Source organism: Lithobates pipiens, unplaced genomic scaffold (genome assembly GCF_037356315.1).
Source record: "Lithobates pipiens isolate NorthernLeopardFrog02 unplaced genomic scaffold, aLitPip1_a1.2 Scaffold_30, whole genome shotgun sequence".
In the NCBI taxonomy this organism is placed as follows: Eukaryota; Metazoa; Chordata; class Amphibia; order Anura; family Ranidae; genus Lithobates; species Lithobates pipiens.
Genome location: NW_027507791.1, coordinates 139,654,016 through 139,919,772, shown reverse-complemented (window position 1 = coordinate 139,919,772; position 265,757 = coordinate 139,654,016). Strand labels below are relative to the sequence as shown.

General features: G+C 44.3%; 1 protein-coding gene across 3 annotated transcripts; it reads left to right on the top strand.

Moving 5' to 3' along the window:
• Positions 1-110,401: 110,401 nt before the first annotated feature.
• Positions 110,402-240,272, top strand: LRRC71 (leucine rich repeat containing 71). Of its 3 annotated transcripts, none has more exons than XM_077464915.1 (17): positions 110,407-110,808; positions 122,051-122,142; positions 123,846-123,881; positions 126,988-127,122; positions 131,493-131,627; positions 138,302-138,377; positions 139,374-139,448; positions 160,626-160,694; positions 161,828-161,987; positions 162,099-162,182; positions 162,262-162,351; positions 166,820-166,942; positions 230,925-231,039; positions 233,834-233,916; positions 236,548-236,656; positions 237,977-238,098; positions 239,875-240,272. In XM_077464915.1, the coding sequence occupies exons 2-17, from the start codon at positions 122,070-122,072 to the stop codon at positions 239,986-239,988; spliced, it is 1,599 nt and encodes a 532-aa protein (XP_077321041.1). In that variant the 5' UTR covers positions 110,407-110,808; positions 122,051-122,069; the 3' UTR covers positions 239,989-240,272. The 3 variants fall into 3 exon arrangements, with proteins under 3 accessions (XP_077321042.1, XP_077321041.1, XP_077321040.1); XM_077464914.1 differs by having other exon boundaries at positions 110,409-110,808; positions 131,490-131,627; XM_077464916.1 differs by lacking the exons at positions 233,834-233,916; positions 236,548-236,656 and having other exon boundaries at positions 110,402-110,808; positions 131,490-131,627.
• The last annotated feature ends 25,485 nt before the right edge of the window (positions 240,273-265,757 follow it).

The following is a 265,757-nucleotide window of genomic DNA, read 5'->3' as shown; positions in this document are numbered from 1 at the left end:
TACAGAAGTGAACAGGGAATACTGGTTTCTTGCATCTCAGATCAGATAGGTTAGATCCAGCTTTGGGTGACACCATGGCATCACCCTTACTCCAAACTCCAAAAAAAAACTTTAACAATGCATTCTTAAAGCTTTAAAATGACACCTAAAAGCATCAATAATGCAGTCCAGGGCTATATCTGATTCACAAATGTGTCCCATGCATTATTTTTGAATGGCCATGTTAGCGGAACAATCTTGAAAGGAGCATGTGCCAACGGATCCATGCCATACATAGAAGAATACATGTCTGTGTCAATCCTGAAATGACTGCTTAGGAGGGTAGGAAGGCGAGCCCAAGCCTTCCTTTCCATTTGACAGAAGTGTGGCTGTAATATGGGTGGACATTAGGACCCTGAGGAGGATGAACTCTCTCTGCATGACTGAGCTAAAACAAACAGCTGAGTGAGAGCAGAGAGAGAGAGAGAGAGAGAGAGAGAGAGAGAGAGAGAGGGGAGTGAGAGATACAGAGAGAGAGGCAAGGAATACAGGGGGAGACTCAGGGCTCAGGTCCTGCGGGAACGCATGGGAACGGAGTTCCTGTACTTTTTCTACAACAGGAACTCAGTTCCCATTAGCAGCCATGTCCTGCAAGACTTTGAAGTATGCAAGATGTGTGGCAGGTGCTACACCAGCAGCCGCCGACACAGCTCGCAATAGTAAGTGCCGCTCACCTGACCATTCAGGCATTGCCAGTAGGGGGCCCCATGACAGCTTCCGCTTCGATCTACCTGTCAATCACAGCTAGCTGACGGGTAGATCAGGTCCCTGCTGCTAAGAGATTGTATTTAATCAGACCTCTCGTGATGCGCTCCTCCCCGCCAGCCCCTCCTGATTTTGTCTTCTCATCCTCCCCCCCTTATCCTGCATACTTGCTCTGTGTGTCCCGCTGAATCTCCCCCTCCTCTATCTTCAGTGCCATATGATGAGAGAACCCAGAGGAGGAGCACAGCTATTCTGCTCACAGGACATGCAGGGAGAGAGGTGAGCTGAGGGAGGAACATCAGTTTGGGGTGGTAAGCTGAGCACAATATCTGGCAAAGTTTAATGCCAGGAGGGAAGTTTATGTGGAAATAGCTTAGGTTGGAATAGCAGCGAGTGTGTGTTGGAGCCCTGCAGAGTTTGCAGCCCCCCAAACTAACCTACATCTCCTAAGCAGGAACACATCACTATCTCCCCCAAGCATTCTGTCCAGATAATGTGCAGTTAATTTATGACCTTTCCGTTTAACCCTGTGTTATCCAAGCTATGTTCAATGAAAAGTGTAAACTCACCACATAAACACTCTATATACAAAATAAAATTCCCCAATAAAGATCAGAACACGATGTTCACATTTTCAAGAAGCACAATTGAATGAATGCTGATTATTCAGAGAATTGCCGTATTTATGTTTATTGAGAATTGTTTTTTTTGTATGTACTAACAGTTAAGCTTCATACACACAATACGAAAATTGGATGAAAAATACCACTTTTGAAGCGTTTGTGCATATGAGCGTATCATTTTTTTTTTGGTGGGGGGAGTGGATCTTGGGTGGGAGTTCCCACACCTTTTTCCCCAGAACTTGACCCCTGGGGAGACTGAACCCTGGAAAGAGACAGCTTGAGAGGAGGAGGAAAGCACTGGGCACACACAGGCGCTGCTAGAATGTAAAAGGAGCAGGCAGCCTCTCGCCTCCCCCCATTCATACAAATCTCTCCATCCTGCCTGCAGCATGAGAATGATCAGAGCTAATGCCATCACCATCCTGACTGTAGCCTGGATCCTGGGGACCTTCTACTACCTATGGCAGAACAGCAAGCCCCATCCTGCAACATCCAGCAGATCCCCGGGCAGGAGCCATCCACCGGTGAGGCAGGAGAGGCACAGAGAGGGCAGAGTATCAGCTGTACATTGGGAGGAACCTGCACCTTCTCATCACTCTGAGGGGGAGGGGTTTAGGGACCGGTCCCCTGTGACTAGCAGGGATCCTTTAACAACAATAATCCATTTCAATGGATGAAACAAGAGCGTGAGCAGCTACTCCTAGCAACCGCTTAGCATCTTCCTTGCCGTTATCCATGGAAACCATTCTCAGGCTTCCTTGTTTCCTTAGAGCATGAAAAGTGAAGCTTGATTGGTTGGCTCTACTTTTTGCTCGAATGTCTTATAAAATCCCTGATCTGCTCGGTTAATAAGTCATCGCTCTTCCTCCGAATAACTTCTTTTTATTTTCAGTCTCAGCTCTCACTGCCAATACATCCTGTCCGAATTACCCATCCTGACAGCCCCATTGATTCTCATCTCGCTCTATTACAGTATACCATCCATCATCGGTCCCTTCATTAAAGCAATTTGTGGGAATACGGGACTGTATAAACGTGAGCAATTTAGTGCGTGTCATCGGATAATAAATAGAATGGAAAGCAGAATATCAAACATGAGATTACAGGGAAAGTTTCTGGAAAGATGTAGGGTTACTGGTGCGTTGTAAAATGCGGCATGCGGTTTTTCAAAGCGCATATTACGATTTTAGTGTGTTTCTAATGCGTTGTGTTTAGTTGAATAGAACGCAGCACATAATGTGTTTTGCATGTGTTTTCATCCCTGCTAACATGGGGAAAAAATCGACATGTGACTCAAAAAAAAAACCCACTTAAAAAACCCCACTATGGGGGTTATTTACTAAATGCAACTCCACTTTGCACTACAAATGCACTGAAAGTGCACTTGGAAGTAAAGTCGCTGTAGATCTGAAGGGGACATGCAAGGAAAATAAAAAACAGCATTTTAACTTGCACGTGATTGGATGATAAAATCAGCAGAGCTTCCCCTCATTTCAGGTCTACCCCTTAGATTTAGAGTGACTGCACTTCCAAGTGCACTTTCAGTGCAAAGTGGAGTTGCCTTTCGTAAATAACCCCCTATGTGCTTTATTACATTGACTATAACAGAAGGTGCATTTATTTGAGCATTTTTCATACAGTGCAACAAAGATGCAGCAAAGCAGTTTAAAAAAAAAGCAACAGTTAGCCCTTGTTCACGCGGTCGGACATTCCGACAACAAACGGATTTTGTCCGAAACTGGTGTTGCATACACACAGTCGGACAAAGTTGTCGGAAAATCAGATCGTTCAGAACGTGATGACGTTATTTGCTTATGACGGGACTACGTTCAGGCTAGTAGCCAATAGCTTTGGTCTTGTAATTTGATCTGAGCATGCGTGGAACTTTGTCCAATTGGAATTCTCTACTAACGATCGGACAAAGTCTGATCGGACCATGTTGTCGGAAAGTTTTATAGCCCAGCTCTAAAACTTTGTCGGTCGGATGTTCCAACGGAAACAGTCCGATGGAGCCCACACACGGTCGGTTTATCCGACAACACGGTCCGATCGGACATTTTCCATCGGAATGTCCGACCGTGTGTACAAGGGCATAGAGGGGATTTAAAGGGAACTATTCTTCATGCACTTTTTCATGCTGGAAAGGAGCATTTAAGCGTGGCAAATGTGTACCAGTGTCTGTTGAGTCTTGGGGTCCTCCCATAGCATAGCGCACTTAAAAACTCAAAAATGCATATGCATTGGTGTGTGTTTAACATGCATTGCGTTGTGTTACGTTGCTTGGCAATGTGCATTAGCAAGCATGCTCATGCCATCCACTGTAAATGGACAGGTCCCGTCCCTGCAAGGGTCAAAATACTAATAATTTATTTTTCATACCTTTACTTTCAGTTGCATTGCATTGAAACGCGTTGATCTGCGTGGTGTTAAAATGCAGACCGGTTGCTTTTTAGCACAGTTCACTTCAAAGTACAACATTGCAGTGTGAACAAGGCACAAAGAAAACCATTGTTTTCCATGTGCCTGCCCTTGCGGTGACCTGTGGTGATCCGGTGTGAAAAATTGCAGGTCACTAGTCATTGTGCGAACGAGTCCTAAACCATACACATGTGTAGGGCAAATGAAGAGGTAGCATTAGACCATTACATATGCTGTTTTTGGGTGATCCATTCACACCTATGTGTCTGTAATTCAGCTGTGATTTATTTGTGGTTTTTAAAATGCCATAGGGTGTTATGACGTGCTATTATGCAATTATGCTATTATGCAATTCCACACATGCATATTTCTCTTTTATTTTTAAGGAACATTTACCAGTCAGCTTGATAGGAACAGCAATTCATGAAAACGCACATATGCATTGCCTTACACTGGTGGTCCTCACAACTCTTTAGAAAGAAAAATTAGATAAGGTCATATTTTCCAAATCAAACTGCAAAGCAGAGCAGGGATGTAAACACCACTTATATTTTTATAACATTAGGACTATGTGCCCATGTGTTGTAGTTCATTACAGCACTGAAATAATACGTTGTCAATCAGCCCATAAACATCTATGACTAAAAAGCTACAAGAATTCTAAGAAAAAAAACTGATGAGGGAGGTGTGTTTGTAACTCCCATGGGGTCCCCTCCGATACCAGCTCTTACTTTGTTAATGCAAGTTAGAAAATGAAAGGTGACATCTGAATGGAAGCTGTAGGCAACACAGACAGTTTCTCCTCCAGGTTTAGGCTGCATTCACACCTGAGCTTAGCATTTTCAAGCGTTTTTTGCGGCGTTTTTTACCGCGATTTGCTTTTCTAACACTGAACCGCCTCTTCGCCAATCAGGGAGTGCCAGTCTAATACCCATCACCTGATTGGCTGAAGGCACAGGTGCTCCTATTGGAAGCCTAGCAAAACGAGAAGAGACAAATGGAGGACAGGATCCATTCCACACAGCTCGCCGCCGTCACCTGCTGCCTGACCCGCCGGCAAGATGGGGCAAGTGCCGGGCAGATAGCGGGCAGGAAGGGCACAAGTGGCGGCATTTGATGGGCACAAGTGACTGCATATGATGGGCACAGGTGGCTGCATTTGATGAGCACAAGTGGCTGCATATAATGGGCACAACTGGCTGTATTTGATGGGCACAAGTAGCTGTATATGATGGGCACAAGTGGCTCCATATGACAGGCACAAGTGGCTTCAGTTAATGGGCACAAGTGGCTTCAGGTAATGGGCACAAGTGGCTGAATTTAATGGGCACAGTGGCTGCATATGATGGCCACAGTGGCTGCATTTAATGAACCCAGTGAGGCTGCAATTGATGTTTTTTTTCAGTATTTTTCAGTTTGTTTGTGCCCCCCCCAAAAAATTTTGAGCACCAGCCGCCACTGAGCAAATCCATTGCTGGGAGAGGAGTGCAATGGCAATGGATATAATGAGTGACGCTCCACTTTACATACTCCAGTCAAAGACTATGGAAACATTTCATATTTCTGATATGTGCCTGTTGTATCATGTACTTGTATGAGAAAGCATCCTGTTGTCTTTGTATTGCTTCCTTTATGTGAAATCCCTGGTGATCATGCCAGTCCCTCTGCTTTCCTTTTAAAAACTGACAACACTAGGCATGGGAAGACAGAATAGTCAGTTTTTTTTACCTGTGCTGAGAACTCCAATGATCAGACTTGTCCTGACATGTCACCCCCTCTCCCCGCACAGCCATTCACTAGGAAGATCAGTGACCTGCTGTTTTTCCTCCCCCAGCTCTCTGAGCTTCTTATGCAGCTGAAAAAAGAGGGTTTGTAATCACTTATTAAAAAGGTGATTATAATGTTTTTTTTTTATATATATACAAAGCTTTTGCCTTTTATTTCTATTTTAAACTTCATGGATTGTTTTACAAGGTGAGGGTTTACATATACTGTACTTTAAAAAGGCTCATGTCCATGAAGTCGAAAAGTGATTGCAAAATTAAAAAATAAACAGCAAACCTTCATCCACAAAACCCTAAATGCATAGCTGATCCGAATGTTATACCATTCCTTTCCCATCATATCTGCATTATTATACAGAATGAGAAGTGTGTGTTTGTGTTTTTTTTTCATTTCAGTTTTTTTTTTTCATATGTATTTGACTCTTAGATGGCACCATGTCCTTTTTAAACGTCACCTTTTTAGTTTATTCAGTTGAGAATTTGTATGTGTTGATTGGGGTTGGGAGCCAGTGAAGTGGCAAATGTCTAATTTCCTCGGTTACTACATGTTTCCAGGAATGTAAATGCCATTTCAGTCTTCTCACCCAGACCACGTATTTAATTATAAGGAATATACTCAGTGTTCAGCCATGCTTGAAAGAAAAATCTCTTGTTACTCATAGTTGGGATGTGTAGCTTGCTTCTATCACACAGGTTGCTGTCTGAGCAGGCTGGATGTACATAGTGGAGATGTGTGGAGGGATATTTATAATCGTTAATATTATATAGTGTTACGGTATCCATGGCAGCCAGCATTGGAGAAATATGCACAGTTTAATGGTGCTTATGAATGGTGGCAGTTTCATGAAATCTGGTATGGGCTTTATAACGAAAGATTGGGAATAATACTTATTGCTCGAATAGAAATAGAAAAATATTCCATTTGGCGCCCAATCATATTTTGCGTTTTGCACATTTGAGCGTTTCTATATGTGTTTGTGGTCAACATTTTCACACATGTTTCCGTAGTTATTCTTGTGTCCAAACTGAACACTGCCCATTGTATTCTCACAGTGCAAACACATTTAGGGAAGTTCATAAAAACCATTGTAGATGCTCATTGGAAAACCGCCTTGCAGTAGTGACGGTAATGGTGACAGAATCATCTATGTGTTCCCTCTTTGGGGAATAATCTAGCTCTTCGGAGAAAGGTGTCAGATCTTCTTAGTTTCAAGGCTAAAGCGGCATTGCAAATTTTGTAGAAAGAGATCATGTGAATCAGGCGATAAATGTGGTAAATTACTAGCCAGGACCCTCAGGGAACAACCCCATATAAAGGGGAGAGATGTTCCAATTACAATTGAAGGACTACATAAAGCAGTGAAGGCCGCTAAATCTGGGAAGGCACTTGGTCCTGATGGATTTACCATACAGTATTATAAGACTCCTGCTTTTGTTAAGTCCACATATGATAAAAGTGTATAATGCATTGGTGCAGTCCACTATGTTTCCCTCGGCCTCACTTTTGGCACACATATTAGTCATCCCAAAAGAGGGGAAAGACCCCTCTGATTGTGGTAGGTATTGGCCGATCTTTTTACTCAATGTGGACTTGAAACTCTTCACCAAACTACTCATCTTCCATCTTAGCTTCCCCAGTTGGTACATTTGGACCAAGTGGGCTTCATTCCTTCTCGTGAAGCGTGACAGTGGCACCTGCCAAACCGCAAACAGAGGATCTGCCAGCAACACTACCACCTGGGTCACCAACCATCTCCACAATGTCCCATGAAAGCATTCAGCTCTCTATCTCCCAAACACTGGAGTGGAAGAGTAAGTAACCCCCTACCCACCCGCAATCCCTGGCCCTGAATGCCAGTATTTCAAAATTCCTGGCCTTTGAAATGCTGTCATTCCGTGTGGTGGAGACGCAGAGTTTTAAAAGCCTGATGCTATTGGCTGTCCCACAGTACGTCGTGTCCAGCCGCCACTACTTTTCCAGGCGAGCCATCCCTTCCCTGCACAACCAAGTGGGGGACAAAATCAGGTGTGCACTGCGCAACTCCATCTGTGGCAAGGCCCACCTAACTACGGATACGTGGACCAGTAAGCACGGTCAGGGACGTTATATCTCCCTAACAGCACACTGGGTAAATGCAGTGGCGGCTGTGCCTGAGGCGGATAGCAGTTTGGCGCATGTCCTTCCACCACCTAAGATTGCAGGGCGCTTCAGTTTGCCTGCTGTTGCTAACTCCTCCTTCTCCGCTTCCTCATCCTCTACTGCCTCCTCATCCAGTCTTTGGATGAGGAGTTTGTACAAAGTCCGATCGTGTGTACGCAATACAAATTTATGGCCAACGCCCTTTGTGCAAAAGTCCACAGGAAAGTTTGTACAAAGTCCAATTGTGTGTATGAGGCTTTAGACTACTTTCACATTGTAGCCGTTCCAAAGAAAGGGTTAAAAGTGCCCATGTCGCGGCACTTTGGCAGCGCTGCCCATTCATTTCAATGGGTATGGAGTTTTGGAAACGGTGTATTCAGCGCTCTGAAGCTGCCCCAAAGATGCTGCTTGCAGGACTTTTCAGAACGTCCCGCAAGCGCACCGCAAGTCGCACTGAAATGAATAGGGATGAGGCATTAGAGGCTATTCCTAGCACTAAAACACCTGAAAAATGCCTCGGTGTGAAAGCAGCCTAACTGATACTGACACCACCAGTGACACTAATACAGTGATCAGTGCTAATAATATACTCTGTCACTATACTAATGACACTGGTTGGGAAAGGGGTTAACATCAGGGGCGATCAAAAGGTTAACTGTTTTCCTAACATTGGTTACTGTATGTACAATGTGCTGATTTTTACAAAGTAATGTTCCGGATTTTATTACCTACTTTGCAGGGAGAAAAAAAAGTGCCACATTGCCTCTGTCTGTAGAGAGCTCTGTGTTGTTGCTCTTCTCTGTTATTCGCTCAGCCGATCAGTGGGTCCCAGCCATAAATCATTGGCTGGGACCCACTGCTTGGCTTGTGCTACAGTGAATGACAGCTCGGGTTTCTGGGTGCGCACGCATGCGCGAGAGCGGACCCGGAAGAAAGCCCCGATGTACAGGTACTTCACGATGCCTGAAGGAGCCAACCCCCCACAGTATAGTTACTGCAGCAGGTTGGCAAGAGGTTAAAGGCCTCATTCACACGGGTGTACCTATGCTAAGGGCCCCCCCCCCTATGCCTGCATGGGGTACCCAAGTGTTTCATGCCTCTGGGTGCAAGCAGTACGGTTTATGTCTACTGGGACGCAGTGCCTGCACAGACGTTCAGAGACATGCCCCTGCACGACTGTAAAGCTGGGACCGGCAGCTATATCCATGCAGCTACTGCGTCCCAATAGACATAAATGGATGCGGGCAAAGATGGTTATTCACACAGAGGTGTGAATAGCTGAGGCCTAAGAGTAGGGTTGCCACCTGTCCGGGATTCACCCGGACAGTCCGGGTTTTGAATCCTGTGTCCAGGTTTCAGTCCATTTGAAACCTGGACACATTATTCAGGCAGGAATGTGGCTCAAAACAAGGCTTGACTGGAGGGTGAGGGTGCACGATGTGTGCCACATTACTATTCTTTTTGGAGTGCCCAAAGGTGTTCCAGGTCTGGTACTATCCTACAGTGCAGGGTTTTCCCATAGACGGCCCTCCAGCTGTTGCGGAGCTACACGTCCCATGAGGCATTGCAAAACTCTGACACTCACATAACTAGGCATGATGGGAATTGTAGTTCCTGAAACACCTGGAGGGCCGTAGTGTGGAGACCCCTGCTATAGTGTATACTAAGACCCGTTTCACACTGAGGCAGTTTCCAGGCATTTTGGTGCAAGAAATAGCGCCTGTAAAGCGCCTCCCCTGCCACCCCAGTGTGAAAGCCTGAGTGCGGTGCGGTGCGCATGTGGGACGTTAGAAAAAGTCCTGCAAGCAGCATCTTTGGGGCGGTTTAGGAGTGCTGTATACGAATGCTCCCGGACCGCCCATGCCCATTGGAATGAATGGGCAACGCTTCCGAAACACGGGGGGCACTTTTAACCCCTTTTTAGAAAAAAAAAAAATATATATATATATATATATATATATATATATATATATATATATATATATATATATATATATATATATATATATATATATATATATATACTGTAGATAGGCTGCTCTACAATAAAAATGTAAATAAAGGGGTATAAAATAATAAATAAATATAATATAAAAATAAATAGAGAATAAAAAATATTATGTGTATATAAATAGAAAATAGAAAATAAAAAATATTATGTTTAAGGTTTTTTATTTATTATTTTATAAAAAAAAAAAAAAAACATAAATATAATATATATAATAGAAAATAAAAAATATTATGTTTAAGGTTTTTATTATTTTATTTCTGATGTTATCGTTGGCAATAAAAAAAATCAATATAATATATATAATATAAAATAAATAAAATAATTATATTTAATTATAATTAACTGGACAAAGCTATTGCTCAGTGGTGCGAGGACTACACCTCTGTTATTTCTACGCCCAGATTCAAGAAAAAGGAACAGGAGATACAAAAACATATTGAATCATATACGTTGGACATTATCCGCTCTAAAGAAAATAAATATTTACGTGATTATAATGCATATAATAGTGGTTATGCCTACAAATGGCCTACTAATGAACGTAATAAAGGCTATAAAAATCCACAGTCTTATAGAACTAGAAACAACAGACCTGATGAAAATATGTCTAATTTATCTTCTTCTTCCCCGTCTCCCTCTGCTTCATCTAGTCAGTCAACTATTTACAGAGATCTTACTGGAGATCGACTCCCCAAGAGGAGAAAGGGAAACACGGATACAGCCTCTTCTGAACCTCTGCACTCCCATATGGGTACCCCTCTACCATTTCCAGCACATTCTACTTCTTCTAAGCAAGTACCTTCACGCCCACTTACTATGTTCCAATCACTATCTGCACCTTCTCCTCGTAGATCATCTGTTTCTACTATTCCTATGGTCACTTCCATTCCCACCAATAGTACCTCTACTATCATCTCTTCTACGGTGAGTAATCCTAACCAGAACATTATTATTTCTTCCTCGGGCACACCTCTTCCGGCTGATCTCCGTGTGGCACCAATTTTTTTGGGGAAGGAATCTCCTCCAATTGTAATGAAATAGATAATTCTTTAGATAAGCATGAGAAAGTAAGCTGTCCTGAATTCTCTATTATTAACCTATCCTCTCACACACTAACGGATTATGAAGAAGAAGTTTTGAAATTTGGTCTTACTTTTTGTCCCAACAATAATATTGATAAGTTTGATCTGATAAAGGACGTGCATTTATTTGCCCGTAGACTCCTTTTTAAAACTATTTTTGATAAAAATAAAGCTGAATCTTTTCAAAATTCATCTGAAGTTACACTAAAGGATAATATGATTGAACATCAGGCGATGCAAGATCTAATGGATCTATGGGAGGAGGGACATGGCACGGTGGATGACCCGGGAATATTAGAATCTGCGGGTTTATCCATTGATGGTATGTCCTCCCCCCCCCACAATCTTTTAAACTTAAATCTAATGCCTTCCCTTTGTTAAATTCTAACCCGAATATTTGGGCTTTTACTCAACAAGTCTGCCAAATGATTGAAAAAAGTTATTTTACGTCAACTCGAATTTCTAATCTTACTAAGCAACAACAACAGGCTTTGCACTCTTTACAATCTAATTCTGATTTAATGATTAAACCAGCGGACAAAGGAGGCAACTTGGTCATTATGAACAAGGCTCAATACATCCACATGTGTAACAATGTGTAACAATATATAAAAAAATAGAGATTGGTACCGCCCTATCTCGACTACAATAATCTCAAACTATGACGCACAATATCGTCAAATAATATTCAAAGCCTACAGATCAGGAATTATTGACAAGAACACTTGGGAATTTTTGAATATAAAAGATCCAAAGATACCCACCTTTTATGCGCTTCCTAAGGTGCACAAGTCTCTATCTGAACCACCAGGTAGACCTATTATATCCAGTTGCCAAAGCCTTACAGAAAATGCTAGTTCCTTAATAGATAACTACCTACGTCCACATGTTACATCCCTATTCTCTTATATTAAAGACACTATCGATCTTCTTAAAACGATTGAGGGAATTTCTTTACCCCCAAATGCTTGGCTCGTTACGATCGATGTGGAATGTCTGTACAACGCCATCCCCCATGCGAGTGGGGTGGAGGTTGTGCAGACCTTCTTAAATGAGAGAGGTCCATCGAATGCTAAATACAGTGGCTTTGTGCTTGAACTATTGAATTATGTACTGCGGCATAATATCTTTCAATTTGGCCAAACCCATTACCTCCAGGTGCAGGGGGTTGCGATGGGGACTAAATGTGCCCCATCGTATGCCAACCTGTACCTGGGGGGATGGGAAAAAGACATGTTTTCACGGGATGATGTGGCTCCCCTTATTGAAAATGTCCTTGCCTGGTATAGATATTTGGATGACATTCTTATTTTCTGGTCAGGAACTGAATCTGAACTAAACAATTTTTTTCAACTAATTTCAAACAATGATTATAATCTTCGTTTCACTCTAAAATATAGTAGAAGGGAAGTAGAGTTCCTTGACCTGAATATTAGTATTGATTCCGATGGCTTGTTGGCTTCCTCACTTTTTAGGAAGCCAACAGCCGGAAATACCATTCTACATGCAGAAAGTTTCCACCCACCATCATTAAAGCGGAGGTCCACCCTAAAATGGACCTTCCGCTCATCGGATTCCCCCCCCCCTCCGACGCCACAATTGGCACCTTTCAGGGGGGAGGGGGGTGCAGTTACCTGGATAATCCAGGTAACTGCACCCACTTCCGGGCTAGCTCTCTGCGGAAAGGGGCGTACATTACGCCCCTTTCCGCAAGTGCCCGCCCCCTTCTGCAAGTGCCCCGCTGCCTGCTGGGAAACACACAGATCCCAGAGGCAGCGGGGACCGTCCTCATTGCGTAGCGCGGCTCGCGCATGCGCAGTAGGGAACCGGGAAATGAAGCCGAAAGGCTCCATTTCCTGATTCCCATACCCAAGATGGCGGCGGCAGCACTCGAGTGTCGATCTAGAGATCGTCTTCGGGTGCCGACATCGCGGGCGCGCTGGACAGGTAAGTGTCACTATTTTAAAAGTCAGCAGCTGCAGTATTTGTAGCTCCTGACTTTAAAAAAAAAAAAAAACGCGGAGTCCCGGCGGACTCCCGCTTTAATACGGTCCATACCATATAGCCAATATCTTAGACTTAAGCGTAACTGCAGTCAGGAAACAGATTTCAAACAAGCAGCAAAAGCACTCTATGATAGGCTTAAACAACGTGGATATAGTCACAATAGTTTGAAGAAAGCATACAATCAAGTTAAGCATAAGAATAGGAATACTCTTATTTTCTCTAAGAAACGCTGTAAAGAAACAAACACAGTAAGATTAATTACTAGACATTCAAATCAAAATAAAAGATTCAGGGATATTGTACAAACATTTTGGCCCTTGTTGGTGGCTGGCCCTGTGGTGAATAAATATGTTAATAAATACCCTGAGATAACATACAAGCGAGCTCCCTCTCTGAGGGATCACTTGGTACACAGCCATTTCACTGACTCTGATGGAGTTACTGAAATTGAGAAACCTGGTTCATACCCCTGTGGACATTGTGACATGTGTAGGTATATGGCCAATTGTGCGAAATTGAAATTACCTAATGGCAAATGGCACAAACCTAAATCTCGCGTAACATGTTCCACGTTAGGCATTGTCTATCTAGCACAGTGTCAATGTGGAGGATTTTATGTGGGAAAGACTAAAAGAGCTTTCTCGGTACGCATGCGTGATCATATTAAACCTATTCTTAACAAAAAAATTTAGTACTGCGGTTATATTGGTATATATCATGCCTTTGACCCTGATTACATTAGATTTCAAGCACTTGATCATATCCCACTTACCTCGAGAGGGGGTAGTGTCGACAAAATTTTGCTGCAGATTGAGGCGAGGTGGATCTTTAATTTAAAGGCAACAAAATTCCCTGGGTTTAATGAAAATTTAAGTTATCGATCATTTCTCTAATTTGGCTGGTTGTCACCCATAAAACCTCTCCTTGATTACCGACATGGCGGTTGGGGTGATTGGAGGGAGGGTGAAGCCATCTTTTTTTTTTTTTTTTTTTTTTTTTGAGAGATATATATATGAACCATTGATATGCTTTTTAGAAACAAAAACAATTATAATATTATTTTTTATTCTCTGTACTAGTTAGCTGTTTTCTTTTGTTTTTGTTGGTATGACTGGGGCTTTTATAGTCACGTGTCCTTGATTTGCGGTCAGTTCGGTCCAGGACCGCTATTGGACTCGTTGACATATGAGGGTGCTTTCCCCTTTCACTTTCTCCTTCCTTTGTCCCCCTGCGAATTTTTAAATTTCTCCCCTAGATGCATGAGCACCAGCCCACTGCCTATGTGACTGTGGCATTATGGAGGAGCATACGGACGCCCAAGGGCACCTTCGTTCGATTGGGTGTTTTTTCCTTTCGAGCGAGGTGCCCAGTTTTTGACAGTATCTGCTGCCTGATGGCTTGGGGAGCCCTCCATCTATGGGCGGTATGAGCGTATAACATCTAGCCCTACATTTCCCATGTACACGCTGATCGTTCTCCAGCGTGATACTTAATGCCGGTGAGACCACCGGAGCATTATGGGAAATGTAGTTTCCCTCCCCATTTCCTCCTCTCGCGCATGCGCAGTACTGTCCTATGTGTCCGCATCGAGCCGGTGACGTCAGACGCCGGCTCGATGGACGGTGGCTTTATAGCTGGACACCATCAGACCCGCCTCAGTCACGGAGGAGCCGCGCTAGGAAAGCATCTATTTTCACTGCTAGTAAGTTTATCCTCAGATAAGAACCTCTATATTGATCTCTCTGCCAGGATTCCTATGTTTGCATTTGTTAACTCCCTCTTTTTCTTATACATTGTAGACACCCTGGAAACAAGCTGGATAGCTTGTGGGTGCGTTATTCCTTGCAGTCCAACTCATTCCCAATGGGCTATATGATATCTTTAATGGCTTAGCAGTAATATAGGACTATAGGAACGAATCTCCACTCTCTTATTAAGCATGTAAGTTGGCAGAGTATATTTTCCTTTTCTATAAACTAAATGACTACACAATTAATATATATCTCTGTTAAGATAAATTCATAAGTAGCGTTAATATGCTCACTTCTTAATGCAATTCAAATATAAAAGGCTCATTATGAATTAGTATTACTATAATAAATAATTTGGTGGATTCTTCTCTTTCCTCTATTATATACACCTATATTGCTACAGATATAATATGGGTCTTAAAAGTCGAATTAGGTTAGGTCAGTATAGAATCCATTAGCTTATAAAGAAGTTTGTAACTGAAAAATGAAAAAGCCCCTTTTCCATAAAATAAATTTTCCTTTTTATTTGTCCAGACTAGTCATCGTCTGTGCCCTCCTTGCTGTATTACTTGACTGTTGGGCTCGCTGCCCTTGCATCCTTTATTATACCTGGATGACTTTTCCTGCAGGAGATAGGTTGGTGAAGTGGGGGTAAGCACACCTTTCTATCTAAAGCCCTGTTCATATCCCTTTAATTGTATGTATGTATATATATAAATCTATACAAATTATCTTGAAATGTATCTTTGTAATTAAACCTGATTTTTATGTCATTTTGTTATTATTTTGTTACTTTGTATATCCTCTGATGAAGCAATAAGCGAAACATGTCGGGATAAGCAAATTACAATTACCCCAACTGAACCACTATCTGGACCGAAAGTTAGATATAACACCCTTGTATAATTATAAGGCTGTTTTTCTTGTTTGCTTTTATTGGATTGTTGTTATAATAAAAATTAAAAAACTTTTTATACATATATTCTTTTCTTTTTGAATATTGCACCCTTAATGTCCCATCTCTTCGCTTTGGGTTCTGCTCCCCAAAATTCTTGAAATTATATTTAAGGTTTTGATTTATTATTTTATACCCCTTTATTTACATTTTTATTTCTATAGTTACTAACTATTATATTTATTATTTTTATGTGAGTGATTTGTTTTATTTACACACACCTTTATTTTTTATATTTAATCTTTTTTCTTTTTTTGTGTTTAGACACCTTTATTTATTTTTTTAAACTTGTTTAAGTTTTTTACATAAACACACAAAAAGAAAATGATAACATTGACAATAAACAAAAAGTTACATCACATATTCACAATCTTCTCTGCTTGATTTCATCACATTTATAGGATAATTATTTGTAACATATTGCATTTCAGATTTTTAAAATAATGATTGCAGCATAATATATGTAAAAAACATGTAATAATTGTGTTGTAATAATTGCAGTTATCTGTGTGAGTGTGCCCCCATGTGTGTGTGTGTGCCCCCCGTGTGTGTGCCCCCTGTGTGTGCGTTCTACCTCCAGTGCCCTCCTGTGTGTGCGTTCTACCTCCAGTGCCCCCCTATGTGTGCGTTCTTCCTCCAGTGTCCCCCTGTGTGTGCGTTCTCCCTCCAGTGTCCCCCTGTGTGTGTGTGTGTGCATTCTCTGTCCAGTGTCCCGTGTGTGTATGTGCATTCTACCTCCAGTTTCCCCCTGTGTGTGTGCGTTCTCCCTCCAGTGTCCCCCTGTGTGTGTGTGCACATTCTCCCTCCAGTGTCCCCCTGTGTGTGTGTGCAAGAGACGGTTTTTGACATGTCCTTTATTAATTTCTTCTTCTTTCCGCTTCTTCTTTCATCTCCTTTCTTCTGGTCTTCCTTTGGTGTTATTCTTCTTCCTCCATCTTCTTCTCCATCTTCTTCTTCCTCCGCTCTTCTCGTCCTGTGGCTTCTTCTCCTAGTCGTCCTCCGCATGATCCGCCTCAGTGGAAGTCTTCCCGGTGACCCCGCCCCCTCTGACGCACAGGGGACTTCCCTATGGCTTTCCCTGTGTTGTCAGAGGGGGTGGGGGTCACCCGTTTACGTAAAGTCCCCGTGCGTCAGAGGGGGGCGGGGTCACCGGGTGGCCCCACTCTCCGTTATATAAGAAGTGTCAGAAGAACCGAAGCGTCACACGGTGGAAGACTCCCACTGATGCGGATCGTGCGGACAGAGCGGAAAAGAAGCCGTAGGAAGATGCGGGGTGAGAAGCGGAAAAAAGAAGAAATTAATAAAGGACTTGTCAAAAACTGTCTCTTGTTTTTTTTAACCTTTTTGACACTTTTTATGTGAAATGGTAGTGGTACATTCATATCCCATTACAAATTCACACAGAGGGGGGCCGGGATATGGGGGTCCCTATGTTAAAGGGGGCTTCTAGATTCCAATCCGCAGACCCCCACAACCACCGGGCAAGGGTTGTGGGAATGAGGCCCTTCTCCCCAAACATCAACATGGGGACAAGGTGCTACCCCAAAGCACCCTCCCAATGTTGAGGGCATGTGGCCTGGTACGGTTCAGGTTGCGTGCTCGGATAAGGGTCTGGTATGGAATTTTTGGGGGGACCCCACACCTTTTTTTTTTTTAAAGTTTGGCGCGGGGTTCCCCTTAAAATCCATACCAGACCTGAAGGTTCTGGTATAGATTTTGAGGGGGACCCCCACGTAATTAAAAAAAAAAAATTGCCATGGGGTTGCCATTATTATAAATACCAGACCTGAAGGGCCTGCTATGGAATTTAGGGGGACAACCACACATTTTTATTTTTTTTTAACATTTTGGTTCTGGGTTCCCCTGTGGCGTTCCCCTGTGGCGTCCCATGCCGTTTTTATCAATGAACTTTTATGTGTATTGTCGGACCAACAATTCATTATAGCCGCGAGTAGTTTTTAATTACTTTTTTTGCTTTAGAAATGTAATTTTGCTGTCAGACTGTTCTAAACATGGGAAACATGCGCCCATTTACAGGCATACTATAGACACCCCCTAGGTACGAAATTTAAAGGAATATTACACTTTTATTGTTTCACTTTAAGCATTATTTTTTTCTTTTTATTGAGAAGACAGAACATAACAAGCAATATGCATACATCTCAGCAGACTGGTACAGCACAGAAGTAATCCAAGAATACCATGACATAACAAATGAGCCAGAACAGCAAAATTGCACATGAAAAAGAAAAAGGAGTGTGCCCATACAGCAAGCTCACATGCAAATCCCCCACATACCCTTACCAAAAATACCAGTGCGGAGGAAAAAAAAAAAAAAGGGGGGGGGGAAGAGGGGGACGAGGGGGGGGGGGAGTGGGGGGCGAGGGGGAGGGGGGGTGTGGGGGGGGGGAGGGGAGGGGAGGCTCAACCGCAACATTTCAAGAAATCAAAACTGTTCCACCCAAGGTAAGCATACCCGGTCAAACTTCTGCGGGCACCCTCTAACCAGATAAGTCAATTTGTATAGGGGGAGGACAGCATTAACCGCCGCATCCCACAGTTCCACCGTAGGGGGAGAGGATGATATCCAATGCCGAAGGATCTCCCTCCGGGCGTAGAACACCAGGAGGGAGAGCAACAGCTTACTGTACCGAGGACGCTGTTCATCATCCTGAATCCCCAGGAGGGCGAACTCAGGTGTCATAGGAATCGTCAGTTGCAGGCGAATGTTTATACAGTCAAAAACATCCCTCCAAAACCGAGCAATTCGGGGGCAGTCCCAAAACATGTGCAGAAATGTGCCTTCAGGGTAATGACACCTGGGGCATTCCGGGGACCGATGGGGATACATTCTGTGCAGCCTCTGCGGCGTAAAGTATACGCGGTGTAAAAATTTTGTGTGTATCAACCGGTCCCTAGAGGAGATCAGCAGCCGGGACCCATCCTCGAAACACTCCTCCCAATCCTGCCTATCCAAACCAGGGATGTCCGCCCGCCACTTGTCCCAGAGGGTATTCATCCTAGGGGAATCGGAGCGCAGCAGAACCTGATACAACGTGGTAAGGGTCTTAGTGAGAGTTTCCTGCGCCAGGGCATCTTCTACAGGGTCCGCACACAGCACAATAGGCCCGGGAAACTGTGCCCTGGCCGCATGTCGCAATTGGTAGTAACGAAACAGCATAACACTTTAAGCATTATTAAAATCACTGCTCCTGAAAAAACTTCAGTTTTTAAAACTTTTTTTTGCATTGATACCTGTCCCCTGGAGCAGGACCCGGGTCCCCAGACACTTTTTATGACAATAACTTGCATATAAGCTTTTAAAATTAGCACTTTTTATTTCTCCTATAGACTTTTAAAGAGTGTTCGGCTTTCAAATTTGCTGCGAACACCCCAAATCGAACATAAAGCCCATCCCTAGTGGGCCACAACGTACACCATGGATAGCCAGGCGATTCCTTATTGCTAAAGTTTCAATCGCTATTGCACAAATCAGAAAAGGCTCCGAATAGTAACCTTAAAGTCGTTCTCGGGCTTCAGGAGTCGAGTATAAAGATCTTAAAATTACATAGCTACATAGTCAGCTTGAAAAAGACACAAGTCTATCTAGTTCAACCAAAAGAAAATAAAAAAGTCAATCCCATATACACAACCCTATACCCACAGTTGATCCAGAGGAAGGCAAAAATGTTAGTGAAGTTCTGGCAGAACCCCCAACGTTGTAAAATATTGAATAGATAAGGCCAGGAAACAGTCAAAAGCTTTTTGTAAATCTATAGATAAAAGTAGTCCTAAAAGACTAATGTCTTGTAATCTGATCCAGACTTACATTCTCAGTATGAACCCTACCTGATCCTTATGAACATATAGGCATATGAAAGAGGATACTCAGTCAACTAGAATATTGGTTAAAATCTTCAGGTCATTATTTATCAGCGAGATGGGCTGATAGTTGCTTACTTCTAACGGGTCTTTCCTTGGTTTTGGGATAACTGTAATAAGAACAAAGCAACAGCTTATCCTAAGAAATTTTTTTATATTTAACCTCCCTGGAGGGGTGGAATTTCAGTACCACTAGCGGTAACCCCGAGCCAGACTCGGGATCGCATTGCAGGATACAGGGAGAGTTACTTACCTTGTCCCCTGGATCCTGCGATGTCCTCCCCGCTGGGTGTGCAAACTCCTCTGCTCGATTCACACAGTGCCCGACGACGTCACGATGCACGGGAGCGGAGATCGGCGCCAAATTCAAAAAAGTAAAAACACAAAACACATACAGTATACTGTAATCTTACAGATTACAGTAATGTATAAAAAAAATACACATCCCCTTTGTCCCTAGTGGTCTGTCCAGTGCCCTGCATGCACTTTTATATTATAAATACTGTTTTTTTCTGCCTGGAATTTGGAGATTGTTCATAGCAACCAAAAAGTGTCCCTTTATGTCAAAAGTGATTTTAGACCAGCTAGAAAACAGTGATAATAAATTAGAATCACTTGCAGAATTGAGCGATAGCAATTTGTGGGGAAATTCGTCATCAAACACTAAATCTAATGACAGCGACAATTCTACAACTGAGCAAATTTCAGTGTTTTTGGATTTGATTACATTATTGAATAATTTTTATTATTATTTGTTTTTTTTTTATTATTTAGTTATTTATTATATTATAAACTTTATCATAACCGGGATGTCTACTAGACTCTAGTTTGAACAGATTTAAGTGAGTTATTCCTAAAAATTTCAGGCCTACAATATAAAACGCCAAATTTCCATGCAAAATAATTGTACCGCTTTCAGCACCTAAAATCAGAAATAATCATACCGCCAGGGAGGTTAAAAGTGTCAGAAGTGTAAGAGTTGCCTAGTTAGGCACTAAGAAAAAATGAAAAGCCAACAAAGGTTCCACGAACTCCGAAGAGACCATACTGGGGTCAGTCCAAAAGAAAGGACCCACATGTGGGGGGTGCTCGTCAAGCCAAAGGATTCCCATGCAGTCACATTCCTTTCAGGTATGTCCGGATTCTTTGGACCTCCAGCCCACAAGCCTGGAGTGATCAGGCTAGTGGGCATTTGTCGTTTAGACGCTCAGGCATTGGATCCACAAGGTGGAGAAGCCGGTGTCTGAGTGATGAGTGCCAGGCGGAGGAGAAGTTTTTCTCCCTCCAAGAGTTTGGAAAATGTGTAAGCCCTTGTAAACACGGACATTCTGACAACAAAATCCGTCGGATTGGATGTCATCCTGCCCACACCTTGCCGCCTTCGCTGTCTCACTCCTTGCCTCTGCTGTCACCAGACCAGGCCTCTCCACAACCGGGCCTTCATGCAGTGCCCTGCAGCTCCATGAGCCCCTACATTAATACAGCCATGGCAAAGGGACATTTTACCGGCTCCCTTAGGCAGGCGCTCTAAGACAAAAGTTGGTGTTGCGCTATTCTTACTCTATTATAAGGAGGGGACTGTTAGAGCTTCTACTCTGTCTAATAACGTATAAATGACTCTCAAATCGTATAAAGGGAAAATATGATATTTGGATGTACGATATACTCTAGGTAGTTCATTGTAGTGTGGGTATTTTGTAGAAAAATCAATAAAATAAGGTGCCAAGGAAAAAATATATTATTAAAATGCACTATGAACAACTATAAACACACTTGCAGAGGTGCTAACACCCGATAATGTTGGGTGTATATAAGACTCCCGGGGGTGTATTAGTGTTAGATATTATAGCATTATAATCCAATGTAGTACCAATTGGACAAGAGAAAAATCAGTAAACAAAAAAATATAAGAAAACATAAATAAACGCACTACAGAGGTTACATTTTACAAAACCTATTACACTATGGTTTGCTTTCTCTGATTAAAATGGGTTCTATGGATAAATTAAAGGAGGAGAGTGGAGCTGTAGAGAGGAGCCTTAAAGGGACCTGCACCTGTGCTGTGACCATCTTCTTGCCACATGTGTTTTTATAAAGAAAGGGAAGGAGAAGTGTGGATCCAGAGAGAGGAGCCTTAAAGGGACCCTCACCTCCACCTATATGCTTTTGCCTCCTTGCCTTGAGGTAAGGGGCCATTACTTACTTAAGTGTGCTGGCACAGTGAGGAGAGCACTGGGAAGTGGTTACTGGATTCGTATGCACATTGGTTGTCCCAGAAAAGCACGTGCACTTTAAGAGACGCTTTTTCTCTTCCTTCTTTGAACTTTGGTTTCCATTTTTACATCTAATTTTTTTTTACACGCTCTGCTTTCTACTAGCTCTGTAGTGTGTTTACTTATACAGTTTATTTTTATTTATTCATTGTTTACTACATATTATTATTTTTTGGACTTTTATAGATATTTTTTATATCAGATACCTTGCAGTTTTGTGGTCAGTACATGGGACCATTTTATACTCACCACTGAAATTTCACGTGCATAATTTGTTTTCAGAGCCATTCACTTATGCTCAAATTTTCTTTTCAAAATATTTGATATATATATTTTTTATGCAAGTTTGCACTTTATAGGACTTCAAGTCTGAGGCTGCGTACACACGCGGGGACTGTTCGCCCAACTTTGTCCGCTGAACAGTGTTTCGGCAAACAGTCCGCTCGTGTGTGGGCTTTCATCGGACAGTTTCAGCGAACAGTCCGCTGAACAAGGTTTTTCGGAAATTCCGAAAAACTGTCCGCTGAAACTTTGTTTCAGCGAACAGTCCCCTCGTGTGTAGGCTTGTTCGTCAAACTAAGTTCCGCGCATGCTCAGAAAGGATTTACACGCCGAAAGTTATAATGCAGTGTATAGGACGTCGTATTTTTCGTCCCGTCGTACGTGCCGTTCACGTCATCGCGCACGGTTTCAGCAAACTGTTCGTCCGTCGTGTGTGGCCATGTCCGTCCATGCTAATTTTGAGCGGACTGTTTGCCGAAACTGTTTGACGGACAAAGTTGGGCGAACAGTCCCCGCGTGTGTACGCGGCCTGAGTGTGATACCCATTATTTCACATTATTATATTGTTTTTGGATCATCTATACCTTTGTGTGTTAGCCTCTCTGTCACTTTGCACTTTATATTTATTTTGGCACTTTATTTATATATTCTACTATATTTTACACTGTTATATATCACTATTGTTTATAATACTACCCAACACCGGGTAATATATGATGCAAGCAGATAGCTCCTAGTTCTATTTAGCACTTTGAAGTAGTTGCACTTACCTTATGAGCACGTGGCACTTTCTTTCACAGGATATTGATGCTATTTAAACACATATAGTCCAAAATTTGAAGAGTTATATGTATGTATAAGCTGCCTCTGTAGTGCGTTTATTTATATATTTTCTTATTTTTTTTGTTTACTGATTTTTCTGTTGTCCAATTGGTACTACATTGGATTATAATGCGATAATATCTAATACTAATACACCCCCGGTAGTCTTACAGTGCCTTGCGAAAGTATTCGGCCCCCTTGAACTTTTCAACCTTTTGCCACATTTCAGGCTTCAAACATAAAGATATAAAATTTTAATTTTTTGTGAAGAATCACCAACAAGTGGGACACAATTGTGAAGTGGAACGAAAATTGGATATTTTAAACTTTTTTAGCAAATAAAAAAACTGAAAGGTGGTGCGTGCAAAATTATTCGGCCCCTTTACTTTCAGTGCAGCAAACTCACTCCAGAAGTTCAGCGAGGATCTCTGAATGATCCAATGTTGTCCTAAATGACTGATGGTGATAAATAGAATCCACCTGTGTGTAATCAAGTCTCTGTATAAATGCACCTGCTCTGTGATAGTCTCAGGGTTCTGTTGAAAGCACAGAGAGCATCATGAAGACCAAGGAACACACCAGGCAGGTCCGTAATACTGTTGTGGAGAAGTTTACAGCCGGATTTGGATACAAAGAGATTTCCCAAGCTTTAAACATCCCAAGGAGCACTATGCAAGCGATCATTTTGAAATGGAAGGCGTATCAGACCACTGCAAATCTACCAAGACCTGGCCGTCCCTCAAAACTTTCAGCTCAGACGAGGAGAAGACTCATCAGAGATGCAGCCAAGAGGCCCATGATCACTCTGGATGAACTGCAGAGAACTACAGCTGAGGTGGGAGAGTCTGTCCACAAATCTGGCCTTTATAGAAGAGTGGCAAGAAGAAAGTCATTTCTCAAAGATATCCATAAAAAGTCTCGTCTAAAGTTTGCCACAAGCCACCTGGGAGACACACCAAACATGTGGAAGAAGCTGCTCCGGTCAGATGAAACCAAAATCGAACTTTTTGCCCACAATGCAAAACGATATGTTTGGCGTAAAAGCAACACAGCTCATCACCCTCAACACACCATCCCCACTGTCAAACATGGTGGTGGCAGCATCATAGTTTGGCCTGCTTTTTTTCAGCAGGGACAGGGAAGATGGTTAAAATTGAGGGGAAGATGGATGCAGCCAAATACAGGACCATTCTGGATGAAAACCTGTTGGAGTCTGCAAAAGACCTGAAACTGGGACAGAGATTTATCTTCCAGCAAGACAATGATCCCAAACATACAGCAAAAGCTACAAAGGAATGGTTCACAAATAAACGTATCCAGGTGTTAGAATGGCCAAGTCAAAGTCCAGACCTGGATCCAATCGAGAATCTGTGGAAAGAGCTGAAAACTGCTGTTCACAAACGATCTCCATCCAACCTCACTGAGCTCGAGCTGTTTTGCAAGGAAGAATGGCCAAGAATTTCAGTCTCTCGATGTGCAAAACTGATAGAGACATACCCCAAGCGACTTGCAGCTGTAATCGCAGCAAAAGGTGGCTCTACAAAGTATTAACGCAAGGGGGCCGAATAATTATGCACACCCCACTTTTCATTTTTTTATTAGTTAAAAAAGTTTCAAAAATCCAATAGATTTCGTTCCACTTCACAATTGTGTCCCACTTGTTGGTGATTCTTCACTAAAAATAAAATTTTTATATGTTTATGTTTGAAGCCTGAAATGTGGCAAAAGGTTGAAAAGTTCAAGGGGGCCGAATACTTTCGCAAGGCACTGTATATACACCCAACATTATTGGGTGTTAGCACCTCTGCAAGTGTGTTTATAGTTGTTCATAGTGCATTTTAATAATATATTTTTTCCCTGGCACCTTATTTTATAGATTTTTTCTACAAAATACCCACACTACAATGAATTTCAAGCTATATAGAAATACCTAGAGTATATCGTACATCCAAATATCATATTTTCCCTTTATACGATTTGAGAGTCATTTATACGTTATTAGATAGAGTAGTAGGTCTAACAGTCCCCTCCTTATAATAGAGTAAGAATAGCGCGACACCAACTTTCCTCATATTACTTCCTCTAGTGGACACGGTTTGGTCTATATCGGTGTATGCAACTATTCATATAAATAGCCTTTACTAGTGAGCAGCACAGGAATAACCATTTACTATTAGGCGCTCTAAGACGCCTCTCTGTGCTGCCTTATGGTGGTGCCAGCCCACTGTCCAGATTTCAGGAGGACAGAAACCCAGGCACAAGTGTCAAAACCCAGACTGTCCGGGTCATTCCCATACCGGTGGCAAAATGAATGTTTATATATGTGTGTAGTACCTATGTGTGCATTAGCATTTGTGTGTAAGCACAGGGGGGAAGGAGTGCTTTTAATTTTATTATTTAATTTATTTAAACTTTTTTTTTTAGCACTGTACCTTAAATAAAAAATAAAAAAACTTTTTGCTATCAAAAAGGATGAACAGCATCCCTTGTGATAGCATGGGCCATGGCAGGTCCTCTTTATGGAGAGATCTGGAGTCTGTCACACCCCAGATCTCTCCTCTGGCCTCCAAAGCATCTGATCAAACCAAGATCATTTTTATCAGATGCTTTTGAAAGCTAGTAATGGCTTGTTTACAAGAAACTGAAACTGAAAGAGACGAAATCCTTGTTGGTTCTGGTTTTGGTGACACACAGTAGGAGGAACTATATCAGTTCCTCTCACTGTGTACACAGGGAAGCCATAGTTGACAACATTATCCAACAAAAATTTAGGGACACTTTTTTGCAGAAAGCCAGTGTAGACAGAGAAGTATGTTAATTAGGGGTGGGGGCTTTCAAATGATTTCGGGCACCCCAAAAAAGCCTCTGGCACTCTGCATGAATTTAAGGACAACAATAACATGTGTAAACATTTTAGGAGGTCTTTAGGCAGGACCGTTTTTAAGGCAGGGCAAAAGGGGCAGCTGCCCTGGGCCCCATCATTGTAGTGGGGCCCAAAGCAGCTGCCTCATACTTGCCCACTATCCCAGTTTAAAGTCCCTTAATCATTGAAGTTTTAGTCCTGTGCTGTGTCCTGATATCTCAGTGTAAACTTCTGTTGCTGCTGCCCAGCTCTGCCCTATTGCCATGTTCAGATGACTCATCTGCAGACCCTGTGTTTACATGTAAATAACCTGCATTGATATGTAAATAGTGGTGGCAATAATATGTAAATAGTCGTGGACTGCTGCATTGATATGGAAATAGAGGCAGCATTCATAAGTATACCATGTCCCTCTGAGGTCCTATCCACCATCTCTTCTGCTGAATGCTGCCCACTGGGGAGGCAAAGGAACATGCTTTAAAGTCCTGCCTACAACTGTGGTCATTAAGCCTAACATCAGCCTGTTCTGCAAAAGCAAACAAATTCAAGGTGTAACCCATCTTAAAAATAAAACAGCACCCTGAATTCTGGTGCATGTGAATACACAGGCAGGCAGTGAGGAGATGATGTTAGACCTTTAGCAAACAATCAGTGAGCAGTAATAATGTGCAGTAACTTCTAACAACCAATGAGTGAGTGGTATAGATGTTCAGTAACCTCTAGAAATCAATAAGTGATAAGTATTGATGTACAGTAATCTCTATCAACCAATCAACAAGCAGAAGTCATGTGTTGTAACCTCAAGAAATTAACAGTGAGCCTTAATGTGTGCTGTAACCTCTAGCAGCCAGTCGCTGCCTGATCTGATTCAATAAACTGGTTTTGAGTCTAGCTACTATTTATTGTATGTCTCAAAGCATGTGGAGAGCGATATTGCATGAAAGAGGGGGCCCAAGAAAATGTTTGCCCAGGGTCCAGTCAATATTAAAGACGGCCCTGTCTTTAGGGTAAAGCATTACAATGGAGATGACAAAATACATTGTTAAGTGACTAGACTATAGGAGTATATGGGCCTCGGACAGCTTGCTGGGGGGGGGGTTAGTGAAGGCAAATATGCATGAAGGACAAAAAAGGAGCATACAAAATTCCAACATGCAAGAGGACAAAGAGGAAATTCCCAGCTTATTACAATTATGCTAATTAAAGAATAATGAAAGAAATACAACATATTAGCAAACATTAAATACATAGAATGTGATGTTAACCATTTAAGGACCGCCGCATGTAATTCTACGTCGGCAGAATGGCATGTACGGGCACAAGCACGTACCCGTACCTGCTTGCCTTCCAGCGGGTGGGGGGTCCAATCTGACCCCTTCCCGCTGGCTGCGGCAGTCCGCTTCGCTTCAGGAGCGATCCGGGATGAGGGGATGGCCATTGGTTTCTGGCCATCCCCTCTCGATCGCTCCTGGCGAATGAGAAGCTTCCCCCGCCTGTGTAGTGTATACACAGGCAGGAGGAAGTGATGTCACTCTCCTCTGGGCAGTCTTTTTGACCGGACTATGAGGAGAGGACATAGTAAGTGTGCACCAATCACTACACTGACACGTAGGTACACATAGGCACACAAATCACCCCCCCCCAATCACCCCCCCCCCGATTGCCCCCCCCCCCTCCCAGTCACAGTGTCACTGATTGCAGTGATAATTTCTTTACTGATGACTGCATTTAGTGTCAGTTGTGACAGTAAAAAGTGTCAGGGCAGTTAGTGTTAGATCCAGGGTAGCCCCCTACACCCCCTTTTGCCAGTGTCACTAAGCAATCGTTTTTCTGATCGCCGCATTAGTGTCACTGGTGCCGCTAGGTAGCTAGTTAGTTATTTAGGTTCCCTGTCAGGTTTTTATATAGAGTCAGGGACCCCCATATACTACCTAATAAAGGTTTTAACCCCCTGATTGCCCCCAGGTAACCCTTTCACCCCCTTTTGCCAATGTCACTAAGCAATCGTTTTTCTGATCGCTGCATTAGTGTCACTGGTGCCGCTAGGTAGCTAGTTATTTTTTAGGTTCACCGCCAGGTTTTTATAGCATTAGGTACCCCCATATACTACCTAATAAAGATTTTAACCCCCTGATTGCCCCTAGAGTTAACCCTTTCACCAGCGATCACCGTATAAGTGTCACTGGTGATGCTGGTTAGCCAGTTAGTTATTTAGGTTCCCCGTCAGGTTTTTATATAGCGTCAGGGACCCCCATATACTACCTAATAAAGGTTTTAACCCCCTGATTGCCCCTAATTAACCCTTTCAACAGTGTTATGGGTGACTGGTTAGTTAGTTTGCTTTTTATAGCATGAGGGCACCCACCATTTATTACCCAACAAAGGTTTAACCCCCTGATCACCCGGCGGGTAATATCAATTAGGTTTTAGGGTCAGGGTCTGCGTCACTCCAGGCAGCGCTAGGTTAGTGCCAGTACCGCTAACACCCACGCGCAAAGCATACACCTCCCGTAGTGGTATAGTATCTGATCAGATCAATATCTGATCTGATCAGATCTATACTAGCGTCCCCAGCAGTTTAGGGTTCCACAAAAACGTATTGTTAGCGGGATCAGCCCAGATACCTGCTAGCACCTGCGTTTTGCCCCTCCGCCCAGCCCACCCAAGTGCAGTATCGATCGATCACTGTCACTTACAAAACACTAATCACATATCTGCTGCGTTCGCAGAGTCAGGCCTGATCCCTGTGATCGCTACGTTTTTTTTGGTAGCGTTTTATATTTAAATCCTGAAGGCGGTGCTTGGTTTTCGGGGTCCCGTACGTGGTTAGGCTCCCAAAAAGTCCCCCACATGTAGTATCCCCGTACTCAGGAGAAGCAGCAACATTTATTTTGGGGTGTAATTTCACATATGCCCATAGCATGTGTGAGCAATATATCATTTAGTGACAACTTTGTGCAAAAAAAAAAAAGTTATAGTTAAAGTTAAAGTTATGTAATATTTGTGGCAAAATATAAAATATTCCATGGACTCAACATGCCCCTCAGTAAATAGCTTGGGGTGTATACTTTCCAAAATGGGGTAATTTGGGGGGGGGGGGTTTGTGCTATTTTGGCATTTTATGAGGAGTGAAATCAAAAATTTGCACCCTTAGAAATTCTGAAGGCAGTGGTTGGTTTTTTTCGGGGTGAAATTCCACATATAACTATGGCATGTGTGAGCAATATATCATTTAGTGACATCTTTTTGTAAACTTTTTTTTTTTTTTGTGTGTCATTATTCATTCACTTGGGACAAAAAAAAAAATTCAATGGGCTCAACATGCCCCTCAGCAATTTCCTTGGGGTGTCTACTTTCCAAAATGGGGTAATTTGGGGGGGGGGGGGGGTTGTACTGCCCTGCCATTTTAGCACCTCAAGAAATGAGATAGGCGGTCATAAATTAAAAGCTGTGTAAATTTCAGAAAATGTACTCTAGTTTGTAGACGCTATAACTTTTGCGCAAACCAATAAATATACACTTATTGACATTTTTTTTATTAAAGACATGTGGCTGAATACATTTTGGCCTAAATGTATGACTAAAATTTAGTTTATTAGATTTTTCTTATAACTAAAATATCTTTTTTTTTCAAAATTTCTGTCTTTTTCCTTTTATATCGTAAAAAATAAAAATCGCAGAGGCAATCAAATACCATCAAAAGAAAGCTTTATTTGTGGGAAGAAAAGGACGCAAATTTTGTTTGGGTACAACATTGCATGACCGCGCAATTACCAGTTAAAGCAGTGCAGTGCGAAATTGTAAAAAGACCTCTGGTCCTTAAGCTGACAATTGGTCCGGGCTTAAGTGGTTAAAAGAGAAAACTTACCCTCATATATTCCTTCTGCAGGACTTGTATGATGGCAGAACAGGTCTCTGGAATAATGATTCTCAGAGCCTGGGAGGAGATGCCTGTCGAGAACTTGAGGTCCTGAAGGCTTCTCCACGTCGCCAAGTACCGCAACGTGGCAACTAGCCTCTGCTCCGGAGTGATGGCTTGCCGCATGCAGGTATCCTGCCTGCTGATATAAGGGGACAGCAAAGCCAGCAGACGGTGAAAAACGGGGTCCGTCATCCGGAGATAATTCCTGAAATCATCAGGATTATTCTCACGGATCTCACGCAGCAAAGGCATATGAGAGAACTGGTCACACTGGCGCAACCAATTCTTGGTCCAGGAACTCCGCCTGGCCCTATTCATGGACCGTGCTTGTGTCAAAGTAAGAACCCCAACACCAAGCCCCCGCACAGCACGAACTCTACGACGAGTACGTACACGTAACATGGCTTCAAAACGGTCGGCTGGTCAGAAAGGACAACAGAAAGTACTGATAAACAGCAAGGCTTGAAAGAACGAAACACAAATCAGCAACGAGCGGACAATAAGCACTGAAAATCAAAGCGTACTATACCAAGATATAGTCCACAAGGAGCAACAAATGCTTACTGACTACATGCACTGATAAGCAGATACGCACCGACAAATACAAACTGTAGAGCAGTAACGAACTAAAGCATAAATCTGAAAAGCGCGAATCGTCTCTAACCAAACTTCTACTAACACGCGATAAACACAAGATCAGCATAAGGAGCCCAAAGGGTGCCGTACGAGGTGCTGAACTTCCCTTTTCTAGCCCCATAGTACATTGTGTACGTCACCGCGTTCTTGGCGGTCGGAATTTGGTGTGACCATGTGTAGCCAAGACATCTTGAGCGGAATTCCGTCGGAAAAACCATCAGAGCTTCTTCTGACTTGACTGCTGTAATTGTTGTCCTTCTGTAATAGGTTATATGTATAGGCCTATGTTAGTAGACATGATTGCAGGCATTTTCTCTTTTTAACTTTCTATAAATAAAAAAATATTTTTGGTACTTAATTGTCTATTACGTGATACTTATACTATTCGGGTACCTTTTAAAGTCCCATATCTCAAAGCTTCTTTATAATGCCAAAAGAAAGCTTTGTGGGGAAAAAAAATGACATACATTTTATTTGGGTAAAGCACTGCATGACCGCGCAATTGTCAGTTAAAATAACGCAGTCCCATGTTGCAGAAAAATGGGCTGGTCATAAAGAGGGGAAATCTTCTGGAGGTAAAGTGGTTAAAGTATCCATCAAAGATCAATGGATTGTGGTGAGGTGAGTGTAGTGTACGGTAGTCTGCCTCAGACATGCCTCTTAGTACCAGTATTTAACCACTTGAGATCCGCGCTATAGCCGAATGACGGCTACAGCGCGGATCTCCTTTTCCGGGACGACGTCAATAGACGTAGTCCCGTGCACGAGCGGCCTGCGCGCCCCCTGAGGGGCGTGCGCGGTGCGCTCTGTGATCGGCGAGTCTATGGGATTCGCCTGATCACCGATCCGTGCAAGGGGTCGATCCCGACCCCTTATCACGTGATCAGCTGTCAGCCAATGACAGCTGATCATGTGATATAACGGAGCCGGTAATCGGCTATTATTCCTCCTCGCGCTGACAGCGCGAGGAGAAAAAAAAAAGCCGATCACCGGCGGCCGTGATTGGGACAATAGTCCCGATCACGGCCAGCCCTGCCAGTGCCCACCTGCCCCATGCCAGTGCCCACCTGCCTCCTCATAACTACACATAATAAAAAATGTGTGCCCCCGTCAGTGCCACCCAGCAGTGCCCACAGTGCCACCCAGCAGTGCCCACAGTGCCACCCAGCAGTGCCCACAATCTGCCTCAACAAAGGTGCTGCACCCCAGTGCCACATATCCGTGCCCATCAGTGTCATCTACCAGTGCCCATCAGTGCCCAGCAGTGCCGCCCATCAGTGCCCAGCAGTGCCACCTATCAGAGCCACCTATCAGTGCCACCTTTCAGTGCCCATCAGTCCCATCTATCAGTGGTACCTATCAGTGCCCATCCGTGCCACCCATCCGTGCTACCCATCTGTGCCACCCATCCGTGCCATCTTATCTGTGCCCATCTTTGCCCATCAGTGCCGCCTTATCTGTGCCTATTAGTGCCGCCTTAACTATGCCTATCAGTGCCCACCAGTGCAGCCTATCAGTGCCCACCAATGCAGCCTATCAGTGCCAACCAATGCAGCCCATCAGTGCCCACCAGTGCAGCCTATCAGTGCCGCCTCATCAGCGCACTTCAATGAAGGAGAAAAATGACCTGTTTGCAAAATTTTATAACAAACTATTAAACATGATTTTTTTTTTTTGCATCTTTTTTTGTTTGTTTAGCAAAAAATAAAACTCCCAGCTGTGATTAAATACCACCAAAAGAAAGCTCTATTTGTGGGAAAAAAATGATAAAAATTTCATTTGGGTACAGTGTTGTATGCCCGCACAATTGTCATTCAAATTGCATCAGCGCTGAAAGCTGAAAATTGGTCTGGGACTGAGGGGGGTTTAAGTGCCCAGTAAGCAAGTGGTTAATTATGCTCTTTCCTGCCAATTTAAATACAGGAAAATATGCACTAAAATTAAAACATTATAATTGCACTGTATGTGTCCAATAGTGCACTTAGGCTGCAGTCTAGACCAGTGTTTCTTTACCTTTTTTCAGTCACGGCACCCTTTAAAAATATGCAAAATCCCGAGACACTCCAGTCTAAAATATAACAATCGTGAAAGTTATTATCAATGGGAAACCTTAGCCTGCTGCACTACCTCCTTGATAAAATTAACTTTACCTCAAAAGCCCCCCTACACATCAGAGGCCCCCCATTACATCAGTCATCCCACCATCACGCCAGAGCCCCCCTTAATATCAGAGGCCTCCCTTTGAGTCCTCCCTATCTGTTAGATTCCCCCATCACATCAGATTCCCCCTTGAGCTTTACATTTTGGCTCCAAGAGTACAGCAGAGGGTAGGAGGTGGAGCTAGGGTTGCCACCTGTCCGGGAATCACCTAGACAGTACGGGTTTTGAATTGTGTGTCCGGGTTTCAGCCTGCCTGAACCCTGGACACATTAATCTGACCCGGCTGCGGAGTCTCGTATTATGGGGGACTCTCTGTGGAGCAGGTCTGAAGGACACAGACTTTCATTCTCTCCTGAATGCTGGGGTGGCCCTGGTTCAGTATCATGTGTTACGGGCAGGCTGGCTATCAACACCATAGCAGTTTACTACCCAAGAGCATGGTTGATTGTTATAGTGCTGGTTGCAGAACTCTGGTTAAGGAACACCGGTCTATACATACCTTAAACCCATTGGTTAAAAAAAGTCTAACAAAAGGCATCCTTATAAGATGCTTTACTCTGTGCTAGCAGTGATCACATTTGATGTACAGTTCTCCACTACATAAATACGCAAAGAATTCAAAGAATTCTACCTGGATTTCAGTATAACATAAGAATTTTTGCTTGGATATTTGTAAATGTAATAACCACTGTTTTCCTTAGGTGGCAGTAACAGGATGTGCATTAACTTAACATCGCCATATGGAATGGAGGTTTATACTACTCACACAGTACTCTTAAAGAAAATCTGTCGGCAGATTACGCATTGAGCCTTGTTACATTTGCAAACTATTTCTAAAGAAAACAACTCAAAAAATTATGTGATAACAGAACTTAATTTAATTTGTCCTGTATTCACTAACAATATACACGAGGAGGTACATAAATGGCCTACTCCTATAGCAAGGGCATTATTCAACTTTGATCAATGTTGCACAGTTTATTTTAATCTAAACTCACCCTTACCCGCATAGGTTTTTTTGTTAAAGGTGAGCTATGCTTTTAACTACTTTATTATTGTTATAATACAGGATTTATATGGTGCCAATAGTTTGCGCAACGATTAACATTATAAAGGGAGACAATACAGCTACAATGCAATACAATAGGATTCGGAGGACGTGGCTAATAAGAGTTTACAATCTAATACCTTTTTTCTACCACTAAGTTTTATTCAATGTGGGATAAGCGGCCCTTTATTTACCCAGTGCCATTTATGAATAGAATTGGATAAACAGTAGTCGGGTGGCCGATGGACCCAATAATCACTGCGTACCGAGGTGTCATTAACCAGCTTCATACTCAGAGACACATATATCCAGCCAATCCAAGGGGCTGGGTATCACATGATCATTGTGATTAGTCACTACAATGATCACATGGCCTTGTTTACATAACTGATCCCTCCCCTTTCACTTACAACAGGTCAGGTTGTAAGGGACAGGTACAACATCGGTCAGGTATGACACTGTCTACTATATGCTGTGATATGGCAACTTATTACAGCGTTTTATATGCGATTACTAACAGTGCTAAATGTGAGTGCAATATTTGCAGATTTGTATTTATTTTATTAAATTTGTGTTAAACGTTTTTGCACTTTTTGAAATCTTTACTTTGCCTCCCATACATGGGAGATCTGGGAGTCACCATTAAAGACTGGAGATCTGTGCTGATTTGTCTTCAACCTGAAGGGCACATTGCTTGATTTGCCGAGCATGAGAATGTGAGGCAATTATTGTTGGTGAGTTTTTACCCTATGGGGAAGTGGTGGTACGCTTTTCATGTGGCGTGGTGTGGAGATCCCAAGGAACATCATTGATTTATCATGAACACATTTATGTGTTGTCATAATTAGGATTTCATTTGAACTGGACTTTATTCACTTGTTATTGACTGGGTGGTAATTCATTATCACTAAGGTTTATGCACTTTTTTTACTATTTTGCTATAGCACCACTATTTTGCATATACAGCATATAAATGTTGGGGTAGATTTGTTATTATAACATTGAAAAATGGCTTGATAATGAAGGGAGTATTACAGACTGGTACAAACTGGCATTCCTAATCTACAACTTTGTTCCAGGTCAAGGTATTCAGTCCTAAATTAATGTAGCTTGTGGGTCAGCATAATAACCAGCCAACTTTTCCTTTCAATAGAAGGTCAGCAATGGTAGCCCCATATTTCTATCTGGAAAAGTTAACTCATAACTGCCTGTAGATGTAATATGATGGTTATGGGGTGTTCTATGCCCTTTTGCTCTTCTACTAGATAAGAAATGTGCTAGTCCGCCTGCGCTGCTTGCTTTTTTCCTCCTATCCTTTCCATTCTCCAGAGCCATGCGTTTGTGTTCATGAAAGAAGCACATGATAAAGTGGTGTTGGGCTTGTTCTGGTATGTCCGACCTCTAATACCACGTACAGATGATCGGAATTTCCAACAACCAAACGTGGATTTATTTCTGACAGATGTTGGCTGAAACTTGTCTTGCATACACATGGTCGCACAAATGTTTTCGAAAATTCCGATCGGCAAGAACGCGCTCACATACAACACGTATGGTGAGACTAGAAAAAGGAATTTCAATAGCCAGTGCGCAACCCTTTGGGCTCCTTCTGCTAATCTCGTGTTTAGCTCACGTTAGTAGAAGTTTGGTAAGAGACGATTTGCGATTTTCAGCCTCGTGCTTTTCAGATTATTACTGCTCTTCAGTTTGTGTTTGTGGGTTCATATCTGTTTTTCAATGCGTGTAGTCAGTTTGCATCTGTTTTTCAGTGCATTCTTTTATAGTTCGTATCTGCTTTTCAGTGCATTCTTGTCCGCCCGTTTCTGATTTTCAGGTCGCTCTTCTCAGGCCTTTCTGAATTTCAGTGCATTCTGTTAGTTTGTTCTGACCCTCTGACCGTTTTCTAGCCATGTTGCGGGTACCTACTCATCATAGAGTTTGTGTTATGCGGGGGCTTGGTGTTGGGGTTCTTACTTTGACCCAAGCACAGTCCATGACCAGGGCAAGGAGGAGTTCATGGACCAAGAATTGGTTACTCCAGCATGACCAATTCTCGCACATGCCTTTGTTGTGGGAGATCTGTGAGAATAATCCTGATGACTTAAGGAATTATCTCTGGATGACGGACCCCGTCTTTCACAGTTTGTTGGCTTTGCTGTCCACTTATATTACCAAGCAGGATACCTGCATGCGGCAAGCCATCACTCCTGAGCAGAGGCTCGTCGCCACCTTGCGGTACTCGGCGGCGGGGAAAAGTCTGCAGGACATCAAGTTCTTGACAGGCATCTCCCCCCAGGTTCTGGGGATCATTATTCCAGAGACCTGTTCTGCCATCATTCAGGTCCTGCAGAAGGACTATATTAGGGTAAGTCTTCTCCTTTAACATCACATTCTATATATTTAATGTTTGCTAATGTATTGTATTTATTTCATCATTCCATAATTACTATGATTGTAATATGCTGTGAATGTCCATGCATGCTGGAAGTTTTTAAAGTTCCTTTTTTGTCCTTCATGCATATTTGCCTTCACTAACCTCCCCAGCATGCTATCCTGGGCCCATACACACCCTTTGTCCACCTGCTCTCATCTATCCATCAGAATGCATGTGCCTCCACTGTGGGGACAGACACATATTTTAGTGTTAGGACCACAGATACCAGGGTGCCGTGACGTGGCTCTGTGGCTCACGCATGCATTTGCAAATGCGTGTGGACTAAACCCCTGTTTTTAACGCATACTGTTAGACAGGTCAATTTGGTTGTCTGCGAGCTGGTGGTAAGTAGGCTTTGTTTTTTTCCTGGGCATTCCCCAAACTTTGTTGTTACCCATACACACCTAGCCTAGTCACTTAACAATGTATTTTATCAGCTCCATTGTACTGCTTTACCCTAAACACCCCCTAAAATGTGTAAGAGGCTTTTTTTGGGGGTCCCAAACTCATTTGGAACCCTCCTCCCCCCAAAAGCTAAGTCAACCGATACCAATCCTCTATCTGCTGACTTTGCAAAACCCATACACACTATACCTACATCTTTTGTGTTCATATTTATGGATGAATTCACCAAAGCATGTAGTGCAAGTGCCTGCCTTTCAAATGGTACTGTTAAAGTTTTTTTCTCCTATTATCTTGATAGGTAATTGCAGAATGTAAAATTGTGCTTCAATTTGTACAGTGTGTATTCCTATTTTTGTATTATGACACTTCTTACCTCTCTAGTGAGCTACCAATATTGTAATAAGGAGGGTCTTTTCAAAGTAACACACATAATGTATGCATTCAATTCTCTATAAAGTGGAGAGGGTTACCTGTCCAAAATATCTACCCCCCCCCCCCCAAAAAAAAAAAAACGTTTAAATGGGCCATCAGAGGGGGTGAGGAATCTGATAAGTGGACCTTATATTTTTGTCTTTAAATACTCCTTAAAATAAATGTTATACTGATGTTGGCCAAGAATGTTTGTGTCTAATCTGCTTGCAATGTTATGTGCAAAAGGACTATTTTTTTTCTTGTTTGATGCCACAGTTTCCTTCAACACCACAGGAATGGCAGACTGTGGCATCCAACTTTGCCCAGCGGTGGGACTTTCCCAACTGCAGAGGGGCAATTTATGGGAAACACATCCACATCGTGCCAGCCCCCAACTTGGGGGTCATACTATTACAACTATAAGGGGTTTAATAGTATTGTGATGTTGGCGTGGTGCAGGCGACATACGAGTTTCTCTGTGTGGACGTGGGGAAGAATGGCTGGATGTCGGATGGTGGAGTCATCGACCAGACCGAGTTCTACAGACAGCTCGAGTGGTGGCTTGGGCTTGCCACCTGCAGAAGACAACGAGGCTGGTCTACCATTCATCTGTGTCGCTGATGAAGTATTTGGGCTTGGTGAACACCTGATGCAGCCATTCCCCATGAGGACCCTCACCCCAGACCAGAGGGTTTTTAATCACTGGCTGGCCAGAGCCAGAAAAGTGATGGAGAATGCTTTCGGCATAATGGCCAGCCAGTTCCGCCTATTCCTGATGCCAATTTACATGGCGGAATACAAAATAAACCATATCGTACTTGCATGCTGCATTATGCACAACTTTCTAAGGAGAAACGCTTTGAACTATATGGCTTCAGTTGGGCCTGAGACAGGATTGCCAGATCAGTCAACCCTGACGGCGCTTGAAGCTGGCTGTCCTGGCTTGCCCCCTCCAAAGCGACCGCAAAGTCCGTCAAAAATATCTGGAATACTTTGCGGGTGGGGGGGGCTATTGATATGCCAGCAAATGTTTGAGAAACATTTTTAAAATATATATATTTTTTTTAAACTGAAATAATATTTCATTTGATTTACTGCTTGTGTTTCTTTTAGCTGTCTCCTAGGTTCTCCAATGGGCTTTTCTTTTTGTCCATTTTCTTCAATAGTGCAAACGTAATTTATTTGATACATGAAGTAACAATCTCTTCTTCAGCTAAATATTATGTTGTGGGTCTGTTACACACACAAACCTTGTTTTTGTTTTAATGTATGTAATGCATTAATGCTAAAAAAAAACACATCATTTTCAGCACCATGAATTATTAATTGTTTTGAGTCCCGAAAATGGCCTGATTGTGGCAAATTTTAGAGCACTGTGGAGGTTATTTACTAAAGGTAAATCCACTTTGCACTACAAGTGTGCTGCAAGTGCATTGAAACTGCATTGAAACTGCACTGAAACTGTACGAAAAGTGCACTTGTAGTGCAAAGTAGATTTGCTTTTGGTAAATGTCACTGTAAACACCAACTTACTCCAAAAACTGTTATTGAGCATTGAAAGAAGCAGCCACACATTGTTGATTATAAAACATTTTACTCAAAGCACATTGTCATGTGCGTTAGAAAAGGGTTTTTGAACAAACCAACATATTTGTTGCTCTCCAGAGAGAGAGATATAATTTTGCCCCTGTTCAAATCATTAGTAAGACCTCATCTGGAATATGCCGTTCAGTTTTGGGCACCAGTTCTCAAAAAGGATATCGGGGAACTGGAGAAAGTGCAGAGAAGGGCAACCAAACTGATAAGAGGCATGGAGCAACTCAGCTATGAGGAAAGATTAGAGGAACTGAATTTATTCACTCTTGATAAGAGGAGATTAAGGGGGATTTGATCAACATGTACAAATATATAAGGGGTCCATATAGGGAACTTGGTGTCGAGTTATTCACTTTAAAGTCAACAAAGAGGACAAGGGGGCACTCTTTACGTCTAGAGGAGAAGAGATTTCATCTCCAAATACGGAAAGGTTTCTTCACAGTAAGAGCTGTGAAAATGTGGAATAGACTCCCTGCAGAGGTGGTTATGGCCAGCTCAGTGGATTGCTTTAAGAAAGGCCTGGATTATTTCCTAAGTGTACGTAATATAACTGGGTACTAAAATTTATAGGTAAAGTTGATCCGAGGAAAATCCGATTGCCTCTCGGGGGATCAGGAAGGAATTTTTTCCCCTGCTTTAGCAAATTGGATCATGCTCTGCTGGGGTTTTTTGCCTTCCTCTGGATCAACTGTGGGTATAGAATTGGGTATATGGGCTGGTATGTTTATTGTGTATGTATGTATGTATATATATATATATATATATATATATGTGTATATATATATATATATATATATATATATATATGTATATATATATATGTATATGTATAATTTTTGAACTGGATGGACTTGTGTCTTTTTTCAACCTGACTAACTATGTAACTATGTACTATGTAACTATGTTGTTGTATAATATTTTTAGGTTTTGACAGCACAAATAGCCTTTTTTCGGTTAAACAGGCATGTTTAAAACTAGTGATGGCCGAACGGTTCGCCCGGCGGTCGTTTCGCGGCGAATTTCCGACTTTCGCCGTCCGCGGGTTCGAACGCCTTTTTCCGTCGTTCGCCCCGGCGGACTTACGTGTTTAATGTATACAAGAACTTTAACCTTTCGTGACACGTTTATCATGTGTTACAGGACAACCAATTGAGACATGACAGCTCATGGACACTTGGACATTCCCCCTAACCTATAAATACACCCGATCCGGTGGCCATTTTACATTCTTTCTTCTGTCACTGTAGGGAAAGGATCCTGTGTGGAGTAGGGACAGAGAAAACGCTAGCTATTTGGTACACAAAAGTTCTTTTCAGGACTGGTATAGGTGTTAGGTCAGCAGCCTGAGTTTCTTTTGTCAGTTTAGATAAAGGGACAGAGCGCTGTATGCTGCTATTTTAGGGACAGCTCAGCCAGATTAGTCTTTCTTCATCATCATCATCATCATCATCATTAGCTGTTACTATCAGGTCCACAAAAGAGCTGTTCCAGCTAATCGTTCCAGCCTACTCTTTTTTGCCAATTTGTATAGGGACAGGCAGGAAGCAGTGTGTCAGGCAGTGAGGATAATTTTAAAGACTTGCTGTTACTATTAGTTCCACAAAGGTTCTTTTCAGGACTGGTATCAGTGGTACGGTAATAGGCTTGTACACGTATAATATTCTTTCTTCCAAATATAGAAAGAATATTATACTTGACTGCTGCCCTTCTGCTGCAGTCTGCTAATCATTCACAACTCACTTGTTCCACAAAGCTCTTTATCAGGACTGGTAACTTGGTCTGTCTAGGGTGCTACGGTACATAGGCTTGGGTGCGGTACAGTCTGCTGTTCTGTAAGGACCGCTATCGGTCCACAATACATAGGGTTGCCGTGCACTACTGCTGACCGCTGCCCTATACTGCAGCAGTCCTTCATTGGTATAGGGACTGACGTACAGTCTGCTAATCACTAACACACAACCTGCTTGGTCCACAAAAGTTCTTATAAGGACTGGTAACTTGGTATAGGGTGCTACGGTACATAGGCCTGAGTGCGTTACAGTCTGCTGTTCTGTAAGGACCGCTATCGGTCCACAATACATAGGGTTGCCGTGCACTACTGCTGACCGCTGCCCTATACTGCAGCAGTCCTTCAGCGGTATAGGGACTGACGCACAGTCTGCTAAACACTAACACACAACCTGCTTGGTCCACAAAAGTTTTTATAAGGACTGGTAACTTGGTATAGGGTGCTACGGTACATAGGCCTGAGTGCAGTACAGTCTGCTGTTCTGTAAGGACCGCTATCGGTCCACAATACATAGGGTTGCCGTGCACTACTGCTGACCGCTGCCCTATACTGCAGCAGTCCTTCATTGGTATAGGGACTGACGTACAGTCTGCTAATCACTAACACACAACCTGCTTGGTCCACAAAAGTTCTTATAAGGACTGGTAACTTGGTATAGGGTGCTACGGTACATAGGCCTGAGTGCGTTACAGTCTGCTGTTCTGTAAGGACCGCTATCGGTCCACAATACATAGGGTTGACGTGCACCACTGCTGACCGCTGCCCTATACTGCAGCAGTCCTTCAGCGGTATAGGGACTGACGTACAGTCTGCTAAACACTAATACACAACCTGCTTGGTCCACAAAAGTTCTTATAAGGACTGGTAACTTGGTATAGGGTGCTACGGTACATAGGCTTGAGTGCGGTACAGTCTGCTGTTCTGTAAGGACCGCTATCGGTCCACAATAGATAGGGTTGACGTGCACCACTGCTGACCGCTGCCCTATACTGCAGCAGTCCTTCAGCGGTATAGGGACTGACGCACAGTCTGCTAAACACTAACACACAACCTGCTTGGTCCACAAAAGTTTTTATAAGGACTGGTAACTTGGTATAGGGTGCTACGGTACATAGGCCTGAGTGCGTTACAGTCTGCTGTTCTGTAAGGACCGCTATCGGTCCACAATACATAGGGTTGCCGTGCACTACTGCTGACCGCTGCCCTATACTGCAGCAGTCCTTCATTGGTATAGGGACTGACGTACAGTCTGCTAATCACTAACACACAACCTGCTTGGTCCACAAAAGTTCTTATAAGGACTGGTAACTTGGTATAGGGTGCTACGGTACATAGGCCTGAGTGCGTTACAGTCTGCTGTTCTGTAAGGACCGCTATCGGTCCACAATACATAGGGTTGACGTGCACCACTGCTGACCGCTGCCCTATACTGCAGCAGTCCTTCAGCGGTATAGGGACTGACGTACAGTCTGCTAAACACTAATACACAACCTGCTTGGTCCACAAAAGTTCTTATAAGGACTGGTAACTTGGTATAGGGTGCTACGGTACATAGGCTTGAGTGCGGTACAGTCTGCTGTTCTGTAAGGACCGCTATCGGTCCACAATACATAGGGTTGCCGTGCACTACTGCTGACCGCTGCCCTATACTGCAGCAGTCCTTCATTGGTATAGGGACTGACGTACAGTCTGCTAATCACTAACACACAACCTGCTTGTTCCACAAAAGTTCTTATAAGGACTGGTAACTTGGTATAGGGTGCTACGGTACATAGGCTTGAGTGCGGTACAGTCTGCTGTTCTGTAAGGACCGCTATCGGTCCACAATAGATAGGGTTGACGTGCACCACTGCTGACCGCTGCCCTATACTGCAGCAGTCCTTCAGCGGTATAGGGACTGACGTACAGTCTGCTAAACACTAATACACAACCTGCTTGGTCCACAAAAGTTCTTATAAGGACTGGTAACTTGGTATAGGGTGCTACGGTACATAGGCTTGAGTGCGGTACAGTCTGCTGTTCTGTAAGGACCGCTATCGGTCCACAATAGATAGGGTTGACGTGCACCACTGCTGACCGCTGCCCTATACTGCAGCAGTCCTTCAGCGGTATAGGGACTGACGTACAGTCTGCTAAACACTAATACACAACCTGCTTGGTCCACAAAAGTTCTTATAAGGACTGGTAACTTGGTATAGGGTGCTACGGTACATAGGCTTGAGTGCGGTACAGTCTGCTGTTCTGTAAGGACCGCTATCGGTCCACAATACATAGGGTTGCCGTGCACTACTGCTGACCGCTGCCCTATACTGCAGCAGTCCTTCATTGGTATAGGGACTGACGTACAGTCTGCTAATCACTAACACACAACCTGCTTGTTCCACAAAAGTTCTTATAAGGACTGGTAACTTGGTATAGGGTGCTACGGTACATAGGCTTGAGTGCGGTACAGTCTGCTGTTCTGTAAGGACCGCTATCGGTCCACAATAGATAGGGTTGACGTGCACCACTGCTGACCGCTGCCCTATACTGCAGCAGTCCTTCAGCGGTATAGGGACTGACGTACAGTCTGCTAAACACTAATACACAACCTGCTTGGTCCACAAAAGTTCTTATAAGGACTGGTAACTTGGTATAGGGTGCTACGGTACATAGGCTTGAGTGCGGTACAGTCTGCTGTTCTGTAAGGACCGCTATCGGTCCACAATAGATAGGGTTGACGTGCACCACTGCTGACCGCTGCCCTATACTGCAGCAGTCCTTCAGCGGTATAGGGACTGACGTACAGTCTGCTAAACACTAATACACAACCTGCTTGGTCCACAAAAGTTCTTATAAGGACTGGTAACTTGGTATAGGGTGCTACGGTACATAGGCTTGAGTGCGGTACAGTCTGCTGTTCTGTAAGGACCGCTATCGGTCCACAATACATAGGGTTGCCGTGCACTACTGCTGACCGCTGCCCTATACTGCAGCAGTCCTTCATTGGTATAGGGACTGACGTACAGTCTGCTAATCACTAACACACAACCTGCTTGTTCCACAAAAGTTCTTATAAGGACTGGTAACTTGGTATAGGGTGCTACGGTACATAGGCTTGAGTGCGGTACAGTCTGCTGTTCTGTAAGGACCGCTATCGGTCCACAATAGATAGGGTTGACGTGCACCACTGCTGACCGCTGCCCTATACTGCAGCAGTCCTTCAGCGGTATAGGGACTGACGTACAGTCTGCTAAACACTAATACACAACCTGCTTGGTCCACAAAAGTTCTTATAAGGACTGGTAACTTGGTATAGGGTGCTACGGTACATAGGCTTGAGTGCGGTACAGTCTGCTGTTCTGTAAGGACCGCTATCGGTCCACAATAGATAGGGTTGACGTGCACCACTGCTGACCGCTGCCCTATACTGCAGCAGTCCTTCAGCGGTATAGGGACTGACGTACAGTCTGCTAAACACTAATACACAACCTGCTTGGTCCACAAAAGTTCTTATAAGGACTGGTAACTTGGTATAGGGTGCTACGGTACATAGGCTTGAGTGCGGTACAGTCTGCTGTTCTGTAAGGACCGCTATAGGTCCACAATAGATAGGGTTGACGTGCACCACTGCTGACCGCTCACCTATACTGCAGCAGTCCTTCAGCGGTATAGGGACTAAGAGTTTTGTCACAGGGTCATTTAAAAAATGACATGCAGAGGAAGAGGCAGGCCCTTCCGCAGGGGTGGTAGGGGTAGGGCAGGAGCAACAGGCTTGAGCCAAAGTGGGAAGTTGCAGAAGGTGCGTTCAATTACTTTAAAGGATGCACCAGACTTGGTTGAGTGGCTCGCTCAGCCTTACTCTTCTGCACCCTCCTCATCCTCTCGATCTGCACCCTCTTCTTCACTCTCTGCTATGTGCACCCCCAAAGACACTACCACCAACAACACGACCACCACCACCACCACCACATACCTTCCGCTTGAGTCACTGGAATTATTTTCCGATCCATATCAAGAGGACATTTCTGATGCGCAGCCACTCTTGGTATTGGATCAGGAAGAGGAGGTAGCAACAAGCGCTACTCAGCAGTCTGACGCCAGTACCCAGATCAGCCCAAGGAGGAGGTTGGTCCCCGGTGTTGCTGCCTACTCTACTTATAGCGGTGGGGAAGGTGACGTTGATGATGACGTGTCTAGTGATGTCACGTGGGTGCCCACAAGAGAGGAAGAGGAGGGGAGTTCAGAGGGAGATATGGACCAGCAGATAGGGAGGAGAAGCAGCAATGACTTACATTGCACAGCAGGGACAAAGCAGACTGCAAATGTATCAGGAGCGAGTCATCGACCATGTACGGTCACATCTGGCGCTCCCAGGACACCGGCACATGGCTCCGCAGTGTGGGCTTTTTTTAACGTGTCCGCTGCTGACAATAGCGTTGCCATCTGCAATCTTTGCAGTCAACGCGTTAGTCGCGGTAAGCCCAATACTCACCTAGGGACGACCGCCTTAAGAAGGCACATGAGCAGCCATCACCGAGCCCAGTGGGAGCAACGGAACACACAAAGCCACACTGCAGGCTCTCACCGTCCAGCCTCGTCTTCTACTTCTCCTTCTCCTCTCTCCTCACAATTGTCCTCCACTCCACCTTCCATCACGCCAAGCTCACATTTTTCTGCAAAAAGGCAGGCTTCCGTGGGCCTAATGTTTGAGCGTAAAAAAATGATGACGCCGGATAACCCTCTTGCCCAACGGTTGGCGGCTGGCTTGTCAGAACTCATAGCCCGCCAACTACTGCCATATAAACTGGTGGACTCGGAGGCCTTTCGCAAATTTGTGGCCATTGGAACACCACAATGGAAGGTCCCAGGAAGGAAGTATTTCTCAGAGAAGGGCATCCCAGAGCTATATGGCCATGTTCAGCGGCAAGTGAATGTATCTCTGGCACACAGTGTCGGTGCCAAGATACATCTGACCACAGACACGTGGTCTAGCAAACACGGGCAGGGAAGGTATATCAGTTTTACTGCCCACTGGGTGAACCTTCTGACGGCCGTCAAGCATGTAACCCGTGGCACCCGTGTAGATTTGGTTTTACCGCCACGGATTGCATGCAGGCCTGACTCTTCTTCTCCTCCTCCTACTCCATCCTCCTCCCTCTCCTCCTCAGCTGCCTCCTCCTTTTCCGCTGCTAGCGTCTCTTCCACTGCACCGCCCAAGCTCCCCAGAACCTATTCCACATGCCAGGTGAGACGTTGCCATGCCGTGCTGCGTCTGTTGTGCCTGGAAGCAAAGAGCCACACTGGCCCGGCACTCCTTTCAGCTTTGCGTTCACAGGCAGATGAGTGGCTAACACCGCTCAATTTGACAGTTGGTAAAGTGGTGTGTGACAACGGTGCCAATCTGCTTAGCGCATTGAAACAGGGCAAAATCACGCACGTGCCGTGCATGGCACACGTCTTAAACTTGGTCGTGCAGCGATTCCTTGTCAAATACCCTGGGGTCCAGGACATCTTGCGGCAGGCAAGGAAAATCTCGGCCCATTTCAGAAGATCTTACACGGCCATGGCTCGCCTTGCTGACATTCAGCGGCGACACCATCTGCCGGTCAGACGTCTTATTTGCGATTGCCCGACGCGATGGAACTCAACCTTCTATATGCTTGATAGGCTGCTCCAGCAGAAACGTGCAGTTAACGTCTACCTGTATGAACTCTGCGAAAGAAACGGTTCTGGGGAGCTGGGTTTTTTTTCACCGCGCCAGTGGCTGCTCATGCGCGACACATGCAGACTTCTGCGGCCATTTGAGGAGATCACCAAACTGGTCAGTCGCAGCCATGGCGCCATCAGTGACATGGTACCTTATGCCTTCTTTCTGGAGCGTGCATTGCGTCGTGTCATTGATCAGGCTGTGGAGGAGCAGGAGCGGGAAGATGAGGAAGTCGCAATGCTGGATGAATTCCCAGGGGGGGCTACTCTATCTGAGACAAGTCAACAACAGGAGTCTGATGAGGAGTCAGAGGAGGATGGTGCCGGGGCGGATGAGCAGGAGCAAGAAGAGCATGCTTTAAACCTTTCTGGGATCCCTGTTGTGCGAGGATGGGGAGAGGAGAATGAAGAGGACGACATTATCCTGGATGATGAGCAGGAGCCAGGCCACCACACCGCTTCCACTTTAGTGCAAATGGGGGCCTTCATGCTCCAGTGTTTTAATAGGGACCCCCGTATAAAAAGCATGAGGGTCAAGGACCAGTACTGGGTGGCAACGTACTTAGACCCCCGGTACAAACACAAAATGGCGGAAATGTTACCGCCGTCGCAGAGGGCTGTCAGAATGCAGCACTTCCAGGCCTTGCTTCGAGAAATGCTGCATTCTGCTTTTGCGTGCGCTGGCAGAGGAGCAATTCCCACTCCCAGAGAAGGATTTGCGGGTACCAATCCAACAGCGCCTGCAAGAAGAGGCCGGTTTGAAGATGTGTTGGTGACTTCGGATATGAGGTCATTCTTTCAGCCGACCCATCGACAGGTGTCATCCGGATCCAGCATCAGGGAACGCCTAGACCGTCAGGTGTCCGACTACATTGGGTTAACGGCCGATGTGGACGCTCTGAGGAGTGATGAACCCCTAGACTACTGGGTGGGCAGGCTTGACCTCTGGCCAGAGCTTGCCCAATTTGCAATCGAACTGTTGGCTTGCCCCTCATCCAGTGTCCTGTCCGAAAGGACGTTCAGCGCAGCAGGGGGGATTGTGACCGATAAGCGTACTCGCCTAGCTCACCACAGTGTTAACTACCTCACATTTCTAAAAATGAATGAGGCATGGATCTCGGAGGAATTCAACACATGTGATCAGTAGACCATGTATATGTCTATAAACAATTTTTGGAATCAAGCACACAGACCTTCTTAATTCATTTGGCTCACTTCCCTGACCCAAAAAAGCACACCGTACTATATGCCCCTACCCTCCTCTTTGAAGAGGTTGAGCGGTGTCATATTTCTACTGGGGCTGCTTATTATGAGGGGTTCCCACCATCCCTGTGCTGTGCTGACTTCCTCCTGGGTGTTCTTATTATGAGGGGCTCCCACCATCCCTGTGCTGTGCTGACTTCCTCCTGGGGGTTCTTATTATGAGGGGATCACACCATCCCTGTGCTGTGCTGACTTCCTCCTGGGGCTGCTTACGGTGCTGCTGTCAGCGCTGTATGTCACGGAGCTGCTGTCAGCGCTGTATGTCACGGAGCTGCTGTCAGCGCTGTATGTCACGGAGCTGCTGTCAGCGCTGTATGTCACGGAGCTGCTGTCAGCGCTGTATGTCACGGAGCTGCTGTCAGCGCTGTATGTCACGGAGCTGCTGTCAGCGCTGTATGTCACGGAGCTGCTGTCAGCGCTGTATGTCACGGAGCTGCTGTCAGCGCTGTATGTCACGGAGCTGCTGTCAGCGCTGTATGTCACGGAGCTGCTGTCAGCGCTGTATGTCACGGAGCTGCTGTCAGCGCTGTATGTCACGGTGCTGCTGTCAGCGCTGTATGTCACGGAGCTGCTGTCAGCGCTGTATGTCACGGAGCTGCTGTCAGTGCTGTATGTCACGGAGCTGCTGTCAGCGCTGTATGTCACGGAGCTGCTGTCAGCGCTGTATGTCACGGAGCTGCTGTCAGCGCTGTATGTCACGGTGCTGCTGTCAGCGCTGTATGTCACGGAGCTGCTGTCAGCGCTGTATGTCACGGAGCTGCTGTCAGCGCTGTATGTCACGGAGCTGCTGTCAGCGCTGTATGTCACGGAGCTGCTGTCAGCGCTGTATGTCACGGAGCTGCTGTCAGCGCTGTATGTCACGGTGCTGCTGTCAGCGCTGTATGTCACGGAGCTGCTGTCAGCGCTGTATGTCACGGAGCTGCTGTCAGTGCTGTATGTCACGGAGCTGCTGTCAGCGCTGTATGTCACGGAGCTGCTGTCAGCGCTGTATGTCACGGAGCTGCTGTCAGCGCTGTATGTCACGGTGCTGCTGTCAGCGCTGTATGTCACGGAGCTGCTGTCAGCGCTGTATGTCACGGAGCTGCTGTCAGCGCTGTATGTCACGGAGCTGCTGTCAGCGCTGTATGTCACGGAGCTGCTGTCAGCGCTGTATGTCACGGAGCTGCTGTCAGCGCTGTATGTCACGGTGCTGATGTCAGTGCTCTGTATTACGGTGCTGCTGTCAGTGCTCTGTATCTCCTGCACCCTCTTGTTTGCCTACCCTGGTCCCTGACCTTCCCTCTCCTCCATTGCCTTCATTAGCTCCATAGTCCTGAATTGTCAGAACAATTTCCCAAATAAAAAAAAAATGCTTGTAGTTATCGATCCCAAATTCACCTCATACATGTATTATGCTATTGTCCAGGTGGTGGGACTACGTGCTACCCCCTAATAATTACCCCGTGGCCGCAAATTCGACCTAAAGGTTTGCGAAATTCGCCTCCCATTGAAGTCAATGGAGCCCGCGGCGAACGGTCGTTTTCGCGAACGTTTGTGTCCGTTCGCGTTTCGCGTTCGCGAAACGTCCCGTCGGAAGTTCGTCCATCACTATTTAAAACCATAAAACATACACAACTCAGGAAATTACAAAGTTCGCCTTTGACAAAGTGAAGGCAATATCAGACGTTAGTATGTCCAAAGTGTGTTGATTTTTTTAAATTCTTTTATTTATTTATGGCAAACATTTATACAATACAACACGACATTACAATTTATTCATGCATGTATACATTGTAACGACCTAGTATGTGCAACGCACTGCATGGCTTGATATATTAACCACTTAACAACCGCCCATTGCCGATTAACGGCTTCAGGGCGGTTGTTTAACTCTGAGAGGCCGTTAATTAACGGCCTCCCAGAATTCTGCTCTCGCGCGCCCCCTGGGGAGCGCACTCGAGAGCATCCATGACCGCCGGGTCCACAGGACCCGGCGCATCACGGATCACGGTAAACAGCCGCTCGTCGCGGCCGTTTACCACGTGATCGCTCCGTCAAATGACGGAGTGATCACTTGTAAACAAACCGGCGTCATATTATGACGCCGGTTCCTCCCTCCCCTCTCTGTACCGATCGGTACAGCGGAGGGGAAAGAGATCGGTGTCAGCAGCGATGTGGGCTGCATCTGCAGTGCCCACATCGCTGCTCACCGAATTTAACCCCTCAATTCCCTGCCAAAACTCTGCAATACCAGTGCATACTCTGCAATACCAGTGCATACTCTGCAGTACCCCCATTACTCTGCAGTACCCGCCATTACTCTGCAGTACGCCGCCATTACTCTGCAGTACCCCATCATTACTCTGCAGTACCCCCCAATACTCTGGAGTACCCCCCAATACTCTGGAGTACCCCCCAATACTCTGCAGTACCCTGCCATTACTCTGTAGTACCCCCCAATACTCTGCAGTACCCTGCCATTACTCTGCAGTACCCCCCAATACTCTGCAGTACCCCCCAATACTCTGCAGTAGCCGCCAATACTCTGCAGTAGCCGCCAATACTCTGCAGTACCCCACCATTACTCTGCAGTACCCCGCCATTACTGTGCAGTACCCCGCCATTACTCTGTAGTACCCGCCAATACTCTGCAGTACCCGCCAATACTCTGCAGTACCCCAATACTCTGCAGTACCCGCCAATACTCTGCAGTACCCCGCCATTACTCTGCAGTACCCCATTACTCTGCAGTACCCCGCCATTACTCTGCAGTGCAGTACCCTGCCATTACTCTGCAGTACCGTGCCATTACTCTGCAGTACCCCCCAATACTCTGGAGTACCCCCCAATACTCTGCAGTACCCTGCCATTACTCTGTAGTACCCCCCAATACTCTGCAGTACCCTGCCATTACTCTGCAGTACCCCCCAATACTCTGCAGTACCCTGCCATTACTCTGCAGTACCCCCCAATACTCTGCAATACCCTGCCATAGATTGCCATACCCAGCCATACTCGGAGATACCCAGCCATACTCAGAGATACCCAGCCATACTCGGAGATACCCAGCCATACTCGGTGATACCCTGAAATACCCAGCCATAGACGCCCCCCACCCCTCACCGCCCTCCGGTGCTTCTACCAACTCGCCAGTACGATCAAAGCCAGAATCTTTTTTTTAATTTATTTATTTTTTATTTCAGGCTTCCCAGCCTAGAGGTGAGATGTGGGGTCATATTGACCCCCAGATCTCACTGTAAAGAGGACCTGTCACCCCATATTCCTATTACAAGGGATGTTTACATTCCTTGTAATAGGAATAAAAGTGATAAAAAATGTATTTTTGCGGAAAAAAATGTCAAACTAAAATAAATAAAGTAAAATGAACAATAAAAAATAAATAAAAAAATTTAAAGCGCCCCTGTCCCCATGTGCTCGCATGCAGAAGCAAACGCATGCGTAAGCCCCGCCCACATATGAAAACGGTGTTCAAACCACACATGTGAGGTATCGCCGCGAACGTTAGAGCGAGAGCAATAATTCTAGTCCTAGACCTCCTCTGCAACTCAAAACATGTAACCAGTAAAAAAAATTTAAAGCGTCGCCTATGGGGATTTTTTAAGTAGCGACGTTTGGCGCCATTCCACGGGCATGTGCAATTTTGAAGAGTGACATGTTAGGTATCTATTTACTCAGCATAACTTCATCTTTCACTTTATGCAAAAATTGGGCTAACTTTACTGTTTTTTTTGTATTTTTTTAAGCACAAAACTGTTTTTTCCCCCAAAAAAACGCGTTTGAAAAATTGCTGCGCAAATACCGTGTGAGATAAAAATTTGCAACGACCACCATTGTATTCTCCAGGGTCTTTGCTAAAAAAAAATATATAATGTTTTGGGGTTCTCTGTAATTTTCTAGCAAATAAATGATGATTTTTACATGTAGGAGAGAAATGTCAGAATTGTCCTGGGTGCTCCAGAACGCCTGATGGCGCTCCCTGCAAGTTGGGCCTCTGTATGTGGCCACACTGTGTAAAAGTCTCACACATGTGGTATCGCCGTACTCGGGAGTAATAGCAGAATGTGTTTTGGGGTGTAATTTGTGGTATGCATATGCTGTGTGTGAGAAATAACCTGATAATATGACAATTTTGTGGGAAAAAAAAAAAGGAAAAAAAATCTTGATTTTGCAAAAAATTGTGGGAAAAAATGACAACTTCAAAAAACTCATCATGCCTCTTACTAAATACATTGGAATGTCTTCTTTCCAAAAAGGGGTCATTTGGGGGTGATTTGTACTTTTCTGGCATGTTAGGGTCTCAAGAATTGAAATAGGCCGTCAGTACTTCAGGTGTGATCAATTTTCAGATATTGGCACCATAGTTTGTGGACTCTATAACTTTCACAAAGACCAAATAATATCCACCAATTTGTACTTATTTTTACCAAAGATATGTAGTAGTATAAATTTTGGCCAAAATTTATGAAGAAAAAATTACTAATCTGCTAAATTTTATAACAGAAACGAAGAAAAATTCATTTTTTCGCAGAATTTTCTGTCTTTTTTCTTTTATAGCACAAAAAATAAAAAACTGAGAGGTGATTAAATACCACCAAAAGAAAGCTCTATTTGTGTGAAAAAAGGAAAACAATTTCATATAGGTCCAGTGTTGCATGACTGAGTAATTGTCATTCAAAATGTGAGAGCACCAAAAGCTGAAAATTGGTCTGGTTATTAAGGGTGTTTAAGTGCCCAGTGGTCAAGTGGTTAAAATCCATTACAACAGTGTGAACATTTTTTTGCCTTATAACATATAGACATGTGAACACGACGAACAGAAGTCCCGGGGAGTCCCGTTTCATCTATACTTTATGAATCCAAACTAAACCTTATCATACTTTCATCTGCATGGGTCAGGTATGTTCAGCTTCCTCTCCGGGACTGCCTAAGCATTCCGGTCTATCTTAAGCACTATATTCAGAATCTGCCGTACCTACGGCCGTAGACTTTAGGCGTGTTTTCAATGGAAAGGGTCCAGAAAAGAAGGGGCCGCTGAGTGAAGGGGCAGGTGTCCGGGCAGAGAGGAGGGAGGGAAAGAACAAAAAGGGGGGAGGGAGGAAGCGATGGCTCCTCCAGGGGTCCTGAAACTGTGTCTTTACTCCAGTAGATACTTATTCAGAATGTAAATGGTATCTCCTGTGACATGGCTTGTGTCACTTCTTGTAAGTAGGCATTTGTGCCTGTGAGGTACCTCCAGGGCCTCCACTTGTCACAAAATTGTTCCTCCATGTTGTCCGGAGGATATTATTGACTTTAGAGTACCACAGGACCCTGGATGGGGGCAGCGGCTGTCTCCACAGCGCAGGGATGCATGCCCTAGCTGCGTTGAGAAGCTGCATCGTCAAGCTCTTTTTGTATTTCCAAATAGGTCTCTCCGTTAGGTGGAGAAGGCATGCGGCTGGATTATCCTTTAGGTCTACAGAAGTTACACTTTTGATCGTCGCTGTCACTCCCTCCCAGAATGCCTCTAGAGCTGGGCAGGACCAAAATATATGGCTCATAGTCCCTATTTCAGTGTTGCACCTCCAACACTTATCAGATACTGCTTTATTCATCTTATTGAGTATGTAGGGGACCCTATACCAGCGTGAGACAATTTTGTATGCAGCTTCCTGGTACTGATTTGCAATAGAGGACTTGTAAGAGAATCTTTTCTATTTGTTTCATCTCTAAGTCTTTTTCCCATTGATGAATAAATGTCGGTGTCGCCCCTTTCGTCTTGGTCAGTCAAGAGTCTGTATTGTAGTGAGAGAGTATGTCGAAAGGGTTCTCCTTTGTGACAAACAGACTCAAAAGGGGTCAAGTTTCGTGGCTTATAGGGTGTTTTCTGTAATGCTTGCAAGAAATGTCAAAGTTGGTAGGTACTAGGGATGAGCCGAACACCCCCCGGTTCGGTTCGCACCAGAACTTTCGAACGGACCGAAAATTCGTACAAACTTTAGAACCCCATTGAAGTCTATGGGACTCGAACGTTCAAAATTAAAAGTGCTAATTTTAATGGCTAATATGCAAGATACTGTCCTAAAAAGGGTTTGGGGACCTAGCTCCTACCCCAGGGGACATGGGTCAATGCCTAAAATGTTTTTAAAAATGGCCGTTTTGTCCGGAGCACTGATATTAATGACGATTAAAGTGAAAAAAAGTGAAATATTCCTTTAAATATTGTGCCTGGGGGGTGTCTATAGTATGCCTGTGAAGTGCCATGTGTTTCCCGTGTTTAGAACAGTCCCTGCACAAAATGACATTTAACAGAAAGAACGTCATTTAAAACTGCTTGCAGTTTTAATGTTATATCTGGTTCCGGCAATATGGATGAAAGTCATTGAGAAAAATGGCATGGGTAGCCCCCCCTGTCCATTACCAGCCCCTTTGGGTCTTGTACGGATATTAAGGGGAATCCTGTACCCATATTAAAATAAGGAAATACGTGTGGCCCCCAGGCCCTATATACTCAGAACAGCAGTATACAGGCGGTGCAAACAAGACAGGGACTATGTAGGTTTGTTGTGTTAAGTAGAATCTGTTTGTAATTTTCAACTGGTACATTTTTAAAGTGTAGCTCCAGTCAAAAAATCTATTTTTAAGCTTTTTGGAAAACATAGGGAAGGGTTATCACCCCTGTATAATTTGTTTTGCCGTCCGTCTTTTTTCATCTCACTTGCTGTTGTCTCCTTCCGTTTGTAAGCTGGATGTTTGAAAGTAGGGGCCTGCCCTATATGCTCTGCAGAAATGGCGAAACAAGGTGTTGGTGTTGCCACAACATTGTAAGCCCCCAAAGTGACTCTTGGTGGGTGCTGGAGCGCCCTGCTGTGAATGATTATATCAAGAATTGTAATTACATGCCATTATTGAACAGTGGTAGAAAATTGACCTTTGGTAGTTGTGGTGCTGGTTCCACAACACTATAAGTCCTCACAGTTACTCTGGGTGAGCACAGGAACGGGCCCTCCTGTGAACTATTATATCAAGAATTGTAATTACATGCCCCTGTTAAACAGGCACTGGTGCTGGTGCCATGACACTGCAACCTCTCCCATGTACTCTAGTTGTAGTGCAGGAATGAGCCCTGCTGCAAAGCATTGCATCAAAAATTGTAATTAAACGCCCCTGTTAAACAGGGGCAGAAAAATTGGGCCTTAGGCACTGGTGCTGGTGCCACGACACTGCAACCTCTCCCATATACTCTAGTTGTGGTGCAGGAATGAGCCCTGCTGCAAAGCATTGCATCAAAAATTGTAATTAAATGCCCCTGTTAAACAGGGGCTGAAAAATTGGGCTGGTGGCATCACCCAGAACCAAAAATGTTCTTCCAACATATCAGCGGAGGAGGAAGAGGATAGACAATCAACATAACAGGACAGTCACTCAGCATCAGCATAGGCAGTCTTGAAGGGGTGTGATATTTAAAAAAAAAATATTCGGTTACATCAGCTTCAGGTGCTTGGTAGCTGTGGGTGATCCAAGACTGATTCATCTTGATGAAGGTCAGTCGATCAATTGAGTCGGTGGAGAGGCGCACCCTGTGATCGGTAACAAAGCCACCAGCAGCACTGAAGGTGCCTTCCGAAAGAACGCTGGATGCAGGACAGGCCAGTAGCTCAATTGCATACTGTGCAAGCTCTGGCCAGTGATCCATCCTAAAGACCCAGTAAGCCAGAGGATTTTTGGTGGGAAAGGTGTCCAAGTCTGACCTTGCCCCTAGGTATTCCTGCACCATGTAAATCAGACGCTGGTGATGGTTGCTGGAACCGATCATACCTTAGGGCTGCGGACTAAAAAATTGTCTGAACGCATCGGTCAGATGGCCACCTTCTCCACCGCTCCTTCTGACCGATGCCTCAGCAACACGTTGCCCAGGACCAGGAGTTTGTAACCTCCCAGTCGCTGGGAACGCATTGCACAGACCTTTCTGCAAGGCCTCCCAGAGATGTCTCATCCTCTGCTCCCTCTGCGACGGCAAGATGAGGTCGGCAACCTTACCCTTGTACCGTGGATCAAGGAGAGTGGCCAGCCAGTAATGGTCCCTCTCCTTGATCCGAAGAATACGAGGATCCTTCCGCAGGCTTTGCAGGATCAGGGAGGCCATGCAGCATAGGTTAGCTGAGGCATTCGGTTCGGAGTCCTCTGGGTCACTAAGAACAACATGATCCGCAGCTACCTCCTCCCAGCCACGTACAAGTCCACAGGTTTCTTGGGACTGTAAATCATCCCTACAAGACTGCTGCTGCTGATGCTGAGTGCCAGCCTCCACCTCCATGCTGACACAATCATCCTCCTCCTCCTCCTCCTCCTGTGTGATGGGTGGCACAGCAGGAACACTGTCTGGATAAAGGGGGCCTTGAGAGGCAAGGAAGTCCTCCTCTTCCTGCCTCTGTTCTGCCTCAAGTGCCCTGTCCATTATTCCACACAGCGTATGCTCCAAGAGGTGGACAAGAGGTACAGTGTCACTGATGCATGCACTGTCACTGCTCACCATCCTTGTGGCCTCCTCAAACGGTGACAGGACAGTGCATGCATCCCTGATCCTGCCCCACTGGCGTGGTGAGAAAAAACCGAGCTCCCCTGACCCTGTCCTGGTGCCGTAGTCGCACAGGTACTCATTGATGGCCCTCTGCTGCATGTGCAGTCGCTGCAGCATAGCCAACGTTGAGTTCCACCTGGTGGGCATGTCACATATAAGGCGGGTCTTGGGCAGGTTCAACTCCTTTTGGAGCTCAGCCAGCCGAGCACAGGCATTAAATGATTGGCAGAAATGCACACAGACTTTCCTGGCCTGCTTCAGGACATCCTGTAAGCCCGGGTACCTGCCCAAGAACCGCTGCACCACCAGGTTAAGGATGTGAGCCACACAGGGCACATGGGTCAGTTGTCCCTGTTGGAGGGCGGAGAGGAGGTTGGTGCCATTGTCGCAAACCACCATTCCTGGCTTAAGCTGGCGTGGCGTCAACCACCTCTCGGCCTGCCCCTGCAGAGCTGACAAAACATCTGTCCCAGTGTGGCTCCTGTCACCCAAACAAACCAGCGCAAGCACGGCATGGCATTGTTTTGCCTGCGTACTTGCGTAGCCCCTGGAGCACCACTGGTTCTGAGGACAGAGCACTGGAAGAGGCCATGGAGCAAGAAGAAGAGGAGGGGATGGAGGAGAGAGGTGTGTCACAACCAATAGTAGCATTTTGGCGTGGTGGCGGAACAACCTCCAACACTACTGCACCTTGTCCTGCATCCTTCCCAGCTGCCAGAAGAGTGACCCAATGGGCCGTGAAAGACAGGGAATGTTCCTGTCCATGCCTGCTGGACCATGAGTCAGCAGTAATATACACCTTACCGCTGACCGCCCTGTCCAGCGAGGCAAGGACATTGCCTTCCACATGCCAGTAGAGAGCCGGAATCGCCTTCCGTGAGAAAAAGTGGCGTTTGGGGACCTGCCACTGAGGAACCGCACATTGTACAAACTCACGGAAGGGGGCCGAGTCTACCAACTGAAAAGGTAGCAGTTGAAGTGCTAGCAATTTAGCCAAGCTAGCATTCAACCGCTGGGCATGTGGATGGCTGGGAGTGAACTTCTTTCGGCGGTCCAGCAGCTGGAGCAGGGACATTTGCCTGCTATAATCGGACGTGGGTGTACTGGTAGCAGAGTGCCTGGAAGCACTTGGCTGTGACACACCTAATTGTACACCTTCATTCCTCTCAGAGCAGGTTTCAGAGAGGACTGAAAGTCTAGTGGGGTTGGAGATCCCAGCTGATGAGGAGCAAGGAGAGGTCCGCTTTGTTCTTTGGTGTGGGTCTTTGAGGTACGCTTGCCAATGAGCTGCATGGCAGGTCAACATATGTCTGGTCAAGCATGTGGTGCCCAAGCGGCTGATGTTTTGGCCACGCAAGATACGCTTGAGACATATGTTGCAAATAGCAGCGGTGCGATCTGATGCACTTGTCTCAAAAAAGGCCCACACCAAAGAACTTTTAGAATAATGCGCAGAGGCAGCGCCTTGCACAGGCGGAGCTCTGTGGTGTGATTCAGTCGGTGTGCTGCCCCTAAGCTGGCCCCCGGAGGGCATCCTGCCTTGTTGGACATGTGCCTCCTCCTCCTCTCTCCTACCAGGCACCCACGTGGAGTCAGTGCCCTCATCATCCCCTCCCTCTTCATCGCTGGAGCAAACCTGGCAGTATGCTGCAGCTTGTGGAACATGACTGCCAGATTGCTGTCCTTCTTGAGCATCCCCTCTCTCTGCGCTCACGCTACTGCCTTCCTCTAGCTGAGTATCATCAGCAGAGCCTACAAAACACTGGGCATCCTCCTGGAGCATGTACCCAACACTGTGCTCAAAGAGTTCAGGAGACTCCTCGGGAGGACGTGGTGGGTCTAGGGAAGGAGTCACCGATGATGATATTGAGAGGAGGGAAGACGATGCGTTGGCAGCTGCTTTGCTAGTACCCTGAGCCTGGGTGAGAGAGGATGAGGAGGATGAAGAGGGCTCAGTCATCCACTCTACCAAGTCTTCGGCATGTTGCGGCTCAACATGTCCAGCTGCCGAAAAGAAGGACAAGCGTGTCCCATGGCCACGTGCTGATGATGACGATGGACCGCGTCCACGACCAGCACTGTTGTCTCTAGACACAGAGCCTGCTTGCCCTCTTTTGTCGGCTCGCGCCTGTCTGCCTCTCCTTGCTGGCCTTCCAGACATGGTAATGGCCATGGTAAACCAGCAATTAGGTAGTGTATATTGTGCTGGAGGCACACAACACCCACTAACTCCTGCAGATGGCAGATGACTCAATTAGAGAAGAGCTATGTAGGTGGATATAACGGTGCATACTGTGGTCAGGGCACGCAGACAGCACGCAAAATCTCCTACAACTGACTGCTAGCTCTATTTAAAAAGAGCAAGATAGCTAGCTATATAGGTGGATATTGCGGTGTATCCTGCGGTCAGGACACGCAGACAGCACGCACAATCTCCTACAACTGACTGCAAGCTCTTTTTAAAAAGAGCAATATAGCTAGCTATATAGGTGGATATAGCGGTGTATACTGCGGTCAGGGCATGCACAATCTCCTACAACTGACTGCAAGCTCTATTAAAAAAGAGAAATATAGCTAGCTATATAGGTGGATATAATGGTGTATAATGCGGTCAGGGCACGCAGACAACAACCACTACAGAAGAGCAAGAACGCAAAATCGGCTGATAACGAACGGTGTATACTGTGTTGAAGGTACACAGAACACCCACTAACTCCTACAGACGCCAACACACTACACAAGGCCGCCGCGCTGGCGGCCTTATATAGTGTGGGGCGTGTACTACACAGCCTGAGCTATGATTGGCCACAGGCATCCTGCCTGTGGCCAATCATGGCTCTCCTCGCTGCCGGCGCTGTGATTGGCCAAGCATGCGGGGTCACAGTGCATGCTTGGCCAATCATGATCCAGCAATGCACTGCGATGGCGCAGTGCATTGTGGGCCGTGAGCGCCACACGAATTTCCGATGCCGATGTTCGAGTTGGACGTATGTTCGACTCGAACACAAAGCTCATCCCTAGTAGGTACTGAGATTGTCTAATGGTGGGTTTGTGAGTCTACCAATGTCCAGTTGCGGGGGTAGCTCCCCAGATGACCACATGTCTCGCAGTCGATGTCTCCCAGACCTCGTCAACTGTCTTAATCTTTTACTAGCGAGTCTGGGGGCAAAGTCTGGATTCCCAATAATGGGAGTCATGGAGGAGGGCAGCTGCGAGAGACCCGTTTCGTCCTCATGACCGCAAGAGTGGCCCCTATCAGGGGGTGGTCCTTTAGGTCCTTTGGGATGGGTGCCGTTATCCACGGGGATGTCAATAGAGGGATAGGTGTGTCCTCTATTTCCATTCCCACCCACTGTTTGTGTTCTTTATTGCAGTACCAGTCCACTACCCTTGCCAAGTTTATCACCTATAGTACCTACGGAGGTCAGGGAGGCCAATGCCTCCCCTTTCCTTCGGCCTGGATAATGTTTGCATTTTTGTTCTAGGTGGCCTATGTGCCCAAATGAAGTCTCTAATGATCAAACTAACTTGTTTGAAGAATTTCAGGGGGACTCGGATCGGAAGTGCCTGGAGTATGCATAACACCCTTGGTAGTGCCGTCGTTTTGAACGCACTACATCTTCCGAACCACATCAACGTTAAGGTATGCCAGATTTTGAGATCTGACATTATTTGAGTACAGGTCCGCCAGGTCTGGGGTAATTTCAACGCCTAGATACCGTATTGCTTTTTCTGCCCAGTGGAACACAAATGACGCCTGTAAGCTGTTAGCTTCAGCTTTTGGGATAGTGATATTTAGGACAGCCGACTTACCACAATTGACCTTGTAGTTGGAAAGATCACCGTACGTCCGCAGGGCAGCTAAAATGTTAGGTAAGGAGATACATGGATTAGATACGAAGAAAATCAGATCGCCGACATATGCTGATATCTTATGATGTCCCGAGGGTTTTTGTATGCTGGCAATATTCGGGTCTTTCCTTATATGGCACACCAATGGTTCTAGGGTCAGTATGAAAATGAGAGGAGACAGGGGACACCCCTGCCCTGTCCCATTTGTAATTGCAAAAAACTCTGAGCACCACTCGTTCACCCGAACCACAGCCGACGGCGTGGAGTACAGTGACGAGATCCATTTAAGCATATTCGGACCTAACCCAATGTGGTCCAGGGTGGCCCGCATAAAATGCCAGGCCACCCTGTCGAAGGCCTTTTCTGCATCTGTTGAGAGTAAGAGGAAAGGCCTTCCCTGGGTACGAGCCATTTGAATAAGTTTCAGGACCCTGATGGTATTATCTCGTGCCTCTCTCATCGGCACAAACCCCACCTGGTCTAGGTGTATTAAGTTAGGGATGTGTGGTATCAATCTGTTTGATAGGATCTTTGAAAAAAGTTTCAAGTCCACATTAAGGAATACGAATGGGTGGTAATTCCCACACTGTGCCAGATCCTTTCCCTCTTTGGGTATCAGGGAGATGTATGCCCTCAATGAGTCTCTTGGCATGGGGCTGTCTCCCTTTAATGTGTTGTATGGGGTCAGAAAGTGTGTTGTCAAGGGTGTCGCATAAGTCTGGTAATAAGTCAGGGTGAAACCATCAGGCCCCGGCACCTTCCATGGTTTAGTTTGAGTAACGGCCGTCAGAAATTCCTCCCCCGTGATTTCTGACTCAAGGGATTCCTGGATTTCGTCTTTAATGTGGGCATGCCGGAGGCCTCAATGTATTCACCTGCTGACCTTGTCTTGGGGGCTATCGTTTCTGCAGATTCCCCCGTGTGTAGATTATACAGTTTACGGTAATAATCACAGAATTCCTCTGCTATAGCTTTAGAAGTATGTGTTCTAGACCCTTGTCTGGTTGTGATGTATAGGATAAAGGTGCGCTTCCTCGGACCCCGTAGGGCTCTAGCCAGCATTGAGCCTGGCTTGTTTGAGAATTCATAGAGAGACCACCTTGCCCACGCTAGGCTTTGGGCTGTCTGTTGGTATAATAGGTCCTTCAGTTCCCCCCTGAATTTCAGTAGGGACTTTAGGTGGGTTTCAGCCAACGATCGTTTGTGGAGCAGCTCAAGGGAGCGCACCTGTGAAATCAGTGAGTCTACCTGCCTGGTTCTATCTTTCTTTTTTGTGGACCCAATCCTTATTAGCTCTCCCCGCACCACCCATTTATGCGCCTCCCAGATGGACATTGGGTTCAGATCTGGGTCTGTGTTCTCTCTGAAATAGTTTGTGATAGTTGCCTCAATTTCACTACGGGCCTCCGGAATCTGTAAGAGAGATTTGTTTAGTTTCCAAGTGGGGGGAGTACGGGGTTCAGACTCCCAGCACATGGTCATATGGATAGGAGCATGGTACGATAGGGATATATAGTCAATCTGAGAGGAGGTGACAAGCGACAAATCCTTGTGTTAAATCTGGAAAAAATCGGTTCAGGTTCAAGCCTAGCAATTCCGCTTTCAGTTTTTTGAGATAGGAGAATGCAAGATGTGACTCCCCTCTCGAGACATCTATTAGGGGTTCCTGCGCATAATTAAAATATCCACCCATTAGAAAGATACCCTCCTGGGCTTCCAAAATTATTGGGGTTAGGGACCTCATAAAAGTGAGGTGATCTGTGTTTGGGAAGTAAACATTCATCAGGGTCACCGTGGTACTCATGACTTTCCCCTTTACGAGTAAATAGCGGCCCTGTGGGTCAGCCCACTCCTCTAGTGGGGTCCATGGAATAGACTTAGCGATCAAGATACTAACTCCCTTAGATTTTGGTAGCGGAGAGGGCGCATGGTATACGTAGGGGAAATTTCTGTTGCTAAGCTTTGGCACAGCATGCTGTTTGAAGTGCGTTTCTTGCAAGAATGCTATCTGAGTATGGGATTTTTTGAGGTCTGAGAGTAGTCTGGAGCATTTCTCCAGGGTGGACAAGCCCTGTGTGTTTAGTGAGGTCAATTTGATCCCTTGGGTTGGACGACCTGGGGTGGACCTTGCGTGGGATGTCATACTGAGGGGGGAGGGACCAACAAAAAAAAAAAATGGGGAGAAAACCCCCCTACTCTCTTGTGCAAGGGTGGGGTTGGTACAGAAGGATGAGGAAAATAAATGGGGGGGGGAAGGTAGAGTAATAAGCTGAACGGGAAAAAGATAGGCACCCAGGGTGGAAAGGTATATTAAAGAAGGGGAATATTAGGGTGCCCTACAGGGTTCTAATCAAGCCTTGCGCACGACTGTGCAACCTATATGTGGGGAGTGGAAGATTCACTCAGTCAGAGCAATAGGAATCGTGCGTTCGGGTAGGGGTCCCCATCTAGGAGAAAAAAAAAGTGGTATACTACGACCTCGGTTTGGGAATGACTGCTCCTATAGGGGGAACGCTTCACTCTCCCCAGCGTATATATTTTACCAGTGATCTCGGCGACAGATTGCTTCCCAAGTCATGAGACTATACATTCCCTGCTAACTTGTCTGAGTCAGGCACACTATAATAAACTTTGTGCACTATAACCTTTAAGACAACTGATGTTTATTCCTTCCCTTTCTGGGGGCAATTTCAGGGGATGCAAGACCATCTCTGTATTCCCGTCTTGGTCTGGATCACTGACGGTGTCTGCTGGGTCTTTGGGGTCTTGGTAGTGATGGCCTAGCGACATCCAGGGAGACCGGAAAGTCTAACCAATCAGGGATGGATATCTCCGGTACATGCAGGAACCAAAAAAGATCCGTGAGTTGATCCGGCCATCTCAGGGTGAAGGAGCTGTCACCTTTGAGGACTATGAGATGAAAGCGGTATGTCAGGTCACATTGAGGCGAGGTGACAGATGCACACCGTAGGGATCAGGAGTGCACCGCAAGGTTGTGGACCCTACGGCTGACTGCTACGGACGGGGGACAGATCCCACTAAGGTTAGAGCGTAAGATTCCCTGGGGCTCGAAGTCTAAGAGCCAGCAGGTGTTCACCAGCGCCTCTGGTGGTGAGGATGGACTTGGCTGCAACTGGCTCCAGGTCGCGACCCCCAGGGTCCCCCAGCTCACACCCACAGTAGGCAACAGGAGGATAGGGATGGTGAGGGACAAAGCCAAGGTCGGGGCCACAAGCAGACAAGAATAGTTGGGGACACGCCAAAAGGTCAGGATCACAGGCAAACAGGGATAGCCGAAGACACGCCAAAGTCGGTAACGGAAAACAGTAGCAGAGCACACGGCAGGAAACAGGAAGCTAACACACAAAGGTATACACAATGGTTGGTCAGCACTGATGGCCTGCAGCGCACAGGTTAATATATGGCTCCCTGATAGGGCCTGGGGTGGAGCCATGCTTAGAGGAGAGGTTATAAAAACCACCAGGTGGAAGTGGCTGACTTCTTAGTCTGAAGACATGAGGGAAGGTAAGCAAACACAGGAAGATCACTGCATAACCATGACAGGGTGGCCCCATATGTACGTGGCTCCTGCATTTCTGATGTCGTCTAGTAATGGGTGCATCATGCCTCTCATCTTCAGCGTGAGCCACAATAGGTCCGGGAACAAGTGCACAGAAGCTCCATCAAAGTCTACAGGGCCTTTTGCCCATGCCTGCCACATTATTTCTTCTTTAATTGCATAGAAGTGTACCCGAGTCAAAACGTCTCTCGGTGCAGTAACATCCCCACCTCTGAGGCCCTGTACTCTATGTACCTGGTCCAGTTCTAACTCCGCTGCCAGTGGTTTCTCTAGGAGTCTGTTAAAGATGGCAGTGACAGTGGCTCTGAGGTCCCCGTCTGAGGTGGCTTCTGGGAGACCGCGCAGCCTGATGTTGTTTCTGCGGCTACGGTTTTCCCCATCGTTGACTGCCAGCTATACCATGATCAGACGACGTCTGTAGTTAATCTGTGTCTCCTCCAGTGCCACCATTCTGGCCTCCATGGCACCTGTGGAGGTCTCCACCGCCCCCATCCATGTGTCTACAGAGTCAATCTTTTGTTTAAGATCATGAATCTCCCTGGATAAAGTACTCACAATTGTTGCTGCAGTTTCTCCGATGTCCTGCTTCGTTGGGAGAAGCGCCATTATTTCCTTCCAGGTTTTGGCCGGTGGCTGTCCCTGGGGGCTGGTCTCCAGTGATTTGGGGGTCTTGTCCATCCCTGGCATCTCTGGGGAAGGGATCGGGGGGTCCATGCGGCCGCTGGGCGTCTGCACTTCTTGTGGCAGGCTGTTCAGTCCTTTGCCGGTCTTCTTCGCATTGGCCGTGCCGGCGGTGTTAGTGCACGCCAGCACCATGTTAGGCTCTGCTGCCTGCACCGGAGTTGCCGAGTTCCAAAGGAAGTAAGCAGAAATATCTGTGCCCCTATGTGTGGCGGGTGTCCTGGGCACTCAGTCTGTCGCTGACATGTACAAAATTTGGGGTCAGTGCGCTGTAGAAGGCCCCTCATCCCAACGTAGCACAGAGCTCCCAAAATTGCAGCCTCACAGCGCCATTGTCAAGCCATGCCCCCCCAAACTGTGTTGATATTGCCTTCATCAGATGGGGTAATGTCACCCCTGTGAAGGCCAAATTTTGAAGAAACACACAAATTGGGAGTCAAAATGTGGATTTCCCTCCTGATCCCATGCCTAATGTCAACATGTGCAAGCTCCCATCATGGGGGATCAATGGACGTGTTTCAGGGGTGCAACCCATTCCTCTCATCTACATTAGTTGCAAGGAAGGAGTTGTACCCACAAAACTGGTACATTAATATCCCGTGATGGCAAATATCACATGTTGACACACTGTGCATCTTCAAAATTTGACTTTTAAAATACTTTAAAACTTGATTTAAAAGAAAAATTTACACAACAAAATGGTACAATTTTTGTCTGTTTTAGATTCTGCCTAAAATGTCCATGATGTTCTTCTTTTTTTTTTTTTTTTTTTTTTAACATAGTTGATGTTTTCCTTTTATCAGCTCTAAATCACAATTGCACACCATGATCTCCCCGATGAGGACATGTGCTCTTGCACTGGTGAAATGAGATTCTTCTTCCGCAACATACATATCACCTAGAATAAAAAAAACACCATGTATTATAAATATGCAGGCATACCTCTATTACCTGAAGCTGTGGTCTCAGATACTCACCTTTTGTAGTCACTATTTTGCCCACTTCATAAATCTGACCAGTGTGGCTAGGCATGTAACATTACTTCTCGAGGATCCAGTGACATTCAGAGATGTGTTAGACTGGAAAACTGACCTTGATTTAAAAAGAACCTAGGCAGAGCTTGTAGACCAGCTATCGCTTTAGCAGCTGTAGGAAGAGGCATCTCCAGCTGGACATCTAATGTTGAGAAATTGATTCTGCAGGGAGCAGAACAGGAGAGTGATCACAACTCTTCAAGAACTCAATTTTTTGCAGAGGACTTCATAGCAGAGACTTCAGTGGACACAATCAGGTCCTCCTCAAGGGCAATGCTGGCCTCTGTGATCGCCAGAAGAGCCCTATGATTAAACCCTGGACAGCTGATGCTGCTTCAAAAACAAACTGGTATAAGATCCTATACCACGGAACAAACTTTTTTTGGAGAAAAGCTAGACACAGCAATATCCAAAGTCACCGGGGGAAAATCTGGCCTCATTCCCTCAGACAGGAGACCAAAACAACAAATTGCCACAATTCAGGCATAATTTCCCAGAACGGTATAGAGAGGCCAAGTCATACAGACCTGGAAAGGAATTTAGGAGAAACTGGAGGAATCCCCGGACCTCCTTCTTAAAATTCCAAAATGACAACATCCTCCTCCACAGGAGAACACAAAAGTCTTTTTGATGGTGCGTCCGCCCAGCCTGCAGTGGTAGGAGCCAGGCTCAGGAAGTTCACAAAGGCTTGGGCAGAGAACATAAGAGATCCCTGGACGGTGGCCACCGTTCAGTTTGGTCACAGGTGGAAATTAAAAAACCAAAATTCCCAAGGACCAGTTTTATGCAACCAGACTTCCAACATCAAGAGAAAAGAGAATGCTCTTAGTCAAATACATTCAGGACTTACAACAGAAATGGGCGATAGTAGATGTTTCATTGAACCACAAAGGGAAAGGCGTCTACTCTCCACTATTTCTAGTGAATAAAAAGACAGGAGACCTGCGCCCAGTATTAGAACTAAAGAAACTCAAGAAAATCATGGTTGAGTCTTTCAAGATGGAAAGTCTTCTATCAATCCTTCGTGTGAAAAATTAGGAAGACTGGATGCTATCCATCTATTTATCCGTTCTATCAGACGCATATCTTCATGTCCCCATGCACGTTATGTTCCAAAGATTCCTTTGATTCTTGGTAAAACATCAACATTTTCAGTTCTTTAGTCTACCCTTCGGAATTTCCACCACCCCCCAGGACTTTCACAAAGGTCCCGCTACCGGTGATGGCTCCTCCTATCAGACAGTTGGGAATCTCTCATTTTCCCCTCGGGAAACACTGACTGCCACACTACAAAGTTTCAGATGGTTGATAAATTGGGAAAAAAGCAACCTTCAACCTACGAACAAGATGATCTTCCTGGAAGCAGAGCTAGACACTCAATTAAACAGTACAACTTTCCCAAGAGAAGACAACTCTCATAGTCCAAAAAATAAAAAGATTACTGGCAGCAGTATCAATTCCAGCCAGAGCATGCCCCTAGGCTCAATGTCAGCAACAATACCAATGGTTCAGTGGGCCCAGTGGCACACAAGGACATTTTTCAGAAGTTCTGAGACAGTGGGATGGAGTGTCGATGTCTCAACCAATCCTTATCTCCAGAGAAATATAAACCTTCGCACTTTTGTATAAAAGAACTGATCATCAAACTCCAGCTGCAGTAAAAAAAATCGCTAATAAGCAAATGGCAAAGAAGCAAAGTAGGAATGAAAAAAAAACAGCTTGCTGTGCTTAGGGTTGATCAAATTCATGTAAAACATGCAGAAAATACAAAAAAAAATGCAGAACATGCATGAAAATTGCAGCACACACAAACGGTTAATAATGTCCCATTAGGTGATGAAATAAAGTGCTCGTGCCTAAATTGACATCTCCTGTGCAATGGTGTTCAGTTAAAATAGTTGCACTCACATTTAAAAGTGCCTTATAGCCCTGGCATTCAGCGTGTGTAGCAGGTGATTGTTACGGGTAATCGGCTCTGATAAGGAAAGCCACCACTTGCGGTGTAATCTTCATTGCGTCTCTTCCGCCCATGTGAAACTGGAATCGAGCAGAATGCCGCAAACGCTGCCTTTCCTTATCAGGGCTGATTACCCTTAACAATCACCTGCTACACACGCCGGATGCAAGGACTATAAGGCACTTTTAAATGTGAGTGCAACTATTTTAATCTGTGCATTAAATAAACCTGGTTTTATGGCATTGTGCAATGAAGGTTCACCTTTGTTATTTCCATCTATATTTATGAGGTACACTCTTGCAAGAGACATCATTTCAACAGGCTCCCTAGGGGTATCCCCACATGCCTATTAGACCATACTAGCGATAGTTGGTCAATATCCAGGGTGAGTGTACATCTATGTGGGGCACCCAGTCTGAACATCATTGCACAGGAGATGTCAATTTAAGCACAAGCACTTTATTTAATCACCTACTGGGACTTTTTATTAACCCTTTGTGTGTTCTGCAATTTTTATGCATGTTCTGCATTTGTTTGCATGTTTTACATGAATTTGATTAACCCTAAGCGAACTGTTCTTACAATCTTTATCTCCAATCAAGTCAAACAGTCCATATGGTGGTAGACCCATATACACAACCTCATGAAGTTCAGGAACATAATTCCCCCTCCACAAGAAGTGGTCACTTCCGACCCCAGTATGGAGGGATAGGAAACCCACTTTTGGGACCAGGAAGTCCAGGGCCTCTGGTCGTTCCAAACATGGGAGATTGTTTCAAACATACTGGAATTGAGAGCTGCCTTTCAAGCCCTCTTAGCATTTGGTCACCTCTTGAGAGGCAAGGGGGTGTTACTACTTATGGACAACAAAGTGGCAGTAACTTACATCAACAGACAGCAAAGTCCCAGGATTCGTTCTCTTATGGAAGAAGTTCACCTCATCCTCAAAAGGGCACAAATAAACCTGACGAATCTGAGGGCGGTGTACGTCCCGAGAGCACAGAATCATCTAGTGGACAACCTAAGCAGAAACTTCTTATCCAACAATGAGTGGTCCCAGAGTCATCAGGCATTCTCTCTCATTACCAAAATCTGGGGTATTCTGGACATAGACCTGGCAGCAACCCCAGAGAACACGAAATGCCAGAGATACCTCCAACTCCTCTAATAGCGAGATTCCTGTTCCGACTCAAAAGATCAACAGTGATAGCAGTGATTCTCTTCTGGCTGAGGAGGCTATGGTTTACAACGCTCATGCAAATGAACACAGAATCCTCTGCCTCTTTCAGTAACACCAGATTTACTCTTCCAGGGCCAATTTCTTCACCTGTCCCCAAAGAAACTACATCTGATGGCATGGAGGCTGAAAGGTCTAAGTTGCTAGAGAGTTGTTCCCAGAGAGTGGTAGAAACTCCACTCCAGTCCAGAAAGGCGAAGACCAAAAACACCTACAAGAGAATCTGGAAAAAAATTATCTCATTCTCACAACAATGTTGGGAAACATCATCATTAGGGGTGGCACAAATCCTTGAATTCCACCAGTCTGGTCTGAAAAAGGGCCTAGGCTCAAATTTCTTAAAAGTTCACGTCTCAGCACTATTGGCCATGACAGGAGTAAAGTGGGCCCAAGACCCTCTTGTTATGCAGTTTCAAAAAGCCTGCCTAAAAATAAGACCTCCCAGAAAACCTACTTTTCTGGCATGGGATCCAACAAATGTATTGGAAGCACTGTCTCACAAAACTTTCTTCCCTACCGGAGCCATTTTCTTATGGGATTTAATGCTCAAGGTCACATTCCTCATTGCCTGAGAGCCTTATTTAGTCTTCTATCCAGACAGAGTGGTCCTAAGGCCATTGGACCCATTCATCCTAAAAGTCGCCTGTTCGTTTCATTTTAACCAAGAGATAAGTCTCCCAGCGCTTCTTACATTTCAATGTGATCCGCATCCCATGAAAGTTAAAGGTAACATCTCGGCATACCTTGCGGCAACTAGTACCTATAGGAAGACAAATAACCTTCTAGTCATTCCTCATGGCTTCAAAAGGGGACAGGCGGCCTCCTCTCGGACTTTGTGGTTGGTGAAGGTCATCAAAACTATTCACTACAGGAGATTCAAATACCTGAGGGCCTAAAAGCTAGCTTCACTAGGGCAGGGGCTACTTCATGGGCAGCTTACTGCAGAGTGTCCGTGGAGACGATATGCAAAGCCGCAACATGTGTGGCAGTGTGGCTTCTCCATCTCAATCACCGCTCACCTGCCAATAGAAAACCCCACATCAAGGGGAATGCCTGCAGCAGTGGTGGCCAGTCCATTACTTCCTGGTTTTCTCTAGTTATCTCCGTGTGCTCAGTGGAGAGGGGAGGGGCCTCCCCTCTCCACTGACCACACGGGGATAAGTCCTCACGGCGGCTATCTTTTTGTAGCCCCGCTGAAAGTGACTTTGTTCTCCCACTGAGAACAAAGCACTAGGCCAGGCGGATGCTGGTCGGCGAGATCGATTGTGCCTCAAAGCATTTCCAAACCCCGCCAATGAATCGCTGCGTCTGCAATCTCGTGATTTGGATTGATATGGTGCTTCCCATAGCGCACAGTGTCCGGCGCCCGGACATGGTGCACTTAGTTAAAAGGACATTTCATTTTTTTTCCTTAAAGGGGCCGTTTTAAAAAATTCATTTTTTTATTTTTTTGTGACTACAGCGGGGGGAGGGGGGGGGGTCGGTCGCCTGGGCGCCCCCTATGGAAGGGCTTGCCACTGATGGAACAGCATTCCCCCAAGCATTACTGGCTTGGGGGAATGTTGACCAGGGTTAGAATGCATAAAACACTAGATGTCATCTCAAAATTTGCCTGGTTGAGTTTGCCCATACAGTACGTCTGAATCTGAATCCTAAATAATTTTCCTGTGGGAAAACTAGTTTCAGTGACAACTGTTTAAGAAAGGATTTCTGTCACTTTGAAGAGATCCCCCCCCCCATTTCTGCAGCACAAGTAAAGGTAAATCATCCCAATAAAATACAGATTGCACAGTTGCACAGTTACCTTGAGCCCACATTCACATCAGGCCGTTTTGACAGGTCAAATCGCCGGCCATTGCTGGCAACAGCACCATCCGGATCGGTCCAACGCCGACTTTGCAAACGTAGTTTCATAGTTTCATAGTTAGTTAGGTTGAATAAAGACACCACTCCATCCAGTTCAACCCGAGCGAGTGTCTATAATTGTCCCTATCCCTGTACATTGCACACTCGCATTGGTCCCTACCCTCAAGGAGCCCACAATCCAAGGTCCCCATTCATATACTTGGGCCAATTTTGGACAGAAGCCAATTAACCTACCTGCATGTCTTTGGATTGTGGGAGGAAACCGGAGTACCCGGAGGAAACACAGGGAGAACATGCAAACTCCAGGCAGGTAGTGTCATGGTTGGGATTTGAACCAGTGACCTTCTTACTGCTAGGTGAGAGTGCTAACCACTACACCACTGTGCTGCCCATTTCCTGTACTACTTTTGGTGACTTTGGGGCGTGAACCCGCACAAATGCCCCTGAAGTCAGACTGCATTACCGGTTTGAAATCGTGCAAGTTCAGCTGCACAATTTCAAACCCACCCTCAATGTGAACTTGGGCTAAATGTTAACCATTCCCCATGTTATACATAATTAAAAAATAAACTGAGGCTTAGATATACTTTAAAGAGATGTCATCTTAACTGAGAATTGCGATATCTTGGTGCAATATCAAATGTTATCTGTCATTAACTCATTTGCAGACACTTCACAAGCCTGTGAAATCAAAATTAAAAAAATATTCAGGATGAACCTAAACTCTGATTCTACCCTTTAAAACGCACCTAATACCAATGTTATTTTAGTTATGAATTAAGAAGGAAACACTTAAAGTGGTGTTGCCACAAAAAAAAAAAAATAGCTTAAAATTCCTTAAAAAAAAAAAAATTATATATATATATATATATATATATATATATATATATATATATATATATATATATTTGGAAAAACATTTTTTTACTCACCTCCTAAATGCCTGTTGCTAGGGGGTCCTTCGTAGTCTGCCTTCTTCAATGCCTGGGCTGGTGACATCACTTCCCCTCGCGCCGCACAGTCATCTGGGACCTGTCACGTGTCCCAGATGACTGTGCGGCATATCACGGTGCCGCTCGCGCATGCGCAGTGGGTGCCCGGCTGTGAAGCCACAGCCGGGTGCCCACAGTAAGAATGCCAGTGCTGCGAGCGGAGCGGGGAATGAGGGAGGGCTTCGTTCCCCCGCATCGCTGGACCCTGGGACAGGTAAGTGTCTGATTATTAAAAGTCAGCAGCTGCAGTATTTGCAGCTGCTGACTTTAAAATTTTTTTTTTTAGGGGGTACCCCACTTTAAAACCCAGTTTTTCTTTTGTAGCCTGTGTCCCATTGGGGAGATTTACCATTACAGGGTGTTCCATAACACTTCTAATTTACAAAGCTTACACACCAGGATAAGGACCATAATAAAGAAACAGCGGTATTCCAGTAAACATAGCACAGGTATAACCGAGCAATATGTAGAATCAAGGCACCAAAAAGGGAACATTGAGCATTTAGATTGTACCTATGAGGTATAAACATTGTCCCAAGTCCATATAAGATTGGAAAGTATCATAACACTGGATACCCTTAGAATCTGGGACCACCCAACTCTTTTAAAATATTAATCAAAAAATAAAAGAAAAAAGAAGTGTAGAACAGTAGACAAGAAAGAACCAGGAGAAGGGAGGAGGGGATGGGAAGGAAAATGCAAAAAAAAAAAAAATATATGAATAGGTTTGATTATATGGATATAGTGATAGTATACTTCAGCGAAGGAACCCAGTAGTCTCTTGAAAACTGCACTCTATTCATCAAAAAGAGCCTTCCCTTCCTCAGAGAAAACAAACATGTTCCAAAGAGTCTACGTTTTAGAATATATCTTTTACGCTTATGATGTGCTGTGGGGATTAAGTCCTCCATTTTATTTCTTCCACTCTTTTAAGCCATAGGCCAAGGGTTGGTGCCTGTGGACTCTTAAATAAGAGGATGGCAAATAATCGATCACTTGTAAATTTTCCCTGGGATTGTAGAGACATGCAGAAGAAAAAAGGTGGGATCATCCAGAATCCTACAGTCTGTAATTTCTTTCACAATTTTCTGGACCTCTTCCTAGTAGTGCTCAAGTTTGGAGCAGGACCAAAAGACGTGTAGTAACCTCCCCTGCCCCTCCTGGTATCTCCAACAACAGACGGTAGTGTTAGGGAAAAATTTATGTAGTTGAGACGGAGTATGATACCACCTTGTCAACAGCTTAAAATTAGTTTCCTGAACCCTCGTACATATTGAGGACTTAAGGGAGAATTTGATGATGTTATCACGTTGGACAGGCATAAAAGTTTGATGTAGGTCAGACTCCCATTTCAATAGGCAGAGCAACTGGTAGTGGTCCGAAGGTGTGATCAATAAGTTGTAGGTTTTAGAGAGGACTTGGAGCAAAACCCCTTCATCAGAGCAATATTCCTCGAAAGTGGTAAGACGACGACTAAAATCCCTTGGAAATGATAAGGACTGTAAGAAGTGATGTAACAGTATGACCCTCCAAAAGTCCAATCTGAATGGGCCCAGCATGCTAGGTAGAGTCAACTATATCTGCCAATCCTCCATATTGCTTCGGGAAAGACAGAGGACAACAATGAAGTCAATGAGTAAATATTGGGCTCGTTTGAAGTAACGAGGAGGAATTACTTATAGGTAGGGCTTGGAAAATATACAGAAATTTTGGTAGAATAATAATTTTTATTATATTGCAGTGCCCAAACCAGGAATGCAATCCACGATGCCATGTATCCAGCAAAACTTTTGTTCTACTCAGAAGCGGAGGAAAATTAAGATCGAAGGTGCAAGATAATTTGGAAAGGTATATATGTGCCTAGATATTTCAAGGCAAATTCTGTCCATTTGAAACTTAATTGCAAATTCCAAAGTGTGGGTTGAGGAATTTTCCTCTCCCATAGCTTTAGATTTGCTAAAGTAAATTTTTAGGTTGGAAAATGTTCTGTAGTTAAGGAGAAGAACATATCGTCGGCATATGCAGACAACTTATATTGAACGGCTCCGACATCCAAGCCCGTAATAGCCCTAATTAAAACAAATTTTGCAGAGGAAGGGTTCGAGTGACAGGGCAAAGAGGAGTGGGGATAAGGGGGGACCCCTGCTACCTTCCATTATAAATGGAGAATGGTTCGAAGAGGACACCAAAATATCCAAAAAGTGATCAGAGAGTGTCCAATAGACTGTGCGATATTTAGTGACAGTCCAACATATGAGGAAATCCACAATCAAAGTGACTTTGCTTGATATATCCCATTACCATGAGAAATGTGCGCTTACCAGCTGCCATATAGTTAATGCCTGTAGCTAATAACCAGCCAGGGCCTTTTCCTCAGTTGGATTTCTGGAATTGATCTGGTTGTCACATCTGTGGGGGGTCCCCTGGTCAGAACTGTGCCACATGAATCCTCCACTAGCAACCAACTGCATTGCAAAAAATGGTGGTGAAAATATGGCTCAAAAGAAAAACAAATGAGATGGCCATAGGTAAAACCCGCTGAATATTTATGAATAGAAAACAAAGGCCATAGGCGTATAAAAAACAGATAGAAAATTCAATGGGTAAAATTGCAGCTGGCCGGCTGCAGTACACACGCCCCTGCTACAAACAATGGGATGTAGCGCGCGTGGCGTCATTACGTCGTTCCTCCCGATGCATTTCGTCACAGGTTTGATGTCGTCATGGGGCACAGGCGGTGTACAGACGCACCGTTTCATATGCACAAACCAAGACTCATTCTGAATCCTGAGTGGCTGGTTCTAAAACACCATATTAAGTAAGGGAAAACCACTATCTGTTGCCAGGAGCAGTGTCACCTATAGCAGTAACAAACCCAAAATCAATTGACTAACCTTAAAAATGGCCCAAATATCTCCACAGACAGACACTGCTGATCGCTGTGGGTTATATATATTTTTTGGACACTAATATAGTATTATTGATCACTAATGATCTTTAATATTTAAAAAAAAAAGTTTCATTCACTTTTGAAGTTTATATATAAGTTTAATACTCATTCACTGAGGTTTTTCAAGGTCACAGTTTACAGCGCAACCTTTTTTGTTTCTATTGTAATTCCAAGGTCCTTTTTCCTGAAGTCACTGCAATCAAAAGGCAGTTTTGAGCGTCAGATTCCATAGGGAAGCAGATTTTATTGGGTCGAAAGGCTGAGACATCAGACAGTCCAGGACAAAGGGAAAATCCCAAGCAGGAAAAGAGCGTTTTACTGGAGGCCGGATTTTTTTGACTGCCCTGAAGAATTGAATGATGAGCGAGTCTGCCCATCTTTTCTGGGTGGCTTTTTTCTGCCCATCTTTTCTGGATGGCTGCTGATATAGCCGACACCTGAACCTTAAGTTAACTGGGACTGAGACCAAGGTCCAGGCCGGCTTGTAGAAAATCCAAGAGAAGTGCAGTGGATGGCATTGTAGGTTCTGAACCCTTGTCTGCTACAAATAATTTTAACTTATTCCAGATTTTTGAATAAAAATAATTTGTGGAGGCTTTTCTGGCCTTCAAAAGAGTTGAGATCACATTAGCAGAGCATACTGAGGCCAATTGGCCAGTAAGGGAGAATTGCAACCACTCTGACAGGTTCCTTCATCAACATGAGCAGAAACTTCGAGATCAAGGGTGTCACGTACCTGAGGGGAGACTGAAATGACGAGGTCGGCCTCTCTTGTATCTCCAGCCCAGGTCCCTCTGAGAGTGAAACGGAAGGAGCCAAGGGACAGAAGGCACACGAGTGCCTGCAGATGGAAGACCGGGATCCTGAAGCAGGAAGTCGCAGCTGGTCGCAGGACTGTGGTTGCAGAGCAGGAAGTCGCAGCTGGTCGCAGGACTGTGGTTGCAGAGCAGGAAGTCGCAGCTGGTCGCAGGACTGTGGTTGCAGACACTTGGGCAGTAACGCTGATCCGAGCAGGGCACCTGAGCAAGGTCACAGGAATAGCCGGGTTCATCAACAGGCGGGCAGCAGGGTACCGTAACATCAGGCAGAGACTGGTTAGATGGGAAGCTGGGATCAGGAACCAAAGATCAAGTATAGCAGAGTTCAGAGCAGGGTCCATGGGAGCCAAGGTCAGCAACGGCTAATCAGACAGACAGTGCGGGTTTCAGAGTAATGGGAACTAAGCCGAAAGACCAGTCAGCACTGAGCTGCTGCTGGAGCCCCCCTTAAATAGGCTAACTGGCGCCAACTAGCGCTAAATCTGCACACCGCGCACAGGCATCTGTGGTCCCCTGTGCGCACGCACTTGGCGATCTCTGCTGGTTCTTTTAGTCCCATTTGCAAGTGCACCAGCGCGTGCTGGGCGCACAGTTCCCTTAAAAATGGTTTGGGCAGGAAAGCATAAGCTGTTTTGCAATGCCATGGGCTCGAGAAGGCATCTACTGTTTCTGCTCGAGGATGAGGCAGATGGGAAAGAAATCTCAGCAGTTTGGCATTCATTGGTGAGGCAAAAAGGTCAATTTCCAGAGGATTCTGAAGACTCATGATCCAATTAAACACCGAGGGGTGCAGAGACCATTTATTGTTGTCCTGAAAACAACGACACAGATAATCTGTCTCTTTGTTCAGTTGGCCCGGAAGGTAGACCACCTTTAGATCCAGCAGATCTCTCACTGCCCACAACATAATGGGCTCCACTTCCCTTAGTAAAGGGATGCTGTGTGTTCCCCCTTGTCTTTGGATATACGACACTGCTGCTCTGTTGTCCATGCATACTAGGACTTCTGGTGTAGATGTTCTCCCAGATTTACTAGGGCTAGATAGACTGCCCGTAGTTCCAAGACACTGGAGACTACCCCCTTCATGGAAAAATCCCACCTTCCTTATACTAAAAGGTGATCACAGTGTACTCCCCGACCCCTCAAACTCGCATCAGTGGTAAGGATGGTCCAGGAGGGGCATTGAAGAAGATGAGGTCTTGAGATTAAGTCCTTCTTTGACCACCAGAGGAGACTCCTCCTCATGGACACTGAGATTGAAATTAGTTGACACAGTGACTTCCTCCTCCACTGAGCCAGGAAGCCCACTTGAAAAATCCTCAGAAGCCAATGAGCCCAGGGTAGCATTGTGATACAGGATGTCATGGTCCCGATTAGACTTAAACAAGCTGACAGGTGACAAAGTGTTCTTAAAAGACACATTTTTTGGACAATAGCCATTACTTTCTGGGGGGGGGGGGGGGCACACACTTGGAGACAGGAGACTCTTTTCTGTATTCACCAACCACCCAAACTCCTTCAGGGTGGACAGGAGAATCTCCCTGTGTTCCAGAAGCTGCGTTGGACAGGGGGCTAACAGTAGGATGTCATCTAAAAAAAGTGAGACTCGCAGTCCTCCTTCCCTAAAGGGAGCCAGGACTGCGATTAACACCTTCAAAAAAATTCTTGGGGATGTGCACAGACCGAAAGGGAGGCACTGGAACTAGAGGTGTATGGGACCCACTGCCACCCTTAGAAATTTCTGAAAGGCAGGGAGAATGGGGACATGAAAATAGGCATCTTGCAAGTCTACCGAGATCATTCAGTCTCCTGGTTGGACCATCTGGATGATAGTTTGTAAGGATTCCAAAAGAATGAAATGATTTAATCTCTTTAAATCCACTACATGTCTCCATTCTCCACTCTTTTTGGGGATGAAGAAGAGAGAATAGAATCCTGCGAATTTCTCGGAAAGGAGGGATAGGGATTACTGCTTGCTGAACCTGTAGTAGGTAAATATGCCTTTTGCGGCAAAGCTGGTTGTTTTGTCAGAATGAATGAGGCTTGTGGGGGATGATCTAGGAATGTCCAAAAATGACCAAAATGGACAGTAGATACCACCCAGGGATCTTTGCACCGGCTGGACCAAACTTCAGCAAACCTCTTCACCCTGGCCCCTACTGGAGGAAGATGGAGGGGCCTCCTGTCAAAAAGTTTTCGTTGTCTCCTGGGGGTTGGAGAGACTCCTCTGTTTGACTTCAGAAAAGTGGCTTGAGTACTCCAATTTTTCTTGGGATCTCTACTTTGACAGAATTGAGAGAAGTTTCTGATCCTGGAGGGCTGAAATTTAGAACAAACAACTCGAACAACTTATCCTCCTATCCTGGGTAAGGAACCCCCGATTTATCCCGTCACTCGAGAGATTGCCTTCTCCAGCCTATCCCCAAACAGAGCTTTCCCGTCAAAAGGGGATTTTGCACCAGTTTTGTTTCGATGCTGGGTCGGCTGCTCAAGGTTTCAGCCACAGAGCCCGTTTGTCCATAATCGTGTGCAACATCGCTCTAGCTGAATACCTCACCGCATCAATTGCTGCTTCCCCTATGAAGTCTGCAGATAATTTGAGCTCTTCCAGTGCTTTAATGATGTTATCTTTAGGTACTTCTTGACAAATGGCTACCTCAATCTTCTCAGTCCAGACCCTGATGACATTAGAGACTGAAGCTAATGCTACAGCTGGCCTGCAGGCTCCTCCTACCAACTGGTAGGCTTTCCTTAGGTCTGAGTCGATGTGCCTATCCAACAGATCCTTAAAAGAAGGCCGAGTCCTCCATTGGCAGGGTGATGTTTTTCGCTAGGCGCACCACTGCAGCATCGGCCACCAGAGGAGTGTCCAGGAGAACGGAGTCAGACTCTACTAAGGGTATAATTTTTGAAGTCGGTTTAAGGAGAAGCAATTGTTTGTCTTCTTCCATTCCCCCTCTATAAGATCCTTTAATTCTTCCATAAAGGGAAAAAAGGCAAGTTTTTTTTTTAAAAATGGGAAAAGGGACTTGGCTTTCTTAGGCAGCTCTTCCGCCTCCTCCCAGCAGATGGCCTGCTTCACCGTAGCAACAAATGGGTGTACTAAAAAAAAAGTTAAGGCCTGAAGGTTCCGATTCCTCCACAAAATCCTCTGACTCCTATTTGTCTCCTGTGGTCAGGGGAAGTGGCCCTGATGTGGCTACTGCAGGACCCGCGGTTGATGGCGCTGAAAGGGTTGACTCCGAAGAATGAACCTGCCCGCTAGCTATGCCCTGTTGCAATAGAGATGAGTGCATTAGCTCGGCTAAAGAGTCCTTGACCACTTTTTTTATTAAATCCATCACCTGCTGCACTTCAGCTTGTTCTTGTTCAGCATAACCCTGAAAACAGTCTTTGCAGATTAGTTTATCTGCCATAGGGGTTGCTCCACATGCCCGGAATTTTTTGGTACTTTCTCGCCTGGGAGGGCTGGGTGAGCGATGTCTTTTAGAAGCTGACCTACCATCGGAATGGTGTTGAGAGCTAGTCGATCGACTGTGATCCAAACTTGGCCGAGAGTGACCGCTGTGATGGCAAGAAGTCTTGTTAGACATATCTTGCCATATAGAGCTGACATGAGAGTAACAGCGTAAAGGCTTTTGTTAAAAAAAAAAAAAAAAATTTCCCTTTTTTTTTTTTTTTTTTATTAGGAGTGTGTCCTTACCTAAGAAAAGGAGGGTCTTGGTCTGATGGCGGCTGACTCATAACTGTGGGGGCAGAGGGTGAAAAGCAGCAATACTAGAATACTAGAGCAGAGAAAAGGGAAGCCATTTAAAAAAAGTAAAGCCTTTCCCCCTGGCACTAAGCATGCTACACTAAAAATAAATGATCTCCCTTTCTTTTTATTTTTTACACTTACCCAAAAAAAGAAACATATAGCCAAAGTAATAAATCATTTTATATTTAAGCATCCTTATCCCCTGAACTAAATTATCCCTTTTAAAACATCCAAAATAACTCACCATATACGACCAAAACTCCTGCTATAGGAGCATACCAAGGGCAGGACTTGAAAAGACAGAGCCTAAGGCTAACTAATGCTCTGACCGTCTAAAAGAGGGAAAGGGGAGGCGGAGCCATCCCTCCCCCCTCTTTCCCGCTCCGCCCCTGAAAATTCAACCGCAAGTGAGGGAAAGCCCACAAGAAAGATGGCGCTACAAGCCTCCGCCAACAGCGCATGCTCCGGACGGCCTGGAGCACCACTCGGCCAATCACAGGTTAGACAGAGAATACAATAGCGCCCTTCATGCCCCGGAGCTCACCGCACACAGGTTGCAGAGGAATACAGGAATAGCATGACCAAAGGCAATACAGAAAAAATGCACAATAGACTCAGCGCTGTTAGCAGCCCAAGATAGGGGGCCTGAACCCAGATGGAAGCTGCACATGGCAGAGGAAAGACACACACTGATACTATCCATCTGGTATAATAAAAAAAAAAAAGGAGAATGCTGTTGGGGGGTATGGTTGCCACTTTTATAATGTATTAACTATCTTGAGGGGAGGACTCCGGAGCGGAGCTTATCACAGGTACGCTGCCATGGAGGCACCAGGAAACATCTTTACCCTTGTGTTAAAGCTTTGGCAATTGAGCCTAATGTGTGTAAAATATATTTACCCAATCAATTATTAATCCCTAATATAAGCAAATTTTAACTTACGTGGCCCAGGATTTTTAAATTAAACAAGTCAAGGTTAGAAAATAATGCATTTAATGTTTTTGTGTTTGTTTCCACAAGACTAGAGCTCTTATCCTATTTGAAGGAGACTGTAAAAAGTATTTAATTATCAGCACAAATTCATGAATAAGTGATATGTGAGATACGTCTGCTGTCTAATCATTTGCCCAGCTAACAATACCTGAATAAGACAAGATACTGATATGTTACCAAGGTCAGACATTTGCTGAAAGAAGTTGGGTGTCTCCTTTCCTTACAGGTCTTCAGGAATACCAGGTGGATTTCACAGCCTTTGACACAGCTGGGATGTTACGTGAATGTGGAAAAAACATACAATAATATACAGGACAAAACGTAACCTTTCTAAAATAAACAGCTTTATTTTTTAAAGAAGATTTCAGAAAATGACATCTCTGGATAAATGGAGAAGGTAAGCAACCAAGCAAAGGATCACAGGCATGATGGAAGCAATTAGGGCTTGTTCTCATCATGTGCAGTGACCTGTGTTTTTTTCACAGCGGATAAACACAGGTCACTACAAGGGCACATCACAATGAAGTGTAGCTGTGCGTTGCAGTGTGTTGCGTAACAATGGAACCTGCCTGCATTTTAATGCAATGCAAATGAATGTAACATGATAAAAAAAAAATGGTATTTGGACCCTTCTAGGAACCTGTCAGTTCACCATGGCTGACATGAAAACGGTTGTCAGAAAGCATAAAAGGGCAATGTAACGCAGCACAAAGAAAATTAAAATGCACGTTCGATGCATCGCAGTAAGTTTTTATGTGTTATATACACACACACACTATATATATATTGTGGCAGCACGCAGGTAAAATCACCTGGTTGTATTCAGGATGGGAAATATGTGTGTCCTAGATTCAGGCTTTATGCAGACTTTTACAATTAGAGGGGAAGAGTTAATGAGCCCAGCTGAAGTAAGTGGGCTCATTAAGACCTCTACAAAAAACCCCAGCATGCATAGGGAGATGCTCCATCCTGGAACCAGTTATGTGTGTATAGACTGGGGAGTCTGAGATCTGTTCTGTGCGGTGAGTTAACGCCTGTGTGGCAAACCCCTACAATAGAGACAGGGACTGGGGCAGCACAAGGCTGCACCCAGTTGTTAGACAGGGAGTCTACGTGTGTAGTTAGAGGTCAAGCTGACCAGGATTTATTTTCTTGTTTTATTTTGTTTGGCTGTTTATGTATCACTGCATGTAGCAGAAATAAACCGGATCTTTTGTTTTTTTGAACCTACACCGCTGTCTGCTGTGCCTGACTTTGTGTTGTGAACCCATCCAGGGGGTCACACACACCCGATACCGAGCAAACCCCTCACAGTTGGTGGAGAATGCGGGCAGTTTTTTTTTTTTTTTTTTTTTGTTAAGGCCAGCATGGAAGAGATACTGAGACAGCTGGCTCTAGCAAATGCAAACCAGCAGCAAACAAATGCAGCTTTACAAAAGAGCCTTGCAGCTCAACAACAGAGCCTTGCCGCCCAGCAGCAGGCAAATGCAAATCAGCAGCAGACAAATGCAACTTTGCAGCAGAGTTTGGAAGCTCAGCAACAAGCCCAGCAGCGATCTGAAGCCCGCTTCATAGACCTGTTGCAGAAGCAAGAGCAGAATTTTCAACAGCAAATAGAGACATTGATACAGCAACGTCCGCAGACCAATGAAGCAAGTGGGTACAATAATACCGCAACCTTTGGTGTGAGCCGTTTACTGACAAAAATGACTGGAGAGGATGATCCGGAGGTGTTTTTGACCACATTTGAAAGGACTGCTGAAAGGGAAAAGTGGCCTAAGGAGCAATGGGCTGGACTGGTGGCCCCTCTGTTAACTGGGGAATCGCAGAAAGCTTATTATGACCTAGAGCCTGACCAAGCAAAAGACTATGTGGTGCTAAAAGCAGAAATATTGGCACGGCTGGGTGTCACCCTGGCAGTCCGGGCTCAGCGTGTGCATAACTGGACTTTTCAGGTTGGAAAACCTCCCAGGTCTCAAATGTATGATCTCATTCACCTGAGCAGGAAGTGGCTGCAGCCAGAGATTTTGACCGCACCAAACATTGTGGAACGTGTGGTTATGGATCGTTTCCTGAGAGCTCTTCCTACTGCCATCCAAAAAATGGGTAAGCCATGGAGACCCAGAAAATGCAGATAAACTTGTGGATCTGGTTGAGAGGTACTTGGCTACAGAGAACTTGACCACCTCTTCCAGGGACTCACGGACTTTCCCCCCTAAGACCAGATCATCCCCAGTGGCGGGTAAGATGACTCCAAGGGGTGAGGGTGGAGAGAGTGAGAGGGTGGGAGTTCTACCTAAGGTCTGGCAGGAGCAGCCCAGGAAGCCCATGCTGCAAGAGGCAGCGAAAAAAATTATTTGCTACCGCTGCCGGCAAGAGGGACATATTGCAGCCAATTGCCCAGTTGTGGATGAGCCTATGCAATGTGACTTTATAAGGGAGAGACGTCAGTCGCTGTTTGCGACAGTTGCATGCACTGCCATTCGGGGACCTGAGAAACATTTATGTAAAATGTGTATTAATGGTAGACCTGTTGATGTGTTGCTAGATTCAGGTAGCCTGGTAACATTGATAAAAGCTGAATTAGTTACTACAGAGGTCTCTGGGAAGAACAGGGTGGCTGTTATTTGTGTGCATGGGGACACCCGAGAGTATCCTGTAACTTCAGTGTTTTTTGAGACCCCCAAAGGTAACCTCTCTCATCAGGTGGGGTTAGTGTCTCAATTACCACATGATGCTATTGTGGGAAGGGATTTTCCAAAATTCTGGGAACTCTGGGATTGTCCTGAGGCCCCCATTGGTGCCCCTATAAACCAGGAAGATGACCAGAATTCCTCTGGGAGTGGTGAGGACTCTCCTGAATTTCCCTTGTCGGTATTGGCGGGGGAAACTCGAGAAACTGGGGAGGAGCCAACATCCTCAGATGAAAACATGCCGTCTGTGGAGTTTTCGGATCTTGAGGTTCACAGGGAAAATTTTGCCACAGAACAGTTAAAAGACCCCACCCTAATAAAGGCACGGGAAAATGTGGTGAAAATAGATGGCGAGTTAGTGAACCCAGATAAGACTTGCCCTTATCCTTACTTCACTATGGAAAGGGACCTGCTATATCGAGTGGCTCAAAGGGCAGAAGAAACCATTGAGCAACTTGTAGTGCCCAAACCTTACAGGAAGTTGGTGTTAGAATTGGCTCATGGACACATTCTGGGAGGTCATCTGGGGACAGAGAAAACCAGAGAGAGGGTATTGCAGAGATTCTATTGGCCTGGGGTCATGAAGGAAATAGAAAATGATTGTTCCTCCTGCCCTGTGTGTCAGAAGTCGGCACCTATGCCACATTTCCGTAACCCACTGGTACCTCTTCCTATCATTGAGGTCCCCTTTGAGAGGATCGCAATGGATTTGGTAGGTCCGATAATGAAGTCTGCTAGGGGGCATCAGTACATTTTGGTTATATTGGACTATGCCACCCGTTATCCGGAAGCAATTCCTCTCCGAAATACCTCGGCCAAAACCATAGCCAAAGAGCTATCCCTTGTTTTTAGCCGCGTGGGTATTTGTAAGGAACTGCTTACGGACCAAGGTACACCCTTTATGCCCCGGGTTATGAAAGAATTATGCAAGTTGTACAAAGTGAAGCAATTGCGTACATCTGTGTATCACCCCCAAACAGATGGGTTGGTTGAAAGATTCAACAAAACCCTAAAACAAATGTTAAAGAAGGTGGTGGATAGAGATGGAAAGAATTGGGATTGTCTAATACCCTATCTGATGTTTGCCATTAGGGAGGTACCCCAATCCTCTACGGGTTTCTCACCCTTCGAGTTGCTCTATGGGAGACACCCAAGAGGGCTGCTGGATATCGCCAAGGAAACTTGGGAAAATGAGAGTTCTCCTCACAGGAGTGTGATTGAGCATGTCGCCCTGATGCAAGATAGAATTGCACAGGTAATGCCAATTTTAAAGGAACATTTAACCCAAGCGCAGTTAGCACAGCAGAGAGTGTACAACCGTGGGGCCAAGACACGTACTTTTTCCCCGGGGGATAGGGTCTTGGTGCAAGTCCCTACGGTTGAAAGCAAATTTCTGGCCAAATGGCAAGGTCCATATGAAGTAATTGAAAAAATTAGTGAGGTGAACTACAGGGTTAGACAGCCAGGAAGGCGAAAGCCGGAGCAGATCTATCACGTCAATCTGCTGAAAGCCTGGAGGGATAGGGAATCCCTAGTCGCAGAGACTTTGTCACAAGTACAGCCTGATTGCTTAGTTCCTGAGGTTGGAATAGCAGACACCTTATCGAAACCCCAACAACAGGAGGTTAAAGAGTTTGTACTTCGTAACAAAGAGATTTTCTCTGAGCTTCCGGGACAAACATCTGGCGTAGAGCATGATATTATCACCCCGCCAGGAGAAAGGGTAAAACTAAAACCTTATAGAATACCAGAGGCCCGACGGGAGGCAATACGTGGGGAGGTTCAAAGGATGCTGGAATTGGGTGTGATAGAGGAGTCCCAGAGTGACTGGTCCAGTCCTATTGTACTAGTGCCCAAACCTGATGGGAGCTGGCGGTTTTGTAACGATTTTAGACAATTAAATAAAGTTACAAAATTTGACACCTACCCCATGCCACGTATAGATGAGTTGGTTGACCGGCTGGGAACAGCCCGATATATGACAACTCTTGATCTCACCAAAGGGTATTGGCAAATTCCCCTGGCCGAGTCGGCCAAGGAGAAAACTGCGTTTGTAACCCCAGATGGGGCATTCCAATATAAGGGAATGCCGTTTGGGTTACAGAATGCACCGACAACATTCCAGCGGAAAATGGATAAGATTCTGAGGCCCCATCATAAATATGCTGCAGCTTACCTGGATGATGTGATTATCCATAGCACAGACTGGGTCTCACATTTGCCAAAAGTACAAGCAGTCCTAGACTCCATCCGGGAAGCTGGGTTTACGGCCAATCCAAAGAAGTGTACCATTGGACAGGAGGAGGCCAAATATCTTGGGTACACTATTGGGAGGGGGGTGATAAAACCCCAAGTCAATAAAGTCGAGGCCATACAGAGTTGGCCACGTCCCAACAGCAAGAAACAGGTACAAGCCTTTCTGGGAATCGCTGGCTATTATCGACGATTCATTCCCCATTTTGCTTCTCAGGCTGTGCCCCTCACCAACCTGACAAAAGGGAAAGAGTCGGTTATGGTTAAATGGTCCCCAGAGGCTGAGGAAGCATTTCAGTCCTTAAAAACAGCCTTATGAAGCCAGCCAGTGTTGTACTCACCAGACTTCTCTAAGGACTTTGTTGTACAAACTGATGCATCAGACGTTGGGTTAGGAGCAGTGTTATCCCAGGTCTGGAACGGGGAAGAGCACCCAGTCATTTACCTCAGCAGGAAGTTAAAGTCCCATGAGGTAAATTACTCCACGATTGAGAAGGAATGTTTAGCAGTGAAGTGGGCTCTAGATTCCCTTCGGTACTATCTGCTAGGTAGGCACTTTGACCTGGTGACTGATCACGCTCCTTTAAAGTGGATGGCTCAGAACAAGGAGACCAATAGAAGGGTAAATAGGTGGTTCCTGGCCCTACAGGAATTTAACTTTACAGTTAAGCATCGCCCTGGTGTTAAAATGGGGAATGTGGATGCTTTGTCTCGGATACATGCGTGTCTGGCTGCTTGTGTTACAACCCCAAGGTTGAAACAAGAGGGGGGGGTATGTGGCAGCACGCAGGTAAAATCACCTGGTTGTATTCAGGATGGGAAATATGTGTGTCCTAGATTCAGGCTTTATGCAGACTTTTACAATTAGAGGGGAAGAGTTAATGAGCCCAGCTGAAGTAAGTGGGCTCATTAAGACCTCTACAAAAAACCCCAGCATGCATAGGGAGATGCTCCATCCTGGAACCAGTTTTGTGTGTATAGACTGGGGAGTCTGAGATCTGTTCTGTGCGGTGAGTTAACGCCTGTGTGGCAAACCCCTACAATAGAGACAGGGACTGGGGCAGCACAAGGCTGCACCCAGTTGTTAGACAGGGAGTCTACGTGTGTAGTTAGAGGTCAAGCTGACCAGGATTTATTTTCTTGTTTTATTTTGTTTGGCTGTTTATGTATCACTGCATGTAGCAGAAATAAACCGGATCTTTTGTTTTTTTGAACCTACACCGCTGTCTGCTGTGCCTGACTTTGTGTTGTGAACCCATCCAGGGGGTCACACACACCCGCTACCGAGCTAACCCCTCACAATATATATATATATATATATATATATACACATATACATATATACACATATACACACACACACACATACATATACATACACACAATGCTGAGAAAAAGTATTTGCCCTCTTTCTGATTTTTTTTTTGCATATTTGTCACACTTAAATTACTGAGATCATCAAACAAATGTTATTATTACACAAAGATAACCCGAGTAAATACAAAATGCAGTTTTTAACCACTTGCCTACTCGGCACTTAAACCCCCCTCGTGACCAGATCAATTTTCAGCTTTCAGTGCTCTCACACTTTGAGAATGACAATTACTCAGTCATGTAATACTGTACCCAAATTAATTTTTTGTCCTTTTTTTCATACAAATAGAACTTTCTTTTGGTGGTATTTGATCACCTCTGGGTTTTTTATTTTTTGCGCTATAAAATGAAAAAAGACCGAAAAGTTTGAAAAAAAAACGCATTTTCTTACTTTCTGTGATAACATTTTGCAAATTATAAATTTTTTCTTCATAAATTGTGACCACAATTTATATTGCTACATATCAAATAACTCAAATTAGTGGATATTATTTGGTTTTTGTGAAAGTTATGCAGGCCATACTGTAAAAATACTCGAAATGTAAAAATATTTCAAATGTCCTTATATATATATATATATATATATATATATATATATATATATATATATATATATATATATATCTGTTGAGACCGATTGAGATTGTGAGACGAATTTCCTTAATTAGTTCTGAGTCAGCGTAATTCAAAAATGTGTATTTATTTGTACACATTTAAATAGAAAACAATACTTACAAAAATAGTACAATGATAATCATTAATATCTTTCTTTCTTATTCAATATATCAAGGCATGTGGCCTATTGTCTATCTAAAATGGCGGAATAACCCTTTGTATGCTGAAAAATCTGTGTGCATGCTGAGGTTTTCTGAGATGTTTCTTCAAGGCTGCAGGAATTCAAGAGGAAGTCAGCTCTCCAATCTTTTGATTATATCAGCAAAGGTTTCTAATTTTGCGCCGAAAGATAGCTCCTCCTTTACAAAAGTGTGGGCTAATGAGTGGTTACTATAGCAATCTAACATATGTCTGATGTACCATTCTAATGACAGGAAGTAGGGGGGAAGGGAAAGCTTCAGACTTTAAACATCATCTCAGTTACATACATAGATTTCTAAAAGCATATATATATAAAATATACAATATTCCTCAAAATCCTGACAAGTTTTAAATGTTTACTTTTTCAATTATCGCAAGTCATAACATAGAATTAATTGATTCAAAGTTTTCTTTCACACAGTATGGAATATTAATATTCTAAATAAAGTATAATAAAGCCAATTAAAATTTAGATATTAAGAATATAACATTCCCCTCTGAAATATGAATACTAATCATATTTTTCAGATTAAAATCCATTCAGCAAACATACATATCTCATTCAAACAAACTTTGATTCAATAACTCCAAATGTTTTGTCATGTACAATTGAATTCGTATCTCCAAAACCCATTTTTCTTTTCAGCTTGTTTTGCAACAAATCATCTCCTTTCTTAATATCACTTCTAATTCGATAATATAATTTTTTCATTCTAAACATCAAACATAACTGTAATATAAGAAATAACATATTAATAATAAAAAATAATTACAATAGGATGTGATAAAATATTTCCTGCTGCTGAAGTTATCGAAGTTTTTCCCCAAATGGATACACTATTACTAAATTTTCTCCACCAATTACTTCCTGAAAATTCTGACCATTGATGCGATATTTCTTGCAAATTACCTTGTTCATGTTTAAACAATACTTCTGCATTCTGCAATTCCTTAGCCAAAGCTATTAATAAACCTTGATCCTTTTGAATTATATTTGCCCATTTTCCCATGGAAATTCATCTATTTGGGAAATATTATACTGTGTAGGAAGAGCGCTAATATTTTTCATAAACATATTTGTTAAATTTGTTCTCAACCCATTAATACTTATTGCAACAATGTCTCCTTCTATACAATACAACCCTTGATTTAGGTTTTCTGTATTTGTACAAGATGAAAAAAAAGTTTTAACCCTTTCTGTATCTGACATAATCTGAAAACAAACCTTCTTTTTATCTACACGAGTAATTAATTCAGAAATTATTCCATTTTCAATTCTTGCTGAACATAATGTGTGATTATGATAACAAGAATGAAATATACTTTTATCTTGATTAGGTAAACATATAATTTTAGACTGGAATTGTAAACATGATGACAAATCTAATTGTTCTAATTCAGAATTTTCATTGTTAAATACAAAATCTGTATACTGTAATTTATAGTATAATAATTATGTATTGCTGACAGGTAATCCCAAAACAGTGATTGGAACCAAGATTTGTTCTTTTCTGGCTATGGGAATCATAGAAGAACTATAACATTTGTCCTGCTTGCATCCTATCCATTTATTTACCCATAAATCTGTATGATTTATCGCATATAAATATTCTTTGGGCAAATACTGTAAAATGCCAAGAGGAGTTATTCCACTCTGAAATGCTTGCACAATTATTTTAAAATTAGTGGAATATTCCGTTTGAATCTCTAAGCATGCTCTGGCTATATGAGAATGTTGTTCACTTATCATCAAATCAAAAGTAATATTTTGAAGATGTAAAATAGATGGACCCATTATATTAGCAGTTTTAATTACCATATTTTCTAAAATCTGATTTAAATGTCTTTGTATTTTAATACCATTACTTCCCACTAAACCAGCGGTTTCTAGATCAGACTTTAAAGTATTAATATCCATACTATTTGTTATACTCCCGAGTGTGCCAATCCCTCCTAAAATACCTTCAACAATACTACGCTTATTTCTCTTATAATTTATATTATTAATTCCAAACCATCTCTCAATACCCAATTCCATATTAACCAGATGTCCTTGACATTGTGGAAACCTTGTAGAAATTTTCCATTCTGAAACATTAAAGTTCCACAAAATAATGACAAACTTTCCTTCTCTCAAAAGAGTTCTGGATTGGAAATGGTTAATCTGAAAAGGACTTGCAGAGAAACTTTTCTTATTAACACATGGAGTTTTCCTTGGAGACATAACAATAACACTTGCCTTAGCACATTTCACCGGATAATTTCCTATTGATATGCAACATTCATATATGCCAGTATCATTCAAAGATACTCTCATTTGTTGATAAACAAATGTATCATTGATCTAATTCACACTACCAAAAATTCCTTTATGAATTATGATAGTAGAACTGTAAAGAAAACTACCCAAAAACTCATCATTCCTTTTCCAAGTTAACAATGAATTTTGAGGTAAAGATATTTTTGTATCACATATCAAATGCAAATTATCTTTATCTTCCATAATTTTCAAAGATTGGGGGAAAATATTAATTTCTGGAACAATCCTATCAACTATAAAAATATCAATTTTGACCCTTATTTGAGTAAATTTCCTTGTTACTTTAAAATCCCATGTTCTTACAACGTCTCCTTTTTCATCTCCAATGATGTTTAAATATTTTGGATTTAATATCTTTACAAAACTTTGAAAAAGATAATAAAATTGATCAAAGGAATAAAGTATTTTCCCAGATCTTGACATAGTATTAGTAACATCTCCAGACCACATTGTTGACTCATTACCTTTTAAATATATAGACCAGAAACTCCTCAACAATATGTTACATTCAAAAGTTCCGGTTTTGTTATTTAGTCTATAAGATCCCTGCATTTTAACAAAATTTGTTTTGGATTCTATTTTAACTTTGATTTCAATATCATTGCTGTGAATGAAATACAATTGTAAACAGAAATCATATCCCTGTCCTACACATATAAATCCATACAAATCTTCTGCTGTATTAATATCACCATCTCTAAAATTATGATTTTTATCATATGCATTTATATCAATAACTATATCATTTTTGTCCTTTGTAATGATATCAATGTTCTTATTTTTTAGTCCCTCTGCATTGATATCAATGTCTACATCTCTCTTATTTCTGAATAACATGTGATCTTTGTTGTGTAATTCTTCAATCCTGTTAGTCTTTGCATAACTTGAGCAGTTCTTGATATATCTTATCACAAATAAAATTGTCACTAGGGAAAATATGCATCCTGTGATGATGATACATTTTCTCTCTTTAAAACTTTTCTTTTGTTGATCCGACATCTTTTCATCTTTTTGGGATCAATGATTCCTCCAGATTAGATTTTTATAATTCATTCCTGAAAAAAGAAATGCAGCATTATTATCTCGGAATATAAAATTTGTTATACCCCCATTTTTCTTCCTACATACATGTTTCACTGAACTGAGAAAATATTTGTACCCCTTGAACATCCCAAAATGTCCATGGACCTTCCCAATTACTTTGCCATGTTTCAACTCCTGAAACTCTAGCTCTGCCTGTGAGTGCATCTCACCATCTCTGGGTGTGACCTCACATGTGACAATTCTTTAATCGTCTTTATCCTTTCTGTCTTAGACTTGTGTCAACAATATCTAATTTTATTTTAAATAAACCTTTCTGTTCCTGGTCAACTTAATAGACCGCTTATCTTGTACAAAAGATAATTTTGGTTTAACAACAAAATAACAAAATGTTACAAAAAACAATATCAATTATAGAATATCAAAAATAGATTATTCTTACAATGAAGATTAAATCCGATATGTGTGTAGATTTAATAACAATTCTTCATGATATATATGTGTCTTGTGTGTACTGGAGTGAAAATTTCTCTGGACTGTGTCGTGTCCTTCATTAATTGTCTGTGTCCTGTAACAAGATCACTCCTAAAAAACCAGCCCCCACCTTTTTTCCTTTCTAAGGTTCATCTGAGCAGGACAGTGCCACAGAATGAGCATTTTCCCTCCCCCCTTTCTAAAACAATGGGCGTTACTCATTCTAAATTCCTAGGGGTAGCTATGAATCTGATATGTATAAAAACATTTTAAACATACACAAACCTTTTTACCTTAATCAATATATATACAAATTATTTCTTAATAATCTCTTAATCAAGAAACATTGCAATATAAAAACTTATATTTTTAGCTAGAACAAAGACACTTTTTATCATGAATTAACTTCCTTTCTCAACTGAAAATGTATAGAGAAGCCATTTTCTTTCACAACATCTGCAACCAATTTTGACTTCACGAGGCAACACAAACGCCATTTTCCTTTCTCTTTTAAACTCAAAAGGAGAATACTTTGTAGCAGCAGAAATTGTGCTTCTTACACCCATTAAAAATAACTGGAACAACATCAACCCAAATATTTCCTTTGTCCAACAACATTTATTTTCAATCCTAGATTTAATTGTCCGATTCATCCTCACAATAATACCTGCAGATTGTGGATGATATGATACATGAAAACTCTGTTCTATTCCCAAGATTTTACACATCCTCTGTCACTACTGAGGTGTGCTGGTAAACCCCAAACTAGAAAAACATGATTAATCAACATCTAAACAATAGTTAAAGCATCATCATTAGTGAATCCCACCTGTAGGTGTTGTGATATATGAAACACAAAAATCCTTTTAGTCATGACATAAACTTATGGTCTAATGACCCAAATAATAATTTTGTGACAACCGATGAAGAATAAAAAAAAGCGTTGTGACCTTTTTTTTCTCTGAAATTAAAGGAATCTGTGTGTCTATTTTCTTCACAACATAAATTGGGACCATTTCAGGTTGAACTACAAATTCTCCATACAAATCTGTTTTCTTAACTAATTGAATATGCCTGTAGTCCTACTGCCTACAGCTTACTCTCTTTATTGTCTTTTTTATGTGCTGGAATTTTTACAATAACATATGCAAGAGGATCACTCTCTGCAAGGTCAAAAACTGCTTCTAATGTCTCTTTCTGCACAAGAATCTTATTGGATGGATCCACAAAACCTCTTTGTTTCCAAATAGGTAAATAATCAGTGAGAGAACGTACAACATATGAGCTATCACTAAAAATCACTAGTGAACCTCTCTTCTCTTCCTTGTCAATAGCTGAAAAATGTCCTGGCAACTTGTGTTGTATGGCAAAATTACGTTTTGGATACCAAATTGAATACCCACTGTAATAATTGCCTGACATACAATATCTCAAACCATCAACAAATACAGGCTCATCAATTTTCTCTGTCTCTCTACGAAAGAGAGGAGAATGGGTATCATGGACTTCACACAAACATTCATGTTCTAGCCCATTGTATTCCATCAACTGAGGAAGGATATACTTAGCATTGTGCTCAACCTGTATTTGTTTAGGTGACAGCCAACAACCATTGAGAAAATCTTTGATTGGAGACTCCAGGAACATTTTCTCAAAAAGGAACTTCAAGATACTATGTGGGATTTGTAAAATGATTTTGTTAAATCCTACAATATGCTCTGTTGCTTTTACTGCATAATGTATTCATTCAGTTGCTAATTGAATACCATGCTGAAAATGTATTCAGTTACTGAATACAAAACTATTCTTTACTCTTCTTTTCAAGTGAACTAAATCTTTCAATGTTCAGCCAGAACAAAACAAAAATAAAAACATAATAATCATAACAATGAAACAATGATAAAAAATAATCCAATGGATTATCCTTGAAAATATTAAAATGATATCAAAGTCCTCAATAATATTCCAAACGTCAAAACCAAATCTTTTATCAAATCAATAACTTTATTCATAGCCAGTAAACATCAACCAGAAAATTCTTACCATATCTGTAGTTAATTTAAAGACTGCTAACCGTTTTCACAATGTTATATGCTACATAATGAAACCTTTCCTGTCTTATTGGACTATTTTCAGTTTGCAATCTTTGCCTTTGGGTCTTAGAAGGGAAATAAATTGATTATGACCTCTATACCTCAGATTACTGCACCAGCCTACCAAATAAACCTCATGACGCCTGGGCAAAGTTTTCGGATAATACAACCTCTTTTGTATATCATTATTATTATTAGCCAACAAACAAATCCTAGATATGTGACTCTCTCATTTAAAATTTGCTCTTTTTGTATAAACTTTCCTCTGAGCATATGGTGATGAAAATGTACATTTCTGCTTAATATCAGTATTATTGAAGTCAACTGACTTCCCACTCTCATTGTCTGAGGAAATATTAACATTTGACTCATGACAAGACATGACGCTCACGTCTGCCTTTGTCACATGTTCACGATCCTCCATTTTTTAAGCACTGAGCATGTGCAATCTTTTCCTGAGTCAAAAAAGCAATTTGAATTTCTTTTTCTTTAAGCGATTGCAATAATGCATTCATTTTATATTCTAATTCAACTTTTTCAGTCAATAATTGTTCAGTATATTTCTTCTCCTGCGTTGCTGCAATTTCTATTGCATTCTCTAAATGCTCAATATACGTACAAAAAGTTTCACAACCTGAACAACTAGGTTCAAAAAATACATTTTCCTGTGTATTTTCATTTTGAATTTGTTTTCCTGGCATATCAAATACCATAGTATTATAAATTTTAACAAGCTTCATTACATTACGTACTTTTTTCTTTGTTTTAACTAATGAGAATCTATCCTTCTCAATGTCAACATTTGCCTGAAAGCATTGATCATACATTGATTTCCATAAAACAGCATCAGAGACCTGTTTCGATAAACCTTTAAATTCTAATGTACTTTCATCAGCTAAAACATCTACAAATTCCATATTACTTTTCTACTCACCAAATATAAAACTCGTCAGTTTCCCGCCGACTCGAAATTCAAGTTTTTTAAGACTTCTGTATATCTGAAATTCTCCGGTCTTTCACAATCAATCGATCAAATTTTCTTCTAGGTTCTTTTCAATCTTTGCGAAGTTAATTTCTGTTCATCACTTCTTTCCCCTCTGATCAAAGGATGGAAGTTGAAAAAAAAACTTCTGACTTATGATTGACTGGATGGCTGAGCCAATGTAATAATACTCGAAATGTAAAAATATTTCAAATGTCTATATATATATATATATATATATATATATATATATATCTGTTGAGACCGATTGAGATTGTGAGACGAATTTCCTTAATTAGTTCTGAATCAGCGTAATTCAAAAATGTGTATTTATTTGTACACATTTAAATAGAAAAGAATACTTACAAAAATAGTACAATGATAATCATTAATATCTTTCTTTCTTATTCAATATATCAAGGCATGTGGCCTATTGTCTATCTAAAATGGCAGAATAAACCTTTGTATGCTGAAAAATCTGTGTGCATGCTGAGGTGTTTCTGAGATGTTTCTTCAAGGCTGCAGAAATTCAAGAGGAAGTCAGCTCTCCAATCTTTTGATTATATCAGCAAAGGTTTCTAATTTTGCGCCGAAAGATAGCTCCTCCTTTACAAAAGTGTGGGCTAATGAGTGGTTACTATAGCAATCTAACATATGTCTGATGTACCATTCTAATGACAGGAAGTAGGGGGGAAGGGAAAGCTTCAGACTTTAAACATCATCTCAGTTACATACATAGATTTCTAAAAGCATATATATAAAATAAACAATATTCCTCAAAATACTGACAAGTTTTAAATGTTTACTTTTTCAATTATCGCAAGTCATAACATAGAATTAATTGATTCAAAGTTTTCTTTCACACAGTATGGAATATTCATATTCTAAATAAAGTATAATAAAGCCAAGTAAAATTTAGATATTAAGAATATAACACATACATGGTTGAATTAAACAAATTTTCTTTTCAAAATCAGAAAGTTCATTTTTTTTGTGATTCGATGGTGCCACCATTGATTTTCGAAATTCGACCGACCAAGCCTTCAATTTAACCTCATGTTGCTACAGAAAATAATTTTCATGGCCGGGAATCTTCTTTTCTCTACGTAAATTTTATTTTCTTGCACATGCGCATTTTTTTTCTTATTACATTTCTTGCACGATTCTCCCATCATTGATTAGAAAATTGTTAGTTTTTCAAAAAATTTCAAAAATGTCCGATTCCTCAAATTTGATTGCCGCACGAAAATAGTCTGTTGCTGCAGCCCACTAATGGTACGAAATTCATATGAAAATTCTTTGATACGATTTTTGAAAGAAAATTCTTTCTAAATTCGAACCGTGTATGGCCAGCATTAGAGAGTTTACAAGCTGTGGTGCAAATCATAAAAAATTTATCACACCCGATGTACTGGTTGCCTATCTCATTTCTTGTGACCCTAACAAGCAAGGAAAGTACAAATAACCCACAAATTACCCATTGTTTCAAAGTAGGCATTCCAAGGTATTTAGTAAGATGCATGGTGAGGTTTTTGATGTTGTCATTTTTTTCCCACAATTCTTTGCAAAATTAAGATTTTTTTTTTCCACAAAATTGTCATTATGATAATGTCATGTGTATACTACAAATGACGCCCCAAAATACATTCTGCTACTCCTCCTGAGTATTACAATACCACATGTGTGGGACTTTTTTTCACAGCCTAGCCACATAGAGAGGCCCAACATGCAGGGAGCACCGTCACATGTTCTAGGAGCATAAATCTAACTTGTTGAATACCTATTACAATTTTGAAGGCCCTGGAGCACCAGGACAATGACACGTGACACTGATGGCACATGACAGATGGCACTAAAACTGATGACAGATGACACATGGCACTGATGACAGATGGCACTAATACGTGGCACTGATGACAGATGTACTAATACGTGGCACTGATGACACGTGACACTGACAGGTGGCACTGATGACACGTGACACTGATGAGAGATGGCACTAATATGTGGCACTGATGACACGTGACACTGATGTGGAGCTGACAGATGGCACTAATGCATGACACTGATGACAGTTGGCACTAATACGTGGCACTGACAGATGGCACTAATAGGTGGCACTGGGGACAGTTGGCACTGATAGGTGGCACTGGGGACAGATGGTACTGACAGGTACTGTGAGCACTGTGTTTTGTGTTGTTTTTTTTCATTCACGCTGCAGCAGGTAGCTCTCCCTCCTCACACACTGTCTCTGTGTGAGAAGGGAGAGCTGGCAATGAGAGATGATCTCATATATTCTGAGTGGAACCTGTCCTGTTAAACTGCTGTATGGTTTTGGCCACCTTGCTGCAGCTCAGTTTCAGGGTCCTATAGAACCAAAATCACCAAGTTCAGATCCTTTGGCGGTAAAAGAGACCACACTGGTGGAGACAGACATTGGACCTCTTGAATAAAGGTACGCACCAGGGAGTGCAAGACCAGGGGATGCTGAAGAAGACCGCCAAGGCTGACACCTGGCCCCCGATGGTACTCAAGGCCCCTTCCTGTTCAACCGAGTGTTAAGGAAGGTCAGAATCGGAGCCACGAGAAAGAACGAGGGTGAATGCCTAGCGACTCACACCAGGATATATACACTTTCCACATCCGGTCGAAGATCTTCTTAGGAGGTAGACACCCTGGCCTTCTGCAGTGTTGGAACTTCAGCACCTGGCTCATCACAGCCAGGCTGTCAAAACCAGTGGCTGTAAAAGCAGGGTGGAAGAACGCTCTTGGGACAGTAGATACTCCCTGAGAGGCAGTCGCCAAAGAATGTTGAAGACCAGGCACACCAGGGCGGTGTACCCAGACTGACAGGACCCGTCCGGAGCAAATAGAGTTACTGGAATCCCTGCAGCCTTGATCCTGCACAAAAGCAATAGCAGAAGCTGGATAGGAGCAAAGGCGTAGATCAAACGATACCGCCCCCATGAGCCACCAAAGCGTTTCAGGTGCCCACCATAGGATCCCGTGACCTTGCCAGAAACCTCGGAACCATTCTGTTGAGCCGGAACGCAAACAGATCTACCTCAGGAATGCCCAATCGGAGACATATACAAAGAAACATGGCCTGGTGAAGGGCCCACCCCATGGTCCAATACTAGCCGAGAGAGGCATTCTCCTGCCAGTATTCCACTCCCGGAATGCATATGTCAGAGAGGGAGAGAACGTCACGTTCTGCCCACCACAGGATTCTGGCTGCTGCCAACAAGCTATATATTCCACCCCAGGAGGACATAAGTCACTGCTGTTGCATTGACTGACTGGATCCATACCAGGAGCCCCCAAAGTCGATCCGTCCATGATCCAGACATAGTTTGATTGCTCAAAGTTCTTCCAGGATATCTTGGCAGTCTGGATTCCTCCAGCATTCAACGACCCTGAGCAAAACTCAGTCCCAGGACACCTCCTCACCCGGACATACAGGTATTGGTGGTGACCACTGTCCATTACCAGGGGAGAAAGGATTTGCCCTGCTGAAGAACCGGAGAGTGAAGCCACCAGACCCTGGAACCCCTGGTTTCCTGGCTCAGCCTAATCTGATTGTCCAGGGACCTCGGGCACTTGTCCCATTACGCTAGGATCTCCCCTGAAGGGAACTTGTATGGAACTGTGCAAATGTAATCGCCTCAAAGGTAGATAGCATCAGGCCCAACACCCACATGCAGGTTCACAGGGAGTCCCACCTGCCGGACAACAGTAGATGAAACGTATTATGCAACTTCTGGAGTTTGTCCAGAGGAAGAAACACTCTGGCCAGAGCTGAAGCCTGGGTAAGGCTCAGACAGTCCAATGTTCTGAAAGGAGCCATAGTGGACTCCAGGTGGCATATAAGCCAATTGAAATCTGTCAAGGTCTGTATAGGAGCTACGTCGCCCCCCGGTAGTCGAGGACCCGCAGAAGAAGAACATACAGGCAGCCCAGGACCTCAATATCCCACTGATGCAACCACGCCAGATCCGGGGCCAACACCTCACGAACAACCAAGGAGTGGTGGTGAGACCAAAGGGGAAAAGCACAAGCTGAGAATGCTCATCTCCTACAGCAAAACGGAGGGAGTGCTGGGGTCGGGCACATAGTGGAATGTGTATGTAAACATTTGTGATGTCGATAGAAGACAGAAGGTCCCCATGATGAAGGGACGCCATCACTGAGTGGATGGACTCCATCCTGGACTTCTGTACCCACACAAAGCAGGTCAGGGCCTTGTCTGCGGGTCCAGAGATTCCCGCTCTCGGCTTGGTAGACCAGGTCCATACGGAATCTCCCAAGGTGGGTTTGAAAGGTTCTGAACCTTTGTCAGTGGACCTTGAGGAATGAAAAAAACTGTGTGTCGTAAAAGGAGGACCACGTCTGCGATGAGGCCCTTTTCCCTTTTTAGACTGTGGAAGAGATGTACACTCCCCCCCCCCGTGAGTGATGTCATCCAGGGTAGACCCAAACAGACAATGGCCTTGAAAAGGGAAACTGGTCGAAGCTTTTCTAGAGGCCTAGTCCGCAGACCAACACTTAAGTCACAATGCATGTCTAAGCACCACTGCGTAAACAGAGAGCTTAGCAACCAGGAGAACTGTGGCCAAGCGTTTTTGGAAGCACAAAGGGGCGATTTGGACACTCCCAGTCTTCATGGACCGGCCCTCTGCCACAGCCACAGCTGTATTCACCATCTTGAAAAGTTCCCGCACAGATGTAATAAATGCAATAACCAGCGTTTTCTTGTGCGCCACTGCAATTGTGGAGGAATCATCCTCACTACCTGACAGGACAGGGAGCGTGACAACCAACCCCGCACGGCGGGCCACGTCCGTGGCAGCAGAGCCAGATATAGGATCGTTTGAGACAGAGGAGGTAGGAGAGGGCGAGGGGTGCCATTTACTAGGCTATATGCCTAAGCATCACCTGAAAAGAAACAAAAACCTCAGGAGGGGTCCACCACCTGAGACCCCCTTCGCCCGAGGAGACTCATAGGGGGTGACGACGGAGGCCCCACATGGGGGGGGGGGGGCACTGACAGAGGCCCCGCCACCTAAAGGACCCCCAAAAGGGGGTCCCCCTCAGAGCCCCCACAGTGCCTCCCCACTGGCAGGAGGTGGCCGTAAAGCAAAGTAGGCGGCAAGAGCCACGGCCTAAATTTTCGCCCACCTGTCGCGAGTGTGCGGCCCGCTAGGAGACTGGACCGTTACAAACTGCAGAACGGAGGGCGGACATCCCAAAACAGAAATCGGCGGCCTCCACCACCCGCCCTAGGACTGCCCACCCCACACCTGGTCGGTAGGCTGCAAAGCTGTGGCCTAAGTTATGAGAGGGCCGCCGCAGGTGGCGTCGATCGCAGACTTCCAGTACCTGCTTCCTAGGCCCAACCACTTCAGCAGATGGGCCCAAGGGGTACTACCCCAGTAACAACCCCGGGGATGGAGGAAGGGGATAGTGTGTAAAAAATAAAAAAAAAATAAAAGAAGAGGCATCTAGGCCAGAAGCCTGGGCCTCACCCAGTAAGGGAGGAGGAAAACCCCAGGAGGGACTGACCACCCCAGGGAGTACCCGCGCTCCACACCACGTCCAGAGAAGGAGAGGAGGGGCCCTGTACTTACCGATCCAGCAAATCGTGCGGGTAATGCTCCCAGACAGATCCACCTCACTCCCAAAGTGGGGGAGGGCTGTTAGCCATGAGGAACGCTGCGACTCAGGCTGAAACCCGGTCTTTTTAACTCGCAGGGCAGCCCTCGTCCAGTGGGACTATGTCGTGGCCGACCTTGCACATAGCTGCGGTCTGCATGTGCTCGCTGGCCAGACTGGGGAGACCACTGGATCTTAGTGTCCAGCCCGTCAGTTGATTGTAGCTCTCACTGGAAAAAAATCCAAGAAAAAAGAATAAAACAAACAAAAAAGTTGCCAGAACTAGAGATACCAGCAGGGAACTAGGTCCTTACTCCTAACCAGGGCTCGAGTCCTGCGGGAACGCATGGGAACGGCGTTCCCGTACTATTTCCACAACGGGAACGCCGTTCCCATTAGCTGCCTGAGTAGCCCGCCGCCAGAGCGTAGCCCGCCGCTCGTGCGTAGCCCGCCGCTCCTCTGCCGCCCGAGTGACTGGTTGCTAGGCTAGGGCCGCTCCGTGTCTAGCAACCGGTCACATGACGTCGGCCGTACACGTGAGCACGCACTGGAGTCCGTGGGCAGTGCGCATACGGCCTCCCGCGCAGCCAGCGACAGACACACGTCGCTGGGATATGGACTGTCTCCTCCTTCCCCTCTACCCAGTGCTCTCCCGAGAAGTAAACGAGGTTAGTCACTAGCACTCTGCATTACTCCGCCAATACTCTGCAATACCCCACCAATACTCTGCATTACTGCACCAATACTCTGCATTACTCAATACTCTGCAATACCCCGCCAATACTCTGCATTACTCCACCAATACTCTGCATTACTCCACCAATACTCTGCATTACCCAGCCGATACTCTGCATTACTCCATTAATACTCTGCATTACTCCATTAATACTCTGCATTACCCCGCCAATACTCTGCATTACCCCGCCAATACTCTGCATTACCCCGCCGATACTCTGCATTACCCCGCCGATACTCTGCATTACCCCGCCGATACTCTGCATTACCCCGCCGATACTCTGCATTACCCCGCCGATACTCTGCATTACCCCGCCGATACTCTGCATTACTCCATTAATACTCTGCATTACTCCATTAATACTCTGCATTACTCCATTAATACTCTGCATTACTCCGCCAATACTCTGCATTACCCCGCCAATACTCTGCATTACCCCGCCAATACTCTGCATTACCCCGCCAATACTCTGCATTACCCCGCCAATACTCTGCATTACCCCGCCAATACTCTGCATTACCCCGCCAATACTCTGCATTACCCCGCCAATACTCTGCATTACCCCGCCAATACTCTGCATTACCCCGCCAATACTCTGCATTACCCCGCCAATACTCTGCATTACCCCGCCAATACTCTGCATTACCCCGCCAATACTCTGCATTACCCTGCCAATACTCTGCATTACCCAATACTCTGCAATACCCCGCCAATACTCTGCATTACCCCGCCAATACTCTGCATTACCCCGCCAATACTCTGCATTACCCCGCCAATACTCTGCATTACCCCGCCAATACTCTGCATTACCCCGCCAATACTCTGCATTACCCCGCCAATACTCTGCATTACCCCGCCAATACTCTGCATTACCCCGCCAATACTCTGCATTACTCCACCAATACTCTGCAATACCCTGCCAATACTCTGCATTACTCCGCCAATACTCTGCATTACTCCGCCAATACTCTGCATTACTCCGCCAATACTCTGCATTACTCCGCCAATACTCTGCATTACTCCGCCAATACTCCGCCAATACTCTGCATTACCCAATACTCTGCAATACCCTGCCAATACTCTGCATTACTCCACCAATACTCTGCATTACTCAATACTCTGCATTACCCCGCCAATACTCTGCATTACCCCGCCAATACTCTGCATTACCCCGCCAATACTCTGCATTACCCCGCCAATACTCTGCATTACCCCGCCAATACTCTGCATTACCCCGCCAATACTCTGCATTACCCCGCCAATACTCCGCCAATACTCTGCATTACCCAATACTCTGCAATACCCTGCCAATACTCTGCATTACTCCACCAATACTCTGCATTACTCCACCAATACTCTGCATTACTCCACCAATACTCTGCATTACTCAATACTCTGCAATACACAGCCGATACTCTGCATTACTCCATTAATACTCTGCATTACCCCGCCAATACTCTACATTACCCCGCCAATACTCTGCATTACCCCGCCAATACTCTGCATTACCCCGCCAATACTCTGCATTACCCCGCCAATACTCTGCATTACCCCGCCAATACTCTGCATTACCCCGCCAATACTCTGCATTACTCCACCAATACTCTGCATTACTCCACCAATACTCCGCCAATACTCTGCATTACTCCACCAATACTCCGCCAATACTCTGCATTACTCCACCAATACTCTGCATTACCCAATACTCTGCATTACTCCGCCAATACTCTGCATTACTCCGCCAATACTCTGCATTACTCCGCCAATACTCTGCATTACTCCGCCAATACTCTGCATTACTCCGCCAATACTCTGCATTACTCCGCCAATACTCCGCCAATACTCTGCATTACTCCACCAATACTCTGCATTACTCCGCCAATACTCCGCCAATACTCCGCCAATACTTTGCTATACCCTGCCAATACTCTGAATTACTCCACCAATACTCTGCAATACCCCGCCAATACTCTGCAATACCCTGCCAATACTCTGCATTACTCCGCCAATACTCTGCATTACTCCGCCAATACTCCGCCAATACTTTGCAATACCCCGCCAATACTCTGCATTACCCAATACTCTGCAATACCCTGCCAATACTCTGCAATACCCCGCCAATACTCTGCATTACCCAATACTCTGCAATACCCCGCCAATACTCTGCATTACCCTGCCAATACTCTGCAATACCCTGCCAATACTCTGCAATACCCAATACTCTGCATTACCCAATACTCTGCAATACCCCGCCAATACTCTGCAATACCCTGCCAATACTCTGCAATACCCTGCCAATACTCTGCAATACCCTGCCAATACTCTGCAATACCCTGCCAATACTCTGCATTACCCTGCCAATACTCTGCATTACCCAATACTCTGCAATACCCAGCCAATACTCTGCAATACCCAGCCAATACTCTGCAATACCCAGCCAATACTCTGCAATACCCAGCCAATACTCTGCAATACCCAGCCAATACTCTGCAATACCCAGCCAATACTCTGCAATACCCTGCCAATACTCTGCAATACCCTGCCAATACTCTGCAATACCCTGCCAATACTCTGCATTACCCAATACTCTGCAACACCCTGCCAATACTCTGCAATACCCAATACTCTGCATTACCCAATACGCTGAAATACCCTGCCAGCACTCTGCAATACCATGCCAATACTCTGCAATACATACCCTGCCATTACTCTGCAATACCATGCCAATACTCTGCAATACATACCCTGCCATTACTCTGCAATACCCTGCCAATACTCTGCAATACATACCCTGCCAATACTCTGCAATACCCTGCCAATACTCTGCAATACCCTGCCAATACTCTGCAATACATACCCTGCCAATACTCTGCAATACATACCCTGCCAATACTCTGCAATACCCTGCCAATACTCTGCAATACCCTGCCAATACTCTGCAATACCCTGCCAATACTCTGCAATACATACCCTGCCAATACTCTGCAATACATACCCTGCCAATACTCTGCAATACATACCCTGCAATACATACCCTGCAATACTTACCCTGCCAATACCCTGCCAATACTCTGCATTACCCAATACTCTGCATTACCCAATACTCTGCATTACCCAATACTCTGCAACACCCTGCCAATACTCTGCAATACCCAATACTCTGCATTACCCAATACGCTGAAATACCCTGCCAGCACTCTGCAATACCATGCCAATACTCTGCAATACATACCCTGCCATTACTCTGCAATACCCTGCCAATACTCTGCAATACATACCCTGCCAATACTCTGCAATACCCTGCCAATACTCTGCAATACCCTGCCAATACTCTGCAATACATACCCTGCCAATACTCTGCAATACCCTGCCAATACTCTGCAATACCCTGCCAATACTCTGCAATACATACCCTGCCAATACTCTGCAATACATACCCTGCCAATACTCTGCAATACATACTCTGCAATACTTACCCTGCCAATACTCTGCAATACCCTGCCAATACTCTGCATTACATACCCTGCCGATACTTACTCTGCAATACTTACCCTGCCAATACTCTGCAATACCCTGCCAATACTCTGCAATACATACCCCGCCGATACTCTGCAATACCCTGCCAATACTCTACAATACATACCCTGCCGATACTTACTCTGCAATACTTACCCTGCCAAGACTCTGCAATAGGGATGAGCCGAACACCCCCCGGTTCGGTTCGCACCAGAACTTGCGAACGACCCCCGCGTTCGTTACGAACGTTCGAACCCCATTGAAGTCTATGGGACTCGAACGTTCGAAATGGAAAGTGCTAATTTTAACGGCTAATATGCAAGATAGTGTCCTAAAAAGGGTTTGGGGACCTGCCTCCTGCCTGACATGGGTCACTGCAAAAAAAAGTTTTAAAAACTGCCGTTTTGGCGGGAGCACTGATTTTAATGACGATTAAAGTGAAAAAAAAGGTGTAATATTCCTTTAAATATGGTGCCTGGGGGGTGTCTGTAGTATGCCTGTGAAGTGCCACGTGTTTCCCGTGTTTAGAACAGTCCCTGCACAAAATGACATTAAACGGAAATAACACCATTTAAAACTGCTTGCGGTTTTAATGTTATATCTGGTTTCTGCAATATGGTTGGAAATCATTGAGAAAAATGGCATGGGTAGCCCTCCCTGCCCATTACCAGCCTATTTGGGTCTTGTACGCATATTAAGGGGAACCCCGTACCCATATTAAAAAAAGGAAATGCGTGTGGCCCCCAGGCCCTATATACTCAGAACAGCAGTATACAGGCGGTGCAAACAAGACAGGGACTGTGTAGGTTTGTTGTGTTAAGTTGAATCTGTTTGTAATTTTCAACCGGTAAATTTTTAAAGTGTAGCTCCAGTCAAAAAAACTATTTTTAAGCTTTTTGGAAAACATAGGGAAGGGTTATCACCCCTGTATAATTTGTTTTGTCGTCCATCTTTTTTCATCTCACTTGCTGCTGTCTCCTTGCGTTTGCAAGTAGGAGATGTTTGTAAGTTGGATGTTTGAAAGTAGGGGCCTGCCCTATATTATAGCGGTATGTACTGGGTACAGAGCACACAGACAGCACGCACTATCTCCTAACACTACTGACTGCAAGCTCTATTATTAACCACTTGACCACTGGGCACTTAAACACCCTTAATAACCAGACCAATTTTCAGCTTTCGGTGCCCTCACATTTTGAATGACAATTACTATGGACCTATAGGAAATGTTTGTCCTTTTTTCACACAAATAGAGCTTTCTTTTGGTGGTATTTAATCACCTCTCAGTTTTTTATTTTTTGTGCTATAAAAGAAAAAATACCGAAAATTCTGCGAAAAAATGAATTTTTCTTCGTTTCTGTTATAAAATTTAGCAGATTAGTAATTTTTTCTTCATAAATTTTGGCCAAAATTCATACTACTACATATCTTTGGTAAAAATAAGTACAAATTGGTGGATATTATTTGGTCTTTGTGAAAGTTATAGAGTCCACAAGCTATGGTGCCAATATCTGAAAATTGATCACACCTGAAGTACTGACGGCCCATTTCCTTTTTTTTTTTTTTTCCACAAAATTGTCATATTATCAGGTTATTTCACACACACAGCATATGCATACCAAAAGACCCTGGAGAATACAATGGTGGTCGTTGCAAATTTTTATCTCACACGGTATTTGCACAGCAATTTTTCAAACGCGTTTTTTGGGGGGAAAAAACAGTTTTGTGCTTAAAAAACAAACAAAAAAAACAGTAAAGTTAGCCCAATGTTTGCATAAAGTGAAAGATGAAGTTATGCTGAGTAAATAGATATCAAACATGTCACTCTTCAAAATTGCACATGCCCGTGAAATGGCGCCAAACGTCGCTACTTAAAAAATCCCCATAGGCGACGCTTTAATTTTTTTTTTACTGGCTACATGTTTTGAGTTGCAGAGGAGGTCTAGGACTAGAATTATTGCTCTCGCTCTAACGTTCTCGGCGATACCTCACATGTGTGGTTTGAACACCGTTTTCATATGTGGGCGGGGCTTACGCATGCGTTCGCTTCTGCATGCGAGCACATGGGGACATGGGCGCTTTAAAAAAAAATTTATTTTTTTTATTGTTCATTTTACTTTATTTATTTTAGTTTGACATTTTTTTCCCCAAAAATATATTTTTGATCACTTTTATTCCTATTACAAGGAATGTAAACATCCCTTGTAATAGGAATATGGGGTGACAGGTCCTCTTTACAGTGAAATCTGGGGGTCAATATGACCCCACATCTCACCTCTAGGCTGGGAAGCCTGAAATAAAAAATAAAAAAAAGATTCTGGCTTTGATCGTACTGGCGAGTTGGTAGAAGCACCGGAGGGCGGTGAGGGGTGGGGGGCGTCTATGGCTGGGTATTTCAGGGTATCACCGAGTATGGCTGGGTATCTCCGAGTATGGCTGGGTATGGCAATTTATGGCAGGGTATTGCAGAGTATTGGCGGGGTACTACAGAGTAATAGCAGGGTACTGCAGAGTATTGGGGGGTACTCCAGAGTAATGGCAGGGTACTGCAGAGTAATGGGGGTTACTGCAGAGTAATGGGGGGTACTGCAGAGTAATGGCAGGGTACTGCAGAGTAATGGCAGGGTACTGCACTGCAGAGTAATGGCGGGGTACTGCAGAGTAATGGCGGGTACTGCAGAGTATTGGGGGGTACTGCAGAGTATTGGGGGGTACTGCAGAGTATTGGGGGGTACTACAGAGTAATGGCAGGGTACTGCAGAGTAATGGGGGGTACTGCAGAGTAATGGCAGGGTACTGCAGAGTAATGGCAGGGTACTGCACTGCAGAGTAATGGCGGGGTACTGCAGAGTAATGGCGGGGTACTGCAGAGTATGCACTGGTATTGCAGAGTATTGGCAGGGAATTGAGGGGTTAAATTCGGTGAGCAGCGATGTGGGCACTGCAGATGCAGCCCACATCGCTGCTGACACCGATCTCTTTCCCCTCCGCTGTACCGATCGGTACAGAGAGGGGAGGGAGGAACCGGCGTCATAACATGACGCCGGTTTGTTTACAAGTGATCACTCTGTCATTTGACGGAGCGATCACGTGGTAAACGGCCGCGACGAGCGGCCGTTTACCGTGATGCGCCGGGTCCTGTGGACCCGGCGGTCACGGATGCTCTCGAGTGCGCGCCCCAGGGGGCGCGCGAGAGCAGAATTCTGGGAGGCCGTTAATTAACGGCCTCTCAGAGTTAAACAACCGCCCTGAAGCCGTTAATCGGCAATGGGCAGTTGTTAAAGCTAGATCACTAGCTATATAGGTGAGGTGAATATAGTGGTGTATACTGCGGTCAGGGCACAGACAACAACCACTACACAGCAGCAAGATAGGAAATCAGCCAAAAACTATCGGTGTGTACTGTGTTGAAGGTACACAGAACACCCACTGCTTCAGATGCTAACACACTACACGAGGCCGCCTCAAAGGCGGCCTTATATAGTGTGGGGCGTGCACTACACAGCCTGAGCTATGATTGGCCACAGGCAGGATGCCTGTGGCCAATCATGGCTCTCCTCGCTGCTGGCGCTGCGATTGGCCAAGCATGTGGGGTCACAGTGCATGCTTGGCCAATCATGAGCCAGCAATGCACTGCGCCACCGCAGTGCATTGTGGTCCGCGCGCGCCACTCAAATTTTGACGCGAACGGCCCAAACGTTCGGAATTCGCCGAACGGCCGAACAGCCAATGTTCGAGTCGAGCGTACGTTCGACTCGAACACGAAGCTCATCCCTACTCTGCAATACTTACCCTGCAATACCCAGCAATGCCCTGCCAATAATCTGCAATACCCAGCAATAATCTGCCATACCCTGCCAATACTCTGCAATACCCTGCCAATACTTATCCTGCCAATATTCTGCAATACCCTGCCAATACTTACCTTGCCAATACATATTCTGCTAATACCCAGCCATACCCATCCAGGCTCAGCCAAAATATTATTGGGGGAGATGACGTGGATATTACAGTAGGGGAGATGTATATTGCAGTGGGGACTATATGGTGGCGAAATTTTTCACAGGTTTTTGCAAATTCAATTATTATTTGCTGATCCGAAAAAAGATCCGATCTGTGACTCAGATCCAAGGAATTATCCGATCCGTGAGTTTTTTGATCCGTTGCCGATAATCTTGCACGGCAAGGGCAACGTTATTCCAGTTTGTGTGATATTTTCTAATTTGCTGTATTTGAATTTGGAACAGGGTGTATTCGTGTTAGAAATTCCCTGCGAGGGAAAGATCATCACCCATTGTGTTGATTATTCTGATTGACAAGTTAACTTATTTTGTATTTGTAAACTGGCACTTTACAATAAATGTACTGTATTTTCTGTGAAATATATATGCATATGAGCGTACCTTTATTTTTATTTTTTTTGGTGGGGGAGTGGATCTTGGGTGAGAGTTCCCACACTTTTTTCCCCAGGACTTGACTAGGCAGAAAAAAAGGCAGAAAAAAAGGGGGGTGTATATCACCTAGGACTGCACATAGGCGTAGCCAAGTCTTCTTTCTGCCTAGTGTCCTATTCCTGTAGGGGGCGGTATGCGAATGACAAAATGAAAAAATAAAGTACAGTATGAGAGATCAGATTGTCTACAATAAGAGCAGAATTGGAGTTCAGAAGAATGCAGAGAAAGCAAGCAATTAAACACTCAGGCCAGGTTCATACTATTGTGAATTGGATGCGGGAGCTCCGCGTCCAATCTGCAATAGCAGGAGATTGTGACCGGGTCTCTATAGAGCCGGTTCACATATCTTCTATGCGACTCCAGTGCAAATTTGCATAGGAGCCCTGTGCGTGTTTTGGTCCGTTTCAGGTCTGAATTCAGCCCAAATTTGGGCTGAAATCGGACCTGAAATGGCAAACCAGGACCCCTTCTGGGAGCCGCATGAGCATTAGGTGTGATCCGAGCCTAAAGGCTTGTTCATCCTTGGGCTTGGGGGGGAGGGGGCCGGTAAAACCACTTGGTTTAGCAGCAATTTTTTTACTCCCCCCAAATCACTCCCCCTTTAGCTATAGAAGCAGTGGCCAGGGGGTATACATATTGCAGGAATTATACCCCGTCGTGTTTGCTAGGCACCACCATTGGGACCGCCATGCAACCACTTGCAATGCACATGGTTGTGGTGTGGTGGTCTAGGGGGTTAAAATAGGTGGTGAGAATATCACATCCTCATTGCCTGTGAAATGCCTCTGAAAAGTGACCATAACATGGATCGCTTTTCAAAGGAGTGCTAGTCCTTCCCATTAGTGTGAAAGAGCCCTAAAATTCCTAAAGAAAAGTAGCCAAGCTGTTTCTATGAAGACCAAGACAAAGTAATGTACATACATATGATTTATGTACTATTTAACTAGTATTACCTATATAACCATGCTATTGCCAAAGGATTGCAAAGTTCAAAAAGTTCTAAAAAAAATGATACAGTATATATAACCAATGGCGTCACTAGGGTTGGGGTCACCTGGTGCAGTAAAACATGGTGGCACCACCACCTTCCCTACCATGTATAGTCCCTCCTCAGTACAGACCCCCTATCCACTAAGAATAGACCCCCACCCTCAGTACAGACCCCCTTCTACACCAACTATAGTTCCCCCTCAGTATAGACCCCCCCTCCATCAGTAAAGTCTCCCCCCTTCCACTAAGTATAGACCACCTCCTCCTTCAGTACAGAACCCCCTCTCCACTAAGTACAGACCCCCCTCTCATCTAAGTATAGAACCCCCTCAGTACAGACCCCCCTTCACTAAGTATAGACCACCTACCTCCACACAGACCCCCCTCTCCACTAAGCATAGACCACCTCCTTCCCTCAGTATAGACCCCCCCCTCCACTAAGCATAGACGCCCCCTCAGTACAGATGCCCCTCCACTAAGTATAGACCCCCTTCAGTACAGATCCCCCCTCTCCACTAAGTATAGTCCTCCCTCAGTACAGACCCCGCTCTCCACTATGAATAGACCCCCCCACCCTCAGTACAGACCCCCTTCTACACCAACTATAGTTCCCCCTCAGTATAGACCCCCCTCCCTCAGTACAGACGTCCCCCACTTCCACCAAGTATAGACCACCTCCTCCCTCAGTACAGAACCCCCTCTCCACTAAGTATAGACCACCCCCCTCCCTCAGTACAGACCCCTTTTCACTAAGTATAGACCACCCCCTTTCCCTCAGTATAGACCCCCCTCCACTAAGCATAGATGCCCCCTCAGTACAGACGCCCCTCCACTAAGTATAGACCCCCTTCAGTACAGATCCCCCCTCTCCACTAAGTATAGACCCCCGCCTCCCTCAGTACAGACCCCCCTCCACTAAGTATAGACCACCCCCCTCCCACAGTAAAGACCCCTCCTCTGCACTAAGTATAGACCACCCCCTCTCCGATAAGTATAGACCCACCTCAGTACAAACCCCCCTCTCCACTAAGTATAGACCTCCCTCAGTACAGACCCCGCTCTCCACTAAGAATAGACCCCCCCATCCTCAGTACAGACCCCGCTCTCCACTAAGAATAGACCCCCCACCCTCAGTACAGACCCCACTCTCCACTAAGAATAGACCCCCCACCCTCAGTACAGACCCCCTTCTACACCAACTATAGTTCCCCCTCAGTACAGATGCCCCCCACTTCCACCAAGTATAGACCACCTCCTCCCTCAGTACAGAACCCCCTCTCCACTAAGTATAGACCACCCCCTCCCTCAGTATAGACCCCCTCTTAGTACAGACCCCCCTAATCTAAATATATACCACCCCCCTCCGCTAAGTATAGACCCCCCCAGTACACCACCCCCTCCCTCAGTACAGACCCCCCTCCACTAAGTATAGACCCCTCTTAGTACAGACTCCCCCCTCAGTACACACCACCCTCCAATAAATACAGATGCTCTCCCTTAGTCCAGACCCCCTTACACTAAGTACAGCCCCCTCCCCCCTTACACTAAGTACAGCCCCCTCTTACACTAAGTACAGCCCAACTTTTGCATTATGTAGAGCCCCCCTTACATTAAGTCCAGCCCCTCCCTCAATACACACTCTGTGCTCCTCCTCGGTCCATTCACAATAGAGTACATGCAGAGTTGCAGACCTTAGCTCAGCAATGCACAGCAGTGTTCCTCCTCCGATCTGTGAACATGTAAACACTAAACAGCCGAGGAGGGGGTGCGGCTTTGGCTTCAGTCCGCTGTGCTGTGTGGGACAGCAGGGACAGGGTCAAATTAGATGGCAAGTCATCGAGAAATGCTGTAAATTGGGGGCAATCTGCACCTACTTAGCGACAACATTGTATAGCGAAGTGCAGAGGAAAGCATAATCGGTGCACAATCACAAGCCGAGCAAAAGCTGACCTACAAAACACTGTAGCGTCAAGCATTTTAGCATCAACCGCTAATGACCCTCCCACACATGCGTAGTAGAGATGGTGACCTTGGAACGCACTCCACTCGGAAATACCATGCGGCTGTGGAACGCACAACAGCCCTAAACAAAGCGTCTCCAGGCGCCGCCACATTACGTCTCTCATAAGCTCGGACGGCTGACAGAGGTAATGAACAGATAAGAACAAATACTGATCATTATGAACAAATGATTGTTATTATATGTTAATTTGTGACATCACAGGTGATTACTTTTTCATTGTTAGTCATTGCACTTATTTCAGATTGATCTGTATTTGACCAGCACATTACTTATTGAAACACACATTAATGAATATTCAATTAGAATAGCTGTATAGGTGCTTTCAGTATAATTTCCTATTGTAATACTGGACATTTTTCAGACACTTTAGCTTAAGTACAGTCAAATGGACATTTGCAGGTGTTCCGTCAGAATTGGTGACCAGTCAGATCAGGGAACTACAGTGACGATCTGTCAGCTGTGCATGCGTTCCACCGCTACAAGGTCTGCTAATCTGAAAGAACACCTCCAGTCAGCAGGCGGCAGCAGACATCTTACTACACCCAGCCATGTCTTGAATTTCAGAGTAATTTTAGCAATAAAGTGAGCATATATAAATATAGTATATTGACATTTGTGATGCTGTTTGGATATGTAAATTTGAAAGCCTAAAGGTTTAGCGCTGAGCAGTGCGGGGTGTACCAACATGGTCTCCGCCAACTTCCTACTGCTGGCATCCAGCTTCTTTCAAAATGTAACATCAAAAGAGCATCACAGTAAGGATGAACTTAGGTGTGTTCGCAAACAGCACGTGCAGAACCCACCAGGAAGTCGGCACTGTGGAACGCTAATCACAAGCAGTAAGACATTGTCCTGATGCACAACTTCAGAGATCGGGAGATGTCTCACTTCTTGTGATTAGCGCTCCCCAGTGCCGAATTCCTGGCGGGCTCTGCACGTGCTGTTTGCAAACACGCCTGAGCTCATCCTTACATCACAGATGTCAACACACTACATTTATATACGCTCACTTTATTGCTAATATTACTGTGAAATTCAAGATGTAGCCGGGTGTAGTAAGATGTCCGCTTCCTCTGACTGCATGTGTTCTGGCAGATTTGCAAACCTGGCAGGGGTGGAATGCATACACAGCCGAGGGAACGTCAGTTCTGCTACCTAATCTGACGGGTTAACGATTTTGATGCAACATAGGTGCAAGGGAGCTCTGGTGTAAAACTCCCGTTGATGTTTGGTGCTTCGGGAAGCCATAGAATAGGGTGACCAGACATTTCCGGGGACAGTCCCCGGACGGAGAACACTGTCCCTGGACAAAATCTGTCCCTGGATTTGTCCCTGGATTGCAATGGCATAGCGTAGGGGATGCAGCCGGTACTCTCACCCTGGGTGCAACATTTGGGGGGGGGTGCGCAAAGTTATTACTGTGCCCCTCTAAGTGTGCTGTGTTTCAGCCATGTGCAGCATGCCTCCCCTGGCCCCCTACACCCCCGATGAGGCATGTCCTGACTCATAGGGATTTTTCTGCAGCACCTTCTCCCCCCAGAGACTCCTGTGGTCCAGCCTGCTCCCCATGATCCCTTTGGTGTGGGTGGCCCATGTGGGAGAACGGTGGAGGGGGGGTGCAGAGTGTATGGCGGCTGTTAGAGGAGTTCCTGGTAGGCAGCTTGGTGGCGGGAACAGTACCCAGTACTGGGGAGAGCCCTGCTCCGATGGATGATCATGAAGTCCACAGAGGTGGGAAAAATCAACCGATCTACACTGTATATGTGTGTGTGGGGGGGGGGGGGGGTGAATAGTAAAGGAAGTAGGAATCAGGTGCGTCAGTGTGTAGTGGTCAGGTAGGTCAGTGTAGTAATTTTTATATATATATATATACAAAAAAATAAAATAAAAAAATGGCCTAATGTTGCTGGTTTAGTTTTTTTTTTATAATTCATTAAAGTAATTTTTTCCCAAAAAATTGCATTTGAAAGACCACTACACAAATACAGTGTGACGTAAAATATTGCAACAACCACCATTTTATTCTCTAGGGTGTCTACTAAAAAATATCTATAATGTTTGGGGGTTCTAAGTAATTGTCTAGCAAAAAAAAAAAGATTTTAACTTGAAACCAACAAATGTCAGAAAAGGGTTTAGTGTTTAAGTGGTTTAAACTTTTTTCACTTGCACACAGTCTATTCCATTGACAAATTGTTCTGCCAAGAATGTTTTGATTCTTGGCAGATTGCCCAGTTTTTCTCTTTCTTTCTTTTGACAGCTGTGGCTTCAGAAGAGCAGAGAGAATTCTTTGCATAGAAAGAATTGTGAAACACTTTAGTCAAGATCTCCATAACAAATCTTGACTATTAATTGTGCAGCTCTAATATATATTAGAGCCACGGGAACCAGATGTGAGTTTTACACTGAAGCTCATTTGCACCTGCAAAAATCCGTATTCATGTATGCTATATACTTCATTTTATGCAATCTTATTTATTGGTTTATTATGTATTCTGATTTATGATTTATATTTTCCTTTACATGAAGGAATTTTTTTTATTCACAGTTTGTCATTTTCTGTCATTTTTTTTTTTAAATTCAACAAGTCAAGAATTTAACTTGAATTAATTTTTAAATTCATAACATAATGTAACTACCGAAGTGGTATACTTGTAACCTTTCCAGTCTCCCAATGTTCAGTGTATGTATAATCAAATGATTGGTATACCTACTCTTAAATAAGTTGATATGTTCCATTTGTAGTATCAATGTGCCATATCTGATGGAGGGGTCAAGCAGCTACAAGAGTGTTTTAGTGCAGTGAAATAAAGTTCCCTTCTTGATGTAAAGATCTGTTGTGCTCTTTTTACCAAAGAAATGTAGCAGACTACATTTTGGCATAAATATATGAAGAAAGATTATTTATTTGCAAAATTGTATAACATGAAACTTTTTTTTCAGAATTTTCAGTTTTTTATTTTTTTTCATATAGCAAAAATTTAAAACCCAGTGGTGAATGATTACCACCAAAAAAAGAAAGCTCTATCTGTCTCAAAAAATGATAAAAATTTCACAGTACCGTGACTCAGAAATTGTCATTAGTGACCGTGATGAAAACTGAAAAATGGTCTGAGCATCAAGGTGGCCAAACAGTCTAGTCTTGAAATGGTTAAAACTTAAACATCAATTTTTGGTTTCAAAATTACAATAGTCCACTAAGTTCATAGTTTTGGAAAAAAATTGTAATAGCACTTATTTTTGTAGGAAAAAAATGTGCATTTATAATTATTTTCACAGGAGCCTGCAGACATTTACTCCAGCTTTCTTGCCTGTAATTCTGTATGGACTTTCTTTCTGAATGCTGAAGGAAGTGTCAGTAGGCTACGGGGGTACTCATCAGCATACTTGCGGGCCATTTTGAATTACAAGCAGTCTGCTGCGGTTGAAGATGGGGCTCGTCGTTTCTTTATTTAACCACTTCAATACAGAGTTTTTATACACCCTTCCCCCCAGATCAATTTTTAGCTTTCAGCGCTCTCATACTTTGAATGACAATTGCTCAGTCATGCTACACTGTACCCAATCCAAATTTTTATCATTTTTTTTCTCACAAACAGAGCTTTCTTTTGGTGGTATTTAATCAATGGTTTTTTTTATTTTTTGCAATATAAGCGAAAAAAGAGAGACATTTTTGAAAAAAAAAAACACTTTTTTAGTGTCTATTGTAAAATTTTACAAATAAATAATTTTCTTCATAAATTTGGGCCAAAATGTATACTGCTACATATCTTTAGTAAAAATAACCCAAATTAGTGTATATTATTTGGTCTCTGTGAAAATTATAATCTTCAAGCTGTGGTGCAAATCATTGAAAAATTATCACATCTGTTCACACCTGATGTACTGAAGGCCTATCTCATTTCTTGAGACCCTAACAAGCCAGGAAAGTACAAATACCTCCCGAATTACCCCCTTTTGGAAAGCAGACATTCCAAGGAATTTAGTAAGTTATTTCTCTCACAAAGCACATGCATACTTGCAATGACACCCCAAAATACATTCTGTAATTCCTCCTGAGTATAGCGATACCACATGTGTGAGACTTTTACACAGCCTGGCCACATACAGAGGTCTAACATCCAAGTAGCACTGTCAGGCGTTTTACGAGCATAAGATGCACATCTCATTTGATGACAACCTATCACAATTTTGAAGGCCCTGGAGCACCAGGTCAATGGAAACACCCACAAAATGACCCCATTTTGGAAAGCTAACACCCCAACGTATAATCTATGAGGCATAATGAGTCTTTTGAACGGTTTATTTTTTTCCAGAAGTTTTTGGAATATTTGGGAAAAAAATGAAAACCCCTTTTTTTTTTTTATACAACGTTGTCCATTTATAAGATATTTCCAACACATAGCATGTACATAACAAAAATTACACCCCAAAATACATTCTGCTATTCCTCCTGAGCATGGCAATTCCAAATGTGTGAAACTTTTACACAGCCTGGCCACATAAGGCCCAACATTGAAATAGTACCTTCAGGGTCCGTTCACACAGGGGCAACTCAGATCCGACTTCAGGTCGCCCCTAGTCGCCTCAGGTCGGACAACATTTAAAAATCAATGTAAGCGAATGAGAGCCGTCTTAATGCACGCTACTGAAGTCGCTCTGACTTCAGAAAAGGTTCCTGTACTACTTGAATCCGACTTGTAGGCGACCAGTACCCATTGATTTCAATGGAGGTCGCCTCCAAGTCGGATCTCCGTCTATACGGAGGCAACTCTGACAGCATTATCAGCTCTCAAGAGGGAACTCCACGGCAAATTTCTGAAAAAAAAAATTGGCGTGGGTTCCCCCTCCAAGAGCATACCAGGCCCTTAGGTCTGATATGAATTCTAAGGGGAAGCCCCTACGCCGAAAAAAACAGCGTGGGGGTCCCCCCCAGATCCATACCAGACCCTTATCCGAGCACGCTACCCGGCCGGCCAGGAAAGGGGGTGGGGACGAGCGAGCGCCCCCCCCTCCTGAGCCATACCAGGCCGCGTGCCCTCAACATGGGCTCGGCCCCCCCACCCCAAAGCACCTTGTCCCCATGTTGATGAGGACAAGGGCCTCTTCCCGACAACCCTGGCCGTTGGTTGTCGGGGTCTGCGGGCCCGGGGTCCTCCAGGACGATGTCACAGTCCCGGAGGATGCTGGGACTGTGACATCAACTGGTGACCCCGCCCCTTGTCCCTATATAAGTCGCCGCGCACCGCGTATCTGGCATTGCGGCCGGAGAGAGCGTCGAGTCAACATCTCCAGAAGAAGAAGAACAGAAGGTGGCGGCGGCGACAGAAGACCGGGCCACCGCTAGTAAAAGAGCTGGAAGAAGAAGCGGTGGCCCGGCAAGAAGAACAGAAGAGGGGGACAAGACCCCCGCAGTCGTAAGAAGAGGGCGGCGGCGACAAAGAAGAAAGCCGGGCTCCTCCGCTAGCAAAAGAGCTAGCACATGAATGGCGGAGGAGTCCGGCGAGAAGACCCCCGAAGACGGAAGACCCCCGGAGCTGTGCAATAAACCCTTGTGTGTTGTGTTTTTTTGTACATTTTTTTCACAGGTGAATGGGTAGGGGTACATTGTACCCCATACTCATTCACATAGGGCGGAGAGCCGGTATCCGGGGGCCCCCTTATTAAAGGGGGCTCCCAGATTCCGATAAGCCCCCCGCCCGCAGACCCCTGACAACCAACGGCCAGGGTTGTCGGGAAGAGGCCCTTGTCCTCATCAACATGGGGACAAGGTGCTTTGGGGTGGGGGGGCGCTCGCTCGCCCCCACCCCCTTTCCTGGCCGGCCGGGTAGCGTGCTCGGATAAGGGTCTGACATGGATCTGGGGGGGGGGGGGACCCCCACGCCGTTTTTTTGGCATAGGGGCTTCCCCTTAGAATTCATATAAGTCCTAAGAGCCTGGTATGCTCTCGGAGGGGGAACCCACGCCAAATTTTTTTTCATAAATTTGGCGTGGAGTTCCCCCTTCAGAGCTCATTCTCTGATTGGCCACGGCAAAAGTCGCCTGGCCTGGGGCGACTTAAAGTCATGTTGTAAGTCGCCCCAGGTCGTGTTCAAGTCGTCTCCAAGTTGCCTCACAAAGTCGTCCTGGAAGTCGTGTCACCCCTGTGTGAACGGACCCTCAGGCATTCTAGGAGCATAAATTACACATCTGATTTCTCAACCACTTATTACACTTTTGAAGGCCCTGGAGCACCAGGACAATGGAAACGCTCACAAAATGACCCTATTTTGGAAAGCTAACACCCCAAGGTATAATCTGTGAGGCATAATGAGTCTGTTGAATGGTTCATTTTTTTTTCCAGAAGTTTTTGGAAAATGTGGAAAAAAAATTAAAATGCATTTTTTTTTTACACAAAGTTGTCCATTTATAAGATATTTCTAACACATAGCATGTATATAGCAAAAAGGACAACCCCAAAATACATTCTGCTACACCTCCTGAGTATGGCAATACCACATGTGTGAGACTTTTACACAGCCTGGCCACATACAGAGGCTCTACATCCAAGTAGCATTGTCAGGTGTTCTAGCATAAATTACACACAAATTCCTGCCAACCTATCACATTTTTGAAGGCCCTTCATATTTCTAACAACTAGCATGTACTGTATATACCAATTACAAACTAAAATACATTCTGCTGAGCAAAGGGTAAAGTAAAGATTACCTGTGGTTTGAGGAGAGCATCGGTCCAGGCAGCAGGCAAGAACGTGGACAGCGACCGCAACACAGGCAGCAGGCAGGAATAGTTAGTACAGGTAGAGATGTTGTCAGCACAGCCAAAGCATTGGTCCAGATAGCAGGCGGGGCAGTGGTCAGAAGCAGCTAAAGGATCAAAGGATCGTCCATGCAGCAGACAGGAATACTGTCCATAGTTAGTACATGAAGCAGGCAGAGGTATATTCAGCACAGCCAGAGTATTTGTCCAGGGAGCAGGCAGGACTATCAAGCTTAGGGCATCGGTCAGGAAAGAATGGGGACAGGGGTAGAGGCTTCTCCCACCCAAATCGATTTGAAGCCTCCGGACAACCAGATGCTGTTCTGGGAACACAGAAAACCAAAAATTGTTTTTCTGAACTCAGAACACTATTCTGGAGCCCCTCACATATGTGAGACCCCTGTTTAGCAGGGTGAAAGATCAGTCCAAGCGGCAGGCAAAAACATGGTCAACAGGCTGAGGTCAGTGCAGGTAAAAGGCAGAAATAGACAGTAGGGAGTGGCATAGTTTATACAGTTAGATATCTAACAACACATATAGAGGGTGTATATGGCGCATTCTGGGACTAGCCTAATTCTAATATATATATATATATATATATATATATATATATATATATATATATATATATATATAAAAAAGGAAGGGGGAGGGAATAAATCAAGGAACAGGTGAGGGGTCAGTCGTACTAAACATGGACTAGGTGGTGAATATCAATATTAAGTAATACATTTTAAAGAGCATTAGTCCATACAGTAGTCCTTAAACTCTGCTGAATACTTGTGGGCAGCCAGTCCATAATGTAAGAAGAAGCTCTAAAATTTAATCAAAACAAAAGAAAAAGAGAGAGACGGCGCCTTCTAAGTGCAGCAGGTAGTTAACATAGATTTATTAAAATAGCGGGATTAAAAACACTCACAAAAAAATGTGAAGCATAGGCATAAAAAAGTTACAGGATTCATCCGCTTTTCCCGGGAGCCAGAGATCTCCTGCGTTGGTATCGAGGGCTCCAGCTCTTTCCGTGTATCCTGTTTTTGGTGACCAGAAGAACTCCTGGCACTTCCTGGACACTGGAGCGCAAGCGGTGGAGAATCGCATTGAGCCCATGTTGTCTTGAGGGTATTCACTTCCGGGAGCGGAATTAAGATGGCGATGCTTTGGAGCATGTGTGCTCCTTCGTCAGGCTGTAGTTGATACAGCCCAGGGTTAGTTCACGTGAAAGGCATAAACATGGCGGATAAGCAATGCAGGCGGTAGGCAGAGGCATAGTGGAGAAACAGGCCAGGGTCAATTCACATGGAAGACAATGATATGGCTGGTTGAGGCAGGGAAATATTAAGGACAAAAATTGAAAATGGGGAAATGGCAGTATTAAAAATATGGGCTAATAGTTTTCCAGAATGTGATATCGCTTGAAGCATTCTCCGATGCAAAGGCCTGGTTGGGAGGGACAGTCGGGACAATGGAAGCTGGTGTCTTTCCTAACTCCTCATTTGGTGCACACCCGACATTTTTTTTTTTGGCGTTGTCTTCTGGATCCTTATGGTGGAATATGGTTCGGAAAATGGTGCTCATGTAGTCTGCTGACACAATCTGAGTAAATGCTTTCTGGGGGGGATCCTTGTTGGTAGATGGTCAATGCTTTCTGGGAGGGATCCTTGTTGGTAGATCAGTGCAGTGACAATGTCTTCAATAAAATTTATGAAGGTGGTTGGTGTTTCTGTTGATTTTTGGTAGATGATGAAAGAATTTAAAAGGGCCAAATGAAAAAAATGAATTGCGACTTTTTTTGTACCAGGATTTTTGTGTTGAAAGAGAGGGTTGCAACATTTGATTGTTTAAATCCCCCCCCCCATGAATTTATTGTACTCGTTGATACAGGAAGGCTTGCGAACGGGACCGTGTCTTCTGCGAAGTTCCACCGAGGTGTCATTGTGGATGATGGACATGATGTATACGTCTTTCATATCCCTCCACTTCACAGCCAACACTTCTTTGTTCCTCAAGCTTGCCGATTCCCCCCTTTGAATGGTTGTGGTGACAAGACGCTGTGGGATGCCCTTTCGGTTTTTCCTTGTTGTACCACAGGCCAAAGTTTTTTTTAGGTACAGGTGGAGGAAAAGGGGGGTAATAGATGTAAATATGATACCCCTTTTGGAGGAGTGGGAATGCCAACTCCCAAACAATTTTTCCACTTATTCCCATGTACACGCGGAATGAGTGCACATAACCGATGGCGCTTTCACAGAGCTTGTTGAGCTTCAAGCCATACCTCGCCCACTTACTGGGGATATATTGCTTGATTCCCAGCTGGCCTTTGAAATGCACCATGGATTCATCCACAGATATGTTTTTGTCAAGCTTTCAAGGACATAAAGTTTGGCAAACTTCTTGGAAAAAAAATTAATTAGGGGCGAATTTTATATCGTTTATCAAAGTTTGGGTGATTTCGGGAGAGCACTGTGAGTTGTCACTGAAATGCAGGAAGTGCATTATAATTTCGTATCGGGACCTGTACATGGCATATGGTGGATGGGTTTGGTCAACCAATACTTATGCATTTCATTTTTTGTAAGCCCCATGTTGAGCGTTAGGCCTAAAAACAATTTAAGCTCCACCACTGTTAGGGGTCTCCATTCAAAGGGGCGGGCATAGCTTTAGCTGGGGTTGGTTGCAGTGAATTGTTGGGTAAAAAGGTTGGTCGGTCCACTATGCCTTGAACTAATTAGTCAGCGAAAAAAAAAAAAAAAATCCATTTGGGAAAAATCTGAAGTGTTGACCTGTACACCTGGCTGTGCTGTAAAAGGGGGATCGTGGCTGACCCTGTGGTAGAAGGCAGCCACAATGGGTTTGCCAAGGCATCTGGAAGCTGGGTTTGGGCCCTAATTGTTTGGTGTGCACTTGTACTGGGCCTTTCCTCCTGGGGTCTACTGCCGCTGCCACTACTGGTAGCTGCCTGGTGTTCAGACCATCTTCTTTTTGGATGGACTGCTTCCTCCTCCAGTTAGGATCCTGATGTGCTGCCTTTGGGGGGCTCATATTCCGAACCAGAATTAGAACCAGAACTGAGCGGTGAGAGCTCCCCGTTGCTCCCATCAGTCAGACTGAGTATTTGGTATGCCTCTTCTGGGGTGTACACCTTTCTGGACATAGTGGCTGTAGGTACTCTGGTTGCAGATGGTGATGTGGTGGGTACTCTGGTGGCAGGTGGTCTGGTGGCGGGTACTCTGGTGGTGGGTATTCTGGTGGCAGATGGTGAGGTGGCGGGTACTCTGGTGAGGTGGCAGGTATTCCTGATGGACAGGTACTAGATGACAGGTACTCCTAAAGACAGGTACTAGATTACAGGTCCTCTTTATTTAGGGGGGGCAATCTGGGCACAGTAGTTCATATATAGTACTGTAATATTTAAATCACTGTTAGCTGATCTTCTCCTCACACTGGATTGGTGTGTGAAGAGGAGAACCCAGCAACAGCAGTTACACACAGATGTTTGTTTACATTTAGTGACCGGCTGTCATTGGACACAGCCGGTCACTAAAGAGCCAATTTCATTGGCTTTTTACACTGATCTGGGCTGGGCTGTATCCAGGGGAAAAGCCTCAGCCCCGATCGCCGCGCTGCCGCCCCCCGGGGGCGCACGCTGGCACCGTGCATGCCGCTACACAAGCAGCTCTGCCTAGTGACCAATCACAGCTAGTCACGTTGCTCTGGAAGCTCCGTCGCCGCTGCTCCAATACCCCTATTGGGGAATGGCTGTGTCCCGAGGGACACGCCGGATTCCTGATCGCCACTCTGCTGGCCCCCGGGGGCCCTCAGTAGCAGCGGAAAGCCGAGGACGTCATATGACGGCCACCCAGGATGAGCGATCCCATCTGTGGACGTCATTTGACTATGGCTGGGTATTGAAGTGGTTAAAGATTTATGTGAATAGATGATGCAGTCATGCCAATTTTAAACTGCAAGAGTGGGTGCGGGGAGCAGAACCCCCACCCGCTCTCACGGGGAAGAAGGGTCTAAAGGAGGAGAGGTCTCTTTAAACATGTTATATTTTACACCCTGTGACAGCAGGCAGGGAATCCTGTCCCTGCCCACTGTCACAATTTAAAAACAACACACCTGTGTGGGACTTCACCACATGACCGTGTCATTCATTCACAGTTTCCTGTGTATTGATAGACTACAAGTACCATCAGCCATTACAGCTGATGGCTTGGAGAGCACAATGAACTATGAGGGTGTGGTGATCTTCCCGCTCTGCTCCTGAGGTACAGACTCCTGCGGTATGGACAGACAACTATCCTGCTTAAAGAATAAATAATAAATGCACATTTTTACCTGCAAAATGCAAAAAGGTGAACTTACTGTATCCTTTAATGCAAAGTTCCATAAAAACGTTATCATTTCTCTGGGTTAGCCCTGGTTCACACTGGTGCATTTTGAAATGCGATTTGATATGTCAAATCAGCGGCAATTACCGGCAAAAGCACTGTCCTAATTGGTGCGACGCCGCATGCAGGCACTTCATGTAGTGCTTGGTAAGCTGCACTGTATGACATTTTTGATCTTGGGTTTGGATACACTTTAACAGCTTCCTTTGGCACTTGCAGGATCATCAGAACTGTGGCTATGGGAAAAAAAGCTGAGAAGTTGCTGAAAGACAAGGCACTGAAAGAAAATGAGAATGACTCCCAAAGTGCAGGTACTATACTGAACCCCGTAGCCTCCCTGGTGGTAGGATTATGTCATATTTTTGCATCTCAAAGCGGTACAATTATTTTGCATAGAAATTTGGCGTTTTATGTTGTAGGCCTGTAATTCTTAGGAATAACCACTTAAATCTGTCCAAACAAGAGAGTCTAGTAGATATTCCGGATATGATGAAGTTTGAAACACAAAATTATAAATTATAATATAATAAATAAATATAATTAATTATAAAAATAATGATATAATAATAATAAAATGAATTTCCCCATGATTCACTACCGCTCAATTCTGCAAGTGTTCTAATTTACTATCGCTCTTTTCTAGCTGGTCTAAAACCACTTTTGACGTAAACGGACACTTTTTGGTTACCGTGGACAATCTCCAGTTTCCAGGCAGAAAGAACAGTATATATAATATAAAACTGCATGCAGGGCATTGGGCAAAGCACTGGGGACAAAAGGGATGTGAAATAATTTCATACAGTAATGTAATCTGTAAGATTACAGTGCACTGTATTATGATTTTTCACTTTTTTGAATTTGCCGCTGGGCACACAGCCCGTGGACACAGCGGGGGAGGACATTACAGGATCCTGGGGACAAGGTAAGTATACCGCACCGGGATCCAGCAATGCAGTCCCGAGTATGGCTCTGTGTTACCGCTAATGGTGCTGAAATTTAACCCCGAGCCACACGCGGGAAAATCGCCAGGGAGGTTAAAGTAACAAATATGCTTATTATTACCTGCTCTGTGCAATAGTTTTGCAGAGCAGCCCCGATCCTCTTCTTCTGGAGCCCACTGCCAGCGCTCCAAGCCCCTTCTCTTCATTGGGTGCCCCCAGGGAAAGCTCACTCCTGAGTCCCTCTGCTGCGTCCATTGTCACAGACAGGAGGACTTGGCCCCGCCCCCCCAATCCCATGTTACATGATTTGATTGACAGCAGCGCATTTAATCAGTTGTCCCAGAACTGTGACGGAGCTGTTTCTGACTGCTAGCGCTGACATCTCTGTTGCAGCCAATCACACTGCTGCAAAAGCAGACTGATGGGGATCCGTTTCCCATCTGTCTATTTACATCCAGCCACCCGCCTACTCAGCAGGGATCAGATTACTTGCTGAGCAGGCAGACTCCAATGGAGCCCACCCTGTATGTAAGGGGCCTTAAGCCATGTACACACAGGCTGAATTTTGGGAGACATTTGCCAGTTAAAAAAAAAAAATCCAACATTCGACCCATGTGTGTGTGTCAGTCTGTCGGACGAGGATGCTGGATAACCAGCAAATGAGTCCTGATCAGCACTCTCAGCCAATGGCCGACAGCACTAATCGGAGTGTTCTGGCGGGGGGGGGGGGTAATCCCCCTCACCAGAACACAATAGCTCAATGGATGGAGATCGTTGTAATTACTTTGCATAGTGAGTACAGTGGCTCTGACTGGAGCTGACAGTTTTTTTTTTTTCATTTTTCATTCAACCTGGTGGGTTGTATGAAAAAAAAAAACAATAGTGTGTATCAGGCTTAACCCATATGAAGTGTCCTTCATGGTTATCTTGTTTTAGAGTGATAAAAAAAAGAGATCTGCCATTTGCTTGATATTACTAGAATTTTTCTGGGCTTGGCTGACAAAGTGCCGTCCTGCTATATAACAATGCTAAATACTTTGTAATGTGTTTTTTTTATGTATTTTTTGTTTAAGGTGTTGGTCCCCAAGACAAAACATCACTGTCAGCTGGTAAGAATAGAGTGCAGTTTTTTATGCTTCTCGGTATTTTATTACTAGCCCTGGGTGGTGAACAGAGGTATTTTGGGATTAAGTGTTATGAATAATACCTACATTAAAAAGTATGTGTGTTCAAATCACTAAAAACTCATGTAAGCCATAATATGTTAAAGTCACAGTATTTAAAAAGTAATTTTATTAATCTTTACCTTTCAGTTCTGGTTTTAGGTTCACAAAGCCTCGTACCAACACAGATTGCACATGCATAGTCCATGAAAGTGAATTATGAATGTGGTCCTTGTTGTTGTCAGTGTTCTTGTTGTTATCATTTAAATGCCTCCACCTTTACTATGTAAACCTGCAGGGAGCTGCATAGTTTTTGCAGGAAAGAAGTCCCTATTGCATGGAGAAGAGTTGTACACCTCTGGATGGCTGGGGGGCCACCATGTTACATATTTAGTCAGGTTAAAAAAAGTCTTATCTAATTCAGCCAATAATTGCAAGTCCATCTAGCTCAAACCAATGTGTCTGGAATGAATACAGGGTGGTAAGTATGCAAAGTAGGAGCTGGACACTGCCTGGGCATTTTTCTGCAAAGGCACTGGGCAGAGCCACACAATGGAGAACTCAGGCTGAAGATATGGGGTATGGCATATAGCATAAAGGACAAATTCTCCTCCTTAATTGGAAACTTTCTGTCCCTCCTATTCTGTCTGCTTGAACTGCCACTAATAGCAATCTTCCCTCTTTCCCCTTCCATTCCTACCTCCTCCTTTTTGGACCTTTTTAGCCCTAATAAAAGTGAAGTTATCTCTTAAAGAGAACCTGCGAGCATACAAAAATTAGAACTGCTGACTTGATTTGCCAGAGCCTTCATCCTTGTGCCTGGGTTCACTACCTGGAAACACATTGACCTAAAATAAGCATGTGTCCATTGACATCCTAATTTCTAAACTGTGTGCTTGTGTCAGTTCACAGGTAGTGATGAAGTATGGTTCAGCCCAAACCCTCGGGAATCTGTCACATGATAGAAAGCCATTGGCCCAATGAGCCATGTGACCATATTAAGTCAGTTATGTCACCAGCATCCTTGCTACTTTGTTATATGCAGCAGTGGGGCACAGAATTCACCAGCTGCAGCTGAATGGGCCAGCAGCCTGCTATCATTTGACAGCTTGCAATGGGTTCAGCCCAAATCTTAGTCACAGGCTTTGGTTTCCTTTGGTGGTGTACAGCCTTAAAGGTATCCGGTAAATAATGTTCTATTCAATGTGACCTAATATTTTGAATAACTGCTAGTTTCTCATTAATTACCTTTCAATAATTATTAAATACCAGGTTATTGAGGGTTTAGAGGACAACTAAGCTTTTGCCAGGGCAGCTGTTACCTTATACAGAGGTGCTTACTTGCCCTTAAAGTGGTTGTAAACCTCAGAAATATGAACAAAGCATATCCCTCTTTAGTGTGTATTTGTCTTAATTAAGAGGACTAAGTGGTATTTGTCTGCTGCTTCATTCCCCCACTATCAGCATGAATCGCTTCTGACAAGTTTTCCTGACACCAAGAGAAAAATGGTGACGGGGAGGGAGCTCCAGCAGATTGACAGCCTCAACTCTGTCCCTGTGTGCTGTGTCCTGCTCTCATCTATGAACTCTGCAGTGTAACTTCAGCTCTCTCCGCCCCCTTTTTTCTGAACTCTCAGACAAGCTTTATAAATTCATCACTTTGAACAGCTGTAGAGAAGAAAAGACTAGATAGACAAATAAAACTTATGAAGATGATTTGTTTCATCTACATGTATCGCCTAAGGCTAATAACTTCACTGGGTATATGTGATTATTTACAACTTTAAAATCTATTTCCTCAGTCACTAAGTAGTGAAGCCAGGATTAGAATGCGCCTCCAATACCTGCATTTTAAAATCTCAACAATGGCAACTCCCATATTTTTACTTTCAGAAGTTCTCTTTAAAGTATACCTTTTAACTTGTTCATTCTTAGAAAAGTAGCTGGTTAATTTTACATAATGGAATGTATGCAGGCTGTACTTGCTAAATAAGTAACTGAATTAAATCTTTAACTGGCCAAACTCATTTCAATCTTATCGTATGGTTTCTACGTAGTCCCCTTTAGATCTAAAGTGAGAGCCTACCTTAATCTGTATTCAATAGGGGGGGCCTTCAGACTACATGGATTTTGGTAGAGCTATAGAGGTATGTGTTAGGTGCTCGTCTTCTGTGTATATACCCTGGTAGCCTAGGCTAGGACGGAGGAGCGGAGGTCCCGGTCACCGGTGGACAATCACCACACATACACACAATTGTATGTGAACAATGATTGTGAGTTTATTGGAGCACACACAGTAGTTTTATGCAGTTTGAGCTAGAGCACAGCCCTGTGGTTGAGCCAATCAGGGATCGCCACACAAAATATGCAAGATGGTATATTTTACTACGTCATCATGGTTCTTTGCACAAGCAATATTTCTGCCTAGCAGCAAAAGCTAAATATATATATAGTCTAGAATGTCCTTTAGGCGTGATGCAAGATAGGCCTGTGGTCTAACGCCATGAAGTTACTTCTGCTCTTGGAAAGGGAAGTAGCTTAACCGCATCCATCTGTTCTGTACAAACAACTAACCTTGTGATAATTCTAATTTTTTGTAAAAAACACATATGACCTTAAGCAATAGGTTTCCACGGGGTCACGCTAACAGTAATTTTCCATTACCCAAAATGGATGTCTCTTAACAAAATGGTTCCTTTATTACCTTATAGTATGTACAATCAGATCGTAGCATCTGTAGCCAGTTTTAGAAAATGCTGTGCATGCTGCCTTCCATCTGCTTGACCCCACTTGACAGCAATTGGACCTGGCAATGGGCTGTCCATGCCCTTTGTTCCTCTATATCAGGAAGTACTGGGTGTTTCTTTAGTGATGTGGTTGTACACATTGACTCTGGTACTGACTGTGCCCTTTCCCATTATTAATAGCAAAGTCAAGAGGGGGTCTTTTATTTTCTTAACTTTTCAATGTGCGTATTCTGCAGAAAACAAGGAAGTGAGAGCTGTAATTAAATATAGGATTGCCTGTAATTATTGTGACACTTTGGTTACAGATGACTACCAGTGCACTGGAAACCTCGAACAAGACTTCACTGAGCTCTGTAGGCGCCTGGGCTATACAGAATTTCCCAGAGTTGTGAACCAACTGCGACTGCCCAGTACACCGACATCTGAGAAAACTGCCTTTGGTAAGCTCTGACTCTACCTGCTGGACCTATGCAGAGAGGGGTGCAGCAGAATGACCTCCTGTATTGTCTATTGACACACACAGTGCTGAGCTCCCTTCCCAGTGGCTCCCTCTGCTGCTGAGCCTCCTGTGTGAAGGCAGTGCTGCTGCAGACCAGCACAGTACTGGATCGAAAGAAGGCTCAGGTAAGAATTTAAGGTGAGGAAATTGAAAGTTTTTTTTTTACCTTAATGCAGAGAATGCATTAAGACAAAAAAACTGTTTTCCTTTAGAACTTTTAAAAAAGTATCTTCTATTGCTCTCAGCCGCCTCCAATTTCTTTTTTTATTATTTGCTGCCATAATCTGACTACCTGATTGAGATTGGCTACGTTCATTCTCAATGGTCCTACTGTATTTAGGAATGAGCCACCCTCTCTAGCCATAGCAGCCCAGGCAGCAGCTGTAGGGGTCTGAGAGTAGAAGGGAATTTTATGTGCATGTGAAGATAATACATATTTTACTGTATTAAGGATTGTAGAAGTTGCTGTTGACCCTGTACTCCCTGTGACATTTCCAATTCAGAAGTGGTGATATCAAATGTACAGGAGACTTCAGAATCATACAAGTACTAGTGATTATGTCATAATGTAAAATTTAGTGATGGTCATTGTTATTACTACTACTACTTTTGTTTTTTGTTTTTTTCACTATTACCACACCTCTTTCAGCACTTGTTTGCTGTGAAGGTGGAAGAACAGGGAGTTTAGGAGGCCCTGATATCGGCAATGGCAAAAAAGACTGGGGAGCCAATGAGGATGGAGCAGTTAGCTGGAAAATTAAAGCTAAGGGCCTATTCACACTATGTGCAGTTGCTTGCTTTTCTCCACAATAGTTTTCGGTGTGTCATGTTCAAACCAGAGTGCAGTGTTACGCTATTGGTGTGGTGTGATATTATGCAACATGTATAATATCGCACCGCACTGCACAGAAGCGCAACACTGTGCAGTTACATGAAAGAAGTGTTACAAGTTTGTTAAAAAAAAAAAAGGGAACTGTGTGGGCATTGAGTAGGCGTATCACACCACCCACTACGGCATTGCTCTGTATCCCAAAATGCTGTGCGGGCAACAGCAGTTTGGACTGCAGATCAGTGTGAATGGGCCCTAAAAGTTAATTCCATGTACTGATGTCCTCCCTTTTCCCTGATAACCTGTGTTCACAACACCAGTCCCCAATATTGTACAGAACAGCTCTCCTGCTACCTGTTCTTGATTTAGACATACTTTGCTTGGATCAATGCCAGTAGAGGGTCTCCAGGGGGCCCTATCAAAATGGCATCCGAAGCACCTTCAAAAAGCATGCACATTGCATTGTGCTGTAGAAGTGTCTCAGCAGCATATTCTAATTATGTAAATATCTACAAAGAATGAACAGCTTGTGAGATTTGAGGATGTTTCTTAAGGCTCGGTTCACACAGGGGTGACTCAGATCCGACTTCAGGTCGCCCCTAGTCACCTCAGGTCGGACAACATTTAAAAATCAATGTAAGTGAATGAGAGCCGTCTTAATGCACGCTACTGAAGTCGCTCCGATTTCAAAAGAAGTTCCTGTACTACTTCAATCCGACTTGAAGGCGACTTGTACCCATTGATTTCAATGGAGGTGGCCTCCAAGTCGGATCTCTGTCTATACGGAGGCGACTTTGACAGAATTATTAGCTCTGAAGGGGGAACTCCACGCCAAATTCATGAAAAAAATTTAGCGTGGGTTCCCCCTTCGAGAGCATACCAGGCCCTCAGGTCTGGCATGGATTCCAAGGGGAACCCCCTACGCCGAAAAAACGGCGTGGGGGTCCCCCCCAGATCCACACCAGACCCTTATCCGAGCACGCTACCCGGCTGGCCAGGAAAGGGGGTGGGGACGAGCGGGCGGCCCCCCTCCTCAGCCGTACCAGGCCGCGTGCCCTCAACATGGGGGGGTGCCTTGGGGGAGGGGGGGCGTGCGGCCACCCCACCCCAAAGCACCTTGTCCCCATGTTGATGAGGACAAGGGCCTCTTCCCGACAACCCTGGCCGTTGGTTGTCGGGGTCTGCGGGCGGGGGGCTTATCAGAATCCGGGAGCCCCCTTTAATAAGGGGGCCCCCGGATACCGGCCCCCCACCCTATGTGAATGAGTATGGGGTACAATGTACCCCTACCCATTCACCTGTAAAATAAAGTACCAAAAAAAACACAACACACAAGATAAAATAGTTTATTGCACAGCTCCGGGGGTCTTCCGTCTTCGGGGGTCTTCTCGCCGGACTCCTCCGCTATCTTCTTCTAGCTCTTTTGCTAGCGGAGGAGCCCGGCTTTCTTCCTTGGCCCTGCCCTCTTCTTCCAACTTCGAGGGTCTTGTCCTCCTCTTCGGTTCTTCTGTCGCCGTCGACGCCGCCGCCTTCCGTTCTTCTTCTTCTTCTTCTCCTGGAGATGTTGAGTAGACGTTCTCTCCGGCCGCAATGCCAGGGAAGCGCTGCGCGGCGACTTATATAGGGACAAGGGGCGGGGTCATCGGTTGATGTCACATGGGTTGATGTCACATGGTGACCCCCGCCCCCTTACGATGTCACAGTCCCGGAGGATGCTGGGACTGTCGCCATGTGACATCAACCCATGTGACATCAACCCATGTGACATCAACTGATGACCCCGCCCCTTGTCCTTATATAAGTCGCCGCGCAGCGCGTCCCTGGCATTGCGGCCGGAGAGAGCGTTGAGTCAACATCTCCAGGAGAAGAAGGAGAAGAAGAAGAAGAAGAAAGGAAGGCGGCGGCGGCGACGGCGACAGAAGACTGGGCCACCGCCTGTAAAAGAGCTATAAGAAGGCGCGGTGGCCCGGCAGAAGAACCGAAGAGGGGGACAAGACCCCCAAAGTCGGAAGAAGAGGGCGGCAGCAAGGAAGAAAGCCGGGCTCCTCCGCTAGCAAAAGAGCTAGAAGAAGATAGCGGAGGAGTCCGGCGAGAAGAAAATTTTATCTTGTGTGTTGTGTTTTTTTGGTACTTTATTTTACAGGTGAATGGGTAGGGGTACATTGTACCCCATACTCATTCACATAGGGTGGGGGGCCGGTATCCTTATTAAAGGGGGCTCCCGGATTCCGATAAGCCCCCCCGCCCGCAGACCCCGACAACCAACGGCCAGGGTTGTCGGGAAGAGGCCCTTGTCCTCATCAACATGGGGACAAGGTGCTTTGGGGTGGGGGGCCGCACGCCCCCCCTCCCCCAAGGCACCCCCCCATGTTGAGGGCACGAGGCCTGGTACGGCTCGGGAGGGGGGGCGCCCGCCCGTCCCCACCCCCTTTCCTGGCCGGCCGGGTAGCGTGCTCGGATAAGGGTCTGGTGGGGATCTGGGGGAGGACCCCCATGCCGTTTTTTCAGCGTAGGGGGTTCCCCTTGGAATCCATACCAGACCTGAGGGCCTGGTATGCTCCCGGAGGGGGAACCCACGCCAAATTTTTTTCATAAATTTGGCGTGGAGTTCCCCCTTCAGAGCTCATTCTCTGATTGGCCACGGCAAAAGTCGCCTGGCCTGGGGCGACTTGTAAGTCGCCCCAGGTCATGTCTAAAAGTCGTGTTCAAGTCGTCTCCAAGTTGCCTCACAAAGTTGTCCTGAAGTCGTGTCGCCTCTGTGTGAACCGAGCCTAAAGAAGCACTGAGTTATCTGATTATTTTCCACATTTGTAGCACATTACCATTATCTAAATAGATTTGAACTTAGCCTTGCAGGGGCAAATCAACTCTTGCGAATGCACCTGGTCTAGGATCAGCTGCGAGAATCCCAGAGAGTGTTCACATCATTCACTGCGTGTAGACAACCCCATTGAAAACAATGGGAGGCTGCTGGCACTCACAGCTAATCGTGTTCCAATTGCATGTAATCGCTCAAGCAGCGATCACATACTAGTGATTGGCCCTGGGTGCAGACTGCCTGAATTCAGGGCCGACCGCTCCTTTGTGATCACTGCGTCGCTCAATGTGAGTGGAAGCAATTAGCTGAGAGAGCCGGCAGCTAGGATCTATCCTCCCCATCTATACATGTTCACCTTTCATTTTTTTTCCCAATGCTTCATTCAGCCACTGAGAGTGAAGAAAGTATCCAGGATTTCTGGACATAGAGAAGCCTTTCTTCCTCCTGTACGACAGCTCGGGTGCATGGCACAGCACACATAGGACAGAGAAAGAGTCCTTGGCCCTGTGCTAGCTTAAAATTTACATAGATCTTTCTTTGCTCACTCCCGGAACAAAACTTAATTAAGTATAAGCTGCTGGTGGGGACACTGTTGAAGTACATAAGTTGCTTTGCTCTTTAAAGTGCAGCTGTAAAACTAATGTAGAATGGTATTTATCAGCAGATGACACAGACTGGATTTCAGACAAAGAGAACCTGATTACCCATATCAAAGACCGCTTCTCGTACTTCAAGCCAAGTATCCAAATAGAAGTGGACAATGAAGATGGGAGATCTGTGCGGGAAATTTCTATCAGAGGTGACATTCGTATCATTCTATATTCTACCCTTTTGGTTTCAGATGCTGGCGGGTTAATTTTTAAAAAACAACAGTAAATGTAGGTATGGAAGATTTAAAAAAAAAAAAGACAGCCTGAGGACATAATAATGAAGCCTATCATCAACAAAATATGTGGGATGCCACTTATGACCCCTCCAAATACCAGTTTTCTGCCTGCCATGCTGATTCAATGGCTTCATTACTTGTTGTGTTATTAACATAGATCAAGTATGGAGAGAAGAAATTCTGACATTTCGTGACACAAAGCCAGATACAACCAGACAACTAGTATTCTTGGTAGGTTTCCAGCAATAACAGTCCAGCAATGGCGGCACCAGACCAATTTGGTTGCAGGCAGTTTGCAAATAAATTTATATATATATATATATAAAGACGTCTACTGTGACTTGGTTATCGTAATTTCCGGCCACAAGCGCAGTGGGAGAGGGCAGGGTCACCTGGTGCCTTTACGTTCCGGGTCGGCACGGCAGCATTTTTTAATCCGGAACCGGCGTTTCTTCACCACGTGTCCACAGGGCAGCTATGGAGAGCGATGCAGCGGATAAGGGGGCAAGCCAAGGCACCAGCAAGGTCAAGGGAAGGGACTATGTCCTCTGTTACTCTAGGCTGTTTTCTCCTGTGGGGGGGTTGCTCACCCTTTCCTCTCTTCCCCCCTCCACCTATCTCCCTGGGAATGTTGGTGCAATGGCTAGTGGGTTAGCATGTCTGCCTAGCTACACGGAATTTTATAAAAGGTGGTGGTGGCTTGCTGGGCACAGGGAAGTAAGAATGGTCTTTCCTAGTGCACCTGGGTGTTTTAATGTGCTGTGTAGCAGACTTTTTAGCGTGGTTCCTTGTCTTTTTTTCTTCTGTTTGTTCAGGCTAAAACATCTGTCCAACCAGTCAAGAGAAGGTGCCCTGTCTGCAAAGATAGATTAAGCGAGGCTTGGACCAAGTCATTTTGTGCAGATTGCATTGTAATTCTAGTCAGGGAGGAGTCTCCATCCTTTTGTGGTGATTTGGTGTCTACTATTACGGATGAGCTCTGTGCCACCTTTCAAGCCTTTAGGTCAAACCTAAGAGAAAAACCCAGGGCCCCGCAGCCAGCTTCAGACCCCCAAGGTGGCTCTCAAATACTAACAGGGTGTACGATCTCTCAGGACACCTCCCAAGAATCTGCTTCCCTTGCTACAGACGGTACAGATTCTGAGGAGGAGGAAAATTAAGCAGATGCCGCTTCTAAGTACAAGATGTCGCTAGAAGAGGTTGGAGGAATTTTGAAAGTAATCCATGCTACTTTCGGGATAGAAGAGGAAAAGAAGGAGCTCTCCCTACACAAACGCATGTACGCAGGTTTAGGAGACTCAAAAGGCCGTACTTTTCCAGTTCATTCAATAATCACAGATATGATTAAAAAAGAGTGGCTGGAACCAGAGAAAAAGCCATTTTTTTCCAGGGCTCACAAATGAAGATTTCTATTTGAGGAAAATCCAGACTATCTGGAACAAGGTTCCAAAACTGGATTCCGCCTTTTCACAGGTCTCGAAGTCCATGGACCTCGCCTTTCAGGATATGGACACGCTAAAGGAGCCCATGGATAAAAGGATGGACTTGCTTCTTAAAAGAGCCTGACAATCAGTGATGAATAATCTGAAAACAGCAATGGCAACAACATGTGTTGCTAGGAACTTAAGTAGAAAAGATGTAGCTGGATAGCTGAACTCCGAATTATTCAACTTTATTTCAAAAATGTAATTAAAATCATAGCATCTAGGCTGGTAAACAGACTAACTGCACAGCCGCTGTTGCTAGGAACTTGGAACACTGGAATAACCAGTTGAAGGCCCATGTTACGGTGGATTCCCCAAATCAGGAGATTCTACACTCCTTTACAACTTTATCTGCAGCAGTATCATACATTGCGGATGCTTCAGCAGAATCTATTCACATGTCAGCCAGGTCAGCAACTTTAACAAACTCTCCTAGGTGAGCTTTGTGGCTAAAAACGTGGTCAGGGGATGCTGCATCTAAGAACAGGCTGTGTAACATTCCCTTTGTAGGGGATTTGCTTTTTGGTTTCGGAACTAGTCCATTCTTGACTGTACGACTGATAAAAAGAAGTTGTTTCCGGTCAAGAAGAAGCAGGTGCAGACCCGTAAGAATTTTTTTTCAGCCTCAAAAAGGACGGCAGGAAGGAAAAACACAGAGCAAGAGGAAGCCATGGTCTTTCCAGAAGCCCAAAGGTAGGAGTGGAGTGCTCTTCAATCCTCCTGCAACCTCTGGAAAACCACAGTGACTCTCACCTCAAGGTTGGGGGAAGACTCCAGGAGTTTCTTCCCCAGTGGAGAGCCATTACTTCAAACCAGTTTATTGTGAATATGCTCTCCCAGGGATAAGTGATAGAATTCACGGAAATACCTTCAAAAAGATTTTCAGTGACAAAGTCCCAAGGGATCCGGTCAAGGCTTTTGCCATGAAGTCCCCAATTCAGAAACTGAAATTCTAGAAAGTCATTGTTCCTGTCCCTACAGGGGAGATCTTCCAGGGTTTCTACTCGCATGTATTCCTTGTTCAGAAAGCTTCAGGAAAGTCCTGTCTCAGCCTAAATCTCAAAATGCTGAACCAATCAGTAGAGTACAGAAGATTTCGGATGGATTCCATTTTCTCAGTAAAAAAAAACCTCCTGAATAAAGGGTGCTACATGGCATCAATAGATATACAAGATGCCTACCTCCACATTCTTATTGCCGCCAGATCCCAGAAATATCTGAGGTTAGCACTCAAAGAAGAGAAGAAGGTGGTACACCTGCAATTCAGAGCACTTCCATCCGGCCGGTCATCATCCCCAAGGGTGTTCATGAAAATAATGGCCGAAGCATTAGCGCCTCTGCTTCTAGAAGGAATCTCAGTGATTCCTTATCTGGATGACCTGTTTTTTGCTCAAACCAGAGAAGGAATTAAGAGAAATTTGGTCAGAACCTGTGCTCACCTACAATCCATAGGGTGGATCTTAAACCTCCAAAAGTCAAATCTGATTGCGAGGATCCCCACCAAAAAGGAGTCTCTGGTGGTGGAAGAACCAGACAAGGTATTCAGCGGGCCTTTTATGGGCTTTCCCAACCCAGGTACGGTTAACAACCGATGCCAGTTTCTGGGGTTGGGGGGTCACATGAGTGGTCGGTGGGCTCAGGGCTTGTGGTCCCCAAGAGAAGCTCTGAGGTTCTCAAACTGGAGGGAACTAAAAGCGATCGAAATAGTTTTACTGACATTTGCAGAAGAAGTTCAAGGAAGGCATACACAGATCCAGTCAGACAATGCCACGGCAGTGGCCTACATAAACAGACAGGGGGGCACCAGAAGCAGAGTTCTTCAGGGCCTAGCAGGGATCATCCTAAGCTGGGCAGAACACCATACTCTATCCTTGTCCGCGGTCCACTTAAAAGGGACTCTAAACAGGATAGCGGACTTCCTCAGCAGGAACCAAGTATTCGAAGCGGAGTGGCAATTGAATCCAGATGTCTTCCATTTGATTATGAAGAAATGAAGGCAGCCAAGAGTGGATCTATTTGCGACTGAGGAAAATACTCAAGTGTCTCGCTTCTTCTCCCTGAACAGGAACGAGTCATCACTGGGAGTAAATGCTCTGGCGCGCAGTTGGAAATTTTATCTCTGCTACGCCTTCCCCCAGTTTCATCTTATCCCTCAGATCATAACAAAAATCCGGAAAAAGGATACGACAGTAATCCTCATCATTCCCTTCTGGCCCAAAAGGCCTTGGTTTTCTTCCCTTCTACAGATGCAACTCAAACCTTATTGACACCTTCCATTGAGACAAGACCTGCAGTTACAAGGTTCCTTGCTTCACCAGGAAGTAGCAAAACTAAATCTCACAGCTTGGCTTTTGAGGAACAGCTCTTGAAGAGAAAAGGTTTCTTGGATAGGTTGGTTGCTACCCTCCTATCTAGCATAATTTTTTTTCCAGGGCAATACAGTGGGGCAAAAAACTATTTTGTCAGCCATCAATTGTTCAAGTTCTCCCACTTAAAAAGATGAGAGAGGCCTGTAATTATCATCATAGATATACCCCAACTATGAGAGTAAAATAATTTATTTGCAAATTATGGTGGAAAATAAGTATTTGGTCAATAACAAAAGTTCATCTCAATACTTTGTTATATATCCTCTGTTGGCGATGACAGAGGTCAAACATTTTCTGTAAAGCCCCATACACACTATTAGATTTTCTGCAGATTTTTTCCTTCAGATTTACCAAAACCATGTAATATGAGGTCAAGGTGACCAAATACTTATTTTCCACCATAATTTGCAAATAAATTCTTTCAAAAATAAGACAATGTGATTGTCTGGATTTGTTTCCACATTTTGTCTCTCATAGTTGAGGTATATCTATAATGACAATTACAGGCCTCTCTCATCTTTTTAAGTGGGAGAACTTGCACAATTGGTGGCTGACTAAATACTTTTTTGCCCCACTGTATATTCCAAGGTTTGGAAAGTTTTCAACTCCTGGTACTCAGCATCTGGCAGATCATTAAATCAGATTTCTTCTGTTGAAGTTGTCGCACTGGGGGTATATTTGGAAAAAATATCAGAACCCTTAGTGATCAGATTCTTTTAAGCTCTCACCCGATCTAGACCAGTGGTGATTTAAAGCTGTCCAGTGTGGGACTTATCAGTTGTTCTACAGGCCCTGACCAGGGAACCTTTCAAACCCATTGATTTAGCCTCCCTGAAATTAGTTACTTTGAAGACGTTTTTTTTTAGTGGCTATTACAACAGCTCGAAGAGTTAGTGAGCTGCAAGCCTTTTCTATCAGGGAGCCAAATTTTTTCAATTTTTTCAGACCAAATTATTCTGAAGACAGATCCTAATTTTTTACCGAAGGTCACTTCGGTCCAGAATCAAACCCAGGAGATGATACTTCTTACGTTTTTGTTCTAATCCATTGGATAAAAAGGAAGAAGAATACCCTGGATGTTAAAAGAGTAGTCTTAAGTTACCTGGAATCCACTAAAGACGTTCAGACGCATTATTCATTTTATTTGCTGGTAGTAAAAAAGAAAGACAAGCTACCAAAGGAAAGGAACCATTGCCAGATGGTTGAGAATGGCTATCTCAGAAGCCTATTCCCTCACAGGCCAAGAGAGTCCAGTGAGTATCTGGGCTCACTCTACAAGAGCTTCGGCGGTGAGTTGGGCAGAAAAAGCTGGTGCCACCCTCAAACAAATCTGTAAGGCAGCCACTTGGACAAGTCTGACGACCTTTGCCCATCATTATAGGTTAGACCTAATGACGGCTGGGAATCAGGCTTTCGGAAAGGAAAGTCTTACAGGCTGTTGTCCCACCCTAAATGGGGCAAGTCTCAATTATCCTTTCGGGTGCTGTCCTGAAAGACGCCTTGGAAAAATTCAAGTTAGATTTACCAGTAACTTGTTTTCCAATAGGCTTTCAGGACAGCAGTAACCTGTCCTACTTATTGTGTCGCTGTAATACTGTGATATAACTGTTGCTTATGTGTTGCATTGGGGGCTGGAGGTTCTCTACAAACAACTGATGGAAGCAACGTGGAGGCCTCCTATTAAATGAATGAATGAATGAATGAAATACTTGTATAGCGTACAATGCGAACTGAATCGCCTCTAGGCGCTGTGGCGAGCTTTGATCATCTGCTAAAAGAGGAAGGTCTTGAGTTTTTTCCTAAAAGCCAGGTGATTAAAGACCTAATTGATCAGGTGTTTCCTGTGGGAGGAGGAGAGCCATGATCTCTCAGGTACTGTCCTGACAGCCTATTGGAAAACAAGTTACCGGTAAGTCTAACTTGAATTTTTTCTGAATCTAAAACCATTTGTGTTGCACTGTTTTCCTGCACTCCTGAAGGGTCAGTGTGTGTTTGAGAGCCACCTAATCATAGTGATTGTGTTCTACAACAAAAATTCTGCACAATTTAATTAGAAGTAAAGCTGGCTTTTTTTTCCAGGAAACTAGCAGATTCCTCCATCCACACAAGTGAAGTGGATGGAGGAATCTCCCCTGCTCAAACACTGCATTTTGATCCGCCGCTGTCAGAGTACACTGATTAGTGGCTGTATCTGCTGATGGAAAAATATTTTCCAGCATGTCCCTTCGACAGAGGTTGATCAAACAATCAATTTTTGTTGAGGAGAGATGGCCAAACTGCGACTGATATTTCAAACCCTATATAGCCAAAGTAACCCTTGATCCATTGCCTCTTATGCTCTTCCTACCTATATTTCTTCAGCCATTGAACTCTAGATTTGTACTGCAATGAAGTGGAAAGTGGAATGAGAATCACTAAAATATTTTACATAAAAGCAAGGGTATGGGGCAGACCGCAAAGGGATTTGTTGGTAGGTAGTAGAATGAGGTGTACACCTTTTTTATTGGTATAATTATCCTTAAAAAGCAAATTGTAAATTAAAGAGAAATAAAAAAAAGACATGAAGAGCATGGACATATAAACTTATATAGTATGTACATATCTGCTGTATAAAGTCTTTCTTTTGTTTGGTGGCTTGCAAAAAATTAAAAGAATAGATTTGGCTTATAGTGCAGAGACTTTCTGGTTGTGCTAGATTTTGAAAATCAATTAAATTTTGTCCCTTTAACCACAGGATGGAAAATTGATGATAAAATGATGGGCATATTCTCAAAATGTTTACCTGTGCTCACCAGTCTCCACAAAATCAGGTGAGGTTAAATGTAATCTGTGTCAAAACCCTAAAAGTCATATTTTAGTTTATAGATAAAAACCAGCTTTCAGATCACCAACCAAATCTAGTGGATCCAATATTACATCCCAACCTAAACCTGTTAAAGACTGTCCCTAACTTGTGTTTAATAGTTTTTTTCAGTTTCTCAGTTCTTATCCTTTTAGCTTTAGAAGTCTAGCGACTTTCCCTCGGTCGATTCTGGCTTTGCACTCATTCCAGTTGTCACCTTTTGGGTGATAGCAACATCCAATTATGCCTTAGTCTGATGTCCACAAGAAAAAAGGATCCTAGGGTGACAATGCTGCTCCTGCTGCTTAGGGAGCTACTCTGAGAACATTATTACCCTAGGACTGGACATAGGGCAACTGACAGAATCACCAGGTTAAAAAAAACAAAACAGAAATAAATGTAGAAGGAAATGTAGACACAACTGGAGTGAATAGATAATATTCTGCAATTTTATTAATTTATACTGCAATTAAGTTCCAAGGTACTCCTATAACCAGTCTCCAATGTCCTCTGTCAATGTGGAAATTGCCCTTCCATTAATGGAGAATACACCAAGAAGAGGAATAATCCATGGTAGAAAGAGACAAGTGTCTAGAACTCCAGATGGAGATATTATAGCCTGTTCCCAAATCCCCAAGAGTTCCAAGAAGCTGGGGGAGATAATTTATTGGAGCATAGATAATGGAAATATATGAGGGTACTTCAAAATGTTTCTGCACTTTTTTTATAACTTTTGCAGCCGTCTTCACCACAGCCTGACAACTCTTATACTAAACTGCAAGGTCAGCCGGCTTGCCAGACAGATTAGTCACATGACACTCTCAGGCATGACCAATTACTGCTCCTCCCGCACTCACCGTTTCCAACAAAAATATAAGTGTGGAAATTGTTAGAAGACCCCTCGTATCATATTTAGATGGAATTACTCTTTAATCAAAATTAATATCGATTTGTGTTCTTTCAGGCTGTGGAACGTTGGCCTCACAGATGTCACCTTCTCTTCTTTCCTCACCATTCTGCAGTGCTGCCCAAGCATCAGGTAAGGGGCAACCAAGTGTAATCTGATTTAATACTCATCAGTCAAAAGCATAGGCGTTGGATTCTATAGTATCTGTGAGATAAGGATCTGGAGTTTGCACTACATCAGATACAATAGAACGTTCATGTGGACATTACCTAGATCCTTCCTGTAAGAAGGATACACTAAAAGCGTATAGTTATTTGTTTATTGGGATCTTCTATTTTCATTCTTTTTTATTTTTCACATTTCACCACTTATATTTGAAGGAATACGCCTTTTTTAGTTTACGCCTATTACCCACCTCGGGTACAATACATTTTGGGTGCACCACAGAGAGGTGTACATAAAGGGGCTAGGTGGGAAGTGAGCACGCATTAGCATTAAAGGGGTCTTTTGTTAGGGATTCTGTCTTCATATATTGATTTGAGCCTCCTTCCCCTTCCTTTTCTTCTTTTTTGGGTTGCTATCTCCTTTACAATAGTAGAGTGCATATATGACTGGTAACGTGGGTTGTGGATAAGCTAATTCCATTGTTTATACACTGGCACAAGCACTGGGAAATATAATCTGGGTATTATATTATAGATGAATTAGTCATTCTGGTATAGGCAGTGCCATAAGCCCTATAATAACATTATAGATAGCTAAACAGCCATAGCTCCCTAACAGGGGCTGAGGGCTTAGAGGGTGGCAGCAACCTAAAAATATTTTGCTTCCTAAGCGTGGCTATTATATATTTTTTATAATAATTTTCAGTAAGCCAACATTTCTGTATTAAAAAAAAATCCTTTTTTTTTATTGGTCTTATGTAATATTCAAATTTTTTGAGATACTGAATTTTGGGTTTTCACTAGCTGTAATGCCACATATTCACGAGCGGATTTTCCGTCAGAAAAATCTTGGATGGTTTTTCTGACGGAATTCTGCTGATGCTTGGCTTGCATACACACGGTCACACAAAAGTTTGCTGAACTTTTGACCGTCAAGAACGCGGTGACGTACAACACTACGTCGAGCCGGGAAAATTAAGTTCAATGCTTCCGAGCATGCGTAGGAATTTTGCGCTTCGGAATTGCTACAGACAATTCGAATTTTCTGATCAGAACTTTTTCCGACCAAAAAATTGAGAACATGCTCTCAATCTTTTGCTGGCTGGAATTTGGCCAGCAATAGTCCGATAGAGCATACACACGGTCGCATTTTCCGACCAAAAAAATCATAATCCATAAGCCATAATCATCTAAATTAATTAAAATAAAGAAATGCTTGAAATATATCACTGTGTGTAATGAATCAATGTAATATGAGTTTCCCTTTTTTAAATTGAATTACTGAAATAAATTAACTTTTTTATGATATTCTAATTTATTGAGATGCACCTGTATATCTGTACTAAAATATTGGGCTTCTGTCTTATTTACTTATTTGAAATAGTGAAAAAAATTGGGTGCAAAATACATATAACTCACCCAATGTAGCGTGAATCAGATATTTTGTGGCAACAAATGCACCATAAATTTAGTGTCAAAAAAAGTCCAGCACAAATATGCATATGAATAAAACAATATGGTGATTGAAATCTTCTGTATACATTATTTCTCCAACACCGTGCCTTTTAAAGTGCAGTGTGCTTAAATCTTGAAGGGGCCGACGTGCTTCACCCAAAGTGACATAAAATGTGCTCACCAGATATATTTGGCCACAGAATGACCGCCAGGGACATAATAGAGAGGATCCTTCCACATCTGTAAAAACCTATGGTTTCAAGGAAGGTTTTCTTTCTAATCTTAGGAGGTTCTACCACATTTTTGGCTATCATATTCCTAAGACCTGGGGCTCTCCTGTGTATAAAGGATGGCTTACGGGGCAAAATCTTATTAATGGTATTATTCCTAAACAAGATAGGCCAGACCTTTTCAACTTTTTTGTAGTCCAGATTGAAGCCAGTAATGAAGGCCAACTCAAATTTTATTCTCCTTTTCTCCTAGCTTTTTCTATCAGTTCACCTCTGTTGCTATTGGCTACCTCAGACCTAACCTTCTCAAGGTCACAAAAGTTGTATCCTTTCTCCAGAAATCTTTTCAACAAGACCTCTGATTGGGCCCAATAATCATCATCCAGATCACAGTTTTGTCTAATCTGGACGAACTGCCCTTTTGGGATGGCCTTGATCCATCCTGGATGATGGCAACTACATGTTGAGATATAACCATTCTTAGTAACCTCTTTGAAAAAAGTTATGGTCAGTAATCTGTTTTCTCTCTTGAAGATTTCAAGATCTAGGTACTGAATCTCCTCAACACTCCATTTGCTAGTGAGTTTGATGCCATATCGGTTGTTATTCATATGGTTCATGAACAAATGGATATCTTCCAAGGAGCCATCCCATATGAAAACCAGGTCATCTATATACCTCTGATATAGCATCAACTGTGGCCACTCGTAAAAATATCTTCATTTTCCCATTTGTCTAAAAAATGTTTGCCACACTGGGGGCATATTTTGCCCCCATGGCAACGCCCTTGGCTTGATTAAAAAAAAATCCCCTCCGTATCAAAAAAAGTTGTTAGACAAAAAAGTCCAATTTGACTTTGTTTCAACTTTGTATGTTTGTGTAAAGACCATTTTATGGCATCTAATGTAGCCTTCTGTTTTATATTTGTATAGAGGGACTCAGCATCTGCTGTGACCAACAGAGTTGAGCCCTCCACACTAACATCTTTCAATAAACTTTTTAGCTCCTTACCATCCTTCAAAAAGGCTTTACCTTTGGCTGCCAAAGGTTGAAAGAAAGTATCCAGATATTCCCCTATTTGTGAATACAAGGAATTAATTCCACCTCGGTCAGAAACCATGAACCAGACCGAGACAGAAGTACAATTAAATCACACGTGTTTATTAATAAAAAATAAAAAGGTAAACAGAGTAAGCATAGTCAAAGCATAGCCAGAGTCCAGTAACCGGATCGAGTAGTCAGCCAGTCCAGAGTTCAATAACCAGATCGGTAATCAGCCAGGCCAGAAGTTAGGGATCCAAGTGGAGCAACAGCAAGCAGAATAGGGAGCCAGAAGGGATGTCAGCAAGGGGTAGCACAGTGGTGTAGTGGTTAGCACTCTCACCTAGCAGTAAGAAGGGTCGCTGGTTCAAATCCCAACCACGACACTACCTGCCTGGAGTTTGCATGTTCTCCCTGTGCCTGCGTGGGTTTCCTCCGGGTGCTCCGGTTTCCTCCCACAATCCAAAGACATGCAGGTAGGTTAATTGGCTTCTGTCCAAAATTGGCCCTAGTATATGAATTGGTACCTAGGATAGTGGGCTCCTTGAGGGTAGGGACTGGATAGGGACAATTGTAGACACTTACTCGGGTTGGACTGGTGTCTTTATTCAACCTTACTAACTATGAAACTAACTATGAAACTATGAAGCCAGTCTTTAAACAGAACCGCAGGAGATGGTTTCTTGTGATGTGACCAAGGCGTAGGCAGAGATGAAGTGAGCTGGGCGGCTTTAAGTAGGCAGGTCAGGCGAGCAGGATCAGGAGCAGCTGGTAACTGTGGAGAGAGATGAGAGCTGGCAATTAGCCGACAGCTGAGCAGCCAGACCAGAGAAGGAAGGGCTAAGCCAGCCCTGACAGTACCCCCTCCTGAATGACCCCTCTCCCTCAGAGGGCCACCGGGCTTGAGGGGAAAATGTCTATGGAACTCGCGGAGAAGGACAGGGGCATGTACGTCCGAGGATGAAACCCAGGAGCGTTCCTCCGGACCGTACCCCTTCAAAAACACCAGGTACTGTATGCGCCCAAGGAACCTACAGGAGTCAACAATGGATTGTACCTCATACTCCTCATGGTTCTCAACCTGAATATGGTGAGGACGTGGCACATGGTGGTAAATCAGTAGCAGACCAACAGTTTCAATAAGGAGACATGAAACACATTTGAGATGCGCATACTAGGAGGACAGAAAGGCCCAATAAACCGAGGTGCAAACTTCAGTGAGGGAACACAAAGTCGGAGGTTGCAAGATGACAGCCAGACCCTGTCCCCAACCTGGTAGGAAGGTGCAGGCAGGCGTCTGCGGTCAGCATGGAGTCTGTACCTCTCATTAGCATGGCACAAAGCCTCCTGGACTTGTAACCCAAGTGGAACGAAGACCACGGATATGCTTCTCTAACGCAGGAATACTCTGCGGAACAAACAAGTCAGGCAACATGGAAAGTTGGAAACCATAATACGTCATAAATGGAGACACTCAGGAAGCAGAATTCAAGGCACTGTTGTGAGCAAACTCTGCCCATGGTAATAGGTCTGACCAGTTGTTATGGTGGTCAGAAATATAGCAACGTAGGAATTGCTCCAAGGACTGATTGGCTCGCTCTGTGGCCCCATTACATTGTGGGTGATACACAGAAGAGAAAGCAAGCTGAATTCCCAACTGTGCACAAAAGGCTCCCTAGAACCAGGAGACAAACTGGCCCTGTCCGAGACAATCACCTCTGGTAGCCCGTGTAAGCCAAAGATCTCCTGAGCAAAAATGGAAGCCAGTTCCTTAGAAGTAGGCAACTTCTTAAGTGGAATACAATGACACATCTTTGAGAACCGGTCAACCACCATAAGGATAAGTTATACACCAACAATATTGCGCAAATGAAAAAAGAAAAATTAAAGAAAAATAGAAAAATGTAAAAATATATAAGTAATGAGCTGCTAACACGCTAAAATTAGGGATTTTTTAGCTGGAAAACATGTCAAAAGTATAGTGTAAGCGCTCAACTTATATATATATATGTTTCTTATAGTGCTACAAAATGATATGTGCTCAAATGTGTCAAAATATATATGAAATTACCCCGAAGAAGGGGGATAATACTGTATTATAGAAAATAGGAAAAATATATAAAAATATATAAGGTGACTTATGTATATATATGTAAACCAAGAATGGTGACTGTGTGAATATTTATCCCAAAGGAGAAACAATGACTATAAATTTATGTAAATATAAATAATCACGGTGATAAAGTCCATAAATGGATATATAGTCCAAAAAACGTGCAAGATGTCAATCTGAACGTGTTGTAATAACAGCCAGGATTCTGTGATATTGTGACCGAAGAAGATAATATTTCACCCTGTGACGATCCCACCACCGTATAGGGTACAGGCTTACCGGATCTATATGACCCTAGCAGACATACGCCTCAGGGGTCAATCAAAGCTTGTGATCCCAGCCAAAATGGTCTCAAGGATTAGATGTATCAGTCATGGCATATACGGTCCCAACAAACGACTAGATGTAGTCACTATTCTTCATGTGCATATACAAATCCGACAACGACTCAGGCATGGAAGATGAAGAAACAAGGCCAACATGGCATAATAACGTTTTTTTTAAAAAACTTTAATAAAAAATTTTGCTAAAACTCACATTTCCAAGATGGACAATAAAGCATGTCAGAGAGAAAAAAGTGGCAGTAGCGGAGTCCTCCCGACGCGTTTCGACCCACCGGTCATCATCTGGGGTGGGCTCACACTACTGACATACTGCCTTATATAGGTACTCACACAATAAAGTGATGCCATTCCCCCATGTGTCGCAATTATGCCCACTTCCGGTATATCCAAGATGGCGAACGGGCGTGCGTTCCACGCCTCGGTTATTATGCGTTCCACCCATGTGTCAAATCCATTTGAGCCTGAAATTCATGATTGGAAGTGGTAATAATCCCACTTCCGGTATAGGTAAAAATGGCGGCCTGGCGTGCGTTCCACGCCTCACAACAGATGCGTTCCACCCATTCACATTGATGTATAGAAAAAAAAAGGGGTGGGAACGAACCTGCTTCGTATGATGATGTATTAAATAACCAAAGGGGACCAACCTATATGAGTCTTTAACTATTTGGGCTTACAAATGGACATAAAGGGATGTCCAAAACACTTTTGCAAATGGTGACCCGGAACCGGAAGTGCACATCTACGAACACACCGGAGCCGGAAGTGAGTAAACATCACTTCCGGTACGGAGTGGGAATGAAAACGAGGCCTGAGTACAAGGAAAACATTGTCTCTTCTCTAGTACTCCTAAGAAGGTGGCGCTGATGACACCTAGTGGCCACTAATAAAATTAGAACTTGGTAATACAGAAACAACACAAACAATATGTCACATTATGCATAATATAAATCGCATACTATGAAATAGTGACTATGTGATCTGAATAACTATCTTACCATAAAACATAGAGATAGAAATAAATGAATATGTATATATACAATAAATGAGGTCATTAAAAAATAAAATGAAATAAAAATATAAAATAGAAAATAGAAACTACTTAATAAATTATACCCACAGATAAACATGCGTAATGCCAGACTGCACATTGCTAATATTACGAGAAGGTCCTATGAATCGTCTATGAAAGCATTAATGTCCCACTCCACATTCATACCAAATGGGGAGTGGGACTGAAGCTCATATATCCAAAAAGTCTCAAGCCTCAAGCCTGGAGACCCCACGAGTGAGGGGCCCCCCTCTCCAGGGTGGAGTGTATCTATCTATCGCGACAAACTGTGTGCCACGTAGATCATTATTGTGGCATTCCCTATATGCGAACACATCTCCCTGATCAGAAGTAAATTATCCAAGCACACGGTGCCGAAACTCTCTGACATGCTTTATTGTCCATCTTGGAAATGTGAGTTTTAGCAAAATTTTTTATTTTTTATTAAAGTTTTTTAAAAAAAACGTTATTATGCCATGTTGGCCTTGTTTCTTCATCTTCCATGCCTGAGTCGTTGTCGGATTTGTATATGCACATGAAGAATAGTGACTACATCTAGTCGTTTGTTGGGACCGTATATGCCATGACTGATACATCTAATCCTTGAGACCATTTTGGCTGGGATCACAAGCTTTGATTGACCCCTGAGGCGTATGTCTGCTAGGGTCATATAGATCCGGTAAGCCTGTACCCTATACGGTGGTGGGATCGTCACAGGGTGAAATATTATCTTCTTCGGTCACAATATCACAGAATCCTGGCTGTTATTACAACACGTTCAGATTGACATCTTGCACGTTTTTTGGACTATATATCCATTTATGGACTTTATCACCGTGATTATTTATATTTACATAAATTTATAGTCATTGTTTCTCCTTTGGGATAAATATTCACACAGTCACCATTCTTGGTTTACATATATATACATAAGTCACCTTATATATTTTTATATATTTTTCCTATTTTCTATAATACAGTATTATCCCCCTTCTTCGGGGTAATTTCATATATATTTTGACACATTTGAGCACATATCATTTTGTAGCACTATAAGAAACATATATATATAAGTTGAGCGCAACCACCATAAGGATAACAGTGTTGCCTTGGGAGTTGGGAAACTCCACAATGAAATCCATTGACAGGTGAGTCCAGGGCCTCTCTCTATTGGGTATGGGTTGTAGGAGGCCCACTGGAAGGTGTCATCGAGTCTTACTCTGAGCACACACGGAACAGGCAGCTACAAAGGCAGTAACATCAGCCCGTAGACTAGGCCACCAGAATTCATGCGGAATGGCCCAAATGAGTTGATTCTTCCCAGGATGGCCAGCTGCCTTGGGGGAATGGTAAGTCTGGAGCACGGCAGTACGGAGACTCTCTGGGACAAAGCAGCGGTCACAAGGTTTCTTGGGAGGAGCATGGACCTGAGCAGCAAGAATTTTTTCACCCAAAGGAGAAGTAAGACTGGTGCGAACCGTAGCCAAGATACGATCAGGAGGAATCACAGGAACCAGAACCGACTCCGACTTGGAAGTGGAGGAAAATTGTTGTGACAAGGCATCAGCCCTTACATTCTTAGTACTGGGTAAGAATGAGACAATTTAATTAAAACTCGACAAGAAAAGAGCCCATCGTGCCCTTCTGGGGGAGAGGTGCTTAGCCTCAGACAAGAATGTAAGATTCTTATGGTCAGTAAGAATAAGAACCGGCACAGTGGTACCTTCAAGGAGATGTCTCCATTCTTTCAGGGCTAAAATGATCGCCAACAGCTCTCTGTGACCAATCTCATAATTGCACTCAGCAGGTGACAATTTCTTGGAAAAGTAGCCACACGGATGCATAGCGCTCTCAGAGTTAGGACATTGAGACAGAAGGGCACCAACTCCAGTCTCAGAAGCATCAATTTCTAGGCTAAAAGGCAACGTAGGATCAGGATGTGCCAACACAGAGCAGAAACAAAGGCAGCCTTGAGAGTCTCAAAGGCCTTAATGGACTCCGGAGACCAACTCTGTAGATTATCGTCTCTCTGGTCATATCAGTCAGGGGCTTGACCAGAGACGAGAAGTTACAAATAAACTTCCGATAGTAGTTGGCAAAGCCCAAAAAACGCTGCAGAAGACATAAACCCACGGGTCGAGGCCACTGTAGGACTGCCGAAAGTTTCTCTGGGTCCATCGAAAAACCATCAGTGGAAATGACATAAGACAAGTATTTGGCGCAAATCAAAGATATTTGGTTCCCACTAGAAAAAAAGTCTATAAAATTACATATAGTAGTGAGTGCAGGGAATGCACTACTTTGTCAAGTCCAAAAAAGGAAAAATAAAATGTTCTTTAGTTCGTGAGGAGAGGGGGGGAGGAGAGGAATGGAGAGGGGGGATGGATCCGCATGCAGGGCTGCCACCTTAAAAGAGCTGAAACTTAAGCTCCTGGATTGCTGCAGATAAAGGAGAAAAAAGAGAGAGAGGGGCGCCTCTGGGTGCAGATTTTTCAAAAGGTTTTATTTTCAGTGTAAAAACATAAAATTTTGCACTCACATTTAGTAGGCAAAAGGTAGGCATTTAAACACAGAGGGTCATCAGGTGTATCTGATTATGGGACGTCAGCCAGTGATCCGGTCCACATCTGTCATCTAGTTGTTCCTGTTCCTCTCACATAAGGTGTTTTTTAAGAAGCAGCCGGCTTATGGTGGACACGAGATGTGCGGTCTTCAGAAGGAGGCTTTTTTAAGCTTTTTTATCTATAGAATAAAATTCTATGGGAAAAACATCAAAAATAATTGTGAGAATAAGTAAAAAGGGTAAAAATTATATATATAAAAAGATAAAAAAGCTTAAAAAAGCCTCCTTCTGAAGACCGCACATCTCGTGTCCACCATAAGCCGGCTGCTTCTTAAAAAACACCTGTAGTGGACCTTATGTGAGAGGAACAGGAACAACTAGATGACAGATGTGGACCGGATCACTGGCTGACGTCCCATAATCAGATACACCTGATGACCCTCTGTGTTTAAATGCCTACCTTTTGCCTACTAAATGTGAGTGCAAAATTTTATGTTTTTACACTGAAAATAAAACCCTTTGAAAAATCTGCACTCACAGTGGAAATGACATAGCCCAGGAATGTAACCTGTTCACGATGGAACTCGCACTTCTCCAGTTTACAATAAAGATTGTTTTCTCTTAGTTTCTGAAGCACACGACAGACATCTGTGTGGTGGCTCGGTGGCTCTCCAGGGACTTGTAAAATATGAGGATGTCATTGAGATAAACCACCACACATAACTACAACAAATCTCAGAGGACATCATTAATTCCTGGAAAACTGCCGGAGCGTTAAAAAGGCCAAAAGGCATTACCAGGTACTCATAATGCAAAGAATTTGCAACATTGGCAAAAGGAATGTTGGGACTTTATATGAAGCGCAGCTAAGAAGATAAAGGTTAAAATCACGTGATCATGGGCTCCAGACATATAAACATTACGTCAAAAAATGTATAGTAATAATAACATAGTAGTATAGTTCAATAGAATCTGAATAATTTAATTATACATAATAATGACATATTGCGTAGCAAAAAATATAAATAATAATACAAAATGATAATTATCGTAATATACAATTCATGGACAACATGATTTAGTTGATGATAGTAAAATATAAAATCAGTCTATAGGTAATCGAAACGTTAGTACATGATAATGTAATTATATTAATTCATAAGCAACAATCATGTAAACAATGAAAGAAGTAAATAAAATATAAAAATAAATAAATAAATACAAATAAATAAATAAATACAAAATAAATAATAATAGAAAGTGATAATGAAATTAATATCACTAATTGCAGAGTCTCAAGGTCACATGATGTTGAAGATGTAGCATAAGGCTAAGGCTCTACGCGTTTCGTGGGGACTCCCACTCATCAGGAGCAGTAAACAAGTACAAGGATCTATAATAAAAAGGTAGAAAGTCACAAAGTGAACATTTGCTGGACAAGGAAGGAGAGGCAAGAGTGTACTCAAACGTTCTTACCTATAATTACATAAAAGTATAATATAATTCAAAAGGGAGGACGAACTGGGGGAAACAGAGCCTCCCCCGGAGCTGAGGCTACACAGGTAGGGCCACATCGAGGCACAGGGCAGCAGCAGAAGGAGCACCAAAAGTGAGTGTATCATGATGGGGTGTGTGGATACCATTAAGTTGTGAATTTTCTGTGGAAAGAGTGATTATGGTTAGTGTATACAACCTATCCATGTGCCCAAATTTGCAAGCAATTAAAAGAAAACCCAGTGAAAAACTGGTAACCAAAGAATGTATATAACAGTGACCTGGAAAAAATGTTTTATGTACCTTTAACATCCCAGTAGGACATCATGAAAGCCAGTGTATGTGAAGAGAGAAAGGTAGTGTGGTGTGTGCTCCGTCAGCACACTGCCCTTAAGCCCAGAAACGGCCATGGTGTGCCGCCAGCACCACGCAGCATTATGAAGCAGAGGGAGGAGGAGCAGGGCCAGCCCCTGGACGTCTGTCGTCACTAGGCAGTTGGCGCTCCATGTTCTTCCTCGTATATCAAACGCAGATAGAAAAAACAAAGCACACCAATGCGCATGCGCCCAACAACGCCGCCCAAAGATGCGCGGCGTCACGTGGCGCCACACCTGGCGTGCATGTGACGTGGTGCCGATGCGTGAGTGGCGGCATTTGCCACCTCAAACTCATAAGAGGAAGGCGGGGGGAGAGCCAAAGCACGCATCGCAACTCCCGGGGATGCAGTCCCAGACGTCCGTAACCACCATACAGTATCAATAATAGATAAAACTATGAAAATCCTAAATGTCCAGCAAGAGTCAATCTATAATAAACTGATAAGAATTAATTCATTTATTAATTGCACCATATGCTATCTTAAATGCTGTGCTTCCATCCCTATATTTGGCAAAAAAGAGAAGGGGCGGGGTTAGTGGGACTTTATATGAGGTAACGAATGGGTAACTTCATCTACCTCCATCCCTGTTATATGCAAAGAATTTGCAACATTGGCAAAAGGAATGTTGGGACTTTATATGAAGCGCAGCTAAGAAGATAAAGGTTAAAATCACGTGATCATGGGCTCCAGACATATAAACATTACGTCAAAAAATTTATAATAATAATAACATAGTAGTATAGTTCAATAGAATCTGAATAATTTAATTATACATAATAATGACATATTGCGTAGCAAAAAATATAAATAATAATACAAAATGATAATTATCGTAATATACAATTCATGGACAACATGATTTAGTTGATGATAGTAAAATATAAAATCAGTCTATAGGTAATCGAAACGTTAGTACATGATAATGTAATTATATTAATTCATAAGCAACAATCATGTAAACAATGAAAGAAGTAAATAAAATATAAAAATAAATAAATAAATAAAAAAAGGTACTCATAATGGCCTGTTATGTTCTTAAATTCAGTTTTCCACTCATCGCCCTCCTTAATGCGCACGAGAACCGTTACTCCCTTGAGGCGGTCAAATAACTCTGTAATCAATGGAATCGGGTAGGCATTCTTAATCGTGACACGAATGAGACCCCTATAATCTATACAAGGTCTCAGTTCACCGCTCTTCTTCTTCACAAAGAAGAAACCAGAACCAGTAGGAGATGAGTATTTGTGGATGAAACCTCGAGAAAGTGCGTCTGCAACATACTCCTCCATGGCCTTATCCTCCAAGACCAACAAAGGGTAAACCCGGCCACGGGGAGGTAGGGCACCAGGTTGAAGGTCAATTGCGCAATCATAAGACCGGTGTGGAGGCAAACTACTGGCTTGACCTTTGTCAAAGACATCACTAAAATCGTGGTACTCTTCTGGCAGGGAGGAGCGTGAAAAGGTGCAGAGGACCTCGGATACCTTCAGGAAGCATGTCTCACTGCATTGTGGTGACCAGGAGAGAACCTCAGCACAGAGCCAATCAAATTAGGGGTTGTGCCTCTGTAACCAAGGATAACAAATAACCAGCGGAAACCTGGGTGAGGCAATAACTTGGAATTGGATTATCTCATGGTGAAGAGCCCCTATGGCCATGGACAATGGAACCGTCTCATGAGTCACATGGGCAGGCTGTAAAAGGTCTCCCATCAAGAGCTTCAATGGCAAGTGGAGTGTCACGCAGCTGCAGCGGAATCGAGTGCTTCGATACAAAGGCAGCATCAATGAACAGGCCTGCAGCCCCAGAGTCGATTAGAGCCTGTATCTCGATGGACGACTCAGCCCAAGAAAGGGTGACCAAAACCAGGGGCTTATCCTTCTGGATAACTGGGCACAAAACAACGCCACCTAAGGTCTGTCCATGACAGGACCTCAAGGTTCGGGTATTCCCTGGACGGGTAGGACAAGACTTCAAAAAGTGACCTGCCTGGCCACAAGGCACAATCTCTCCCTCTTCCTAAAGGCTCTCTCATCCGCAGAGAGACAAGTGAAGCTCAGGTGCATGGGTTCATCTTCACTAACCGACTCAGTACCAGGAGTCATGGGAGGTGAGGGAGGCAAGGGTGGAACTGCAAAGCTCGGATCCAAACTTACAGGGGGCTTCCGCAAGCGCACCTCAAAAGTCTTTCTCTGAGTCTGGAGTCAATGAGGATGGTAAACAAAATCAAGCTCTCCAGCTCAGTAGGTATATCTCGGGCTTCTATCTCATCCTTGATGGAATCCGAGAGACCATGAGAAAAAGCAGCCACGAGGGCCTCATTGTTCCAAACAACCTCTGCTGCCAGAGTACGGAATCCAATGGCGTAGTCGGAAACAGTTCTTGTACTCTGATGGACATGAGGCACTTGGCGGCAGAAGCGGAGCATGCGGGAACGTGAAATACCCTTTTTAAAGGAGGCCACAAACTCAGGATAACTCAGGACAACAGGTTTTTGCATCTCCCATAGAGGGTTGGCTCAGGCCAAGGCTCTCTCAGAAAGCAGATATCACAAAACCTACTTTGCTTATGTCCGTGGGAAACACCTGGGGCAGCATCTTGAAGTATATCTCAACCTGATTGAGAAACCCTCTGCATTGAACTGGATCACCCCCAAATCGCTGGGGAAGCGGAGCGAAACCAGACATATCTCTTAAAGAGGTAATACTCGAGGCAGGTTCCTGCACAGAGACTGGCACAGCAGCAGGGATGCCCTGCGACTCAGATTGTATCGGAGCAGCCACAGTGGGGGATTCCAGGTGAGCCGTGTGACTCAGGAGCGTTTGTAACGCCATGGCAAACTGATCCATGCGGTGATCTTGCTCATCCAATCTGGAAAAAATATTACCAACAAGTGGATTGACTGCATCTTCTGAATTCGTGGCCTCGCCTGCTGTCAGAAACCATGAACCAGACCGAGACAGAAGTACAATTAAATCACACTTTTTTATTAATAAAAAATAAAAGGTAAATAGAGTAAGCGTAGTCAGAACATAGCCAAAGTCCAGTAACCGGATCGAGTAGTCAGCCAGTCCAGAGTTCAATAACCAGATTGAGTAATCAGCCAGGCCAGAAGTAAGGGATCCAAGTGGAGCAACAACAAGCAGGATAAGGAGCCAGAAGGGATGTCAGAAAGCCAGTCTTTAACCAGAACCGCAGGAGATGGTTTCTTGTGATGTGACCAAGGCGAAGGCAGAGATGAAGTGAGCTGGGCGGCTTTAAGTAGGCAGGTCAGACGAGCAGGATTAGGAACAGCTGGTAACTGTGGCGAGAGATGAGAGCTGCCAATTAGCCCACAACTGAGCAGCCAGCTCAGAGAAGGAAGGGCTAAGCCAGCCCTGACAACCTCTCTGGTGGGGTTACTTTGTTTTTGTGCATTTTGGGCAATTAGTACATCACCGGTATTTTGGGGGCCCTTAGATTCAGATATTTTGCTTCTTTCTTGTATAAGATGTCTTTTTTTAAATACATTTTTTCAACCAATCTTCTAGTTTCCTTTTTAATTTAAGGGTGGGGTTACCAGGTAGTTTAATATATGTATCATTTATCTCCTAAAATTCTATTCATTTCATTTTTGTATTCTGATTTTTTTTTTTTTAAGAACCTCCCAGCCCACCAGTAGTGATGGACGAACTTCCGACAGGACGTTTCGCGAACGCGAACCGCGAACGCGTTCGCGGCGGGCCACATTGACTTCAATGGGAGGCAAACTTTACAAACCTACAGGTCATATTTGCAGTCACAAAATAATTACTAGCTGTGCACACATAGTCCCACCATATGGCCAATGACATAACACATGTATGAGGTGAATCTGGGATTGACAACTACAAGCATTCTTTTTTTATATGTGAAATTCTGACATATCAGGACTGTGGAGTGCATGAAGGCAATAGAGAAGAGGGAAGGTCAGGGTAGGCAAAGAAGAGGGTGCAGGAGATGATCACCAGCACCGTGATATAGAGCACTGACACCTGCACCGTGATAGAGTCATCTGACACCAGCACCGTGATAGAGAGCACTGACACCAGCACTGTGATATACAGCACTGACACCTGCACCGTAAGCAGCCCCAGGAGGAAGTCAGCATAGCACAGGGATGGTGGGAGCCCCTCATAATGAGCATAGCACAGGGATGGTGGGAGCCCCTCATAATATGCACAGCAGAGGTACAGCCCCAGGAGTAAGTCAGCATAGCACAGGGATGGTGGGAGCCCCTCATAATAAGCAGCCCCAGGAGGAAGTCAGCACAGCACAGGGATGGTGGGAGCCCCTCATAATATGCACAGCAGAGGTACAGCCCCAGGAGGAAGTCAGCACAGCACAGGGATGGTGGGAGCCCCTTATAATAAGCAGCCCCAGGAGGAAGTCAGCACAGCACAGGGATGGTGGGAGCCCCTCATAATAAGCAGCCCCAAGAGGATGTCAGCATAGCACAGGGATGGTGGGAGCCCCTCATAATAAGCAGCCCCAGGAGGAAGTCAGCACAGGGATGGTGGGAGCCCCTCATATTGAACATAGCACAGGGATGGTGGGAGCCCCTCATAATATGCACAGCAGAGGTACAGCCCCAGGAGGAAGTCAGCACAGCACAGGGATGGTGGGAGCCCCTCATAATAAGCAGCCCCAGGAGGAAGTCAGCACAGGGATGGTGGGAGCCCCTCATAATAAGCAGCCCCAGGAGAAATATGACACTGCTCAACCTCTTCAAACAGGAGGGTACGGGCATATAGTACGGTGTGCTTTTTTTGTACAAGGAAGTGAGCCAAATGAAGAAAGAAGGTCTGTGTGCTCGATTAAAAAAATCGTTTATAGACATATACATGGTCTACTGGTCACATGTGTTGAATTCCTCCGAGATCCATGCCTCATTCATTTTTAGAAATGTGAGGTAGTTAACACTGTCGTGAGCTAGGCGAGTACGCTTATCGGTCACGATCCCCCCTGCTGCGCTGAACGTCCTTTCGGACAGGACACTGGACGAGGGGCAAGCCAACAGTTCGATTGCAAATTGGGCAAGCTCTGGCCAGAGGTCAAGCCTGCCCACCCAGTAGTCCAGGGGTTCATCACTCCTCAGAGTGTCCACATCGGCCGTTAACCCGATGTAGTCGGACACCTGGCGGTCTAGGCGTTCCCTGATGCTGGATCCGGATGACATCTGTCGATGGGTCGGCTGAAAGAATGACCTCATATCAGAAGTCACCAACACATCTTCAAACCGGCCTCTTCTTGCAGGCGCTGTTGGGTTGGTACCCGCAACGGCATCTCTGGGTGTGGGAATTGCTCCTCTGCCAGCGCACGCAAAAGCAGAATGCAGCATTTCTCGAAGCAAGGCCTGGAAGTGCTCCATTCTGACAGCCCTCTGTGACGGCAGTAACATTTCCGCCATTTTGTGTTAGTACCAGGGGTCTAAGTACGTTGCCACCCAGTACTGGTGCTTGACCCTTATGCTTTTTATACGGGGTCCCTATTAAAACACTGGAGCATGAAAGCCCCCATTTGCACTAAACTGGAAGCGGTGTGGTGGTGGAGGATAATGTCGTCCTTTTCATTCTCCTCTCCCCATCCACGCACAACAACAGGGATCCCAGAAAGGTTTAAAGCATGCTCTTCTTGCTCCTCCTCATACGACCCGGCACCATCCTCCTCTGACTCCTCTTCAGACTCCTGTTGTTCACTTGTCTCAGATAGAGTAGCCCCCCCTGGGAATTCATCCAGCATTGCGACTTCCTCATCTTCCCGCTCCTGCTCCTCCACAGCTTGATCAATGACACGACGCAATGCACGCTCCATAAAGAAGGCATAAGGTACCATGTCACTGATGGCGCCATGGCTGCGACTGACCAGTTTGGTGATCTCCTCAAATGGCCGCAGAAGTATGCATGCGTCACGCATGAGCAACCACTGGCGCTGTGAAAAAAAAACAGCTCCCCAGAACCTGTTCTGCCGCAGAGTTCATACAGGTAGACGTTAACTGCACGTTTCTGCTGGAGCAGCCTATCAAGCATATAAAAGGTTGAGTTCCATCGCGTCGGGCAATCGCAAATAAGACGTCTGACCGGCAGATTGTGTCGCCACTGAATGTCAGCAAGAAGAGCCATGGCCATGTAAGATCTTCTGAAATGGGCCGAGATTTTCCTTGCCTGCCGCAAGATGTCCTGGACCCCAGGGTATTTGACAACGAATCGCTGCACGACCAAGTTTAAGACGTTTGCCATGCATGGCCCGTGCGTAATTTTGCCCTGTTTCAATGAGCTAAGCAGATTGGCACTGTTGTCACACACCACTTTACCAACTATCAAATTGAGCGGTGTTAGCCACTGATCTGCCTGTGAACGCAAAGCTGAAAGGAGTGCCGGGCCAGTGTGGCTCTTGGCTTCCAGGCACAACAGACGCAGCACGGCATGGCAACGTCTCACCTGGCATGTCAAATAGGTTCTGGGGAGCTTGGGCGGCGCAGCGGAAGAGACGCTAGCAGCGGAAAAGGAGGAGTCAGCCAAGGAGGAGAGGGAGGAGTAGAAGAAGAGCCAGGTCTGCATGCAATCCCTGGCGGTAAAACCAAATCTACACGGGTGCCATGGGTTACATGCTTGACGGCCGTCACAAGGTTCACCCAGTGGGCAGTAAAAGTGATATACCTTCCCTGCCCGTGTTTGCTAGACCACGTGTCTGTGGTCAGGTGTATCTTGGCACCGACACTGTGTGCCAGAGATACATTCACTTGCCGCTGAACATGGCCATATAGCTCTGGGATGCCCTTCTGTGAGAAATACTTCCTTCCTGGGGCCTTCCAATGTGGTGTTCCCATGGCCACAAATTTTCGAAAAAAAGGAATCCGGCGTCATCATTTTTTTACGCTCGAACATTAGGCCCACGGAAGCCTGCCTTTTTGCTGAAAAACGTGAGCTTGGCGTGATGGAAGGTGGAGTGGAGGACAATTGTGAGGAGAGAGGAGAAGGAGAAGTAGAAGACGAGGCTGGATGGTGAGAGCCTGGAGTGTGGCTTTGTGTGTTCCGTTGCTCCCACTGGGCTCGGTGATGGCAGCTCATGTGCCTTTTTAAGGCGGTCGTCCCTAGGTGAGTGTTGGGCTTACCGCGACTAATGCATTGACTGCAAAGATTGCAGATGGCAACACTATTGTCAGCAGCGGACACGTTAAAAAAAGCCCACACTGCGGAGCCATGTACCGGCGTCCTGGGAGCGCCAGATGTGACCGTACATGGTTGATGACTCGCTCCTGATACATTAGCAGTCTGCTTTGTCCCTCCTGTGTAATGTAAGTTATTCCTGCTTCTCCTCCCTATCTGCTGGTCCTTATCTCCCTCTGAACTCCCCTCCCCTTCCTCTCTTGTGGGCACCCACGTGACATCACTAGACACGTCATCATTGACGTCACCTTCCCCACGGCTATAAGTAGAGATCTCGGAGTAGGCAGCAACACCGGTGACCAACCTCCTCCTTGGGCTGATCTGGGTACTGTCGTCAGACTGCTGAGTGGCAGTTGTTGCTACCTCCTCTTCCTGATCCAATGCCAAGAGTGGCTGCGCATCAGAAATGTCTTGATATGGATCAGAAAATAATTCCTGTGACTCAAGTGGAAGGTAGATCATAAGCTCAATAATAGCATGCAATGCCAAGCTGCGGTTTCCAAAGCGAGCAAAGTCCTTTCTTGTATTAAGAGAGGTATGTACTCCAGAGAGAGAGATATCATTTTGCCCCTGTTCAAATCATTAGTAAGACCTCATCTGGAATATGCCGTTCAGTTTTGGGCACCAGTTCTCAAAAAGGATATCGGGGAACTGGAGAAAGTGCAGAGAAGGGCAACCAAACTGATAAGAGGCATGGAGCAACTCAGCTATGAGGAAAGATTAGAGGAACTGAATTTATTCACTCTTGATAAGAGGAGATTAAGGGGGGATTTGATCAACATGTACAAATATATAAGGGGTCCATATAGGGAACTTGGTGTCGAGTTATTCACTTTAAAGTCAACAAAGAGGACAAGGGGGCACTCTTTACGTCTAGAGGAGAGGAGATTTCATCTCCAAATACGGAAAGGTTTCTTCACAGTAAGAGCTGTGAAAATGTGGAATAGACTCCCTGCAGAGGTGGTTATGGCCAGCTCAGTGGATTGCTTTAAGAAAGGCCTGGATTATTTCCTAAGTGTACGTAATATAACTGGGTACTAAAATTTATAGGTAAAGTTGATCCGGGGAAAATCCGATTGCCTCTCGGGGGATCAGGAAGGAATTTTTTCCCCTGCTTTAGCAAATTGGATCATGCTCTGCTGGGGTTTTTTGCCTTCCTCTGGATCAACTGTGGGTATAGAATTGGGTATATGGGCTGGTATATGTATGTGTGTGTATATATATATATATATATATATGTATATATATATGTATGTATGTGTGTATATGTATATATATATGTGTATAGTATATTTTATTTATTTATATTTATTTTTATTTCATTTTTTTTGGTTGAACTGGATGGACTTGTGTCTTTTTTCAACCTGACTAACTATGTAACTATGTAACTATGTATGTGGTGGTGGGGGTGGTTGTGTTGTTGGTGGTAGTGTCTTTGGGGGTGCACATAGCAGAGAGTGAAGAAGAGGGTGCAGATCGAGAGGATGAGGAGGGTGCAGAACAGTAAGGCTGAGTAAGCCACTCAACCAATTCTGGTGCTTCCTTTGACGTAATCGCATGCACCTTCAGCAATTTCCCACTTTGGCTCAAGCCTGTTGCTCCTGCCCTACCCCTACCACCCCTGTGGAAGGGCCTGCCTCTTCCTCTGCCTGTCATTTTTTAAATGACCCTGTGACAAAACTCTCAGTCCCTATACTGATAAAGGACTGCTGCAGAATAGGGCAGCAGTCAGCAGTAGTGCACCTCAACCCTATATATTGTGGACCTATACCAGTCCTTAAGGATTAGCAGACTGTACCTCACTTAACCCTATATACTCTAGTACGCTATACCTTACCAGTCCTTAGAAGGACCTTTGTGCAACTAGTAGGTTGTGATTAGCAGACTGTACCTCAGTCGCTATACTCATAAAGGACTACTGCAGCAAAAGGGCAGCAGTCAAGTATAATATTCTTTCTATATTTGGAAGAAAGAATATTATACGTGTACAACCCTATTACCATACCAGTCCTGAAAAGGACCTTTGTGGACCTAATAGTAACAGCTACTGATTAAACTGACTGTCCCTCACTGCCACACACAGCTTCCTGTCTGTCCCTATTTAAACTGACAAAACACAGGCTGCTGCAACAATAACTTGAATAGCACTCAAAGCTATATCCTGTACTACTACACCATACCAGTCCTGAAAAGGACTTTTGTGGACCTAATAGTAACTGCTAATGATTAAACTAACTGTCCCTCTCTCAGCACTGATAAAAGACAACCTGCTGCAACAATGACTTGAATAGCAGTGCCTCAAACCTATATCCTGAACTACACCTATACCATACCAGTCCTTAAAAGAACTTTTGTGGACCTAATAGCTAGCGATTTGGGTCACTGCAGTCTCTCCCTGCTCCACACAGCAACCTCTCCCTATAGTGACAGTAGAAAGAATGTAAAATGGCCGCCGGATCGGGTCTATTTATAAGTTAGGGGGAATGTCCAAGTGTCCATGTGCTGTAATGTCTCAATTGGCTGTCATGTACCACATGATGGATGTGTCATCATAGGTCAAAGTTCTTTTACACAGTAAACACGTAAGTCCGCCGGGCGAACAGCGGCAATAGTCCGCCGATCGGGCGGACTGCGAACAGCCGAAATTCGCCGTGAACCGACCGCCGGGCGAACCGTTCGGCCATCCCTACCCACCAGGCCTAATAACTATTTCTTTCATCTTTTCAAGTTTTCTGATAGCTTCCCACACCTGCTTAGTTTTTCTCTGTTTGTCACTTTCTATTTTTCTAATGTCCTCTTGCACCATATTCTTGAAACACATCAATAAACTTATGACTGTATGGTTTAGGATTAAAAGTGTTTATTTTTTAGTCCACTATGTTCATGAATGGTTTGCTTTGCCTGAATGTCTTTAGACTTCACTTTCATAAAAAAAAATATATATTTTGCTTCCTGGAAAATTTCTCTACATCTATAATAGTGTCAAATTTACTTAGAAATCTGTCCGGCGCAAACTTCAATCCTTCCTGGAGAGTGTACAACTCCTCCTCTGTGAAGTTTTCCCCTTCCAGATTGCGCTACTTTGTAGGGTTCTTTCCAGTTCCTCCAGTTATTTACTTATTTGTCTATTCACCACTCAGAACTCAACAATCCTTGTTCTGGTGGCTGCTGAAACATTAATTAGTAATGGAGTAATTTTTTGAACATATTACTGTACAAATGTTCATAAAACTTAATACAAATGTATTGTTTTATTATGTAATCAAATGTATTTGATTATTTTACCAGGGTTTTTGCACTGGAAGGTAATCCACTGCTTCAACAATCTTATTACAAGCTGATCTCAGATGATATAGTGTAAGTAAAATATATTTAGTAAAAAGCAAACTGTCCATGGTCCATGAGTATGACATAGATGCGTAGGGATTGTGGCGGGGGAAGGTTTATTTATAAAAAGGGACAACCTTTTAGGTAGAATCTAAACAATCCAGTTTAATTATATAGTGGTGCTGTCTTCTGTACAACTAGATGCTCTTCCAATGCTTGTCATAAACAGTATGATAGAATGACAATTTCAGTGAAGGAACTGTATCTTTCAGAAGTCAAATAAACTAAAATAATAAAATAATTATGTTAGCAGTATATCTTTATGGAGACATCATGTTGCTTTAATGAGGCAAATGTTAATTAGTAACCTTGTCTAAAAAGAACTAGTTGCAGTAGGCATATGTAAACATTTACTGTAAATATTCAGTCTTTAGTTATTATAACTTTGCATAAAACATAGCATATTTTTTAGCTTCACTTACTTATTCTGAATCTGACACTTCAGCTTGAATTTTAGGTGCAAGAGGTCACTTGACAGCTAACAAATCCTACCCTACCAACTTCCGACCTCACACATCTCACAGCTCCTAAGGCCGCGTACACACGGGCGGACTGTTCGCCCAACTTTGTTCGTCAAACAATCCGACAAACAGTCCGCTCAAAATTTGCATGAACGGACTTGACCACACACGATGAACGAACAGTCCGCTGAAAGCGTGCGCGATGACGTAAACGGCACGTACGACGGGACAAGAAATACGACGTCCAATACACTGCAATGCAACCTTCGCCGTGTAAATCCTTTCTGAGCATGCGCGAAACTTAGTTTGTCGAACAAGCCTACACACGAGCGGACTGTCCGCTGAAACCAAGTTTCAGCGGACTGTCTTACGGAAATTCCGAAAAACTTTGTTCGTCAGACTGTCCGCTGAAACTGTCCGCTGAAGCCCACACACGAGCGGACTGTCCGCTGAAACACTGTTCAGCGGACAAAGTTGGGCGAACAGTCCGCCCGTGTGTACGCGGCCTAAGAGTGCAAAACAGTGTTGACCTAACAATCAACAGTTGGTAACATTTCTACAGATTACTGTAGATGTTACTGAGCAGAATCGTAATTTGAGATTCAGGTGGGCAATATAAATTTACATCTTCTCACAATGCAGGCTTTCCCACATATTCTTGAGAAACAACAAAATTAACGATGAGGGGGCAAGACTAATTAGTCAAGCTTTGCGAAACCTGAAGATGACCAACAAAAACCTAGCTTCTCTTGTGCTCAGCTACAATCATATCACAGACGAGGGAGCCCGATACATTGCACAGGTAAAAACTCAACTCAGTTAATGGTTATATCAAAGAGAAATGCAATGTTGGTTATTTATATGCACCTATAGCCAGAAAGTACAATCGTCTGCTTATTTATATTGTTTTTAGGCCTTAAGATTCAATCGATCTCTACTTTCCCTAAATCTTTCAAGCAATCAGATTGGTGATGAAGGGGCTCTGGCTTTAGCAGAGGTTGGTACAAAGTTTGATCTCACTAAAAATTAACTTTCTGGAGACATTTACAGCATTACAGTGTAATGTTTTTGAGCAGGTGCTGGGCCATTTCCCATTAACGCATGCTGAGATTGTAGAGAGGAGACGGCTCCTACTGCAGAAGGAAGCTCAGGAACAGCCAAGATCGGTAAACGTGAATACATATATTTTTGCCTGTTATTAATTACCAGTGAAATCTTAAACTGGATAAAGATCTGTCCCTCATAATAGCTGCTGCAACTGTCCTATTCAAGGTTTATATTTCTTATCGTACATCACGGCACACAGAGCCATAGTAGTTACTATGTGGGTTATAGGCCACCTTTAGGTGATGGACACTGGCACACCCTAAGATAAGAAGTCCACTACCTATATAACCCATCCCAATACTGAGAGTACCTCAGTTTTTTTCGCCAGTGTCTAAGGTGTTGGTCACGAGTGAAGATGTGCTGTGCTGAGCTTCACTGGAGCTATCCTTGCCCCAGCTAGCTATGCAGCCAGATCCATTCAGTGTCTTTTAGGCCGAATGGTACCCAGGCCTCGTGTCCGAAGAAACAAGGTTTTGCCTGTAACGCTTCTCTTTTTAGAGAGCTGGACCCCGGGATACAGTACTTTTGGTATTAAGGCCATAAAGTTTTACTGGCGGTGTGCTATTACAGGTCCAGGATTGTGGGTTCCACCAGGGTCCCCGTTTCCTAAGGTTTGATAACGGAAACCACCATGAAGGGTGAAGATTGACTGTGTGTTGGTTTTTAAGAAATTTTTGAATTTTCTTATGAAATGTCTCCTTTAATTAGTAAATGTTGTCATGCCTAAGTGTCACCACTGGGGGCTGTATAGAGCATGTACCTTCTCATGCTTCCTCAAGAGATCATGCTGTGTCCGGAGCAGCAGTCTTATTTTTCTCCAGCTAGCAGGCAGACCTCTGGTAAGTCTGGGGGGGGGGAGGTGTTCCTCTTCACCAGACACCCCCCCCCCCACCTTCACGAGGTGAACTTAAGGAGAGAGCAGGAAAAAAAAACGATCAGCACGCAGCCCCTAGTCGGCGGCAGCTTCCAGGTCCCCTCCTCGCCATTCCTCCCTCACAGAACGATCTGGTAGGATTGGAGGCCCACGCAGGAAAACTTTTTTTTTAAAAAGGAGGGGGGGGGGGGTGAATGTGATGGAAGGGGCAGGGCTCAGTGTGGCATTGGCATCCTCCAACGTCCAGCGCAGGAATGTGCTTTTTAAAAGCTCCATTTTTGCTGCTAAGAAACTATATAGAAGCGGTCTTAGAAGACCACAGCCGCGCTAAATGGTATGTGTGGACACCTGCTGGTAGCCATTTTTGCTGCTGCAAGCTGCCGGAGGGACACAAGAGCAAAGAGGGGCATGAAAGAAGTTTGGTGACACAGGCGTTTTCCTATTGACACATTTACTATTGCATCAGGCTGAGCATTAATAGCAGCGGCAGGGCTGGACTATTGCTCAAGCAGTGGATGTGCATCGGGCTATGGTCAGAAGGGGGGGTAAAAACATCTAAAAGAAAAAGGGGCCATAGAAAGACTTCAACAACCACAAAAAAGCCTAGAACCATCTTAAAAAGAATGGCACCCTCCCCTGAGAGTGAAATGGCTGGTCAGAATGAGCCATCAGGGCCGGCGGGTGCTGCAGGTGCTCTTAACACTGCACCCCCTGTATATATTACTGAAGAGGTTTTTTCCTCAACCATTTTAGGCTTGGAACACAAGATTGATGCGTTAATTGCATCCCAGAGTGGGACTAACAGGTCCCCTTCCATTACCCAGGACCCTCAAACTGAGGAACAGGGGGCGAGAGATGATGAATTTCTCTCAGGGGACCAGGAAGAAGCTGATGACTCCTCTTCTGAAGAGTCTAATACAAAAGCATCTGGTTCACAATCCGAAAGATTATTGGTACAGTTTCTCACTGAATTGGTCCACTCCACATTTTTGCTGCCAGTAGCGAAGTCAGTCGATGAGCCCACTTCTTGTTTGGTTTTCTTATCCATTTATTGCAAAAAAAAAAAAAAAAGTATGTATTCTGAGTGGGGGCACCCAGATAAACAGTTTTTTCCTCCAAAAAAATTTCCAACACTTTATCCTATGGAGGAAGAGTTTAATACAAAATGGCGGATTCTAGCAATTGACGCTGCTATATTCTCTTTGGAGAAAAACTTGACTTGTCGACAATGCTCAAATGCTGAAGGATCCAACAAATAAGAAGTTGGAATTCCTATTTAAAAACAATATTTCTCTGTCAGGTTCAGTGGTTCATATAAAGTGAGAAAAAAACGCTCTATCCACAAAAAACAAATAAATAATAGCTGCCAGCACCGCAGACTTACTGCAACAAACAAAATGGTGAAATAATAAAAAAGGTGCAGCGCTTAGATTATGACAATATCTATATAATCTTTTACCAGTGTAAATAATATAATCAACTTTAATAGTGAAAAAAAAACTGCATAAATTAACACTATTAACGATTCTATGTTTTAGACAACACTATATCCAAATATGCAAAAAAAATTGATATACGTATATCCACCAAGGTGAACGTGTTAAGAGTCCATAAGTGAAACAATATGGTGACAAAGTGCAATATCTTGAGAAGTTATAGTGACTTCAGTGAATACTTTGCAGAAATCCACCACCACTTGAGAGGAGGCTTACCAGATGTAATGGGCCCAGCTAGGTATATATCTAGTGAGTCACACGAGTTTATTGATGTAAATCCACACGAAAAAACAGCTGGCAAAACTTGTAACTTCTCATGGGTACCAGAGTAGACAGAGAGATGACCCAAAAATAGATGAAATGGCTATCCACCTTTTGGGGTGACTGAGGACAGAGATTCTTCCACGTATATTATAGGCCAAAAAGAAGAAAATACAGCCTCATAGTGAAATACCGTTTAAAACTTTTATTAACATTAAAAGCGTAAATGGGTACTCACATATTACAGGCAAATCCCCAGATGATGCCTGTTTAGGAGAAACGCGTTGGGAAGGGCTCGTTGATGCCACTGTGTTGCCAGATTTTATTTCCATGCTTGTATTTGCCTGTAATATGTGAGTACCCATTTACGCTTTTAATGCTAATAAAAGTTTTAAAAGGTATTTCACTATGAGGCTGTATTTTCTTCTTTTTGGCCTATAATATACGTGGAAGAATCTCTGTCCTCAGTCACCCCAAAAGGTGGATAGCCATTTCATCTATTTTTGGGTCATCTCTCTGTCTACTCTGGTACCAATGAGAAGTTACAAGTTTTGGCAGCTGTTTTTTCGTGTGGATTTACATCAATAAACTCGTGTGACTCACTAGGTATATACCTAACTGGGTCCATTACATCTGGTAAGCCTCCTCTCAAGTGGTGGTGGATTTCTGCAAAGTATTCACTGAGGTTCAGTGGTTCAGCCTTCACTGGCGGCGATCTCAAGGGTCTGGCAGGAACAGTGCCCAGACAAATGGGTGGCTTCCTCAATATCTTTAGGATACAAACTAGAGTTTCGAGAGTTCCCGTCTCCTCATTTTCTCAGATGAAATGTTCCTAGAGATCCAGAAAAAAAATAAGTCTCTCTTTCTGGCTTTGGAAGATCTCTTGTCTCAAAAGGTGATATCGGTGGTCCCCATGGAAAAGCGAGGGTTAGAGTTTTGTAAAAAAAACCTTTTCAGGGTACCAAAACCAAATGGGGATGTCAGACCCATTTTAGTTCTCAAAGATCTAAGTGGATATTCAAAAGCTGGTTCTTTTCGCATGGAGGCAATCCAATCAGTGGCCTCCATTCTTGGTGCCCTACTTTTGTTGTGTCTCCCTCCCTTCATTTGGCATTGCTATGGGACATCCCACATAGTAACTACTATGGCTCTGTGTCCTGTGATTTACGATAAGAAAATAGGATTTTTAAAACAGCTTACCTTTTCTTTGAAGTACATCACGGGACACAGAGGTCCCTCCCTTCTGTCTGGTATACACGTGTATTGCTTTGCTACAAAAACTGAGATACTCCCAGTAGTGGGAGGGGTTATATAGAGAGTGGACTTCTTGTCTTACGGTGTGCCAGTGTCCATCACCTGAAGGTGGCCTATAACCCACATAGTAAATACTATGGCTCTGTGTCCCATGATGTACTTCAACTCAAAAAAGGATTTACAGGTAAGCTGTTTTAAAAATCCTATATTTCCCCCTTATTTAGTTTTATTTGATTTGTCTGACTCTGTAGCTAAAGCTGACCATACACATAAAGATTTTTTTTTCAGATTTAACTTCAAGCTTTATAGCTTAGGTTGACAATTTTTCCAATTGTAGCTAATGTATTTTGACAGCCGCACCCTGGGTGACTGGTTGCAGGCTATGTTCAGCCAAGAACCATTAGGAACCAGCCTAGATTCACTCAATGAATGGGCAGCTCTGTCTAGAGTTTGTCCTCCTGCTGATAACACTACCACTTCCAGAGTGTGCATTATAGTATGGTATCGAGTAACAGAGGCATGTTTGATGCTTGCATTCCTCTCATTTGTGTAACTTTTTTTGTAATACTATTAAGGAGTTGGCAAAAGAATTATGTTATTTCTAATGACTGCTGTGGTTCCATTTTATGTCATCTTTAACAGCCAACAACCTCTCGACATGCTGATTCCAAAAGTGACAGACCACCTAGTCACCATAGCAACTCGGCTGTTGAGAAGGGGGATAAAGTCCAGGCACAGAAGACCAAACAGAGCATAAAGAAGAAGGTATGACATACCCTTCAAGGTTTACACATAATAACATGAGTAGCTGCCAATGTGCTTTCCATCTTCAAAAAATGTCAGTGCAGATCACCGTTGGTGCATGTGTCCAGCTTGTTCTCTATGCTGGGACATGAAATAGGAATCACAGTCTACATCTTCCTAACAATATTTGTTTAAAGAGGCACTGTTGTTTGCCCATTCAGGACAAATTAAAATATCCGCAGTTGACTGCCCCCCCCCCCCCCCGGCTTTAATACTTGCCAAGCAATGCTCCCTAGCTGCATGCTTGCTGCAGCATTCCTGCCTTGTCTAAGCTCCTGCATCAACTTCTGTTAGACAGGGGGATGACATCATGTCTCCAGCTCCTCCCTTCGTTACCTTTTGAGGTTAAATGCTGCCTCCTGTAGCAAAGACTCCAGCTGTGAGGAGGTGACATGGATGCATGGATCAGAAATTGTGACTGCCTGAAGGAAGCCACTGGGCTCCATTCACTAAAGCAGATCACATGCAGTATTTAGATGTTCAGATACTTTTTCCCTGACTATCACATACGATCCTGAAACTGTTAGTTCACTATGCCGGTTTGAGGTGTTAAACTCAATTCATAGATGGAAATAAATAACTAAATGCATGCAGTACCTACACAAGGCTGGAATGGGCTACAAGACCATCACCATACACCTCGGTGAGAGGGTGACAACAGTTGGTGCGATTATTCACAAATGGAAGAAACACAAAATAACTGTCAATCTCCCTCAGTCTGGGGCTCCATGTAAGATCTTACCTCGAATAGTTTCAATGATCATGAGAACAATGGGGAATCAGCCCAGAATTACATGGGAGAATCTTGTCAATGATCTCAAGGCAGCTGGGACCATTGTCACCAAGAAAACAATTGGTAAAACGCTACTTCATGATTGACTGAAATTCCACAGCACCCGCAAGGTCCCCCTGCTCAAAAAAATCGTGTGTACAGGCCCATCTGAAGCTTGCTAATGAACATCTGAATGAGTCAAAGGAGAACTGGGTGAAAGTGTTGTGGTTAGAGGAGATCAAAATCAAGCTCTTTGCCATCAACTCAACTCGCCATGTTTGGAGGAGGAAGAATTCTGCCTATGATTCCAGAAACACCATCCCCACCAACAAACATGCAGGTGGAAACATTATTTTTTGGGTGTGTTTTTCTGCTAAGAGGACAGGACAACTTTACCACATCAAAAGGACGATGGACCTGGCCATGTATCGTCAAATCTTGTATCATGTATCATCATGTATCATGTATGTATGTAAATCATGTATCGTCAAATCTCCTTCCCTCAGCCAGGGCATTGAAAATGGGTGGTGGATGGGTATTCCAGTATGACAATGACCCAAAACACACAACCAAGGCAACAAAGGAGTGGTTCAAGAAGACCTTAATCCCATAGAAAATATGTGGAGGGAGCTGAAGGTTCGAGTTACCAAACGTCAGCCTCAAAATTTTAATAACTTGTGGAGGATCTGCAAAGAGGAATGGGACAAAATCCCTTTTTGGAACTGTTCTCTTAACAGCAATGCATAAAAGCCAAAATATGGAAATCATTTGGGTTGATTTACTTAAAGGGTAACTCCACTTTCATGGGAAAAAAATAGGAAATAAAAAAATGAATATGGCGCATACAATTGGGACACAAGTCATTTTGTAATTGAATGTTATTAAAAAATAGGATTTTTAAATACAGCTTACCTGTAAAATCCTTTTCTTGGGAATACATCACGGGAAACAAAGGCTTAGTAATTACTTAGTGGGCTAGATAGTACCTTCAGGTCATTGGACACTGGTAACCCTAATTACAAGTGAGTTCCTCCCCTATATAACCCCTCCCATAAGTACCCCAACGTATAATCCAGAAGAGGGGCGGGAGCTCTGTGTCCCTTGATGTATTCCCAAGAAAAGGATTTTTACAGGTAAGCTATATTTAAAAATACAATTTTCTTCTTCATACATCACGTCACACAGAGGCTTAGTAATTACTTACTGCTATGCCCTAAAGCAATGCCAAATTGAGGGGAGGGAAATACAGATCAGAAAAATACAAGACCGCCAACGGACAAGAGGATCTAAACTGCAGCCTGCAGCACACTCAAATGCGGCATCCTCATGCCCTCTTACATCTACTTGATAGAATCTAGTGAATGTATGGACTGAAGACCAAGTTGCAGCCTTGCAGATCTGAGCCATGGAGGCCTGGTGACGCACTGCCCATGAAGCACTAACCGCTCTAGTTGAGTACGATTTAACCTGAAGAGGAGGAGTCATTAATCTAAAAAGGAGGAGTCTTATTTTTTATACCATAGGCCTGAATAATAACCTGCCGAATCCATCTAGAAATAGTGTATTTCGACACTGCCTGGCCCTTTCTGGGGCCTTCTGGCAGAATAAACAGACAATCAGACTTTCATATCTGAGAGGTTGCCTGCAGATAGATACTGACTGCCCTTACAACATCGAGAGAGTGTAGCAACTCCTCTTCCGCACACTGCGGATCTGGAAAAAAGGACAGAAGGACCACATCTTGATTCAGATGGAATCCTGACACTACCTTAGGTAGGAAAGTCGGGTGAGGATGCAACACCACCCTTTCTTTGTGAATAATCAAGTATGGCTCTTTACAAGAATTCTGATATCCTTCTAGCCGAGGAAATTACTACCAAAAAAGACCAGCTTTTTTGTCAGAAGAATTAAAGAGGCATGGTGTAATGGTTCAAAAGGTTGTTCTTGTAAAAACAGACAAAACCAAATTCAGATCCCATGGGGACACAGGAGGTTTGACTGGCGGATTCAAGCACAGTGCCCTCTGAACATAGGGCCGGACCAGGGAATGGCAATTGGCTTTTGAAAGAATACTGATAAGGCTGAGATCTGTACCTTGATAGTGCTCAAAGCCAGACCCATTGCAATGCCTAACTGAAGAAAGGCAAGAATCCTGCTAATGGCATACTTTCTAGGGTGTCATGCTCTGGGTTCACACCAGGAAACATATTCCTTCCAGATTCTGTAGTAGATGAGCCTGGAGGCCGGCTTCCTAGTATTAACCAGAGTGAAAAGGATGGATTCTGAGAGTCCACGGCCTTTTAGAATGTGGGTCTCAGTAGCCAAACCTTCAAATTTGGACTTTGTTAAGCAGGATGAAATATTGGACCTTGAGAGAGTAGATCTGGACACAGCGGAAGAACCCAAGGTCTCCCCACTGCCATCTTTACGATCTCTGCATACCAAGGTCGCCTGGGCCAAGTCGGAGCCACCAGAATGACCGACTTTGCTTCTCTCTTGACCCTCTGAAGGAGCCATGAAAGAACCGGAATTGGAGGGAAGGCATAGCTCAAAGTGTACTGAATCGTTAAGGAATCTGACCCTTGTGCTAGCAGATGCTTTGTCCTTGATACAATGCTGTCCAGTTTTTTGTTGAACCTGAACACAAACAGGTCTACATCCGGGGTACCCCACCTTTGACATATGGTCTGAAATAAGTCGGTGTGTAGAGACCATTCTCCTGGACACAGCTGCTGGCGGCTTAGAAAATCTGCCCGACAATTTTTTACCCCTGGATTAAAGACCACAGATAAGCAAGGAATATGCCTTTCTGCCCATAGAAAAATGTGATTCACTCCTGGTGCCTCCCTGGTAATTGATATAAGCCACAGCCATGGCATCAGCAGACTGTATCCGGAGCAGAATGACCCTGTAGTCTGCAAGTCCAGACCCTGATGGCTAAAGGAATTGCCCAAATTTCCAGAATGTTGATGAGCAAGAGGTTTTCGGCTCTGGACCATCTTCCCTGGGTGGAAGCTTCTTCCAGAACCGCTCCACAGCCTATTAGGCTAGCATCTGTGATAACGAGTTTCCAAGTAACTGGGACAAAGATTTTTCCTTTCAGAAGATTCTTGGTCAGTAACAACCAATTGAGGCTTTGGTGTACCCCTGGGGGTAGGCACATTGGAAGATCCAAGGCTTGAACCTTCTTGTTCCAGGCAGAGAGGATGCTGTTTTGTAAATGCCTCAAGTGAAACTGGGCATAAGGGACAGCCTCAAAAGAGGCGACCATCTTCCCCAATAATCTCATACGTAGTCGGATGTAGGGTTTTCTTTTTGCTTAGACTACCTGGACTAAATCCTTTTTGGCCCTGGCTTTTGACCTGGGTAAGAACACTCTGCTTGTCTATGACCATGCCCAAATATTCCAGCCTCTTTAGGGGCTGCAAGGAAGATTTCTCTAGCTTGAGTACCCAACCTAGGTACTTTAAATACTTTACCATGCAGAGCACATTGTGGCTTAGGCGTGATATGGACTGATCTCTGAGTAGCAAATTGTCCAGATAAGCTACATGCGTCGGGAAAGGTGATACCGGAAGTGACGCTATCAAGCTCTCTGCTCCTTTTTACATTGCCTGTTGTTCATTCGTTGTTATGTGAGTACCTGTCTTATTTTAAATTGAAAAAATACCTTTTAAATATACTACACTATGTGGCATCCCTCCTGTGCTTAATCTCTGCATATGGTTTACTGGCGAGACCCTCCCATCCTGGATATCTCAAAGGTTATCACTAAAGGGGGGACGCTAACGCTGATTATAGGCAGGACACCTATAACAACAAGAGCCTGGGCTACCACGCTAAGACGGTCACCAAGGACCCTAAAGTTATATATTTATATGCTGTTACCTTACAGCACTAAGGTAAGAGGACACCCATATATTTTATCAGCATGGAGGATTTCACAAATCACCCACCAGCACAAGAACCACTATATTTTTACAGGAAGAAGTATTTTTATGGACACTGTGATACATGTTTTTATATGGACTCATTCATTTCTATACATGAACCGTGTTTTTTACACGACCCGTTACTTTTAAATAATTTGTTTTATTACTATTTTCACTTGGGATATATGCACCTTGTTTCACGTATTGAAAGTGTGGCTACTGCTAACACTTACCTACGTATTTTTTGCACATTGCTCTGATGTTATCATTTGTTCATGATTAGCCAGAATTGTGTTTTTTCTATATATTTGCTAGCCAGGTAATCGCCAGCACCTGCCTTTAGATATTTATTCTATTTCACGGATTGAAAGTCTGGCTACTGCTAACACCTACTTACCTATTTGTTGCACATCACTCTGATGATACTATTTGTACATGATTAGCCAGTATTGTTTTTTTTTCCATATATTTACTAGCCTGGTAATTGCCAGCACCTGCCTTTAGATATTGATTTTATTACAATACTGGTCCACTAGGATATCATACACCTCCATTTTCTTATTCTATGTGTATAGCGCACCACTATTCTTTTAGCTCTATCACATTGGGTTCAGACATTTCCCTATAGCCATAGCCCTATAGACATGCTCTATAGCCATTTGAGTTGGCTCAGGAATACCCCACTTTACTACATCCAGATAAGCTATCACAGTTATGCCCTGAGCCCTTCGATTTGCTAGGGGCAGGGCTAGAACCTTTGTGAACACTTGAGGGGCGGTAGCAAGACCAAAAGGAAAAGCCACAAATTGAAAGTGGCGCTGACCCACTGCAAACCTTAGGAATCTTTGGTGAGCGGGAAATATTGGCACATGCAAATATGCGTCCTTGATGTCTGTTGATACCAGAAATTCTTCCCCCCTGAAGGGTGGAGACTACTGAGTGGATAGATTCCATGCAAAAAGGACAGATGTCTAGAAATTGATACAGGTCTTTTAGATCCAGAATAGCTCTGACATCCCCGTTTGGTTTTAGAACCGTGAAGAGGTTTGAGTAGTACCCCGAGCCCTGCTCTTCTGGGGCCAGCTCTATAATTATACCCCTTGTTATAACAGATGTTTTAAGGCCAGAAGTAAGGGCCTTCTTTTTTCTGGATCCCTGGGGACTCTTGACCTTAGGAAACGAGATGGTGGAAACACCCGAAACTCTAGCTTGTAGCCCAGAGACACTGTGGAGGCTACCTGTCTGTCCTGAATGCATGCAAACTGCAGCAGTCTTCTCCCCAGTCTTCTCCCCACTTGGCCGAGCAGGGGCACCTTTTCACAAGGGAACTTTGGGGTTCTGTTTACCAGATCTTGGGCCCCAAGGCTTCTTTTGTCCTTGGGCTTGACTTTGGACCTTTCCCCTAGTGTTTGACTGGGGAGGCCGTCGCCACTGCCTGAAGGAGGAGGCTTGGGACAGAGCACGTCTAAATGAAGGACATTTACTCTTTCTTTTGATCGGTAACAACGTGGTTTTACCCGGTAATTTTCTGGATATGTTTGTCCAGGTCATCCCCAAACAGGCGTGCTCCATGAAACAGGAACCCAGTTAAAGACCTTTTGCATGAAGCTTCAGCTGCCCAATGCTTAAGCCAAAGGGCCCTGCGCACGTGTATCAGTAGGAGAGTGAGGCAAGAGGCTTGCTGAGCAGAATCCTTAATGGCATCAACCATAAAACACAAGGCTTTAGGAAGTTCTGCATAAACCTCAGCCTCCTCAGTAGAAAGGAGGCCAAGCACCCGCTTCATTTGTTTCTTAAGGAACTGGCACGTGCCAATCACTGCAACCATAGGTTGGACTACAGCGCCTGCCACAGAGAAAGAGGCTTTAAATAAAGTTTGCAACTTGTTATCAGTTAGATCCTTAAATCCTTGAGCATTGTCCACAGGACAGGTCAGGCTCTTATTTCACACAAGAAACTGCCGCATCTATGGCTGGAACTCCCCACTTCTTGGTGAAACTTTCCTCCCATTGGATAAAGCATAGAAAACCTTTTAGGAGCAGAAAAGAGTTTATCTGGGTGACCCCAGTCCTCATACAATAATTCATCCAATAAAGGGAGAGTTGGAAAGGCGTACACAGCCTGTGGGGATTTCCGGGACCCCAGGGAGGAAACAGGGCAAATGGAGGCCTCAGCAGAGGGCAATCTGTATGTGGAAAGCACCAATTAGGAATAGTATTGCACCTGCGCTTTGAGGGTCTGGGAGGTAGAAGACAGCTTCTCCTCTTCCCGATTCGTCCGACTGCACCTGATCCCCATCTTCTGATAGGGATCTTTCCTCATTATCAGAATTCTCATCTGATAGGGAACCTACCCATTTTCCTGCTATTTTTTTAAGGAAGCTGTGACAAAGGTAGTAATCTGTTAGGAAATTCCCTTGTGATCAGTAAAAAAAACATCAGGTGTTCTTGAGAAGCAGACAATTTATTTCTGATGTGGCCCACAACAGAGAGACATGCTTACAGGACGAAAGCTGAAGAAAAATGTCTCCCAAAAGACTGTGTCCCGCCTTCACATAACCCATAAGAATAACATCTCTATGCTTCTATTGGCTGAGGAAAACATAAATTTAAGTTGTCATGGTACGACCTAGTACCTTTATTCAATGAGCTCATGTTTTCCTTTACATTCTTAGGCTATCATATTTAGTTAAATCTAATGATTCTACAACTTACTATGGAGTTAATTAGGACAAAACAATACAATGAGTTAATACAATAATGTGCTCAGAAGTAAGTTTTTTAACAAATCAGTCTCAGGATTATTGTTTTTCTAATAGTCACACAATAAACATTTAAAACTTTTCTAACATTCCCTCCTCTTTGTGTGACTATTTTATCTCAACACATTTCGATGATAGTCCCTGTGTTATACACTTTCGGACTGTATGTCATTAAGTTGAGCTTCAATGTCCACATAGGTATCCTCAGAGGTAGAGAGGGTTTGATACATTGTTCTTGAGACTGCAGTTTCAATGAGTTTTTGTGAAAGTCCTCGAATACAGGGAATGCAGCAGCATCCGCAAGTGACCAAAACGGCCAAAGCCACAGCGATTGAGATCAAACATGATGTGATAAATCCAGTCCATTTACCGAACCATCCTTCAAGCCAAGTTGTGAATGGATCATTAATACCTGAGTTTTCCGCCAATTCATTCGATAGCGCAGTCAGTCCTTCCAAGGCTCTGGTCACGGTCCCTCCAGGAGCTGTATTGTTGGGGATAAATGTACAACACATGCTACCAAACATTTTGCATACCCCTCCTCTTTCAGCTAAGACCATATCTAAAGCCATTCGGTTCTGCCAGGTCATTAGAGATGTGGGGGCCAACTGTTCTGCTAGGCCCTTCACAGCATCCCTAGTATAGTTTACAAATCGTTGTTGGTTATAATATATATAATTAATCCAGTCAACATTTTTATTTATAGTCACCCACCAGAGAAGAGACTCAAACCCAGCTGTCACCTGATTCCTGGCTTTAAACTCGTCCGGCACCCCGCGAGGAACCCCAATCTTATCTATGTAGATCTGAGAGTCAAATGACCCCAAGGGAGAGGTGTCCCTACGATACTGTCGGTGACTCTTAGTCCACGGGTATTCTGACAGGATTCTCAGGGGCATAGCCAGCTGGACCATAGCGCAATCCCCTTGGGCATTGGCTGGTAGTCTAGCTCGCAGTTTCTTATCCCCACACATCCACCAGACATCAGCTCTCTGAATGTCATGTTCAACCCAGTCACCGTTGTCCGTGTTAATCCTCTCCACACAGTAGTCATCGGGAAGTGACCCAAGATCCACCGCGCTACGGTTCCCTGGGAGTGCAAAACAAGTAAAGTTGCCCGGATAAGCGGTAACCGCTGGAGGTATCTGAGGTCTCTGTACTGGGGGAAACAACAAACTCAATGTGTGACAAGTAGAATTTGCTTCAGGTTTATAGCTCTTATTATACAATTGCAACATACATTTTAAACCTTCTGGATCTGTATTGTGATCTAGAGGAAAAGGAACTGTTGCTAAATGTGGTCTGGCTCCGGCACAAACTAAACAGTTTTCCTTTTTCAGAGTTCTAACCGTGTACCTCAACCATTCTAACCACTCATTTTTTCTTTGGTCGCCCGTCTCCAAAGCTATGGCATCTTCTATTGTTAGGTTAGTGAATCTTATAGTTTTACTCAGAACTTCTATTTTAGTATGGCCTTCTTCTTTCCCTTCTGAGTCTACTTTTTCCTGTTGTTTAATTTTATTAGGAGGTAATACCTCAAGGAAAAATGTTCCTGAGGGGTCAGTTCCTGACACCCATGCTCCCATGCTTGACATCCTGCCTTATTCCAGAGCCAGCAGATATATTTATCTGCCCATAGAAGTCCTCTAGCCCCAGTTGTATCCCCACAATCTGCAATCTGACAGAAGTCTACCAGTATAGTGCTAGTTATTCCCTCTATAAAGGTTAGATTTAATGCTTTTCCTGTTCTTTCCCAATCCAAAGGTTCCTCTACTCTTCCATAGCGCCTACCCCCTCTTATGGATGCCTCTCCTAGAGTCACCAGTAACCCAAGGATAATTACTGTCCCTTTCATCCTAACCAGCTACAGAGTTCCAGCGGATAGGATAGGGGAGTTGGAAGGGGAGGGAGACTTCACCGGTTTGAGACAAGTCCCACCTTGTGTGAGACCTCCCTTTGTAGCCGGACTTTCTGGACCTCTTGTAGCCAACTGGCCCTACTCTGCCTGTAAAACCTTCTTACAATGGGACTGGTGAATCCAGGTAGACCTCTCTACAATCCTTATCACAGTAGGGGTAGTTAAAAGGACTTTGAAAGGACCATCCCACCTTGGGGAGTACCACTGCTTTTTTCTTATTACTTTTTATTGAGACCCCAATCTCCCACATGCACCTTTTCATCTTCTTTTGGGGTGTGATATACATACTGGTCACAGCTACTAGTAGGCAATACATCCAATTATTTTTACCTATTTCTTCCATAACTTTTCTCAGTTTGCTTTTTAGAATGCCATTATGTCTTTCTACCAATCCAGCTGATTGGGGATGATAGGCACAATGGTATTTCCCTTTAATTCTCATTACTTCTATCAAATGTTGTATATTTTTTAATTACAAAATGGGGTCCATTATCACTGTAAATCCTTTCAGGGATTCCAAATCTAGGAATAATATCTCTTAGTAATGCTTTGGCTACAGTCTGTGCATCTGCACTTCCTGTCGGGAATATCTCCACCCATTTGGTCAGGGTGCCTGGGTACCAAACAATATTTCTTCCTTTCACATTTGTCTAATTCAATAAAATCCATGCAAATGTGTTGGAATGGATATTGCGGTGTAGGGAACTTCCCTTTCTGTGGTCTTATACCTCCCTGAGCATTGTGTCTTGCACATATAAGACATTGAGAGCAAAAAGTTTTTGAGTAGTTTGTGAATCCATAGGCTGTACATACTTTATTTAACATCTCAGTCATCCCCCTGTTTGACACATGCGTTACTCCATGTGTCAATACTGCTGCATACCTAAATAAAGATTTTGGTAATACCGGTTTCCCTTCAGGTGATGTGTAAATGTCATCAATTATTGTGCAACCCTTTGTTTTCCAATATTGTTTTTCCCCAGGGGGGGCATTTTGCTGCATATCAGTAAGGACTGTATGATCTATCACTATGATTTCCTGTTCTGTCATTATTTTATGTGTTTCTTGTGCCGCTAGTTTGGCAGCTTCATCTGCCCTTTTATTTCCCTTTGAGATGGGGTCCGTATATTTTGTATGTGCTTGACATTTACAGATTGCAAGCTTTTTTGGTAACTGTATTGCATCTAGGAGTTCTAAAATGAAGTCCGTATGTGAAATTGGTTTACCACTGGAGGTGACCATCCCCCTGTTTTTCCATTGTTGTGCGAAAACATGCACTGTTGAAAAGGCATATTGACTGTCAGTGTATATGGTTACAGATTTTCCTTCTGACAGTATACATGCTCTTGTCAATGCTACAAGTTCTGCAACTTGTGCTGAATAATGTTTTGGTAGTGGCCCCGCTTCCAAAATCTCATCCTGTGTCACTACTGCATATCCTGTTGCATTTGTGCCATCTGGATTTTTTCTTACTAGAACCATCAACAAAAAGTATCATGTCAGGGTTAGATAATGGTACATCTTTCAGATCACTTCGTGGCAGTACCTTTTCAGCGATGGCAACAGTGCAGTCATGTTTATACCCGTCAGTAGGAAGTGGTAGTAGCGTGGATGGGTTTAATGTAGTACACCTCTGTATTGTTAGGTGAGGTTGTGTCAAGAGTATTGTCATACAGGAAAAGTGTCGTGCTGGGCTCAAATGTGATATCTTTTGCTGTAACAGGATAACAAACACTGCATGTGGTACCTTTTCAGTTAGTAAAGTTGAATAAAGACACCAGTCCATCCGGTTCAGCCTGAGCGAGCGTCTAGCCCCTACCCCTGTACACCCACATCGTTCTCCACCCCCAAGGATCCAACGTCCCCATTCATATACCAGGGCCAAACCGGGACAGAAGCCAATCAACCCACCTGCATGTCTCCGGAGTGCGGGAGGAAACCAGAGCACCCGGAGGAAATCCACACAGGCACAGGGAGTACATGCAAACTCCAGGCAGGCAGCGTCATGATTAGGATTCGAACCAGTGACCCCCTTCGCTGCTAGGCGAGAGTGCTAACCACTACACCGCTGATGCTACCAGTGCTTGTACACAGGGTGGAAGTACTCTCGTTGCACTGTCTATTTCTGTAGAGTAATCCTTCCTCTATGAGACCCCTCTAGTTCTGCCTCAGCAGTGTACTCTTCTGCATCCTCCTCCCTTTCATCACCTTGCATAAGAACCTTTTATTTTCACATTCTTTTTTGCTTTTGCTTTCAAATACTTCTCAGAATGCTTAGCATATTGTAAAACATCTAAAACTGATACAGTTCAGTAAGTAACCATGTTTTAAACAATGTAATCCTTATGATCCTGTTTCAATCCATTTAAAAAAACAATCTTTAGCTGTTGCTAATATGCACTATTCACATCTTCAGCTTCGGGGAGCCCGGAGAACACTCTAAAAATCTCTCGTAATTTATTTAGGTAGTCACTGACACTTTCTTTGTCTTCTTGTACTGTCATATTTATTTATTTTTTTGCCAATCAGTCCGTTATACCCATCTAAGCTGGCATCTGTTCAGTAGGGCAGTCAACCTGTTTCCTAAGTCTGGGCTTTCTGGAGGCAATGGATCCCCCCATCCATGTGCATTTGCTGGGGCGCAGGGGTCCCAATCCCCCTTTACCGAAGCCCAATCTGACCCTAATACTCTCCTCAGGGCTCTCTCTACTTCCACCCCATTCAATTTATAACTGTTCCGTAATCCCTCTATGTTTTCAATGAATTCAGCTGGACCTAATCTTGGATGTTTTATGTGTTCTGTAGCCTTTTGTATATCACTGTCAGTCCATGGTCGAAAAACAGTCATAGTCAAGGGATATGGCTGGCCCAGTGCATCATTCTGTCCTCCCCTTGGGTTTGGGACCTCTATCAAGGGGTATTCCTCACCGTCCTCCACACCATACCTAATAGGAGGTTTACTTAGTCTCTTGGCTCCTGCTGGGGCACCTAGTACATGAGTTATGGCGTCAGTTAATGTTTCAAGGATCGATCTGTTCATCTCCAAGACTGAACTACTGTCTGGAGAGACTGAGGAAGTGGAATTGGGGTTTTGTTCAGAGGCGGTTCCTTTGATGGGTGGATGTCACAGGGAAGGTGTTACTCTGGGCAGTTACTTGCACCTGAGGGGGAGGACCACCATAGGGAGGTGGTCTCTGGGTACAGCAGATGAGATCATCCTCTTTGTCCACTAGGGGCAATTGGGCTTGGCATTTTTCCTTTGTCCTTTGTCCTTCTACCCTAATTTTAGCATGCTGAAGCCAATATTCCGCCATTTTTTAACCTATACTTTTTTTGAACTTTGGGTCCTGATATTTTAAGCTTATCCACAGGACCCCAAAATAGAACTTTCTTTTTAATTTTTTTTAGTATTCTGATTCAGAACTTAGCCTTTTGACTTATAAATGTACCCAAATATAAACAGCATTGCATCATTAACACTTCACAGTTGAAAGTCTATGAATTCTAAAAATAACTCCAATCCAATATAAATATTTACTTTAAGACTATTTTTCAAACTCTTTTTCCCACCAAAAGTCCTAATATTTTCACAGATGCACAAATTAACCTCTGTCAGGCAATCTGCATTTTCTTGTTTCTGAGAAACAGCTTCTTGACCTTCGTAGCAATGAAAAAAATCCTCAGCCTTTTTTTTTTTTTTTTTTTCATTTCTTTTCACATTCATCAAGCCACCTGATAATTCTACAACATTCATTCTATTTACTCCAAAATGCCATCTACCTTTTTTCTTTTATGCTAAGTTTCAATATATACAATATAACCCTTCTGTATTATCATAGCTAATCAAGGGTTAACTTTTACAACGGTCTTGCAGGATCAGGAGAAATTCTTCCATGAGGGGAGGGGGAGGGGGAGAGAGTTCAGTGAATTTGCCTTCTTATCTGCTTAGAAATATGCAGCACAAAAACCATGTCAATACAAGAGAAAAAAAACAACAACCCATTCCCACACTATCGAGAGAATCAGAAAGGGTTAAACATAAACAAAGATAAAGTAAACACACACAGAAGAAAATTAGCCTTGCGATCTTTAAAAGATCACTTAACTAAACAGCGCTTTAAATAGTCAGGCAATAAACCTCTGACATTCGGTATACCTCAAATCTTTTTGTTATCTGTCCGGACAGCGGGCGACGTAATTTTTTACCTTAGACAACGTCCCCAAGTGTCTCTGTCTACGAGCACTGGATTATCTAGATATTATACGATCAATACCAATGTCGGCAATTACAACACATTAAACCAGAAGCAAGAGAAAGAGAAGAAAAGACTCAGAAAGAATTAAGAATAATTTAAATTATCTTACCTCTCAAACACCTGGACTGGATCACACAAGGTTCGGAAACAGACAGTGGAATTCAGATCTATGGCCCCGCCCCTTTTTCACCAAATAACATTGATTGGGGGGACTTGTAAGGTTCGGTGAGCTTCAAAGTCCAATACTCACCGAAGTGTTGTCGGGCCGTCTGATCTGAAAACCAGCGTGTTGCTCCCGGCTCGAAAGACCAAAAATGTTAGGAAATTCCCTTGTGATCAGTAAAAAAAACATCAGGTGTTCTTGAGAAGCAGACAATTTATTTCTGATGTGGCCCACAACAGAGAGACATGCTTACAGGACGAAAGCTGAAGAAAAATGTCTCCCAAAAGACTGTGTCCCGCCTTCACATAACCCATAAGAATAACATCTCTATGCTTCTATTGGCTGAGGAAAACATAAATTTAAGTTGTCATGGTACGACCTAGTACCTTTATTCAATGAGCTCATGTTTTCCTTTACATTCTTAGGCTATCATATTTAGTTAAATCTAATGATTCTACAACTTACTATGGAGTTAATTAGGACAAAACAATACAATGAGTTAATACAATAATGTGCTCAGAAGTAAGTTTTTTAACAAATCAGTCTCAGGATTATTGTTTTTCTAATAGTCACACAATAAACATTTAAAACTTTTCTAACATAATCCTTCCTTCCAAACCATCCAATGCAGTCTTTAAAGTCTTCTGTAACATAAACAGGGGCTGAAACATTGGGAGAGGCTGCAAAACCTGACAGGGGTACAGACTCATCCGGAGAGGCTGCCTCCAGTCTTGCAGAGGAAGATGGTATTCTGCAGGCATGTCCAGAACACCTAGATGTAGGCTGTGATATCCTGGTGCCTCTTTTACCCCCCCCCCCCCGAAGCCCTCTTACAAGGAGACATAGTCCTAGGCTGCTAAGAAGAGGTACTAGTGCAAAGCGTAATCACTGTTGTGCTATAGTCTTATAATATAAACCTTTGCTATACACTGCACAACCTGATGCTGAGTAGGTGTCTTAGGTTTGCCAGGATCCGATCCACTGGGATGCTTACTAAGCCCACAGCTCTGTGTCCCACCACTTACAGGAGCTCTGGCGCTTTTAAAAATGGCCAATTCGCACCTGCGCACTGGTGCGCCGTGCACGCCGCTGTAACCACGCCTTCCCTCCTTCCCCGCTAACCCTGCTGTAAAAGCGTGCCCCCTGCATGCGCGCGTAGGACCGCCATTTGGCGGCCAAGGTGGGAAGAGAAAGGAGGTCATCAGAGGACTTCGTGGGATCTATCCTTTCTGTTTGCGTTTATGTGGCAGAGCCGGCAGCGGAGGAGGTGAGCAGTATTCACAGACCAGCTTTACTGAGCATGTATCCTAGAAGGCATGTAAGTATACACCATGTTGTCTCTTACTCCCTCTAGTGGCAGAAACCTGGTAAGACATGCAACTACTCACAGAAGATAATCCATAATGCGTAAAACCTTTAGCATTGTCTTCATTTACCTTATCCCCACTGCAGGAACTGCTGAGAACAGACAGATTCCAGCCTTCACTCATCACGGCGGGTAGCATTGTGGGTTCTGGGTTCCTATTTAAAGGAATCTCCTCCCTGGACCTGTAAAAGACTCTGCCAGGGACCTTTCTTGCCACTGTAATATTAGTGCACCAAGGTTTGGATGCCAGAGCCCAGACCTCCAAGGAGAGACATTACAGGCAAAACCTTGTTTCTTCTTATCACGAGGCCCGGATATCATCCATCTTAGGCATTTGAGTATAGGCCCGAGGCTATGGATCTGGTTGCATAGCTCCTAGGCCATAAAACAGAGCTTTCTTCTTAGCACATCTTGAACGTGACCAACCACTGTAGACACTGGCGAAAAAACTGAGGTACTCTCCATATGGGGGGGGGGGGGGGTTATATATAGGGGTGGAACTTACTTGAAATTAGGTTTACCAGTGTCCAATCACCTAAAGGTACTATCTAACCCAGTAAGTAATTACTAAGCCTCTGTGTCCTGTGATATATGAACAAGAAATTTTTCCTTTCCATTTTGCAGCTCTGTCATTTTCTGTAGATGCAATGCAATATGGGTACCTGGAGGTGTTCTGTTCACAGCATGTGTACAGAACTCCCCCCAGATATGTAATTTCCTGCTTGTGTGATTGGCTCACTGACTTTCCCAGAAGTCTGCACCAAGATACAAGTCAGATGACGCCAATCCATGGCAGCATACCGGTGATAGAGCTCAACCTTTCTTCCACTCAAGACCAGTGAATAGCATAAATAAAGGAGTAGTTAGGCCCCCGCTTCATTATTTGTAATTAGCTACATATCGAAACGTACAAGGGTGGGTCCTTATGCTGCCATGCATTGGCGCCAGAAAAGAAAAAAATTACGGTAAGTATTTGATACAATTTTCTGTTTTCCTGATGCCAACATATACATAGTTACATAGTAGGTGAGGTTGAAAAAAAAATAGGATTTTTATAACAACTTACCTGTAAAATCCTTTTCTTGGAGTACATCACAGGACACAGAGGCTCATAGTAATTACTAAGTGGGTTATAGCTTACCTTCAGGTGCTGGACACTGGTGTAATCAATTAGACAGGAAGTTTCCTCCCTATTTAACCCCTCCCCTACAGGTAATACCTCCGTTTTTGTAACAAAGCAATAAGTATCCCACAAGAGGGGCGGGATCTCTGTGTCCCGTGATGTACTCCAAGAAAGGGATTTTACAGGTAAGTTGTTATAAAAATCCTATTTTCTTTATCGTACATCACGGGACACAGAGGGTCATAGTAATTACTAAGTGGGATGTCCTAAAGCAATGCCTACTGAGGTGAGGGAGACACAAATAAACGCAGATCGCCATCAGACGTAAGGACTTATACTGCTGCCTGCAGTACACTGCGCTAAAAGCGGCATCTCTTGCTGTCTTACATTCACCTGATAGAAATTAGTGAACGTATGTATAGACGACCAAGTGGCGACCTTGTAAATCTGAGTCATAAAGGCTTGTTAACGCACCACCCATGAAGCACTTACTGCCCTGGTAAAGTGCACTCTAAAGGAGAAAACATTTTCTTCAAACTGCAAGCCTGAATAATAACTTGAGGAATCAACATTAAAATAGTTGAAACATGAATCAAAAGACAGAAAGGGAAGTTAGGGATTTTAGCGGTGCTAATTAACAAGTATAATTAATTAGAGTACAAAATTTGTAATACAAAAATTTATTAAGTTTGAAGTTAAAATCAGTAGCACATTCTGCTTAAAAAATACAGGATAATACAATACAGTGGTCGCTCTTGTCAAACACACATAGTCCCAACATGTTTCGCATTAGGTTGCTTCTTCAGGGGATGTGTGAATGTTTGAACAGTATCTAAACCAAAAATACAAAATAATGTAGTAATGAAATATATCACAAAAGTCATAAGTGCAGACATAAGAGAAAAAAAAAAAACACACATATCACACCCACCTTCAACCACTACGTAGATGGTAAAGTAGGGGAGTAGTCCACCTCAGGGGTTAACCGCAGCAGCGCTGAATCGCAGGGGGCTAAAAAGCCAGCCCAGGATAGCTAATAACAAGAAAGTGTACAATGAAAATAGAATTTTTGGATTTTAGGGTAATTAAGAGTTCTTTGATAAATGACTCAGTATAAAGGTTGCTAAAATAGATCAACCTAACGGGGTGAAAACCCTCTGAAGTACAGAAATTAAGAAAAATAATACAAAGGTATTTTCATTTAAGATGTATTACTTACATGAGTTAGATAGTTGTAAAAATAAGGGCGCACGTATTGAAAATTGAGCACTTAGGGAGACACACCTGAGCAAAAATACCAACTGGGCAGCCAATTGAAAGGAAAACAAAAACGAACATTAGAATAAATGGGTAGATAGGTTACAGATATATCTACATAGGGGTGCATGCATAGACATCTAAGTGTTATAGAAACACAGACATTCAGGTATATGAGCACACACTGGGAATTAAACAATGACATCCCAGAACATAGAGTTCTAAGCTAGAGAGTCAATGCGGAAATGATAAAAAACCACATGGCAATAACCCAAGTGTGGAAGGTCAAAAATCAATAAAAGGGATCAGGTTCAAAAAATGGGAAAGATCGGCTATAATAGGTGTAAAAAAATATATAGCAGTAAACTTACAAAAAAATACGAAGTCTAAAGGATCAGGCGTCACCCTTGACTGCAGCTAGCAAGTAATGACGGTGTCACGCTGGCTTTTTATAAGCCCCGCCATCAAGCCGACGTTTTGCGTAATCGGCCTGATGCGGACAAAAGGAGCGCTATTGCGCATGCTCACCAATGGGAGGAGACTGAGTAGGCCTACAAGTCCCATAATGCCTGAAGCCGGTGGGCGGGGGAGAGGGGGGAAGGAACGATGCCTTCATCGCCGTCCTCCGTAGGGGGGCGACGGCATACACGAACGTGACCACCAATCCAACCGCCCGATCGGGCATAAAGAGGCAGAAATGATGGAAAAAGCAGGTCGGAAAGGAGTGACCAAAGAATGGCCAGTCCTTCCGACCGATCAAAGGGGAGCGTCGCAGCGCTGAAAAGGGGCAGCGGCACACAAGGCGCCTATGCCCCCCGGCGTCCGTGCGAACAACACTGATGGGAAAACCAAAGAGGTGGACGGTTGTGGTGGGAAAAGAAAAGGAAAAAGAAAGAAAAGAAAAAGGAAAAAAAGGAAAAAATCATAATAAAATAAGAGAAAACTAAAATAGAAGGTGAAAAATAATAATAAAATTAAAAACAAAAAATAAATAATCATAAAGAGAGAGATTTTTTCTCTGAAGCTGCACATCATAATACCGTGAACACATAACATATAGATATTACAATAATGTATTACTATAATTATTATCACAGTTGGTTACAAACAATATTACAAATTGAACAATAATAAAGAAAAAAAAAAAATATTAAAATAGTTGATTTAGACGCTATCTGCCCTTTCCTGAGACCTCCTGGTAGCACGAAAAACATTTGTTTTCCATATCTGAGCAATCGCTTCAGATAGGCCCTGACTACTCTCACTACAACGAGAGAGTGCAACCATTTTAATAGCTGATTTGAACGCTGTCTGACCATTTTTTAGGGCCCTCTAGCAGTACAAATGTCAGTTTCCCGTATCTGAAATATTCAAATATACCTTTACTGCTCTCACTATATTGAGAGGAAGTAATAACTTTCCTTCTGCAGAACAAGGTTCTGGTAAAAAAGGTAAGAAACGTCTTGATTCAAATGACAGCTAGATCCTTTTAGGAAAAAAAGGCTAGGTGTGGATTTAACAACACCCTATCCCTAAGAATAATTAAGTATGGCACTATAAAAACGAAAGCTGCCAACAATGAAACTCTCTTGCGGAGGCTACCGCAACCAAGAACACCAATTCCCCCATTAGGAGGATCAATGGAATATGGTGCATCGGCCCAAGGTGCTTTCCTGGAAAGCCAAAAAAACTAATCTGAACCCTAAGGGCACAAGTGTGACCCAACTGGCGGATTTATATGCACTGTCCCTTGTATAAAATGCCCAGATTAAAGAATGTGAAGCAAGCGGCCTTTCAAAACCAATGATAAAGGCAGAAATCTGACCCTTGATGGTATTCCAGCTGGCTTCATTTTTGCCCCCAACTGTAGGAGGGCAAGAATTCTACCTATGACATACCTCCGAGAATGCCATCTTTTGGTTTTCATACCAGGAAACATAGGCCTTCTAGACCCTATAATAAATCATCCTAGAGGCCCACTTTCTTGCCTTAATCAGGGTCATTACCACTGAACCTGAAATCCCCCTGATTCTTTAAAATGTGGGCTTCAATAGACAAACCGTTAAATTTAGCGATTGTAAGGGCGGATGGAATACCGGCCCTTTACGAAAGCAAGTCTGGACTAGATGGAAGAGTCCATGGTTTCACTACTGCCAACCTCACGATCTCTGCATACCAGGATCTTCTGGGCCATGCCGGGCTAGTAATATTACCGGCTTCCTTTCCACTTTGCATCTGCGTAGAAGCTGTGGGAGCAGCTGAACTGACCGGAACGTATAAATTAGTGAAAAACTGATCCCACTGGGTCACTAATGCATCCCCATACGTGAGTGAATCCCTAGCCCTTGACACAAAGCTGTCCAACTTGTTGTTGATACAAAAAGCAAACAATGGTCAATATAGTCTTAAGTTGAAAACGGTGGAATTGTCCTCTAGCCTCTTATCACAGTATCAAAAAGAAAAAATGTGGGTTCCCATAGACAGGTAACCCCTTAGAGAAAGCGAGGGTCACTGAGGGACACCAACCATCAATATATGACTAATATAAAAATCCTTTTATTTAATACCAAAATGTTTGGCTATCATGCATTACTAAATTAAGATTGAATAAATATATCACAAAAGACAAATTCCAAAAATATTACATGAAGGGACAACCCTGAAAAGAAACCATATACATCCAGGATATGGAGACTTACTCCAATCCTGGCAAGCTCAAACCTAGGGGAGGGACACATATACACAAACACCTTGTGTTAACATAAAACATACAACAGACAACGTCCGGGCGCCGGTAGGATCCGACTATGGCCCCTCGAATCGCTAATAACCTGTATAATCAATAAAATTAATCCCCAGAAAAAGGGGCTGAAAATCCAGCATTGTAACTAACTATCTAGCAATGTGGAGCCAGAATCGGATCCCTCCCATTAGCTCGAGCTGACACAGAAAGTAAAGAAATAGTATACAGTGGAGACCTGGCCAGGGGAAATGACTATAACATAGCCTCAAATTCGTATATATATTGCTGATAATGTCCACTAGATGTATGGACCACTCAATAACAGCTAGAGCTTGTATGCATGTAAAAGTTTATAGCAATACTGCTGTATACAAAGAAAACTCATGCTTGTGAATCAGAGGGGTACCATCCCTTGGCGTATTACCAGTCAGATACTGCATGTCTGTCCATAGCTTCTGCTTGTCCCAGTTATAACATTAATCGATCGGCAGTAAACATGTAACTAGGCATGTATCAGCACCCACTCCGGTCTATCCTTAATGGAGCCTCCGGGTCACTGGTTATCACTAAATTGCCTTACTTGGCGCAGCGATCCTGCGTGTACTTATCCCTTAGTGCCGGTGCCGATAACGAAAAGCCCCAGGGCCGGTCCATGCCTCCCATAGTCCATTGTTGTCAGCTCACCGCTTCACGGGAGATCTCCTCAGCTGCGATCGCAGTGTGGCGTCCAGACGGACGTGACGTCAACGCGTTTCACAATATTAGTGTATTGCTTCAACTAGACGTAATGGGCATGCGCGGGTACTCCCTTTTATTCAGTCCGTCCCCCACTGCATACACACTGATTACAATCTAAAGGAGTACTCCCCGTCAGAGCTAATGAAGAGTACACCTAAAAAAGTTCTGCAAACAACAGCAATCCTTGTTATTTATCTTCTGGCGGTTTTTACTGTTTTGTTCCATTGTGGTAGTCGCCCCGTATTGTCACAGATATTGTCATTTATTGCCCCAATATTAAATAAATCCTCATGGAGCACATAACGCTCAGGCATTATAAAAAAGTATATAGAGAGATGTAAATACAGAGCATGAGAGGAAACGAAGAAGGAAAAAGGGAAAAGTTGTATGTTTTATGTTAACACAAGGGTGTTTGTGTATATGTGTCCCCCCCCTAGGTTTGAGCTTGCCAGGATTGGAGTAAATCTCCATATCCTGGATGTATATGGTTTCTTTTCAGGGTTGTCCCTTCATGTAATATTTTTGTAAGTCTTTTGTGATATATTTATTCAATCTTTATTTAGTAATGCATGATAGCCAAACATTTTGGTATTAACCACTTCAATACAGGGCACTTTCGCCCCCTTCCTTCCCAGCCCAATTTTCAGCTTTCATCGCTCTAGCGCTTTCAGTGACAATTGCACGGTCATGCTATACTGTACCCAAATGAAATTTTTATCATTTTGTTTGCACAAATAGAGCTTTATTTTGGTGGTATTTATTCACGACTCCGTTTTTTATTTTTTGCGATATAAGCGCAAAAAAAGCGTAAATTTGGAAAAAAAACAATATTTTCTTTTTTCTATTTTAAAAGAAATCCCATAAAATCAAATTTTGTCATAAATTTAAGCCAAAATGTATTCTGCTACATGTTTTTGGTAAAACAAATTCAGTTAAGTGTATAATAATTGGTTTGTGTGATCACGGATATATGTACGCAAATGATCATGTACATATGTGTGCAGGTGATCACGTACATATGTGTACAGATAATCATTGGGACATGTGATTTTAGTGGGACATATGTGGGGGACATGTTTTTATTATTAGGGACATGTGTTTTTATTATTTGGGGACATGTATGTTTTGGGGACATGTGTGTTTTGGGGACATATGTGGGGACTGTGTTTATACTGTGTGGTGTGTTGTGTGTTTACACTAGACTGGTGATCAGTGAGTAAAAAGCTGTAAAAAACTGCTAATACTCACTGATCATCAGACGGCTGCAGCGATCTGCTCACCTCTCCTCAGCGATGACTTCTGTGTGAGGAGAGGAGGAGCCGATTGCCTAGCAACCGGCTGTTTGTTTACATCACATGACGGCCGTGATTGGACACGGCCGTCATGTGATCAGGAGGGCCAATCACAGAGCCCTCCTGCCAATCTGAGATGCGCCGTGTCCGGGTGACACGAGCACATCGGGATCGCGCCGCTGCGTGGGCACGCGCGCGTGCGATCCCGCTTCTTCTGAAAGGACGTTCCTAATCATCCTATCAGAAGTAGACGGCTCCCACCCGGCCATATATGTGCATTGGCCGGGTAGGAAGTGGTTAGTCATATATTGGTGGTTGGTGTCCCTCAGTGACTCTCGCTTTCTCTAAGGGGTTACCTGTCTATGGGAACCCACATTTTTTCAACTTCTTCTTGAACCTGGACGCCCAAAATTATCTGGTCAGCAAAAGTCGAGGTGCAGAGGCCATTCTCCCAGGAACAATTGTTGACGGCTTCAGAGAGCTGCCTATCAGTTCTCCATTTCACAAAATGAAGATTGTCGATAGGCAAGGTACAAGCTCCTCTGCCCAAACCAGAACATGGCCCACTTCCCTCTGGCCACGTGACTTCTAGTGCCTCCTTGGTAAATGAAGAAAACCGCTGATGTGGCATTGTCGGATTGTACCTTGAGAGAACAATCCTGCAATCTAAACGCCCAGGCCATTAAGCCAGACATGCCATTGGAAGTTCTAGAATGTTGACAGTCAAGGCTCTCTGAGCTTGACCACTTCCCCTGGGCAGTGGTCTCTTTCAGGACTGGCCTCCATCCCTAGAGGCCAGCCTTCGTAGCCACAACCTCCTAGGTAAATCAGCATAAAGGATCTTCCTTTCTGCCATCTGAGATTCTGGCATATCCCTGGGACCAGACCCTTTGGATAATGCCTAGGTTAGGATCTACTTGTTCCAGACACCCCAGAATAATGTTTATAGTAGCCTTGAATGAAACTGAGCATAGGGAACTACTTTGAATGAAGCTATCTTCCCTAGCACTTTTCCTTGCCTTGACCCCTTTTTGGGCTTAGTCCCAAACACTCCAAGCTCCTTACTGACTGTAAGAAAGTACCTTTAGACTGGGATCTCAAACCAGGAGTTCCAGATACTTGACCATACTGGACCACCTAGGTCCAGCCATGCTACTGACTGATCTATCAGCAGCAGATTGCCTCGGTATGCCATTACGGCTACACCCTGAGTCTTTACCCCAGACACGGTGGCTAACCCGAAGGGCCAGACCACCAACCGGAAGAGGTGCTGTTCCCCTGAGAATCGCAGACAGCCTCTGTAGCCCATATGTGTATGAGGCCGGTATTAATGCCATATGCCTCTATGGAAGCGTGCGTTCATGGAAGCATGAATTCATACAAATATGTTTTGGGAAAAACAAGTGCGCGCTGTATACACGCATACCTATAACACGTGTGCTATGGAACAGGCATCTTGCAAGCATGTGTTTTATGAACGTGTTATGCAATATTAAACAACATGTATCCACGCAGACACCTTATTCCTATGAACATAAGGAATCCTGTATATTTTATTTATTTTTTTTGAATTTTTAGTTAACATACAGAATTACCCACATGGGGGCCAAACATTTCCTTCGCAGGGGTAGATCTTCTGATGCGGTAGCAGACCATAACCAGGCACATCGTATAACTAGAACATACTGCCTCTGAAGCCGCAACAGACCACAACAGGGCAGACCAACAACAAATACAACCTTACTTATCTATACCCCAATGAGGGGAGAGGTTCAGTACAGGAGAAATTGTGCTCAATAGTATATTAGCAGGATCTTATGACACAAGAATACTTGGGTTAGCATATCATCATACTATAGGAATCGTGTATATTTAAGGAAAACTTAAATTAACATGCCTCGTTATGCAACCATGCCAATCTAGGCGATCATGCAACTTTAGGCGATCATGCATCCTTATGTGATTTTGAATTTTTTATATGATCAAATATTTTATGCATTATAGCCACTACTGTGTGGACAAGTACCCTTGTGTGACCAAGGACTCTTGTGCGATCTAGCACCCTTTTACGATCCAGCATTTTTATGTGATTTTAGGCTTTTCTGTGCAAACAAGCACTTTAATGTGACCCAGTGTCCTCATGCGACTATGTAATAAACAGAAAACACGTATCTTTATGTGATCAACAAGAACATGTTCTGTTACTTGTTTTACCCACATGATGTACATTCCAAACTCATGTATTTTCTGCAACATGTGGACTAGTAAAGAGGAAGTTATCCTCCGCCAACGCGCGTTTCTGTAATCATGTGATTTAACCGTTTGTGCATTGGCAACAATGCGCACCAGCAACTGTGCATCCCAGAAGTTGTGCATTTGGCTAGCTTGAAAGCAAGCACCTGCATGAGGATCCTGTGGAGGTTTTTTAACCTGATTTTTTTTTTTAACACAAAACATGTCCAAACATGCATTTAGTATACACATGATCATGTATCTTTATGCAACTTATTTGCTTAAGCAGCAACCTTGTGTTTCAGCAGCAACTGTGCGATCTAGCCCTGTGTGATCCAGCCACTGTGTATTTCAGCATCTGTGCATTTTAAGCAACTGTGTGACCTTAGTAACTGTGTAATTCAGCATCTGTGCATGTCAGCAACTTAGCGATTTTAGCAACTGTACATATCAGCAATTGTGTGATTTTAGCAACTGTACATATCAGCATCTGTGATGCATATAATTATGACTTGTCTGTACCTGTTCCCAAGCTGACACTTACACACTCATGGCCCACTGTTCTGTCTCCAGGCCCACTGTTCTGTCTCCAGGCCCACTGTTCTGTCTCCAAGCCCTCTGTTCTGTCTCCAAGCCCACTGTTCTGTCTCTGTCCAAGGCCATCGGACCTGTCAGCACATAGTAATGGCTGCCCTTCTTCCGGCCTACAATAGTCTAGGAGCAAATCTGTGCCCTCTAGAGGCTGGAGAAAAAACAGCAGCCTGCCTGAGCCAGAGTACAAGCATGATAGAACAGCACACTGCTCCCAGTGGCCACTGGGAAACAGACAGAACGCTCTTTTAATAGAGACACTGCAAATGCAGACTCACCATTCCCCGCTGCAGGGTACTGCTGGAATATCGAAGCGTTAGAGAAGCGTTACAGCCAAAACCTTCTTCTTCGGTATTGAGGCATCGGGCACCGTCCACTTTAGCTTTTGTTTTGGCTCTCTGAATGGATCCGATAGCATAGCCCCTGGCCCTGTTCAGGCTATCTAAGGAGCACTCATTAACTGTGACCTAACACCTTAGATACTGGCAAAAAAACTGAGGTATTCCCTGTAGGGGAGGGGTTATATAGGGAGGAAACTTCCTGTCTAATTGATTACACCAGTGTCAAGCATCTGAAGGTGAGATATAACCCACTTAGTAATTACTATGAGCCTCTGTGTCTCGTGATGTACGATAAAGAAAGATACAAGTCCATCAAGTCTAGCCTATGTGTGTGATTATATGTCGGTATTACATTGTATATCCCTGTATGTTGAGATTGTTCAGGTGCTTATCTAATCGTTTTTTGAAACTATCGATGCTCCCTGCTAAGACCACCGCCTGTGGAAGGGAATTCTATATCCTTGCCGCTCTCATAGTAAAGAACACTCTGCGTAGTTTAAGGTTAAACCTCTTTTCTCCTAATTTTAATGAGTGGCCACGTGTCATATTAAACTCCCTTCCACAAAAAAGTTTTATCCCTATTGCGGGGTAACCAGTACGGTATTTGTAAATTTAACTCATATCCCCTCTCAAGCATCTCTTCTCCAGAGAGAATAAGTTCAGTGCTCGCAACCTTTTCTCATAACTAATATCCTCCAGACCCTTTATTAGCTTAGTTGCCCTTCTTTGCACTTGCTCCAAGAGTCTTGTAGAGCGGGAGAATTATCGTTTTATCTCTGGAGTTGATCCCCTTTTTAATGCATGCCAATATTCTGTTTGCTTTATTAGCAGAAGCTTGGCATTGCATGCCATTGCTGAGCCTATCATCTACTAGGACCTCCAAGTCCTTTTCCATCCTAGGTTTACCCCATCCTCCAGATCGTTTATGAACAAAATAAATAGGATTGGTCCCAGCACAGAACCCTGGGGGAGCTCACTACCCACCTCTGACCATTCTGAGTACTCCCCATTTATCACCACCCTCTGAACTCGCCCTTGTAGCCAGCTTTCAATCCACGTACTCACCCTATGGTCCATGCCAACGGACCTTATTTTGTACATTAAACATTTATAGGTAACTGTGTCAAATGCTTTTGCAAAATCCAGATACACCACATCTACAGGCCTTCCTTTATCTAGATGGCAACTCACCTCCTCATAAAAGGTTAATAGATTGGTTTGGCAAGAACGATTCTTCATGAATCCATGCTGATTACTGCTAATGATACCGTTCTCGTTAATAAAATATTGTATATAGTGCCTTATCATCCCCTCCAAGAGCTTGCATATTATTGATGTTAGGCTAACTGGTCTGTAATTCCAGGGATGTATTTTTAAATATTGGTGCTACATTGACTTTTCTCCAATCACCTGGTACCATTCCAGTCAGTAGACTGTCAGTAAAAATTAGGAACAATGGTCTGGCAATTACTTGACTGAGTTCCCCAAGTACCCTCAGATGCAAGCCATCTGGTGCCGTTGATTTATTAATGTTACGTTTCCCAAGTCTAATTTTAATTCTGTGTTCTGTTAATCTGTGATGTGTCATAAGGATAAATGCTGCAGTTTTAGTTACTGAAGCCACCCGATTCCCTCATGAAGACTGAGGAGAAGAATCAATTCAATACCTTCGCCATCTCCCCATCCTTTGTAACCAGATGTCCTTCCTCATTCTTTATGGGGCCAATATGGTCTTTCCTCCCTTTTTTACTGTTTACATACTTAAAGAATTTCTTGGGATTTTTTTTCTCTCCTCTGCTATGTGTCTTTCCTGTTCTATCTTAGCCACCCTAATTGCACCTTTACATTTGTTGCATTCATTATAAAGTCTGAATGCTGATGATGATCCCTCAACCTTGTTTTTTTTTTTGGAAGACCTTTGCTTTTATATGCATTTTTACATTGGAGTTAAGCCATTCAGTACTTTTGTTCGCTCTTTTCAATTTATTACCCAATGGGATGCATTGGCTAATGCCCTTATTTATGCTCTTAATATGCTCTTAAAGCAAACTGTTAGTGTGTGAAACACGTCTACCATTTGAATTTTCTGTAACAATGTTCGTTTATTAAACAAGAATTTTGATGGATCTTAGATGGATCCTTAGAGTGCAGCCATTTCTTTAGTGTTGTAGAGAGTTATTTGCCATGAGGTGCCATGTAGAACTTCAAATAACCAGTATGAGAGATGAGAGTGATAACACATCTACTCTCCATTCACACCTGAGACCTTGTTACACTAATGAGTCACTTGGCTAATTGGGCCCAATTTGGACATTTTCACTTAGGGGTGTACTCACTTTTGTTGCCAGCAGTTTAAACATTAATTGCTGTGTGTTGAGTTATTTTGAGAGGACAGCAAATTTACACTGTTATACAAGCTGTGTGGTAGCAAAGTGTAATTTCTTCAGTGTTGTCACATGAAAAAATATAATAAAATATTTACAGAAATGTGAGGGGTGTACTCACTTTTTTGAGATACTGTAGTTATTAACCGTGCTAGATTCAGTTTCCTCCATTGCACTAAGAATCCCAGTTTGAACTGTCGAAGATGCCAGAGCGCCCAAGGGATCATTGGTATGCATGACAACATTGTGCCCCAAAGACTGATGCACTGAAAAACAGTCAAACAAGTGGAGATTACTGCCCTTAGCTTTCCTTTTCTGACTGTCACCATTTTCTCTGGTGGAAGCCGAACAGAGCAATTGTCAGAGTACCTCCCGGGATATATCAACTGTTAAGTTACAGAGAGTCGATAACCCAGCCATATCCCTGCAGGGTGTTTATGAGAATCTCTTGGTGTGTTAGCAATTGTTTCAGACCTCTGGATAGGAGAATAATGTTGTGCAGGTAGTAGCGCACCCGGAGAACTTGTTCTCTGAGTGGATCTAACACTGAACTTTTGTGAACAGTCTCCGAGACTTGTCAAAAAGAGGACGGTTAAACTGGAGATGCGTTTAGCCAATCGCAAAACTTTAACAATTATGGAAAGAAAGAAGCATTTTGGGATGTGAACATAGTAATGCTGAAGATCCAAAAATAGAATTTAGCTGCATTGGTTTAATAGACTTCATCTTGAAGATCCCTAAGAGGATAAAAAAGTTCAACCTCTTCAGATCTACAACTGGATGCAAGCCACCATGTTTTGCAAACTATATACAGGGTTCAAACAGAAACCAGTATACTATTTTGTGAATGGAACCAGGACGACAACCCCCTGGGTCCGCAGTGTATGTATGCATTATAGCAGCACATCTGCTTGTGGTAAATCTGGCAGATAAGTGGGATTGAAATGGTCTGGAGAAAGAGCAGTGAGGAATCTCCCGAGATGACCATGATACCTTCACCCAAGAATCTGCCCCACTTGCTGTCCAGATACCCTTAAAACGTGCCAATCTAGTTCCTACCTCAAGAGTTTTGGCATGCGCTCATCCAAAGCGTGTGTTTTTCTAATTATGGGTCTCAGGAAAGGCTGCCCCTAGAGGACTAGAATCTGCTGGGAGGAGGAACATTCTATATCCCTTTTGCTTCCCATCTTGTGGGAGCAGACCGGACTTCGTTCCTGTCACTCCTGGTATGGCTGTCTTCAATTTCCTACCAAAACAGAGATTTTTTTGTTATAAGGTATGTAGCAAGGTCCTGGGCCCCAGAGGCCTAATGGTGATCTCAAGGGTTAGGGAGAGCTGACATCCTTGTAGAGTGGGTTACCAGGCATGGTGGGTGTGATGCAAGAAGAAATGATGGGCGCCAGTCACTTTTGAATACAAACAAGAGATTTATTGTCTCTTAACAGAACTGTGGGAAGAGAGGGTTAGGGCCAGGACACCCTTGAGTAGATGCAATGATAATTGGCAGACTCCGAGACTTCGATAGGTAGACAGCTATACAGTGGAAGGCCTCAAGCCAGATAACACTTATGTACAGGTGGGACCGCTGTCTCCTATGTCATCTAATCTTGCAACAGTCACTAAAGGTAGTTGTACATAACTCTTGGTAACAGAGAACAGTCCTTTACTTATCCCCCAGTATCCCACTGTAGATCTTCACTGTCTCTTACTAAATTTCCAGATCCCAGTTGTCACTGAATCCCCTGAGCTCTTCCACAGCTTTCCCGCTGTATACTCCTCAAGTGCCACCCCGCTATCCTGCTGAGTCCCTGGCTTGGCACTTGGTGATGCTTTCCCACTTCTTCACCATCCCCACCTGGTGAGAACACTGCTCAGGTACTTGCTCCAGCTTAATCACAGTAGTCTCCAGTAACAAGGTGGATGGTCCCTTAGTGGCGGCAGCTTCCCCTCTACCTCCTACCACAACTGGTTCCCCCTCCGACTGAACCTTTGCAACTCGGTTGGACTCCAGTCCTGAAGTCCCAACCCTACTCTGCTTCTCCGGGCTCCTGGATAGGCCTCAGGCAGCCTAGCAGGCAGGTGTCTCCGGGATAGGCCTCAGGCTTCCAGCCTAGCAACCTGGGATGACATAACACACATCCACGCAGTTAGCCATCCAGGTGGCACAAAACCCAGATCACCTGACGCCACCCAAATAAATAGGCTCTCCCAGCAGGCCAAGGGACTAAAAGAAACTCCTGTCAATTGGCTGAGACCCCCCCATGCATTCATCATCTGACCTTGCTAAGCCCTTGTCAATCTAATGTCACCAGCCACAGTGCCACCTAATGACAGAAGAGAAAAGGTGCAGCAATTCCAGAATTTAGGGAGGAAGCAGTGGATTTTCTAACAATCAGCCAGGAAAATTACTACCTGACAAACTAAATTTATTTTCATACATCAGGGGACACAGAGCCATAGTAGTTACTATGTGGGTTATAGGCCACCTTCAGGTGATGGATACTGGCACGCCCTGAGACAAAAAGTGCACTCCTTATATAACCCCTCCCACTACTAGGAGTACCTCAGTTTTTTTCGCTAGTGTCTAAGGTGTTGGTCACGATTAAAGATGTGCTGTTCTGAGCTCCACTGGAGCAATCCTTGCTGGGGCTAGCCATTCTGACCGGATCCATTCAAAGTGTCTTTTTTGGCCTGATTGAATGGTACCCAGGCCTCGTATCCAAAGAAACAAGGTTTTTGCCTGTGAATGCTTGTCTTTTTAGAGAGCTAGACCCTGAGATCCCAGTACTTTTTGGTAATAAGGCCATAAAGTTTTTACTGGCAGGGTGCTGTTGCAGGTCCAGGATTGTTGTTTTCCTCTAGGATCCCCTGCTCCTGAAGGTTTAACGGAACCCACCGTGAAGGATGAAGATTGGGTCTGTTGGTTTACCACAGAAAATCCTGCGGCGGGAAAGGTAAGTGGAGTTTTCTAAGAAATCTTTTTGAATTTTCTTATGAATGTCTCCTTTAACATAAAGGTGTTGTCATGCATATGTGTCACCACTGGGGGCTGTATTGAGCACTCACTGCATCATGCTGGAAACAGAGATGTGTCAGAGAGTCGAAATGCTTCCTTCTCCAGCCGACCAGCAGATCCTCCGGCAGTGGCGGCTGGTGACGTTTTAGGATGGGGAGGCGCCAGAAAATGGGCGGGGTTTCAGTGAAATAGTGGGCATGGCTTTAAGGTGGGAGAGGGAGAGGGGGATGGAGGGACAGCAGGCCCAGATCCTACACAACAATAGAAATATGTGTGTTCCAGAACGTTTAACAATCAGCAGATAAAGATACTCCAAACACCTGATGTTAGAACTTCAATCATCCCGGCACCATGGTTGTTATGGTGTCAGGATGATTGAAGCGCATTATTGCTATTATTACATTGTAATATAGAATGAAGTCATTCAACTCACCGTAATGCAGAATCAGTGGGAGCCCTGAGTGTGTCTCTAGCTACGTCGCCTGCCATCAGGTGTCCCCAGCAGAGTCCGTCCTTACATGCAGCCTGTGTCCCATCAAATGCAGGCTATGTCACATAAAATGCAGCCTGTCTCACATAAAATGCAGCTTGTGTCCCATTAAATGCAGCCTGTGCCCCATCAAGTGCAGCCTGTGTCCCATCAAGTGCAGCCTGTGTGCCATAAAATGCAGCCTGTGTCCCATTAAATAAAGCCTGTGTTCCACCAAATGCAGCTTGTAGGAGGAGTTTTCATTCTACTCTGACTGTCCTATGAGGCTGCAGGACCCCTTACCCTCTGTCTGGACAGTGCTGATTGTCTCTGTGCTGATAACATACACCCTCCCAAGAAAAAAAAAACTAACTCTAGTGATACACACCAAACTGAGCATGTACAGAGTTGACACTAAATGCCCTGTCTTATCAGGAGATGAATTGGGGACAGTGGGAAAAGGGAAGGATCAGAGAAGACAGGATTAAACAGACTTTTTTTACACAATGCGAAGGATATATTCCTTAGGTTCCAAAGTGAGTATAAGAATTGTGCTTTCCTGCATATACACACTGATTTTACTGTTGTGGGTTTAATAACACTTTAAATCTGAAAAGACGCGTACAGAGAAAAATCTATCTACCTCTAGTGTATTTTTTTTAAACCAGGCATTGCAGAACTGCAATTTCGTTTATTGTTGATCTGGGAACCTTTTTTCTTATCTGTTTATAACACACTCAGTGATCCCAAACTGACCCTTTATAGGTTTGCTATCCTTGCATATAGAAAATTCTATATATTAAAGTGTCAGTACAAAAGAAGTATCTCACTGCCACCCACCAATCAAACTCAAGTTTATAGTTTTCATTTGATGATACATCAAGCGGACAGAAAAGGTACAGAAAGTAAACAACAGTTATTTTACTAGACAAAGGATTTGTATTCTATCCATCCATGCCGGACATTTACACAACCCTGCCAGGTAGCAGAGACAAATTACTGCCCTGATTTTAATATGCTGCAGATCAGCAATTCGGTTTGGTTACCTTCATGCCCCAAGCTTGGTAATGGACAATAAATGAGTAGCAGCAGATCAGTTCATCTCTATGATCGCCCCATTACCATAGAACCTAGTGATGGGCTTTAAGCAGATCTGCACAGTGTCCTAGTGATATTAGCATCATTACAAACACATGTTGTTAAAATGAATATACCTACTGTCTAGCAGTGCAGCCCTCACACAACAACATTCGGTCCGTTTGCCGGTGACAAGTCATGACTTTATGTCACATAAAAATGACCAGATCCCCCAGAATAATCAGATTTTCAGTAAGTAAAAGCCAGCAGATGATAAACCTCCCATTTATTAATGTAAAGCATTATTTACTAAGCTCTGAAATGGCACAGTATTTTATCTAAACAGAAGAGGAAGTACAGGTAGATGTGCATAGTTATGCATGACACAGTGGTAAGCTCATTATCAGTGCGGAATGTAAGGGTACTCTTTTGCACATGTTCACTCCAAGGCATCAGAATAATTTGCAATGCTAAAAGACTGTATTTCCTATTGTTAAATTGGTAGCTTTGTATGCTGAAAAATACGAGCTGCAGTTATATGCGTGGTGAATTCAAATCACACCCAAAATCTAAAAACCCAGCTTTATATAATAGAAGATAAGTGTATCCTGAAGATGTTGATTCCCTTTGTGTTTAACCTTGCTGGTACTTACCTTGTCTGGTGTCCTCTAAAGTGGTTTCTCCTTCCACAGGCAGCAGCAATGGAGGAGCCCGCTACTCATACTTCCAGTTTTCTCTCCTCTCTCGGGCGCAATGGGAGAGAGAAAACAGCAAGTGACATCCAACTGTGATGTCTATTAAACCACCCGGCCGTAGTAATAGATACTACGAGCACTGGGCAGAAGCTACTTGGCGCTTCAGAAAGCGCCGCAAGGCGAGACAAAAGCCTGCAAATGAAGTGCCGCACCTGCAATCTCATGATTGCATAGATGCAGCGCTTACCATAGTACACTGTGTCCGTCGTCCGAACACAGTGCACTTAAGGAGCTTTTTTGTATTTTTTTTTAAAGGGCCAGTTTAAAAAAAAAATTATTTTAGTTTTTTGTGACTGCCTGGAGGTGGGGGCAGCACCGTTCACCCCCTATGGACAGACCGTCACTGTCCTCCGGTAAGCTTAAGGGAGGTTGTCTCCCCGCTTATCGCCCCCCCCCCCCCATGCTGATACTCTCCCACTCGTGGGGTAGAAGCGTTCGGATTCTTCTTCTTTTTTTTTTTTTAAAGGGAACAGCAAGCACGATCAGCACGCCACTCGGTGGCTTGTAACCCCCCGCATGCCATGCTTCTTTCTGTAGGTCTGTGAGGATCTGTAGTCAGCCGCTCACAGGGGAAAACCCTTCTTTTTAAAATAGGGGGTGGAGCTGTAGGCAATGTGGTGGCAGGGCTTAGCGGCGTCGGTGTTCTCCGACGCCAGGTGCACGAGGAGGCAAGTTTTTAAAATCACACTGTGTGCTACTGCAAGCTGTGGAGGGACACAAGAGAAAAGAGGTGGCATCATCAGGTTTGGTGACACAGGCATTTCCTTTGACACATTTGTTACTGCTGCATCAGGCTGGGCATTAATAGCAGAAATTTTGCTGGACTATAGACCTAGCAGTGTATTCAATCCTTCTGGTAGTGCCTTTGCTTTGTACATCAGGCTATGAGTAGAAGGGGGACAAGGAACACCTCAAAGGGTTCTAGAGGATCGATTGTTTTATGGCAACCTAAATCCATGTCTAAGAAAATGTCATCCTCCTCTGAGAGTGATGCGGCCGGTCAGAGTGAGTCGTCAGAGGGGACTGGTGTTGCAGCAGCTCTGGACACTTCAGCCCCTATATTTATTACTCAGGAGGTTTTTTTTTCTTCTACCATTTTAAGTTTGGAACAGAAGATTGATGCTATGTTCGCTTGCCATAGTGGGTCCAAGCGTTGCAGATCCCCATCCATTGTTTAGGACCCTCGTACTGAGGAGCAAGGGGCAGGTTGAACATGAAGTTCTTTCAAAGGATCAGGAAGATGCTGATGTCTCTTTTCCGTAGAGCCTAATATGGAGGGAGCAGTCTCACAAGAAAGACTGTTGGTACACCCCCTTACTAAGTTTACCAACTTTTTTACTGCCTGTAGTACAGTCTATTGATGAGTCCACCTCTGGTTTGGGATCACTAAAGCCTGCCCAATCTGGGGATGCCTTTCCTAGCCATTCATTGCTAAAAAAGCTTATGTATTCTGAGTGGGAGCACCCAGATAAACAGTTTTTCCTCCAAAAAAGTTTTCTATACTTTATCCTATGGAGGAGGAATTCTATAAGAAATGGGGGATTCCAGCAATTGATGCTGCGATATCCTCGGTAAATAAAAACCTTATGTAGACAATACGCAAAATGTTGAAGGATCAACAGATAAAAAGTTGGAATTTCTTTATAAGAATATTCAATATGTCTAAAAATAAAAAACAGTGAACACTGCGCTATCCAAAAAATAAATAAAATAAGAAAAGCTGCTAACACACCCAAAACGGATATTTCAAGGTGAAAAACATAAACATTCAATACAAAAGTGTAGCGCTAAAAAACAAAACTAAGTGGCATATCTCATGTGCCACCTATCGAGAGTTCGACGGTGTTCTTTGTGATAAGAACATAAAACTAGATAAACACCAGGATTATGTGATATAAACCAATCATTTGAAATCCTAGCGAATAGAAGCAATTCATATATATAATTGTGTTAATTAGTTAACCAAAATATGTGAATGTTCAATGATCCAAGTAGAAATCAACACAGTCTCTTAGTGTAAAACAATCAAATTCCACGTATGTAGTCGTATTCACATTCCACCATCTTTGAATATGGAAAGCATGCAGACACGTGACAGTTCCACCACCATTTGCAATGCGAGCTTACCAGACGTATTTGACTCAAACAAATATACATTCGGAGGATCAAACAGGCTTGTGTAGTTTAAATCGATTCACATTCACAAGGTTGGACTCCCCAGGAAAACTTCAAAAACGATCATTCCACTAATATACTGAACAATAGGTTATCTCCCACTATATGATCCAGCTCAGATTGTTGGATACATATAATCAGAAAATGGGGCCATATAGCGTAATTTCATTAAAAAAAATTTCATTAAAAAATTGTAATAAACTCACATTTGTACAATGAATCAAGCGCTTTTTCAATAAAAATTTGGCTGCAGTAGAGTCCCGATGCGTTTCGTCCTCATAGACGTCATCTGGGGTGTTACTCAACTGCAGCTACACTTACTTTTATACTAAAGTCATCCATTAGGCAAAATTCTGTCTGCCTGTGTCACCGCATGTCACTTCCGGTTCAAACATGGCCGCCAGGCGTGCGTTCCACGCCTCAATATCATGTTGTCACATTCATTGTCTATGGGTGTGTGTTGTATTCAACCGTAAACAGATGGCGATATATATTAGAGATAAATCAAACATACTTATTAAATAAAACGATGCATTTAAGCACCGATGCGTGTAGGAACGACGCCAAGGGAACATGCTTCGCTTCCGGGTCAATGACCCCATAGAGAAGCATGATATCATTGGTGGAAGCGTGCGATGTCCCGGCGAACAAAATCGCATCACTTTCGGTAACCTTAGATCCTAATACATCGCGCGCTGGAACGCACCCCGCACAGGAAGTGAGGCGTGGTTGCTTGCGTCACTTCCGGACAGTGAAAAACAGCGGATCACCGGATGGTAAACAATATTATGAGCGGAAATGACGTCTCTGCACCGTCCGTGTTCATTCAGAATGATAGTGTATAAACAGATCATTCCAACCATCACTGGGATTGGAGATATAAAACAGTACATCTCCATTCCAGTATGGGGGGGGGAGACTTCTGTAGAAGATCGTAACGTTTAAACAAAACGCGGAAAACGTAATATTGGACATAAGAGCCACATCACAAAAAAAGTATCTAAAATTCATATTACATAGAACAGGATTGGGATCCATATTATATGACAAAAAATGGGTATATAATGAAAAATATATATAGAGAAAATATATAGAAAATATATGTGAAAATACATATATATAACAGATCACCTATCAATAAAAAAAAAAAATATAATAATAATAACAATAAAATGTGATTGGGCAGGAGAAGTCTTGTGAAAAAATAGCCACTATATAGCTGAAATAATTCCAATTCACATCTTTTTATTTATTTATTTAATTTTTTTTTTATTAAATGTAAGTAGAATTAAGTGACGAACAGAATTCCTAAAGTGGATGGTTGTGATCCACAGTATGTATGGAGAGCGAACCATAGAAAAAAGCTACACAGTGCGTTGACGCATAAGGTAGACAGATTCATGCTCTAAGTTTATAAACATACACTTAGCACAATGTCAACATCCAGGAAAAAAAAAAAACACATAATGTATATATTTTCTCTATAGCTTCCCATCAACCTTCATTGATAAACGCATTAATGTCCCACTCCACGTTCAAATCGAACGGGGTGTGGGACCGGATCGTATAACTCCAATAGGTCTCCAATCTCGAGACACCCCTAGTCATAGCACCATGGAGGTATATATTTATCTATGGCCAGAAATTGTGTTCCTGTAGGGTCGCTGTTATTACATTCCCTATAATGTCTCGGGATGCTGTGTTTAGAGTCTTTGCTCTTAATCAGAGCTATATGCTTGCCCACTCTAATTGTAAGTGTTCTTCCCACATATTGTTTGCAAGTGATTAAATACACCACATATTTGGTGTTACAAGTACAGAACGTTTTGATAGTATGTCTCTTGTTGGTAACGGTTGACGTAAACTCAACTGTTTTATGTCTCCCAGCTATATTGTGTTGACATACCACACATTTTTTTACAGGGGAAAAAACCCGTTAAATTATGAAAGAATGACAGGCGACTCGGTGGATTTATAATATTTGGAGCAATGCGACTCTGCAGGGAGGGGGCTCCCCTAAAGAGTACCTTAGCCCATTCCGGTAACCTGGATGCAAAGACAGGATCACTCCTCAACACTTCCCAATGTCTATCCACAATGGCTTTAATCTGTTTGTGTTGGACTGAGAAGGATGTTAACATAGCCCATTTATAAGTATCATCAGGTTCCCGTTGGGATTTAGCTGAACAAGACTCTCCCTGCTAGTGTTAACAACCCTCTGTACTTCTCCGTCTAGAACTGTAGCATCATAAACCTTATCAAGGGTTCTTTATAAGAATAACATTGCTCCTGCAGGTTCAGTTGTGCAGCCGCCTCTTGTGGCAATTGGAGTATCTCAGTTCATAAAGAACCAGTTTGTGGAGATACTCAAGATTAGTAATGGGCCGGCGTATCAGAAGCACTATGTTTTACAGTGGATTACTTTCAAGATTCTATTATTCAAGCCTCAGGGGTTGGTACATATGCGCAGAGTCCTATGGTTGAAAAATTGATCAGCCGAAGCACCATGTAAAAAGCTCTTGGCCAGTTTTCCATTTCATGGTGAACGGTTGTTTGCAGGTGATTTAGATAACTACATTCAAAGGATTTCTAATGGAAAAAGTTCTCTTTTACCAGTAAAAAAGAAATGTAAACGTTTTTCCTTTAAACGTGCACCTTCTCCAGTGCCAGGAGCATCTGCCTCCATACAGTGTTGGCAGCCTCCACCATCGAGCTCAAGAGGAAGACCTCAGGGGCAGTCCCAGGGCCAAAAGAGGACTTGGGGCAGGAAGCCAACAAAGTAAAATACTAAAGCCTCATTATGAAGGGGTCCCCCAGCTCGCTTGGGTGGGGGGAAGGCTTCTATTATTTTTAAAGTTCTGGCAGGAACATTGTCAAGACAGATGGGTGGCTTCCTCAATTTTTCTAGGTTACAAACTAGAGTTCCGAGAATTCCCATCTCCCCGTTTTTTTAAATCAAACGTTCCCAGAGATCCAGGGAAAAGGAAGTCTCTCTTTCTGGCTCTGGATCATCTCTTGTCTCAGAAGGTGATATCAGAGGTTCCCACAGATGAGCAGGGATCAGGATTTTATTCAATCCTCTTCATGGTACCAAAACCAAATGGGGAGGTAAGACCCATTCTAGATCTCAAGGATCTGAACCAACACTTGAATATCCGTTCCTTTCACATGAATTCAATCTGATCGGTCGTCTCCATTCTACAAGGAGGAGAATTTTTGGCATCAATCTATATCAAAGATGCCTATCTCCACATGCTAATATTTCCCACTCATCAGAAGTTTCTGAGCTTCGAGGTAGAAAATCATCATTTTCAGTTTCAGGCTCTGCCGTTCGGTCTAGCTACTGCACCACAAATGTTCACAAAGAAAATTTAGCCAGGTTAAGGGCTCAGGGTGTAACAATTATAGCCTACCTAGACGATCTGCTTTTAGTAGATAAATCAGTAACCTGTCTAAACCAAAGTTTAATCTCAGCCATAAGCTACCTAGAATTCCAAGCAAGGGTCAGCTCCATAAAGGAACTGATTTGACTTGTCAAAACAAAGAGAAATCCTCTCATTGGGCTGTGCATGAAATTGTTAGGGAAGATAGTGGCCTCCTTCGAGGCCGTTCCTTATGCGCAATTTCATTCAAGACTGCTGAAAAACAGCATTCTGTCGACCTGGAACAAGAAGGTCCAGGCTTTGGACTTTCCAGTACGCTTATCCCCCGAGGTGCATCAGAGCCTCAATTGGTGGTTGATACCCAGCAACCTTCAACAGTGAAAATCCTTTCTATCAGTATCCTGGAAAGTGGTAACTAGGGATGCCAGCCTTCTAGGCTGGGGAGCAGTCCTGGAAGAGGCTTATGTCCAGGGGAAGTGGTCCAAGTCAGAAAGAACCTTACCCATCAAAATTCTAGAAATTCGGGCGGTACGTCTGGCCCTATGGCCCTAGAGGCCTGGATGCTCAGATTACGAAATGTCCTGTCAGGATTCAATCCAACACTGTCACGGCTGTGGCTTACATCAATCACCAAGGGGTCATGAGAAGTGGTGCAGTCCAAAAGGAGGTGAATCATGTTCTGTCTTGGGCAGAAAGAAACATTCCTTGCCTATCTGCAATTTTTATTCCAGGGATAGAAAATTGGCAGGCGGACTACTTGAGTCGCCAACAATTGTTTCCAGGAGAAAGGTCCCTTTACCCTGACATCTTTCTGTGGATATGTCAAAAATGGGGTGTTCCGGACGTGGATCTGTTTGCATACAGATTCAACAACAAAGTCCACAACTTTGTGTCAAGGACAATAGATGCGCTGGCATGCGGAGCAGATGCCTTTCCTCCAGTTCTAATGCTTCCATGTCTTCTTAACAGTTTGGCTATTGAAACCCACATTCTAAAGCAGTGGTCATCAACCCTGTCCTCGAGGCCCACTAACAGGCCAGGTTTTATGTATTACCTTGGGGAGATGCAGACTAGAATACTGCAATCAGTGAGAAGCAAATGATATCACCTGGGATGTATTTCAGTTATCTTGCAAACCTGCCCTTTAATGGGCCCTGAGGACAGGGTTGATGACCACTGTTCTAAAGGACCCTGGGTGATCTCCTTCAGTAGTGTCTACTTTGGTTAATGCTGGAAAGCCAGCATCCAGAGTAATATACTATAGAGCCTGGAAGGCATATGTCTCCTGGTGTGGATCCAGGGGTTGGCACCCCAAAAAGTATGTCATAGGTAGGATCGTTGAATTCCTGCAGATGGGATTGGAAATTAAGCTGGCCTTGAGTACTATCAAGGCCCAGGTCTTGGCCTTATCAGTATTCTTTCAATGGCCTCTTGCTTCTCACTCTCTGGTTCGTAGCTTTATTCAGGGGCTAACACAGATTAATCCTCCCGTCAGGGCTCCCCTGAACCCTTGGAATTTGAATTTAGTCTTATGGTCTTTACAGATACAGCCTTTTGAGCCTATACGGGATATTCCCTTGGTTCTTTTGACGAGAAAGATAATCTTTTTGGTTGCCATATCCTCTGCCAGAAGGGTATCGGAATTGGCGGCTCTGTCTTCTAAAGAGCCATATTTGATTATTCACAAGGATAAGGTGGTATTGCGGCCTCATCTTGAATTCCTACCAAAGGTAGTCCTTTTTCCCAGAGCCTCGATCTAGGGAAGAAAAGTCACTACATTCCCTTGATGTAGTGAGAGCAGTCAAGGTCTATTTAAAGGAGACCACTCAGATTCGCAAAACAGATGTTTTGTTTGTACTGCCAGAAGGTCCTAACAGAGGACAAGCTTCATCAAAATCTACTATTTCCAAATGGATTCGTCAAGTGATTGTTCAAGCTTATGGTCTAAAGAGGAAAATTCCTTCATGGGCGGTGCATCACCAGGCCTCCATGGCTCAGATCTGCAAGGCCGCAACTTGGTCTTTAGTCCATACATTTACCAGATTTTATGAAATCGATGTAAAAGGTCATGAGGATATTGCCTTTGGGTGCAGTGTACTGCAGACTGCAGTATGAGTCCTCTAGACTCTTAATGCCCTACTTTTTTGTCTCCCTACCTTCAGTTGCTATTGCTATGGGACATCCCACATAATAACTACTATGGCTCTGTGTCCCCTGATGTATGAAAAGAAAATAGAATTTTTAAAACAGCTTACCTGTAAAATCCTTTTCTTTGAAGTACATCAGCTGACACAGAAGTCCCTCCCTTCTTTGGTATACACATATATTGCTTGGCTACAAAACTGAGGTACTCCCAGCAGTGGGAGGGGTTATATAGGGAGTGCACTTTTTGTCTTAGAGTGTGCCAGTGTCCATCACCTGAAAGTGGCCTATAACCCACATAGTAACTACTATGGCTCTGTGTCCCCTGATGTACTTCAAAGAAAAGGATTTTACAGGTACGCTGTTTTAAAAATCCTATTTTTTTTGTCTAAACATCAGGGTGCTACATCCTCCCCTGTCTAATAAACTACGTCTCGGAGTTTGCTAAGAAAAAAATGTTTGAACTCTCAAGCCTGAGAGTGGATGTCCTGGTAAAAACTGGGAAAGATAAACAAATAGGTGGGGTAACGCAAAGATAAACAAATAACAATACATGTGGCGTGCCACATGAAGTAAGTATACATAAGATATGTATATGGGCAAGTGGCAGTTCACACAAGGGCAGATAAATAAAAGACAATATTTACAGTTTTACATGTTTTTGCATGTGGCATAACACCCAAACGGTGAGGGAGAAATACAAGAACCGTAGCCTTGTATCCTATCTATCTACTATATAGACCTGAAAAAGAGAAAATATTAGCATTGTTGTACAAGCAGACGTCACTGTCTCTCCTTAGCCAAGGAAGACACATTGGGTGCAGGAACACCTGAAAGAAAGAATAGACGGCACAAAAATACATCCTATGCTGCATACACATGACCGGACTTTTCGACAACAAAGGTCCAACGGAACAAATTTGTCGGACAATTCGATCGTGTGTGGGCTCCATCGGACCTTTGCTGTCCAAAAATCTGACGGACTTTAGAAATAGAACATGTTTAAAATGTTTCCGCTGGACCCAGTTCCTATGGAGAAATCCGCTCGTCTGCATGCTAGTCCGATGAACAAAAACTGATGCTATTGGCTACTGGCTATGAACTTCCTTATTCTAGTCCAGTCGTACGTCATCATGTTCGAATCTGTCGGCCTTTGGTGTGATTGTGTGTGGCCAAGACCATTTGTTCAGAAAGTCAGTCGGGAAGGCCATTGGACCTAATCTGCCTAAAGTCCGGACGTGTGTACGCAGCACTATTCCTAAGATAACACAGTGCAATATATACATAAGTGAATGTTAATTATCCTCAGCTGAGAGCAGCAAAACAGTGCAAATGCACACTATGACACATCTTAATCTATATATACAATGCTATGATAAAGTATTTGCCCCCTTTCTGATTTTTTCTTTTTTGCATATTTGTCACACTTAAATGTCTCAGATCGTCAAACTAATTTTATTATTACACAAAGATAACCTGAGTAAATGCTAAATGCAGTTTTTAAATGTTGGTTTAATTTATTAAGGAAAAAAAGCTGTCAAAACCTGCCTGGGTTTATGTGAAAAAGTAATTGCCCCTTAAACCTAATAACTGATTGTGCCACCCTTGGTAGCAACAACTGCAATTAAGTGTTTGCTATAACTGGCAATGAGTCTTTCACATTGCCATGGAGCAATTTTGGCCCACTCTTCTTTGCAGAATTATTTTAATTAAGCCACATTGGAGGGTTTTCCAGCATGAACGGCCTGTGTAAGGTCATGATACAGCATCGCAATTGAATTTAGGTCCGGGCTTTGACCAGGCCACTCCAACTCCAGCTGTTTTGGATCATTGTCCTGCACAAACTGATGGCTGGACATTTTCCTGGTAGAGCTCAGAATTCATGGTTCCATCAATTATGGTAAGTCATCCAGGTCCTGAAGCTGCCCCAGACCATCACGCTACCTCCACCATGTTACATAGTTACATAGTTAGTAAGGTTGAATAAAGACACCAGTCCATCCATTTCAACCTGAGTATACTCATGTCTGACTGTTGGTATGATGTTTTTGTTATGAAATGCTGTATTTGTTTTATGCCAGATGTAATGGGATGCACACCTTCCAAAAAGTCCACAGAATATTTGCCTAAAGGTCTTGGGGATAATCTAGATCAGTGGTGTCAAACTCAATTTCATCGTGGGCCGCATCAGCATTATGATTGTCCTCAAAAGGGCCGGTTGTATCTGTAAGATTAGATGTCCAGCGCATCCCCTCCCCTTACATTAGATGTCAAGAGCCACCCCACCATCAGAAGTTGAGTCCCCCACTCTCCCTAACATCACAGTGCACCCCCTTTCCTTATGCTGCTGCTGGGAAGAAGCTGGATGCATTGCTTGAAAGCAAAAAGTAGGAGTCAGGAGGAGGACCAGAGGTGGGCTGGAGCTCTCCTGCAGCTGCAGGAGAGGTACGAGGGCCACATGAAATGGCCTGGAGGGTCGGATTCGGCCCACGGGCCTTGTGTTTGACACCTGTGATCTAGATGTTTTTTGGTAAATGTGAGATGAGCCTTTGTGTTCTTTTTGGTCAGCAGTGGCTTTGGCCTTGGAACTCTCCCATGGATGCCATTTTTGCCCAGGCTCTTATTGTAGAATCATGAACACTAATTTTTGTAGGCCAGCCGCTCCTGGGAAGGTTCACCACTGTTACAAGTTATCTCTGTTTGTGGATAATGGTGGTTCACTGGAGTTCAAAAGCCTTAGAAATGGCTTTGAAACCCTTCCTAGACTGATGCATGTTTGTTTCTAATCTGTTCTTGAATTTTTTTCGATTATGGCATGATGTGGGGCTTTTTGTGATCTGTTAGCGTGCTTCAATTTGTCAGACAGCTTCTATTTATATGATTTCTTCATTTAATAGGTTTGGCAGTAATCAGGCCTGGGTGTGGCAAGTGAATTTTTTCTCAGCTTTCCAAAAAATTGTGGTCAATCACAGTTCATTCATGATTCAGCATGGGAAGGGGCAATTGATTTTCACATAGGGCCAGGTAGGTTTGAACAGCTTTTTTCCCCTTAATAAATGAAATAATAATTTAAAAACTGCAGCTTGGATTTACTCAGGTTATCTTTGTGTAATATTACAATTTGTTTGATGATCTGAATCATTTAAGTGTGAGAAATATGCAAAAAAATAAAAACATCAGTAAGAGGACAAATACTTTTTCACAGCACTGTATATATGGTAACCACGACTATATCTAAGCACATGTACAGATGGAAATTGGGCCCTATCCCCTTGAGGGTAGCACCCCTTTCCATGACAATCCTATAAAAAAAAAAAACGTAGCAGCTCTATTAAACATTCTACATAATGTGAACTAGGGATGAGCTTCGTGTTCGAGTCGAACATACGTTCGACTCGAACATCGGCTGTTTGTCCGTTCGGCGAAGTCCGAACATTTTGGTCCGTTCGCGCCAAATTCGTGTGGCGCTCATGGCCCACAATGCACTGCGATGGCGCAGTGCATTGCTGGCTCATGATTGGCCAAGCATGCACTGTGACCCCGCATGCTTGGCCAATCGCAGCGCCAGCAGCGAGGAGAGCCATGATTGGCCACAGGCAGGATGCCCGTGGCCAATCATAGCGCAGGCTGTGTAGTGCACGCCCCACACTATATAAGGCCGCCAGCGCGGCGGCCTTGTGTAGTGTGTTGGCGTCTGAAGCAGTGGGTGTTCTGTGTACCTTCAACACAGTACACACCGATCGTTTTTGGCCGATTTTCGATCTTACTGTTGTGTAGTGGTTGTTGTCTGCGTGCCCTGACCGCAGTATACACCGCTATATTCACCTCACCTATATAGCTAGTGATCTATCTTTTATAATAGAGCTTGCAGTCAGTAGTGTTAGGAGCTTGTGCGTGCTGTCTGCGTGCTCTGTACCCAGTACATACCGCTATATCTACCTACATAGCTGTTCTCTATTTGAGCCCACTTGCCATCTGCAGGAGTTATTGGAAGTTGTGTGTGCCTCCAGCACAGCACAGTATACATCTGTATATACCCCTTTATCTCTGGTGTTCTATAATAAAGGCATCTGCAGGAGTTAGTGGGTGTTCTGTGTACCTTCAACACAGTACACACCGATCGTTTTCGGCCGATTTTCGATCTTGCTGTTGTGTAGTGGTTGTTGTCTGCGTGCCCTGACCGCAGTATACACCGCTATATTCACCTCACCTATATAGCTAGTGATCTATCTTTTATAATAGAGCTTGCAGTCAGTAGTGTTAGGAGCTTGTGCGTGCTGTCTGCGTGCTCTGTACCCAGTACATACCGCTATATCCACCTACATAGCTCTTCTCTATTTGAGACCACTTGCCATCTGCAGGAGTTATTGGAAGTTGTGTGTGCCTCCAGCACAGCACAGTATACATCTGTATATACCCCTTTATCTCTGGTGTTCTATAATAAAGGCATCTGCAGGAGTTAGTGGGTGTTGTGTCCCTCTAGCACAATATACACTACCCAACTGCTTTTTTACCCAACTCCCTTCAGGCCATTACCATGTCTGGAAGGCCAGCAAGGAGAGGCAGACAGGCGCGAGCCGATAAAAGAGGGCAAGCAGGCTCCGTGTCTAGAGACAACAGTGCTGGTCGTGGACGCGGTGCATTGTCATCAGCACGTGGCCATGGGACACGCTTGTCCTTCTTTTCGGCAGCTGGACATGTTGAGCCGCAACATGCCAACGACTTGGTAGAGTGGATGACCAAGCCCTCTTCATCCTCCTCATCCTCTCTCACCCAGTCTCAGGGTACTAGCAAAGCAGCTACCAACGCATCGTCTTCCCTCTTCTCAATGTCATCATCCGTGACTCCTTCCCTAGACCCACCACGTCCTCCTGAGAAGTCTCCTGAACTCTTTGAGCACAGTGTTGGGTACATGCTCCAGGAGGATGCCCAGTGTTTTGTAGCCTCTGATGATGACACTCAGCTAGAGGAAGGCAGTAGCGTGAATGCAGAGAGAGGGGATGCTCAAGAAGGACAGCAATCTGGCAGTCATGTTCCAGAAGCTGCAGCATACTGCCAGGTTTGCTACAGCGATAAAGAGGGAGGGGATGATGAGGGCACTGACTCCACGTGGGTGCCTGGTAGGAGAGAGGAGGAGGAGGAGGCACATGTCCAACGAGGCAGGATGCCCTCCGGGGGCCAGCTTAGGGGCAGCACACCGACTGAATCACACCGCAGAGCTCCGCCTGTGCAGGGCGCTGCCTCTGCACGTTATTCTAAAAGTTCTTTGGTGTGGGCCTTTTTTGAGACGAGTGCATCAGATCGCACTGCTGCTATTTGCAACATATGTCTCAAGCGTATCTCGCGTGGCCAAAACATCACCCGCTTGGGCACCACATGCTTGACCAGACATATGTTGACCTGCCATGCAGCTCGTTGGCAAGCGTACCTCAAAGACCCACACCGAAGAACAAAGCGGCCCTCTCCTTGCTCCTCATCAGCTGGCATCTCCAACCCCACTAGACCTTCAGTCCTCTCTGAAACCTGCTCTGAGAGGAATGAAGGTGTAGAATTAGGTGTGTCACAGCCAAGTGTTTCCGGGCACTCTGCTAGCAGTACACCCACGTCCGATTATAGCAGGCAAATGTCCCTGCCCCAGCTGCTGGACCGGCGAAAGAAGTTCACTCCCAGCCATCCACATGCCCAGCGGTTGAATGCTAGCTTGGCTAAATTGCTAGCACTTCAACTGCTGCCTTTTCAGTTGGTAGACTCGGCTCCCTTCCGTGAGTTTGTACAATGTGCGGTTCCTCAGTGGCAGGTCCCCAAACGCCACTTTTTATCACGGAAGGCGATTCCGGCTCACTACCGGCATGTGGAAGGCAATGTCCTTGCCTCGCTGGACAGGGCGGTCAGTGGTAAGGTGCATATTACCGCCGACTCATGGTCCAGCAGGCATGGACAGGGACGTTACCTGTCTTTCACGGCCCATTGGGTCACTCTTCTGGCAGCTGGGAAGGATGCAGGACAAGGTGCAGTAGTGTTGGAGGTTGTTCCGCCACCACGCCTCCAAAATGCTACTATTGGTTGTGACACACCTCTCTCCTCCACCCCATCCTCTTCTTCTTCCTCCATGGCCTCTTCCAGTGCTCTGTCCTCAGAACCAGCGGTGCTCCGTAGGTGTTCCAGGGGCTACGCAAGTACGCAGGCAAAACGATGCCATGCCGTGCTTGCGCTGGTTTGTTTGGGGGACAGGAGCCACACTGGGGCGGATGTTTTGTCAGCTCTGCAGGGGCAGGCCGAGAGGTGGTTGACGCCATGCCAGCTTAAGCCAGGAATGGTGGTTTGTGACAATGGCACCAACCTCCTCTCCGCCCTCCGACAGGGACAACTAACCCATGTGCCCTGTGTAGCTCACGTCCTTAACCTGGTGGTGCAGCGGTTCTTGGGCAGGTACCCCGGCTTACAGGATGTACTGAAGCAGGCCAGGAAAGTCTGTGTGCATTTCCGCCGATCATTTAATGCCTGTGCTCGGCTGACTGAGCTCCAAAAGGAGTTGAACCTGCCCAAGAACCGCCTTATATGTGACAACTCATATGTGGAACTCAACGTTGGCCATGCTGCAGCGGCTGCACACGCAGCAGAGGGCCATCAATGAGTACCTGTGCGACTACGGCACCAGGACAGGGTCAGGGGAGCTCGGTTTTTTCTCACCACGCCAGTGGGGCATGATCAGGGATGCATGCACTGTCCTGTCACCATTTGAGGAGGCCACAAGGATGGTGAGCAGTGACAGTGCATGCATCAGTGACACTGTACCTCTTGTCCACCTCTTGGAGCATACGCTGCGTGGAATAATGGACAGGGCACTTGAGGCAGAACAGAGGCAGGAAGAGGAGGACTTCCTTGCCTCTCAAGGCCCCCTTTATCCAGACAGTGTTCCTGCTGTGCCACCCATCACACAGGAAGAGGAGGAGGAAGAGGAGGAGGAGGATGATTGTGTCAGCATGGAGGTGGAGGCTGGCACTCAGCATCAGCAGCAGCAGCAGTCTTGTAGGGATGATTTACAGTCCCAAGAAACACGTGGACTTGTACGTGGCTGGGAGGAGGTAGCTGCGGATCATGTTGCCCTTAGTGACCCAGAGGACTCCGGACCGTATGCCTCAGCTAACCTACGCTGCATGGCCTCCCTGATCCTGCAAAGCCTGCGGAAGGATCCTCGTATTCTTCGGATCAAGGAGAGGGACCATTACTGGCTGGCCACTCTCCTTGATCCACTGTACAAGGGTAAGGTCGCTGACCTTATCTTGCCATCGCAGAGGGAGCAGAGGATGAGACATCTCCGGGAGGCCTTGCAGAAAGGTCTGTGCAACACGTTCCCAGAGACTGGGAGGTTACAAACTCCTGGTCCTGGACAACGTGTTGCTGAGGCATCGGTCAGAAGGAGCGGTGGAGAAGGTGGCCGTCTGACTGATGCTTTAAGACAATTTTTTAGTCCGCAGCCCCAAGGTATGATCGGTTCCAGCAACCATCGCCAGCATCTGATTTACATGGTGCAGGAATACCTAGGGGCAAGGTCAGACTTGGACACCTTTCCCACCGAAAATCCTCTGGCTTACTGGGTCTTGAGGATGGATCACTGGCCAGAGCTTGCACAGTATGCAATTGAGCTACTGGCCTGTCCTGCATCCAGCGTTCTTTCGGAACGCATCTTCAGTGCTGCTGGTGGCTTTGTTACCGATCACAGGGTGCGCCTGTCCACCAAATCAGTTGATCGACTGACCTTCATCAAGATGAATCAGTCTTGGATCACCCACAGCTACCAAGCACCTGAAGCTGATGTAACCGAATAATATTTTTTGAAATATCACATCCCTTCAAGACTGCCTATGCTGATGCTGAGTGACTGTCCTGTTATGTTGATTGTCTATCCTCTTCCTCCTCCGCTGATATGTTGGAAGAACATTTCTGGTTCTGGGTGATGCCACTAGCCCAATTTTTCTGCCCCTGTTTAAACAGGGGCGTTTAAGTACAATTTTTGATGCAATGCTTTGCAGCAGGGCTAATTCCTGCAATAAAACTAGAGTATATGGGAGAGGTTGCAGTGTGGTGGCACCAGCACCAGTGCCTAAGGCCCAATTTTTCTGCCCCTGTTTAACAGGGGCATTTAATTACAATTTTTGATGCAATGCTTTGCAGCAGGGCTAATTCCTGCAATAAAACTAGAGTATATGGGAGAGGTTGCAGTGTCGTGGCAACAGCACCAGTGCCTAAGGCCCAATTTTTCTGCCCCTGTTTAACAGGGACATGTAATTACAATTCTTGATATAATATTTCACAGGAGGGCCCGTTCCTGTGCCCACCCAGAGTAACTGTGAGGACTTATAGTGTTGTGGCACCAGCACCACAACCACCAAAGGTCAATTTTTCTACCACTGTTCAACAATGGCATGTAATTACAATTCTTGATATAATCGTTCACAGCAGGGCGCTTCAGCGCCCAGCAAGAGTCACTTTGAGGGCTTACAATGTTGTGGCAAAACCAACACCTTGTTCCGCCATTTCTGCAGAGCATATAGGGCAGGCCTCTACTTTCAAACATCCAACTTACAAACATCTCCTACTTGCAAACGGAAGGAAACAACAGCAAGTGAGACGAAAAAAGATGGACGACAAAACAAATTATACAGGGGTGATAACCCTTCCCTATGTTTTCCAAAAAGCTTAAAAATAGTTTTTTTTGACTGGAGCTATACTTTAAAAATGTACCAGTTGAAAATTACAAACAGATTCAACTTAACACAACAAACCTACAGTCCCTGTCTTGTTTGCACCGCCTGTATACTGCTGTTCTGAGTATATAGGGCCTGGGGACCACAAGCATTTCCTTTTTTTAATATGGGTACAGGGTTCCCCTTGATATGCGTACAAGACCCAAAGGGGCTGGTAATGGGCAGGGAGGGCTACCCATGCCATTTTTCTCAATGGTTTTCAACCATATTGCAGGAACCAGATATAACATTAAAACCGCAAGCAGTTTTCAATGATGTTATTTCTGTTTAATGTCATTTTGTGCAGGGACTGTTCTAAACATGGGAAACACGTGGCACTTCACAGGCATACTACAGACACCCCCCAGGCACCATATTTAAAGGAATATTTCACTTTTTTTTCACTGTAATCATCATTAAAATCAGTGCTCCCGCCAAAACGGCCATTTTAAAAAACATTTTAGGCATTGACCCATGTCCCCTGGGGCAAGAGCCAGGTCCCCAAACCCTTTTTAGGACAGTATCTTGCATATTAGCCGTTAAAATTAGCATTTTTAATTTCGAACGTTCGAGTCCCATAGACGTCAATGGAGTTCTAAAGTTTGTTCGAATTTGGGGTCCGTTCGAAAGTTCTGGTGCGAACCGAACCGGGGGGTGTTCGGCTCATCCCTAATGTGAACCAAGACTCGCTCAGGTTTGCATTCTCACACCACCTGGTGGTCAGTATATCCAGCGCAAAGTCCCTGTGTGTTTGTATAGTAATTTTTTTTGTTTAGTCTATTATCAAGTTTAAAGTTTCATGGTTTTTCACCTTAATGCATTCTATGCATTAAGGTGAAAAATCTTCTGTAGTGGTCCAGCCCCCCCCCCCCTCCCTATTTTACTTACCTGGCACAGATCTTTCTCTGGCTGGGAACGAGCACACCATCCGTAGCTGGTGTCTTGTTCCTGATTGGATAGATTGATAGCAGTGCAGCCATTGGTTCCCGCTGCTGTGGCTCAAATCCAGTGACTCAGAACGGGGGGCGGGGCAGAGTCCTGCATTCTGTGTGAATGGACACAGATGCGAGACCAAGGAGAGCTTGTCTCCAATGTGGACACTCGATGCGGGTAGGAGCCACCATCGCCACTGAGGGACCCCAGAAGAGGAGGTTCGGGGCTACTCTGTGCAAAACGAACTGCATAGTGGAGGCAAGTATGACATGCTTGTTTTTTTAAACAAGGGTTTACAACCCCTTTAACCACTTGACCACTGGGCACTTAAACACCCTTAATAACCAGACCAATTTTCAGCTTTCGGTGCTCTCGCATTTTGAATGACAATTACTCAGTCATGCAACACTGGACCTATATGAAATTTTTGTCCTTTTTTTCACACAAATAGAGCTTTCTTTTGGTGGTATTTAATCACCGCTGGGTTTTTTATTTTTTATGCTATAAAAGAAAAAATACCGAAAATTCTGTAAAAAAACGAATTTTTCTTTGTTTCTGTTAGAAAATTTAGCAGATTAGTAATTTTTTCTTCATAAATTTTGGCCAAAATTTATACTACTACATATCTTTGGTAAAAATAAGTACAAATTGGTGGATATTATTTGGTCTTTGTGAAAGTTATAGAGTCCACAAGCTATGGTGCCAATATCTGAAAATTGATCACACCTGAAGGACTGACGGCCTATTTCAATTCTTGAGACCCTAACATGCCAGAAAAGTACAAATACCCCCCAAATGACCCCTTTTTGGAAAGAAGACATTCCAAGGTATTTAGTAAGAGGCATGATGAGTTTTTTGAAGTTGTCATTTTTTCCCACAATTCTTTGCAAAATCAAGATTCTTTTTACTTTTTTTTTTTTTTCACAAAATTGTCATATTATCAGGTTATTTCTCACACACAGCATATGCATACCACAAGTTACACCCCAAAACACATTCTGCTATTACTCCCGAGTATGGTGATACCACATGTGTGAGACTTTTACACAGCGTGGCCACATACAGAGGCCCAACATGCATGGAGCGCCATCAGGTGTTCTGGAGCACCCAGGACAATTCTGACATTTCTCTCCTACATGTAAAAATCATCATTTATTTGCTAGAAAATTACATAGAACTCCAAAACATTATATATGTTTTTTTAGCAAACACCCTGGAGAATACAATGGTGGTCTTTGCAACTTTTTATCTCGCACGGTATTTGCGCAGTAATTTTTCGAATGCTTTTTTTTGGAAAAAAAACAGTTTTGTGCTTAAAAAAAAAAAAACAATTTTTGCATAATGTGAAAGATGAAGTTACGCTGAGTAAATAGATACCTAATATGTCACTCTTCAAAATTGCACACGCTCGTGGAATGGCGGCAAACGTCGCTACTTAAAAATCCCCATAGGCGACGATTTAAATTTTTTTTACTGGTTATATGTTTTGAGTTACAGAGGAGGTCTAGGGCTAGAATTATTTCTCTCGCTCTAACGTTCGCAGCGATACCTCACATGTGTGGTTTGAACACCGTTTTCATATGTGGGCGGGACTTACGTATGCGTTCGCTTCTGCATGCGAGCACATGGGGACAGGGGCGCTTTAAAAAAAACATTTTTTTTTATTGTTCATTTTACTTTATTTATTTTAGTTTGACATTTTTTTCCCCAAAAATAATTTTTTTGATCACTTTTATTCCTATTACAAGGAATGTAAACATCCCTTGTAATAGGAATATGGCATGACAGGTCCTCTTTACAGTGAGATGTGGGGTCAATAAGACCCCACATCTCACCTCTAAGCTGGGAAGCCTGAAAAAAAAAAAAAGATTCTGGCTTTGATCGTATTAGCGATTCGGTAGAAGCACCGGAGGGCGGCGGGAGATGTCTATGGCAGGGTATTGCAGGGTATCACCGACTATGGCTGGGTATCTCAGAGCATGGCGTTGCAGAGTACTGCGTTGCAGAGCATTGCAGGGTATTGGCGGGTGTTGCAGAGCATTGCAGAGTGTTGCAGGGTATTGGCGGGTGTTGCAGAGCATTGCAGAGTGTTGCAGGGTATCGGCGGGGGTTGCAGAGCATTGCAGAGTGTTGCAGGGTATTGGCGGGTGTTGCAGAGTGTTGCAGGGTATTGCAGAGTGTTGCAGAGTGTTGCAGGGTATTGCGGAGTGTTGCAAGGTGTTGCGGAGTGTTGCAAGGTATTGCGGAGTGTTGCAGGGTATTGCGGAGTGTTGCAGGGTATTGCGGAGTGTTGCAGGGCATTGCGGAGTGTTGCAGGGCATTGCAGAGTGTTGCAGGGCATTGCAGGGCATTGCAGAGTGTTGCAGGGCATTGCAGAGTGTTGCAGGGCATTGCAGAGTGTTGCAGGGCAATGCAGAGTGTTGCAGGACATTGCAGTGTTGCAGTGTTGCAGGGCATTGCAGAGTAATGCAGAGTATTTGCAGGGAATTGAGGGGTTAATTTTCGGTGAGCAGTGATGTGGGCACTGCAGATGCAGCCCACATCGCTGCTGACACCGATCTCTTCCCCCTCCGCTGTACCGATCGGTACAGAGAGGGGGAGGGAGGAACCGGCGTCATAACATGACGCCGGCTTGTTTACAAGTGATCACTCCGTCATTTGACGGAGCGATCACGTGGTAAACGGCCGCGATGAGCGGCCGTTTACCGTGATTCGTGATGCGCCGGGTCCACTGGACCCAGCGGTCACGGATGCTCTCGTGTGTGCGCCCCAGGGGGCGCGCGAGAGCAGAATTCTGGGAGGCCGTTAATTAACGGCCTCTCAGAGTTAAACAACCGCCCTGAAGCCGTTAATCGGCAATGGGCGGTTGTTAAGTGGTTAAGGTGAGAAGTTGCCCTTTTTGCCACAGCTTAATCTACCTATCTAGCTAAACACCCCAGTATCCTTGGAGCCCCAAAGTTCATCAATATTTCACTTGGGGTGTAATCACATATCAACACTTTTTCCCAGCAGTTTACCCTCTTCTTAGGGATAATAAGGATTGCCTTAACCAAATGGTTTGTGGTCTCCCTGGTACCAGGGATCAGCATGTGGTAGACTGGGTTGATAAATTACTGTGAGGTGCTGGGCATGACCCAGCTATCTTGGTCCAATTTGCAACCAGTGCCAAAATACATGGCATGGCTCCTTAAGAATCAATTTAAAGAATTAGGCTGCAAGTGAAGGACCTCCTAGGTGATGAGCCTTGTACACACTATCAGATTTTTATCAGACTTTTGTCCGAAGGCGTGTGCCTGGATTTTGTCTTGCATACAAACAAAATTCTTGGCCAGCAAACACGAATGTACTGACGTACTACGTGGTTTTTCAGCTCTTTAGCACCACCCTTTGGGCTCCTTCTGCTAATTTTGTTTTTTCGAAGTTTGGTAAGTATTAATTCACGCTTTTCATTTCACGTTTTTCCGTTTGCGCTTTTCATTTCATGATTTTCAGTTAGTTTCTGAACTACCGTTCCTCAACCAGACATGTTTTGCGGAACCTGAGGAGATAACGTGTTATTTATTATTGGCCTTGGAGTTATTGCTTTGACCCAAGTCCAGTCCAGGCACAGGAGGAAGAGGAGGAGGAGGAGTTCTTGGACCAAAAATTGATTGCTTTATTAATCGTGACCAATTATGTCATATGCCATTGCTGCGGGAGCTCCAGGAGAATAATCCAGATGATTTTCGGAATTATCTCCGGATGACGGACCCCTGCTTTCACCACTCCATTGTTGACCCCCTATATTGAGAAGCAGGATACATGCACAAGGCTTTTATTTTATTTTTTGGTTGAATAATAATGATTTGATTTGGTATATTTTCTATATTTTTTGGATACATAGAATGTACTTTTTGGTTAAATTCTATTGGAAGATAGCGTGTCTAATTTTATGTTTTCTTTTTTTAATGCACGATAAAAAAAATTGTGTAGAATAATATTTGTGTTTTACTTCAAATGACAGTTTGGGAGTAGACAGTTACATTTAAAAAAAATACAATGCAAAATTGACAAGGGACACCAACTATGGGATAATGGTGTTGTGGTAACTTGCCCAAAAAATAAATAAAAAAAAGCATAATAATTTTTTTCTTTATCACTAGAAAAAAAAAGCCGTTGAAAATGTGTTTGCAATAACTTCATCAGTATCACCAGCAAAGCAGCTTCATTATTATCCCATTAAAGAAGAAGAGAATTGTGCACTGCATTTTGAAATTTCATAATTTGCCATGTCACGAATGTTAATTCTCCATTACGAATACTAGTTTACAAGACCGACCACTTCTGGCTCTTCCTTGGTTCCGAGCATGTGTGTTTGTACTTTGGACTTTTGTCCGACGGACTTGTGTACACACGCTCGGAAAATCCAACAACAGACATTTGTCCACGGAAAATTTTAAAACCTGCTATCCAACATTTGTCCATGGAAAATCAGACAAAAATTGTCTGATGGAGCATACAAACGGTTGTATTTTCCGCCAACAGCCTGTCATCATACATTTTCCATTGGAAAATCTGATTGCGTGTACAAGGCTCTAGCCTCTGAAATATTTCCTGTGCCATGCACAACACAGGAAAGACGGGGGAGCTTTAGAAAATGGAATGCATGTCTAAAGACCTGTGTGTAAGAAGGAGGGATTTGGGTTTCTAAAGCACTGGGCTGACTTTTCATTGGGGTACAACCTATGTGCTAAAGATGGTTTGCACCTAAATGGAACGGTGTCTGCTGTGCTGGGGGAGAGGTTTATGGAAAGGCTGGAGGAGTATTTTAACTAGGATTGAGGGGGATGGAATATTTAGATTATAATGGGACAGACATGTCAGAAAGGGGTCAGTCCCTATTGGTGGGTTGAATGGTGAAAGGTGGGGGGAGGGCTATGGCAGGTGATAAGAAGGTTTCCATGTTACAAGCAACCATTGGAAATGGTACTATTTGTACTAAAATAAAACATGTAAAATACGTGTGCAAAATGTGACAATGAATTAAATTGTTTGTTATGCAATGCAAGAAGTTTGCCAAGCAAAATAGGCGAGTTAGACGCTCTGGTGCACGAAGAGAACTATAATTTAATTGCTATTTCTGGATCTTAAATTCATTCTTCACGTGACTGGGCTATTACTATTCCTGGATGTGCTCTCTTTTAGACAGACAGGGTAAAATGGAAAGGTGGTGGTGTCTGTATGTAAGAAATGTTCTCATAGCAAGTGTGAATGAGGACCTAGTTGATGGAGAGTATGATGAGGCTGAAGCATTATGGGTGGAACTGCACATGGGTGTGTGTATTACAAAGGTAATCATTGGAGTTTGTTATAGTCCCTCCTAATGTTAATGAGGAGGTGGAGATTCAAACTCGTTGCACAGACAGAAAGGGCTGCAAAGACTGGGGCAGTAATAATAATGGGGTATTTTAACTACCGGGAAATTGACTGGAGTAATACCACTGCAGGAATAGTTAAAGGGCAAAAATGTATAAACCTATTACAAGACAATTTTATGGTACAGTTCATAGAGGCCCCGACTAGGAATGATGCTTTGAGGACACATTGGCGGCATTAAGGTTACGTTAGCTACTATACTGTATACGCCCCAAAACTTCATCAAGACTTTTTCCTCTGTAATGTCCTAGCAAAACTAATAGAGTTTGCGGAAGGTACACTGATCCTTGGTGGGGACATTTAATGTACCTCTTGAGCCAGAATTGGACACTTCCTTGGGCACTTCCTCTGTTCCTCATGGAGCCAGGGGACATATCCTGCATGAACTACAGTTCGTTAATGCATGGTGCATTTTGCATCCTGGGGAGCGGGACTATACCTTATTTTCTACACTTCACCAACTTTATTCCCATATAGACCTCTTCCTCATGTCACATCAACTTCTCTCTTCTGTCCTGGAAATTTCCATAGGTCATATAACTTGGTCGGACCATGTCTCCTGCAGACTCCAGAAGTCCTTGCCGATGTATCCAAAGAACTCATAGCGTACTTTCAGAGTAATGATACCCCACAGAGTGATTCTGGTATAGTCTGGGAGGCCCACAAAGCTGTCATCAGAGTTTTTTTTAATGAAACATGGCTCTCACATAAAAAAAAAAGCATGCGTTTCAAATGACGACTGCTTTCGGAAATTCCCTCAAAATGTAACATAAGAGATCACCTCTTTGGGGGCTGACCTTATGCATCTCCGTAGATAGGTTTCAGACCTTCCCCAATATAAAGCCAAAGCATCTATGCATTCCGTCAGGAAACTCTCCTACGAAGCGGGGTGATAAATGTGGTAAGTACCTCACCAGGGCCCTCAGGGACCAACGTGCAGCTTCATACATATGGTAAACCGATGAAAATCTTTTTGCCTAAGGATATTGCGTGCGAGTTTGGGAACTGTTTCTCCTCCCTGTATAACAGCTCCTCCCCTTCTTCGTCTCTACCTGCTATCAAAGAATATCTCTCCTCAGCCCATCTTCCCCGCCTCCCCTCCCCGGTCCATCAAGACTTGGAAGCTTCAGGAGGCAGTGGGTGCTGCGAAACCTGGGAAAGCAGACGGTTTTTCTATACTGTATTACAAGACTCTTCTGCCTTTATTAGGCCCGCACATGCTCAAAGTTTTTAATACTCTGGGCCAGTCCACCTCCTTTCCTCCCGACACCCTGTTAGCCGATATCTCAGTCATTCTGAAAGAGGGAAAGGACCCTTCAGTTTGTGGCAGTTACCGACCAATTTCACTGTTTAACGTAGACCTGAAACTATTCACCAAACTCTTAGCCTTCCGACTGCAATCCCAATTGCCCCAGTTGGTCCATCTGGATCAGGTGGGCTTTATACCTTCCAGGGAGGTATGTGATAATACTATTAAGGTACTTAACTTGTTCCACTTACTGTAGCTAACCACAATAAGTCCCCCTGTATCTTCCTAAGTACTGATGCCAAAAAAGCCTTTGATAGGGTGAATTGGTCCTTTATGTTTGCGACATATGGGTTTGGAAATCGGCTACTTCAGTGAATCTCCAATGTGTACTCTAATCCACAAGCCTGTGTCAAGGCAAATGGGGTGTTTTCAGCCCCATTCACCATATCAAACGGCATCTGGCAGGGATGCCACCTTTCACCCCTGTTATTTGCCCTATCACTGAAACCCTTTCTGAATAAAGTACGGTCAAATTATGACATCTAAGGAATTCAGCTGAAAAATCATATTTTAAGGTCTCTGGTTATGCAGATGACCTACTTTTCTCCCTGTCCAATCCACATATCTCTTTACCTAATCTTATGGCAGAATTTGATGGGTATGGCACATTATCAAACTTAAAGTTAAACCTTACCAAATCTGAAGCCATGGGGGTGGCTTTACCCCCCCCCCCCATGCTCCAGACTCTACAATAATTTTGATTTCAAATGGACATCCACAGCACTAAAGTATTTAGGCACCTATATCCCCCCAAGATTAGCGGATGACTTCACCCTGAAGTTCCCACTTTTACTCAAAAAAGTCCACATCCTACTGGAGAAATGGCACCAAGGACTAAGTAGACGGTTCATGACATTACCCAAATGCTGTCGCGGCGTAGCGGTGTCAAATGCGTTCAAATATTACCAAGCTGCCCACCTAGGTAGGGTTATTGATTGGAAACATGGAGGAACTCAGCTAAGAGGAAAGTTCAGAGGAAGTGAATTTATTCTCTCGAGAAGAGGCAATTAAGGGGGGATACGATCATAGTTTCATAGTTTGTAAGGTTGAATAAAGATACCAGTCCATCGAGTTCAACCTGAGTGAGTGTCTAAAATTGTCCCTACCCTGTACATTGCACACTCTCATCGGTCCCTACCCTCAAGGAGCCCACAATCCAAGGTCCCCATTCATATACTAGGGCCAATTTTGGACAGAAGCCAATTAGCCTACCTGCATGTCTTTGGATTGTGGGAGGAAACTGGAGTATCCAGAGGAAACCCACACAGGCACAGAGAGAGCATGCAAACCCCAGGTGGGTGGTGTCTCCTGGTTGGGATTGGAACCAGCGACCCTTCTTATTGGTAGGTGAGAGTGCTAACCACTACACCTCTGTGCTACCCGCTCAATGATCAACATGAAAAAATACATAAGTGGTCCATATGGTGTTGAGTTATTCACTTTAAGGTCATCACAGAGGACAAGGGAGGACTCCTTACGCCTGGAGGAAAAGAGATTTAATGTCCAAATACGGAAAGGTTTCTTCACAGTAAGAGCCATCTATTCTGAAACTGTCCAAGCTATACAGACCTTTTGGCTTCAAACCACTACATGTATCCATGACCATATGGGCTGTCCAGTCCCACTTGACCCCACTTGACCTTGTTTATTAGGTATCACCTCTGTTTTTTATTTTTATTGAATATTAGGCAACACCAGTTAATAGTTCACACTGAACATTACACTACAATTGCAGTGTCAGCACTGATATTTTCTGTTTGTAAATCCATAGCACTGTGTTGGTTATCTACTTCTCTGGCATTCAAGAAATCACTTGCCCTTGTTAGGAACTCCTTCTCATAAATAAAAACTAGTATATACAGTATATTAGAGGGCATCCTACAAAACTTGTTACAGTATGGTCTTTCTGGACACTAGTCACCTCTTAAACCCTCACTATTAAACATTTTGGTAAGCGGTCCCTCTTCAGTCTGTGTAAACCCTTCATTTGTTTCAGAGCTGCTGAATTTTAGTGCATCACTTCCAAACTATTCTATTCCACACATACTTGCTGTAAACTGCCCTTAACCCACTCCCAAGAGTATAGTTAACCAAGTACTGTGAACATTTTTTGAGCTGGTCTCTTTTGAATCATTGGATTTGAAATAAATACAAGACATTTCTGAATGGAGAAGCTGTACAGCTAGAGGTCCGCTGTGAATGTTATGCTCCAGACCCGACTGTCAGTTTCACCATTGGAATTGTGACATCAATGTCAGAGGCTACATTTAAGTAACATTTTTAAAGAAAGGAAGCAACCACCAGTGGGGCAGATATCATAAGGGGTACCTACAATCCCAATTCAAAAAAGTTGTGACAATGTGTTAAATCTACATAAAAACAGAATGTAGACGTCCCTTAGCACCACCTGATCCCAGCAGTGTACTTATTGCTACTTATGGACCCTTCACCTCCTTCAGATTCTGCATGTTTGGCATGGGAGAGGGCTTTACATATTGATCCCTCAGAAGACGCTCACAAGGGCTCGCTGAATGTACATTAGTGAGTACATAGATTGAAAACTGGCTACAGGGGAGAGTATCTGAGGGTATTGATAAATGGGGAGTACTTGGAATGGTCCAGTGTGGAAAGCAGGTTTCCCCAGGGTTCTGTCCTGGGACCAATCCTATTTAATTTATTCATAATCGACCTAGATGATGAGATAAACAACTCAATCTCAGTATTTTCAGAGGATACTAAGCTAAGCAAGGCAATAATTTCTCCACAGGCTGTGGAAACCTTGCAAGAAGATCTGAACAAATTAATGTGGGGGGCAACTAGAATGAGGTTTAATGTAAAATAATGTATTTGAGTGGCACGAATATGAATACATGTAATGCAATATGAAATCTACTCACTAGGGGGAGAACCTCTGGGGGAATCTAGGATGTAAAAGGAACTGGGGGTCCTAGTATATGACATGCTCAGCAATGGCATGCAATGCCAGGCTGCTGTAAGCAAAGCCAAAAGAATATAGGCATGCCTTAAAATGGGAATAAACTCCAGAGATAAAACAATAATTCTCCCTCTACAAGACTCTGGTCCAGCCCCACCTGAAGTGGTGAAGTGGTTATCAGTCTCACCTAGCAGTAAAAAAGGGTCGCCGATTCGAATCCCAACCACGACACTACCTGCCTGGTGTTTTCATGTTCTCCCTGTTTCTGTGTGGGTTTCCTCCCACACTCCAAAGACATGCAGGTAGGCTAATTGGCTTCTGTCCAAAATTGGCCTTAGTATATGAATGTTAACCTTGGATTGTGGGCTCCTCGAGAGGGCAGGGACCAATGTGAATGTGCAATGTACAGGGATAGGGACAATTGTAGACACCACTCAGGATGGACTGGTGTTTTTATTCAACCTTACTAACTATGAAACTATGAAGTATGCCATCCAATTCTGGGCACCAGTCCTCAGGAAGGATGTGCTGGAACTGGAGAGAGCCCAGGGAAGGGCAAAAAAATAATAAAGGGCCTTGAGGACCTTAGTTATGAGGAAAGATTACGAGCACTGAACTTATTCTTTCTGAAGAAGACGCTTCAGAGAGGATATGATTTTAATGTACAAATACCATACTGGTGACCCCACAATAGGGATAAAACTTTTCAGCAAAAGGGAATTTAAAAGGACACGTGGTCAGTCATTAAATTAGAAGAGAAGTGGTTTAACCTTAAACTGCGTAGAGGTAAGAGCAGTAAGGATGTAGAATTCTTTTCCACATGTAGTGGTTTCAGCAGCGAGCATTGATAATTAAAAAAAACAATTAGATAGGCACCTGAATGACCACAACATACAGGGATATACAGTGTAATACTGACATCGAAGCAGACACGGGTTGGACTTGTGTCATTTTTCAACCTCACCAACTATTTGTATCTATATTACTTATATATGTATAATGATTTGTTAATAATGATGTAACTATCCTGGAAACCTCTTATAAGATTAGGTCCAGGTGCTACAGAACCTTCTTATTTAACAAATGTATTTTTAGCTAGAAAAATTGATTACAAGTCTCTGGCTTTGCACATGGTAAATGCAGAGAGATTATGCATTCCAGTGCATTGGCAATCTCCAAGTATTCTTTCAATAAGGGAATGGTTTAATAGATGAAACAAAATCCAGGGATTGGAGGAACAAGTTCACTACATGGCTTTGCTGGACCCACTTTAAAAGAACCATGGTTTATAAGAGGTATCTCTAAAATAGAGTATGTACAAGACTGTCAGATATTTAACACCTGTCTATAGCCATCGGTAGTCAAGGTGGGAATTCTGCCCCTCTCTCCTAGGGGGTTTTGAGTGTGTGGGTGGGGGCATGCTGATTTTCCTCCTCCCCCCACACTGTTTTTTGCCCCTCCATTCTTCTTTCTCTTGTCCTTCCCCAATTCCTCCTTTATTTCTTGTTTTTTTTACCTCCTTTGTTTGAGCCTCAGTTTTGTATGAAACCCATAGGGATCTTGTTTTCTTGCATGGTTGGTTTTTATATGACCTTGAAATGTCCAGTGTTATTTTGTTTCACACTTGTATTAATATTGTTAACTTTTTTACTGGAAACAATAATACTGTTTGTAAGCCATTTTCTCACACGTAGCCACGCCCTCCAGTTAGAAACACTCCCCAGGACACACTTAACCCTTACCCTGCCCCCTAGTGGTTAACCCCTTCATTGCCCGTGCCAGTGGAATCGGTGCATTTGTATTGCACCGATTGTTGTATACATGACAATGGTCCCAAAAATGTGTCAAAAATGTCCAATGTGCCCACCATAATGTCGCAGTCATGATAAAAATCGCTGATCGCCGCCATTACTAGTAAAAAAAAAGTTTTTTTTTTTTTCAAAATTGTCACTATTTTTTGTTTATACTGCAAAAAATTTTAAACGCAGGGGTGATCAAATACCACCAAAAGAAAGCTCTATTTGTGGGGAAAAAATGGATATCTATTTTGTTTGGGAGCCACGTCTCATGTCTGCGCAGTTGTCAGTTAAAGCGACGCAGTGCCGAATCGCAAAAAGTGCTCTGGGCAGGAAGGGGGTAAAATCTTCCGGGGCTGAAGTGGTTAATAAAAAAATACGGTCATTTTTAAATTGATGGCAGCAAAACATCTGAAAGTTGAAACAGGGCCATGTTTACCATGATGTATTATCCCCTCTTCTTTTAAGAACACTGTTAACGCCTGAACCAGGTATGCCTAAACCAGTTGCTGGAGTTTTTGCAGAGGACTATTGTCCCATTCTTCCCTGAAATAGGATTCTAACTGCTCAACACTGCTGGGTCATCTTTGTTGTATTTTTCATTTCAAGATGCACCAAATATTGTATACAGGCCAGTTAAGCACCCAGACTTTTCTACTATGAAGCCATGCTGTTGTCATAGATGCAGTATGTGGTTTAGCATTGTCCTGCTGAAATGTGGAAGGCCTTCCCTGAAAAAGAGAATTATTGGCCTTGTCCCTTGCACACATATATTTTTCTGGATACAGACAGGTGTTAAAGAGTCTTGGAATCTTTTAATGATATTATGTACTGTAGATGATGATATATTTAAAGTCTTTGCAATTGTATGTTGTGGAACTGTATTCTGAGATTGGAAACATCTAGATGCAGCTTTTCACAGATTGGTCAACCCGTGCCCATCTTTACTTTTGAGAGACTAACTCTCTAATGACACGTACACACGACTGGACTTTTCGACAGCAAAGGTCCAACGGAACAAATCCATCAGACAATTTGATTGTGTGTGGGCTCCATCAGACCTTTGCTGTCCAAAAATCTGACGGACTTTAGAAATAGAACATGTTTACATTTTTCGTCCGGAACTCCACCGGACCCAGTTCCTGTCGAGAAATTTGTTTGTGTGTATGGTAGTCCGATGGACAAAAACCAATGCTAGGGCAGCTATTGGCTACTGGCTATGAACTTCCTTATTCTAGTCTGGTCGTACGTCATCACGTTCGAATCCGTCGGACTTTGGTGTGATTGTGTGTGACCAAGTCCGTTCATTTGGAAAATCCGTCGGAACTACGCCGAAAGTCCGTTGGGAAGAATGTGTACGCGGCATTAGATGCCCTTTTTATACCCAGTCATGTTACTGACTTGTTGCCAATTAACCTAATGAGTTGCAAAATGTTCTTATAGCTCTTCCATACATAGACTGAAATTTGGCCAGTTTGGCCGTGCCCCCTTCCATCAGCAGAACACAATAGCATTGCTTAGGGGATCGGGACTTGCAGTCAGTGTTGATGGGAGAATATAGCAATTTTTTTTTCCCCCTCCATCTATAATGGAAGGAAAGAAAATTGAATCATCTACTCCATGGGCTACTTTAGTCCCACTTTCTTTGGCAACTTTTTTTTTTTGCCCTTTGCCAAATTTTTGAGATGGGTTGCTGCCATCTTTTTAAAAATGACCTTATAGTATATTATTTTCCCAGTTTAAACATTTGATATGTTTTCTGTTTTACTACTATTCTACATACATTTAATAAAGTGGCAGTAAAAATGCTAATCCTCTGGTCTTCCAAATAACTATAAAAGTTACACAGTGACTGGTAGGTAAAAGTTTGCAAATTGGATCTAGCCAATGTCTTCCGTAAAACGAAGAATATTCTATCACAGGAAACACAGAAAAAGGAGGAGAAATCAGCTAGCAACATGACAAGTGGAACCTCCAATGCAGCTGCCCAAGCCAGTGGATCAACCAAGAAAGACGACATCAAAACAGCGAAAAAACGTAAGTTGTAATAAGAGCGAATAGGGGTGTGACATCTGTAGATCCTCATACATTATTAGGTCATTATGCTAAAAATAAGAAAGAGAGAAACCCACACAACCGATCTGTGTAGCATTTAACAAACAATCCCAAAAGTTAAAAACAATTATGTTTTCACATATTGTATAATAGAGAGGCAGCATGTAATCAAACATCCAGCAGGTGGTAGCCTTCCCTCTATCAGACAGTATAGATCAGCCTTTCTCAACATTTTCAACACAGAGGAACCCTTGAAATAGTTCTCCAGTCTTGAGGAACTCCTGCTAAAAATTAGAAATCTACAACTCATGATAGATTAGTGTGATGTTCAGTAAGAGGAATGGTCCTTACACTTGTGGTCATTGGGAAGAATTACCTCCTTACAGATAACTAAAAAGATCAATGGTGTCAGTGGGAACTTATCTGAGAGGCAGAAATTGCCCAATGCTGAAGGAACCCCTAGCAAACTCTGGAGGAACCCTGGTTTAGAATCACTGGTATAGATGGATAACATAGCTTCTTAGTCTATCAAAACTTATTTACTAAAGTTGGAGCATGCAAAATATGGTGCAGCTCTGCAAAGAAACCAATCGGCTTCCAGGTTTGATTGCCAAAATGTAATTGAACAAGCTGAAGTTAGAAGCTAACTGGCTACCATGCAGAGCTGCACCAGATTCTGAGTGCACCAGTTTTCGTAAATCTCCCCCATAGTGTTGTATAATAGAGAAGCAGCATGTACTTGAACATCAAGCAGGTGTCAGCCGTGTCAGCCTTCCCTCTATCAGTGTGGATGAATAACATAACCTCTCAGTCCAAGGGAAAGGTGCTGTAGACCACAAGCATCCAGAGTGGGCCAAACACCCGTGATAACGTCACATACTAAAAAAGTGACATGGTAACACATTTTGGGGCAGAAAAAGACCCTTTCTGATGTTTCATTGTACGTGAAACAGATGAGCACCATAAACAGAACTTTTAGAAATGTAAAAAAATAAACTTGAAAAACAAGTGCTCAAGGACGACGGGCACGACTGTAGATATTTAGTGGCTCAGTCATGCTACTAAAATCCCTAGCTATTAATCTCTAAGAGGAGCCATCAATTGCTGCCCAAATAAAACAAATGGTATGAGTTACAAAATTAGCATGTAGTAGTGGTAAACTACACCCACTTGGGGCATTTTGTGATCATGTTTGAGTAATAGCTACTTGTGTAACTCACAGCATAGGGAAGTATTTGTTGCATCTGCATGACAAGCATTTAATAGCTAGCGGTTTTTTGTACTCCCCCTAAAATGCACAGGCTATACCTGACAAACCAGGGTATATTATTCATTGTAGAAAGTTTGTATTCTATTGTGTCAAAGTTTACTATTTAAAAAAAAAAAAAAAAAAAAACTTGCTACAATCAAGAACCTGATTTCAGCGAAGTGGATAAGGGAGGATCAGGGGTGTTAAAACCCCCTCAGAGCATCCTACAAAAGATGCAAATGCACAGTGGGAGCGGCACCCATAGCCCCCCCCCCCCCCCCCCCCCACCGCTCTCTACAACCTGTATGCCCAATGGCTTGCAGTGCTTCCCACCTTGAGCTTGGGGGGAGGAGCTTTGCCTGGGACCCGACTCGCAGAATGCAAGGCATAAAGCATAGTGTAGCCACCGGTCCACCGAATGGATGAACTACTGCTTATTATAACCATATACCAGAGCTTACATGACATGAACAAAAAAGGAGGGGACCTAAAACCCACATCATAAGGCAAATGCTATATATTATTTTATTGGGATAGAAAAATTATCTGTTGACATATTTATTAAGGATGACCACAATATAGTCAATCTATCATGACTTATGTTATTCTACCCACTTACTGTGGATGAAATGGACCAATAATTTCAAATAATATACTATGAAGGGATCAAGAATTGAATACAATACCTGAAAAAGTTGAAGATCAAAAGTTTGTGAAAAAATATCATCATGCTAAAAAGAAGCTCTAATATAATAATAATCTGTAGTATAGTACTTATTTCTAATTCTTCATTTAAGCCCCTTGAGGACAGTACATCTAAGGTGTAGATCCAATAGGTATAGCTTTGACAGCGACACTGGAATCTCTCTGCCGCTGGTAGGCTAGCAGATATGGCTTCAATAACCCATACTCGAAGTCCCTCCGTAGATTGATTATGATATTAAGAGTTTGTCCTTCCCCTCTTTTATGAAGTGGCGATGCTCTTGAAGTACCTTATAAAATATGACAGAATAAACGTCTAGTCCCTGCTCTTATTAACCTGTAGTGAGGAAATCACAGAGAGCAATTTGTCATCAGAGAATGGGAAGTCTAGTTCATTTTTTAAATAGCCACAGCATTAGTAAACAATTATAGCCAGGAGGTTATAGAGTGGCCCTTGCCCTTTTGTGAAAGGAGTGGCCGTTCTGCACATTCGGACATGTTTGCTGCTCAGTCACAGCTAGAGCCCTCCAATCAGCAGAGAGCATGAGATTTGCTGATTGTAGAGCTATCAGCAGAGGTTTTGTTAGTCTCCTGCTCTACAACATACTGGCAGGGAACAGACTTCTCCATTTCAACTTCTTTAATTTAGCTCCCAGCCTTGGTACTAGATCTATGGTAAAGCCCTTTGGAGCTGCTGTACAACTGTCTCCAGCCATGTGTTCAAAAGATGATTTGAGGCGAATGAGGCGCAATGGCCACTTCATTACAGATCGCTTTGAGTGCTTTTCCATAATGTATTATATTACCGTATTATATTTCTTGTAGAGTTAGCCAATCCTGACCAGAAAAACCCACGAGGAGAATCTGTTAAATCTGCCACCAGACGCGCTCCTTTACCAGAGCAAGAGGTAAGGGAAACATATAGGGGACATCTAGTACCAAACAAGCTAACAATCTTTTAGTGCTTCTTAATACGAGTTGCCTGCCATTTCAGGCAGAGTATATTTATTCTTTGGCCTTTCTTTTTTTGAGCCACAACCTAATATGGTGCCCTTTTATAGGATACTGAAGCTTCCACTTTGTACTGTGGAATAATAGGGTTGTGCCAGGACTCTGTCTAGGATTTAGGATTTGTGAGGGTACAGGGACACACACCAGGTGATTTAATTTAATGTAAGAAATTTGAAAACGAAGGTGTAAATAAAATAAATGTGAGCGCTTGACTCTGTCAAGAAGGTTCTGTGTCTGTCCAGAGAAATGTATTGTATCACAGCAATCTCTATGCAGTTGGAATGATAACTGGAGGCTCTGGGAGAGATTCCAGGAAAGCCAACTTGTTCTGGGGATTTGTGTACCTTTTAATCAGCTCCAATAATAAACATATTTGATATTATTAAACTTTGACCATACAGTATTTCACAAAAGTGAGTACACCCCTCACATTTTTGTAAATATTTTATTATATCTTTTCATGTGACAACACTAAAGAATATACACTTTGCTACAATGTAAAGTAGTGAGTGTACAGCTTGTATACAGAGTAAATAATAACAGAGTAAATTTGCTGTCCCCTCAAAATAACTCAACACAAAGCCAATTCATGTTTAAACCACTGGAAACAAAAGCAAGTACACCCCTAAGTGAAAATGTCCAAATTAGGCCCAGTTAGCCATTTTCCCTTCTCAGTGTCATGTGACTCGTTATTGTTACAAAGCCTCAGGTGTGTCAAATTTGGTGTTATCACTCACCTCATGGCAAAGAACTCTCTGAGGGTCTGAAAAAATATCTGTTACACTACATGAAGATGGTCTAGGCTATAAGATCGCCAAGACCCTGAAAATGAGCTACAGCACGATGGCCAAAACCATACAGCAGTTTAACAGGACAGGTTCAACTCAGAACACGCCTCACCATGGTCGATCCAAAGAAGTTGAGTGCACATGCTCAACGTCATATCCAGAGGTTGTCTTTGGGAAATAAACATATGAGTGCTGCCAGCATTTCTGCAGAGGATGAAGGGGTGGGGGGTCAGCCTGTCAGTGCTCAGACCATACACAGTCCAATGCATCAAATTGGTCTGCATGGCTGACATCCCAGAAGGAAGCCTCTTCTAAAGATGATGCACAAGAAAGTCCGTAAATAGTTTGATGAAGACAAGCAGACTAAGGACATGGATTGTTGGAACCATGTCCTGTGGTCTGATGAGACCAAGATAAACTTATTTGGTTCAGATGGTGTCAAGCGTGTGTGGCGGCAACCAGGTGAGTACAAAGACAAGCGTGTCTTACCTATAGTCAAGCATGGCTGTGGGAGGGTCATGGCCGGGGGCTGCATGAGCGCTGCCGGCACTAGGGAGCTACAGTTCATTGAGGGGACCATGAATGCCAACATGTACTGTGACATACTGAAGCAGAGCATGATCCCCTCCCTTTGGAGACTGGGCCGCAGGGCAGTATTCCAACATGATAATGACCCCAAACACAACTCCAAGATGACCACTGCCTTGCTAAAGAAGCTGAGGGTAAAGGTGATGAACTGGCCAAGCATGTCTCCAGACCTAAACACGATTGAGCATTTGTGGGGCATCCTCGAATGGAAGGTGGAAGGACGCAAGGTCTCTAACATCCACCTGCTCTGTGATGTCGCCATGGAGGAGTGGAAGAAAACTCCAGTGGCAACCTGCGAAGCTCTGGAGGGAGGGGGGGGGGGTTAAGGGTTAAGGCAGTGCTGGAAAGAATGGTGGCCACACAAGATATTGAGACTTTGGGCCTAATTTGGACATTTTTATGTAGGGGTGTACTAACTTTTGTTGCCATCGGTTTAGACATTAATGACTTTGTGCTGTTATTTTGGGGGGAAAGCAAATTTATACTGTTATACAAGCTGTTTACTCACTACTTTATATTGTAATAGTGTCATTTCTTCTGAGTTATCACTTGAAAAGATATAATAAAATATTTACAAAAATCATAGGGGTTTACTCACTTGTGAGATACTGTATAATTCTGTAATGATGTATGTAAAAACATGTAACATCTTTAAATAAAGATTAATTCCAGAAATAGATTTTTTACATTAATCCAGCTTGGCCCAATTCATATGCCATGCTGTGGGCTTGCTGCGAAAGTGGAGAATCACTGTAGCAGTTGCCTTTACTACAGTGATTGCTACTGTCTTCCAGGTCCTGTATTGAGTGGTTACCTATAATGGCAGCTACTTGCCACTATAGATGCCACTTGCCTTTTTAGCAAAAAAGGATTTAGCAGATGCTCAGCGGTGTAGATTTGGATCCTATATAACGAGTGAAGGCAGATCATAGCCAGGGAAAGTGAGACAGAAGTCTTCCTGGATTGGTATCTTTTACAAATAGCTTGATATCTTTTAAGAAGTGAAAAGTTGCCAACAGCAACCAGCCAGACTCTATCTGTCATTTTTCAGTGGAAGCTGAAGAAAAGCAGCTAACTGCTTGCTATGGGCAACACTACCTCCAGTTTTCATAAATGAGCCTCATTGTAGTATGTCTTTTTACAAAATTTCAGCAAGCAGAGCCCGTGGAAGTAACAAATCCGTTATTGGAGCAAGCAGAATTCCGTGATGGGAAAGTGTTTCTCCCAGGAAACAAAGTTGTTATTAGTTTGAACATCTCACGTGAGTTTCTAACAGTACAATACCTTAAACATGTAACACAGCTCTTCTCAAACGTTAAAAAGTAATCACATTTTTATAGTGAGGTGCAGGAAAAATTCAAAACATTTTCAGGGAGCCTGAGCCCTCCTTCCTCCCCACCCCAAACACACTTCTAGCATGCTGGGTTCTGCCCCTGTACAGATGTCCCTTGATTCTGTAGTATAAGCTAAGAGAGTCTTCAACAATGGCAGCCTTCCTTCTTTGGCATAGGTCTCCTTTAACCACTTCAGCCCCAGAAGGATTTTCCCCCTTAATGACCAGGCCATTTTTTGCGATACAGCACTGTGTCAATTTAACTGACAATTTCGCTGTCATGTGATGTATTATCCAAACAAAATTGACATCCTTTTTTTCTGACAAATAGAGCTTTCTTTTGGTGGTATTTGATCACCTCTGAGTTGTTTTTTTGCGCTATAAACAAAAAAAATCGACAATTTTGAAAAAAAAAACAATATTTTTTCATTTTTTTCTATAAATATCCCCAATTTAAAAAAAAAAAAAAAATTTCTTCATCAGTAGGGCGATAAATATTCTACATATTTTTGGTAAAAAAAAAAAAATCACAATGAGCGTATATTGATTGGTTTGCTCAAAAGTTATAGCGTCTTCAAAATAGAGAATAGTGTTTCTTACCGTGGGGGGATGTGACTGACTAGAGAAGAAGCCAGATCATTGTTCCTAGCTAGCAGGAACTGTCTCTCCTCTCCTGAAAGAACTGAGATTTGTGTGTGTACACACACAAATGCCCGCTTCGTCTCTCGTGCCTGTGACTGCCAGCCATGTTCATTGGCTCTCCCGCCGCGCAGCGGGCACGTGCGCGCCTGCTCTAGCTGTTTAAAGGGCCAAGGTACAGCTACAGTGATTTTGCGGGAGAGCCAACCTGCTGCAGTATAATGACGGCAGCTGGTTGGCTAGTGGTTAAAGGGAGCCTTTTCTGAGATAAGTATAGAGGCCATCATTGCTACCTGCTTCTGAAAATTCTAGTTAAAGCGGAACTAAACCCATATGATTTAACAGTTTTAAAAAAAACAGTTATATTCTCGGCATGCCTGTCACATTTGCTCTCAACCAAACTGTCAAACCATCAAATGGCTGGTGTTATAACTAATCACATGTGCAGCATCATGGCAAGTGCAAATCAAACAGAGGTTAAGATCCAAGCTTTTGGATCAACATGGAAGCTAGGCAGTTTTGGAAGAAGAGATCAGCATTATATATATATATATTGGAAGTAATGTAAATAATCACATGGATCATAATGTTTCATGTCATTCTTTTCAGGAAACAAGATTTCAAAGCTTGGCCTGAAAGGCTTTCTGACAGCAATGGAGACGCAGATAAAGGAGACAAAGCCCATTCCTGGTACCAGGAGCCACACAGGACTATTGAGGCTGGCTGTGGGGGTAAGAGATCTGTGCTTTGTGTACTTTAGCTGTGGTGAATAGCTTCCAACTGTTCTTCATTTGGAGTGCCTGTCTCTCCTTTGGAACCAAATCCAACTCTTATTTCTCACTCCTCAGTTGTCCTTTTCTGATTTATGTATAACCCGCTACAAAAATACATATTTTTAACTAAAAATATTATACTATACTGAATCATGGACACACACGCATAGAATGCATTAAGGTGAAAAACCATGAGACTTTGCAACTCCTTTAACATACACGTTATGATCTGACCATATAAACTTTGTACAACAAAAATCATGTCATGGGGGGACCCACCTAATCTTTTCAATCAGGCAGGCCCTTGAACTACATAGATAGGTATTGTAGATTGTTAGATCTAAAGGAGATCATATCATCAGATTGTACAATGTAACACGTGGTAAACTTAAAGGAAGACATAAGGCCTGTACACACGATCTGACTTTTTGGCAACAAACATGCAAATTAGCTGTCTTGGAACAACATCAGACCATGTGTATGCTCCATCAAACTTTTTTGGTTTCCATCGTACTTTTGTTGGCTGTGCGAACGGACAAACTTTTTGACAACATAAGTCCGATGGAGAAAAGTCTGATCGTGTGTACACAAAACCATCAGACTTTTGTACAAAGTACAAACACGCATGCTCAGAACCAATGCAAAAGATCAGACAACAATACAAGAAGTTGACCAAAGGTGGTGCTGGAGTAATTGAACGTCCTCTTTTGAAGTGTAGTCAGTATGTTGAAACGTCACTACGTTCTTGTTTGTTGCCTAAAAAGCCAGATCGTGTGTATGCAATACAAACTTATGGCCAACAAATGTCCACAGGAAAGTTTGTACAAAGTCCGATCGTGTGTATGAGGCTATATACTTATAAGCAACAAAAGTCCATTAGGTTATTGAAGAGACTCAGTGGCTCGCTTCAGGTCTCCTTTACAGAGCTGTTTAACTGCATACAAGCAATTCCAGTTCCAAGAATTATCAGATTCTTGTGTCCAGAATGACAGGTGCATGTGAATAGCAGCAGACACTCAGCTTGTACATGGTTTTGGCACCAGCTGTCGCTGTTCACAAGTGGCCACACACCAAGCGTAGTTAGGCATAGGTGTCCGAGCCTGGATGCATCTGACTGTGTTCATACGCTTTCGTTCCCTTCAAGCAGGTTTTGCATCTCCATACAAGTCCACAGGAATGCAAAACCACCTTGAAGCAGGTTAAAGGCAGGTCAGTAGAGTTTCAACTACAGATCAAACAGACTTGTCAATTGGTTCTGAGTGGCTTCAGAAGCATTCAAACTGATGCCATGAACACACACCCAATGCCTATTGTCTTTTTACCCAACCTTCTCCCTAGAGAGATATCAGAAAACTCTTCAGCACCTTCAAATCAAATACACATGTATTAGTGGGCTGCTGTTTACACCTACAAGGCCTATTCGCCCCATGTGAATCTGAAGTATTCCTTGCATGTACAGGACTGTGTACAACCGGTAGAAAAATATAGCCCTTGTCATATATAAATGCGCCTGACAGGCAGTTTTTTTTTTTACCCGTATCAGCCATTCTGCTTATGCTTTTCTTATCATTTACCCGAATGGGTAACTGAAAAGAAAAATCAAATTGCTTCGCGAAGCACAGACTGAAAGTCATTGATAAATGGGGCCAAATGTGTTTAGATATTATAATTGTAAAATTTCCAGTATGCAATACAAGATAAAGAATTACTGTACCTAGGAAATTTTATTTCCAGAACAACTATTTTCCTGCCGACTGTCCAACTTTAATGCAACTCCAGGAGATCCTGCTGCCCCGAGATCCCATACAGAAATCCTGCAAATCTTCTGAAGAGGAACAATCGATGTAATCAGATACAAGGTGCAATGGCCATGCGTTGGGTGATCAGTGGAGCTAGGAGCAATTTATGGACATTAGAAACAAGCTCTGTGTATACCAAGTTTTAAAATGAAATTGTGCTTCATTGTAAAGTTTTGCAGTAAAAGTTCTGCTTAACAGCCGATACCTCAAGATGCCTCCTGTTACCTTCACCTGAATTGATACTAAATGCACACTGTTTCATTTACAGTATCCCTTCTCTTTCTGTATATGGATGATGGCACTATATTTTAATTAAAAAAAAAAATCTAAGTACCTTTTTTTCCTAATTATACAGCTGTCAAATGACCCAGCTCTTTCCCAGCCTGTCTGTACGGTGGCAGGAAGCGCTTCTGCTACTAAACTGCTACTCTTCACAGGTTTAAAAAAAAAAAAAGAAAAGGTCTTTGGGATACAGATTAAACATAAATACCGTATTTTTTTTTTTCAAATATGTATTTTATTAGTTTTCAACAATGGGGCAAGGGCCCGTTTAACATACAGCGGTAGCATAAAAATGGAGGTCGCAGCCTCCAAGGCACACATCTTGACAGGATATAAAATACAGTGCATATTCCAACAGCACAAGAAAGAAAATATAACCCGGGTCTATATACCCCCGAGGCTCAGTTTGTTGGTATAGCCAAGGTCTAAACAATATAGGCCGACATATCGCTACCAGAAAAAAATGAGAGAAGAAAGAAAGGTAAGTTACAGGGGAAAGGGGGGAGGATTGGGAGAGAAGGGGGGGCGTGGAGGGACAATGGGAGGCGTGCGACTGAGATACATGTCCATGGGGTTGGAACCGCCGTATACTGCCTAGTGTCTGTATAATCACAACAGCTCAAGTCGCAAGCAGGGACTTTCCTTCATCTGAAAGTATGAACATATTCCAGAGAGACCAGGTTTTCCTGTAGGTGTCCTGTCTGTGTTGTGCTGTCAGCACCAAGTCCTCCATTTTATTCATGTCTTCTACCCTCCTCAACCACATTGCTACGGTCGGAGGACAGTCTTGTTTCCAAAGTAGGGGGATACAGGACTTGGCTGCGTTAGTCAAGTGTCGCAGTATAGATCTCTTATATCTTCTGGGGGGCAGGGTGGATACATGGAGTAGAAAGAACGCCGGGTCTTTGGGAATCAGCAGGTCTGTACATTTTTGAGACACCGTGCGTACTGCAGTCCAGAAAGGCGTCAACTTAGGGCAGGACCAAAACATATGTAACATGGACCCCCTTTCCTCATGACATCGCCAGCAACATGCTGATGTGTCTGGGAAAATGGCGTGTAGGCGACTAGGTGTAAGATACCATCGTGTCATGATTTTATAATTGGTCTTTTGAATTTTAGTGCACAGCGACGTTTTAAGAGAATGGTCAATTATATTTTGTTTCTGGACTGCAGTAAAGGTGCATTGAAGCTCTGCCTCCCACTTGTCAAGCACGCTAGGCTCGGCGGGTGGGCCGGTGTATTCAGTGTCGAATACATTTTAGAGAGGACCCGAGAAATTGGTTCCGTGTCCGTGAGGAATTCCTCGTATGAGGTCAGCGGTCGTGTGTAAGACTGGGGATTTGGGATGCTTTGAAGAAAATGGTGTATCTGTACTGCGTCCCAGAAGGAGAGCTGGAATGAGCCCGTGGGATTGGTTAGCTCCGTTAACAGAGGCCACCTACCTCGCCGCACAAATCGTGCAGCCGTAACACAATCTGAATCCCTCAGCGTCTGAAAGCGTGTAGGTGAATTCCCAGGTTGGAACCGGTGGTTACCTAGAATCGGGGTCAAGGGAGATGTTTTGGTAGTCAGGGAGTTTTGAAGTGTCGCCTGAAGACATTGCGTCAGAGTGTTCCCTATCAAAGGATGCGATTTTATCTCAGGGGGGAGGGAGTCACCACACCATAGCGCAGATCGCAGGGGAATGTTTACCTGCTGTTGTTCTATCTGTGCCCATAATTTCAATTCTTGATGTCGCCCCCAGTCCACGACTCTGCCTAAGTGTATTGCTTGGTAGTATCTCCTAACATCGGGGAGTGCCAGTCCCCCATATTGTTTTGGCGCAGAAATTTGGGCACGTGGTATGCGCGGCTTCTTGTATGCCCAGACAAATTGGGCAAACAGAGTCTGCACCTGTTTAAAATATTTGGGAGGTATTCTGATCGGGAGAGCCTGAAAGAGGTATAACAATTTGGGAAGCACACTCATTTTTAGTAGATTGCATCTCCCAAACCATGAGTGTAGTCCCTTTATGCCATGCGTCTAGCAGTGTCCTGATCTTTATCAACAATGGGGGAAAGTTATAGTCATAGATGCGAGACAGGTCAGTTGGGATTTTCGTGCCCAGGTAAGTCAAGGCAGAGGACGTCCATCTAAATCGGAAGGTGGATTGTAACACCGAGAGGGTACGTGCCGGAATAGATATTCTCATTGCCTCAGATTTAATAAAGTTAATCCTAAGGTTAGAGAGTTTCCCGTATGTCTCGAATGCACTAAGGAGGTTCGGTAGGGAAATAATCGGGTTAGTGATGGAGAAGAGCATATCATCTGCATAGGCTGACAGCTTACATTGCAGTCGGCCAATTGCCACCCCTTGTATATCAGGGTTCATTCTGATCTTGGCTAAAAACGGTTCCAAGGACAGAGCGAAAAGGAGGGGGGACAATGGGCAGCCCTGTCTCATCCCATTGGTGATCTTAAAAGGTTCTGATAGTACACTGTTTGCCTTCACCTGGGCTGTAGGATTACTATATATACTAGCTATGCGGCTCAGCATCACCTCCCCCAGTCCTATATGTCGAAGTACTGTAAACATAAACGACCAGTTAACCCGGTCGAACGCCTTTTCGGCATCAGTGTTTAAAAATAGACATGGGGTCTTCTTCGATTTCACAATATGTAAAAAAATCAGCACTGGTGGTACTATCTCTAGCTTCCCTCGACGAGACAAAAACCCACTTGATCTAGGTGGATAAGTTGCTGGAGATGCGATGCCAGCCGAGTAGCCAGTATTTTGGTGAATAGTTTAAGATCCACATTCAGCAGCGATATAGGTCTATAACTGCCACAGGACGCCGGGTCTTTCCCCTCCTTAGGGATCATGGAGACATGGGCACCCAGGATAGCGGAGGTGAATGTTTCTCCCGACCCCATGGCATTAAAAACCGTAAGTAGTTGGGGGCCCAATACTGGGAATAGGGTTCTGTAATATTGTAAGGTATAGCCGTCAGGACCCGGCGCTTTCCCAGGTTTCAGGGACTTTATGGCCGTTTGGAGTTCTGGTAAAGTTATGGGAGAGTCTAAGATTCTTTGCGTGTCAGGCGAGAGAGAGGGCATTTGAGAGGTCGCAACGTATTCTTCCATTTCTGATTGGGGCGCTGTCACCGGAGGCAGGTTGTACAGGATGGAGTAGAAAGAGTGAAACTCCCGTGTGATATGTGTGGGTAGGATTGCCCTGTCGCCCCCTGCCTTGTTAATGTGAGGGATGTATGTAGAAAGTTTTAAGTCTCTGACCATTCTTGCCAACAATTTTCCGCACTTGTCCCCTGATTCATATGTCGTTCTACGGCAGATCTGTAAATGTGCCTTAGCTCTGTAGTGGAGGAGATCGTTGATCTGTTTCCGTAAGGTTGTCAAGTCAGATTCCGAGGACAGTGTGGGACTATGCTTATGTTTGCCCTCAGCAACAGCAAGTTTCTGTAAGAGTTGGGTAAGTTGTTGGGTACGTTCCCGTTTAATTCGGGCCCATGCTTAATAAGGATTCCCCTAATCACTGGTTTGTGAGCCTCCCACAGAATCCCAGGTGCACAACCAGGTCGGGCATTCTCCTGGAAGTAACAATGCAGCTCCCTAGACACCTCCGCCAGCACCTCCGGTGTCTGCAGGAGGCTCTCATTCAGACGCCAGAATCGGTGTCTGGAAGGGGCGTGATCAGATATACGGTATGTCAAAAATATGGGTGCATGGTCAGACCAAGTCCTAATTCCAATAGATGTGTGTTCAATGGCATGCAGTTGCGCATGGGGGATCAGGAAGTAGTCTATCCTAGTGTACACCTGGTGTACATAGGAATAGTAGGTATAGTCACGCTCTCCCGAATGCTGCAGACGCCAAACGTCTATCAGCTGTGATTTATGGAACGTCTTAGACATACGCTTGAGTTGGCCTAGGGGGATGGAGGTCCTTCCAGAGGAAGTGTCTACTGAGGGAGTCAATGGGGCATTAAAGTCTCCCCCTACAATCAACTGGCCCTCTCTAAAGTCTTGAAGACGCTCTAAAGTCTCTTCCAGAAATGTGGCCTGATGGTCATTAGGGGCATATATCGCTGCCAGTGTAAACTGTGTGAGGCCTACCGTACCCTTAAGGAAGACAAACCGTCCGAGGGGTCCAGATTGTAGCTCTGGCATTTCCAGGGAACCCTACTGGATATCAGTATGGAGACTCCCTTGGACTTAGCCGTTGGGTTTGTGGAATGATAGGCTATCGGGAAAAGCTTATTTCGTAAATAAGGTAACTTATTATCCTTAAAGTGTGTCTCCTGGAGAAAAGCTACGTCTACATGGGACCGTTTTAAATCATCTTATAAAATACGCCTCTTCTCCGGCGTGTTAAGACCTTTAACGTTTAGGGACATCACTTTAAGTCCGTCGAACGCCATAGGGGACCCGGGGGGGGGGGGGGGTGGAAAGGACCGGGAAGGAAAGGGTAAGGGAAGAGAGGGGAAGGAAACAGGAGGTTAAAACAGATACCAGAAAGAAAAGGAAAAAACATTAAAGAAGAAAGAGAAAGAGTCATGAAAATGTGACAAAGTCTAACACCTTGTCCCTCGCACAGTATAATATTTGCATATGGCGCTTGGGAGCCGTATGGCAGAACCCAGCGACATATACCAACCTATTTGGGGGAGAGGTAGGACAGGGCTCAAAAAGAGAGCACCCAGTCACTCCTCCCCACCCCGACATATCATAAAAATGAAAAAACATGTATCACTCCAATAATATTGCAACAGGGATAAACCCCAAACCAGAAAAAAGGAGACAACAAACACATAAAAAACGAAAAAAGTGAACTAAACAGGTGTTCTTATTCCCCACGGTATACGTCCCCCTCGTACCTGCTTTTCGGTAGACCCCTGACCCCAAATGTAGAAATTGCCACAGCAAGAGGGCTGTGTATCCTGTATCTTCCAGGCTATGTAAGAGACCACCAACCCTCCCCAGATCGGCTCATAATACAGGACAAACATCCAACCAAGTGGTGCCCAACGTCCTGGTAGCCCGCCCCCAATCCCCAACTAAACACACAACTGCGGTAGAGTCCCTCAATGTATCTGTAATCCAGTGGATGCCCATGTCCCCAGAACCCCCATGGCATCAGGGCTCCGAGCGTGCAGCCATATCAAACCCATCCCCCATCCGTCCAGGCTGCACATCCGTATGTCCGGCCGAGGGGTTCACATGACTGCGACTCTCAGGGCCGTTGTCAATGGGGGGACTTCATGGCAGGTGACCCAGTAACTCGATTCCCCAAACCTCAAATGGTGGCAAAGGGTGTCCTCCCCAGGTAGGTACTGGAGCGTGGAGTGTTCTAGCCGTACCTGAGAAGGGGTGACCCGCGGCAGACGGGCAAGGCAAATTCAGCAAGACAAATAAGTCAACCCAGGGGTGGGGGCGTAGCTTCTCACGATTTCCCGGGGGGGGGGGGGCAGGTAAAATGCAGGTAGGATCATTCAACCCCTCGGGACGGGTGGCCCACAAAAAAGAGAAAAAAATAAAAGGGGGGGGTGGTGTCGGGACCATGAGGGAGCCAGGTGACAGTCAAGGTGCAAAGGTAACTGGAAATGTAGGGGCAAAGAAAAGAAACAAAAACTTAACTTAGCAGGTGAGTTCCAAACCTGGGGTTGGGATCATCAGATTACGGTCACACGAAGTTGGGCGTTTGCATCCGGGAGCCAGATCAAGATTCACGTACATCCTCCTGAGAGACCGCTCTAGGTCGGCGACGACCTCTTTGCAATCCGGGAGGCACCTCAGCTCCTTGTCCAGACATACTCGGTTGTCCTTGGGCTCGTGGGAGGAAAGCCAGCCAGTCAGGCATCCTCACCGGCTCTGCATTAAGAAAAGGTAAAGAGGGCAGGCAGGGATTCAGGTTTCCGCAAAGTAAACGATCTCTGATCCTTCTTAAATGTCACTGATAGTGGATATCCCCAGCGGTAAGTTATGTTTCTTCTGCGAGCAAGGTCAAGCAGCGGCCTCAGCATGGCCCGTCTTTGCAGGGTGGGGCGGGAGAGGTCTGGGAGGACCTTAATGGTCGCCCCTTCAAACTCCAGGTCCCCGGTTTTCCAGGCGTAGGATCTGTTCCTTATGAGGATAGTGGTGGATCCTGCAGATAACGTCCCGGGGCCGCAGGGGGTCCGTAGGTTTAGGGCCTAGCGCTCTGTGGATCCGGTCGATCCCCACCCAGTCCGGGAGCTCGATGCCTTTTATAGCACGGAAGATAGCAAGCGCGGTATCCTGCAAGTCTTCAGGGCCTGTAGCCTCAGGTAAGCCCCGGAGTCGCAGGTTGTTCCTGCGACTCCTGTCCTCCATTTCCTCCAAGTGGAGTTGTTGTGCCACCAGAGTCTCTGCGTGTGCCTCCTGGAGTCTCTCCACCGCCGCTACACGTTGTTCAAAAGCAGCCAGAGAGGTCTCCCCCGCCTCCACCCTGGAATTAAGCACCGATACGTCTGCTTTAACTGCTGCCATCTCTTTGCGGTACGCCGCCTCCACAGTCCCATCAGAGCGGTTATGTCCGCCTTCGTCGGTAACGCTTGCAGCAGAATGCGCAGTTCAGCGTCCACTCCGCCTGTCGGCACGGCAGCCCGCTTCAGTTCGTCGTCCATGGGGCGGAGGTCCAGCGGAAATTCCCGATAGCCATCTGCCGGTGTATGCTCTATATGCGAGAGTGGTGCTGGACCCGGGGACACGCTCTCCTCCTCCGTGCGAGTCGCCGCCATCTTGGCCTCCGGGGATAGAAATTGCTGGCGGTGAAATAACCGGCTAAGCTCTCCGGAGGTCAGGGTTTGAGATGCTGATTTCAATAGTTTGTTGTTCCGCTTGGCTCCCTTCTTCTTAGCGGAGTGCATAGTGCTCTGAAAGGCACTGAAATGGTCGGGGTGGTCGAGAGGCGACCGGGCACTCCAGAAAAACGTGCTCCTACTCAGCCATAGCTAGGCCACGTCTCCGGTAGGAATGCAGAACCCTCGGCCGTGGTGGTAGGCCGGAACGGCCGCGGAGCGCAATCCCGGGAGGCGGCCGCAGGGACACCACTGCAGGCTCCAGCAAGCTGGCCGAGGTAGCTTAGGCAGGTATTTTACACTGTATCTTGTGGATGGCGACGGATAGCTCCGCAAGCATCAGGAGCACACAATCAAGCATCCGTCGCCATTCGCGTCAGGCCACGCCCCCCCTTTCTAAATACCGTATTTATCGGCGTATAACACACACCTTTTCCACCTTAAAAGCAGGGAAAATTGTGGGTGCATGTTATATGCCTAGCCCCTGCTGACTGTGAGCTTCTCGGCGGCCTTTGGCTATTTGCGGCTGCCTGCGGCCGCTTTCGTAAAGCTGGTGAGAATGGCTGAGAGCTACCAAGTGCCGCCGAGCTACACAAGACATCGGCTCTGTATCTCAGCGGTGCCATTTATAAGCGGCAAGCCTGCAACGACACTGACAAGTCTGCAAATGACTGGCAAGGCTGCAATGCAAGGCTGCAAATGACACTGACAAGGCTGCATTGATGGGCATTTAAATGTAAGTTTTTTTCCTTAAAATTCCCTCCTAAACTTGGGGTGCGTGTTATACGCCCGCAAATACGGTAATTAATATCCATAAACTGTCTTAAAATTAATCTCCATCTTTTGCCAGAGTAAGCAATGTATTCTATCAATGAATACAAAGCTTCCTCTGACTGGCTTAATTAAGAAAGGTGGGCTGATGATGTCACAACCTCTGACTCCAATCAGAGGAAGCTTTGTATTCATTGATAGAATACAGTTTTCAGGGTATGAGACTGGAAGTCTCAACTCTAACTCGGAACACAGTGCAACATTCGGTTTGTAGCCACAGCTACATACAGTTTATACCACACATCCAACAGCCTCACATGATAGTGAGGGATATAGATTGTTTGGGTCAAGCTGATGTAAAGTATGGCAAAAGAAATTTGAAAGCTTTATTGTTTTTTTGGAAATTACATAGTGTGGGCGGATGTCTGACAATCACAGGCTGTGTCATGCCCCTCCTACCTGTGTCTTAAAATAACAAGGAAATTAAGCTACCATCAATCAACATGTAATATCTCACCCCCTGTTTAGCTGGTTAGTGGACATGAAGGAGGAGTGAGGTAGTGGGCCGTCATTTACCACTGTGTATACACCCACATGTGTGACTCCAGTATCAGGTGTAATAGGGAAGAAACGCTCAGGGTAGAAAATACACTGAAAACGGAGCATGTCCAGTAGCTGCCAACACTGCTCTTCAAAAATCCCTAACTGCAGTGAGGACATGGACAGAAGGGGGAGATAGCAAACAGCAAGATCAACCAGTTTTTTTTGAAGAATATGAACTGCATGTAATACAGCATTTATTAGTAGTTTTTAGTGATGTGGCCTTAATGTCTCACATAGTACTGTTCTAATAAACCTAGGCCACTGTTCTTTGTCTAAGAAGACCAGTAAGCCAATTTCAGGAATTAAGGAGAGAGGTATAGACAATACAGCCAATAGTAGGTCCACTATTTGTTTCCAATATCTAATGATCACTTGACAGGACCATATAGCTTGGATGAAGTCTGCTCCTGGGTGGGGTACATCTATTTTACAATTTGAGTTATGTAGATGGTGCATAGCATGAAATCTAACTGGGTTAATTAAAATGGGTGGAAAAGACATAGCTGTATTAATTTGTTATACCAACAAATGTGAGGAGCAGACCTCCTCCCAATTCTCATCAGAAAGGTTAGGGATTATAGTTTGCCATTTAGAATGGACCATTGGTGTGGCCTGAATTCAGCATACAATACATGGGAGGAGACTTCAGAGATTAAGCCTTTCATGCCCTGTGATATTGCAGTGGCGATTTTGAACCTTGCTCTATGCACGGCGCTCTACAACATGTCATGGCAGATCACCAAGTCTGAATGTTTATGACAGCCTCCTTCCAAAGTTCAGAGGTTAGGGAATGCTACTGTATTGCTGGAGACACTGTCCCGGGGGAGGGGGGATTCTCATTGTAGCCTCATTTTTTTTTTATTTTTTTTTTTTATCCTTTAGATAATTTTTTGGCCTTTTTTTTAAGGCTCTATTTATGTGAAGGCCTTGCCGTCACTGTTCAGTCAGTACTTCTTGGAATCTCCTGTTGTAAGTGAGCATGACCCAATCACTTTAAGGGGTGGACTAGTAGTGTATTTGATCTAACCAGGGACCCCTGAAGTGTTCAAGGCTTAATTGTTAGTGGAACACTCGAGATTAAATCCTGTGAATTTCAGGCAAGGCTACAGTAGATTCAAATGAGGCACAGACATGATTTAAAGCTCATAAAAGTTTTGCTTCTGCTCTTCAATATCCTATAACATATTCCCCACTAACAAGATCCAAGACAGTTTAAAATTGGGGTCAGCAATCCTTAAATCAAGGATGCGGACTGCGGTCTGGGCTTCCTGACCCACCATCCCAGAGCATCAAACAGAGTGCAATGCAGATGTACTATTTGTAAAGGTGGAGCTGTAGTAGGGAGCAAGAGCCTCATAAGCCAATGCCTCCTCTGTAGTGTCCTGTCCCATGCAGAGTGAAACCAACTGTACGCCATCTCTTATCCCTGGCTTTCAGAGTGGTGCCAGCAGCATGAAAGAAGAGATCTTCAGGTCGGCGTGAAGCAATACACTGGGCATAATAGTATTTCAGGTTGCAAAGCAACAAACTGATTATTTTAAAGGAGGCAATTATTTTCTTTACTCACTGTAACAGAAGTCTATGGCAAAGCACAGCTAACCCAGGAAAGTCGCAGATGCACCGTACTGCGCCCATGGTGCAGTTAAACCACAGCACAACAGTGTGAAAGCAGCCTTATAGGGGGGGGGGGGGGGCTCAGAACAATAAATGTTAATTCACATTTTAATTTTTTTTGGGGGGGGGTGTAAAACCCCATAGTTGTGTTTTTACCACCTCCGTCCCCTTGTCCCCTTTGACTTCTTCCATATTGATCAGGTAGATCTCCACCTCTTTAAGGTTGCCTACACCTGGTTTAAAAGGAACTTCTGTAATCCCCAGTAGACATTTAAGTCCAATTGCACCTCACAGATCACCAGAGTTTTACCTTCCCCAATAACGCCAATTAATTTTATTAGAATTATGGCAGATCAAGAATATTCACATCAATCCCTCCTCATTTTAAAGACATTTTAATGCCCATTGCGCCCTTCATAACCACCAAAAACAGCCCAAGAATTTAAATGCATTTGTTGTCACTAGTTTACAATGAGCTAGCAGCACTGGTATGCGAGAAAGGAGTGGGTCACATGATCACCTATAACCAGAAACGGATGCATTTTACTTTGCTCCAGCCTCCTAACAGATAAATGGAGTGGCATGGGAGCCAGGTAAAGTGATTATACGCTGCTGGGGTGGGGGAGACCACTGCCAATTCATATAAAGTGATTTGTGAACAGCCACACAGAATGGTAAATTGATCGTAAGGATCCGTGCAGTTTTACAGCAGAAGGTTATTCAACTCAGATCATTTGGTATATTATGCAGTATTCAAAATTTAAGTCCATTTTTACCCTGCTGAAATATGTTGGTCGTTGAGAATAGATCACTCCATTAGTGCACAAAATTATTGAAGCTGCATTTTTAGTTAACCTTCTCTTGGGCAATTTTCTAGAAAGCTGGAGTTGGCAATTCTAGTGATAACATCACGGCACACTGTATGCTAGTGAACCATCGCTGCACAGATCTGCCTTTACCAATCCCTGATGCGCACTGTATAAACGAAATGCATATGTGTAAAATTTAGCTCCTTTTAGTTCAAGCCCCAAGGAAACAAGCCACAATTTCTGTGGCTATATTTTTTTTTTCCTAGGAAAGGTGCCAACACATCTGGTGACCTATGTAGATATGGTAGACCGGTTACGTTTCCCCACTCCTCATAGATGGTAGGCAGGGCAGGACTTAGGGTGGTGGGGACCCCTGGGCTTGAGTCACTTTTTGGCCCTACCTTCTATAAATTACCGTATTTATCAGTGTATAACACGCACCCCAAGTTTAGGAGGGAAGTTTAAGGAAAAAAAATAAATAAATAAAAAAACTTTACATTTAAATGCCCATCAATGCAGCCTTATCAGTGTCCATCTGCAGCCTTGAAGTTTAAAAATGGCGCCACCGAGATACAGAGTCCTCTGCATCTCTGAAGCTCTCGGGTCCTCTCGCAGTCCCGAACAGACCTGAGACTAGCCGAGTATACTCGGCTCAGTCACGCCCAGTCCGTTTTATGTCCATCCTAGGGCGGGACTGGGCGTGACTAAGCCGAGCCAAGTACACTCGCCTATGTATCTCGGCGGGGCCCATGGGCTTGAGCCTAGTCAAGCCCAATGGTAAGTCCGGCCCTGATGGTAGGGCACGTGGGCATCTTGTGATTGTCAGGGTGGGCAGTGGCAGAGGGAACGCACTGGGACTGAAGAATGTTCCATAATATAGAGAAGGTGTTGGGAAAACAGGTCATTCTGCTATACAGAAGCAATGAGAGGGTAACGCACCATTGTGCATTCCATTTGTAAAAAACGAGAGTTAGACTTACCGGTAACTCTGTTTCTAGGAGTCGTCCAGGACAGCACTAGAGAGATAGGCTCCACCTCCAGAGGCAGGAAACACAAACCAGATCTTTAAAGGGCGGTCTCCGTCCCTTCCCCTTCAGTCTTGTAAACGAGAACTTCCCCGGAAACGGCTTCTGTAACGATAAAAACACTTGTCCAGCATTATAACAGCATATAGGGAGGGAATCCATGCTGTCCTGGACGACTCCTAGAAACAGTTACCGGTAAGTCTAACTCTCGTTTTCTCTAGTCGTCTGTCCAGGACAGCACTAGAGAGGATCAACGAGAACTTACCAGATTAGGGGGGGACTACCGCTTGAAGGACCTTTCTCCCAAACGCCTGGTCTTGCGCTGAGATAAGGTCCAATCTGTAATGCTTCATAAACGTCGAGTAGCTTGACCAAGTTGCTGCTCGACAAATTTGTTCTGGTGTTGCTCCAGCTCGCTCTGCCCATGAGGTCGATAGTGCCCGTGTGGAGTGAGCCATGGGGGAAAAAGGACATTCCATTTTCATTCCTTTGTAGGCTTCTACAATAGCTTGTTTGATCCACCTTGCAATTGTATTTTTTGAAGCTTGTGACCCCAATTTTTTACCCGCATGTAAAACAAATAATGCATCTGATTTTCTAATGTTTTTTGACATCTCCAGATATTGTAAGACACAGGCTCTCACATCCAGTTGGTTAAACTCTACCTCCTTAGGATTAGTAGGAGACCCACAGAACGAAGGCAAAACAATTTCCTGTGTTCTATGGAACTTTGTCAATACTTTGGGTAAAAACCCAGGGTCCATGCGCAACACCAGCCTATCTTCAAAAATTTGTAAAAACGGCTCTTTCACCGAAAGTGCCTGAAGCTCGCTAATGCGTCTGGCTGTGGAAATAGCCACTAGGAACACAGTTTTAAGCGTGATCCATTTCAAGGAAGGTTCTTCTTCCAGAGACTTTTTTACCCATCCCTGTAACACAATTGACAGGTCCCATTTGGGTAAAATTTTGAAAGGAACAGGTTTAATCCTGGTCAACCCCTTAAAGAACCTACTAACTAGCGGGTCTACCGCCAGAGGTTGATCCAAAAAAAACAGACAGGGCCGCAATTTGTACCTTTAAGGTACTAATGGTCAGTCCCTTATCCACACCGTCTTGTAAAAACTCCAAGACTGTCGGGATACTTATAGACACCTTTTTAGTGTCCAACCATGAACAAAAAACTTTTCAGTACTTAACATAAATTGCTTGGGTTACCTTCTTTCTATTAGAAAGAAGTGTTTTAATTACCCTATCCGAGAGTCCCTTAGACTTCAAGAGACTCTCTTCAGACGCCAGGCCGATAACTTTAGGGTCTGCAGTTCTGGCAACAGAACTGGACCCTGGGACAGCAGATCCTCTCTCTCGGGCAGTATGAGGGGAGGCTCGTCTGTCAGGCCCAGCAGCATCGAGAACCATGGTCTCTTCGGCCAATACGGAACCACTAGTATCAATGTGGTCCGTTCCTGCAAAAATTTCCTCAGGACTAGAGGAATTAGCTTGAATGGGGGGAAGGCGTAGCAAATGTGAAATGCCCAGCTTTGTGCCAAAGCGTCTATCCCTTTTGCCCCTGCCTCCCTCTCTAGGGAGAAGTATACTGGGACCTGGGTGTTCGCTTTCCTGGCGAACAAGTCCACTTCCGGAAGACCCCATTTGCGCACTAACAGCTGGAAAATCTCCCTGTTTAGTGACCATTCTGATTCGTACACCCGGTGTCAACTCAGAAAGTCTGCCAGGTGGTTGTCCACCCCCTTTAGATGGACCGCTGAAACCGATTTTAGGTTTTCTTCTGCCCAATGCATGATCGTACTTGTTAGCTTGATCAAGGACGGGCATCTTGTTCCTCCCTGCTTGTTTAGGTAGGAAACCGCCACTATACTGTCCGAGAGGACCTGTACATGGTGGTCCTTCAGATCCCTGGCAAACACCCTTAAGGCTTCCCAGATTGCTTGCAACTCCCTCCAATTGGCCGACCTCTGGGACTGTGTCTTCCCCCAGCATCCTTGGGCTACTTTCGACCCCAAGTGGGCCCCCCAGCCCGAAGCACTGGCATCCGTGGTGATGCGAACAGACACTGGAGGAGACCACCATAGACCCCGTACTAGGTTCTCCTCTCTCTTCCACCACCAAAGAGACCTTTTGGTCTTTGAGGATAGATGGATAGTCCCGTCCAGGGACTTTTGTGTCCCGTCCCAGCTGCTCAGAATATTGGCCTGGAGACACCTGAAATGAGCTCTTGCCCAAGGAACTGCAGGGATTGTTGCCACTAATAGGCCCAACCCTGCCATAGCTGACCGGATGGAAATTGTCCGATTGGACTGCAAGAAGGTTACTATCTCTTTCACCTTTTCCACTTTTTCCCCTGTGAGGAAGACTCTGTGACACTGAATCCACCAGAAAACCTAGATACTGTATGGCCTGTGTTGGTATCAGGTGCGACTTTTCTTCGTTTATCAACCACCCCAGCCTTTTTAGGCAAGAGATAGCTACCCTCAGATCTCCCTGCAGTTGGAGCTTTGAGGGGGCGAAGAATAAAAGGTCGTCCAAGTACGGTATGACAGCGATCCCTTTCAGCCTTAGGGGAGCCAATGCTTCTGCCAGGACCTTGGTGAATATCCTGGGGGAAGAAGACAGACCAAATGGCAGAGCCCTGAATTGGAGGTATCGAATCTGACTTCCCCAAAGAATCGCTATCCTCAAATACTTTTGAGAGTCTTCTCGAATCGGGATGTGTAGATACGCGTCCCTTAGATCGAGAGAGGCCATGAAACAATTTGGAGGGAGTACTGATCTCACTGTAAAAATAGTTTCCATCCGGAATTTCTTGTAAGTTACCCACTTGTTCAGTAACTTCAGATTCAAAATCACCCGGAATTTGCCTGACGGTTTCCTTACTACAAACACGTGCGAATAGAAACCGTTATTTATTTCCTGTGGCGGGACTGGCACTAGAACCCTCTGATCTATTAAATCGCCAATTTGCGACAGCAAAGCTGTCGCTTTCTGGGGGTCTTTGGGAGGCTTGGTCAGACACATCCTTGCAGGTGGGATGTGTTTGAACTGTATTTTGTAACCCTCCCTGATGATCCTCAGAATAAAAATTTGGGGTAGCGTTTTCCCACTGTGGGAGGAACTGCCCCAGTCTCCCCCCCACAGGAACCGCGTCACTGGGATTTCGTGGTTTTTTTAGAAGAGGAAAAGAGATTGCTTTTCTGTTTTCCTCCCATCCACTGTTTCTTAGGGGTTGACTCCTTAGAGGTCTGTCCTTGTGACTGTCCCTGCCTTTGAGGACGAAAAAAGCGTTTACCTGTAGTCTTTTTAGATTTGACAGGAAAGGCCTTCTTCTTGTCCGCAGTACGGTCCAGGACTTTCTCGAGGTCCTGCCCGAACAAAAGGTCTCCCTCAAAGGGGATGCCACATAACCTCACTTTTGAGGCCGAGTCTCCTGACCAAGACTTCAGCCAAAGTGCCCTGCGAGATGAATTTACGAGGGCAGCGGTCCTGGCTGACAATTTAACAGACTCCGCAGAGGCATCTGCTATATAACCTGCTGCTTTATGTAGCATAGGAAGGGAATCCAGAATTTCCTTTCTGGAGGTACCCCCTTCCAAATGGCCTTGTAATTGTTCCAGCCAGACCTCCAAGTTGCAAGCCACTATTGGCGTGGCCATTGCAAGTTTTAAGTTATTCATGGTTACTTCCCATGACCTCTTCAATAGTACCTCCATCCTTTTATCCATGGGTTCCTTAAGAACACCCATGTCCTCAAAGGAGAGGTCTGTTGACTTTGCACACTGGGAAAAAGCTGCGTCTACCTTGGGCACTTTATTCCAAACACAAGAGGGGTCCTCGCTGAAGGGGAATCTCCGCTTCATACTTTTAGGGAAAAATTACTTTTTCTCTGGTTCCTCAGTGTGCTATGAACCGGAAAGACCCTAACTGAATCTGTTTTTAGGGTCTGATACATCCGGTCATGCAAGGACAGGGAGACTGGCTCCTCTCTATTTTCGAGCGTCTCATAAATTACCCCCAGTATGGCATCAACCTCCTCGAGTGAGAGCCTGTATCTGGGAGAGCTTGACCCTTGAACATCTCTGGATAATGCCGCCTCACTTAGGCCATCCAGAGAATCAAGTTCCTCCTCCTCTGATTCGTCACCTTCCACTGGGGTGGAAGCAGAGGGAACTGCGGCTGGTTTTGGGGTTTCAAGGTTCGCTAACATTGCTTTGATGGACTCCATTTCTTTCTGTACTCCAGAAATCAAATCCTTACAAGCTCCCGTAGCTTCCTTATAGACCAATTTGTCTATGCATGGTTTACAAAGGGGCTTAGACCATCCTTCTTTTAATTTACTCATACATGAAGGACATCTCTTCTTCCCCCCTGACCTCTCTGGTTCTTTGGGCAGAGCCTAAGGCAAGAGAAGGAGAGAAGAAGGAAGGGAAAAACAGACAAGCTAACGTCAGCGAAACCTTAGCAAAATAGGACGCCTTCACCAAACACCTATGTGCACCCCACCAACCGCTAACAGGATTCGCAAGACTCTTTAGTCCGGATCCTGTTTGAGAGAGGGAGGGAGGAAAAATACACCTGGACCATTTCAGAATGCCTTTGCATTGATTAGTCCATTACTCCCCCCCCTCTCTCCCAGCCCTGTAGGTACAAGACACCTCTGTTTGCCTACCTGAGCTGGTTCGGCTCCACTGCCACTCTCCACTGCATCCATATTCGATCGGAATCACGCCTAACCGCCTGGAGGCTTTTCCCTTTGTAAGCGATGCAGCACGAACGCTTTGTGGCCGCGGCTTTTTAAAATAGCCGCCAAGGTCCCGAACGTCCACGCTCGCCGCGCGACCCGGAACCGGTAGTGGATTGCCGGAAGTCCTCTATCCTCCTCCTGCGTTCCACAGGCCGGAACTCGATGCCTGTGCCCGCCCCCCACCTGACTTCGTGCCCAATTTTGAACCTATTGTCAGGTGGGGAAACGACAGCCCTCCCCGGGCTTCAGAAGGAGAACGCCGGTTCGTAGCTGCTGTCAACCCGACCGGAGGACTTCAGATGTCTGTTACCAACAGGTACCCAGAACTCCTTCCCCGTCTCTTATGGGCTATCCCACCGTCAGGGGAAGGAGAGCTCCTGATCCAGCCTCCTCCTCCGGTGGAGGAAACACAAAGACTGAAGGGGAAGGGACGGAGACCGCCCTTTAAAGATCTGGTTTGTGTTTCCTGCCTCTGGAGGTGGAGTCTATCTCTCTAGTGCTGTCCTGGACAGACGACTAGAGAAAGAGTACATTAGTGTCTGGAGAGTTAAAGGGTGTGGGTGTGTGTTTGTGGGACTTAATCTTGGACTTGGTGCATGCCTTGTTAATCTAAATTCTATAATGAACCCAGAATCCACAGGCAAATTATAAATTTCAATCTGGTTTTATGAGATACTAGCAAAAAGTGTGGCCATTTAATAAATCACCAAGTTCACTCTTGGCTTGATCATCCAACTGATGAGTATATAGTTTGGCCCGCAAAACATGCAGTTATGGATGACTGATGTGCTGGTCAACTGACCACAAAGAGGTTAACAGTTTTGTATTAACAGTACTGTGTATCTATCTATCTATCTATACACAAAAAATGTACTTCTATATTAAAGAAAAAAAAAAAAAAAAAAACTGTCTCACAACTTTGCTAGCTGTTGCACTTGGCTGCCCAGGAATAGATATGTACAGGTCTGTAAAGCGGTCTCAGCAACATCATTAGGGTAATGGCGATTACTGTGTTCTGCCAGTGACATGGGTCCAATTAAAGAGGTCCCTCTGCAACAATGCAGAACAGTGTGTTGGGAGATTAGTCTGCCAGCCAAATGAGCACCAGTATATGGGAGTACTTTACTAGTGACCATTAGGGTAAGGGGTAACTTTAAAAATGGTGATTGGGCTGCTTGCGGAGCTATCCGTCGCCATCCACAAGCTATCTTGCACACCACCGGCCTAAAAGTACCTCAAACAGCTGGCTGAGACCCGCTGCGGTGTCCCGGGCGGATATTGCGGCGCTCATTGCAGCGTGAGCCCAGGAGATTCACCGCGCTGTGCTCCTCCGGTCGCCGCCATCTTTCTTTTCCCGAGGCCTCGCGGAACATCCCTGGCCCTGTCGTCTGGAGCGGTAAGGGGCCTTCATCGGTCTCCCCCCATAACTCCCCCTCCTGCCAGGATACCTCCGGTGGCGTTCCCTGGACTCTGGGGTGCTCGGGGAGGCCGCGGCCGGCTCCGGCCTAGTCAATCCTACGGATCCCCGGTGTTTCCTGCAGCCGCCGCCCGGGATCGTGCTTTGCGGCTGTTCCGGCCTCCCACCGCGACCGAGGGCTCAGCATTTCCACTGGAGACGGAGACTAGATATGGCTGAGTAGGAGCAAGCTTTTCTGGAGCGCCCGGTCGCCTCTCGACCACCCCGACCGTTTAGATACCTTTTAAAGCACTATGCACTCCGCTAAGAAGAAGGGAGCCAAGTGGAACAACAAACTCTTGAACTCAGCGTCCCACACCCCGACCTCCGGAGAGCTTAACCGGTTATTTCACCGCCAGCAATTTTTATCCCCGGGGGCCAAGATGGCGGCAACTCACGCGGAGGAGGAAAACGTGTCCCCGGGTCCACTCTCACGTACAGAGCATATCCCGGCGGATGGCAGTCGGGAATTCCCGCCGGACCTCCGCCACATAGACGACGAACTGCGGCGAGTTGCCGCGCCGACAGGCGGAGTGGACGCGGAACTGCGTATGCTGCTCCAAGCGCTACCGACGAAGGCAGACATCACAGCTCTGATAGGGACTGTGGAGGCGGCGCACCGTAAAGAGATGGCGGCAGTTAAAGCAGACGTATCGGCGCTTAATTCCAAGGTGGAGGCGGGGGAGACCTCTCTGGCTGCATTTGAACAACGTATAGCGGCAGTGGAGAAACTCCAGGAGGCACACACAGAGACTCTGGTGGCACAACAACTCCACTTGGAGGAAATGGAGGACAGGAGTCGCAGGAACAACCTGTGACTCCGGGGCTTACCTGAGGCTACAGGCCCTGAAGACTTGCAGGATACCGCGCTTGCTATCTTCCGCGCTATAGAAGGCATCGAGCTCCCGGACCGGGTGGAGATCGACCGGATCCATAGAGCGCTGGGCCCTAAACCTACTGACCCCCTGCGGCCCCGGGACGTTATCTGCAGGATCCACCACTTTCCTCAAAAGGAACAGATCCTACGCAAAGCCTGGAACGCCGGAGACCTGGAGTTCGATGGGGCGACCATTAAGATCCTTCCGGACCTCTCCCGCCCCACCTTGCAAAGACGGGCCATGCTGAGGCCGCTGCTTGACCTTGCTCGTAGAAGAAACATAACTTACCACTGGGGGTATCCACTGTCGGTGACATTCAAGAAGGATCAGAGGTCATTTACTTTGCGGAAACCTGAATCCCTGCCTGCCCTCTTTACCTTTCTTGAAGCGGAGCCGGTGAGGCTGCCTGACTGGCTGGCTTTCCTCCCACGAGCCCAAGGACAACCGAGTATGTCGGGACAGGGAGCTGTGGTACCTCCCGGATTACAAAGAGGTCGTCGCCGACCTAGGGCGGTCTCTCAGGAGGATGTCCGTGAATCTTGATCTGGCTCCCGGGTGCATACGCCCAACTTCGTGTGACCGTGCTCTGATGACCCCAACCCCAGGTCTGGAACTCATCTGCTAAGTTAAGTTTTTTATTCCTTTTCTTTGTCCTTGCATTTCCAGTTACCTTTGCACCTTGACTGTCCCCTGGCTCCCTCATGTTCCCCTGACACCACCCCCCCTTTTGGGTTTTTTTTTTTTTTTCTGTGGGCCATCCGTCCCGAGTGTTTGCACGATTTTACCTAAAATCTATCGTCCGTCCGTCCCCCCCGGGCAGTTGTGAAAGGCTATGCCCCCAACCCTCGGTTGACTTGTTTGTCTTGCTGACTGTGCCTTGCCCGTCTGCCGCGGCACACCCCTCCTTAGTTACGGCTAGAACACTCCACGCTACAGTACCCAGCCGGGAAGGACACCATTTTGCCACCGTTTGATGTGTGGGGAATCGCGCTACTGGATCACCTGCTGCGAAATCTCCCCATTGATGGCGGCCCTGAAATTTGTAGTCATGTGGACCCCTCGGCCGGACATATGGACATGCAGCCCGGGCGGATGGGAGATGAGTTTGATATTGCTACACGCTCGGGGCCCTGATGACATGGGGGTCCTGGGGTCATGGGCCTTCATTGGATTGCAGATACATTGAGGGATTCTGGCGTGGTTGTGTTTAGTTGGGGGTGGGGGGCGGGCTACCAGGACGTTGGTCACCATTTGATGGGATGTCTGTCCTGTACTCTGAGCTGTTTTAGCTGACGCTCGGCAGGCTTTTAAAGGTGTATCTGGGGAGGGTTGACGATTTCTTACATAGCCTGGCAGAAACAGGAGGTGCAGCCCTTGCGCTGCGGCAATTTCTACATTTGGAGCCAGGTGTCTACCGAAAAGCTGGTACGAGGGGAACGTATACTGTGGGGAATAAGAACAACTGTTTAGTTCAGTTTTTTCAGTTTTAATGTATTTGTTATCTCCCTTTTCCTGGTTGGGGGGTCATCCCTGTTGCAGTATTATTGGAGTGATTCATGTGTGTTTTTTTTTGTTTTTTCTTTTCATTTTCATGATGTATGTCGGGGTGGGGAGGAGTGCCTGGGCGCTCTCTTTTTGAGCCCTGTCCTACCTCCCCCCCAAATAGGTTGGTATATGCCGCTGGGTTTTTCCATACGGCTCCCAAGCGCCATATGCAAATATTATATTGTGCGCGGGACAAGGTGTTAGACTTTGTCCCATTTTTCTGACTCTCCTTCTCTTTTTTCCTTGACGTTTTTCCTTTTCTTTCTGGTATCTGTTTCAACCTTCTGTTTCCTTCCCCTCTCTTCCCTTACCCTTTCCTTCCTGGTCCTTTACGCCATCCGCCCCCCTCCCCCCCCCGCCCCCCAGGTCCCCCATGGCGTTTGACGGACTTACAGTGATGTCCCTCAATGTTAAAGGTCTTAACACGCCGGAGAAGAGGCGTATTTTACTAGATGATTTAAAACGATCCCATGTAGATGTAGCTTTTCTCCAGGAGACACACTTTAAGGATAATAAGCTACCTTATTTACGAAATAAGCTTTACCCGATAGCCTATCATTCCACAAACCCAACGGCTAAGTCCAAGGGTGTCTCCATACTGATCTCCAGTAGGGTGCCCTGGACATGCCAGAGCTACAATCTGGACCCCTCGGGACGGTTTGTCTTCCTTAAGGGTACGGTAGGCCTCACGCAGCTTACCCTGGCAGCGATATATGCCCCTAATGACCATCAGGCTACATTTCTGGAAGAGACTTTGGAGTGTCTTCAAGACTTTAGAGAGGGCCAGTTGATTCTGGGGGGAGACTTTAATGCCCCATTGACTCCCTCGGTCGACACTTCCTCTGGAAGGACCTCCATCCCCTTAGGCCAACTCAAGCGTATATCTAAGACGTTCCATAGATCACAGCTGATAGACGTTTGGCGTCTGCAGCACTCGGGAGAGCGTGACTATACCTACTATATCTCTGTTCACCAGGTATACACTAGGATAGACTACTTCCTGATCCCCCATGCGCAACTACATGCCGTTGAACACACATCTATTGGAATTAGGACTTGGTCTGACCATGCACCCATATTTTTGACATACCGTATATCTGATCACGCCCCTTTCAGGCATCGATTCTGGCGTCTGAATGAGAGCCTCTTGCAGACACCAGAGGTGTTGGCAGAAGTGACTAGGGAGCTGCATTGTTACTTCCAGGAGAATGCCCAACCTGATTGCGCACCTGGGATTTTGTGGGAGGCTCACAAACCGGTGATTAGGGGGATTCTTATTAAGCATGGGGCCCGAATTAAACAGGAACGTACCCAACAACTTAGCCAGCTCCTACAGAAACTTGTTGTTGCTGAGGGCAAGCATAAGCATAGTCCCACACTGTCCTCGGAATCTGACTTGACCACCTTACGGAACCAGATCAACGATCTCCTCCACTACAGAGCAAAGGCACATTTACAGATCTGCCGTAGAGCGACATATGAATCAGGGAACAAGTGCGGAAAATTGTTGGCAAGAATGGTCAGGGACTTAAAACTTTCCACGTACATTCCTCACATTAACAAGGCAGGGGGGCGACAGGGCAATCCTACCCACGCATATTACACAGGAGTTTCATTCCTTCTACTCCGCCCTGTACAACCTGCCTCCGGTGACAGCGCCCCACTCAGAAATGGAAGAATACATTGCGACCTCTCAAATGCCCTCTCTCTCGCCTGACACGCAAAGACTCTTGGACTCTCCCATAACTTTGCCATAACTCCAAACGGCCGTAAAATCCCTGAAACCTGGGAAAGCGCCGGGTCCCGACGGCTATACCTTGCAATATTACAAAACCCTATTCCCAGTCTTGGGCCCCCAACTACTTGCGGTTTTTAATGCCATGGGGTCGGGAGAAACATTCGCCTCCGCTACCCTAGGTGCCCATGTCTCCGTGATCCCTAAAGAGGGGAAGGACCCGGCGTCCTGTGGCAGTTATAGACCTATATCGCTGCTGAATGTGGATCTTAAACTATTCACCAAAATACTGGCTACTCGGCTGGCATCGCATCTCCAGCAACTTATCCACCTAGATCAAGTGGGTTTTGTCCCGTCAAGGGAAGCTAGAGATAGTACCACCAAAGTGCTGAATTTGTTACACATTGTGACATCGCGGAAGACCCCGTGTCTATTTTTAAACACTGATGCCGAAAAGGCGTTCGATCGGGTTAACTGGTTGTTTATGTTTGCAGTACTTCGTCATATAGGACTGGGGGAGGTGATGCTGAGCCGCATAGCTAGTATATATAGTAATCCTACGGCCCAGGTGAAGGCAAACGGTGTACTTTCAGAACCTTTTAAGATCACCAATGGCACGAGACAGGGCTGCCCATTGTCCCCCCTCCTTTTCGCTCTGTCCTTGGAACCGTTTTTAGCCAAGATCAGAATGAACCCTGATATACAAGGGGTGGCAATTGGTCAACTGCAAGGTAAGCTGTCAGCCTATGCAGATGATATGCTCTTCTCCATCACTAACCCGATTATTTCCCTACCGAACCTCCTGAGTGCATTCGAGACATACGGGAAACTCTCTAACCTTAGGATTAACTTTAGTAAATCTGAAGCGATGGGAATATCTATTCCGGCACGTACCCTCTCGGTGTTACAATCCACCTTTCGATTTAGATGGGCGTCCTCTGCCTTGACTTACCTGGGCACGAAAATCCCAACTGACTGGTCTCGCATCTATGACTATAAAACTTTCCCCCATTGTTGATAAAGATCAGGACACTGCTAGACACATGGCATAAGGGGCTACACTCATGGTTTGGGAGATGCAATCTACTAAAAATGAGTGTGCTGCCCAAACTGTTATACCTCTTTCAGACTCTCCCGATCAGAATACCTCTCATATATTTTAAACAGATGCAGTCTCTGTTCGTCCAATTTGTCTGGGCATACAAGAGGCCACGCATACCACGTGCCCAACTTTCTGCTCCAAAACGATATGGGGGACTGGCGCTCCCCGATGTTAGGAGATACTACCAAGCAATACACTTAGGCAGAGTCGTGGACTGGGGACGACATCAAGAATTGAAATTGTGGGTACAGATAGAACAACAGCAGGTAAACATTCCCCTGCGATCTGCACTGTGGTGTGGTGGCTCCCTCCCCCCGGAGATAAAATCGCATCCTTTGATAGGGAACACTCTGATGCAATGTCTTCAGGCGACACTTCCGAACTCCATGACTACCAAAACATCTCCATTGACCTTGATTCTGGGTAACCACCGGTTCCCCCCTGGGAATTCGCTTACACGCTTTAGGACGCTGAGGGATTCAGACTGTGTTACAGCTGCACGATTTGTGCGGCAAGGTAGGTGGCCTTTGTTAACGGAGCTAACCGACCCCGCGGGCTCATTCCAACTCTCCTTCTGGGACGCAGTACAGATACACCATTTCCTTCAAAGCATCCCAAATCCCCAGTCTTACACACGACCGCTGACCTCATACGAGGAATTCCTCACGGGCACGGAACCAATTTCTTGGGTCCTCTCTAAAATGTACTCGACACTGAATACACCAACCCACCCACCGAGCCTAGCGTGCTTGGACAAGTGGGAGGCAGAGCTTCAATGCACCTTTACTGCAGTCCAGAAACAAAATATAATTGACAACTCTCTTAAAACGTCGATGTGCACTAAAATTCAAGAGACCAATTATAAAATCATGACACGGTGGTATCTTACACCGAGTCGCCTGCACGCCATCTTCCCAGACACGTCGGCACATTGCTGGCGATGCCATGAGGAAAGGGGGTCCATGCTACATATGTTTTGGTCCTGCCCTAAGTTGACACCTTTCTGGACTGCGGTACGCACGGTGTCTCAAAAATTTACGGACCTGCTGATTCCCAATGACCCGGCGTTCTTTCTACTCCATGTATCCACCCTGCCCCCCAGAAAATATAAGAGATCTATACTGAGACATTTGACTAACGCTGCCAAGTCCTGTATCCCCCTACTTTGGAAGCAGGACTGTCCTCCGACTGTAGCTATGTGGTTGAAGAGGGTAGAAGACATGAAAAAAATGGAGGACTTGGTGCTGACGGCACAACACAGACAGGACATCTATAGGAAAACCTGGTCTCTCTGGAATATGTTCATACTTTCCGATGAAGGAAAGTCCCTGCTTGCGCCTTGAGTTGTTGTGATTATACAGACGCTAGGCAGCATACGGAGGTGCCGTCCCCATGGACATGTACCTCCGCCGCACGCCTCCCACTGTCCCTCCGTACCCCCCCCCCCCTTCTCTCCCGATCCTCCCCCTTTTCCTCTGCATCTTACCTTTCTTTCTTCTTTCATTCTTTTCTGGTAGCGTTATGTCGACCTATATTGTTTAGACCTTGGATATACCAACGAACTGAGCCTCGGGAGTATATAGACCCGGGTTATATTTTCTTTCTTGTGCTGTTGAAATACACACTGTATTTTGTATCCTATCGAGATGTGTGACTTGGAGGCTGCGACCTCCATTCTTATGCTACCACTGTATGTTAAACGGGCCCTTGCCCCATTGTTGAAAACTAATAAAATATATATTTGAAAAAAAAAAAAAAAAAAAAAAAAATGGTGATTGCGTTTGCTTTTTTTTTTTTTTGGTAATCGAAAAAGTTACTTTGGTAGTCAGCTAGAGGTACAGTGGGAGGGTTAATCAAAGTATATGTGAACCCTCACTTTGTAAAACAATCTACTCCATTTAAAATCAAAGGCAAAACATTGTATATACTGTACATATAAAAGACATTTTATATATGCTTTTTCCTGACGCTGTGTATAATATTTACAATCACCGCTGTGTGTGTGTGTGCGTCCTCAAAAAAGGACCAATCTCCAGTGCACACCACCTCAAAGATGAATGTAAAGCTGTGATCAGCTTTCACTCTCCAATGGTAATCCTACAGTCTGCAGAGTGGTCCTCTGTGTGGGTAATCAGCGTTTGTATTGCCGTCAGACAAACCTCCCTTCCCTCTCTCATAAGTGCTCAATCTCGCTATTAATTCTGTGGGTTATAGACATGAAACACACACAAGTGCCATAGTGTACTCTGTTTGCATGTTTATTAAAAGCCCCTAAATCAAATCCGCTTACAAAAGGTAAAAACTTTAAAACAGCATGTCTCAAATAATCACTTCATTCACCGCAAATCTACACTCACGATGCTTCACAAATTCAGCTCCTCCCCTCTAATCGTGTGTTGGCATCTCACTGGCCTTTATCAGTAGA

What these genes read in the sequence shown, in the direction of transcription:
- LRRC71 (XM_077464914.1), top strand. Translation starts at nt 122,070, where the DNA reads ATGGGAAAAAAAGCTGAGAAGTTGCTGAAAGACAAGGCACTGAAAGAA. An exon ending in ATCTGAGAAAACTGCCTTTG is followed by an intron (nt 127,123 to 131,489) that starts GTAAGCTCTGAC and finishes GGTATTTATCAG; the next exon opens with CAGATGACACAGACTGGATT. An exon ending in CATCAAAACAGCGAAAAAAC is followed by an intron (nt 231,040 to 233,833) that starts GTAAGTTGTAAT and finishes TATTTCTTGTAG; the next exon opens with AGTTAGCCAATCCTGACCAG.